We start from the raw sequence: 288358 nt of genomic DNA, 5'->3' as shown, positions 1-288358 counted from the left end.
AGAGTCGTTTTAAAATGTGTATTTTTTTACACCCTTAGTTTGTCAGTGTATTATAGTACTAATGATTGAGAGTTCAGAGAGACCAGGCTCTGTGGGATATGTGGGGGTGCTTTTACAAAACTGACATATTTAGTATTTTGAAGGCTAAGAAAGACTGCAGCGGTTTTTAAATATCTGTAAATGTTGGCAAATCTTAAATAATCTCTCTGCTAAGAGGCATTGTAATGCTTTCCATCAACATTCCTGGAACTGAGAAGCCTTGCCTCTTTTGGAACTCTCCTTTTAAACAGACAAGCGTTTACAGGATCACAGTGTTCCCATAGCGACCAAGTGTGAACGCCGGGAACCCTTACTTTTCCATTTCATTTGCCTGCTGTATTTTCTGAAATGGTATGCAGGGGTTCTAGCGTCACATGTGAAATGGTTACTCCTCCATTCATATCATTAAACTGTGTGCAAGTTTAAATCTAAAAATGACAAAGAGTCAAGATAATATGAATTAGAATGTGGACGAAGCAGCTCTGATGCCTTCTATAAGCACTCTGGCAAAATGAGTCCAGAATGTGTAGGATAGTAGACGTGTGAATTGCTGTAGCCAAAAAGAACAGGACGAAAGCTTTGACTCGTAGATAATAAAGCAAAGGATCAGATCAGATCTAATCTCATTTCTATTTGACCTCATTGAATACAGCTGGAGAAGAAGAGCATTCTGTTTTCCTCCTTTCCTGCATGTGTCAGGAACAGCAACCTTTTGCTGTTATGAGGTGTCATTTCAGTCTGTGTTTACGGCGTTACGTTGAGTGTTTGAGCATGTGCTGAGACATGCCTTTGATGCCGTGTGTGAGCTGTTCTTCAGGACATGTACAGTGTGTACAGTATCAGATTGTTCCCTGCTGGCCAAACCCCCGTTTCCATGGAAACAGCAGCTGGGCTGACTTTGGAGTACATTCAGTCCGCGCCGTGTGGTTTCCTGGTTTCCTCTGACGCGGGAGCTCTGGGCTTGTCGTCTCAGGAGGTCTCCATGGCAGCAGTGGCTTGTTTTCTCGTGGAATGGTTCCAACTTCCGGAAGACGTCTTTCGGCTCTTGGGAAGAAGCCTGCCCCCTGTCGTCTACCCCATTGTTTTTTCATTTTCTAGACAGGCTAAGGGAGAGGCCGCCTATATCCCAGATGAATACTGTGTGTCCTCCTTTAATAGCAAATAAAAATCAGTGATTTGTCTCATATTCATTCTTTCTGCAGATGTCCTGAACAGAAGTTATTGTTCAGGTGCTCCCTTTTGCGGTGCAAATGCATGATGTCATAATGTTTCATCTTCAACATCTAGTGGAAAATATTGATGTTTGGTCGACGGAGAGTAAGAAAACTACAACAGAGGATTATTGCACATTAATCTAAGTGTTTGTGTGGCCTGATACTGTCATATTGAACAAAAATATATGTAAAAATCAGACAATTCCTGACATGGTCAATACAACTAACGCCTGCTGTTCTTGGCATACCCTGTCTACACTCCTCTTAATCTCCTTCCCAGCTGGAGTTCAGTAGTCTTTCCATTGTCAGGCCTATCCTCACCTGTCCTAGGATACCAAGCCAATGAGAACACTGTCAGGCCTATCCTCACCTGTCCTAGGATACCAAGCCAAGGAGAACACTGTCAGGCCTATCCTCACCTGTCCTAGGATACCAAGCCAAGGAGAACACTGTCAGGCCTATCCTCACCTGTCCTAGAATACCAAGCCAAGGAGAACACTGTCAGACCTATCCTCACCTGTCCTAGGATACCAAGCCAAGGAGAACACTGTCAGGCCTATCCTCACCTGTCCTAGGATACCAAGCCAAGGAGAACACTGTCAGGCCTATCCTCACCTGTCCTAGGATACCAAGCCAAGGAGAACACTGTCAGGCCTATCCTCACCTGTCCTAGGATACCAAGCCAAGGAGAACACTGTCAGACCTATCCTCACCTGTCCTAGGATACCAAGCCAAGGAGAACACTGTCAGGCCTATCCTCACCTGTCCTAGGATACCAAGCCAAGGAGAACACTGAGCACAATTAAAAATCATTATAGACTAATATTGTGAGATATGTATTAATTTGGAAACAGTCCACAAACCTAGTGTTGACAAGCTGCAGGCAAACTTTAACCACTATTTATAATTCAACAACAACATTTGATGAATACCAAATTTGGCATAACACCATAGACACCATTGGTTGATGACTCACAAATTGTTAGTGTGTTTTGTCACTGTTTTATTGTATATTCACAGATATATGCCAGGACATTAGAAGACCTGATATGTTAGCTCATTACATGGGACCTGTTTAATCCACTCTCTGGGTTAACAAGGCCAGGGTAGTGTTCAGTAGGGCACATTTTCCTCAATGGAAAATGAAAACGTGTGTTCTAATTGGATAAGGAACCTACCTCCCTGTTTCATTCTATTTTAAAATATTTTCTCCCCACTAAACACGACTCAGGACAGCTCAGGTCTGCGGTCTGGTGTTCTGGTAATGGGGTGTCAGTTTTTGTCATCCCTTCCTGCAAGACCTAGGCTGTTATCCAAACTTCCACAAGTTGGAAGTTTACCAACATCTTAGCCAAATATATTTAAACTCAGTTTTTCACAATTCCTGACATTTAATCCCAGTAAAAATTCCCTGTTTTAGGTCAGTTAGGATCACCACTTTATTTTAAGAATGTGAAATGTCAGAATAATAGTAGAGAGTGATTTATTTCAGGTTTTATTTCTTTCATCACATTCCCAGTGGGTCAGAAGTTTACATTCACTCAATTAGTATTTGGTTGCATTGCCTTAACATTGTTTAACTTGGGTCAAACGTTTCGGGAAGCCTCCCACAAGCGTCCCACAATAAGTTGGGTGAATTTTGGCCCATTCCTCCTGACAGAGCTGGTGTAACTGAATCAGGTTTGCAGGCCTCCTTGCTCGCACATGCTTTTTCAGTTCTGCCCACAACATTTCTATAGGATTGAGGTCAGGGCTTTGTGATGGCCACTCCAATACCTTGACTTTGTTGTCCTTAAGCCATTTTGCCACAACTTTGGAAGCATGCTTGGGGTCATTGTCCATTTGGAAGACCCATTTGTGATCAAGCTTTAACTTCCTGACTGATGTCTTGAGATGTTGCTTCAATATATCCACATAATTTTCCTCCATCATGATGCCATCTATTTTGTGAAGTGCACCAGTCCGTCCTGCAGCAAAGCACCCCCACAGCATGATGCTGCCACACCCGTGCTTCAACGGTTGGGATGGTGTTCTTCGGCTTGCAAGCCTCCCCCTTTTTCCTCCAAACATAACGATGGTCATTATGGCCAAACAGTTCTATATCTGTTTCACCAGACCAGAGGACATTTCTCCAGAAAGTATGATCGTTGTCCCCATGTACAGTTGCAAAGCGTAGTCTGGCTTTTTTATGGCGGTTTTGGATCCTTGGCTTCTTCCTTGCTGAGCAGCTTTTCAGGTTATGTCGATATAGGACTCGTTTTACTGTGGATATAGATACTTTTGTACCTGTTTCCTCCAGCATCTTCACAAGATCCTTTGCTGTTGTTCTGGGATTGATTTGCACTTTTCACACCAAAGTATGTTAATCTCTAGGAGACAGAACGTGTCTCCTTCCTGAGCGGTATGACGGCTACGTGGTCCCATGGTGTATATACTTGCGTACTATTGTTTGTACAGATGAACGTGGTACCCTCAGGCATTTAGAAATTGCTCCCACGGATGAACCAGACTTGTGGATGTCAACATTTTTATTTCTGAGGTCTTGGCTGATTTCTTTAGATTTTCCCATGATATCAAGTAAAGAGACACTGAGTTTGAATGTAGGCCTTGAAATACATCCATAGGTGCACCTCCAATATACTCAAATTATGTCATTTAGCCTATCAAAAGCTTCTAAAGCCATGACATCATTTTCTGGAATTTTCCAAGCTGTTTAAAGGCACAGTCAACTTAGTGTATGTAAACTTCTGACCCACTGGAATTGTGAAACAGTGAATTTTAAGTGAAATAATCTGTCTGTAAACAATTGTTGGAAAAATTACTTGTGTCATGCACAAAGTAGACTTGCCAAAACTATGGTTGAAAAACGTGTTTGAAAAACGTGTTTTAATGACTCCAACCTAAATGTATGTTCTGACTTCAACTGTGTATAGTTAAACTGAGCAATATTCAGATGGATTCCAGGCTATCCACAATATATATATAGTTAAACTGAAACTGAACACTATTTAGTTTGGACTTCAGTTTATCCGCAAAATATATAGTTAAACTGAGCAATATTCAGATTGGATTCCAGGCTAGCCACAATACATGTAGTTAAACTGAAACTGAACTATATTTAGGTTGGACTCCAGGCTAAGTACACTGAATAATGAGCAAAAAGTGAAACAGAGCAATGTTAAGTTTAAGTTGTGCACACTGAATATATTGAAACAATAGTTAAACAGGGAAATATTCAGTTTGGACCCCAGGCTACGGAAAGCCAGATTGGGTCTGCGGTGTGGTGTTCTGGTAAAATGGTGTAGTCACTGCTGACACACCAGTCCAGCATTCCTCACTCAGAAACCTAGCCTGCATGCCATGGTTTACAGCAAACCTAGCCTGCACGCCATGGTTTACAGCAAACCTAGCCTGCATGCCATGGTTTACAGCAAACCTAGCCTGCATGCCATGGTTTACAGCAAACCTAGCCTGCATGCCATGGTTTACAGCAAACCTAGCCTGCATGCCAAGGGCATCGTTCACCAAACAACCTCCCTTACAGGAAATGGGCTACGTCCACTGCCCGTCATAAGCTCTGGTTTCACCCCCCCCCCCCCCCCCCCCCCCCCCCCCCCCCCCACACACACACACGCACGCACACACACACACACACACAGACACACACAGACAAACACACACACACACACAGACACACACACACACACAGACATACACAGACACACACAGACAAACACACACACACACACACACACACACACATACATGCATACATACATACATACACAAACGCACGCACACACACACAGACGCACAGACCAACAGACATTCCCACACGCATTCCTGCATTTGCACTCACACACACACACTCTCGCTCTCTCTCTCTCACACACACACACACACACACACACACACACACACACACGTATATACACACACACAGACGCACAGACAAACAGACATACCCACACGCATTCCTGCATTTGCACTCACACACACACACTCTCACTCTCTCACACACACACACACACACTCTCACACACACACACACACACACACACACACACACACGCACACAGGCATGCACACACACATGCGTATATGCAACCACACATTCATTCACACTCAACACACACACACTCACACACACAAGGCGTGTGTCATGGTGAATCAGGGAAGATGCTATTTTGAAAAACTGCTCTGCCAAGAAGGTTAGAAAACAGAGGGTTTCCAGTAAAGCTGATAGGTTACTTGAGTGTTTAATCCTTGAAGGCTCCATGGTTAACAATGTGGGATTGAGAGTCAGTGCTTTTCAAGAGGAAATGGCAGAGGGCCAATCTTTTGGTTGCTTCCGCCCAAACAATCTCCTCCCTCAATCTCTAACTAAATGTTCCATTCCCTTTTGACTGTCAGGAATGTTCTGTCCAGGGATGTTATCTGAGAGGCAACCCTGGCGATTGGAAACTGCTCTTGGGGGTAGTTTGAGTGTTAATTAACACTAGCCAAGCAGACACCCCTCAAATACAATAGAGAGGTGAGGACTGCAATGAACCCTAACTGTTGTTCTGTGTTTGACATTATTACACTGAACCCTTACTGTTGTTCTGTGTTTGACATTATTAAACTGAACCCTAACTGTTGCTCTGTGTTTGACATTATTACACTGAACCCTTACTGTTGTTCTGTGTTTGACATTATTACACTGAACCCTTACTGTTGCTCTGTGTTTGACATTATTACACTGAACCCTTACTGTTGTTCTGTGTTTGACATTATTACACTGAACCCTTACTGTTGCTCTGTGTTTGACATTATTACACTGAACCCTTACTGTTGCTCTGTGTTTGACATCATTACAATGAACCCTAACTGTTTCTCTGTGCTGCACATTATTACACTAAACCCTTACTGTTGCGCTCTGTGCTGTACATTACTACACTGAACCCTTACTGTTGCTCTGAGCTGTACATTATTACACTAAACCCTTACTGTTGCGCTCTGTGTTTGACATTATTACACTGAACCCTTACTGTTGCTCTGTGTTTGACATCATTACAATGAACCCTAACTGTTTCTCTGTGCTGCACATTACTACACTAAACCCTTACTGTTGCGCTCTGTGCTGTACATTACTACACTGAACCCTTACTGTTGCTCTGTGTTTGACATTATTGCACTGAACCCTTACTGTTGCTCTGTGTTTGACATCATTACAATGAACCCTAACTGTTTCTCTGTGCTGCACATTACTACACTGAACCCTTACTGTTGTTCTGTGTTTGACATCATTACAATGAACCCTAACTGTTTCTCTGTGCTGCACATTACTACACTGAACCCTTACTGTTGCTCTGTGTTTGACATCATTACAATGAACCCTAACTGTTTCTCTGTGCTGCACATTACTACACTGAACCCTTACTGTTGCTCTGTGTTTGACATCATTACAATGAACCCTAACTGTTTCTCTGTGCTGCACATTACTACACTGAACCCTTACTGTTGCTCTGTGCTGCACATTACTACACTGAACCCTTACTGTTGCTCTGAGCTGTACATTACTACACTGAACCCTTACTGTTGCTCTGTGCTGCACATTACTACACTGAACCCTTACTGTTGCTCTGAGCTGTACATTATTACACTAAACCCTTACTGTTGCGCTCTGTGCTGTACATTACTACACTGAACCCTTACTGTTGCTCAACCCATACAAAAATGTCAATACATTTTAATCCACATAAGAATTTGCATTTCCTGTTGCTGAGGGATTATTTTGCTGCTTTAGAAAACTGGCTCAAGTTAAGATGCTACATCTGTAAATCCCTATCTGTCTGGATTGGTCAAACTGATCTCTTTCTGAATTCACAGACATTATTTTCCAATTGCTTCTTTCTTTGAAGGTATTGTTTTCTTGGTACTGTTTGTCCCTGTGGGCCTGCCTTATAATGCAGTTCAGTTCAACAAGTTATGTTCCAACCTCTCCCCTGCTTACTAAGAACTGGGCTATTTCTGTCTCTGTATTTCAAGTGAATTTTAACCCTCTGTCAGCTATTTGGATGTTGAGACGTTTCCAGTTTTACCTTTAAAAGATAAGAGCATTGCGGTTGGATCGTTGTTTCAAGGAAATGCTTTTCTGTCTGGGAACCATTTTATTTGAGGCTAGTGCACTGTTGCATTGTTCTTATACAATTAGAAAAAAAGGTGCTATCTAGAACCTAAAAGGGTTCTTCGGCTGTCCCCATAGGAGAACCCTTTGAGGAACCCTTTTGAGTTCTGTGTAGAACCCTTTCCACAGAGGGTTCTACATGGAACCCAAAAGACTTCTACCTGGAACCAAAAAGGGACTTTTTTTTCTAAGAATGTAGACGGGTAACTCTGCTTTCTACTGTTTCATCTAATGGTATGACGGCAACTTCAACATTTTAAACACAGCCTTAATGATGTGATCTTACTGTAGCAAAATATAGGGTGCACCTCCAGCGTAAATAATGTCAGCTTAAAGGGAAGCACAGTAACTTGATTGTTTCCTTACCTTGAAAGCAGTCATATGAACACGGGGTGACTGCAATGCACACTTTGGTTTTGTTATACTAGCCACTGCCGTACATTATACTAGCATTTTCCATCCAAAAACCAGTGTCAGTCAACCTCCCCCATTTAGCATGTTTAAATATCATGCCTAAATCATCTCTGAAATGGATTTAGTTGTTCAATGACTTAACATGCTAAATGGTGAGATTGATGCCTTACACTGGTTTTGGGTCCTGAAATGCCACATTAGTATTTGACTGGATTGCAAAACCAATGTTTGGATTGCAGTCACTCCTGGTCCATAGTGCTTCCAAGGAAACGAATATTAAAATAGGTCATTTCTCAGAACTATCTCTTTAAGTTAGCTCACTATTATCACCCAGCACACATGTGAGATTTGGTTCTGGGTGCAAAGATGAATAATAGACAAGTACATCTTATCATGTTTTGAGGTCTCTGTTAACAGTATAGTAAACTTAGCCATTTGTTTATCTAACCAAACCATCTCACATTATTGACCTAATGTATCCACTATCTAGGCAAATTACTTCTGAGGAAATTTCTGAGAAACTGTTGGCTACAGTCCAGTAAATTAGCACCCTCAGTGTGTGTGTCAGTTGTTACTCTCTGTTTGTAACCCGACACCAGAGACAGAGAGGGCGGCGGGCAAACAGCTGGTTAATGTGGGCGATGGCGGGGGTGATGACAGTTCCTCTTTTTCAAAGAAAAGGATTGGTTCATGCATTCAGCCACATCTCTTTTCTCTTCAACCCAAATAGGGTTCAGGGAATCCCTGACATTCTGGATATACAGTAACTGTTCTGTTGAAGTTGTGGAAACAATGTTCCAGATTTACTCCTTGCATAGTGTACGTCAGATGAAAGATAATATTTAATTCGATAGACTACATTTCATTTCCTACTTTTATTGGAAAGCAATCTTTTGTGTGAAAGATTTGAAGGTGAATTATGTATCAAGTTGAAGTTTTGGCTGTGTTTCTGCTGTCAATTGTTGCCAAGGGTGACATCACAGACTCTTTCATGACAGCTGTCTTGGTATTTTGGGGGATATTTTCCCTGGTACTGAAGCCAGTGTGTGTGGGTGTTGTAGTTTCTACAGCCAATGTGTGTGTGGGGGGGGGGGGGGGGGGGGGGGGGGGGGGGTTGTAGTTTCTCTTCTCCTTTTCATTGCAGACACTGTCTGAACTTAGCTTCAGCATGCCCCTCTGTGCTGTACTACTGTATAGGTCTGTTTCATGAGCATGTTACTACCTGTTTCCCTGTATGATGTCCTACAGTACACCACCTGCATAGCTCCATTGACCTATGCACCTAGACAGAAGATCTGTGTTCACTTTATTCTAATCTTGTGGGTTTCCATGGTGAAAAGAATGAATGAAAGGAGTGTAAGTGGAGTTGTGATGTCAGGGTGACATCAACTGGGTCACCTGATCGAATCACAGACGGCGCTGTGCCACACCTTGTTCCAGGAATGACCCCTGTTACAGAAAGACACACTGGCTGCCTGTTACAATGGGAACGTTTCTGTCCTAGTAGAGGTGCACAGGAAACAGAGCGCTGTGTGTGTGTCTGTCGCTTGGCAGTGTTACACCCCTGTTTACTGTAAACCCCTTGGAGAAGGGTGTGTATGTGTGTGCATGTCTGCATGAATGTCCGCGTGTGTGTGTGTGCATGTGTGTGTGTGCGTGCCTGTATTTCTTGACAATGGGACATGTGACAAGTGGTTCGTAACTCTTTGAATGTCAGACCATTGAAACAGTCTTGCGCCTCTCTTACTGTAAACACCTTGAAGAAGGGTGTGTAATTGTGTGTGTGTTTTTGTGTCTGTGTTTGTGTGTGTGCGCACACGTGTGTTGCTTGCCAATGAGGCATGCGACAAGTGGTCCTTGTGTCTTTGAATGTTAGTACCAGACCTGGGTTCAAATACTATTTGAAAATGTTTTCTCTGTGCTTGATTGAGCTTTCCTGGCCCAATGGAAGCAATAGAATAGTCACAAAACTGCAAAACATATAGCTCTGTAGGTAAGCTTAAACCAACTCTAAATGTATTAGACAACTTTGAACCAGGTCTGGTCAGTACCATTGAATAACCATGGCATGTTTGTCTCGAAGAGCTTAATGTGGGAAACCCAGAACTAAAGTGTTGTGTAATTGTGTCAGAAGTTGGATAATGTTCTGAAGAAGATGCAGGAGAAAAGATACTAACCAGACTAACAAAGTCTCAACTCCCCTAAACGGAAATTCCCCTTTTCAGAAACTTTCCGCTTCAAATCAAGTCCTTTAAGCACCACCATCACCCAATCCTGACATGTCCAAGTAACCAGTGTTGGAAAACCAAAGCGCTGGAACTACTGTTGATCGTTAGTCAACGCATCCCACAGTCTTATGACAGATGTTACAACAGGGGTCTCCAACCTTTTCTGGCATGAGAGCTCCTTTTTTAAAAATGAAACGTCACAAGCTACTTCAATAGGCACATTCTTCTCTCCTCCTCTACCCTGCAACTCCTCCCCAGGTCCTTGGTGTACAAGAGATGTCAATATAACTGGTCAAAGCTGCTTCTCATCTTCTGCGTTGATCCTTACAGAATGTGGACACCATTACAAGAAGTATCCGGGAGTTTTTAAGGGTTTTGTTTTGTTGGTGACGTCGGACCCGGGGTCTGCCGCCGATGGAACCAGGGGTGACTAAGCTGGCTCTTCTGCCTGTCACGCCCTAGCTGGCTCTTCAGCCTGTCACGCCCTAGCTGGCTCTTCAGCCTGTCACACCCTAGCTGGCTCTTCAGCCTGTCACGCCCTAGCTGGCTCTTCGGCCTGTTAGCCCTAGCTGGCTCATCAGCCTGTCACGCACTAGCTGGCTCTTCAGCCTATCACGCCCTAGCTGGCTCTTCAGCCTGTCACGCCCTAGCTGGCTCTTCAGCCTGTCACACCCTAGCTGGCTCTTCAGCCTGTTACGCCCTAGCTGGCTCTTCAGCCTGTCACACCCTAGCTGGCTCTTCAGCCTGTCACGCCCTAGCTGGCTCTTCAGCCAGTCACACCCTAGCTGGCTCTTCAGCCTGTCACGCCCTAGCTGGCTCTTCAGCCTGTCACGCCCTAGCTGGCTCTTCAGCCTATCACGCCCTAGCTGGCTCTTCAGCCTGTCACGCCCTAGCTGGCTCTTCAGCCTGTCACACCCTAGCTGGCTCTTCAGCCTGTCACGCCCTAGCTGGCTCTTCAGCCTGTCACGCCCTAGCTGGCTCTTCAGCCTGTCACGCCCTAGCTGGCTCTTCAGCCTGTCACGCCCTAGCTGGCTCATCAGCCTGTCACGCACTAGCTGGCTTTTCAGCCTGTCACGCCCTAGCTGGCTCTTCGGCCTGTCACGCCCTAGCTGGCTCATCAGCCTGTCACGCACTAGCTGGCTCTTCAGCCTGTCACGCCCTAGGCCCATCGGGCTTCTCCGCCGCAGCGGGACCATTAGGCTTTCACGCCTCATCCGGATCGTCAGGCTCCACACCTCAACCGGCTCTCCAGGCTCCCCCAGGTGGGACACTGGGTGGCGCCCCTAGAGGGGGGGGGAGGGGGGGGGTACTGTCATGTCGTTGGCCTGGGGGGTAGGTTTATGCCAGTCATAAGTACCTCTTTCCCCCATTTTTCTCTCTCTACCCTACTGAGGTTGCATTTGCAAAACCCTTGGTTAACATAGAGATTCGGGGAACATCAGAGGGTGGGGGGAAATGAACTATATTCTGGTAATGCGACCAATTGAACATATGCGGTGGTACTTAATGAATACGATGTCAGTTGAATATGATGTCAGTTCGGTTGTCATCTGAGACATTCTCATCAATGATAAGATGACATAAACTCTACAGTGGAAAGTTTACACATCAGAGTTATCGGATTCACATGGAATTGTTGTTCAATTGAAATGTTTGAATATGAAATTATTCGTGATGGGATGAAATGTGATGTTAGCTTCTAAAATGTGAGATCTGGTTTTCATAAGATAGGGCTGGTCAATCAGTGGCCCGCCCCTGTGAAGGGACATGGGCTATAAAACTTTTCTAACACGCCCTCCTCTCCCTTCCTATATAAGCCCTTGACGACAATACAATCTGTTCCAAATATGTGAGGACGATGGTCCTATGTCAGAATGGTTCAGATAATAACTACAGAACGAAGCCAACATCGGCGTGAGCTTTGGTTGCGAATGGTATGAACTTTGAACTCTTATTCACTACAGAAGTGATACCTCCTAGCCGTTGAGTTAGCAACAGCAGATGCAACGAGGGTTAGGAAGGAACAGAGAGAGTATTCTGTCTATCACCCAACGGCGTTACTACAACGTATCCAATTGACAACCAGACACATTCTTCAAAGGACTCAGTTTGGCATCACGGCCTTCCATCTACCACCAACCTACCAAAGCGCAGCTCAGAGTAAATATTAATTGCATTTTCCTTTTCCAAATGGGCGGTAATTTAGAATGCATAAGAAACTGTATTTACGATAGCACAGCTTCTTCCCTTTGTTCCTCAGTCTCCCGCTCTTTCACTCAAACAAAGCCCTTTTCCTTTGTGTAACAAGCTGTCATATCTGTTCCACCCGCTAGGGACGTTTTCCTTTATGACGTCATTTGTAATCAAGTTATGATTTAATTATGTGCATGTGTAATTCTGTGTGATTAGTTAGGTATTTAGTAAATCAATTATTAAACCCAATTTTGTATTGCTGATTCAAATTGTTAGCCAGGGTTCGTGCAGATAACCAAGAATTTACAACTTTCAGATGAGACTGAATTAAGACGGCGATTGATATTGACTGCTATTGATGTAAAATATTACTAGGTCTTTAAGAGTTATTCGGAAGATAACAGCTCTATAAATATTATTTTGTGGTGCCCAACTCTCTAGTTAATTACATTTACATGATTAGCTCAATCAGGTGATATTAATTACGGATAAATTATTTTATAGAATAGCATGTCATATCACTTAATCCGGCATAGCCAAAGACACGACAGTACTGCCGCTGTGTCTGTGGTGTTACCATGGGGCTACATGGAGGACTGATACAGCAGGCACTGTGTCTGTGGTGTTACTATGGGGCTACATGGAGGACTGATACAGCAGGCACTGTGTCTGTGGTGTTACCATGGGGCTACATGGAAGACTGATACAGCAGGCACTGTGTCTGTGGTGTTACCATGGGGCTACATGGAGGACTGACACATCAGGCCCATTGCTGTGTCTGTCATTTTAAGGTTGCAAATGTCTGGTCACTTTCCCAAAATTCCTATAATCAGGAAAAAGCATGAAATCTGAGAATCCTCCAACCAAGATTTCTGGAAAACCTGGACATTTTGGGAGGCTGCCGGGGTTTTGCAAGCCTTACACCACGCATACACAGAGACCACATACACTGGAATGTTTCCCTAACGTTTTGAACACGTCTACTGAGTCTGGAGACCTGGGGTTGAACGCCAGAGTCAGACAAAGTACAGCGCCCCTGAAGAGGTTTCAGACATTTAGATACAGAACCTGTTGCTGGCCTGCCTCTAACCACTGTTTGCCTTCCTTGGGATTGTGTCTGTTCCTCAGTATTCTGTGGGTCCTCTGGTTTCTTATTGAGATGTTTTCCTGGAACAGCCCTGATGGTGAAAACCACTCATGTTCTGAATCCAAAGCCATAGTGGACATTTTGTTTTCTCTCCCTGAGTTTCTGAAATTCTTCCCCTTTAGGAAATCTGCAGTGCCAGGTTCTCCTCTCTGCCACTATTATCACTATCACTGTAAAAAGTGTGATACATATACTGCTAAAATGCTAACTTACAGCTTACTAATGCTCTATCTGGAATCTCTGTAAAAACAAAACTAATCATGATATATGCATGTCATTTTTCAATTAAGTGATAAATAACTGTGTTGGATCAATGTTTGTAAGTCTCCTGTGAAATGTTGTTAAATGCTGAGGTGCATGAGGTGCATGAAGTTATTTTGCAAGGCTAAGTATTCAGTTTGAGTTGATTTATCCTTGCTCACAGATAAAACTGAAGAAATGCAGAATTTACACAACTAATAATTGCAAAACACTCATTTAAAGACATAACACATAGTATGTGAAATAAATAGAATATTGAACAAGTGAAAACTCTACAGGACATGTTTCACGATGAGAGCCCCAAAGTGATCATGTGAAATCTCAGTACTTCTCTGCTGTTTCTTTGTTTTCTGTGACTGTGGTATTTTGTTAAACGTCGACTGCTAAGCATGAGGTTGTCTTAAACCAAACCATTCAGTGCACTGTCTGTGTAGCTAGGTGTGCACAGACACTGACTGGCCCTGTTATGACTCCAATCAGTAAGACTACACTACTCTCAACCAATGACTACACTACTCTCAACCAATGACCTCTTTTACAAGGAAGCAACACGTTACAGGGGAATCCTAATATGTCACAATGTATCATTGTTAGTGTATTTTGTTGTTGCTCAAGAATAGAAACACACTGGGTCATGCTTGCTTGGAGATTTCAGAGTTTTTGTTGGAACAAGAAAACACTGTGGAATAGAAGTATATCCTCATTCCCTTCCCACACTCCCCTATTTATTTATTTATTAGCTAGATGTCATTATCTGGCTACTAATGGGGCCTCAATGGGGAAAATACTGTTGTGGGGGCTATGTAACTGTTTTAAAGTCACCAAGAGGGAACAATACTGTAGTAGGGGCATGTAAATGTTTTAAAGTCACCAAGAGGGAACAATGCTGTTGTGGGGGCCATGTAAATGTTTTAGAGTCACCAAGAGGGAACAATGCTGTTGTGGGGGCCATGTAAATGTTTTAAAGTCACCAAGAGGGAACAATACTGTTGTGGGGGCCATGTAAATGTTTTAAAGTCACCAAGAGGGAACAATACTATAGTAGGGGCCATGTAAATGTTTTAAAGTCACCAAGAGGGAACAATGCTGTTGTGGGGGCCATGTAAATGTTTTAAAGTCACCAAGAGGGAACAATACTGTTGTGGGGGCCATGTAAATGTTTTAAAGTCACCATTAGCCTGATGGTGAAATCCCTGAGCTGTTTTCTTCCTCTACAGCAACTGAGTTAGGAAGGACGCTTGTATCTTTTAGTGACTGGGTATATTGATACACAATCCAAAGTGTAATTAATAACATCACCTTGCTCAAAGGGATATTCAATGTCTGTTTTGTTTTTTTACCCATCTACCAATAGGTGCCCTTCTTTGTGAGGCACTGGAAAACCTTCCGGTACTGTGTGGTTGAATCTGTGATTGAAATTCTCTGCTTGACTGAGGGATCGTACAGATAATTGTATGTGTGGGGTATAGAGATGAAGTAGACATTCAACAACCATGCTTGTTGTTTGGGGTTTTAGGGAGGGTTTCTGTATAGCACTTTGAGACATCGGCTGAAGGTTAAATGAAGGTTAAATAAAAATTGGCTGATGTAAAAAGGGTCGTTATAAATAAATGTGATTGATTGACATTACTCAGTCCATGGAACTAATTATGTGACTTAAGCAAATTGACTCCTGAACGTATTTAGGCTTGCTATTGTAACAGTACAATTTTAAACCATCCCCTCGCCCATACCCGGGCGCGAACCAGGGACCTTCTGCACACATCAACAGTCACCCTCGAAGCGTCGTTACCCATCGCTCCACAAAAGCCGCGGCCCTTGCAGAGCAAGGGGAACAACTACTTCAAGGTCTCAGAGCAAGTGACGTCACTGATTGAAACGCTATTTAGCGCCCACGCTAACTAAGCTAGCCGTTTCACATCCGTTACACTCACCCCCCTTTTGACCTTCCTCCTTTTTTTCCGCAGCAACCAGTAATCCGGGTCAACAGCATCAATGTAACAGTACAATTTTAAACCATCCCCTCGCCCATACCCGGGCGCGAATCAGGGACCTTCTGCACACATCAACAGTCACCCTCGAAGCGTCGTTACCCATCGCTCCACAAAAGCCGCGGCCCTTGCAGAGCAAGGGGAACTACTACTTCAAGGTCTCAGAGCAAGTGACGTCACTGATTGAAATGCTATTTAGCGCCCACGCTAACTAAGCTAGCCGTTTCACATCCGTTACACTATAACAAAGGGGTTGAATACTTACTGACTGAAGACATTTCATATTTACATTTTTTTTATTCATTTGTTAAACAAAATGTCTCAAAACAAAGTTCCACTTCGACATCATGAGGTATTGTGTGTAGGCCAATCACATGTTTATCCATTTTAATTTCAGGCTGTAACACAACAAAATGTGGAAAAGGTCAAAGGGTGTGAAAACCTTCTGAAGGCTCTGTATATCAACGTAACCCCTAATTCAATTGTACGATTGTAGGTTAGCATGTGGTGCAGTGGCTTGAGCCATGAAATGCAGACTACAGTCATTGTTGGACACATGTTGAGTGATTTGTGATGATGATGAAGTACTGTATGCTGAGTGCTGTCCTGGCTCACATATCAGTCTGGTGTATGTCTGGTGAAGATTCTGTTTCCAGGACAGCCTATCAACATCTGATAAGGCTGCATTACCACATGACACATTGTATGTTTAATAACTACTGATATACTGGACATACTAATTATTAACAGTACATTTACAGTATACACCAAGACTCAGGGATCCTCCCCTTTTTACCTTCCTCTAAGTTCTGTAACACTTTAAGTAAAGTATAATATATACAGTGGGGCAAAAAAGTATTTAGTCAGCCATCAATTGTGCAAGTTCTCCCACTTAAAAAGATGAGAGAGGCCTGTAATTTTCATCATAGGTAGACTTACAGAAAACGTTTGACCTCTGTCATTGCCAACAAAGGGTATATAACAAAGTATTGTGATAAACTTTTGTTATTGACCAAATACTTATTTTCCACCATTATTTGCAAATAAATTCATTAAAAATCCTACAATGTGATTTTCTGGATTTTTTACTCTCATTTTGTCTGTCATAGTTGAAGTGTACCTATGATGAAAATTACAGGCCTCTCTCATCTTTTTAAGTGGGAGAACTTGTACAAGTGGTGGCTGACTAAATACTTTTTTGCCCCACTGTATATATATATATATATATATATATATATATATATATATATATGGGCATTTATGGGCATTTGGATTGACACACATTTGAATTAAAATACATATTGATGAACTAGTTAAAAAGCTAAGATTTAAAGTGGGCTTCTTCTTTAAATAGATCCTTCCTCTCCCTAAATAGCAAGAAGCAGATTGTATAGTCAACTTTCCTGACAGTTCTTGACTTTGGTGACACCATTTATCAGATTGCAGCAGCCACTACTCTTAAACCTTTGGATGCCATCTGCCGTAGCACCATTCATTTAATCACTGGTGACAGTTTTCATACTCACCACTGCATCCTGTATCAAAACGTTGTCTGGTCCTCATTAAAGTCATGTAGATCACTTCATTATTCCCTTTTACAAAGCTCTATTACACAAGCCTCCATGAGATACCAAACCCGTTCACAGGGTTGGTTAACTCTCCAGGTTCCTTGAGTCTCCACAGAACCAGGTAAATCTGCTTTTAGATGTAATGCACCTCATTGCTGGAACCAAATGCAAAATGCATTGCAATTGGATGTTCTGGTGCCGCTCGGGCAATTTAAAATATGGAACTTCTTACTGAGGAACTGTTTTACTGGAATATTTGCGTTGCGCTCTATTTTAGTTTGCTTTACATTGTATGATTAGGATTTGGTTTTGTCTTGTGAATTGTATATTTATTTATTTTAACCTTTATTTAACTAGGCAAGTCAGTTAAGAACAAATTCTTATTTTTAATGACGGCCTAGGAACAGCCTACTGTTCCTAGGCCATCATTGAAAATAAGAATTTGTTCTTGACTGACAGCCCACTGTTCCTAGGCCATCATTGAAAATAAGAATTTGTTCTTGACTGACAGTCCACTGTTCCTAGGCCATCATTGAAAATAAGAATTTGTTCTTAACTGACTTGCCTAGTTAAGTGCCTGTTCAGGGGCAGATTTCTACTTTGTCAGCTCAGGGACTCAGGGACTTGCAACCTTGCGGGTACTGGTCCAATGCTCTAACCAATAGGCTACCCTGCAGGGCTCCCTTGAGAAGGAGACCCTAGTCTCAATGGTAACTCCCTAAATAAAGGTAAAAAAGCTTTCATGTTTTGAAGCTAGGCTTTATATGAATATTTTTCTATTCTATTGTTTACAAATGTAATAGGAATAATGATTCATAAATGTTGAACAAACTGTTTTTAAATGCCTTTTAGATGTTTTATAACTGAATGTAATTATAAAGTGTAACCCTTTTCTATTATGTTCTATATATGGTGGCACTAAGACTGGAGAGCACAGTGGAGCACAGTGGAGCACAGTGGATCACAGTGGAGCACAGTGGAGCACAGTGGAGATGGACAGCGGGGAGTATATTTACAGTAAAGGAGGTGGGATTAGGGAGAGTGGAGAACAGGGAGTGTACAGAGTGTACAGTAAATGACTTGATCCAGGACTAGGAGGAGCGTGCCCGCACCACCCTGCCTGGAGAGGGACGGGACTGATGACTCACACTCCCTCTCCCTGGTTGGCTCAGTGACCTGGCATCTGGAGCTCATTGACTGGGCGGTGCCATGGCAACCGCGCAGTTGTGGAATTGTAAACAGAGAGTGAGACGGAGATTCAAACCTGGAATAAGGGTTCAGCAGTCTGCCTGCGCCGTGTAAGTCCTCTGACGGTCTCCTGAGAGTTTATAGAGATGTGCCGGGAGGGAGGTGCAGAGACTTTGGCGCGTAGCTGGAAAGGGAGAGATGTCTAGATATCTTTGTGCAGGAACCTAGAGCACAAGGTCATTGACGATTCTACATGATCCACCAGCTCAATCCAAGCGAACCAATTTTACCTCCTCTTCTCTAATACCCCTTTTCCACGATCAGACTGAACCAAAACAAACTGTAATTTCTCAGATATTTTATTTTCCCATTGTCCTTTTCAGCACTGTTCCAGCAACTGTGGTGGATGTATAATCAGGTCAGCTCAGTACATCTTCCTTTGGCTCGGCACGTCTCATTAGTATAAAAAAACTATGGTAAGAAATGGAATAGTACAGTAGAACCCTTGTCAGCATGCTGTTAGTAGCAAATCAATCTCCACTTGAAGAAATGTCTAAACAAGTTGTGTAAAGCAACGTTACACTTTGGGCGAGGTTGCTAAAAAAAACATTGCAGAAGGTTGACTTCTGAGAAGCTGTCCTATGGCACAGTAGTTCAAAAAATCATGACCTTGGCATGTCACACTCACTCTCCTGTCCCACTCTGTCCCATTATGTCACACTCCCTCTCCTGTCACACTCGTCCCTTTATGTCACACTGTGGGGTTTGCAGTGAATGACCAGCATGAGAGGCAGGGAATGGTGATCAGTTAGTAGAGAAGCTGGTATCTTACTCAGTTAGTAGAATCTGGTTTCTTACTCAGTTAGTAGAATCTGGTTTCTTACTCAGTTAGCAGAATCTGGTTTTTTACTCAGTTAGTAGAAGCTGGTTTCTTACTCCGTTAGTAGAAGCTGGTTTTTTACTCAGTTAGTAGAATCTGGTTTCTTACTCAGTTAGTAGAATCTGGTTTCTTACTCAGTTAGCAGAATCTGGTTTATTACTCAGTTAGTAGAAGCTGGTTTCTTACTCCGTTAGTAGAAGCTGGTTTTTTACTCAGTTAGTAGAATCTGGTTTCTTACTCAGTTAGTAGAATCTGGTTTCTTACTCAGTTAGTAGAAGCTGGTTTCTTACTCAGTTAGCAGAAGCTGTTTTTTTACTCAGTTAGCAGAATCTGGTTTATTACTCAGTTAGTAGAAGCTGGTTTCCTACTCTCTTTTTTGTCAAATGTCTTTGCAAACAAAGAGATACATGGCTCCGTGTCTGTAGATACATCACTATGAGTCCATCTAAGAGACCAGTGGCTCCGTGTCTGTAGATACAGCACTATGAGTCCATCTAAGAGACCAGTGGCTCCATGTCTGTCCAGTAGATACATCACTATGAGTCCATCTAAGAGACCAGTGGCTCCGTGTCTGTAGATACAGCACTATGAGTCCATCTAAGAGACCAGTGGCTCCGTGTCTGTAGATACATCACTATGAGTCCATCTAAGAGACCAGTGGCTCCGTGTCTGTAGATACATCACTATGAGTCCATCTAAGAGACCAGTGGCTCCGTGTCTGTAGATACATCACTATGAGTCCATCTAAGAGACCAGTGGCTCCATGTCTGTAGATACATCACTATGAGTCCATCTAAGAGACCAGTGGCTCCGTGTCTGTAGATACAGCACTATGAGTCCATCTAAGAGACCAGTGGCTCCGTGTCTGTCCAGTAGATACATCACTATGAGTCCATCTAAGAGACCAGTGGCTCCGTGTCTGTAGATACAGCACTATGAGTCCATCTAAGAGACCAGTAGCTCCGTGTCTGTAGATACAGCACTATGAGTCCATCTAAGAGACCAGTGGCTCCGTGTCTGTAGATACATCACTATGAGTCCATCTAAGAGACCAGTGGCTCCATGTCTGTCCAGTAGATACATCACTATGAGTCCATCTAAGAGACCAGTGGCTCCATGTCTGTAGATACATCACAATGAGTCCATCTAAGAGACTCAAGATAAAAAGGTGATGATATCTCCCAAAAAGACTTCCGCAACAAAAGTGTTTTCTCCCCTAATGTATAGGTGAAAAGAGCAAGCTTAAACAAAGACCGATTGAGGTCGATACATGTGATTGCCAGTCCGCCCCCTGAACCCATGGTGACATGGCTATTAGACGGAGAGGTTCAAAGATGCATTCCATAACATGCTTTTATTATTGGGAATATGACTTTACACAAATGAGCAACCCATTACATAGAAGCATGATATGGAATGCTTCTATGAAACTCTCCATCTAATAGACTTATTACCATGGGTTCAGGGGCGGAATAGCCATCTGGCATTTCAAGAAAATGCCATAGGGGATGATCCATTTTTTTGCCAAGTGGCCTGTATGATTTGGTATTTTGTCCACAAAATAATAATTATCCAGCTCTTAATGGGTGTCTCGAGGGGAAAAAAAATGGGCCATTGTGGGGGACTCAAAATGGTCAGAATGCCAGAGCCAATTTCTGGTCTCAGTCCTCCCATGCATGGGTTCGTCAAAGGAAAATCCATCCTCTGCTGTAAAAGAGAATTTATATCACCTGACAGTCTATAACAATGATACTGATAAGGTTCAATAAAATCATAAAGGTTAAGATAAAACTTTCTGGGGAAATGAACTAGTATCGTATTTAGTAAAAACCTAGTAGCAAGGAAATAAGAGTCCATAAACATAAACTATAAACTAACTTCAATTGTGGATATGTTCATTTGTTTCGTATCAATGTAGGCTGGTTTTTATCGGGGGACATTTTGAAACTATTCATATGTTATAACTTGAGTTTCCCTCAAATGTCAAACTGAGTTGATAATGTTCATTTCCAATAAATTGCTGATGTCAAGCTTGAATGCCCTGCAATTTAATGTAATTTAAATTGAATTAATAAGAGAGAAGTGTAGGGTATATTGAAGTAATGCATGTGATTCCAGAGAAGTTTAGAGCAAAAAAACATATTGTTGTCAGCTAAGCCCTACCATAGAATTAGAATTGTTCAACGTTTCTCATCCCGTATCTAATGTTCTCAGTTTCACCCTCACTGTTAGTACATATCAGTGAATTCTTTTCAACATCACAGTCCATTTCTCTCAGTTCAGTACAAAAATAACCAGCTGTGTTCTGTGTCATCACTGACGTTTATATACACCAGTAAAGTAGCCACTTCCTTAGAAAAACCTGTTTGCAAACCTTTCTCACTGTCCTAGAAACAAAGACGTGACTCAGACTGTGGGCGGGGAGATACAGAGAACATGGTGATATTATGACAGTGTGAAGTCTTGCGTAACTATAGCATCTCCCTTGTGTACCATTTACTTCTCTGGAATCACATGACCAAGTACTGCAGAATTTTGATAGAGTATCAATGTAAATAAAAACTGCAGTAGACCTTTCAAAAGCAGGATTAACATTGTTATTTAAGAGTTTGAGGCCTCATTTTGTTGGTCCATATATTCTTATTAACCGTACCCTCCACATAATATTAGTATTACATCAAACAGTATTGTTTCTCATTGATTGTACCGCTGTTGAAGTAACTCAATAAAAACAATTGTTCAAAAAAACACATATACAGTACATTGATATATAACTGATTGGCTCAAACGCATTAAGAAGGAAAGAAATTCCACAAATGAACTTTTAACAAGGCACACCTGTCAATTCAAATGCATTCCAGGTGACTACATCATGAAGCTGGTTGAGAGAATGCCAAGAGTGTGCAAAGCTGTCATCAAGGCAAAGGGTGGCTACATTGAAGAATCTAAAATATAAACTCTATTTTGATTTGTTTAACACTACATGATTCCATATGACTTATTTCATAGTTCTAATGTCTTCACTATTGTTCTACAATATAGAAAATAGTAAAAATAAAGAAAAACCCTTGAATGAGTAGGTGTCTCCAAACTTTTGACTGGTACTGTATATATTTCTTAATTAATACTATTCAATCCCTTTAAATCATCTGAAAACTCCACATGGGATAGTAGTACAACGTGTGATTATACTGACAGATTGATATCCATTTCTGTGTCTTAAATGGAGACTGTTTCAGATAGTTTAGATAGTTCAGAATAAATACTAGCGTCCCATTGTCAACAGAACGCAAGTCCTCCTAGATCAAAGTGATACCGTGGCAACCGTGCAAGCACTGCATCTTGTACAGTAAACTATCAGAAACCACAGTAACACACCTTCACCTGAGCCCAGATCTGTCTGTGTACATTCCCGTCACTCAGCACTTCTGTCAACTTTCCCCTCTGTTGTTTCCTCTCTCACTATCGTGGTTCACAACAATCTCATCCCTCAGTGCTCTGGTAGGGGAATGAGGTGGGGAATAGGAGGGAAGGAAATGATTTAGTCTGATGCTAATATAAACCTGTATATCTCTCATCAGGACCTCAGCTGGCAGGCTCTTCTGGAATCTCTCCAACTCTATCACACATGTCACTACTCACAGGGCCCACATTCACAAAGCGTCTCAGAGTAGGAGTGCTGATCTGGGATCAGTTTGGCCTGACAGAATTTCCAGTCTCCTGTTTTTTCTTCCCAGTCATTGATGTTTATGTACAGTACAACACACATGCAGTACAATAACCAAACATATCCACTGTACCTATATTTACCTAAACTGTATCACTATGCAGTAGTTCAGTGTATTACTGTGATTCATATAGTGGCTGTAAATTACTGTTTCACATGTAAACAGTTATAGCTTGAATCCCTTAGATCTCACCTCAGTGGCACAATTACAGAGAAAAGCACGTGTGGTGTTTTACCGGTCATACTCACAACGCCCCTGCACAGTACAAATCACCTCAGAGACTCCACGGGTCTCTTAACCTCCTAGATTGGCTGTTAGCTGAGCAGAAACAATAAACTGCACTGAAAGCAGGTAGGAGAGAGCAGAGGCTGGGAGCTCCTTACCGTAAATAGGTTGAATACAGAAGTTTGTTGTGAAGGCTCCAGGCCAGCTATACATCAATTCAGCAAATTGTAGTGTGCAAACTAAATGTACATCCCAAATCGTACCCTAGTAGTGCACTATAATATAGGGAATATAGTGCCATGTGGGACTAAGCCTAAGATTCCTGGCTGCACTCTCTCATTACAGCGGAGGACACAGTGAGCTCCAAAAGTATTGGGACAGTGACACATTTGTTGTTGTTTTGGCTCTGTACTCCAGCACTTTGGATTTAAAATGATACACTGACTGTGAGGTTAAAGTGCAGACTGTCAGCTTTATTTGAGGTTATTTTCATCTATATCGGGTGAACCGTTTAGAAATTACATCACTTTTTGTACATAGTCCTTTCATTTTAGGAGACCAAAATGATTGGGACAAATTCAGTTCTGTGTATTAAAGTAGTCAAACGGTAGGTGTTTGGTCCCGTATTCACAGCAATCAACGATTACATCAAGCTTGTAACTCTACACATTTGTTGGATGCATTTGCTATTAGTTTAAATTATGTTTAAGATTTTTCTGTGCCCAATAGAAATTAATGGTAAATAATGTAAATAATGTGTCATTTTGGAGTCACTTTTATTGTAAATAAGATTAGAATATGTTTCTAAACACTTCTACATTCATGTGGATGCTACCATGATTATGGATAATCCTGAATGAATCATGACTAATGATGAATGAGCAAGTTACAGACATACAAATATCATACCCCCAAGACATGCTAACCTCTCACCATTACAATAACAGGGGAGGTTAGCATTTTATATCATACCCCCAAGACATGCTAACCTCTCACCATTACAATAACAGGGGAGGTTAGCATTTTATATCATATCCCCAAGACATGCTAACCTCTCACCATTACAATAACAGGGGAAGTTAGCATTTTATATCATATCCCCAAGACATGCTAACCTCTCACCATTACAATAACAGGGGAGGTTAGCATTTTATATCATACCCCCAAGACATGCTAACCTCTCACCATTACAATAACAGGGGAGGTTAGCATTTTATATCATACCCCCAAGACATGCTAACCTCTCACCATTACAATAACAGGGGAAGTTAGCATTTTGGGGGGGTATGATATTAGTATGTCTGTAACTTTCTCACTCATCATTATTCACAATACATTCAGGAGTATCCACAATCATGGTAGAACGTGACTTATTTAGGTTCAAGAACCACTGACGATCTCATCTGTAGTGGGACCACTGCCAAGTCAATGCTTATTGTCTGCATCCCAGGGCAACAACCAACTGACCAACACCTCACTCCCATGTAACAGACACCAGAGAGGAAGAGCAGAACACAAACACACCTCTTCCTTTCTGTATTGGTATGACTTGGTTCTTCAGAAACACTTTCTGACGCACAGACAGATACACACACGGTTCCTTCAAGCAGGAACACAGATGTCTAGTTCTAGTTCGTTTTAAATACCACTTGAATTCATTTCCTGATAAGTGAACCACAACACAGAACATGTCATCTGAGAGGGCTGGATTCATGGCCGGCACACAGACACAGACACACGCACACAAGCCTGTGTGCCCTTGTGTGTATATATTTACTTCTCTTCTATATGGCGTGACTGATAACACATAGTCCCAGAGACTGACAATACATAGTCCCAGAGACTGACAACACATAGTCCTAGAGCCTGACAATACATAGTGCCACAGACTGACAACACATAGTCCTAGAGACTGACAATACATAGTCCCAGAGACTGACAATACATAGTCCCAGAGACTGACAATACATAGTCCTAGAGACTGACAACACATAGTCCTAGAGACTGACAATACATAGTGCCACAGACTGACAAAACATAGTCTCAGAGACTGACAACACATAGTCCTAGAGACTGACAACACATAGTCCTAGAGACTGACAACACATAGTCCTAGAGACTGACAATACATAGTCCTAGAGACTGACAATACATAGTGCCACAGGCTGACAAAACATAGTCTCAGAGACTGACAACACATAGTCCTAGAGACTGACAACACATAGTCCTAGAGACTGACAACACATAGTCCTAGAGACTGACAATACATAGTCCTAGAGACTGACAACACATAGTCCTAGAGACTGACACTACATAGTGCCACAGACTGACAAAACATAGTCTCAGAGACTGACAACACATAGTCCTAGAGACTGACAACACATAGTCCTAGAGACTGACAACACATAGTCCTAGAGACTGACAATACATAGTCCTAGAGACTGACAATACATAGTGCCACAGGCTGACAAAACATAGTCCCAGAGACTGACAATACATAGTGCCACAGACTGACAATACATAGTCCCAGAGACTGACAATACATAGTGCCACAGACTGACAACACATAGTCCCAGAGACTGACAACACATAGTCCTAGAGACTGACAACACATAGTCCTAGAGACTGACAACACATAGTCCTAGAGACTGACAATACATAGTCCTAGAGACTGACAATACATAGTGCCACAGACTGACAAAACATAGTCTCAGAGACTGACAACACATAGTCCTAGAGACTGACAACACATAGTCCTAGAGACTGACAATACATAGTGCCACAGACTGACAATACATAGTCCCAGAGACTGACAATACATAGTGCCACAGACTGACAACACATAGTCCCAGAGACTGACAACACATAGTCCTAGAGACTGACAACACATAGTCCTAGAGACTGACAATACATAGTCCTAGAGACTGACAACACATAGTCCCAGAGACTGACAATACATAGTCCCAGAGACTGACAATACATAGTCCCACAGACTGACAACACATAGTCCCACAGACTGACAATACATAGTCCCAGAGACTGACAATACATAGTCCCACAGACTGACAACACATAGTCCCAGAGACTGACAACACATAGTCCCAGAGACTGACAACACATAGTCCTAGAGACTGACAACACATAGTCCCAGAGACTGACAACACATAGTCCCAGAGACTGACAACACATAGTCCTAGAGACTGACAACACATAGTCCCAGAGACTGACAATACATAGTCCCAGAGACTGACAACACATAGTCCTAGAGACTGACAACACATAGTCCCAGAGACTGACAATACATAGTCCCAGAGACTGACAACACATAGTCCCAGAGACTGACAACACATAGTCCCAGAGACTGACAATACATAGTCCCACAGACTGACAACACATAGTCCTAGAGACTGACAACACATAGTCCCACAGACTGACAATACATAGTCCCACAGACTGACAACACATAGTCCCAGAGACTGACAACACATAGTCCCAGAGACTGACAACACATAGTCCCAGAGACTGACAACACATAGTCCCAGAGACTGACAACACATAGTCCTAGAGACTGACAACACATTGTTTGGAGGACATGCAGCATCAAGCTTGATTACGGGTGTGGCTGTAGCAGGGTAGCGGTAAAAAATAATTAGCACTGTCTCTGTTTAGGCCCCTTTTGGTTCGCTCCAGGGGAAGTTTCCCCTTAGATACAGATCTAGGATGAGCTTCCCTCTGCCCCCAATCAACCCTAACCATTAGTGGAGAAAATGCTGAACTGACCCAAGATCAGCATCTAGGGGCAACTTCACCCTATTCCTTTGGGTTGTGTGGTGGATGCAGGGGTAATAATGTGTCTAGGGCCCTGTGTTTTAGTAACCTGGTCACAGATTGGTTTGTGCGGTCTCGCCAGCTCCTATAGTATAGTCATTCTCGTGCCAAACATACATGACAATGTAATATCTCTCAGTGGAGGCTAGTGAGGGGAGGATGGCTCAAAATAATGTCCGGAATGGAGTTAATGGAATGGTATCAAGCACGTTTAAAAAAAAATATATATAGACCTATATCTATCCTACCCTGCCTTTCTAAGGTCTTCGAAAGCCAAGTCAACAAACAGATTACCGACCATTTTGAATCCCACTATACCTTCTCCGCTATGCAATCTGGTTTCAGAGCTGGTCATGGGTGCACCTCAGCCACCCTCAAGGTCCTAAACGATATCTTAACCTCCATCGATAAGAAACAATACTGTGCAGCCGTATTCATTGACCTGGCCAAGGCTTTCGACTCTGTCAATCTCAAATGATTGCCTCGCCTGGTTTACCAACTACTTCTCTGATAGAGTTCAGTGTGTCAAATCGGAGGGACTGTTGTCCGGTCCTCTGACAGTCTCTATGGGTGTGCCACAGGGTTCAAATCTTGGGCCGACTCTCTTCTCTGTATACATCAATGATGTTGCTCTTGCTGCTGGTGATTCTCTGATTCACCTCTACGCAGACGACAACATTCTGTATACTTCTGGCCCCTCCTTGGACACTGTGTTAACCAACCTCCAGATGAGCTTCAATGCCATACAACTCTCCTTCCGTGGCCTCCAACTGCTCTTAAACGCAAATAAAACTAAATGCATGCTATTCAATCGATCACTGCCCGTACCTGCTCGCCCATCCAGCATCACTACTCTGGATGGCTCTGACTTAGAATACGTGGACTACTACAAATACCTGGGTGTCTGGTTAGACTGTAAACTCTCCTTCCAGACTCACATTAAGCATCTCCAATCCAAAATTCAATCTAGAATCGGCTTCCTATATCGCAACAAAGCCTCCTTCACTCATGCTGCCAAACATACCCTTGTAAAACTGACCATCCTACCGATCCTCGACTTCGGTGATGTCATCTATAAAATAGCCTCCAACACTCTACTCAACAAACTGGATGCAGTCTATCACAGTGCCATCCGTTTTGTCACCAAAGCCCCATACACTACCCGCCATTGCGACCTGTACGCTCTCGTTGGTTGGCCCTCGCTTCATACTCGTTGCCAAATCCACTGGCTACAGGTTATCTACAAGTCTCTGCTAGGTAAAGCCCCGCCTTATCTCAGCTCACTGGTCACCATAGCAGCACCCACTCGTAGCACGCGCTCCAGCAGGTATATCTCACTGGTCACCCCCAAAGCCAATTCCTCCTTTGGTTGTCTTTCCTTCCAGTTCTCTGCTGCCCATGATTGGAACGAATTGCAAAAATCTCTGAAGTTGGAGACTCACATCTCCCTCACTAGCTTTAAGCACCAGCTGTCAGAGCAGCTTACAGATCACTGTACCTGTACATAGCCCATCTGTAAACAGCCCATCTATCTACCTACCTCATCCCCATACTGGTATTTATTTATTTATTTATTTTGCTCCTTTGCACCCCAGTATCTCTACCTGCACATTCCTCTTCTGCCAATCTACCATTCCAGTGTTTAATTGCTATATTGTAATTACTTCGCCACCATGGCCTATTTATTGCCTTAACTTACCTCATTTACACTCACTGTTAATAGACTTTTTGTTTTATTTTGTTCTACTGTATTATTGACTGTATGTTTTGTTTATTCCATGTGTAACTCTGTGTTGTTGTATGTGTCGAATTGCTACGCTTTATCTTGGCCAGGTCGCAGTTGTAAATGAGAACTTGTTCTCAACTAGCCTACCTGATTAAATAAAGGTGTTCTCAACTGGCCTACCTGGTTAAATAAAGGTGTTCTCAACTAGCCTACCTGATTAAATAAAGGTGAAATAAATAAATAAAAAATTCAAAACTGACCATCCTACCAATCCTCGACTTTGGCGATGTAATTTACAAAATAAATGACATCGCCCTTCTTAATAAATTGGATGCAGTCTATCACAGTGCCATCCGTTTTGTCACCAAAGCCCCATATACTACCCACCACTGCGACCTGTACGCTCTCGTTGGCTGGCCCTCGCTTCATACTCGTCGCCAAAGCCACTGGCTCCAAGTCATCTACAAGACCCTATTAGGTAAAGTCCCCCCTTATCTCAGCTCGCTGGTCACCATAGCAGCACCCACCTGTAGCACGCACTCCAGCAGGTATATCTCTCTGGTCACCCCCAAAACCAATTCTTCCTTTGGCCGACTCTCCTTTCAGTTCTCTGCTGCCAATGACTGGTACGAACTACAAACATCTCTGAAACTGGAAACACTTATCTCCCTCACTAGCTTTAAGCACCAGCTGCCAGAGCAGCTCACAGATTACTGCACCTGTACATAGCCCATCTATAATTTAGCCCAAACAACTACCTCTTTCCCTACTGTATTTATTTATTTATTTTGCTCCTTTGCCCCCCATTATTTCTATCTCTACTTTGCACATTCTTCCACTGCAAATCAACCATTCCAGTGTTTTACTTGCTATATTGTATTTACTTCGCCACCATGGCCTTTTTTTTGCCTTTACCTCCCTTATCTCATCTCACTTGCTCACATTGTATATACTTATTTTTCTACTGTATTATTGACTGTATGTTTGTTTTACTCCATGTGTAACTCTGTGTCGTTGTATGTGTCGAACTGCTTTGGTTTATCTTGGCCAGGTCGCAATTGTAAATAAGAACTTGTTCTCAACTGTCCTACCTGGTTAAATAAAGGTGAAATAAAAAATAAAAAATAAAAATATACACGTGTTTGATACCATTATACTCCAGCGGTCTAAGGCACTGCATCTCAGGGCTAGACGTGTCACTACAGATACCCTGGTTTGAATCCAGGCTGTACCACACCCAGCCTTGATAGGGCGGCGCACAATTGGCCCAGCGTTGTCCGGGTTTGGCCCACATTGTAAATAAGAATTTGTTCTTAACTGACTTGCCTAGTTAAAAAACATATATATATATATATATTTTTAATACATTGTTATGAGCCGTTCTCCCCTCAGCAGCCTCCACTGAATTGTTGCTATACATTGTTGAAGGGAGGTTAATCCTCTTCCACTGGAACAAAGGCTTGGGGCGGGGACATCACTCTATCACTTCTAGTGTAATTCTCTGGATCCACACACACTTTACATGGTAAAGGGAGGGGCTTAGACAACAGATTAGATACTGAGAGAAATGTTTCCTGATCTGTTTAGATAACAGTCCCTTTAGGGGCTGGTTTCTCGGACACAGGTTAAGCCTAGTCAGGGACTAAAAAGCACGTTTGAGTCCGGGATTAGGCTTCTGTCTGGGAAATTGGCCCCTAAAAGTCTAGTTGTTAGTGAAATTCAATGTTAATTCATGTGCATGGTTCCTGTCAAATGAACGTAGTACACAGCGATGAAATGAATAAAAACTCAGCATTATTTCTACCCAGCTCTTTTGACGTTATGTGTTCTGACTTCCTGTGGGGTTAACTGAAGGTGGGATGTTTTAGACATGTGTAGTGATGACAATCTAGTGTCAAATACCCAAGACGTATAGTCATATATGATGTAACACCCCCCAAATAAGGTCACACAACAAGGATGTCATTCATTAAAAAAATAGTGCTCTTTATTATAAATTATTGAAATGTCGTATGAATATAAATATGTGCAAAGTTTTTAGTTCTGCTTGCTTCTGCGATCTCCTTTTCTTCGAACTCGATCATGCTTCTACTGCAGCCAGTCACCTGGCTAGACAATAATGACTATCTTTATAAAAGATAGGAGAAAACCTGTTTGCATTTTTCTGTCAGTCATGTAAACATTGTCTGGTTTTAAGAAAAATAAATTGAACAGGATGAACCTTAGATGCTCTCTTTGAGAGGAAGAGAGATTCTCAGATGTTAATACATTCAACAGCAAGTGATATCTGGTATCCTGTCTGTGGCACAAATACCACCACATTCATCGGGGTATATTTCCTATCCACTGAGGGCTCTGTTTCCTCTGTATATAGTGATGTTATTATCTCAAGTATAAAAGCAACCCCTCATTCATTTATTCGTCATGCAAGTATTCGTTGTTCGGTCAAGAAACCGTTTTGTTGGTGAGTTCAGGACAGGTTTGGCATGTTCAAATCAAAAGCCCTGCCAATCAACCAATCATTACACACATCTTCAACACCTTAAGTCTGAAATATAATGTTCTCCTTTCGGCCGTTTGTGGCTTCACACTTCTGTAACATTGGGTCATAATTGGTTTGCAGTTCTGGCTAGTTTTTCTAAGGAAATAAACAACTATTGACTCAAAGTGTGATGTTGGAGGTGGTGACGTTAAACGTCCCCTTTGGAACATGGGTTAGAATTCCGGTTGCTAGGCAGTTTCCTGGCAAGGCTGAGACAGAGATCCCAGTTTTCCCAGGGGAAGCCAAAAAGCTTGGTACTCCGACCAACAAGTTAAATACTTCCAGGCTCAGGGCTAATGTCTGTAACTAATATCCAACAGCCAGCTAAGGACAGTCATGACAGCCAATCCTGCTGTAATGGTTGAATGGATAGGAGAGGCTGGTGTGTTTGTGTTTCTCAGGCCGGTGCCGTGCCACAGCCAGACCCCGTGGTTAGCAGCAGTGGGAATGTGTGCTTCGTCAGAGGTGTGAAGACAGGCAAGATGCTGGCTCAGAGCCTTTATCGACTAAAGAGAGAGAGCGGACCTCGGGAGGAAGTTATTAGTCATGCAGTGAGGTTAGAGTTGAGGTTGGGAAATAGTTCTTTTCTGGTCCAATTGAAGGCCTGACTGACACACATCTGAACCAATTAGCAGCACACCGACTGGCCGTTTAGCCTCTCAATGAACCAGTCCTCCTTTCTCTCTCTCTCTCTCTCCTTCTCTCTCGTTCTGTCTCTCTCTCTCTCTCCTTCTCTCTCGTTCTCTCTCTCTCTCTCTCTCCTTCTCTCTCATTCTGTCTCACTCTCTGCATGAATGAGAGACTGGAAAGTCTGATGACGACGCCCACCGCTTGTCTTTTGGTTGGCAGCTTGTTGAAAGTGACTGGCTGACGTGGGACCAGTATAGCTCTACTCCTCATGGTAACGTTATATCACTCCTGGGCTTGGGAGATAGGTACAGTACAGCCCTTATGAGAACCACAATACCAAGCATCTTCTTCTACTTTCTCAGACTGACTCATGCTGCTGCCTTCCCCTCTGCCTCGTCACCCTGATGTGGGTGAACCATCCCTCTAAGACACGGATACAGACAGTCATATTTCCCCCCCAGTTCTGTGGGGTACTGCCACACTGTCTCTCACACCGGCCCAAGTCCCCTTCATAACACCTTTATCAAGTCTTATGCCATCGAGGCACTACATGTCCAGAGAGGGGCCTAGATGGGCGCGTCGTACTCCTGCAGGAACTCTTTGAGCGGGTGTGGAAGCTGGTCCCGTTTGCTGGATATGTCCAGGTGTCCGTTGACTGTTTTCCTACACAGGTGCTGCAGGCTGGACATAGTGGAGGAGAAAGGTTTGAGGAGCTCCAGAGGAATCTTCTCCCCTCCAGAGTAGATGTAGTAGGAGGCGTTCCCTCCCCTCGTGTTTTTCTCCACCAGCGAAGCCCCTTTGGTCGGGGGCATGTAGTGGTGGACCAGCTTCAGCACACAGTCAAAGCGGGGCACAGCCTGCATGCTCTTGGGGTCCGTCTGGAGTAAGAAGGACCCGGAGTCACACTGGATGCGCAGGTTCTTGGTGCCAGACGCCGTCTTGACGCTGAGCGTGAAGAAGTGTCGGTTGTCGGAGCTGTCACGGATCAGGAAGGTTCCAACGGACTCGGCGGCCAGCATGGCGTTGGCCTCCTTGCCATTGATAGAGCCCCAGTAGAAGCCGCTCTCCTGGAGCTTGTGCAGGGTGGTGACGACGAGCTGGTACTGCACCTTGGAGCTGAAGGTCTTGTAACGGTGAGGCAGCCGCATGGTGGAGTCGAAGGGGCTGCTGCTCATGACGGAGTCAAACTTGCTGTGGGTTACCATGGCGCTGCGCACCGCTTCTTTGCGACCTGCCTGGTGAGCACTGGGCACCACACAGACAACAGAAGACTAGAAGGAGGAGGTCGGAGGGTAGAGGTCACCAATCTCCCTACAGAGGTCAAGGCCTTTAGATTTTGTTGTTGTTGTGTCTGGAGAGGATAGTCCTGGAGAAAAAGCAGAGAAAATCATCAGTGTCCAAAGTATCTGCTCAGAGTGGAGTGATTTGGGCATTGAGTGGACCTCAGGGCATTTGGCAATATGATCCAAATAACGAACGTTCAACTCAAGATATCCAGTTCTATCATTTTAATTATAGAAATAAATAACAGTCGATAAAAGGTTTATTTATAGTGTAATTGTTTTAGGATTGAGAGTAATCTAATAGTCCTCAACTCATGTAGCTCTCAGGCAAAGATTATGTTTTGGCTATAATTTCAAATATTCTAATTAAACTTCTCTGGTTACATAGTGGAACATTTTTACCAATGAGGCCCTGGCTATTTTTTGTCCTGTAGCGGACTATTGAGAACCACACGAAGGAATATGATTCGACACCGCTCATGTTGCTATCGTCACTCCAATTACGCACTGCTACATGATTTATAACCATATTATTTACGACAAATCGCCTATTTGGCTATTGTATGTGAAAGGTGAAAGTGAAAACATTATATTTCAGTCGAATAGACGTGATTTGCAATTAGGCTACCGTTTACTCTGTCCTGCTCATTTACAGGAAAGTTGGTTTTTTATCTCTGCCCTCCGGCTCAGTCACCGCGGTCAGTTCCAGTAAAGTCGAGCAGGCTAGTGAGCGGAATCCTTCAACTGTTGCATCATTTTACATACAAAAGTCCCATTAAAAAAATCGCTAATGATTTACATTGTCTTCTCCTTTGCTACGTTTAAACAATAGAATCAATAGAGTCTTATTTCTTACCTTTTAACGGTTTCTCTGTGTACTTGGAACTTTGAAAGTTTATCCAATTGCTTCAATCCCTTGAGTATATTTGTTTCCTTGAGCTTGATATCTTGTGTTGTTCAAATTGTGACAATTGTATCTTTGCTGATGTGCAACGTCCTTTACAGTGTCAGTTGTGTCCTTTGTCTGTGTTCTACGTTGGACTGACTGGACGTTGCTCGTTCATCATTTGCCTCTTTAATGATCGCGCAGCGCTTGAGAGTAGCGCTCATAATGTGTCGGGAGGCTCCACCCCCTTGTTTTTCCAGTAAGGGCCTCTTGGCAGATTGTCAGTAAGAAATGTTTTTTTTTTAAAGGACGATTCCTGGTATTCAACAGAGAAGTCCTCCCCTCCCCCGCTGTTCCTCCAAAATGAAGTTATGGAGTTCCAGGCAATAACTTTTCCTGCAGCGAATTGATTGTAAAAACGGTCTGTTATCGCCGTATTGTATTAGCTTTGTTGGTAATAGTAATGTTATTATAATGCACTAAATGCATTATAATACCACTAGACTACTATATATTTAGCATGTTATAAACATTATAAGGTAATCAATATTGTCCAACCTATTGGTTTGCAGAATAGGCCCATATAGTGAAAAACATGTTAAGGTAATCACATGATCTGATACATTTGACGTTTTAAGAAGTACTTTCATTAATCTGAGCACTGTTGACAGTGGTTGGTAAATGGGCCTCCTAGTGGAACAGCCAGAACACGCTGTTCTTCTCTGGCAGCGGCTGAATGCTATGCCAGTGCCCCATAGAGGGCGCCAATATGTTTTGATTGGACAGTTCAAGCTTTAAACCAACATTTATAACTTTATTATGGGGACACCGTTTCTTTGGCAATGGCTGTCAGTTTCTTTAGAACTGGCAACATTTTTACATAATTTGCTTTTCATAGACTACTATCCAGAACAGATCAGTTATCCAGAATGCATTACATCCTTTGCTTTTCATAGACTACTATCCTATACAGATCAGTTATCCAGAATGCATTACATCCTTTGCTTTTCAGAACTACTATCCTATACAGATCAGTTATCCAGGCTGCATTACTTCCGGACGTGATAGGGAATCCCATAGGGCGGCGCACAAATTCCCCAGAGTTATCCGGGCTTGGCCAGGGTAGACCATCATTGTAAATAAGAATTTGTTCTTAACTGACTTGCCTAGTTAAAAAAGGTTAAATCAATAAAAATGGCTAGATCCCAACTGGACCAAGTCACTACATGTTCACCATGCTCATAAACATGTCAATTTCATTCTTAATGTCATTTGAATCATTCAATCAAAGTATACATTTGAACGAAAGGAGTTGGGAAATTCGGGACACTACAGGAAGATGGAAATGTGGAATAGCTAATAACAAAACACAAAAAACACTGATCGTTTAACATCTTAGAGTAAATCACATGATCTGACACATTTTGTAGTGTAAGACGTTGAACTAGCGGAGCGTACTCTAGTCGTGTCCAAAATGGCACCCTAGTACTTTAGACTAGGATCAATAGGGCTCTGGTCAACAGTGGTGCACTACATAGAGAACTAGATGCCATTTGGGATGCAGCCCTAGTGTTACACTCCCTGTCTCCATGTACTGTAATGTGTGACTTGTTCCCCACTCATCATCCTCTGTTTCTCCCTTCCTGTTTACTCATCAGAGATCTGACTGACACATGCCCTGAGAATGGGTAGGTAGATTAGTCCAGGGTTTAAACTGCCAGTCTATGGTAATGAAGGTGGTTCAATGGTGATTAATTTTGCCGGGGGGGGAATCTGAAGAGTTGCATTGGCTCCCCGAGGTAATGCAGAGGCGTTAGGCTCAGAGGGCTACTTACAGTCTAGTGGCACACAGGCAACCCGGGCTCAAACACCAGGCCAGGTTTCTACCACTCCCTGCCATCTCACCCACCTCAATGTCCCCACTCTAATATTCATCTGCCCATGGAGGAAAGACACCAGGCAGGCCAACCCAGGAAGAGAGAGAGAGAGAGAGAGAGAGAGAGAGAGAGAGAGAGAGAGAGAGAGAGAGAGAGAGAGAGAGAGAGAGAGAGAGAGAGAGAGAGAGAGAGAGAGAGAGAGAGAGAGAGAGAGAGAGAGAGAGAGAGAGAGAGAGAGAGAGAGAGAGAGAGAGAGAGAGAGAGAGAGAAAGAAGTTAGGCAGTGGACACAGGCCATTAACAAGGGTTGCATGCTCCATTTGATCATTTTCTTAACCAGATCTTTACTGAGAGGGGGAAGGTGGAGACTAAAGAGAGAGGGCAGGGGTAGGGCGCTCCAAGCATAAGCGACATAAGCAGGAGATTTGCTGTAAAACTGCACATTTTTTCTCTCTGCCCTGTGGCCTATGGAGCAGTAAAATGAACTGCCTTGAGGCTATGCTCAAACCCTACACCCCAACCTGAGTACTCAGTTCTGCCACCTCTGGTCTCTTGGCACTATCTTCCGAAAACATCTGAAACCCTACCTCTTCAAAGAGTAACTTAAATAATCCCACAGCACCCCTCCCCCTTAATAATAATACATTGTCTCCCCCCACTGGCACTGACTTTGATAATAGCTACTTTATTGAGGAAAAACATTGTACTATGACTGTGATGTGTGGTTTTCCCACCTAGCTATCTTAAGATGAATGCACTAACTGTAAGTTGCTCTGGATAAGAGTGTCAGCTAAATTACTAAAATACACATGTAAATGTGACAAAATGAGCAGAATTGCATGACATTTGTTATAACATTTCTCAATTTCTCTCTGCTCCATGGCAAAATTGCAGGAAATGTGTAAATATCACCATCAAGAGGGGGGCCATTAAAATGTTTTGCCTGGGAGGGGGGTACCCCAACCAAATATGGCTTAGGGCCCCCAAAAGACTAGGGCCAGCCCTGGCAGGGGGATGATGTCGTTTTGGCACAGCTCATAATGAGCTTTGGAGAGAGCCAGCTGTGTCTGCAGAGGTGAGTCAGGTGCCTGGTGATTCAGATCAGACCTCTAGACTGGATAACTAAGGCTGTGTCCTTAATTGCACCCTATTCAAGAGCCCTGTGGGCCCTGGTCAAAAGAAGGGCATGACATAGGGAAAAGGGTGCCAAATGGGATGCAGCCAGTCAGACAACTCCACTGTATTCCATTTGTTTTCCAGAAAACCCTGTTGTGTCATCAGTGTGGGACAGGCATATGGCTGGTTAGCAGGCCCTCCTGGGGGAAGAATGGAAGTGAATAGAGAGGAGACGTGGTGTTGAGTTGGCCCAACCAGGAAAGAGGAAGTCATAGGAAGTCATCACACATCCAGTCTAGGGATCTCATTGTCTTAGACACCCGGCAGACATCAAAGAAGCCGTCATATTGTAGCCGACACCGACACCAGAACAGATTGAATTCAAATGAAAAACAAATGAGTTTATTTAAAGTGCATTATCAGAGTCTTCTTCAGTTTAAAGAGTAAATTATCATTTTTCCTTTAAAATCAAGGCTGAGAGAAATTACTTTTTAAACAGCGGGGTGGAGGATGACGCATAATACAAGTTCCAATGTTACACTGTCTGTCTGCCAACAACTCTGGTCTGTGTGTACTTAACCTGGAGGGTAGTGGTCAGATCTCTGGTCTGTCCGGGGTCAGCAGGACCTGTCTACTACTAACTGACCTGTAACTGTAACTCCCCGCTCTCCTCTGCTGTTCCTGTGTGCTCTCTGTGCATTTGGCAGGACGTCTGAAGAACAGGTTGAGAGGCTTGGCTGGGTAGACACACAAGTATGCAAGCACAGATTCACGCACAAAAGATGCATGCACACATACACACACACGTACACACACACACACACACACACACACACACACACACACACACACACACACACACACACACACACACACACACACACACACACACACACACAGATACACACACACACAGAGACATTAGACTGTATTCTGTCTCATCAAACAGTCACCCAGGTTTATAGTGTGACTAAACCAGAGTGGGGGAATTACACTAAACCAATACAGCCTAAGGAGTTCCAGTATTGCCTTATTGTACAAACGTTTTGATATATTTGACTATTTACTACTCGCCCTCTCCAAACCTCGAAGTGGAGTGACTTGAATTGGAGTGAGTTGAAGTGAAGTGACTTGAAGTGGAGTGACTTGAATTGGAGTGAGTTGAAGTGGAGTGACTTGAATTGGAGTGACTTGAAGTGGAGTGACTTGAATTGGAGTGACCTTTCCTGTAGAAGAGGATAGGATGAGGGGTTGTGACTATTTGGTGGTCTGAAACATTCAGCTTCAAGGGTTAAGAAACTGTTTCAGACTGACTCAGAGACAAGCTTCCAGTACATCCATTTATTGGGTAGAAAAAGGGGGATGAGTGGAGGAATGAAAAGCAGAAAAATGTAGTCAGAATTTGTATATTTTGCTGTTCCCGGATTGGCGGAGTTTGATTTAACTGTAACATATCTTAAGAGCTTCTTGTTATGCTTCTTTTCATGAGATTTTCTATGGCATTGCCCCTGACCAACAAAGAAAGGCCTAGTTTTCAGTATTTAGACAGCTGGATACGCTGAGGCTACAAAAGTTCAACACTTTTGTGAAATGCTGTTTGCTGAAACTCCTTTTAGGCCCACAGAAGTAGTTGCATGCTGCTCAGACTGAATGTAGATTTAGGCCTAAAGTCCATGCACCAAGCTAGATTGGCTCAAACATAGGCTACACATTTTTCTGTGATAAAATACAATTGCAGCATGGATTTGGACTCTAACTTCCGGCGCCGACAGAGTTATTTCTTACATTGTTACCCCAGGTAATCTTAGGTTTTATTACATACAGTCGGGAGGAACTATTGGATATAAGAGCAACGTCAACTCACCAACATTACGTTCAGGAATACGACTTTCTCGAAGCGGATCCTCTGTTTTGCCCACCACCCAGGACAATGGAACAGATCCCAGCCGGCGACCCAAAACAACGACGCCGTAGGAGGGGCCGACGGAGCGGTCTTCTGGTCAGGCTCCATAGACGGGCACATCCCTCACCGCTCCTGAGCATACTACTCGCCAATATCCAGTCTCTTGACAACAAGGTAGACGAAATCCGTGCAAGGGTAGCCTTCCAGAGAGACATCAGAGACTGTAACGTTCTTTGTTGTATGGAAACATGGCTCACTCGAGACACGCTATCGGAGATGGTACAGCCAGCTGGTTTCTTCACGCATCACGGCGACAGAAACAAGCATCTTTCTTGTAAGAAGAAGGGCGGGGGTGTATGCCTTATGATTAACGAGACGTGGTGTGATCATAACAACATACAGGAACTCAAGTCCTTCTGTTCACCTGACTTAGAATTCCTCACAATCAAATGCCGATCGCATTATCTACCTAGAGAATTCTCTTCGATTATAATCACAGCCGCATATATCCCCCCCAAGCAGACACATCGATGGCCCTGAATGAACTTCATTTGACTCTATGTAAACTGAAAACCACATATCCCGAGGCTGCATTTATTGTAGCTGGGGATTTTAACGAGGCTAGTCTAAAAACAAGGCTCCCTAAATTCTATCAGCATATTGATTGCACAACCAGGGTTGGCAAAACCCTAGACCATTGTTATTCTAACTTCCGCGACACGTATAGGGCCCTCCCCCGCCCTCCTTTCGGAAAAGCTGACAACGACTCCATTTAGTTGCTTCCAGCCTAGAGACAGAAACTAAAACAGGAAGCTCCCATGTCAGGTCTGTTCAACATTGGTCCGACCAATCGAATTCCACGCTTCAAGATTGCTTCGATCACGTGGACTGGGATATGTTCCGCATTGCGGCGAACAATAACATTGATGAATACGCTGATTCTGTGAGCGGGTTTATTAGCAAGTGCGTCGGCGATGTCGTACCCACTGCGTCTATTAAAACATTCCCCAACCAGAAACCGTGGATTGATGGCAGCATTTGCGCAAAACTGAAAGCGCGAACCACTGCTTTTAATCAGGGCAAGGTGACCGGAAACATGACCGAATACAAACAGTGTAGCTATTCCCTCCGCAAGGCAATCAAACAAGCGTCAGTATAGAGACAAAGTAGAGTTGCAATTCAACGGCTCAGACACGAGAGGTATGTGGCAGGGTTTACAGTCAATCACGGACTATAAAAAGAAAACCAGCCCAATCGCGGACCAGGATGTCTTGCTCCCAGACAGACTAAACCATTTCTTTGATCGCTTTGAGGACAGCACAGTGCCACTGACACGGCCCGCTACCAAAACCTGCGGGCTCTCCATCACTGTAGCCAACGTGAGCAAAACATTTAAATGTGTCAAACCTTGCAAGACTGCAGGCCCAGACGGCATCCCCAGCCGCGTCCACAGAGCATGCGCAGACCAGCTGGCTGGTGTGTTTACGGACATATTCAATCAATCCTTATCCCAGTCTGCTTTCCCCACATGCTTCAAGAGGGCCACAATTGTTCCTGTTCCCAAGAAAGCTAAGTTAACTGAGCTAAATGACTAACGCCCCAAGGCACTCACTTCCGTCATCATGAAGTGCTTTGAGAGACTAGTCAAGGACCATATCACCTCCAGCCTACCTGACACCCTAGACCCATTCCAATTTGCTTACCGCCCCAATAGGTCCACAGATGACGCAATCACAACCACACTGCACACTGCCCTAACCCATCTGGAAAAGAGGAACACCTATGTGAGAATGCTGTTCATCGACTACAGCTCAGCATTTAACACCATAGTACCCTCCAAACTCGTCATCACCCTGGGTCTCGACCCCACCCTGTGCAACTGGGTACTGGACTTCCTGACGGGCCGCGCCCAGGTGGTGAGGATAGTTCACAACATCTCCACCCTGCTGATCCTCAACACTGGGGCCCCAAAAGGGTGCGTTCTCAGCCTTCTCCTGTACTCCCTGTTCACCCATGACTGTGTGGCCATGCACGCCTCCAACTCAATCATCAAGTTTGCAGACGACACTACAGTGGTAGGCTTGATTACCAACAACGACGAGACGGCCTACAGGGAGGAGGTGAGGGCCCTCAGAGTGTGGTGTCAGGAAAATAATCTCACACTCAACGTCAACAAAACAAAGGAGTTAATCGTGTAGTTGAGAGGGTAGAACGTTTTAAGTTCCTCGGCGTACACATCACGGACAAACTGAAAGGGTCCAACCACACAGACAGCATCGTGAAGAAGGCGCAGCAGCAGTATCACCGCCTGGTAGGCAACTGTTCCGCCCATAAACATAAGGCTCTCCTGAGTGAGGTCTGCACAACACATCACTGGGGGCAAACTACCTGCCCTCCAGGACACCTACACCACCTGATGTCACATTAAGGCCAAGAAGATCAAGGACAACAACCTCCCGAGCCACTGCCTGTTCTTCACCCTGCTATCATCCAGAAGGCGAGGGCAGTACAGGTGCATCAAAGCAGGGACCGAGAGACTGACAAATAGCTTCTTTCTCAAGGCCATCAGACTGTTAAACAGCCAGCACTAACATTGAGTGGCTGCTGCCAACATACTGACTCAACTCCAGCCACTGTAAAAATTGATGTAATAAATGTATCACTAGCCACTTTAAACAATGCCACTTCATATAATGTTTACATACCCTACATTACTCATCTCATATGTATATACTGCACTCTATACCATCTACTGCATCTTGCCATCTTAATGTAATGTATCACTAGTCACTTTATATAATGTTTACATACCCTACATTACTCTATACCATCTACTGCATCTTGCCATCTTAATGTAATGTATCACTAGCCACTTTATATAATGTTTAAATACCCTACATTACTTATCTCATATGTATATACTGTACTCTATACCATCTACTGCATCTTGCCATCTTAATGTAATGTATCACTAGCCACTTTATATAATGTTTAAATACCCTACATTACTTATCTCATATGTATATACTGTACTCTATACCATCTACTGCATCTTGCCTATGCCGTTCTATACCATCACTCATTCATATATATTTATGTACATATTCTTATTCATTCCTTTACACTTGTGTGTATTGTTTGGTAATTGTTGTGAAATTGTTAGGTTAGATTAGGTTAGATTACTCGTTGGATATTACTGCATTGTCGGAACTAGAAGCACAAGCATTTCGCTACACTCGCATTAACATCTGCTAACATTAACATCTACTAACATTAACATCTACTAACCATCTGCTAAATAAAATGTGATTTGATTTGATTTGCTCTCGGTGGATGCTTACCATTTTCAGAATGAGACACGTGTGTCCTCATGCATTAATTTGTTAAAAAGGCCTCCACTTCTAATGGAGGATGGTGAATGAATAGTACGGGCCTAATGATCTTATCTGTGTCCTGCTGTGCAGCTTCCATTCATTGAGTTTACCACAGGATATTGGTGGCAACTTAATTGGGGAGGACAGGCTCGTGCTAGTGGCTGAAGTGGTATAAGTGGAATAGAATCAAAACCATCAAACACATGGTTTCTATGTGCTTGATGCCATTCCATTTGCTCTGCTCCAGCCACCATTATGAACCGTCCTCCCCTCAACAGCCTCCACTGGAGTTTAGAGTAGATGAAATGTCTAGGGTAAAGTGTTGCATCATTACTGTTGACAGTACTGTACCTGGAAGTGATGGGATATGGAGGAAAGTTCCTGGCACCAGAGCTATCTTATCAGTCAATCTTATTCCTGTTTGGAGACTAGCACCACCATAGCTTTAGTTTCTGTCTAGAGGTGGTGCACCACTGTAGATTTAGTTCCTGTGTGAGGAAGGAAAATCATACTATACATAGGAATGTGTCAGCTTCTTCTTTCGTGTGAAATTCTAAGAATTATGTGCACAGCTGTAGTGTAATTTGGTAAAACCATAACTTGCCCAATGCAAGTAAGTCATGCTCAGATCATCCCTATTCCCTGATATCGAAATGACCATGACTTCCTGGTTAGTTGAGTAAGACCACTGGGTACAATTACTAATCAGGCAACATTGACTTCCAGTTAACTGAGCTGAACAACTGACTTATGTATATAAAAAAAATCAGTTCTGAATGTAGAACAATACTACAGTGTTTCTTAAACTATGCTAAGCATATTGAACAGTTACCACATCAAATAAATATGTCATCACACCATAAAAGCAGACTTGTCTGGTGAACTTGATGTTTTAGACTAGTCATGCTTAGAGAGATGATTTTTGAAAGGACAGGGAAGAAGAGAGCTTTGTGATGGCTTCCTCCTCACATCTTCAAAATGCATTAATTGGCACTAAGAAGATTCCGCACAGGCCGCCCAATCATTGTGGTTACCAAAAATATTTTTGCTGTATTATTGTTTTGGCGTGTAGGAAGCGGAGTAAGGACATTTTCCCATGAAATGTCTATTTTCACAGGTTATTTATGTAGTTGCTGCAATACATCTCTGGCTCTTCAGGGGAAATATATTTCAGTCTTTTATACATCCATCTTTCATACATCCAATGTACGAGGGAACAACACATCAAAGTGAAAGCTGAATTATATTTTTTTAAATGATAAAAAAGGCAGTGAAAATGTTTTACATGTTGTTAACATTGTGTTCCAAGCTCCCTCGTCTGTTTGGAACACATCTTTATGCCCTCTGGTTATTCCATGAATATTTACACTGAAAGTAATTGTATGGTAGAGGGAGATGCTCCAATTGTTAGAGGCTAATGTAGAACTCACCAATAGGTCTGATTGCTTTAGTAGACTAATGTAGAACTCACCAATAGGTCTGATTGCTTTAGTAGACTAATGTAGAACTCACCAATAGGTCTGATTGCTTTAGTAGACTAATGTAGAACTCACCAATAGGTCTGATTGCTTTAGTAGTCTAATGTAGAACTCACCAATAGGTCTGATTGCTTTAGTAGACTAATGTAGAACTCCCCAATAGGTCTGATTGCTTTAGTAGTCTAATGTAGAACTCACCAATAGGTCTGATTGCTTTAGTAGACTAATGTAGAACTCACCAATAGGTCTGATTGCTTTAGTAGACTAATGTAGAACTCACCAATAGGTCTGATTGCTTTAGTAGTCTAATGTAGAACTCACCAATAGGTCTGATTGCTTTAGTAGACTAATGTAGAACTCACCAATAGGTCTGATTGCTTTAGTAGACTAATGTAGAACTCACCAATAGGTCTGATTGCTTTAGTAGACTAATGTAGAACTCACCAATAGGTCTGATTGCTTTAGCAGTCTAATGTAGAACTCACCAATAGGTCTGATTGCTTTAGTAGAATCATGTAGAACTCACCAATAGGTGTGATTGCTTTAGTAGACCAATGTAGAACTCACCAATAGGTCTGATTGCTTTAGTAGACTAATGTAGAACTCGCCAATAGGTCTGATTGCTTTAGTAGACTAATGTAGAACTCACCAATAGGTCTGATTGCTTTAGTAGACTAATGTAGAACTCACCAATAGGTCTGATTGCTTTAGTAGACTAATGTAGATCTCACCAATAGGTCTGATTGCTTTAGTAGACTAATGTAGAACTCACCAATAGGTCTGATTGCTTTAGTAGACTAATGTAGAACTCACCAATAGGTCTGATTGCTTTAGTAGACTAATGTAGAACTCACCAATAAGTCTGATTGCTTTAGTAGACTAATGTAGAACTCAGCAATAAGTCTGATTGCTTTAGTAGACTAATGTAGAACTAGCCAATAGCTCTGATTGCTTTAGTAGACTCCCATATCAAAGTGGACAGATGTTCCTTTGCAAAGTAAAAGAAATGGAGGCTCACAGATGAACACACAATGGAAGGTAATACCTAGTAGCACTGTTATGCATGCGTTGCTAAGCATTGGGCAAGATTCTTAGGTTAAACCTCCGATCTCAGGAAGGATATTTCAAAAGATGCAGAATCTTCAGACCACAAAGTAACACTCACACCCACCTGTTTCCTCCATCAGCATGTTGTGTGACATTTACCGTGCCTGCTAACTCTGATCAGACACTTCTGGCCATAAGCAATTGATAGGAAGATAGATATGATCCACCACAAGTGTGTTAGTCTTTGATCATCACGGGGAAAGATGGCAGAAAACACTCAAATGAATGTGGGCTGTATCCACCTTGCTGGACAAGATCTAGTGTTTTTATGACAATGAAAACCTTGCTGTGTTTGAGGTCTAATATCTTTGCTGTCTGGGACGAAGCAAGCACACACATTTTCTTCAGGAAACGCAGCTCTTCTAGTTTGACATTGTTGATTGTGTCAGTAGTTGCTAAGCGTGAAATCAAATTATCTGAATGGGCGTTCTTCCTCCAGTAAATGGTACACAGCCAGGGTGCTTGAGGCCAGCCCATTCTCTCCTAAACATTCATTATGGTCCTTACTGCTGTCAGCACATGGTCCCAGTCTGGCCTGGAAGACTGAGAGGAATCTACAGTGTTTCAAAGAAAAGACACCTGACACTGCTGTCCCCGGCTGCTGTCCCCGGCTGCTGTCCCCGGCTGCTGTCCCCGGCTGCTGTCCCCGGCTGCTGTCCCCGGCTGCTGTCCCCGGCTGTTGGATCAAATACCCCAGGGGTTTCCCCCCCAACAGCCATTGGACTGGGCTCGGTTAGGTAGAAGTGGAGAACGACGTGTGTGGAACTAGAAGAAACCAGGGGTGGAATTAGATGGGGGGGGGAGCTTCTGGGGAAAAAGGTTACTGGGAATTCATCACTGTAAAATCACTAGGAATTCAGTTCAAGAAACCCTTTCAATTCAATAAATCTTTATTGTTCCACCAGATACATTTGGTTAGAGCAAAATAATATGCCCCCTGAGCACATATATACAAACACATACGAACACAATGAATCCAGTTAATCAGTAACACATCCACGATAAAATCATATTTAAAATGATTCCCCCACCATGTTCCAGCCCAATTCCATCGCTGGTGTTCCTATACACCTTGGTTTGGGGTAAACAGGTCCACATTGGGCTAAATGGTCCTGAGATGTAATCAGTTATGTATTGGAGGGCATCACATGCACCACTTAAAACTCATTCCATTCTGTCACATGCCCTTTTCTATTTGTGCCATTGTGTGCTAATGTCATCACAGCTGTAAACAATAAGCCATGGTCAGAGAGGTCTGGATTAATGGTCTCACATCAATCACTAATGATGTTTCTTCAATGTTCTCATGCCACTTGTATTGCACTTTAATGTGCATTACTTTTATCTCCTATTTTACCCTATCACTGTGTGTGATTATAATTGTATAAATGTGTAAGGGTTTTCGTCCTTACACATTTAGGACCAAAACGCAGCGTGGTAAGTGTTCATGTTTTTAATGAATAACGAACACTGAACAAAACAATAACGTGAAGTAAATCAAACCCAAACAGTCCCGTGTGGCACAGATACTGACGCGGAAAATAAACACCCACAACTCAAAAGTGAAACCAGGCTACCTAAGTATGATTCTCAATCAGGGACAACAATTGACAGCTGCCTCTGATTGAGAACCATACTAGGCCGAACACAGAAATCCCAAATTATAGAAAAACGAACATAGACAACCCACCCAACCCAATAACAGAACTAAGGTCAGAACGTGACAGTATCCCCCCCAGAGGTGCAGACTCCGGCCGCAAAACCTGAACCTATAGGGGAGGGTCTGGGTGGGTGTCTGTCCGCGGTGGCGGCTCTGGCGTGGGACGTGGACCCCACTTCACCATAGTCCTTGTCCGCCTCTTAGCCCACCTCCGTGGCCTCTTTAGAGCGGCGACCCTCGGCAGCGCCGGACAGGCAGGAGACTCCGGCAGCGCCGGACAGGCAGAAGACTCCGGCAGCGCCGGACAGGCGGGAGCTCCTGTAGGGAGGTGACAGAGAGACAGCCTGGTGGGCCCTGTGGCAGCCCCATGCACCAGGCTGTCTCTCTGTCTCCTCCCTACAGGTGCTCCCGCCTGTCCGGCGCTGCCGGAGTCGTCCTTCACTCCGGCGCTGCCGGAATCTCCCACCTGTCCGGCGCTGCCGGAGTCTCCCACCTGTCCTGCGCTGCCGGAGTCTCCCACCTGTCCTGCGCTGCCGGAGTCTCCCACCTGTCCGGCGCTGCCGGAGACTCCAGCAGCACCAGACAGGCGGGAGCACCTGTAGGGAGGAGACAGAGATACAGCCTGGTGCGTGGGGCTGCCACAGGGGGAGACCTACAGGAGGTGTGGAGACCTACAGGAGGCCTGGTGCGTGGAGGAGGCACCGGCTGGACCGGGCTGTGGGGGAGCACTGGAGCTCTGGTGCGCAGCCTTGGCACCACTCCTCCAGGCTGGATGCCCACTTTAGCCCGGACCCTCCCGAGTGCAGGCACAGGTTGAACCGGGCTGTGGGTAAGCACTGGAGCTCTGGTGCATACCACTCGCACCTCTCCCTTCGGCTCAATACCCACATTCGCCCGGCACGGGGGGAGCGCAGGCATAGAACGCACTGCACCCTCCCAGCGCCCTGGAGACACAGCACGCAGCGCCGGCGCAGGATACCCTGGACCGAAACGGCGTACTGGAGACCAAACACGCTGGGATGGCACAACACGCCCTGGCTGGATGCCTAGTCTCGCATGGCACTTGCCTATAGCCCACCAGGCTATGAGCGCGTATTGGCGACACCGTGCGTTTGACCACATAACACGGTGCCTGACCAGTACTGCGCTTCCTCCGATAAGCACGAGGAGTGGGCTCAGGTCTCCAACCTGACTCTGCCCCACTCCCTGTGTGCACCCCCCAAAAAATGTTTTGGGGCTGCCTCTCGTGCCTGTCGCGCTGCCATGCTGCCTCCTCATATCGCTGCCGCTCAGCTTTCGTTGCCTCCAGCTCTGCCTTGGGGCGGCGATATTCCGCAGCCTGTGCCCTGGGTCCCTTGCCGTCAAGAATCTCCACTAACACGGAAAATAAACACCCACAACTCAAAAGTGAAACCAGGCTACCTAAGTATGATTCTCAATCAGGGACAACGATTGACAGCTGCCTCTGATTGAGAACCATACTAGGCCGAACACAGAAATCCCAAATTATAGAAAAACGAACATAGACAACCCACCCAACTCACCCCCTGACCATACTAAAACAGAGATATAATACCAGAACTAAGGTCAGAACATGACAAAATGTTTCCTCAATGCTTCCTATTTTTCCCTGTATTCCCCTGTTTTGTCCTGTTTCCCCCCTGTATTCCCCTGTTTTGTCCCGTTTCCCCCCTGTATTCCCCTGTTTTGTCCCGTTTCCCCCCTGCAATCCCCTGTATTCCCCTGTTTTGTCCCGTTTCCCCCCTGTATTCCCCTGTATTCCCCTGTTTTGTCCCGTTTCCCCCCTGTATTCCCCTGTATTCCCCTGTTTTGTCCCGTTTCCCCCCTGTATTCCCCTGTTTTGTCCCGTTACCCCCCTGTATTCCCCTGTTTTGTCCCGTTTCCCCCCTGTATTCCCCTGTTTTGTCCCGTTTCCCCCCTGTATTCCCCTGTATTCCCCTGTTTTGTCCCGTTTCCCCCCTGTATTCCCCTGTATTCCCCTGTTTTGTCCCGTTTCCCCCCTGTATTCCCCTGTTTTGTCCCGTTTCCCCCCTGTATTCCCCTGTTTTGTCCCATTTCCCCCCCGTATTCCCCTGTATTCCCCTGTTTTGTCCCGTTTCCCCCCTGTATTCCCCTGTTTTGTCCCGTTTCCCCCCTGTATTCCCCTGTTTTGTCCCGTTTCCGCCCTGTATTCCCCTGTTTTGTCCCGTTTCCCCCCTGTATTCCCCTGTATTCCCCTGTTTTGTCCCGTTTCCCCCCTGTATTCCCCTGTTTTGTCCCATTTCCCCCCTGTATTCCCCTGTTTTGTCCCGCTACCCCCCTGTATTCCCCTGTTTTGTCCCGTTTCCCCCCTGTATTCCCCTGTTTTGTCCCGTTTCCCCCCTGTATTCCCCTGTTTTGTCCCCTTTCCCCCCTGTATTCCCCTGTTTTGTCCCCTTTCCCCACCCTTATTTAGGGGAAATACTGTTGATTTGCTGCACTGAGCTGGAGGATGTCGGAGATGTCGGGGAGGTTGAACTTTGAGGTGCATGTTTTATTGCCCTGTGGTAGGTCAGAAAACATGTCACCGTCACTGTGTGTGACTGTGACTGAAAGCTATTCAGTAATGGCCCATTTTCACTGTAAGACATTACCCTAGTGCTTATTGTTGATTCTGGTCTTCGCAAGTCCTTGATGTCACCTCTCGCTATGGAAACACAACTCCCCCCAAATAAATAAGGTCCAGATGGGAAAAACATCACAACTGTATGTGTCTGGTCCCTCAAGCAAGACACATGGTACAGACATCTAAAAATATTCCTCTCTCCAAATCATTGTTGACATGTTTATAACAAAGTTATTTAATGTCTTCTGTTTTGTGACATTATTCCTGGCATCTCTGTGCCAATGGGATGCAGGGCAACGTCCCAGGTGGCACTGATAGATGTGTACACATTCCCAGTAGGATCAATGTTTGTTTGCACCCTGCTATTCTTCCATTGACATTGGCATAGAGCCAATGCCATAACTTACAACATGGACTCCAGAGAAGGGATGGGTTTGTTTAGTTGACACTGGCATACCGACGATGCCATAACTTACAACATGGACTCCAGAGAAAGGGATGGGTTTGTTTAGTTGACAACGATGGGAAAAGACTTTGTATTGTCAAACTCTTCACAGACGTGGTAGTTTGGTCACTCTCTCTCTCTCTCACACACACACACACACACACACACACACACACACACACACACACACACACACACACACACACACACACGCACACACACACACACACACACACACACACACATACACACACACGATAAGAAGACTGACTCAAACACACACACACTTTACCACTTGGTCACTTCCCGTTTGGTTTTATTCCCGACATGATCCTAAAGTGAGACAATGACAGGAATAGAGAATGCTGCTGGGTTGAAATGGAGGATGGGATAATCACGTGATGGAGTTACCAAAAAGGAAGGAGTGTGTTTCAATTTAGCTATGTGACATTGAGGTAGGCACTATTAGGAGGTTCTCTAAAGCTACTGTTGACTTGTATATTTAGTCCCTTGGGGGTGAAACCTGTTTTCTGAGGAAGACCTGGCGAGAAGAGAAGTGAGACTAGAATGAGAAAACACGTCATGTGCCTGACCAGTGTTGGAATGTCGACAGTCATATATTTGAAGGGAGGTTGTGAGAATGGAGAATGGAAAACCCTGCGTGACATTATTACTGTCACATTCGTGGCTCTGTCGTGGTTCTGAGGAAGCAGGTGGAAGGGAATGTCACTAACGTCTTGAGGCCGACCTGACAATGTTTCAATGTGCCACCATACACCACACGTGACCAAAACTCCTTCGATGTGAATAGTAACAGATACTGTCTGTCTTTTCAGTGCACTGCACATGATACAGGAGTAGTCATTGGAGGCTGTGAAATTCATGTGATTTCCATAACCATCAAGTTAACATTAGTAGGAAACAGTATATTCTAAATACTCATTTGATTGACATAATGAATGATAATTGACCTTGTGAATTTCCTGAACATGATGGACAAAGCCACTCTGTGCAGATTTACTGGCACGGTAATAACACTATCTGTGACACCCACCACATGAAATGTTCATTAAATGGCCATAGGGCAATTCTGTCAAATGTCAAATGGGCCAGTCCATCTTAAGACCAGTGGGCCACTCTAAATTAGGGCTTGAGGAAAACATTTGCTTGTGTGTTAGAAGTGCCCCGGCTGGAGTTCTAGTCCCAGGCCCTGGGAGTTGTATTCATTTTATGAGGTCACTCAGGTCACCCCTATTGAGGTGAGTTTAAATCCCCATTAGCTACTTCCATGGCAACAACCCTTCCCGCCAGAGTCCACACACTCCTGAACAGATACACAATGCAGAGGGTGGTGGTGGATGGGCCATTTGTATATCTAATTTTATCTAATAATAAAATGAACAAATACACAATACAATACTAAACCGTTCAAGACAGAAACAGCACATATGATATACAATGTGTTCCATAGTATAATCTGCATTATACTGGATATGACACATCATAGGTTTACACTAGATCCCCCAAATTACTGGAGGGTTGCTATGGCTGTGGGACAATCGGGGGTTACATTTTCTAATAACTTTCACGAGCCAATCAAAAGCCATTATGAATGCTTTTAAATGCTTCGTAAATGATTATACAGATACATTTACAGATAGGCACTGTGTTAACAACGTGATCAACGGGCCCCGTCAGGAAATTTGATTCCATCATCTTTCTGAGACAATAGGATTCATTTGATCCTGCGTCCACTCAGAGACGGACTGGGACACAGAGTAATTTATTTCCCAGAGGCCCACGTTATTAGCCAAATAAGGATCATTCTGAACAAAAACCCCAACTTAGACCGACCCACTGGTCCTTAAAGATGGACCAGCCCATCTGGCATTTACCCAAACTGCCCTATGGCCAGTTCGTTTCTGCATCCACCTATCTCATTCAGCCCCATTACAGCCTCCTCCATCAGTCCATCAGTATTGAACGTACAATGAGGAGATGGAGAAATGGAGAAGCCAATGACATAATGGGAATCTTAGAAATGGACTTCGATTCCCACAAACCCCCAAAATAGCCATCTGATGTCATCGGGCAGATGGTAAATAATCTGTCTGCACCATAATAGCAAAGGTTGTTTGGCTGAGAAGAGACTCTGAATGGGCTTTGTAGACACACACACGCACACTCACACACACAAAGATGTGAAAACACAGGCACAGAGACACACAGAGACACACAGAGACATACAGAGACACACACAGACACACAGAGACACTCAGAGACAAACACAGAGACACACAGAGACACACAGAGACACACAGAGACACACACAGACACTCAGACACACACAGACACACAGAGACACTCAGAGACAAACACAGAGACACACACAGAGACACACAGAAGCACACAGAGACACACAGAGACACAGAGAGACACACAGAGAGACACGCAGAGACACACACAGACACAGATACGCACAGATACACACAGAGACACACGTAGAGACACAGAGAGACACACATCCATAAAGCCATCTATAACATGGTAGTAGTAACCTGATCCTGGGCAGTGCCAGTAAGCAGTGTCTGACATCTCTGGATGGATTTAGAGTGTATGTGTAAGGTTCCAACACGGTACAGAATACAGGGGTTGCTGTGCATCAATGCCCTGCGGAGGGTTGGGCCTTGACAACGTGTTATACCAGGTCTGCAAGAAAACACTGTTACTTTATGGGAACGTTCACTAGGGCTGCAGAAAGCCACTGTTACTTTACGGGAACGTTCACTAGGGCTGCAGAAAGCCACTGTTACTTTACGGGAACGTTCACTAGGGCTGCAAGAAAACACTGTTACTTTATGGGAACGTTCACTAGGGCTGCAAGAAAACACTGTTACTTTATGGGAACGTTCACTAGGGCTGCAAGAAAACACTGTTACTTTATGGGAACGTTCACTAGGGCTGCAGAAAGCCACTGTTACTTTACGGGAACGTTCACTAGGGCTGCAGAAAGCCACTATAACTTTACGGGAACGTTCACTAGGGCTGCAGAAAGCCACTGTAACTTTACGGGAACGTTCACTAGGGCTGCAGAAAGCCACTATAACTTTACGGGAACGTTCACTAGGGCTGCAGAAAGCCACTGTTACTTTACGGGAACGTTCACTAGGGCTGCAGAAAGCCACTGTAACTTTACGGGAACGTTCACTAGGGCTGCAGAAAGCCACTGTAACTTTACGGGAACGTTCACTAGGGCTGCAGAAAGCCACTGTAACTTTACGGGAACATTCACTAGGGCTGCAGAAAGCCACTGTAACTTTACAGGAACGTTCACTAGGGCTGCAGAAAGCCACTATAACTTTACGGGAACGTTCACTAGGGCTGCAGAAAGCCACTGTAACTTTACGGGAATGTTCACTAGGGCTGCAGAAAGCCACTGTAACTTTACAGGAACGTTCACTAAGGCTGTAGAAAGCCACTGTAACTTTACGGGAATGTTCACTAGGGCTGCAGAAAGCCACTGTAACTTTACGGGAACGTTCACTAAGGCTGTAGAAAGCCACTATAACTTTTCGGGAACGTTCACTAAGGCTGTAGAAAGCCACTATAACTTTACGGGAACGTTCACTAAGGCTGTAGAAAGCCACTATAACTTTACGGGAACGTTCACTAGGGCTGCAGAAAGCCACTGTAACTTTAAGGGACCGTTCATTAGGGCTGCAGAAAGCCACTGTAACTTTACGGGAACGTTCACTAAGGCTGTAGAAAGCCACTGTAACTTTACGGGAACGTTCACTAGGGCTGCAGAAAGCCACTATAACTTTACAGGAACGTTCACTAGGGCTGCAGAAAGACACTATAACTTTACAGGAACGTTCACTAGGGCTGCAGAAAGCCACTGTAACTTTACGGGAATGTTCACTAGCGCTGCAGAAAGCCACTGTAACTTTACGGGAATGTTCACTAGGGCTGCAGAAAGCCACTGTAACTTTACGGGAATGTTCACTAGCGCTGCAGAAAGCCACTATAACTTTACGGGAACGTTCACTAGGGCTGCAGAAAGCCACTGTAACTTTAGGCCAATGTGTTTAATGGGGGTGGTTCAGTCAACAATGCACACTCCTTTGATGAGAAACCTTGTCTCAGACTTGAAGACTGGCATTAGTCCACAGGATTATGGAAAGGCTTTAGCTCAATGGGCTAAAAAGACCTGGGTTTCATGCATAATCTAACTTTGATAAGTCACCTTTACTGCATTGTCTAAACTAGTTTCTGGAGGCTTTGACTCAGCCGCAGATGTTTGTGAACACATAACTCCCTCACCCATCACCCAGGATGCACTGGGCTACTCATCCAGAAGAAAACGCTTTGATCCCAGTGTTCCTGCTGTAGTAAATGAGACCATATGTGACTGAATGACGAGGTCTGAGAGGATCACCAGGTATAGAACAATTACATTTTCCTGTTGTTAAGAAGGTTAGTCAGTGACCCCATTCCACGTGATGAGTAAAGTCTATTTTTTATTAACCTTTATTTAACCAGGCCACTTAAGAACCCATTCTGATTTACAATGACAGCCAGGAGGTAACCTTGGTTGATCACTAGCGTTGGTGCCCCGGGCACTGTCTCATTGAGAGGCTAGGACCTGGATTCAACCCCAGTCAGTCATTCTCATTGAGCACCTGGGAGAGTGTAACACCAGGAATTATGGTATTGAATACAGTCCTTGACCAGCAAGTTGCTGAGTGGCTGTTGTCTCTTGTGGGTGTAATTGGATGTTCTATTCAAGTGTTCCCTGATCTGCAGGGTGTTCTGGGTACTGGATGCTCTATTCAAGTGTTCCCTGCTCTGCAGGGTGTTCTGGGTACTGGATGTCCTCTGAGCTCTGCACTCTACTCATTGTTCACCTCATTTCTTGCTGCTCCCCAACCTCCAGTACCTGTCTGTAACCATTGTTTTGTACTTCCTCTATTGCGCTGGTCTTTTTGTGTGGTAGTTCTTCAGAGGGAGTCATGCACATTACATCTTTTCTCTCTCAATTCTGTGTTAGAATTCCCTCACTCCTACACGTACGGTCAGTGACCTCTGGAAACAGAAGAACAGTGTCCCTAACTAACAGTAAGGTTCTGTCTCTGGTTTTCTGTTCCGACATGGGGTTAATAATGAAAGAAAAGCCTGCACTCGGGATACAATATCCTGCTGTATTCCTGCAGCCACATATGGTACACAACGTTTCAGCAGCCTTCCACTTCGCCAGTCCCTCTACTCTGGGAACTAAACAGTTACTCTCCCAAAATGCCTTGCCTTGCTACAGTAAGTTATTGTTACAAAATCTCTCGCAGGGTGTTTCCAATCAGCACCAAGTTCATTAACAATCATCTAACAATAACCCATGTAATGAAACAGATGTGTGAAATATGCCCCTGGTGGTAGGTGGTGTAACCTATACTGACATTGGTAAGAACCTCCCATACAGACAGAGGGACTTGAACCCAGCTGATCCTGGATCAGAGGGACTTGAACCCAGCTGATCCTGGATCAGAGGGACTTGAACCCAGCTGATCCTAAATCAGCCATCTTAGAAGAGCGCTACTGAGCCCTGTCCCTCTCAATGGCATTTCCTCTGGCCCCCTCCCTACTGGAACCTCCTATACAGACAGGACATTCTTCTGGAGCCTGTCCAAGATCCTGCCTCTTTTCCCTCTTCCCGGTCCTCCTACCGTGCCATTCCTAGAAGGAGAGTGAGAGAGAACAGAGAGAACCCAGAAGGAGAGAGAGAGAGAACATTCTTTCACAAAACCAGTGTAAACAAACAACCTGCCTGGGGCACTTACTCCAGAAATACTGTGTGCGTCCCTTTGGGCCCTGGTCAAAAGTAGTGCAATATATAGGGATTAGGGATGCATTTGGGACACACAGAGATCCAGGAATGCTTGTGTTCCTGCTTGTCTCCGTGCCAGGAATCATCTGATCAACTGTTATCTAGATATTGTGATAGGGTGCTGCTTCAGTTCATCTTCTATATCAAAAAAGTGTCAGCACACCGTTAACTAGTGTAGGTGCTGTCCTTTAGTGGACTTCACATTCTCAGCAAACTGACTCAACCAAAATAAATGATGCATCTTTACTCCATTGTAAACCCACTTTTATTTACAGAGCAGATCTATTGCAGAAATGGTTTGGTTCTGAGACCTTCCTGGGGCTGCGTTCAAAGAGAAGTGAGATGTTTTCTTTATTGTCTTTTGTAAACATAGACAAAAAGTTTGCCCCATGATTGGCAATCCGCCAGCAGAGTTGCCCTATGTATAGAATCAGCAGAAATCTGTAGAACCGCCATGTTTTTCTTCACCATGCCCTGACACGTGTACTGTAAGCACTGTGTTACCCTGAATTAGAACTGATGAATACTTCCCAGAACGAGAGCCAGTCACTAACCCGCTTCAGAAAATCCCACAGTCACACAACCCCTCTGGGACAAACAACTGAGCCTGTTGTCCTATTCACACAGGCTCTCAACAGAACAAGAAGCCCAGCAGTTCAGCAGTCCCTCCCCCTGGAGAAACATTTATTTGATCTTCTTTCCTGGTATTTGTGTAACACAGTCCAAGATCTAGACTGGAATACATTTATTTTTCTCCTCTATAATTGTCATTTCATAGGAACAGGACAAATACTCTGTACAAAGAGATGGTAATTTAGGGATGGAACAAGCTACCCATTTATGAAAGACAATACATATTTGTCTGTGTGCTGTGTTTCTCAGTGTGTCATAGAAATAGAGGCCCCAGTAAGACTTGGTCATAGAAATAGAGGCCCTAGTGAGGCTGGGTCATATAAATAGAGGCCCCAGTGAGACTTGGTCATAGAAATAGAGGCCCTAGTGAGGCTGGGTCATATAAATAGAGGCCCCAGTGAGAATGGGGCATAGAAATAGAGGCCCCAGTGAGACTTGGTCATAGAAATAGAGGCCCCAGAGAGGCTTGGTGATAGAAATAGAGACCCCAGTGAGGCTGGGGCATAGAAATAGAGGCCCCAGTGAGACTGGGTCATAGAAATAGAGACCCCAGTGAGACTGGGTCATTAAAATCGTGGCACTTCCTTGTTCTTTGTTGGTTTGTAGGACATTCATGTACTGTAGCAAAAGCACAATTTTACCTGGTGGCCTGCCAAGAGGTGTACGTACTTTATGTTCTTTCACGTTGTGTACTTCCTAAGTTGTCTGATATTTAGGTCAGTGGGTTGTGCTGTGTGTGCAATAGTCTGGGGACGACATTACACCAAGAAACACTAACCTTGATGAAAGCCCTGAACCTAAAGAAACACTAACCTTGATGAAAGCCCCCAACCTAAAGAAACACTAACCTTGATGAAAGCCCTCAACCTAAAGAAACACTAACCTTGATGAAAGCCCCCAACCTAAAGAAACACTAACCTTGATGAAAGCCCTGAACCTAAAGAAACACTAACCTTGATGAAAGCCCCCAACCTAAAGAAACACTAACCTTGATGAAAGCCCCCAACCTAAAGAAACACTAACCTTGATGAAAGCCCCCAACCTAAAGAAACACTAACCTTGATGAAAGCCCCCAACCTAAAGAAACACTAACCTTGATGTAAGTCCTGAACCTAAAGAAACACTAACCTTGATGAAAGCCCTCAACCTAAAGAAACACTAACCTTGATGAAAGCCCTGAACCTAAAGAAACACTAACCTTGATGAAAGCCCCCAACCTAAAGAAACACTAACCTTGAAATTGAAAGTGTCTTTCTTCTGGAACCAAGTTACATGTTCCTCAGAACACAAACACGAACACAACAAAACGAGCCATACCGTGCGGTGCCAGGCTCAGTCAGGTCTTTGACTCCTTCACCCACTCCTCTGCTGAAAGATTAGCCACAAAATGTTGGCACCATCCTAACAGGTTGTAATCAAGCCCTGGTCTCCATGGGAACAGGAGAGGAAACCCTGGTGTGGTAGTCTCAGGTTGGACTACTCCGAAACATCTCGGTTCTGACACACACACACACACACACACAAGCTTTGCAGGTCCATCAACTAATTGAAATGCTTCTCACACCCTACAGTAACCTGTGGATCATGAGAGAACCTTGATAAATCAGCAGAACGTCAACACGTTCTGTAGTGTCCTGTAATACTTGGTTTGAAGTGAGACATCTTTGGTCATTCATAACACATAAAGACTCTATATCGCATGACGCTGTACCTCATTTAAAGTCAGACACCTTTGGTTTTTTCTTTTTAATACATTTGCAAAAATAAAATAAAAAACTATTTTTGCTTCGTCATTATGGGTTATTGTGTGTCGATTGATGAAAGGAAAAACGATTGAATCAATTTTAGAATACGGCTGTAAAGTAACTAAATGTGGAAAAGGTCAAGGGGTCAGGTGAGTACTTTCTGAATGCTCTGTTTGTGTCATTTCATTGGGCTGCTGGCCTTCTACTCCATCCATTCCAATGGCTGAATCACATCACATGTGGCTTACTGCACGACAGAAACCCCGCTAACCAAACAACAGTGCTGCACACTCAAAGGCAACCACACTCAACAATCTAAGTTTCTTCGTTTTTTTCCCAGACCTCAAAAGTCATCCCCTGATGTGGTTTAAACATTGTTGTGAACACAGAAAATCCAATTAGTATTTTTTTTATATTAAAAAAGTGTGGAATAAACTGGGGTAAACCTGGGGAACATCCTAAACCTTGAAGAGGGGGCAGAAGTGTGCATGACTGAACTTTAGAGTGTGTGTTATCCTGCAGAACAGCATTGTGGTGGAAGTTGAGGTCAGGTCCAATATTGACTATTCCCCAAAGAGAGAAAGAGGCTGGGCCATCCTAGAAATGTTTTACTGAAATATAATATAATATAATATAGTATAATATAATATAATATAATATAGAACATTTAGCAGGTGTTTTTATGCAAACGAGTCATGAGTGAATATATTTTTACATATTGGTGGTCTCTGGAATCGAACCCAATATCCTGGCGTTGCAATGCTCTACCAAGATGCATGACAAGGTTATAAATGCTTTGAGAAGCCTCAATTTAATGATTTATAAGGCCTCATTAAGCGGTGCTTATGCCACCCTTTAAAAAGCACAGGTTTATGTCATATTTGACACAGTAGGTTACGTCACATTTGACATTGGTGGTTGTCTCACAGTTATTCCACATTTATGAACACTTTATAGAGCATGACATACGATTATAGATGATTTGAAACACATTTTGTTAGTGTTTATGACCGTTTTATGTAGGCTTTATGAAGCCTTTATAAGCTGCACGTCATTTAAAGCGGGACTGCCTTTTCATTAACATTATAACCTACACAACAGGTATAACACATTATAACCTACACAACAGGTATAACACATTATAACCTACACAACAGGTATAACACATTATAACCTAAACAACAGGTATAACACATTATAACCTAAACAACAGGTATAACACATTATAACCTACACAACAGGTATAACACATTATAACCTACACAACAGGTATAACACATTATAACCTACACAACAGGTATAACACATTATAACCTACACAACAGGTATAACACATTATAACCTACACAACAGGTATAACACATTATAACCTACACAACAGGTATAACACATTGTAAGAACTGTCATAAACATTATAACCTACACAACAGCTATAACACATTGTAAGAACTGTCATAAACATTATAACCTACACAACAGCTATAACACATTATAACCTACACAACAGGTATAACACATTATAAGTATTGTCATTAACATTATAACCTACACAACAGGTATAACACATTGTAAGAACTGTCATTAACATTATAACCTATACAACAGGTATAACACATTGTAAGAATTATCATAAACATTATAACCTACACAACAGGTATAACACATTGTAAGAATTATCATAAACATTATAACCTATACAACAGGTATAACACATTGTAAGAATTATCATAAACATTATAACCTATACAACAGGTATAACACATTGTAAGAATTATCATAAACATTATAACCTACACAACAGGTATAACACATTGTAAGAATTATCATAAACATTATAACCTATACAACAGGTATAACACATTGTAAGAATTATCATAAACATTATAACCTACACAACAGGTATAACACATTGTAAGAATTATCATAAACATTATAACCTACACAACAGCTATAACACATTGTAAGAATTATCATAAACATTATAACCTATACAACAGGTATAACACATTGTAAGAATTATCATAAACATTATAACCTACACAACAGGTATAACACATTGTAAGAATTATCATAAACATTATAACCTACACAACAGGTATAACACATTGTAAGAATTGTCATAAACATGACTGACCCCCTTATAGTATAATCTCATAATGATCCTGTCTAAATAACAGGTCTTGTCAGATGCCTGACCCCCTTATAGTATAATCTCATAATGATCCTGTCTAAATAACAGGTCTTGTCAGATGACTGACCCCCTTATAGTATAATCTCATAATGATCCTGTCTAAATAACAGGTCTTGTCAGATGCCTGACCCCCTTATAGTATAATATCATAATCATCCTGCCTAAATAACAGGTCTTGTCAGATGCCTGACCCCCTTATAGTATAATCTCATAATGATCCTGTCTAAATAACAGGTCTTGTCAGATGCCTGACCCCCTTATAGTATAATCTCATAATGATCCTGTCTAAATAACAGGTCTTGTCAGATGCCTGACCCCCTTATAGTATAATCTCATAATGATCCTGTCTAAATAACAGGTCTTGTCAGATGCCTGACCCCCTTATAGTATAATCTCATAATGATCCTGTCTAAATAACAGGTCTTGTCAGATGCCTGACCCCCTTATAGTATAATCTCATAATGATCCTGTCTAAATAACAGGTCTTGTCAGATGCCTGACCCCCTTATAGTATAATCTCATAATGATCCTGTCTAAATAACAGGTCTTGTCAGATGCCTGACCCCCTTATAGTATAATCTCATAATGATCCTGTCTAAATAACAGGTCTTGTCAGATGCCTGACCCCCTTATAGTATAATCTCATAATGATCCTGTCTAAATAACAGGTCTTGTCAGACGCCTGACCCCCTTATAGTATAATCTCATAATGATCCTGTCTAAATAACAGGTCTTGTCAGATGCCTGACCCCCTTATAGTATAATCTCATAATGATCCTGTCTAAATAACAGGTCTTGTCAGATGCCTGACCCCCTTATAGTATAATCTCATAATGATCCTGTCTAAATAACAGGTCTTGTCAGATGCCTGACCCCCTTATAGTATAATCTCATAATGATCCTGTCTAAATAACAGGTCTTGTCAGATGCCTGACCCCCTTATAGTATAATCTCATAATGACCCTGCCTAAATAACAGGTCTTGTCAGAAGCCTGACCCCCTTATAGTATAATCTCATAATGATCCTGTCTAAATAACAGGTCTTGTCAGATGACTGACCCCCTTATAGTATAATATCATAATGACCCTGCCTAAATAACAGGTCTTGTCAGACGCCTGACCCCCTTATAGTATAATCTCATAATGATCCTGTCTAAATAACAGGTCTTGTCAGATGCCTGACCCCCTTATAGTATAATCTCATAATGATCCTGTCTAAATAACAGGTCTTGTCAGATGACTGACCCCCTTATAGTATAATATCATAATGACCCTGCCTAAATAACAGGTCTTGTCAGTCTGTTTTGCAGCATATTACTATGTAATGTATTAAACGCCTCATAAAAATAACATTTTAAAGGGGAATGGAAACCCTTTAGTTACAGTTAGCTTCAGTTTCCAAGTGTCTCCATTCCCCTTTAAGGGCTCAAACATGCTACTAACAGGTAATAATACAACATTATACCTGTTGATTATAAGTAATGTGTTATCATTCACAGAGACACAGACCATAACAGGGAGGGGAGAATAGTCTCACTCCACAAAATCAACAGACGTCCTGATCCATCCTCAAAAACCATGTGAAGAGAAATGTAGGGGAAAAAAACATGCAGAATCTTACCAGTAATCTACCAGTAATCTACCAGTAATCTTACCAGTAATCTTACCAGTAATCTTACCAGTAATCTACCAGTAATCTACCAGTAATCTACCAGTAATCTTACCAGTAATCTACCAGTAATCTACCAGTAATCTACCAGTAATCTTACCAGTGATCTACCAGTAATCTTACCAGTAATCTACCAGTAATCTACCAGTAATCTTACCAGTGATCTACCAGTAATCTACCAGTAATTTTACCAGTAATCTACCAGTAATCTACCAGTAATCTTACCAGTAATCTACCAGTAATCTACCAGTAATCTTACCAGTAATCTACCAGTAATCTACCAGTAATCTTACCAGTAATCTACCAGTAATCTTACCAGTGATCTACCAGTAATCTACCAGTAATCTTACCAGTAATCTACCAGTAATCTACCAGTAATCTTACCAGTAATCTACCAGTAATCTTACCAGTAATCTACCAGTAATCTTACCAGTGATCTACCAGTAATCTTACCAGTAATATTACCAGTAATCTACCAGTAATCTACCAGTAATCTTACCAGTAATCTTACCATTATGCTGCTACAGTCATAAAGCAAATAGTCAATGCACATTATACAGTGCCTTGCGAAAGTATTCGGCCCCCTTGAACTTTGCGACCTTTTGCCACATTTCAGGCTTCAAACATAAAGATATAAAACTGTATTTTTTTGTGAAGAATCAACAACAAGTGGGACACAATCATGAAGTGGAACGACATTTATTGGATATTTAAAACTTTTTTAACAAATCAAAAACTGAAAAATTGGGCGTGCAAAATTATTCAGCCCCCTTAAGTTAATACTTTGTAGCGCCACCTTTTGCTGCGATTACAGCTGTAAGTCGCTTGGGGTATGTCTCTATCAGTTTTGCACATCGAGAGACTGACATTTTTTCCCATTCCTCCTTGCAAAACAACTCGAGCTCAGTGAGGTTGGATGGAGAGCATTTGTGAACAGCAGTTTTCAGTTCTTTCCACAGATTCTCGATTGGATTCAGGTCTGGACTTTGACTTGGCCATTCTAACACATGTATATGTTTATTTTTTGAACCATTCCATTGTAGATTTTGCTTTATGTTTTGAATCATTGTCTTGTTGGAAGACAAATCTCCGTCCCAGTCTCAGGTCTTTTGCAGACTCCATCAGGTTTTCTTCCAGAATGGTCCTGTATTTGGCTCCATCCATCTTCCCATCAATTTTAACCATCTTCCCTGTCCCTGCTGAAGAAAAGCAGGCCCAAACCATGATGTTGCCACTACCATGTTTGACAGTGGGCATGGTGTGTTCAGGGTGATGAGCTGTGTTGCTTTTACGCCAAACATAACGTTTTGCATTGTTGCCAAAAAGTTCAATTTTGGTTTCATCTGACCAGAGCACCTTCTTCCACATGTTTGGTGTGTCTCCCAGGTGGCTTGTGGCAAACTTTAAACGACACTTTTTATGGATATCTTTAAGAAATGGCTTTCTTCTTGCCACTCTTCCATAAAGGCCAGATTTGTGCAATATACGACTGATTGTTGTCCTATGGACAGAGTCTCCCACCTCAGCTGAGTGATCATGGGCCTCTTGGCCTCATCTCAGATCAGTCTTCTCCTTGTATGAGCTGAAAGTTTAGAGGGACGGCCAGGTGTTGGTAGATTTGCAGTGGTCTGATACTCCTTCCATTTCAATATTATCGCTTGCACAGTGCTCCTTGGGATGTTTAAAGCTTGGGAAATCTTTTTGTATCCAAATCCGGCTTTAAACTTCTTCACAAAAGTTTCTCGGACCTGCCTGGTGTGTTCCTTGTTCTTCATGATGCTCTCTACGCTTTTGACGGACCTCTGAGACTATCACAGTGCAGGTGCATTTATACAGAGACTTGATTACACACAGGTGGATTGTATTTATCATCATTAGTAATTTAGGTCAACATTGGATCATTCAGAGATCCTCACTGAACTTCTGGAGAGAGTTTGCTGCACTGAAAGTAAAGGGGCTGAATAATTTTGCACGCCCAATTTTTCAGTTTTTGATTTGTTAAAAAAGTTTGAAATATCCAATAAATGCCGTTCCACTTCATGATTGTGTCCCACTTGTTGTTGATTCTTCACAAAAAAATACAGTTTTATATCTTTATGTTTGAAGCCTGAAATGTGGCAAAAGGTCGCAAAGTTCAAGGGGGCCGAATACTTTCGCAAGGCACTGTGGCAACTCATCATAAATTAATCAAAAATAACTTATTCATCGGTTTCCCAAAAGTATGACTGTTTACTTATGATTACCATCTTATCTTGGTTTTGGTTAGTTAGACCTGATACACACCGGGTCAGTTAATCTATGCTTGTGTTGCATTGTTGGGTAGAGTTTTGTCAGGTCAAAAAATATTTGCATACATTTTTGTTCTTTATCAGATGCTCTTATCCATTCACTGATTCCCAGAATGCAAGAGCTGCAGCATTCACTATGACAAGATAAAGTCGCCTGGTGTAATCTCTGCCCTGTGAGAATGAAGACAAAGGTGCATTGTGTTAGGCTTATACTTGTTTGTCCCGTTGGCCCTGTGTCTCTCCAGCGTCCTCAATGACTTGTTTTCACATTGGGACTTGTCTATTTTTGTGTGTGTGTGTCTGTGTCTGTGTCTGTCTGTGTGTGTGTGTGTGTGTGTGTGTGTGTGTGTGTGTGTGTGTGTGTGTGTGTGTGTGTGTGTGTGTGTGTGTGTGTGTCTGTGTGTGTTTCCTAACTCCCTTTCTCAGAAATCCTGCTGGAGGTAGCTTCCAGGAAGAAGTCAGTGTCTATCTGAAGAAGTCAGGATTCCTGAAGGGATTTGAACAGGATATGAGGTGTAAAACACTAAAACAGACCCAGGAGCTCAGTGTACCACTTTATTATGTGTTTACCATTCTAAGCATCTTCACACACTCACACACACACACACACACACACACACACACACACACACACACACACACACACACACACACACACACACACTAGACACGACCTAAACAAATCAATGTCTCGTGACCATTGTTTGAAAGTGCTTGCGATAGTCATTATGTTACAGAGCATGCCGTGTCACAGAGCTACGGTAAATTAAGTGCTGAGTTTTCCTTTTAATGCGTGGCAGCGGTGAGTATGAGCGAAGGGCTCCACGGAGTCTGTGTGGTGAAGAGCTTGTTTTATCAGTGTGATTAGAGGACCACCACAGTGACTGGTGTTCCTGTCTAATAGCTAGCTGTGTGCTTTGTACTGTAGTCACTGGAGTTCCAGCAAACTGACGGGGAGCCCATGACTGTGTCCCAAACAGCACCTTATTCCCTACGTAGTGCACTTCTTTTGACCAGGGATCCAGTAGTGGACAACAGGGAACAGGGCTCCATTTGGGGTGTATGCCCATACTACGAGCACATGCTCTAAAGTGAAACAATGTCAAGGTCAAAGCATTCTGGCATACCCAGGCTAACCTCACCACAGTTACTTTAGTTTACAGCTACGACTGGAAAGACAGCCCTTAAAAAAAGTAGAGTTTGTTTAGTTGTAGGAGCGTTGACGTGGGAATAAACATGCTTATCTGAGTCTATACGGCAGGCTTTTTCTCCTGCCTGACGGGCCAGGGCCGTATGAGGTCAGGGCCTGTTGCCCGGGGCACTGTGGGGTGCGGCCCAGACGCCCCTCTCCCGTCGCGGTGGGGCCGAGGAGGCAGGGGGAGGCAGCCGCGCTTCTGGGAAACCGTCTGGCTCTAATTGAAGCCTGACTGGCCTCACATGTCTCCACTTAGGAGGAGGAGAGGAGAGGAGGAGACAGTTGATCCCGCTGGCCCTGGCCCTGGCCCTGACTGACTGAATGCTTAAGAGATGTGGGCGGTGTCCATTAGGTACGAAACTGAGAAAAAAGGGTCCAGAATGAAGTGAAACAGGGAGGCACTATCTGATCTTGTCCAATAAGAATGGTGTGTTTTAGTTTTCCGTTGCAGAACGCTTTGAAACTTTTTGTTATGGTGTACCTTAATGAACTACACTGCAGTGTGCTCAGTCTCAATCCACCTCATCAGCCCAATCAAAGCATCATACAGGTGTGGGATCTTCATTTGAGCCAGTTTGCCACTGCAGCAACAGGAAATGTGAATTACTATGTGGATTGTAATTAATGGACTTTTTTGTAGGCGTTGATATATTTTTTTGTAAGAGAAAATCAAGTCTGAAATGTCAAAGTGGAAATCACACATTTCAGAAGCCTTTTAAACCTCAAATACACTATACGTTTTAAATGTCCTGCATTTCAGGAAAGTTCTCCTTCAACATGGTGATCAAATTAAGATCCTACATCTGTACATTCACAACCCTCTCATTGCACAGTCACTCACAGCCCCTACTGGACGTGGGCCAAAGCCAAATGGATGACTGCATGTAGTGGTATAGTATGGGAAGGTATTTCACTATGCCCGTCCTGTTGGCTTGGAGTGTTAGGGAATGCTGACCGAGCCCTATGGCACATACAACCATGCCTGGGCCTGTATTCACAAAGCCCTATGGCACACACAACCAGTCTAGGGCCTGTATTCACAAAGCCCTATGACACACACAGCAAGTCCAGGGCCTGTATTCACAAAGCCCTATGGCACACACAGCCAGTCCAGGGCCTGTATTCACAAAGCCCTATGGCACACACAGCCAGTCCAGGGCCTGTATTCACAAAGCCCTATGGCACACACAGCCAGTCCAGGGCCTGTATTCACAAAGCCCTATGGCACACACAGCAAGTCCAGGGCCTGTATTCACAAAGCCCTATGGCACACACAGACAGTCCAGGGCCTGTATTCACAAAGCCCTATGGCACACACAGACAGTCCAGGGCCTGTATTCACAAAGCCCTATGGCACAGCCAGTCCAGGGCCTGTATTCACAAAGCCCTATGGCACACACAGACAGTCCAGGGCCTGTATTCACAAAGCCATATGGCACTGCCAGTCCAGGGCCTGTATTCACAAAGCCCTATGGCACACACAGCCAGTCCTGGGCCTGTATTCACAAAGCCCTATGGCACAGCCAGTCCTGGGCCTGTATTCACAAAGCCCTATGGCACACACAGCCAGTCCAGGGCCTGCATTCACAAAGCCCTATAGCACACACAGACAGTCCTGGGCCTGTATTCACAAAGTCCTATGGCACACACAGCCAGTCCAGGGCCTGTATTCACAAAGCCCTATGGCACACACAGCCAGTCCAGGGCCTGTATTCACAAAGCCCCTCAGAGTAGTGCTGATCTAGGATCAGTTTCCTTCTCTTATTCACCACAAATTAAAAGGCAAAAATGAAGCTAGATCAGCACTCTTACTCTGAGATACTTTGTGAATATCCTTTGTATCTCTACTGTAGTATTCTGCAATACTCCAGTATCCCTGCACACTGTATATTTGGTACTGCCACTGACCCTGTACACAGCTTCCTCTCTTAGAGATTCAATACTGCACAGTTGGGTAAGTGAAGTATTTCACTGTAGTTGAAACTTGACATTGTTCTATGTGCCATCCTGACGTGAAATGCCTTACATTCTTCTCCGTATCTGGTGGAGAAAACCAAGGACAGACACAATGGGAAACAAACAGTGCTTCTGAGAAATGTTTCCACAGTGCTGTAAGATATGTGAGTGCCTGAGGTGGAAAACAGGGTAGTAGGATTACAAAAACAAAGAATTCCCTCTCATGCTGTACTACCCCCTCTCTCTCTCTCTCTCTTTCGCTCTCATTTTCTCCCTCTCCCTCTCATTGTTAGTCTCTCCCTCTGTCATTCTTCTCTCTCTGTGGCAACATACCGTTCGTTTCCCATCAGTCACATGGCTTGGTATTTCTCTAAAATGTTATCATCTTTGTTTTATACAGGGGCCATAAAGAAATGTTAGAGTTGAATAGTGTGAAGACAATTATGGAAAGCAGTAAAATGTCTGAGCAAACAAAAAGAGCTTTTAAAAGATACACCTGGCTTGGAAGCCTTCCGTTTTGATAAGGGTGTGATGGGGAAAGATGAAATGCTGTCATTGTTGAATTGACAGTTTACGGGATATCTACCTTGCTAATCAGGAGGGTATTTCCTTAACAGATATGGCATTCTACATTTTAGTCATTTTAGTACACAGTCTTATCCAGAGCAACTCACAATTAGTACATTCAACTACCAATTAGTTGTTGTTTACTTAAAGTCTCAATGCAGTTGTTTTTATCTCAATATCAATTAGTACATTGTTTAGCTTTGGTACTCTTTTCACAAGTATGTGATGAATTTTCTAACCTCTCAGTTCTAAAGTCCAAACTGGTAATGCAGCCAGTCTTACCTTCAAAACCTTTCATTGTGCATTCATTTTGTTTGCAGACATCTTTCACCACACAACCATTGATCCAAAAATATACATTTACTGTGAAATATAATGAGTACATTGGTTAAATCACCAAAACCAACCTCATGATGTCTTCTCAATGTAGTTATTTTAACAACCAGTTCATCCAATAGAAACAAAATGGAAGATGCATATTTTTGTCTTTGAATGTGATTTGTACAGTACAGTAAATAACAGTATATTACACTGTTTTCACATTGGGCAGTACTCTTCACTTCCCATGAAAATTGACTGGACATCACATTTCCATCATTTCTATCCCATGTGTCATCAAAGGTGTGGTCACTGAAGACACCTTTCACAATGTAATCAAACGAAGGAACTACAAGAAACAGAATATTTAGCAGGCCGTAGTTTGCACCAAGCCTGTCTTCACCATCGGTTCAATGCACCTGGGGAAAACCTTTTGGCATGTTGAAATCCACTTTTCACAGATGTCATTTAATCATCTAGTTTTGATTTACATTTAATTGAGATGTCAACTAATGTGAATTCAAGGTGAAATCAACAAAATAATTCAGCATGTCATTGGATTTAGGTTCAAAGTTGTATGGAGAAAAACTATTCCCTGACGTCGGTGACTTTCTGCCAATCCAATCAGTTTTCCATGTTGATTCAACATCATGAGATCACGTGTTTTTGTTTGAATGACGTGGAAAACGTTTCTTGCCCAGTTGGAGAGGTCTGGATTGAAATCATTACATGCCTCTGTAAGTGTTGCTTCCATCCCTCTCCTTGCCCCAACCTGGGCTCGAACCCGAGACCCGCTGAACACAACAACTGCCTTCCACAACGATTATTACCTATCGCTCTACAAAGGCTATGGCCCTTGCTGAGCAAGGGAAACAACTACTTCAAGGTCTCAGAGCGAATGACATCACAGATTGAAACACTACTAGCGTGCACTGCTAACTAGCTAGCCATTTCACAGCGGTTACACCACCTCCATGGCCTGATGGCAACCATACAGTTGCGGCCAAATATATTGTTGGCACCCTTGCCAACTTTTCTTAAATAATTCCCTATTTCTTCTAAAGTAAGTTTGGTTCTCCACACCTTGTTATTGGATTTTCAACACCGCAAAAACAATGTTATTGGGATGGCCTCCACCAACTGCTTTAATGTTTTAATGTTCGAGGGATGGCCTCCACCAACTGCTTTAATGTTTTAATGTTAGAGGGATGGCCTCCACCAACTGCTTTAATGTTTTAATGTTAGAGGGATGGCCTCCATCAACTGTTTTAATGTTCGAGGGATGGCTTCCACCAACTGCTTTAATGTTTTAATGTTCGAGGGATGGCTTCCACCAACTGCTTTAATGTTTTAATGTTAGAGGGATGGCTTCCACCAACTGCTTTAATGTTTTAATGTTAGAGGGATGGCCTCCACCAACTGCTTTAATGTTCGAGGGATGGCCTCCACCAACTGTTTTAATGTTCGAGGGATGGCCTCCACCAACTGCTTTAATGTTCGAGGGATGGCCTCCACCAACTGTTTTAATGTTAGAGGGATGGCCTCCACCAACTGTTTTAATGTTCGAGGGATGGCCTCCACCAACTGCTTTAATGTTTTAATGTTCGAGGGATGGCCTCCACCAACTGCTTTAATGTTTTAATGTTCGAGGGATGGCCTCCACCAACTGCTTTCATGTTTTAATGTTAGAGGGATGGCCTCCACCAACTGCTTTAATGTTTTAATGTTAGAGGGATGGCCTCCACCAACTGTTTTAATGTTAGAGGGATGGCCTCCACCAACTGCTTTAATGTTTTAATGTTAGAGGGATGGCCTCCACCAACTGCTTTAATGTTTTAATGTTCGAGGGATGGCCTCCACCAACTGCTTTAATGTTAGAGGGATGGCCTCCACCAACTGCTTTAATGTTTTAATGTTAGAGGGATGGCCTCCACCAACTGCTTTAATGTTTTAATGTTCGAGGGATGGCCTCCACCAACTGCTTTAATGTTTTAATGTTCGAGGGATGGCCTCCACCAACTGCTTTAATGTTTTAATGTTCGAGGGATGGCCTCCACCAACTGCTTTAATGTTTTAATGTTAGAGGGATGGCCTCCACCAACTGCTTTAATGTTTTAATGTTAGAGGGATGGCCTCCACCAACTGCTTTAATGTTTTAATGTTCGAGGGATGGCCTCCACCAACTGCTTTAATGTTTTAATGTTAGAGGGATGGCCTCCACCAACTGCTTTAATGTTTTAATGTTAGAGGGATGGCCTCCACCAACTGCTTTAATGTTTTAATGTTCGAGGGATGGCCTCCACCAACTGCTTTAATGTTTTAATGTTCGAGGGATGGCCTCCACCAACTGCTTTAATGTTTTAATGTTCGAGGGATGGCCTCCACCAACTGCTTTAATGTTTTAATGTTAGAGGGATGGCCTCCACCAACTGCTTTAATGTTTTAATGTTAGAGGGATGGCCTCCACCAACTGCTTTAATGTTTTAATGTTAGAGGGATGGCCTCCACCAACTGTTTTAATGTTTTAATGTTCGAGGGATGGCCTCCACCAACTGCTGTTTTCAGCTCTTGGATGTGATTCAGATCTGAACTTTTCATTGGCTACTCCAGAACAGTTCAGTGTTTCTTCTTGAACCATTCCCGGGTGCTTTTGATGTGTGTTTGTGGTTGTTGTCCTACTGGAAGATCCAGAACCTTTAACAGATGCCGGTTTTGGACCTTAACAGTTATTATTTTCTATTAAAATGGTCCAAAAGAAACAAAAATGACTTCTTAGCAAATAGCAATTACTGAAGCCCGAATTTTGCTAGGACTGTCTGGGAGTGGTCTGAGTGGCCTAATTAGATGAGCCTAACGGGAGGAACCTGAAAACAAGCTGTTATTGGCAGAGAGGTTTGAAACTCTCTTTGTTATTGGTCTATGTCACCAGGCAGTCCAAAAATCCATCTCAGCAAAACAGGCTGAAATTTCAGGTGGTCTTTTCAAACTGCTCTTATACTAAAACAGCATTAGCATAATTTTCACAGTATTTTTCCAACATCATAGTATGGAAATACATATAAAACAGGGAAATTATGTTTTTACTGCACTGGGACAGAAAGGAGCATACCTCTCCACACCCATGAGCACAACTATATTTGTCTAAATTCAAGGATGTATTTTGTTATTTAATCAAAATAAAAGGTTAGTATGCCCATAAAATCTGTATGGGAGACAATACATGGGGCATTTAGGTATCCAGGGCTGTTGCAGGATTCAAGCAGAACATATATATAAGGGTATTTTACTAGAGTTCCAGAATACAATGTTTGTATTGAATCCACAACATATGACGTGCAGCTTCTACCTGAATAGTCTGCTATTCCTACTTGGAGACAACCAGTGTTTTTGTTAGTTTGTAGTGCTGTTTTCTACATTCTACCATCACAATGCCATTAATTCCCTGCTGTTTCCAGCAGCCACCATTCCATTGCAAAGAGTCATTTTTATTGATTCAGTTTCCATTTCCAGGCATCATTTAATATGATACACATTCACTTGTAAATATTGATATTTCTCAGTCAGTCTGTGCCAGTGTAAAGGCTATGAATGTTAGTTTATGAACATAATAGGCTCAAGGACAAGTGAGCTAAAGGAAGTAATGATGACAAAACAGTTTGAAGTACTTTTCTGTTCTCCAGCTACTGCTTGTTATTTAGTCACAGGCCAATAGGCTTCACAGGTGTGGTAATAGGCTGCCTCTATGTGGACGTTATGACAGTATGACTTACTGTTACGCTCTCTCCTCTACAGCACATGTACTGATAGTGTGCTGCCCTCTAGTGGGTCTGTTCAATAAGAGCCAATGCCTCTATGTGGACGTTATGACAGTATGACTTACTGTTCCGCTCTCTCCTCTACAGCACATGTACTGATAGTGTGCTGCCCTCTAGTGGGTCTGTTCAATAAGAGCCAATGCCTCTATGTGGACGTTATGACAGTATGACTTATTGTTCTGCTCTCTCCTCTACAGCACATGTACTGATAGTGTGCTGCCCTCTAGTGGGTCTGTTCAATAAGAACCAAACCAGGAGCAAAAATCTACATCCGTCCAATTCCCTTGGTCCAATTCCCTTGGTTTTGTTCGTAGATTAAGAACAAGGCCTTCAAAGGAAAATGTCATAATTCTAATGCAAAAAAAAAAAAGTTAAACAAACTGTTTTTAATGTGATTGTTGTATGAGTTATTATTAAAGACAAACATTTGATATTTTGAATGAATTCCAGAATGGCCATCTAGTACACACTCAGTCAGTCAGCCGTAGTGACAAGTTTGTCTTTACTTTATTTCAGCTTTTGATTACATGGCAATGATAGAAACCTCAAATCAAACACTACGAAACAAAAAGAAAATGGGCTAATAATAACATCATATTGCTACATTAAAACTCAAGAAATAACATGAAAAAACAGATAAATCCACTATACATTTAAGTATATACAACCTTGATAAATAACCAGTAACCAAATTCTGTCTAGATTTCTGATTGTTTTATTTGCTGTTTCCTTGTCATCTCTATAAGCAGTCTGCTGAGACGAGCCTAGGAGAAACTAAATCAGGGAAACAGGGCTATGTGCTATGGAAGCAGATTCTTGGCACAAAAAAAAATATTGAAATAAAACTAATACTGATGAATAATTTGTCAATATCAATGCTTCTTTATTTTTGTCATGAATGTGCCTCCATAAATGAGGAAAACCATGAATAACAGACAGCCAGGCACTGATCACAGAGTAGAGAGAAGGTTTTATGCACAAATAAAGCTGCATTTGCTGGATGAAATTGTGATGCCATGTACGATTCCACTTTAAAAACAAATCATGTATACCAAGGCTGACTTAAGAGGTCTTGCACTGGGAGAGTAGTTCCACCCACTATGGAGCATAGTGGTACATTCCTGATCAGAGTAGTTCCACCACTATGGAGCATAGTGGTACATTCCTGATCAGAGTAGTTCCACCACTATGGAGCATAGTGGTACATTCCTGATCAGAGTAGTTCCACCACTATGGAGCATAGTGGTACATTCCTGATCAGAGTAGTTCACCACTATGGAGCATAGTGGTACATTCCTGATCAGAGTAGTTCCACCACTATGGAGCATAGTGGTACATTCCTGATCAGAGTAGTTCCACCACTATGGAGCATAGTGGTACATTCCTGATCAGAGTAGTTCCACCACTATGGAGCATAGTGGTACATTCCTGATCAGAGTAGTTCCACCACTATGGAGCATAGTGGTACATTCCTGATCAGAGTAGTTCCACCACTATGGAGCATAGTGGTACATTCCTGATCAGAATAGTTCCACCACTATGGAGCATAGTGGTACATTCCTGATCAGAGTAGTTCCACCACTATGGAGCATAGTGGTACATTCCTGATCAGAGTAGTTCACCACTATGGAGCATAGTGGTACATTCCTGATCAGAGTAGTTCCACCACTATGGAGCATAGTGGTACATTCCTAATCAGAGTAGTTCACCACTATGGAGCATAGTGGTACATTCCTGATCAGAGTAGTTCACCACTATGGAGCATAGTGGTACATTCCTGATCAGAGTAGTTCACCACTATGGAGCATAGTGGTACATTCCTGATCAGAGTAGTTCACCACTATGGAGCATAGTGGTACATTCCTAATCAAAGTAGTTCACCACTATGGAGCATAGTGGTACATTCCTGATCAGAGTAGTTCCACCACTATGGAGCATAGTGGTAAATTCCTGATCAGAGTAGTTCCACCACTATGGAGCATAGTGGTACATTCCTGATCAGAGTAGTTCCACCACTATGGAGCATAGTGGTACATTCCTGATCAGAGTAGTTCCACCACTATGGAGCATAGTGGTACATTCCTGATCAGAGTAGTTCCACCACTATGGAGCATAGTGGTACATTCCTGATCAACAGCTGTGTTTTGTCTCAAATCCAATCCAAACATTCCAGGGTGTTCCAATTCTAGGAACGGACAGTCCACTGCCCAGGCGTTGTTTGTCTTACAGGTATTATTACTGTATTCCTAGGCGTTGTTTGTCTTACAGGTATTTTTACTGTATTCCTAGGCGTTGTTTGTCTTACAGGTATTTTTACTGTATTCCTAGGCGTTGTTTGTCTTACAGGTATTATTACTGTATTCCTAGGCGTTGTTTGTCTTACAGGTATTATTACTGTATTCCTAGGCGTTGTTTGTCTTACAGGTATTATTACTGTATTCCTAGGCGTTGTTTGTCTTACAGGTATTATTACTGTATTCCTAGGTGTTGTTTGTCTTACAGGTATTATTACTGTATTCCTAGGCGTTGTTTGTCTTACAGGTATTATTACTGTATTCCTAGGCGTTGTTTGTCTTACAGGTATTATTACTGTATTCCTAGGCGTTGTTTATCTTACAGGTATTATTACTGTATTCCTAGGCGTTGTTTGTCTTACAGGTATTATTACTGTATTCCTAGGCGTTGTTTGTCTTACAGGTATTATTACTGTATTCCTAGGCGTTGTTTGTCTTACAGGTATTATTACTGTATTCCTAGGCGTTGTTTGTCTTACAGGTATTATTACTGTATTCCTAGGCGTTGTTTGTCTTACAGGTATTATTACTGTATTATTGTACAGTAAAGGATGCAACAGCTATTTGAAATAAGTGAGAGAGCTATTCCAATGCTTTAGGATGGTGAGTGTGGGTTGAAGAAGGTGAAACCTGGATTGTTCTAGCATTTTATACTGTGTCTACAAATGAGGAAGGACATTTAAGAGTGCTCCTATGGGATAAAAAGATAGGTGAGGGCATCTTTGTTGCATTTAAGAGGTAAAAATAACCAGCTCCACTTAGAAAGAGCATCTTTGTGAATTAGCTAACCAGCAGCATGATAGGACACATTTCATTGGGAGTGTCAGGTAGACAATGAATAGGAAATAGGATACCGGGAAAGGGGGATACCTAGGCAGTTGTACACCATAAAATGTGATTATTGTTCCATTATCTGGTGTGTATGTTACATTTACAGAAAGTGAGCGAGAGAAAGAGAGAGGAGAAATATGAGAGGAAAAAGAGAGATGCGTGAAAGACAAGGTAAGAGAGAAGAGAAGAGAAAAGAGGACAGAATAGAGGGACGGGGCAGATGAGGACAATACCTCAATTTCTAGACACCTCAAATCTCTGTGAGCCCCTGAGTTGTGGCCCGTACTGACTGACAGATACACAGACACTCTCGCTGACAGACTCTCTAGTCCCCTGAATGGACCTCCAAGTCCAACAGGAAATGAAGTGCGATAGCTGAGCCCTCGCCCATAATCCCACACTAAGACCATGTGCAAACCACTCATCAGGGAAGTGTACATTAGTGCACACAATGGAAAACGAAAATGAACACATCTTATTGGACAAGTCAAGTTAGTCCCCACCTTTTTCAGTCCCCGTTCTTCCGTTTCGGTGCCTAATGAACACGACACTGTGTTTAACAACCGTGTTTCGGAGTGTGTTTTCACAACAAAGTTAGCACGTCTAAACTGCTGTCAAACATCTGGGGACACATATGAACAACGAAGAGTCGGGGGCAAACAGCTGTGGAGGAATACAGCTGTCAAAGCTCAATTATTGTCACAGATTATGTGCATATAAACAGGCAAATGTCATGGCAAACATGTTCATTTTAAAAACTGATTGTAAATGAACTCTTCCTTCAGTTACTGAGTGACAGTTTGGACAGAGTCTAAGTTTATCCTGATACAGACCGATCCAGAGCCAAGTAACAATCTCCTGAGAGGCAACTTTGACAGAAAGACTTCAAAAAAGTTTATTCTCGTTTCAAAAAAATTGTCGGTTGGCAATATAACCCATTCCCCCTCAGTCTTTCTAAAAACCTTATCAAAAACTAAAACTGAAACCCAAAAGCTCAAGATTCTGAGGGAAATATATACAGTAGTAAGCTCTACAAACACACACGTTGCCCATCATATTAACGTATACAGAAAAGCATCTCACCTTTCCTTTTGAAAGCTAGTAAGAATATTTTGGTTGGGATGCCACAACAACTCCATCAGACCTGCTGAGTTTAGATGAGGTGTGTGTGTGTGTGTGTTGTGTGTGTGTATTGTGTGTATGACTTCAGTGTACGACATTGGTGTGTGTGAGAGTATGGGTGTGTGTGCACATGTCTTTTTGAGGGAGGGGATCCATTTTACCCAGAAAGCGATAGACCCCTTCCTCCCAAAATACACACAGCAAAGAGTTTAGAGAGAGACGGAGAGCATTCAGCCACAGAGACAGGAGCAGGGGGAAGAGGAGGAGGGGGAGGCAGGACAGCATGCACCCTGTCCTGTTGGTCGGTCTGTGGAATCCCAAAGCTAGAGCCTATCCCAGAGAAATGCTGACCGAGGCAAGAGGCCCCAACCCCCAGTCTGCAGCCCCTGCCCCAACCCCATCCCCAGGCCTGAAAACACAAGTCTCAGGGTCTCAGCAGGATGGGTCCAAACTCTCTCAACGGGGGGAAGAGGAGGAGTCCTGAGCAGCTCTAGTGTCTCTTCATGGAGGAGACCTTCTTCTTGCGGGTGGCCAGCATCTCATAGAAGGGATCCCTGCTGATGGCAGCTCTGTGAGGGTGGGGGTAGAAGGGGGGTAGTCAGTACACTCCCCTGGTGGGATAACCTAGTTTATTATCAATGTGTATGGTGGAAAGGAACAGAGGTCAAAAGGAAGCTACAGGTATTTTAGGATTACACATGAAATTAAGAGAGTATTTTAGGATTACACATGAAATTAAGAGAGTATTTTAGGATTACACATGAAATTAAGAGAGTATTTTAGGATTACACATCAAATTAAGAGAGTATTTTAGGATTACACATCAAATTAAGAGAGTATTTTAGGATTACACATCAAATTAAGAGAGATAACGGGTAACTTTTTATTTGAATAGTATCTAAATTAGGGCTTCCATAAAACATTCATAACAAAATCACAACACATTCATAACCCATTCATAACAAAATCACAACACATATATAACCCATTCATAACAAAATCACAACACATATATAACCCATTCATAACAAAATCACAACACATATATAACCCATTCATAACAAAATCACAACACATCCATAACCCATTCATAACAAAATCACAACACATCCATAACCCATTCATAACAAAATCACAACACATCCATAACCCATTCATAACAAAATCACAACACATCCATAACCCATTCATAACAAAATCACAACACATCCATAACCCATTCATAACAAAATCACAACACATCCATAAACCATTCATAACAAAATCTTAACACATATATAACCCATTCATAACAAAATCACAACACATATATAACCCATTCATAACAAAATCACAACACATATATAACCCATTCATAACAAAATCACAACACATATATAACCCATTCATAACAAAATCACAACACATATAACCCATTCATAACAAAATCACAACACATCCATAACCCATTCATAACAAAATCACAACACATCCATAACCCATTCATAACAAAATCACAACACATCCATAACCCATTCATAACAAAATCATAACACATATATAACCCATTCATAACAAAATCACAACACATATATAACCCATTCATAACAAAATCATAACAAAATCACAACACATATATAACCCATTCATAACAAAATCACAACACATATATAATCCATTCATAACAAAATCACAACACATCCATAACCCATTCATAACAAAATCACAACACATCCATAACCCATTCATAACAAAATCACAACACATCCATAAACCATTCATAACAAAATCATAACACATATATAACCCATTCATAACAAAATCACAAGACATTCATAACCCATTCATAACAAAATCACAACACATCCATAACCCATTCATAACAAAATCACAAGACATTCATAACCCATTCATAACAAAATCACAACACATCCATAACCCATTCATAACAAAATCACAACACATCCATAAACCATTCATAACAAAATCACAACACATATATAACCCATTCATAACAAAATCATAACAAAATCACAACACATATATAACCCATTCATAACAAAATCACAACACATCCATAACCCATTCATAACAAAATCACAACACATATATAATCCATTCATAACAAAATCACAACACATATATAACCCATTCATAACAAAATCACAACACATATATAATCCATTCATAACAAAATCACAACACATCCATAACCCATTCATAACAAAATCACAACACATATATAATCCATTCATAACAAAATCACAACACATATATAACCCATTCATAACAAAATCACAACACATATATAACCCATTCATAACAAAATCACAACACATATATAACCCATTCATAACAAAATCACAACACATCCATAACCCATTCATAACAAAATCATAACAAAATCACAACACATCCATAACAAAATCCCAACGTATCTATAACCCATTGATAAGTTGTTGATAAGCAGTAGTACTGACTTGATGCTGTTCATCCACTCATCCTTCTCCTCCGTGGTGGGAGCAGAGATCCTGTAGAAGGTGTGGTTCCCCTCCACCACTCTGCCGTCTGCCTCCGTCTTACAGGCCTTGATCACCTGGTCTTTGTTCTCTGGGATGAAGAGCTCAAAGCAGTTCTATGCAGAGGAGAGGAGAGGGAATCTAAATGGTGTTGTCTTGATTACTCAGGTCCTCCCTCCTCATCTTCTCTAAACACATTGGAGCAGAACATCTAAGGTTCCTCCAATCGGTTCTTCTCCTCCAAAACGTTTTGACAATGAGGCAAGGAGAGAGAATGTGAGGACTTCCACAACTGTATCAGAACAGCTGAGTTTAAGAAGGTGTGCGTGTGTGTGCTCCCGCACATTGGCTAACCGGGCTGTCTGCATTGTGTCCCACCACCCGCCAACCCCTCTTTTACGCTACTGCTACTCTCTGTTCATCATATATGCATAGGAAACTAAAAAGATTTTGCATGGGTACTGAGATCCTAAAAAGGTTCTACAGCTGCAACATCGAGAGCATCCTGACTGGTTGCATCGCTGCCTGGTACGGCAATTGCTCGGCCTCTGACCACAAGGCACTACAGAGGGTAGTGCGTACGACCCAGTACATCACTGGGGCCAAGCTGCCTGCCATTCAGGACCTCTACACCAGGCGGTGTCAGAGGAAGGCCCTAAAAATTGTCAAAGACCCCAGCCACCTCAGTCATAGACTGTTCTCTCTACTACCGCATGGCAAGTGGTACCGGAGTGCCAAGTCTAGGACAAAAAGGCTTCTCAACAGTTTTTACCCCCGAGCCATAAGACTCCTGAACAGGTAATCAAATGGCTACCCGGACTATTTGCATTGTGAGCCCCCCCCAACATCTCTTTTACGCTGATGCTACTCTCTGTTGATCATATGTGCATAGTCACTTTAACTATACAGTACGTTCATGTACATACTACCTCAATTGGCCCGACCAACCAGTGCTCTCGCTCATTGGCTAACCGGGTTTTCTGCATTGTGTCCCACCACCCGCCAACACCTCTTTTTATGCTACTGCTACACTCTGTTCATCATATATGCATAGTCACTTTAACCATACCTACATGTACATACTACCGCAATAAGTCTGACTAACAGGTGTAGCCTCTACTCTTATTTCAAATGTCTTTTTACTGTTGTTTTATTTCTTTACTTACACCCCCCCCCCCCCCCCCACACACACACACACACACATATTTTTTGCACTATTGGTTAGAGCCTGTAACTGTAAGTAAGTATTTCACTGTAAGGTCAGTGTTGTATTTGGCGCACATGACAAATAAACTTTGATTTGATGTGCTGTTCCACACTACCACCAGGGGGAGACAACGTCTAGTCTGAGACATTATTGGACTATAATCTCCCCTTTCTGCCGAAGTGTGCACTTGTTCACTTCCCTTCATGGATTTGGAAGGAAATTACTGCAATACGGAAACTCCCTCTAACCCATGTTTACACCAATCCAATGCTGTCCATTGTATGGGGAGTAGTGAACTGGTGCACACTTCAGCAGGAAGGAGATGACAGGATGGATCAGTCCAAAATCATTTTGTCATATCTCGCAGATCTCAGAAGAGAACTCAGGTCAATAATTGTCCATGTCACACATCATTAGTTGTGTTGAACAGCTATATGCCTCAATCGCAAACGAATGGGAGGTGAAATAACGGTCTTACTTCCTGATTATACTTCCTGATCATATTAAGATCAAGAAATTTGACGGTGTTCTTTTATCTCCAATGTGTGTGTGTTTTTACTATCGTTGTGGGGACCAGAAGTCTTTACAAGGATAGTAAAACAAGGAACATTTTGCCAGTCCCCACAATAAAAAAATGACTATTTTAGGCTTAGAGGTTAGGTTTATGGTTACAATTAGGGCTAAGGTCAGGGGTCAGGGAAAAAAGGATTTTGAATGGGAATCAATTGTTTGGTCCCCAAAGGAGAGTAAAACAAACGTGTGTTGTGTGACATGGACAATTATTGACCTGAGTTCTCTTCTGAGATCTGCGAGATATGACAAAATGATTTTGGACTGATCCATCCTGTCATCTCCTTCCTGCTGAAGTGTGCACCAGTTCACTACTCCCCATACAATGGACAGCATTGGATTGGTGTAAACATGGGTTAGTGGTCGAACCAGCAAAGAGTGCAGTGTGTGCTTACAGGCTTCTTGTCCTCAACCTCCCGGATGCTGAGGTTCTCCAGTGGAATGATCCCTCTGGGCTCTTTGTCCTATAGGACAGAAACATGGAAGTTAAGATGAATCTGTTAAGAGGACAGAAACATGGAAGTTAAGATGAATCTGTTAAGAGGACAGAAACATGGGAGATGAATCTGTTAAGAGGACAGAAACATGGAAGTTAAGATGAACCTGTTAAGAGGACAGAAACATGGAAGATGAACCTGTTAAGAGGATAGAAACATGGAAGATGAACCTGTTAAGAGGACAGAAACATGGAAGATGAATCTGTTAAGAGGATAGAAACATGGAAGATGAATCTGTTAAGAGGACAGAAACATGGAAGATGAACCTGTTAAGAGGACAGAAACATGGAAGATGAATCTGTTAAGAGGACAGAAACATGGAAGTTAAGATGAATCTGTTAAGAGGACAGAAACATGGGAGATGAATCTGTTAAGAGGACAGAAACATGGGAGATGAATCTGTTAAGAGGACAGAAACATGGAAGATGAATCTGTTAAGAGGACAGAAACATGGGAGATGAACCTGTTAAGAGGACAGAAACATGGAAGATGAATCTGTTAAGAGGACAGAAACATGGGAGATGAATCTGTTAAGAGGACAGAAACATGGAAGATGAATCTGTTAAGAGGACAGAAACATGGGAGATGAATCTGTTAAGAGGACAGAAACATGGAAGATGAATCTGTTAAGAGGACAGAAACATGGGAGATGAATCTGTTAAGAGGACAGAAACATGGAAGATGAATCTGTTAAGAGGACAGAAACATGGAAGATGAATCTGTTAAGAGGACAGAAACATGGAAGATGAATCTGTTAAGAGGACAGAAACATGGAAGATGAATCTGTTAAGAGGACAGAAACATGGAAGTTAAGATGAATCTGTTAAGAGGACAGAAACATGGGAGATGAATCTGTTAAGAGGACAGAAACATGGAAGATGAATCTGTTAAGAGGACAGAAACATGGAAGATGAATATGTTAAGAGGACAGAAACATGGAAGTTAAGATGAATCTGTTAAGAGGGATATTACAAAAAGGGATATTACACTACAAAATGTGGTGTTACTAAAGGGATATTACACTACAAAATGTTGTTACTAAAGGGATATTACACTACAAAATGTGGTGTTAGTAAAGGGATATAACACTACAAAATGTGGTGTTACTAAAGGGATATTACACTACAAAATGTGGTGTTACTAAAGGGATATTACACCTCAAAATGTGGCATTACTAAAGGGATATTACACTACAAAATGTTGTTACTAAAGGGATATTACACTACAAAATGTGGTGTTAGTAAAGGGATATAACACTACAAAATGTGGTGTTACTAAAGGGATATTACACTACAAAATGTGGTGTTACTAAAGGGATATTACACCTCAAAATGTGGCATTACTAAAGGGATATTACACTACAAAATGTGGTGTTACTAAAGGGATATTACACCTCAAAATGTGGCATTACTAAAGGGATATTACACTACAAAATGTGGTGTTACTAAAGGGATATTACACTATATTATATTTTATTGTGAATGGAATATCCCTGTTAATGACATTACTCTGAATAATTTTTATACATTTACATAGTCATTTAACAGACACTCTTATCCAGAGTGGGTTACAGGAGCAATTAGGGTTAAGTGCCTTGCTCAAGGGCACATCTACAGATTTTTCCAATAGTTGGCTCGGGGCTTCGAACCAGCAACGTTTCGGTTACTGGCACAATGTTCTTAACCGCTAGGCTACCTGCCACCGATGAACACACAGTAGAGCAGTGAACGAGTACACAAACAGAACAGGTTACAGTGTGACAATCAGTTGAAACTCGCAACTGTAATATCCATCATAATGGCCATGTATTTATGTGTGCCTGTTGCAGACATTTAAGATACATTGAATTGAACATGATAACCGATGGCTTCCAGTTCCAGTCCAGTACTTACAGTGGTGTACTCAAAGTAATACAGGCAGTTGTACTTACAGTGGTGTACTCAAAGTAATACAGGCAGTTGTACTTACAGTGGTGTACTCAAAGTAATACAGACAGTTGTACTTACAGTGGTGTACTCAAAGTAATACAGACAGTTGTACTTACAGTGGTGTACTCAAAGTAATACAGACAGTTGTACTTACAGTGGTGTACTCAAAGTAATACAGACAGTTGTACTTACAGTGGTGTACTCAAAGTAATACTGGCAGTTGTACTTACAGTGGTGTACTCAAAGTAATACAGGCAGTTGTACTTACAGTGGTGTACTCAAAGTAATACAGACAGTTGTCTGTGAGAATGAACCATCTTCTCTTCCAGGTCTTGACGCGTCCCCCTGAGGAATAGAGAGACTGTGTTAGCCAGACTCAGGGGGGGGAGAGAGAAAGAGAGGGATGGGCACCGGACAGCGGAGGACAGAGCAGCAGACAGGCAGACAGACAGACGCATGGATAGACAGACGGGCAGATAACAGGTATAAAACTACAACTCCCATCTCCCTACATTCCCCATCAAGCACCGCACAGTACCATGCTCCTCCGGAAACCCACACCATAGCATCTAGACAACCAGTTATTCTACTCTACATGAGAGAGAAGCATGAGATTACAGAGGAGTTCTGTTGACTAAACTGGGCTTTGATAAGACCAAGGTATTCTGTAATCGCCTTTTTAATCTCTTGTGCCGGCCTGTTGGCTCCGATATGTTCTTTTCACATTTTCCTTTCAGAACAGTTCCAGCAACTATGGTGGATGCATAACCGGGCCATCTCAGTACAGCTTGGTTCGGCTCAGCTCTGTAGTGAAAAGCCCTTAGCCTTATAGATTAGACAGAACCGTATATCATGTTGAATACTGTCTGAAACCTGAGTGCTCATTTTAACTGTCCCATCTCTCCTCTGTAGGTCCTCAATATAGCTGACTCAGGACTTAGTCTCTCCCAGAGTAGACAACCTCTAAAGGAGATCAACAGCCTCTCAGAGTAGACAACCTCTAAAGGAGATCAACAGCCTCTCAGAGTAGACAACCTCTAAAGGAGATCAACAGCCTCCCAGAGTAGACAACTTCTAAAGGAGATCACCAGCCTCTCAGAGTAGACAACTTCTAAAGGAGATCAACAACCTCTCAGAGTAGACAACCTCTAAAGGAGATCAACAGCCTCTAAAGGAGATCACCAGCCTTTCAGAGTAGACAACCTCTAAAGGAGATCAACAGCCTCTCAGAGTAGACAACCTCTAAAGGAGACCACAGCCTCTAAAGGAGATCAACAGCCTCTCAGAGTAGACAACCTCTAAAGGAGATCAATAGCCTCTCAGAGTAGACAAACTCTAAAGGAGATCAACAGCCTCTCAGAGTAGACAACCTCTAAAGGAGATCAACAGCCTCTCAGAGTAGACAACCTATAAAGGAGATCAATAGCCTCTCAGAGTAGACAACCTCTAAAGGAGATCACAGCCTCTAAAGGAGATCAACAGCCTCTCAGAGTAGACAACCTCTAAAGGAGATCAGCAGCCTCTCAGAGTAGACAACCTCTAAAGGAGATCAGCAGCCTCTCAGAGTAGACAACCTCTAAAGGAGATCAGCAGCCTCTCAGAGTAGACAACCTCTAAAGGAGATCAACAGCCTCCCAGAGTAGACAACCTCTAAAGGAGATCAACAGCCTCACAGAGTAGACAACCTCTAAAGGAGATCACCAGCCTCTCAGAGTAGACAACTTCTAAAGGAGATCAACAGCCTCCCAGAGTAGACAACCTCTAAAGGAGATCAACAGTCTCTCAGAGTAGACAACCTCTAAAGGAGATCAACAGTCTCTCAGAGTAGACAACCTCTAAAGGAGATCAACAGTCTCTCAGAGTAGACAACCTCTAAAGGAGATCAACAGCCTCCCAGAGTAGACAACCTCTAAAGGAGATCAACAGTCTCTCAGAGTAGACAACTTCTAAAGAAGATCAATAGCCTCTCAGAGTAGACAACCTCTAAAGGAGATCAACAGCCTCACAGAGTAGACAACTTCTAAAGAAGATCAATAGCTGGGATATAAAACCAAACACTTGTTAAAGTTTAGACCTCCAAGAGTTAATGAGATCCTACTATGGGGAATGTCAAATAGTACTACTAACAATTGGCTCAAATCCTTTGCCTCTTTCACACCCGGCGGGGGTGTCTCTGGTTAACTCAGCAGCTCAGTGATCTGTGGCAGACCCCCGACCCCACCGCCACTCCCACTTCCTGTTAGGGAGAAACCTGATCAGAGCAGCAGATGGCAGCTAGCTCACGCTGGGAGGAAGAGATGCCAATAAACAGCGTCTGGGGGAAGGGGGGGGGGGGGGCAGGAAACTGGAACTAACCTGGAGATATGCTAGTAGGCTACTCACTCTATAGGCATCTCTGGCTGGAACTTTCTGTCGTTGGCCGTATTCACAGTGATATTTGATATAAACACCAGTCAATTTACTGTCTGAAGACACCTTTCTGTCCAATTAGGTCATTTCTGGACAATATTTCTGTCCGTTTAAGGGACCCCTTTTGCCTCCTCTAAGTCTAAATACCCTCCATCAAAACTAAATGGTATGGATACACCGTGTACATGGACACACACCTACATGCTCCAGGAGAAAACACCATACATACCATTTTTGATTAAAGACAAATCAATATGATGACATAAATGTTTGTCTGGCTGTTCAATGTCTGGCTGTTCAATGTCTGGCTGTTCAATGTCTGGCTGTTCAATGCCTGGCTGTTCAATGCCTGGCTGTTCAATGTCTGGCTGTTCAATGTCAGGCTGTTCAATGTCTGGCTGTTCAATGTCTGGCTGTTCAATGTCTGGCTGTTCAATGTCTGGCTGTTCAATGCCTGGCTGTTCAATGCCTGGCTGTTCAATGTCTGGCTGTTCAATGTCTGGCTGTTCAATGTCTGGCTGTTCAATGCCTGGCTGTTCAATGCCTGGCTGTTCAATGTCTGGCTGTCCAATGCCTGGCTGTCCAATGCCTGGCTGTCCAATGTCTGGCTGTTCAATGCCTGGCTGTTCAATGCCTGGCTGTTCAATGCCTGGCTGTTCAATGCCTGGCTGTTCAATGTCTGGCTGTTCAATGTCTGGCTGTCCAATGTCTGGCTGTTCAATGTCTGGCTGTCCAATGTCTGGCTGTTCAATGCCTGGCTGTTCAATGCCTGGCTGTTCAATGCCTGGCTGTTCAATGCCTGGCTGTTCAATGCCTGGCTGTTCAATGCCTGGCTGTTCAATGCCTGGCTGTTCAATGTCTGGCTGTTCAATGTCTGGCTGTTCAATGTCTGGCTGTACAATGTCTGGCCCTACTGAAAGTGCCAAGGTCGTTGAACTGTTACACCACCACCAACGTTAGTATGAAGACACTAAACAGACACACTAAGAAAAGCCATCTACCAAGACAGAAGAGCAGTGTTGTGGACACCATCTAACAGAGGTGCTGATCACAACAGGCCAGAAAAGACACACTTGTATTATTGATCATATAGCAGCGATGCTAATGTATATGATCACCTATCACACTACAGAGGTCATGAGAGGGCACTTAAACAATCGCCGTCCCGATATCCACATACCAGCACACTTCTTAGTATGAAACAATGGAGGCTGCTGATGGGAGGAAGGTTCATAATAATGTCTGGAATGGAGCCAATGGAATGGCATCAAACACATGGAAACCATGGAAACCATGTATTTGATACCATTCCACTCATTCTGCTCCAGCCATTACCACGAGCCTGTCCTCCCCAATTAAGGTGCCACCAACCTCCTGTGGTATTGGGCAGGTATTCTAAGTAGTGGGCTAGTGTGGACATTGGAACATGACCACAAACACGTTCTCCTTGCTGCCATTTAGTCACTGTGTTATCGTCATCTTGTCCTCAGAACGTGACGTGAATGTTGAAACGACACTTGACAGACAGACTCATGTAGAGACAAATGGCAGAATCTCACAGCTGATGATATGACAGTTGATTGGCTTGGAGGAGATTGTGATTGATTGATGATTGGTTGACCACTTCAGTTCCTGTCAGTCACTCAGAGAGCGAGGACCCTGGCAAAAAATATCCCAGACAAGGCGGCTTTGCCGGAGGAGATTTTTGTTGGGCGGTGCAGGCAGGTCAGGGGGTGCCGGACTGGGGAGGAGTGGAGGAGGAGCGATCGCCCATGCACAGGGGGGTCAGAACAGGGAAGGTTCGGAGGGACCTGGGTCATGTTTAGTAATGAGAGAATGTTTTGAAATGGAGTGAAACAGTGAGGTACTGTAACAGCTGAATTTGTTCAATAAGAAAGCAGAGTTTTGTTTTGCCAGGACATGACCCAGGACATGTTCAGCACTGGTCTCTTTTCACCACCAGCTTCAAGTCACATAAAATAGATTGTATAATTGTATCATACTGTGATTAACAGGGGCAACTTGGTTGTCAAAATGACTTTTAAATTGATGAGGAAGACCTCCGGATTTATATGACAAGTAAAATGTGCTTTCCTTGGTCCTATCAGATGATTCAATCTCTATTCCTAAACACACTAGCTAGTATGTAGCCTATATTCTAAACACTAATTATGTAGTGCACTTATGCATTGTTCCATAGATAGTCCCAGTTGGTCCCCACTCCCCTCCTAACCTCCCCTTCTCAACACACATCCCCCATTCTCCATTCTCCCCACCCCCACCTCACTGTAGTCCAGTCCAGTCCAGTCCAGCACCACACCAGACCAGACCAGACCTGGGATCACAGTAGTTGTTTTCTTTCAAATACTTTGAGCGTTTGAGTGATCCTGCCTGGAGGGTTTTGTACTTTTGGTTCCATTGTGCCAGGTGCCAGGCAAGCTCAATCAAGAGCTGCTGAAGTATTTGGAAGAAAACAAATGTTATTTGAACCCATGTCTGCACCAGACCAAAGCCACACCAGCCCAGGCCAAAGCCAGACCGGGCCAAAGCCAGACCATCACCCTTCAGGTCATTAACAGCATGACGGAGAGAGCAGAGCTGGAACCAGTTGGTGTAGCTGCGGTATTCCCCTCAGATGATCCCATTAAAGAGATATCAACAGCAGACATTGTTCTTGTCAGCCAGAACTTCTGATTTAATATTCACAATCTAAAATGCTGGTCAATTTTCAATATGTTCCTAAATGGTAGCTAATTGGTTGCGAATTCAAAAGGACTTCTATTCGTAGACCTGTCTTCAAACCCTTTGTCGTGCTCTCTCTGGAAAGAGGAATACAGCAGCCCGCCAAAACACGGAGACTGAAAAGGTAAATCACCACAGCATCACAGAGAGGTCAAACTCTTCACTACAAAACAGAATGGCCACCATGTTGTTCCCCGAGCGGCCTGACCAGGCAAAGCACCTAGCAACCGCCCGGCGACCAATACAGAGAGAGAGAGAAGCACGTGGACAAACCACCAGCTCAATGGAAGACCAACAAACATACAAACATACAATTAATAGTAGATTCAGTCGATGATGGCGGAACAAGGAAACCCAACAGCAACAAAATCCACAAATAACAACAAAATAACGTTCAAAGCGTAGAACGGAAATAAATGAAGGAGAACGGAAGCAAATGGTGGACCACCGAAAGCACCGCAGAGCTGAGAAGATGAACTAGTTTCTGGGAAGAGCAGATGTACATACCTCCTGAGGAAAGACAACAGCCAAAATCATGGAGCAAACAAACAAACGAGGAAGGAAAAAGAAAACAAAAATCAAATTAAATTATAAAAAAAAATCATAGCACCACTTCCTGCTCATCTGATTGGAGGAGGGGCTCGATGCACTGGTTTACAATGTTCTGATTGGAGGAGGGGCTCGATGCACTGGTTTACAATGTTGGCACTCGGAGGAAGAGCCCTTCAAAAAGTCATTTTGATATTTAAATTAATCAGGTTACATGGTTATATTATCAGATTTGATGAAAACTGATCAGTCTAATTTAGATTAACGATAGGCTACTTCTCAATATAAAGCTCTGGGTTAAGAGGAGTTATCCTGCAGTACATTAACAACCACCAGAGGGGGCTTCTGCTCACCCCAAATCATTTGAGTTCAATGCATTGTTACACTCGTGCCAACTTGTGTAAAGCAACGCATTGCACAGCACCTCCTCTAGGGTCCCAGTTCTTTCAGGCCAATTATTTCATCTTCCACCCAAATTAGTAGAACCTGAATGTCAATATTGACAGTTATGTATCACTGGAGTGTGATTGGAGACTTGTTCATCTTACTGGAAGGGTGGGAAAGACTCACACTGATTAAGGGTTTAAATTCAAGTTCAGGGTCCTATTCATTAGGCACCAAATGGGAGAAAATGGAACGAAACAGCGAGGTACTACCTGGACTTGTCCAATAAGAAACGCATATGTTCATTTTCCGTTGCAAAACATTTTGTACCTAATGAACATGGCCCAGATCATTGTGAATTTATATCAGAGTCATTGTGAATTCATCTAAACAGAGATCCACTGGGAAGCAGACAGGGTGGAGAATTAGGAAGTCCCTACGTCTCGGTTAGATGACAGGACATAATGTGGTTCTCTTTGCTGGAAGACTGATCATTGGGATGTCCTGGAAGAGTCATTGTAACATTAGAGGGGAAGGAAGCGTTGTCGTCATGTGTTCACTGGTTTATACTCCACTGTACAGGTTGTCCCTCTATGTACAGAATGTGCATCCGTCCGTCTGTCTGTGTATCATGTGTAGGTATGAGTGTGTGTGCGTCTATGTGTGTGCGAGTGTATGAATATGCCTAGTCGTGCATTATTGAAAGCCCTCCACATGTGGTCGTCTGATCTCAGGGGCTCATCCATAATGCATTGGGGGTGGGCAGGGGCCCCTCAAATACTGTATATGTACTGAACACACAATCACACTCCGTCACACACACAATCACACACACAATCACACTCCGTCACACACACAATCACACTCCGTCACACACACAATCACACACACACACACACAATCACACACACACACACACACACACACACACACACACACACACACACACAGTCTGATCAAGATGGGCCCATTGGTCAGTACGTAGACCTCTGTTTCAGTCTGATAGAATCCATCACACCTTCCTGAACACAGTCATCGATGGGCACAGGAGGATTGGAGAGGATACAGACCTTTGGGATTTCAACATTAGTTCAATGCATCAACGTTATTTAAATGTTCTTAAGGTTATTTCAGCGTCTGGTCCCGCTCACCCAGTTTAAGCAGCCAGCCCTCCCGGTCTGGGTTAAAGAAGGTGTGTGTGAGATCGTTCCCGTCGTCCTCAGGGATTTTGAAGGGCTCGTTCTTGATGCTGTCATACAGGTTCTGTGTGGAGGAGAGAATAACACTAGGACTTGAGGACAGAGAGAGACAGAGAGACGGAGAGGAAGGTAGAGGACCCCTGGGGAAGGGGGGTGGACAGAGAGACAGAGAGGAAGGTAGAGGACCCCTGGGGAAGGGGGATGGACAGAGAGACAGAGAGGAAGGTAGAGGACCCCTGGGGCAGGGGGATGGACAGAGAGACAGAGAGGAAGGTAGAGGACCCCTGGGGCAGGGGGATGGACAGAGAGACAGAGAGGAAGGTAGAGGACCCCTGGGGAAGGGGGGTGGACAGAGAGACAGAGAGGAAGGTAGAGGACCCCTGGGGAAGGGGGATGACAGAGAGACAGAGAGGAAGGTAGAGGACCCCTGGGGAAGGGGGGTGGACAGAGAGACAGAGAGGAAGGTAGAGGACCCCTGGGGAAGGGGGATGACAGAGAGACAGAGAGGAAGGTAGAGGACCCCTGGGGAAGGGGGGTGGACAGAGAGACAGAGAGGAAGGTAGAGGACCCCTGGGGCAGGGGGATGGACAGAGAGACAGAGAGGAAGGTAGAGGACCCCTGGGGCAGGGGGATCTGATGGAATCAGCAGTGAGATGGAGGGATGGACAGAGAGACAGAGAGGAAGGTAGAGGACCCCTGGGGCAGGGGGATGGACAGAGAGACAGAGAGGAAGGTAGAGGACCCCTGGGGCAGGGGGATGGACAGAGAGACAGAGAGGAAGGTAGAGGGGGATCTGATGGAATCAGCAGTGAGATGGAGGGATGGACAGAGAGACAGAGAGGAAGGTAGAGGACCCCTGGGGCAGGGGGATGGACAGAGAGACAGAGAGGAAGGTAGAGGACCCCTGGGGCAGGGGGATGGACAGAGAGACAGAGAGGAAGGTAGAGGACCCCTGGGGCAGGGGGATGGACAGAGAGACAGAGAGGAAGGTAGAGGACCCCTGGGGCAGGGGGATGGACAGAGAGACAGAGAGGAAGGTAGAGGACCCCTGGGGCAGGGGGATGGACAGAGAGATGGAGAGGTCTCGTTGATGTCTCTGTTGACACACCCTGAGCAGGTCCTCTGGGAGGTCTCCTCCATCGTTGATTCCTCTGTTCATGGAGATGAAACGCTCCACGGCCGGCTTGTCCTTCACGTTGGGGTTGTGGAGGCTGGTGTTCAGCATGATGATGGCAAACGACAGGATGTAACAGGTGTCTGGAGAAACACACACACAAGCAGTCAGGCACACACACAGGCACACATTTGAAAATTGGGAGCCCAACATTCCCAGAAACAAACAGTACTGTCTCCATTACAACCAAAACACTGTTATTGGACACGTGAATGTAGGAGTGGATTTTAATTTTTTCACCACACAGCCGACACACAATTTATACCGGAGTGATTGATGGTCAGCTGCAGTGCTCGCAAATATAAAGTGTTACCACGACAACTTCAGAATAAAGATTCTCTGGGACAATAGGATCAGACTGGAGATTAAAGGACAGGGGACTAGATTCAGAGAGAGACCCTGTTAAGGAAGAGGGTGAGCTGGACCGGGGACTAGATTCAGAGAGAGAGACCCTGTTAAGGAGAGAGTGAGCTGGACCAGGGACTAGATTCAGAGAGAGACCCTGTTAAGGAAGAGAGTGAGCTGGACCGGGGACTAGATTCAGAGAGAGAGACCCTGTTAAGGAAGAGGGTGAGCTGGACCAGGGACTAGATTCAGAGAGAGACCCTGTTAAGGAAGAGAGTGAGCTGGACCGAGGACTAGATTCAGAGAGAGAGACCCTGTTAAGGAAGAGAGTGAGCTGGACCGGCATGAAAGAGTGTGTTGGTCGCTAAGTCTGTGTGTGTCGCTCAGTTTGTGTGTGTCGCTCAGTGTGTGTGTGTGACTCTCAGTGTGTGTGTGAGAGTGTGAGCACGTGCCTTTGTGCATGCATGTGTGTGTGTGTGTGCGCATGTGTGTATGCAGGCGTGTGCAGAAAGACAATGTGGTCAGAGGCTGGCTGACACAGCAGTAGCACTTTCCATTATCTGTCCTGTTTGTCTCAGAGAGAGAAGACCATGAATTATTCACATCCATCTGCATCCATGTAACAAACAGCCGTCTGCCATGGACACGATGTCCCTGTGAACACACCAAACACCCTTCCAGTACACACCCCACCAGGCCTGGGTTCACACACCCCACCAGGCCTGGGTTCACACACCGCACCAGGCCTGGGTTCACACACCCCACCAGGCCTGGGTTCACACACCGCACCAGGCCTGGGTTCACACACCCCACCAGGCCTGGGTTCACACACCCCACCAGGCCTGGGTTCACACACCGCACCAGGCCTGGGTTCACATACCCCACCAGGCCTGGGTTCACACACCCCACCAGGCCTGGGGTCACATACCCCACCAGGCCTGGGTTCACACACCGCACCAGGCCTGGGTTCACATAACGCACCAGGCCTGGGTTCACATACCCCACCAGGCCTGGGTTCACACACCGCACCAGGCCTGGGTTCACACACCCCACCAGGCCTGGGTTCACACACCCCACCAGGCCTGGGTTCACACACCCCACCAGGTCTGGGTTCACACACCGCACCAGGCCTGGGTTCACATACCGCACCAGGCCTGGGTTCACATAACGCACCAGGCCTGGGTTCACATAACGCACCAGGCCTGGGTTCACATACCGCACCAGGCCTGGGTTCACACACCCGACCAGGCCTGGGTTCACATACCGCACCAGGCCTGGGTTCACATGCTATTAGAAATCTTTCAAATACTTTTAGTGTTTGCTTTTGTCTGTCTAGAGTACCAGGTGGGAGGGGTTTAGAGTATTGGGACTCTTCTATTGGTCCATTAAGCCAGGCAAGCTCAATCAAGCGCAGATTAACTACAGTGCGAAAGTATTCGGCCCCCTTGAAATTTGCGACCTTTTGCCACATTTCAGGCTTCAAACATAAAGATATAAAACTGTATTTTTTTGTGAAGAATCAACAACAAGTGGGACACAATCATGAAGTGGAACGACATTTATTGGATATTTCAAACTTTTTTAACAAACCAAAAACTGAAAAATTGGGCGTGTAAAATTATTCAGCCCCTTTACTTTCAGTGCAGCAAACTCTCTCCAGAAGTTCAGTGAGGATCTCTGAATGATCCAATGTTGACCTAAATGACTAATGATGATAAATACAATCCACCTGTGTGTAATCAAGTCTCCGTATAAATGCACCTGCACTGTGATAGTCTCAGAGGTCCGTTAAAAGCGCAGAGAGCATCATGAAGAACAAGGAACACACCAGGCAGGTCCGAGATACTGTTGTGAAGAAGTTTAAAGCCGGATTTGGATACAAAAATATTTCCCAAGCTTTAAACATCCCAAGGAGCACTGTGCAAGCGATAATATTGAAATGGAAAGAGTATCAGACCACTGCAAATCTACCAAGACCTGGCCGTCCCTCTAAACTTTCAGCTCATACAAGGAGAAGACTGATCAGAGATGCAGCCAAGAGGCCCATGATCACTCTAGATGAACTGCAGAGATCTACAGCTGAGGTGGGAGACTCTGTCCATAGGACAACAATCAGTCGTATATTGCACAAATCTGGCCTTTATGGAAGAGGGGCAAGAAGAAAGCCATTTCTTAAAGAGATCCATAAAAAGTGTTGTTTAAAGTTTGCCACAAGCCACCTGGGAGACACACCAAACATGTGGAAGAAGGTGCTCTGGTCAGATGAAACCAAAATTGAACTTTTTGGCAACAATGCAAAACGTTATGTTTGGCGTAAAAGCAACACAGCTCATCACCCTGAACACACCATCCCCACTGTCAAACATGGTGGTGGCAGCATCATGGTTTGGGCCTGCTTTTCTTCAGCAGGGACAGGGAAGATGGTTAAAATTGATGGGAAGATGGATGGAGCCAAATACAGGACCATTCTGGAAGAAAACCTGATGGAGTCTGCAAAAGACCTGAGACTGGGACGGAGATTTGTCTTCCAACAAGACAATGATCCAAAACATAAAGCAAAATCTACAATGGAATGGTTCAAAAAATAAACATATCCAGGTGTTAGAATGGCCAAGTCAAAGTCCAGACCTGAATCCAATCGAGAATCTGTGGAAAGAACTGAAAACTGCTGTTCACAAATGCTCTCCATCCAACCTCACTGAGCTCGAGCTGTTTTGCAAGGAGGAATGGGAAAAAATGTCAGTCTCTCGATGTGCAAAACTGATAGAGACATACCCCAAGCGACTTACAGCTGTAATCACAGCAAAAGGTGGCGCTACAAAGTATTAACTTAAGGGGGCTGAATAATTTTGCACGCACAATTTTTCCGTTTTTGATTTGTTAAAAAAGTTTGAAATATCCAATAAATGTCGTTCCACTTCATGATTGTGTCCCACTTGTTGTTGATTCTTCACAAAAAAATACAGTTTTATATCTTTATGTTTGAAGCCTGAAATGTGGCAAAAGGTCGCAAAGTTCAAGGGGGCCGAATACTTTCGCAAGGCACTGTATTTTCAATGACTTTGAATAGTATTTGAACCCAGGTCTGTGCTTCACCATGCCTGCTAAATACAGCAGGAATAATACTCATAGAATGGCATTCTATTATTGTACCTGTACACTGAAGAATGACATCTTCCTCTTTGAAAAGTGGATCAGTGAACACAGACTTGTTGGAGTGGGATACCCTATAACAGGTATACAGTAACTTCAGATATAACAAATATCCCCTCCTACCGTATATCCCCTCCTACCGTATATCCCCTCGTACCGTATATCCCCTCGTACCGTATATCCCCTCCTATCGTATATCCCCTCCTACCGTATATCCCCTCCTACCGTATATCCCCTCCTACCGTATATCCCCTCCTACCGTATATCCCCTCCTACCGTATATCCCCTCCTACCGTATATCCCCTCTCCGCTTCACCCTCAGTAGAAAATTCAAACGGTGGGTCAGAAAACCCCTGGTTTAACCCTTCAATTGTCCATCACCATGACAGGCGGTGACCCTAGCTGTAACAATGCTTTAGTGTAAATCACGTTGACCCTTCACTACATGCCTGGTACTGAGGTCCAAGCCTGTGGTCCTACCTGTGGACTGGAAGACGCCAGGGTTGCACTGGCAGTATCTCTGGGCGAAAGCCTCCATCATGCGGTCGATCTTCTGGGCCTCGCCAGGCAGCCGGAAGCTCCACAGGAACTGTCTGTTAGGGGAGGAGAAAGAGAGGTCAGTCAGCAATACCATCTTTCAACTACTAACTTTGGCTAAATACCAAATGGCACTCTATTTCCTACGTAGTGCACTTCTTTTGACCAGTAGGTTGATACACATATCTAGATGACTAAAAGCCTCTGTTATCTACTGATGAGGGTGTGAAAGTGGGACCATTGTTTCTCATGTAAAGTAAGTAAGCCTTGTCTGAGCCAGAACAACTCCTGTTTGCTTGATCTAACTTAGTGAAATGCACTGACTGGAAGTCTCTAATCTAACTTAGTGAAATGCACTGACTGGAAGTCTCTTTATCTAACTTAGTGAAATGCACTGACTGGAAGTCGCTATGGTTAAGAGTTTCTGCTAAATGACCAACATGTAAACGGTCAAAAGTAGTGCACTCTATAGGGAATTAGGCTGCCACATTTGGGACAGATGCTAACTTGTGGTAGCCATACTAATTTAGCCCTGCAGTTCTCTTCTGTCTTGGTAGATGTGTTTTCTTAACGTGTCTTCATTTTAACATTGGTGGGGTGTAACAGCTCAACTACTATCTAATAACTATTCTGTGAAGTGCTGTATTACAGTGTGTCGGGGCTGGTATCAGTGTGTCAGGAAGTAAGCAGCCTTCCACAAGTCAGGGCTAATACTGGAACAGCTCATAGAAGCAGGAGTCTATCTCGTGTTTCTGTAGACTGAAGCAGGTGTATAGGTACACTCCCTGGAAAAGATCCTAGTCTACTTCCTGTTTCTGTAGTGAGGCAGCTTGATGTACAGGTACACCCCATAGACAGGACGCTAGTCTACTTCCTGTTTCTGTAGAGAGGCAGCTTGATGTACAGGTACACCCCATAGACAGGACGCTAGTCTACTTCCTGTTTCTGTAGTGAGGCAGCTTGATGTACAGGTACACCCCATAGACAGGACGCTAGTCTACTTCCTGTTTCTGTAGAGAGGCAGCTTGATGTACAGTTACACCCTCTGGACGCTAGTCTACTTCCTGTTTCTGTAGTGAGGCAGCTTGATGTACAGGTGCACCCCATAGACAGGACGCTAGTCTACTTCCTGTTTCTGTAGAGAGGCAGCTTGATGTACAGATACACCCTCTGGACGCTAGTCTACTTCCTGTTTCTGTAGTGAGTACAGGAAAAGGAGGACCGAGCACGCCCCCATTCTCATCGACGGGGCTGTAGTGGAGCAGGTTGAGAGCTTCAAGTTCTTGGTGTCCACATCACCAACAAACTAGAATCCAAACACACCAAGACGGTCGTGAAGAGGGCACGACTAAAAGCCTATTCCCCCTCAGGAAACAAAAAAAATGTAGCATGGGTTCTGAGATCCTCAAAAGGTTCTACAGCTGCAACATTGAGAGCACTGGTTGCATCACTGCCTGGTACGGCAATTGCTCAGCCTCTGACCGCAAGGCACTACAGAGGGTAGTGCGTACGACCCAGTACATACCTGGGGCAAAGCTGCCTGCCATCCAGGACCTCTACACCAGGCGGTGTCAGAGGAAGGCCCTAAAAATTGTCAAAGACCCCAGCCACCCCAGTCATAGACTGTTCTCTCTACTACCGCATGGCAAGTGGTACCGGAGTGCCAAGTCTAGTACAAAAAGGCTTCTCAACAGTTTTTACCCCCGAGCCATAAGACTCCTGAACAGGTAATCAAATGTCTACCCAGACTATTTGTATTGTGTGCCCCCCCTCCCAACCCCAACTATACATTTACGTACATACTACCTCAATTGGCCCGACCAACCAGTGCTGTTTGATGTAGAGGTAGGAGGTACACCTCCTAGACAGGATGCTAGTCTATATCCTGTTTCAGTAGTAAGGCTGTTTGATGTAGAGGTACACCTCCTAGACAGGATGCTAGTCTATATCCTGTTTCAGTAGTAAGGCTGTTTGATGTAGAGGTACACCTCCTAGACAGGATGCTCGTCTATATCCTGTTTCAGCAGTAAGGCTGTTTGATGTAGAGGTACACCTCCTAGACAGGATGCTAGTCTATATCCTGTTTCAGTAGTAAGGCTGTTTGATGTAGAGGTACACCTCCTAGACAGGATGCTAGTCTATATCCTGTTTCAGTAGTAAGGCTGTTTGATGTAGAGGTACACCTCCTAGACAGGATGCTAGTCTATATCCTGTTTCAGTAGTAAGGCTGTTTGATGTAGAGGTACACCTCCTAGACAGGATGCTAGTCTATCTCAAGACCTCACAAGTGTGCGCTGTTGTATTGTGAATATTGTCATTCATAAAAAAACATATGGTCCCTATAGGAGCTGTCCCTATGAGCTGTCCCTATAGGAGCTGTCCCTATAGGAGCTGTGCCTGTGTGAGATGATTTAATGGAAGAGAGAGATATAAACTGTTTAAAGGTTTGGCAGTGACACAATAACCCAAATATCTAATGATTAATAGCAACGTTAGGTATATGACACTGCTATATCAGGAGGATAATGACAATGTTAGGTAACTATAGGACAATGCTATATCAGGAGGATAATGACAACGTTAGGTAACTATAGGACAATTCTATATCAGGAAGAGGTTTTGATAGAAGTCTGTGCTTTGTCTCTCTGGAGAGTCAGAGACGTTTTGAGTGTGTGTGTGTGTGTGTGTGTGATTTGTAGAAGCAATTTGTACGGGGAGGGCGGGGGGGGGTTGGTTATAAAGCCCCACTGGGAGGCTCTTACCTCAGGGCCTGAATGGTTATAAAGCCCCACTGGGAGGCTCTTACCTCAGGGCCTGGATGGTTATAAAGCCCCACTGGGAGGCTCTTACCTCAGGGCCTGGATGGTTATAAAGCCCCACTGGGAGGCTCTTACCTCAGGGCCTGGATGGTTATAAAGCCCCACTGGGAGGCTCTTACCTCAGGGCCTGGATGGTTATAAAGCCCCACTGGGAGGCTCTAACCTCAGGGCCTGGATGGTTATAAAGCCCCACTGGGAGGCTCTTACCTCAGGGCCTGGATGGTTATAAAGCCCCACTTGGAGGCTCTTACCTCAGGGCCTGGATGGTTATAAAGCCCCACTGGGAGGCTCTTACCTCAGGGCCTGGATGGTTATAAAGCCCCACTGGGAGGCTCTAACCTCAGGGCCTGGATGATTATAAAGCCCCACTGGGAGGCTCTAACCTCAGGGCCTGGATGGTTATAAAGCCCCACTGGGAGGCTCTAACCTCAGGGCCTGGATGGTTATAAAGCCCCACTGGGAGGCTCTAACCTCAGGGCCTGGATGGTTATAAAGCCCCACTGGGAAGCTCTTACCTCAGGGCCTGGATGGTTATAAAGCCCCACTGGGAGGCTCTAACCTCAGGGCCTGGATGGTTGTAAAGCCCCACTGGGAGGCTCTTACCTCAGGGCCTGGATGGTTATAAAGCCCCACTGGGAGGCTCTTACCTCAGGGCCTGGACCAGGTTCAAGTCGGTGAATTCATGGAGCTCCACAAAGTCATGGAGGACCTGGAGGTTGAACTCATCTCTGTAGGGAAAATAATAGAATTTGTTTAGTAACGATTTTCTGAAATCATTGTTCAATTATTTGAGTGTAGAGACACAGACACAAAAAATGACAAACACACAGACATTTAGACACAGGGCCAGACACACAAATGCTCGTACACACACACGTATGTATATGCTCACACAATCAATAAAAACTGGGGGAGGGACACACACACACACGGTAACACCTCTAGAATGACATCACTCTTCTTGACATCTGTGGCCTTTGGAGTTAGTGATACTCCCCCTGAGATAGACAGGAGGCCTCCCAGGACCTATCCCTGACAGGGTCAAAACCAGCTCTGCCCTGGGGGATTCCTGACCAATCAGGGAGAGCACACACACAGTCTGCCCCTCCCCCAATGGAATCAGAAATCTCTTTATACCAATTGGACAGAGCAGAGCATCCATGACGATATCTGGGTGGTGTTCATGACCTAATAAACACAACTCAGCTCTCCATTTCCTGGTCTGGTTTGTCGACTAGCCGACCACACCCAGGCTGTAGCACTATAAGTTAGGCAATGCACCCAGGTAATAACACACACAACGCACATACATTGGGTGTTGCCTGTTATATGGCTTTAAATTAATATAAAAGATGGTATTTCTTCAGGAGAGACTCAACTTTTACAGTTTTTTTCAGCTTCAGTCAACATTCCAGGATTTTTAGGTACTTAACATTATTTAGAATGGATGAAGTGGAAATCAAAGTCAGACAGACTGTGAAGGAATCAACGTCTCTGTTTTGAGGTCTGAGGATCTAGATGTGGATCTAATAAAGGGCGTTGGGGGGGAAGGCCGTTGAGGGGGAAAGGGGAAGGGCCGTTGGGAGAAAAGGGGAAAGGGCCGTTGGGGGAAAAGAGCCGTTGGGGGGAAAGGGCCGTTGGGGGGAAAGGGCCGTTGGGGGGAAAGGGCCGTTGGGGGAAAAGGGAAAAGGGCCGTTGAGGGAAAAGGGCCGTTGGGGGAAAAGGGCCATTTGGGGGGAAAGGGCCGTTGGGAGAAAAGGGCCGTTGGGGGGAAAGGGCCGTTGGGGGGAAAGGGCCGTTGGGGGAAAAGGGAAAAGGGCCGTTGGGGGAAAAGGGCCGTTGGGAGAAAAGGGCCATTGGGGGAAAAGGGGAAAGGGCCGTTGGGGGGAAAGGGCCGTTGGGAGAAAAGGGGAAAGGGCCGTTGGGGGGAAAGGGCCGTTGGGGGAAAAGGGCCGTTGGGGGGAAAGGGCCGTTGGGGGGAAAGGGCCGTTGGGGGGAAATGGCCGTTGGGGGGAAAGGGAAAAGGGCCGTTGGGGGAAAAGGGCCGTTGGGAGAAAAGGGGAAAGGGCCGTTGGGGGAAAAGGGCCGTTGAGGGAAAAGGGCCGTTGGGAGAAAAGGGCCATTGGGGGGAAAGGGCCGTTGGGGGAAAAGGGAAAAGGGCCGTTGGGGGAAAAGGGCCGTTGGGAGAAAAGGGCCGTTGGGGGGAAAGGGCCGTTGGGGGAAAAGGGCCGTTGGGGGAAAAGGGCCGTTGGGGGAAAAGGGCCGTTGGGGGAAAAGGGCCGTTGGGAGAAAAGGGGAAAGGGCTGTTGGGGGAAAAGGGCCGTTGGGAGAAAAGGGCCATTGGGGGGAAAGGGCCGTTGGGGGAAAAGGGAAAAGGGCCGTTGAGGGAAAAGGGCCATTGGGAGAAAAGGGGAAAGGGCCGTTGGGGGGAAAGGGCCGTTGGGGGGAAAGGGCCGTTGGGGGGAAAGGGCCGTTGGGGGGAAAGGGCCGTTGGGGGAAAGGGCTGTTGGGGGAAAAGGGCCGTTGGGGGGAAAGGGCCGTTGGGGGGAAAGGGCCGTTGGGGGGAAAGGGGAAAGGGTCGTTGAGGGGAAAGGGCCGTTGGAGGAAAGGGCTGTTGGGGGGAAAGGGCCGTTGGGGGGAAAGGGCCGTTGGGGGGAAAGGGCCGTTGGGGGGAAAGGGGAAAGGGTCGTTGAGGGAAAAGGGCCGTTGGGGGAAAAGGGAAAAGGGCCGTTGGGGGAAAAGGGCCATTGGGGGGAAAGGGCCGTTGGGGGGAAAGGGCCGTTGTGGGAAAGGGCCGTTGGAGGAAAGGGCTGTTGGGGGAAAAGGGCCGTTGGGGGAAAAGGCTGTTGGGGGGAAAGGGCAGTTGGGGGAAAAGGGAAAAGGGCCGTTGAGGGAAAAGGGAAAAGGGCCGTTGAGGGAAAAGGGAAAAGGGCCGTTGGGGGAAAAGGGCAATTGGGGGGAAAGGGCCGTTGGGGGGAAAGGGCCGTTGTGGGAAAGGGCCGTTGGGGGAAAAGGGCCGTTGGGGGGAAAGGGCCGTTGGGGGGAAAGGGGAAAGGGTCGTTGAGGGAAAAGGGCCGTTGGGGGAAAAGGGAAAAGGGCCGTTGAGGGAAAAGGGCCGTTGGAGGAAAGGGCTGTTGGGGGAAAAGGGCCATTGGGGGGAAAGGGCCGTTGGGGGGAAAGGGCCGTTGGGGGGAAAGGGCCGTTGGGGGGAAAGGGCCGTTGGGGGGAAAGGGCCGTTGGGGGGAAAGGGCCGTTGAGGGAAAAGGGCCGTTGAGGGAAAAGGGCCGTTGGGGGGAAAGGGCCATTGGGGGGAAAGGGCCGTTGGGGGGAAAGGGCCGTTGGGGGGAAAGGGCCGTTGGGGGGAAAGGGCCATTGGGGGGAAAGGGGAAAGGGCCGTTGGGGGGAAAGGGCCGTTGGGGGAAAAGGGCCGTTGAGGGAAAAGGGCCGTTGGGGGGAAAGGGCTGTTGGGGGGAAAGGGCCATTGGGGGGAAAGGGAAAAGGGCCGTTGGGGGGAAAGGGCCGTTGGGGGGAAAGGGCCATTGGGGGGAAAGGGCCGTTGGGGGAAAAGGGCCGTTGGGGGGAAAGGGCTGTTGGGGGAAAGGGCCGTTGGGGGGAAAGGGGAAAGGGCCGTTGGGGGAAAAGGGCCGTTGGGGGAAAAGGGCCGTTGTGGGGAAAAGGGCCGTTGGGGGGAAAGGGCCGTTGGGGGGAAAGGGGAAAGGGCAGTTGGGGGGAAAGGGCCGTTGGGGGAAAAGGGCCGTTGTGGGGAAAAGGGCCGTTGGGGGAAAAGGGCCGTTGAGGGAAAAGGGCCGTTGGGGGGAAAAGGGCCGTTGGGGGGAAAAGGGCCGTTGGGGGAAAAGGGCCGTTGGGGGAAAAGGGCCGTTGGGGGAAAAGGCCGTTGGGGGGAAAAGGGGAAAGGGCCGTTGGGGGAAAAGGGCCGTTGGGGGAAAAGGGCCGTTGGGGGAAAAGGGCCGTTGGGGGAAAAGGGCCGTTGGGGGAAAAGGGCCGTTGAGGGAAAAGGGCCGTTGTGGGGAAAAGGGCCGTTGTGGGGAAAAGGGCCGTTGTGGGGAAAAGGGCCGTTGTGGGGAAAAGGGCCGTTGGGGGGAAAAGGGCCGTTGGGGGAAAAGGGCCGTTGGGGGAAAAGGGCCGTTGGGGGAAAAGGGCCGTTGTGGGGAAAAGGGCCGTTGGGGGGAAAAGGCCGTTGGGGGGAAAAGGGGAAAGGGCCGTTGGGGGAAAAGGGCCGTTGGGGGGAAAAGGGCCGTTGGGGGAAAAGGGGAAAGGGCCGTTGGGGGGAAAGGGCCATTGGGGGAAAAGGGCCGTTGTGGGGAAAAGGGCCGTTGGGGGAAAAGGGCCGTTGAGGGAAAAGGGCCGTTGGGGGGAAAAGGGCCGTTGGGGGGAAAAGGGCCGTTGGGGGGAAAAGGGCCGTTGGGGGAAAAGGGCCGTTGTGGGGAAAAGGGCCGTTGGGGGGAAAAGGGCCGTTGGGGGAAAAGGGCCATTGGGGGGAAAGGGCCGTTGGGGGGAAAGGGCCGTTGTGGGAAAGGGCCGTTGGAGGAAAGGGCTGTTGGGGGAAAAGGGCCGTTGGGGGAAAAGGCTGTTGGGGGGAAAGGGCAGTTGGGGGAAAAGGGAAAAGGGCCGTTGAGGGAAAAGGGAAAAGGGCCGTTGAGGGAAAAGGGAAAAGGGCCGTTGGGGGAAAAGGGCAATTGGGGGGAAAGGGCCGTTGGGGGGAAAGGGCCGTTGTGGGAAAGGGCCGTTGGGGGAAAAGGGCCGTTGGGGGGAAAGGGCCGTTGGGGGGAAAGGGGAAAGGGTCGTTGAGGGAAAAGGGCCGTTGGGGGAAAAGGGAAAAGGGCCGTTGAGGGAAAAGGGCCGTTGGAGGAAAGGGCTGTTGGGGGAAAAGGGCCATTGGGGGGAAAGGGCCGTTGGGGGGAAAGGGCCGTTGGGGGGAAAGGGCCGTTGGGGGGAAAGGGCCGTTGGGGGGAAAGGGCCGTTGGGGGGAAAGGGCCGTTGAGGGAAAAGGGCCGTTGAGGGAAAAGGGCCGTTGGGGGGAAAGGGCCATTGGGGGGAAAGGGCCGTTGGGGGGAAAGGGCCGTTGGGGGGAAAGGGCCGTTGGGGGGAAAGGGCCATTGGGGGGAAAGGGGAAAGGGCCGTTGGGGGGAAAGGGCCGTTGGGGGAAAAGGGCCGTTGAGGGAAAAGGGCCGTTGGGGGGAAAGGGCTGTTGGGGGGAAAGGGCCATTGGGGGGAAAGGGAAAAGGGCCGTTGGGGGGAAAGGGCCGTTGGGGGGAAAGGGCCATTGGGGGGAAAGGGCCGTTGGGGGAAAAGGGCCGTTGGGGGGAAAGGGCTGTTGGGGGAAAGGGCCGTTGGGGGGAAAGGGGAAAGGGCCGTTGGGGGAAAAGGGCCGTTGGGGGAAAAGGGCCGTTGTGGGGAAAAGGGCCGTTGGGGGGAAAGGGCCGTTGGGGGGAAAGGGGAAAGGGCAGTTGGGGGGAAAGGGCCGTTGGGGGAAAAGGGCCGTTGTGGGGAAAAGGGCCGTTGGGGGAAAAGGGCCGTTGAGGGAAAAGGGCCGTTGGGGGGAAAAGGGCCGTTGGGGGGAAAAGGGCCGTTGGGGGAAAAGGGCCGTTGGGGGGAAAAGGGCCGTTGGGGGGAAAAGGCCGTTGGGGGGAAAAGGGGAAAGGGCCGTTGGGGGAAAAGGGCCGTTGGGGGAAAAGGGCCGTTGGGGGGAAAAGGGCCGTTGGGGGAAAAGGGCCGTTGGGGGAAAAGGGCCGTTGAGGGAAAAGGGCCGTTGTGGGGAAAAGGGCCGTTGTGGGGAAAAGGGCCGTTGTGGGGAAAAGGGCCGTTGTGGGGAAAAGGGCCGTTGGGGGGAAAAGGGCCGTTGGGGGAAAAGGGCCGTTGGGGGAAAAGGGCCGTTGGGGGAAAAGGGCCGTTGTGGGGAAAAGGGCCGTTGGGGGGAAAAGGCCGTTGGGGGGAAAAGGGGAAAGGGCCGTTGGGGGAAAAGGGCCGTTGGGGGAAAAGGGCCGTTGGGGGGAAAAGGGCCGTTGGGGGAAAAGGGGAAAGGGCCGTTGGGGGGAAAGGGCCATTGGGGGAAAAGGGCCGTTGTGGGGAAAAGGGCCGTTGGGGGAAAAGGGCCGTTGAGGGAAAAGGGCCGTTGGGGGGAAAAGGGCCGTTGGGGGGAAAAGGGCCGTTGGGGGGAAAAGGGCCGTTGGGGGAAAAGGGCCGTTGTGGGGAAAAGGGCCGTTGGGGGGAAAAGGGCCGTTGGGGGGAAAAGGCCGTTGGGGGGAAAAGGGGAAAGGGCCGTTGGGGGGAAAGGGCCGTTGGGGGAAAAGGGCCGTTGGGGGGAAAAGGGCCGTGGGGGGAAAAGGGCCGTTGGGGGAAAAGGGCCGTTGGGGGAAAGGGCCGTTGAGGGAAAAGGGCCGTTGGGGGGAAAAGGGCCGTTGGGGGGAAAAGGGCCGTTGGGGGGAAAAGGGCCGTTGGGGGGAAAAGGGCCGTTGGGGGAAAAGGGCCGTTGTGGGGAAAAGGGCCGTTGGGGGGAAAAGGGCCGTTGTGGGGAAAAGGGCCGTTGGGGGGAAAAGGCCGTTGGGGGGAAAAGGCCGTTGGGGGGAAAAGGCCGTTGGGGGGAAAAGGGGAAAGGGCCGTTGGGGGAAAAGGGCCGTTGGGGGAAAAGGGCCGTTGGGGGAAAAGGGCCGTTGGGGGAAAAGGGCCGTTGGGGGAAAAGGGCCGTTGGGGGGAAAAGGGCCGTTGGGGGAAAAGGGGAAAGGGCCGTTGGGGGGAAAGGGCCGTTGAGGGAAAAGGGCCGTTGTGGGGAAAAGGGCCGTTGGGGGGAAAAGGGCCGTTGGGGGGAAAAGGGGAAAGGGCCGTTGAGGGAAAAGGGCCGTTGGGGGAAAAGGGCCGTTGGGAGAAAAGGGCCGTTGGGGGGAAAAGGGGAAAGGGCCGTTGAGGGGAAAGGGCCGTTGTGGGGAAAAGGGCCGTTGTGGGGAAAAGGGCCGTTGGGGGAAAAGGGCCGTTGGGGGGAAAAGGGGAAAGGGCCGTTGAGGGAAAAGGGCCGTTGTGGGGAAAAGGGCCGTTGTGGGGAAAAGGGCCGTTGGGGGGAAAGGGCCGTTGTGGGGAAAAGGGGAAAGGGCCGTTGGGGGAAAAGGGCCGTTGAGGGAAAAGGGCCGTTGTGGGGAAAAGGGCCGTTGGGGGGAAAAGGCCGTTGGGGGGAAAAGGGGAAAGGGCCGTTGGGGGAAAAGGGCCGTTGGGGGGAAAGGGCCGTTGGGGGAAAAGGGGAAAGGGCCGTTGGGGGAAAAGGGCCGTTGGGGGGAAAGGGCCGTTGGGGGGAAAAGGGGAAAGGGCCGTTGGGGGAAAAGGGCCGTTGGGGGGAAAGGGCCGTTGGGGGGAAAGGGCCGTTGGGGGGAAAGGGCCGTTGGGGGGAAAAGGGCCGTTGGGGGGAAAAGGGGAAAGGGCCGTTGGGGGGAAAAGGGCCGTTGGGGGAAAAGGGGAAAGGGCCGTTGGGGGGAAAGGGCCGTTGTGGGGAAAAGGGCCGTTGTGGGGAAAAGGGCCGTTGGGGGGAAAGGGCCGTTGGGGGGAAAGGGTCGTTGGGGGGAAAAGGGCCGTTGGGGGAAAAGGGGAAAGGGCCGTTGGGGGGAAAAGGGCCGTTGGGGGAAAAGGGGAAAGGGCCGTTGTGGGGAAAGGGCCGTTGTGGGGAAAGGGCCGTTGTGGGGAAAAGGGCCGTTGGGGGAAAAGGGCCGTTGGGGGAAAAGGGCCGTTGAGGGAAAAGGGCCGTTGTGGGGAAAAGGGCCGTTGGGGGGAAAAGGCCGTTGGGGGGAAAATGGGAAAAGGGCCGTTGGGGGAAAAGGGCCGTTGGGGGAAAAGGGCCGTTGGGGGAAAAGGGCCGTTGGGGGAAAAGGGGAAAGGGCCGTTGGGGGGAAAGGGCCGTTGTGGGGAAAAGGGCCGTTGGGGGAAAAGGGCCGTTGGGGGAAAAGGCCGTTGGGGGGAAAAGGGCCGTTGGGGGGAAAGGGGATGTGCCTAACCTGACAGAGGAAAGTATGTGATCTGGAAATGGGACATCTTTGACAGGAAAGAAGTGACGTCCTTCTGAACCACACAATACACACAGAAACATAAACATGACAAACACACACACACCCCCCCTCCTCCTGACACAACCACATAAAGAGACGTAGCATGCATCTTGCCCCCACTGACCTCTCCCCAAGGTAGTCTCCGATGGCTGTCTTGTTTAGCCCCTCCCCCTTGTACAGGAACTGGGCGATGTCAGAGCTGGTGTGCTTAAGCAGGTCGTTCTCAATCAGGAACTTAATCCCCTGAGAAAATACAACATATATCCCGTGTCAGACCCTCGTTACAACGGGGGCGTTCCAGGTCGTATTGTTTGTAGCCGTGCGGCACATATCAAAAGATTGAAATCATATTTTAGCTAAATCGGGGGTGATCCCGACCGAGACTCAAACACGGGTACGATCCATACCATAATGTCAAGAGGTTGGAACCTCCTGATTGATGAGGTTGCTAGGCGTTTGGTTAAGGTCACTACAATTGTTATTGTGGTTCCTGAAACGTCAAACACTTCTCCACACCTTCTCCAAAACCCACAACCTGGAACAGCACAACTATATCAAACCCACAGGACACATTCAGAATGTCTATTTCCCTCCAATTCAACTCTGAACCTGGAAGCCAGTTGCATTGCCTTGTTTCCTTGTTCCCCTCTAACCAGGGACTGATTTAGACCTGGGACACCAGGTGGGTGGAATAATGATCAGTTAGAACAGAACCAGCAGGATCTGGACCTCGTAGGGTCAGATGTGAATAACCCTGGGCTGGGATTCCCAAACGCATCGTAGCACTAAGATCTTCTTTCGTGCATTTAGTTTGAATAGAATGAAGACGATGTTGGTGCTACGATGCTTTTGGGAAACCAGCCCTGGTCTGTTTGATACTCACCTTTTTAGGGTCCATGTTGAATTTCTTTCGGCCCATGGCCACTTGTTTGTTCCTCTGCATGTTTTTCCTGCAACATTAAATCAAATAGAATCCAATTCAATTGTATTTGTCACATACACGGAACCAACAACGCAAAGTAAGAAAATATTTGCTAAATAAACTAAAGTAAAAGAAAAAAGTAACACAATAAATAACAATAAGGAGGCTATATACAGGGGGTACCGGTACTGAGTCAATGTGAGGGGGTACATGTACTGAGTCAATGTGAGGGGGTACATGTCAGGAGTCAATGTGCGGGGGTACCGGTACTGAGTCAATGTGAGGGGGTACATGTACTGAGTCAATGTGAGGGGGTACATGTCAGGAGTCAATGTGCGGGGGTACCGGTACTGAGTCAATGTGAGTGGATACCGGTACTGAGTCAATGTGAGGGGGTACATGTACTGAGTCAATGTGAGGGGGTCACGGTACTGAATCAATGTGAGGGGGTACATGTACTGAGTCAATGTGAGGGGGTACATGTACTGAGTCAATGTGAGGGGGTACATGTACTGAGTCAATGTGAGGGGGTACATGTCAGGAGTCAATGTGCGGGGGTACCGGTACTGAGTCAATGTGAGGGGGTACATGTACGGAGTCAATGTGAGGGGGTACATGTACTGAGTCAATGTGAGGGGGTACATGTACTGAGTCAATGTGAGGGGGTACATGTCAGGAGTCAATGTGCGGGGGTACCGGTACTGAGTCAATGTGAGTGGATACCGGTACTGAGTCAATGTGAGGGGGTACAGGTACTGAATCAATGTGAGGGGGTACAGGTACTGAGTCAATGTGAGGGGGTACAGGTACTGAGTCAATGTGAGGAGGTAAAGGTACTGAGTCAATGTGAGGAGGTAGAGGTACTGAGTCAATGTGAGGGGGTACCGGTACTGAGTCAGTGTGAGGGGGTAGAGGTACTGAGTCAATGTGAGGGGGTACAGGTACTGAGTCAATGTGAGGTGGTAGAGGTACTGAGTCAATGTGAGGGGGTACCGGTACTGAGTCAATGTGAGGGGGTACCGGTACTGAGTCAATGTGAGGGGGTACCGGTACTGAGTCAATGTGAGGGGGTACCGGTACTGAGTCAATATGAGGGGGTACTGAGTCAATGTGAGGGGGTACAGGTACTGAGTCAATGTGAGGGGGTACCGGTACTGAGTCAATGTGAGGGGGTACCGGTACTGAGTCAATGTGAGGGGGTACAGGTACTGAGTCAATATGAGGGGGTACAGGTTCGTCCAGTTAATTCAGGTAATATGTACATGTAGGTAGGGGTAAAGTGACTATGCATAGATAATAAACAGAGAGTAGCAGTAGTGTAAAAAGGGGGTCAATGCAAATAGTCCGGGTAGCCATTTGAATAATATGAAATGAATTAGAGATTATTATTGTATCCCCCATCTGTGATGCTGTCAGGGCTGGTTTCCTGGATACAGATGACATTGGAGCAGTTTTAACTGCCAAGGTGATGACAAAATGTTCAATTCATGAAAGTATTATTGCACTACAAAACACTTTCAGAGGAGATATTCCATGCTCTTCAGTCCAGCACTAGACTTCACCAGGGTCTGGGAAACAGCCCCACCAATAAGTGTTTGTGTGATGCCATGTAAATATTTTCATTTCAAATCACACACATTGATCTCCATCATCTATTTACTCATCTCACATTGGGTCAATATTATGTGTTCGTTCACTTATTAGTTAAAATAATACTTTCATGAATTGAACATGTTGTCATCACATTGGCAGTTAAAACTGCTCCAATGGGCCACTGATGACAACATTCAAGATGAAATGGTGACTCAACAATAAGCACTCTTCACTGTCACCATGCTTACGTCACCTTAACCCAGTTAGCCAAAGGTCACCAGACTTCCTCTTTGATGAATTATTTCCCCCAGCATTCCTTTGGCTATTGTCATTGGGAACTACAGTACTGCCCAGCGTCAGTTATAACAGATGACCACTATTGAACAGCGGCCCATTTCCAAAGCTACAGGAGTTGGTGATTCACAGAAACAGAAACAACAGTTTCACCACCTGATGGTCTTTGACACATGGACTGGTAAAGGCTCAGATGACTCTGGTAAAAGGCTCAGATGACTCTGGTAAAGACTCAGATGACTCTGGTAAAGGCTCAGATGACTCAGGTAAAGGCTCAGATGACTCAGGTAAAGGCTCAGATGACTCAGGTAAAGGCTCAGATGACTCAGGTAAAGGCTCAGATGACTCAGGTAAAGGCTCAGATGACTCAGGTAAAGGCTCAGATGACTCTGGTAAAGACTCAGATGACTCTGGTAAAGACTCAGATGACTCTGGTAAAGGCTCAGATGACTCAGGTAAAGGCTCAGATGACTCAGGTAAAGGCTCAGATGACTCTGGTAAAGGCTCAGATGACTCTGGTAAAGGCTCAGATGACTCTGGTAAAGGCTCAGATGACTCTGGTAAAGACTCAGATGACTCAGGTAAAGGCTCAGATGACTCAGGTAAAGGCTCAGATGACTCTGGTAAAGGCTCAGATGACTCTGGTAAAGGCTCAGATGACTCTGGTAAAGACTCAGATGACTCTGGTAAAGACTCAGATGACTCTGGTAAAGACTCAGATGACTCAGGTAAAGGCTCAGATGACTCAGGTAAAGGCTCAGATGACTCTGGTAAAGGCTCAGATGACTCTGGTAAAGGCTCAGATGACTCAGGTAAAGGCTCAGATGACTCTGGTAAAGGCTCAGATGACTCTGGTAAAGGCTCAGATGACTCAGGTAAAGGCTCAGATGACTCAGGTAAAGGCTCAGATGACTCTGGTAAAGACTCAGATGACTCTGGTAAAGGCTCAGATGACTCTGGTAAAGGCTCAGATGACTCTGGTAAAGGCTCAGATGACTCTGGTAAAGGTTCAGATGACTCTGGTAAAGACTCAGATGACTCTGGTAAAGACTCAGATGACTCTGGTAAAGGCTCAGATGACTCTGGTAAAGGCTCAGATGACTCAGGTAAAGGCTCAGATGACTCTGGTAAAGACTCAGATGACTCTGGTAAAGACTCAGATGACTCTGGTAAAGGCTCAGGTGACTCTGGTAAAGGCTCAGGTGACTCTGGTAAAGGCTCAGGTGACTCTGGTAAAGGCTCAGGTGACTCTGGTAAAGGCTCAGGTGACTCTGGTAAAGACTCAGGTGACTCTGGTAAAGGCTCAGGTGACTCTGGTAAAGGCTCAGGTGACTCTGGTAAAGGCTCAGGTGACTCTGGTAAAGACTCAGGTGACTCTGGTAAAGACTCAGGTGACTCTGGTAAAGACTCAGATGACTCTGGTAAAGACTCAGATGACTCTGGTAAAGACTCAGATGCTCTTTATACAACTTAGTAAATGGCCAGAGCAAACAAAAGTGTATGTCTGAAAAATAAGTGAGTGGTGGAATGGGGTGGGATCCCCCTCAACTTGAGTACCCCACGGCCCACACGCCAAAGTACCCTTCACTTCTTCCCTCCCTAGGGACCCTCCATTGTCTGCTCTACCCAAACACCTCTGCATTATTGAATAGCCCCCCCATCACGGTGGGCGTGGCTGATCAAACATTTAAAAGCACTAGTCAGTGTGTGTATGTGTATGTGGCGGTGTGATTGTGTGTGTGAGCAAGCGTGTGTGTGTGAGCACATGCCTGTGCGTGCATGTGTGTGCGTGGTGTTTTGGGGAGGGGAAGAGGGTTGGTACCATCTGGACAGTAAGGTATAAATATTTAACAACAGTCATTTGCTAGGTTAATGGAATACAAACAAAGAAGCAATTTGGACTGTCGGAGATAGGAGATGGTAAGGAACCCTGAAGAACCTTAAAAAAACCTAAGGAACCCTGAAGAACCCTAAGGAACACGGAAGAACCCTAAAAAACACAAGGAATCCTGAAGAACCACAAGGAACCCTGAAGAACCTTAAGGAACCCTAAGGAAACCTGATTCCATACTGTTACACACTCACCTCTCCTCTGTGGAACCCAGGTTCTCGATCTCACTGGTCACTTCTGCTATCTCATTCTTCAGACGCTGGAAGTTAGAGAGAGGAGGGGGTTAGGACCAAACACACAGAGCATTACGCTCAGTCTGCTGTCCCAGGACAGATTGTGAGGTTCCAGAACATTCTATTTCTCCTCCAGACCCATCAGTGCCCAGTCTGTGCCCACTGCTGCCACCATGCAGTCTCCCCATAACCCCTAACCAATACTGACACTAACCACTCCAATCTAATATCAACCGGATGTGTACGTGCCCTGCAGCAGGTCTCTCTTTCTCCCAAACACTTTCTTCTTTACAAACCACATTAAAAGGGAGGAACATTGGTGAATGACCTCCATACACAGGGAGTACAGAGCAGGACATTTGATTATTTTGGGGTTATGTTTGGGAGATTAATGGAGATATTGCAGATTCTGCCTTTTCTGACAGCTCTGTGAGAGCCCAGTTCCAGAGAGGGAGGGGAGAGGGAGGGTGACGGGCCAGACTGGCAGTCACCAGTCTCCATACGAGGGCGAAACAGGGTGGAGACTGGAGGGGGGAACTACATCATGATGGCATGGGGGACACAGCTAATAAAGAGAGGGTGTGAGATCTCTCGTCCTCCTGCGTTGTCATCACAGCCAGCCAGACCAGGGGATGCTAGAGTGTCACATGGACCATGTTACTGAGAATGACCGGGGTCACCAGACACACCACAGAGGTCACCAGACACACCACTGAGGTCACCAGTGCTTTGCGCTCTTGGTAAGACTAGCCTGGATAAATAAAGGTAAATGAAAGGAAAGATAAGATACCATGGAGAGGCAACGTTAACTTGTAGTGTAAGAAATGCATGTATTAATTAACCTCCCTGCCTTGATATGAGCTTCACTGACTGACACAGTAGATGAAGGGTGGATGAAGGACTCTGCATGTCTCATGGGAACTTAGCTAACCCCATTCTGGCTGGGTGTGTGAGGAGTGACACCAAATGAAATGATCTAGTCATTTGACAGCTCTTAATGCTCTTCCAAGACCTGGGTTCAAATAATATTTGTCTTTCAAATTCCTTGCTCAATCAAACACTCCTAGTATTTGACAGAAAAACAAATCCTATTTGACCCAGGTCCCTTGACCCTATTTATCTACTGTTAGTCGCCCTACTGCTCACACTCCCAGTCAACCACTAACTAGTCCACATACAACTAGCTAGGCTTCATCTCAACATAGTCAGGTTACTGAAGGGTGTCCTGCAATTTGTGGGGGGAAAGGCCACATTCTTCATGGGCCATAATATCTGGAGGATATATTCAGTCTCTTTGCAGTGAAGGGCATCTGGAGGATATATTCAGTCTCTTTGCAGTGAGGGACATCTGGAGGATATATTCAGTCTCTTTGCAGTGAAGGGCATCTGGAGGATATATTCAGTCTCTTTGCAGTGAGGGACATCTGGAGGATATATGCAGTCTCTTTGCAGTGAGGGGCATCTGGAGGATATATTTAGTCTCTTTGCAGTGAGGGGCATCTGGAGGATATATTCAGTCTCTTTGCAGTGAGGGGCATCTGGAGGATATATGCAGTCTCTTTGCAGTGAGGGGCATCTGGAGGATATATTCAGTCTCTTTGCAGTGAGGGGCATCTGGAGGATATATGCAGTCTCTTTGCAGTGAGGGGCATCTGGAGGATATATTCAGTCTCTTTGCAGTGAGGGACATCTGGAGGATATATGCAGTCTCTTTGCAGTGAGGGACATCTGGAGGATACACACACACACACCTCTCCTCCTCCACACACACATCTCTCCTCCTCCACACACTAACCTCTCCTCCTCCACACACACACCTCTCCCCCTCCACACACACACACCTCTCCTCCTCCACACACACACACACCTCTCATCCTCCACACACACACCTCTCATCCTCCACACACACCTCTCCTCCTCCCCACACACACCTCTCCTCCTCCACACACACACCTCTCCTCCTCCCCACACACACCTCTCCTCCTCCACACACACACCTCTCCTCCTCCACATACACACCTCTCCTCCTCCACACACACACACCTCTCCTCCTCCACACACCCACACCTCTCCTCCTCCACACACCTCTCCTCCTACACACACACACACACCTCTCCTCCTCCACACACACACCTCTCCTCCTCCACACACACGCCTCTCCTCCTCCACACACACGCCTCTCCTCCTCCCCACACACCTCTCCTCCTCCACACACACCTCTCCTCCTCCACACACACCTCTCCTCCTCCACACACATCTCTCCTCCTCCACACACACCTCTCCTCCTCCACACACACACCTCTCCTCCTCCCCACACACACCTCTCCTCCTCCCCACACACCTCTCCTCCTCCACACACACCTCTCCTCCTCCACACACACCTCTCCTCCTCCACACACACCTCTCCTCCTCCACACACATCTCTCCTCCTCCACACACACCTCTCCTCCTCCACACACACACCTCTCCTCCTCCCCACACACCTCTCCTCCTCCACACACACCTCTCCTCCTCCACACACACCTCTCCTCCTCCACACACACCTCTCCTCCTCCACACACACCTCTCCTCCTCCACACACACCTCTCCTCCTCCACACACACCTCTCCTCCTCCACACACACACCTCTCCTCCTCCACACACACACCTCTCCTCCTCCACACACACACCTCTCCTCCTCCACACACACCTCTCCCCCTCCCCACACACACCTCTCCTCCTCCTGCACACACATCTCTCCCCCTCCACACACACACACCTCTCCTCCTCCCCACACACCTCTCCTCCTCCCCACACACCTCTCCTCCCCCTCCACACACACACACACACCTCTCCTCCTCCACACACACACCTCTCCTCCTCCACACACACACACCTCTCCTCCTCCACACACACACACCTCTCCTCCTCCCCACACACACCTCTCCTCCTCCACACACACCTCTCCTCCTCCCCACACACATCTCTCCTCCTCCACACACACATCTCTCCTCCTCCACACACACACACCTCTCCTCCTCCACACACACACACCGCTCCTCCTCCCCACACACACCTCTCCTCCTCCACACACACCTCTCCTCCTCCCCACACACATCTCTCCTCCTCCACACACACATCTCTCCTCCTCCACACACACATCTCTCCTCCTCCACACACCTCTCCTCCTCCACACACACCTCTCCTCCTCCACACACACCTCTCCTCCTCCACACACACCTCTCCTCCTCCACACACACCTCTCCTCCTCCACACACACCTCTCCTCCTCCACACACACCTCTCCTCCTCCACACACACCTCTCCTCCTCCACACACACCTCTCCTCCTCCCCACACACACCTCTCCTCCTCCCCACACACACCTCTCCTCCTCCACACACACCTCTCCTCCTCCACACACACCTCTCCTCCTCCACACACACCTCTCCCCCTCCACACACACCTCTCCTCCTCCACACACACCTCTCCTCCTCCACACACACCTCTCCTCCTCCACACACACCTCTCCCCCTCCACACACACCTCTCCTCCTCCTCCACACACACCTCTCCTCCTCCACACACACCTCTCCTCCTCCACACACACCTCTCCTCCTCCACACACACCTCTCCTCCTCCTCCACACACCTCTCCTCCTCCTCCACACACACCTCTCCTCCTCCACACACACCTCTCCCCCTCCCCACACACACTGTACCTGAATGTCTTCCAGCAGCTCTTGCTTGCGTCTGCGGATGTTTTCCAGCTCATGCTGCTCCTCAGGGGTGAGGTCATCTGGCACTGTGGGGACACAGAGAGAGAGGTTAGGTTTGGGTTATCCCAAAATACTCACAGAACACACCTTCCTGGGCCCTATCGTTCTCACTGTAGCCTACCTGTTCCCTGAGGCAGGGGAATGAGACAAACCTAGCAAAAAGAGATTGAAGGCTCTGAGTAGGGTCTGGGAGCCTAGAGAGAAAGAATGAGGAGAAAGAGAGGAAGAGAGTGACAGAGAGAAAAAACGAGGAGAAAGAGAGACAGAGAGAGAAGGAACTAACTAGAGGAGAGGGTGAGAGGTCTGTTTTGGAAGTAAGACAAATCGATAACCGACAAAAACACTGAAAGCTAAGGAGAAGATAAGGCTTCCTGCACAGCCGAGCCTTAGCCTACATTAGAAGGTAGTCAGGGGGAGAACAGTCCAAGAGAAAGACTTGACATTTCCCAGCAGTACAGGGCAGCCTGCCGGAAGCCTACTGCCCATGTTTACAAACACTCCAAGAACAGTCAAGTCCACAGCACATCACAGTGAAGCAATAAGACAGCATTTCCCCAGATTCATTTACAAGTGGGTTGTAAAGGACACACTACAACAACACCAGGAAACACTGCAACAAGCCAGAACAACCCTACCCCCTTCACACAGATAACTCCACCTGCCAGGACATGATGCCCTAGTTCAGGACTAACAGCTCCGCCTCATGTGTGACATCACATCCACCACCAACACCACAAAGGGCAACAAACAGGATGAAGGTTCTGTAATGGTCTGTGGTTCCTCCAGTTCACACTAGACATGCTCTATACTGCACTCTGGGGGATCATATCCTCTGGTATGTGTGTACCAGCTCAGTCGAAGTGAAATACAAGCCCAGGACAGCAGTGTCAGGACAGCAGTGTCAGGACAGCAGTGTCAGGACAGCAGTGTCAGGACAGCAGTGCCAGGACAGCAGTGCCAGGACAGCAGTACCAGGACAGCAGTACCAGGACAGCAGTACCAGGACAGCAGTGTCAGGACAGCAGTGTCAGGACAGCAGTGTCAGGACAGCAGTACCAGGACAGCAGTGTCAGGACAGCAGTGTCAGGACAGCAGTGCCAGGACAGCAGTGTCAGGACAGCAGTGTCAGGACAGCAGTACCAGGACAGCAGTACCAGGACAGCAGTGTCAGGACAGCAGTGTCAGGACAGCAGTGTCAGGACAGCAGTACCAGGACAGCAGTGTCATGACAGCAGTGACAGGACAGCAGTGTCAGGACAGCAGTGTCAGGACAGCAGTGCCAGGACAGCAGCGCCAGGACAGCAGCGTCAGGACAGCAGTGTCAGGACAGCAGTGTCAGGACAGCAGTACCAGGACAGCAGTGTCAGGACAGCAGTGTCAGGACAGCAGTACCAGGACAGCAGTGTCAGGACAGCAGTACCAGGACAGCAGTGTCAGGACAGCAGTACCAGGACAGCAGTGTCAGGACAGCAGTACCAGGACAGCAGTGTCAGGACAGCAGTGTCAGGACAGCAGTACCAGGACAGCAGTGTCAGGACAGCAGTACCAGGACAGCAGTGTCAGGACAGCAGTGTCAGGACAGCAGTGTCAGGACAGCAGTGTCAGGACAGCAGTACCAGGACAGCAGTGTCAGGACAGCAGTGTCAGGACAGCAGTACCAGGACAGCAGTACCAGGACAGCAGTGCCAGGACAGCAGTGCCAGGACAGCAGTGCCAGGACAGCAGTGCCAGGACAGCAGTGCCAGGACAGCAGTGCCAGGACAGCAGTACCAGGACAGCAGTGTCAGGACAGCAGTGTCAGGACAGCAGTGTCAGGACAGCAGTACCAGGACAGCAGTGTCAGGACAGCAGTGTCAGGACAGCAGTGACAGGACAGCAGTGTCAGGACAGGAGTGTCAGGACAGCAGTGCCAGGACAGCAGCGCCAGGACAGCAGCGTCAGGACAGCAGTACCAGGACAGCAATGCCAGGCCAGCAGTACCAGGACAGCAGTACCAGGACAGCAGTGTCAGGACAGCAGTGACAGGACAGCAGTGTCAGGACAGCAGTGTCAGGACAGCAGTGACAGGACAGCAGTGTCAGGACAGCAGTGCCAGGACAGCAGTGCCAGGACAGCAGTGTCAGGACAGCAGTGTCAGGACAGCAGTGCCAGGACAGCAGTGACAGGACAGCAGTGTCAGGACAGCAGTGCCAGGACAGCAGTGTCAGGACAGCAGTGTCAGGACAGCAGTGTCAGGACAGCAGTGTCAGGACAGCAGTGCCAGGACAGCAGTGCCAGGACAGCAGTAGCAGGACAGCAGTAGCAGGACAGCAGTGCCAGGACAGCAGTGCCAGGACAGCAGTAGCAGGACAGCAGTGTCAGGACAGCAGTGCCAGGAAAGCAGTGTCAGGACAGCAGTGTCAGGACAGCAGTGTCAGGACAGCAGTACCAGGACAGCAGTGCCAGGACAGCAGTGCCAGGACAGCAGTGCCAGGACAGCAGTGACAGGACAGCAGTGTCAGGACAGCAGTAGCAGGACAGCAGTACCAGGACAGCAGTGCCAGGACAGCAGTGCCAGGACAGCAGTACCAGGACAGCAGTGCCAGGACAGCAGTAGCAGGACAGCAGTGCCAGGACAGCAGTGTCAGGCCAGCAGTGCCAGGACAGCAGTACCAGGACAGCAGTACCAGGACAGCAGTGCCAGGACAGCAGTGCCAGGACAGCAGTGCCAGGACAGCAGTAGCAGGACAGCAGTAGCAGGACAGCAGTGCCAGGACAGCAGTGCCAGGACAGCAGTAGCAGGACAGCAGTGTCAGGACAGCAGTGCCAGGAAAGCAGTGTCAGGACAGCAGTGTCAGGACAGCAGTACCAGGACAGCAGTGCCAGGACAGCAGTGCCAGGACAGCAGTGCCAGGACAGCAGTGACAGGACAGCAGTGTCAGGACAGCAGTAGCAGGACAGCAGTACCAGGACAGCAGTGCCAGGACAGCAGTGCCAGGACAGCAGTACCAGGACAGGAGTGCCAGGACAGCAGTAGCAGGACAGCAGTGCCAGGACAGCAGTGTCAGGACAGCAGTAGCAGGACAGCAGTACCAGGACAGTAGTGCCAGGACAGCAGTAGAAGGACAGCAGTACCAGGACAGCAGTAGCAGGACAGCAGTACCAGGACAGCAGTGCCAGGACAGCAGTAGCAGGACAGCAGTGCCAGGACAGCAGTGTCAGGACAGCAGTGCCAGGACAGCAGTAGCAGGACAGCAGTACCAGGACAGCAGTGCCAGGCCAGCAGTACCAGGACAGCAGTACCAGGACAGCAGTGCCAGGACAGCAGTGCCAGGACAGCAGTAGCAGGACAGCAGTACCAGGACAGCAGTGCCAGGCCAGCAGTACCAGGACAGCAGCGTCAGGACAGCAGTGCCAGGACAGCAGTGCCAGGACAGCAGTGCCAGGACAGCAGTACCAGGACAGCAGTACCAGGACAGCAGTGCCAGGACAGCAGTGCCAGGACAGCAGTGCCAGGACAGCAGTGCCAGGACAGCAGTGCCAGGACAGCAGTGCCAGGACAGCAGTAGCAGGACAGCAGTAGCAGGACAGCAGTACCAGGACAGCAGTGCCAGGACAGCAGTGCCAGGACAGCAGTAGCAGGACAGCAGTACCAGGACAGCAGTGCCAGGCCAGCAGTACCAGGACAGCAGCGTCAGGACAGCAGTGCCAGGACAGCAGTGCCAGGACAGCAGTGCCAGGACAGCAGTACCAGGACAGCAGTAGCAGGACAGCAGTGTCAGGACAGCAGTACCAGGACAGCAGTATCAGGACAGCAGTAGCAGGACAGCAGTGTCAGGACAGCAGTACCAGGACAGCAGTAGCAGGACAGCAGTGTCAGGACAGCAGTACCAGGACAGCAGTAGCAGGACAGCAGTGTCAGGACAGCAGTACCAGGGCAGCAGTACCAGGACAGCAGTGCCAGGACAGCAGTAGCAGGACAGCAGTGCCAGGACAGCAGTGTCAGGACAGCAGTGCCAGGACAGCAGTAGCAGGACAGCAGTGCCAGGACAGCAGTGTCAGGACAGCAGTGTCAGGACAGCAGTGCCAGGACAGCAGTAGCAGGACAGCAGTACCAGGACAGCAGTGCCAGGCCAGCAGTACCAGGACAGCAGTACCAGGACAGCAGTGCCAGGACAGCAGTGCCAGGACAGCAGTAGCAGGACAACAGTACCAGGACAGCAGTGCCAGGCCAGCAGTACCAGGACAGCAGCGTCAGGACAGCAGTGCCAGGACAGCAGTGCCAGGACAGCAGTGCCAGGACAGCAGTAGCAGGACAGCAGTACCAGGACAGCAGTGCCAGGACAGCAGTGCCAGGACAGCAGTGCCAGGACAGCAGTGCCAGGACAGCAGTGCCAGGACAGCAGTAGCAGGACAGCAGTACCAGGACAGCAGTAGCAGGACAGCAGCGCCAGGACAGCAGTGCCAGGACAGCAGTAGCAGGACAGCAGTAGCAGGACAGCAGTATCAGGACAGCAGTGCCAGGACAGCAGTGTCAGGACAGCAGTACCAGGACAGCAGTAGCAGGACAGCAGTGCCAGGACAGCAGTAGCAGGACAGCAGTGCCAGGACAGCAGTGTCAGGACAGCAGTGTCAGGACAGCAGTACCAGGACAGCAGTAGCAAGACAGCAGTACCAGGACAGCAGTGCCAGGCCAGCAGTACCAGGACAGCAGTACCAGGACAGCAGTGCCAGGACAGCAGTGCCAGGACAGCAGTAGCAGGACAACAGTACCAGGACAGCAGTGCCAGGCCAGCAGTACCAGGACAGCAGCGTCAGGACAGCAGTGCCAGGACAGCAGTGCCAGGACAGCAGTGCCAGGACAGCAGTAGCAGGACAGCAGTACCAGGACAGCAGTGCCAGGACAGCAGTGCCAGGACAGCAGTGCCAGGACAGCAGTGCCAGGACAGCAGTGCCAGGACAGCAGTAGCAGGACAGCAGTACCAGGACAGCAGTAGCAGGACAGCAGCGCCAGGACAGCAGTGCCAGGACAGCAGTAGCAGGACAGCAGTAGCAGGACAGCAGTATCAGGACAGCAGTGCCAGGACAGCAGTGTCAGGACAGCAGTACCAGGACAGCAGTAGCAGGACAGCAGTGTCAGGACAGCAGTACCAGGACAGCAGTATCAGGACAGCAGTAGCAGGACAGCAGTGTCAGGACAGCAGTACCAGGACAGCAGTAGCAGGACAGCAGTGTCAGGACAGCAGTACCAGGACAGCAGTATCAGGACAGCAGTAGCAGGACAGCAGTGTCAGGACAGCAGTACCAGGACAGCAGTACCAGGACAGCAGTAGCAGGACAGCAGTATCAGGACAGCAGTAGCAGGACAGCAGTGTCAGGACAGCAGTACCAGGACAGCAGTACCAGGACAGCAGTGTCAGGACAGCAGTAGCAGGACAGCAGTACCAGGACAGCAGTAGCAGGACAGCAGTGTCAGGACAGCAGTACCAGGACAGCAGTATCAGGACAGCAGTACCAGGACAGCAGTAGCAGGACAGCAGTGTCAGGACAGCAGTGTCAGGACAGCAGTACCAGGACAGCAGTAGCAGGACAGCAGTGTCAGGACAGCAGTACCAGGACAGCAGTATCAGGACAGCAGTAGCAGGACAGCAGTGTCAGGACAGCAGTACCAGGACAGCAGTAGCAGGACAGCAGTGTCAGGACAGCAGTGCCAGGACAGCAGTGCCAGGACAGCAGTGCCAGGACAGCAGTGCCAGGACAGCAGTAGCAGGACAGCAGTGCCAGGACAGCAGTGTCAGGACAGCAGTGCCAGGACAGCAGTAGCAGGACAGCAGTGCCAGGACAGCAGTGTCAGGACAGCAGTGTCAGGACAGCAGTGCCAGGACAGCAGTAGCAGGACAGCAGTACCAGGACAGCAGTGCCAGGCCAGCAGTACCAGGACAGCAGTACCAGGACAGCAGTGCCAGGACAGCAGTGCCAGGACAGCAGTAGCAGGACAACAGTACCAGGACAGCAGTGCCAGGCCAGCAGTACCAGGACAGCAGCGTCAGGACAGCAGTGCCAGGACAGCAGTGCCAGGACAGCAGTGCCAGGACAGCAGTAGCAGGACAGCAGTACCAGGACAGCAGTGCCAGGACAGCAGTGCCAGGACAGCAGTGCCAGGACAGCAGTGCCAGGACAGCAGTGCCAGGACAGCAGTAGCAGGACAGCAGTACCAGGACAGCAGTAGCAGGACAGCAGCGCCAGGACAGCAGTGCCAGGACAGCAGTAGCAGGACAGCAGTAGCAGGACAGCAGTATCAGGACAGCAGTGCCAGGACAGCAGTGTCAGGACAGCAGTACCAGGACAGCAGTAGCAGGACAGCAGTGCCAGGACAGCAGTAGCAGGACAGCAGTGCCAGGACAGCAGTGTCAGGACAGCAGTGTCAGGACAGCAGTACCAGGACAGCAGTAGCAGGACAGCAGTACCAGGACAGCAGTGCCAGGCCAGCAGTACCAGGACAGCAGTACCAGGACAGCAGTGCCAGGACAGCAGTGCCAGGACAGCAGTAGCAGGACAACAGTACCAGGACAGCAGTGCCAGGCCAGCAGTACCAGGACAGCAGCGTCAGGACAGCAGTGCCAGGACAGCAGTGCCAGGACAGCAGTGCCAGGACAGCAGTAGCAGGACAGCAGTACCAGGACAGCAGTGCCAGGACAGCAGTGCCAGGACAGCAGTGCCAGGACAGCAGTGCCAGGACAGCAGTGCCAGGACAGCAGTAGCAGGACAGCAGTACCAGGACAGCAGTAGCAGGACAGCAGCGCCAGGACAGCAGTGCCAGGACAGCAGTAGCAGGACAGCAGTAGCAGGACAGCAGTATCAGGACAGCAGTGCCAGGACAGCAGTGTCAGGACAGCAGTACCAGGACAGCAGTAGCAGGACAGCAGTGTCAGGACAGCAGTACCAGGACAGCAGTATCAGGACAGCAGTAGCAGGACAGCAGTGTCAGGACAGCAGTACCAGGACAGCAGTAGCAGGACAGCAGTGTCAGGACAGCAGTACCAGGACAGCAGTATCAGGACAGCAGTAGCAGGACAGCAGTGTCAGGACAGCAGTACCAGGACAGCAGTACCAGGACAGCAGTAGCAGGACAGCAGTATCAGGACAGCAGTAGCAGGACAGCAGTGTCAGGACAGCAGTACCAGGACAGCAGTACCAGGACAGCAGTGTCAGGACAGCAGTAGCAGGACAGCAGTACCAGGACAGCAGTAGCAGGACAGCAGTGTCAGGACAGCAGTACCAGGACAGCAGTATCAGGACAGCAGTAGCAGGACAGCAGTGTCAGGACAGCAGTACCAGGACAGCAGTACCAGGACAGCAGTAGCAGGACAGCAGTACCAGGACAGCAGTAGCAGGACAGCAGTAGCAGGACAGCAGTGTCAGGACAGCAGTGACAGGACAGCAGTGTCAGGACAGGAGTGTCAGGACAGCAGTGCCAGGACAGCAGCGCCAGGACAGCAGCGTCAGGACAGCAGTACCAGGACAGCAATGCCAGGCCAGCAGTACCAGGACAGCAGTACCAGGACAGCAGTGTCAGGACAGCAGTGACAGGACAGCAGTGTCAGGACAGCAGTGTCAGGACAGCAGTGACAGGACAGCAGTGTCAGGACAGCAGTGCCAGGACAGCAGTGCCAGGACAGCAGTGTCAGGACAGCAGTGTCAGGACAGCAGTGCCAGGACAGCAGTGACAGGACAGCAGTGTCAGGACAGCAGTGCCAGGACAGCAGTGTCAGGACAGCAGTGTCAGGACAGCAGTGTCAGGACAGCAGTGTCAGGACAGCAGTGCCAGGACAGCAGTGCCAGGACAGCAGTGCCAGGACAGCAGTAGCAGGACAGCAGTAGCAGGACAGCAGTGCCAGGACAGCAGTGCCAGGACAGCAGTAGCAGGACAGCAGTGTCAGGACAGCAGTGCCAGGAAAGCAGTGTCAGGACAGCAGTGTCAGGACAGCAGTGTCAGGACAGCAGTACCAGGACAGCAGTGCCAGGACAGCAGTGCCAGGACAGCAGTGCCAGGACAGCAGTGACAGGACAGCAGTGTCAGGACAGCAGTAGCAGGACAGCAGTACCAGGACAGCAGTGCCAGGACAGCAGTGCCAGGACAGCAGTACCAGGACAGCAGTGCCAGGACAGCAGTAGCAGGACAGCAGTGCCAGGACAGCAGTGTCAGGCCAGCAGTGCCAGGACAGCAGTACCAGGACAGCAGTACCAGGACAGCAGTGCCAGGACAGCAGTGCCAGGACAGCAGTGCCAGGACAGCAGTAGCAGGACAGCAGTAGCAGGACAGCAGTGCCAGGACAGCAGTGCCAGGACAGCAGTAGCAGGACAGCAGTGTCAGGACAGCAGTGCCAGGAAAGCAGTGTCAGGACAGCAGTGTCAGGACAGCAGTACCAGGACAGCAGTGCCAGGACAGCAGTGCCAGGACAGCAGTGCCAGGACAGCAGTGACAGGACAGCAGTGTCAGGACAGCAGTAGCAGGACAGCAGTACCAGGACAGCAGTGCCAGGACAGCAGTGCCAGGACAGCAGTACCAGGACAGGAGTGCCAGGACAGCAGTAGCAGGACAGCAGTGCCAGGACAGCAGTGTCAGGACAGCAGTAGCAGGACAGCAGTACCAGGACAGTAGTGCCAGGACAGCAGTAGCAGGACAGCAGTACCAGGACAGCAGTACCAGGACAGCAGTATCAGGACAGCAGTAGCAGGACAGCAGTGTCAGGACAGCAGTACCAGGACAGCAGTACCAGGACAGCAGTAGCAGGACAGCAGTATCAGGACAGCAGTAGCAGGACAGCAGTGTCAGGACAGCAGTACCAGGACAGCAGTACCAGGACAGCAGTGTCAGGACAGCAGTAGCAGGACAGCAGTACCAGGACAGCAGTAGCAGGACAGCAGTGTCAGGACAGCAGTACCAGGACAGCAGTATCAGGACAGCAGTAGCAGGACAGCAGTGTCAGGACAGCAGTACCAGGACAGCAGTACCAGGACAGCAGTAGCAGGACAGCAGTACCAGGACAGCAGTAGCAGGACAGCAGTAGCAGGACAGCAGTACCAGGACAGCAGTGTCAGGACAGCAGTACCAGGACAGCAGTATCAGGACAGCAGTACCAGGACAGCAGTGCCAGGACAGCAGTGTCAGGACAGCAGTGCCAGGACAGCAGTGTCAGGACAGCAGTACCAGGACAGCAGTGCCAGGACAGCAGTACCAGGACAGCAGTACCAGGACAGCAGTAGCAGGACAGCAGTACCAGGACAGCAGTAGCGTGGCATATCTCAAAGCCCTGTCACTGCCTGTACGGTCATTTTTAGCTTCCCCCGGGCCAAGGACTGAGGGAGGAGCAAGCTGCCCTGAATGATTGGGGTGCTCTGTGTGTGTATGTGTGTGTGTGTGTGTGTGTGTGTGTGTGTGTGTGTGTGTGTGTGTGTGTGTGTGTGTGTGTGTGTGTGTGTGTGTGTCTGTGTGTGTGTGTGTGTGTGTGTCAGGGCCATTGAAAGTAAAGGAGAGAGCCATTCCTATACAGCACTAACCAAAGGTGACACCATTCACAACACAACAAATCATTTCATACATGTTTAGACAACAAGACACTTTCCTCAACAATCAACGACCCATGTCTGAGTCTCTCAAACCCAATGGATCAACTTCCTGTTAAAACACAGGCGATAAGAAAGGTGGTTCCTGTACCCACGGCCTCTCTATGGGGGTGTGAACCTGCTGGTGACCCCTCTCCTCCCTCAACACCCAGGAGATCATAAGCTGGAGGTTCATAGGTCAAAGATCATGGGCTGTGGTTGACCCCGGTGGGGCTCACTAGAAGACTAACAAGCCCAGGAACGGGGAGGGATGGAGACCAGTGTGTATTTATGGATACAAATCCAACACAAGGATCTATGGGGAAAGAGCTCAGCCAGAAAGAACAAGTTATGTATTTTTGAGACACAACACACACACACACACACACACACACACACACACGTATGCGCGTGCATGCACAAATGTCCACACCAAACGTGCCCCCCCCCCCTCATAATTCATGACACCTACCACAGGGGCTTCACTCAAGGCTGAGAAAATACTCATGTAAAAGTTAAATAGATGTGATCTGAAAAATGCTGAATTTATCTGAAATTTCACCTGAAAACAAACACAGAAATTAGAGGGCAAAATTAAAATGCATCATTTAAATATTGAAAATAACTGTCAAACCCAATAGCTTGATGAGAAGAACACTTTGAATCCAAAACTAGAATGTCTGGTCATTTTAAACAGGGATAATAGACTACAGGGGTCATAAAGAATGACAAGGGTTTCTGATTGGACAAATCCAGGTAGTTCCTCCCTGTTTCAGTTAGTTTCTATTGGGTTTGGTGTCTAATGAACATGACCCAGGGTTCTTCCTCAGCCTCGTCCACCTTTCAACGGGAACGCCGGAAACCGGCCGCATAGATACCCTCCAAAATGCTCAAAGTATCCATGACAACCACCTGTTTTGCCTGCCTGCCTGTCTGTCTGCCTGCCCGCCTGCCTGTCTGTCTGTCTGCCTGCCAACCTGCCTGTCTGCCTGCCTGCCTACCTGTCTGTCTGCCTGTCTGTCTGCCTGCCTGTCTGTCTGTCTGCCTGTCTGCCTGCCTATCTGCCTGCCTGCCTGCCTGCATGCCTGTCTGCCTGCCTGCCTGCCTACCTACCTGCCTGCCTGCCTGCCTGTCTGCCTGTCTACCTGCCTGCCTGCCTGCCTACCTGCCTGCCTACCTGCCTGCCTGCCTGCCTGCCTACCTACCTGCCCGCCTGCCACCTGTCAAGGCTAAGACATTGACCATGTCTGTTAGACACACAGATAAATAAATAGTGAATGGCCTTTTATTTCTTTCTGCAGGCAGTCAGAATGTCCTTGAGACGAAGAATGTATTTGATACCTGGCCCTACATACTGTACACACTAGAGGTCGACCAATTATCATTTTTCAACGCCGATACCGATTATTGGAGGACAAAAAAAAGCCGCTACCGATTAATCGGCCGATTTTTAAAATGTATTTGTAATAATGACAATTACAACACTACTGAATGAACACTTATTTTAACTTCATATAATACATCAAATCAATTTAGCCTCAAGTAGATAATGAAACATGTTCAATTTGGTTAAAATAATGCAAAAACACAGTGATGGACAAGAAAGTAAAACTGCAATATGTGCCATGTTAGAAATCTAACGTTTCAGTTCCTTGCTCAGAACATGAGAACATATGAAAGCTGGTGGTTCCTTTTAACAGAAGTCTTCAATATTCCCAGGTAAGAAGTTTTAGGTTGTAGTTATTATAGGAATTATAGGAATATTTCCCTCTATACCATTTGTATTTCATATACCTTTGACTATTGGATGTTCTTATAGGAACTTCAGTATTGCCAGTGTAACAGTATAGCTTCCGGCCCTCTCCTCGCCCCTTACTGGGCTCGAACCAGGAACACATCGACAACAGCCACCCTCGAAGCAGCGTTACCCATGCAGAGCAAGGGGAATAACTACTCCTAAGTCTCAGAGCAAGTGACGTTTGAAACCCTATTAGCGCGCACCCCGCTAACTAGCTAGCCATCACATCACATCGTTACACCAGCCTAATCTCGGGAGTTGATAGGCTTGAAGTCATAAACAGCAGAGCTGCTGGCAAAACGCACGAAAGTGCTGTTTGAATGAATGCTTATGAGCCTGCTGCTGCCTACCATCGCTCAGACTGCTCTATCAAATCATAGACTTAATTATAACATAATAACACACAGAAATACGAGCCTTTGGTCATTAATATGGTCGAATCCGGAAACTATCATCTCGAAAACAAAACATTTATTCTTTCAGCGAAATACGGAACCGTTCCGTATTTTATCTAACGGGTGGCATCCATCAGTCTAAATATTCCTGTTACATTGCACAACCTTCAATGTTATGTCATAATTACGTACAATTCTGGCAAATTAGTTCGCAACGAGCCAGGCAGCCCAAACTGTTACATATACCCTGACAGAGAGAGAGAGAGAGAGAACAAACTAAAGAGAGAGAGAGAGAGAGAGACAGGGACAGACAGAGAGAGAGACAGACAGAGAGAGAGACAGAGAGAGAGCGAGACAGAGAGACAGACAGAGAGAAAGACAGAGAGACAGTCTCTCTCTCTGTCTGTCTCTCTGTCTCTCTCTATGTCTGTCTCTCTGTCTCTCTCTCTCTTTAGTTAGTTATCTCTCTCTCTCTCTGTCTCTCTTTAGTTCGTTCTCTCTCTGTCTCTCTCTCTCTCTCCAAGTTCGTTCTCTCTCTGTCTCTGTCTCTCTCTCTCTCTCTCGCTCTCTGTCTCTCTCTCTCTAGTTTGTTCTCTCTGTCTCTCTCTCTTTAGTTTGTTCTCTCTCTGTCTCTCTTTAGTTCGTTCTCTCTCTCTCTTTAGTTCATTCTCTCTCTCTCTCTCTCTTCAGTTCGTTCTCTCTCTCCAAGTTCGTTCTCTCTCTGTCTCTCTCTCTCTCCTTAGTTCGTTCTCTCTCTGTCTCTGTCTCTCTCTCTCTCTCTCGCTCTCTGTCTCTCTCTCTCTAGTTTGTTCTCTCTGTCTCTCTCTCTTTAGTTTGTTCTCTCTCTGTCTCTCTTTAGTTCGTTCTCTCTCTCTCTTTAGTTCATTCTCTCTCTCTCTCTTTAGTTCATTCTCTCTCTCTGTCTCTCTCTGTCTCTCTCTTTAGTTTGTTCTCTCTCTCTCTCTCTTTAGTTCGTTCTCTCTCTCTCTCTCTCTCTCTTTAGTTCTCTCTCTCTCTCGCTCTCTCTCTGTGTCTCTCTTTAGTTCGTTCTCTCTCTCTCTCTCTCTTCAGTTCGTTCTCTCTCTCTTCAGTTCGTTCTCTCTCTCTTCAGTTCGTTCTCTCTCTCTTCAGTTCGTTCTCTCTCTCTTCAGTTCGTTCTCTCTCTCTTCAGTTCGTTCTCTCTCTCTCCAGTTTGTTCTCTCTCTCTTCAGTTCGTTCTCTCTCTCTCTCTCTCTTCAGTTCGTTCTCTCTCTCTTTAGTTCGTTCTCTCTCTCTTTAGTTCGTTCTCTCTCTCTCTCTCTCTCTCTCTCTCTCTCTCTCTCTTCAGTTTGTTCTCTCTCTCTTTAGTTCGTTCTCTCTCTCTTCAGTTCGTTCTCTCTCTCTCTTCAGTTCGTTCTCTCTCTCTTTAGTTCGTTCTCTCTCTCTCTCTTTAGTTCGTTCTCTCTCTCTCTCTCTTCAGTTCGTTCTCTCTCTCTTTAGTTCGTTCTCTCTCTCTTCAGTTCGTTCTCTCTCTCTCTCTCTTTAGTTCGTTCTCTCTCTCTTTAGTTCGTTCTCTCTCTTTAGTTCGTTCTCTCTCTTTAGTTCGTTCTCTCTCTCTTTAGTTTGTTCTCTCTCTCTCTCTCTTCAGTTCGTTCTCTCTCTCTTTAGTTCGTTCTCTCTCTCTTTAGTTCGTTCTCTCTCTCTCTCTCTCTTCAGTTCGTTCTCTCTCTCTTTAGTTCGTTCTCTCTCTCTCTTCAGTTTGTTCTCTCTCTCTTTAGTTCTTTCTCTCTCTCTCTCTCTCTCTCTTTAGTTCGTTCTCTCTCTTTAGTTCATTCTCTCTCTCTCTCTTTAGTTCATTCTCACTCTCTCTCTTCAGTTCGTTCTCTCTCTCTCTTCAGTTCGTTCTCTCTCTTCAGTTCATTCTCTCTCTTCAGTTCGTTCTTTCTCTCTTCAGTTCGTTCTCTCTCTCTTCAGTTCGTTCTCTCTCTCTCTCTCTCTCTTCAGTTCGTTCTCTCTCTCTTTAGTTCGTTCTCTCTCTCTTTAGTTCGTTCTCTCTCTCTCTCTCTCTCTCTCTCTCTCTCTCTCTCTCTCTCCAGTTTGTTCTCTCTCTCTTTAGTTCGTTCTCTCTCTCTTCAGTTCGTTCTCTCTCTCTCTTCAGTTCGTTCTCTCTCTCTTTAGTTCGTTCTCTCTCTCTCTCTTTAGTTAGTTCTCTCTCTCTCTCTCTTCAGTTCGTTCTCTCTCTCTTCAGTTCGTTCTCTCTCTCTCTTCAGTTCGTTCTCTCTCTCTTCAGTTCGTTCTCTCTCTCTCTCTCTTCAGTTCGTTCTCTCTCTCTTTAGTTCGTTCTCTCTCTCTTTAGTTCGTTCTCTCTCTCTCTCTCTCTCTCTCTCTCTCTCTTCAGTTTGTTCTCTCTCTTTAGTTCGTTCTCTCTCTCTTCAGTTCGTTCTCTCTCTCTTCAGTTCGTTCTCTCTCTCTCTTCAGTTCGTTCTCTCTCTCTTTAGTTCGTTCTCTCTCTCTCTCTTTAGTTCGTTCTCTCTCTCTCTCTCTTCAGTTCGTTCTCTCTCTCTTTAGTTCGTTCTCTCTCTCTCTCTCTTCAGTTCGTTCTCTCTCTCTTTAGTTCGTTCTCTCTCTCTTTAGTTTGTTCTCTCTCTCTCTCTCTCTCTTCAGTTCGTTCTCTCTCTCTTTAGTTCGTTCTCTCTCTCTTTAGTTCGTTCTCTCTCTCTCTCTTCAGTTCGTTCTCTCTCTCTTTAGTTCGTTCTCTCTCTCTCTTCAGTTTGTTCTCTCTCTCTTTAGTTCTTTCTCTCTCTCTCTCTCTCTCTTTAGTTCGTTCTCTCTCTTTAGTTCATTCTCTCTCTCTCTCTTTAGTTCATTCTCACTCTCTCTCTTAAGTTCGTTCTCTCTCTCTCTCTTCAGTTCGTTCTCTCTCTTCAGTTCATTCTCTCTCTTCAGTTCGTTCTTTCTCTCTTCAGTTCGTTCTCTCTCTCTAGTTCGTTCTCTCTCTCTAGTTCGTTCTCTCTCTTTAGTTCATTCTCTCTCTCTCTCTTTAGTTCATTCTCACTCTCTCTCTTCAGTTCGTTCTCTCTCTCTCTCTTCAGTTCGTTCTCTCTCTTCAGTTCATTCTCTCTCTTCAGTTCGTTCTCTCTCTCTTCAGTTCGTTCTCTCTCTCTAGTTCGTTCTCTCTCTCTAGTTCGTTCTCTCTCTTTAGTTCATTCTCACTCTCTCTCTTCAGTTCGTTCTCTCTCTCTCTCTTCAGTTCGTTCTCTCTCTTCAGTTCATTCTCTCTCTCTTCAGTTCGTTCTCTCTCTCTTCAGTTCGTTCTCTCTCTCTAGTTCGTTCTCTCTCTCTAGTTCGTTCTCTCTCTCTCTCTCTCTTTCTCTCTCTCTTCAGTTTGTTCTCTCTCTCTCCAGTTCGTTCTCTCTCTCTTCAGTTCGTTCTCTCTCTCTTCAGTTCGTTCTCTCTCTCTTCAGTTCGTTCTCTCTCTCTCTTCAGTTCGTTCTCTCTCTCTCTCTCTCCAGTTCGTTCTCTCTCCCTCTCTCTTCAGTTCGTTCTCTCTCTCTCTCAGTTCGTTCTCTCTCTTCAGTTCGTTCTCTCTCTCTTCAGTTCGTTCTCTCTCTCTTCAGTTCGTTCTCTCTCTCTTCAGTTCGTTCTCTCTCTCTTTAGTTCGTTCTCTCTCTCTCTCTCTCTCTCTCTTCAGTTCGTTCTCTGTCTCTTTAGTTGGTTCTCTCTCTCTTCAGTTCGTTCTCTCTCTCTTTAGTTCGTTCTCTCTCTCTCTCTTCAGTTCGTTCTCGCTCTCTCTCTTCAGTTCGTTCTCGCTGTCTCTCTTCAGTTCGTTCTCTCTCTCTCTCTCTTCAGTTTGTTCTCTCTCTCTCTCTCTTCAGTTCGTTCTCTCTCTCTCTCTCTCCAGTTCGTTCTCTCTCTCTCTCTCCAGTTCGTTCTCTCTCTCTCTCTTCAGTTCGTTCTCTCTCTCTCTCTCTTCAGTTCGTTCTCTCTCTCTCTCTCTCTTCAGTTCGTTCTCTCTCTCTCTCTCTTCAGTTCGTTCTCTCTCTCTCTCTCTTCAGTTCGTTCTCTCTCTCTCTCTCTTCAGTTCGTTCTCTCTCTCTCTCTCTTCAGTTCGTTCTCTCTCTCTCTCTCTTCAGTTCGTTCTCTCTCTCTCCAGTTCGTTCTCTCTCTCTCTCTCTTCAGTTCGTTCTCTCTCTCTCCAGTTCGTTCTCTCGCTCTTCAGTTCGTTCTCGCTCTCTCTTCAGTTCGTTCTCGCTCTCTCTTCAGTTCGTTCTCGCTCTCTTCAGTTCGTTCTCTCTCTCTTTAGTTCGTTCTCTCTCTCTTCAGTTCGTTCTCGCTCTCTTCAGTTCGTTCTCGCTCTCTTCAGTTCGTTCTCTCTCTCTTCAGTTCGTTCTCGCTCTCTTCAGTTCGTTCTCGCTCTCTTTAGTTCGTTATCTCTCTCTCAGTTTGTTCTCTCTCTGGGTCTTCTGATGTTCTTCTTACTGTCCCTACCAGTCAAGACAGGAATGCAGTGGGTGTCTGTGTATGTTGTTTCCCCTGGTGCATTCACCCAGTATTCTCAGTTCATTTCCTGTTGTGTCTGTTAAGCACACAGCACTGCTCTGGCTTTACTCAGCGTGACATTCACTTGGACAATCGATGGTAGATGAGGCCCATGAAATGTAACACGCCATGAAGTAAAATCTGCCCTATTGGAATAGGATTCCTACACGGCCTATCAGCAGCAGCAGTGTGTGTGGTGTGTGTACGTGTGTACAGTATGTGTGTGTGCGCGTGTGTACTAGAGGTCGACCGATTAATCGGAATGGCCGATTTCAAGTTTTCATAACAATCAGAAATCAGTATTTCTGGAAGCCGAATTTGCCGATTTATTATTATTATTTATTTTTTTACACCTTTATTTAATCTTTATTTAACGAGGCAAGTCAGTTAAGAACACATTCTTATTTTCAATGACGGCCTAGGAACGGTGGGTTAACTGCCTGTTCAGGGGAAGAACGACAGATTTTTACCTTGTCAGCTCAGGGATTCAATCTTGCAACCTTTCGGTTAACTAGTCCAACGCTCTAACCACCTGCCTTACATTGCACTCCATGAGGAGCCTGCCTGTTACGCGAATGCAGTAAGAAGCCAAGGTAAGTTGCTAGCTACAATATTACTAGTTTATCTAGCGTGTCCTGCGTTGCATATAATCGATGCTGTGTGCATTCGCGAAAAAGGCAGACAGAGAGAGAGAGAGAACAAACTAAAGAGAGAGACAGAGAGACAGACAGACAGACAGAACGAACAAACTAAAGAGACAGACAGACAGAACGAACAAACTAAAGAGACAGACAGACAGACAGACAGACAGACAGAGACCAAGGCATCCCTTAACTACGGCCTTCCTCCTATAATACTATAGCTATCCTCTTCCCCAGACATTGACATGGCAGGCTATTCAGGGACGTAGCAGAAACACAGCCTTAGCCGCAGGTCAAAACTCTGCTTCACATCAGACAACCACATGAGGGAGTAGTCTGTTCCTGTTGTGACATCAGTGCCATGTCACACTCACTTCCCTTCTCAGAATGTAAGTCTGTGTCCCCAATGGCACCCTATGGCCTTTATAGTGCACTATAAAGACCTGGGCCCTACTGAAAAGTGGTGCACTATAAATGAAATACTCTGCCATTTGGCAAACACACTAAGAGAGAAGGGGGGGTTGGGAAAACCCTTCCATCTTAACTAATTGCTGAGGGGAACTGTGTCGGGATACTGGGGGAATATTGCCTGTGATTGCTGTTGTTTGGCTGTCACTGATCAGGCCACTGGCATACAATGAACATTAAAGATTCCCCCTGCAGCCACAGTAGGGCAAGCAGCAGAGATATGTATGTGTGTGTGTGTGTGTGTGTGTGTGTGTGTGTGTGTGTAAGCGTGCATATCTGTCTGTCCCTGGAAACCAGTGTGAAGAAACAGATTTACTGTGGTTCCCCCCCTGACAAAAAGCTCCCTAGAAAGGACTTTCCTGTATCATGTCAGCCATATTGAGTATGAATACCGAGGTCAAATGATTGTCTTGTTGTATTGTCCCTTCTAGTGTTGCATGGTATACCCACACTTCACTACCTTTTCAATACTAGAACATGAGAAACGGTTCACTAGAATCATTTGTGTAACTTTAGGTACTCCTGTCAAATGTGTCTCACGGATCAAGTCTGTCAGCGCAGCCAATGTCTCCCTTAATAGGCCAAAAACACTGTGCCTTCTCCACTCAGCCTGTACTGGGAGTCAGATCTCCACTCAGCCTGTACTGGGAGTCTGGACTGTATCATGTCAGATCTCCACTCAGTCTGTACTGGGAGTCTGGACTGTATCATGTCAGATCTCCACTCAGTCTGTACTGGGAGTCTGGACTGTATCATGTCAGATCTCCACTCAGCCTGTACTGGGAGTCAGATCTCCACTCAGTCTGTACTGGGAGTCTGGACTGTATCATGTCAGATCTCCACTCAGCCTGTACTGGGAGTCAGATCTCCACTCAGTCTGTACTGGGAGTCTGGACTGTATCATGTCAGATCTCCACTCAGCCTGTACTGGGAGTCAGATCTCCACTCAGTCTGTACTGGGAGTCTGGACTGTATCATGTCAGATCTCCACTCAGCCTGTACTGGGAGTCAGATCTCCACTCAGCCTGTACTGGGAGTCAGATCTCCACTCAGTCTGTACTGGGAGTCTGGACTGTATCATGTCAGATCTCCACTCAGCTGGGAGTCTGGACTGCATCATGTCAGATCTCCACTCAGTCTGTACTGGGAGTCTGGACTGCATCATGTCAGATCTCCACTCAGTCTGTACTGGGAGTCTGGACTGTATCATGTCAGATCTCCACTCAGCTGGGAGTCTGGACTGTATCATGTCAGATCTCCACTCAGTCTGTACTGGGAGTCTGGACTGTATCATGTCAGATCTCCACTCAGCTGGGAGTCTGGACTGTATCATGTCAGATCTCCACTCAGTCTGTACTGGGAGTCTGGACTGTATCATGTCTGATCTCCACTCAGTCTGTACTGGGAGTCTGGACTGTATCATGTCAGATCTCCACTCAGCTGGGAGTCTGGACTGTATCATGTCAGATCTCCACTCAGCTGGGAGTCTGGACTGTATCATGTCAGATCTCCACTCAGCTGGGAGTCTGGACTGTATCATGTCAGATCTCCACTCAGCTGGGAGTCTGGACTGTATCATGTCTGATCTCCACTCAGTCTGTACTGGGAGTCTGGACTGTATCATGTCAGATCTCCACTCAGCTGGGAGTCTGGCCTGTATCATGTCAGATCTCCACTCAGCTGGGAGTCTGGATTGTATCATGTCAGATCTCCACTCAGCTGGGAGTCTGGACTGTATCATGTCTGATCTCCACTCAGTCTGTACTGGGAGTCTGGACTGTATCATGTCAGATCTCCACTCAGTCAGAAGTTAACAGACTTGAATAATGTGACACGGCATGTAGGAACTGTTAAATGACTTATTACTATATCCAGACAGGCTAGAAAACTTTACAATGCTAGAAGATACCGGTGGCTTCCAGCTTTGTAGACTAACTTTCCTTGCTTACAGCTGAAGCCAACATCCATTCACTCCCGCTAGTACCATGTTTGTGATAATATGCTAACCATTACGCAAAACATCCTAATTTCCAAACTGATTCAAAAGTGATTGCCATCAAAACGTTATTAATTCACTTAAATTGCTCTCTCTCACGTCTCTCCGTGAATGATGTCATTACTGGTTAAAGAGCGAGCACACACTTTTTATTGTTTACATTTTACCCCGTTTTCTCCCCAATTTCGTGGTATCCAATTGTTTAGTAGCTACTATCTTGTCTCACTACAACTACAACTCCCGTATGGGCTCGGGAGAGACGAAGGTTGAAAGTCATGCGTGAAAGTCATGCGTCCTCCGATACACAACCCAACCAGCCGCACTACTTCTTAACACAGCGCCATCCAACCCGGAAGCCAGCCGCACCAATGTGCCGGAGGAAACACCGTGCACCTGGCAACCTTGGTTAGCGTGCACTGCGCCCGGCCCGCCACAGGAGTCGCTGGTGCGCGATGAGACAAGGATATCCCTACCGGCCAACCCTTCCCTAACCCGGACGACGCTAGGCCAATTGTGCGTCGCCCCACGGACCTCCCGGTCGTGGCCGGTTACGACAGAGCCTGGGCCCGAACCCAGAGTCTCTGGTGGCACAGCTTTTATAAAACACTTTTATAAAATACGTTACTTCTATGCAGATGTTGTTTATCACTACAATAAAATGAGTCCCAATTGGAAGGGAAACAGATTGTTTGCCATCTGAAGCCCCATGAAATCAGCCAAAACAAGCTCAACTCAATGCATTCTCTCACTCCTATTCAATATGCATTCCCCTGTATTGTGAATAGGCTACATCTTGATTTTACCAGTTTATCAATATATTTACCATTCAAACACACACACACACACACAACGTGCAACAATAGAAACCGAGAGACATGAGAGTGGGGGATGGGGGATGAAGAGAGGTGGCGTTATATAGTCATGAGATAACAAAGTGACATCACATTCATCATTAGGTGGAGAACACAGAATCTCCCCTCTCTGTATCTCAGAAAAACCCTGCATTTACTGGAACAGTTCAATACATCGCCAGAGGTCAGAGGTCAGTGTGATGATAGCCAATCTCAGTCTCACAGTAGCCAACCAGAGGGAGAGGCCTGACAGAGCGTGGGATGAGAGAGACACGCCGCCCACGTCCTGTTTTCTAGGGCCTAGTACTGCCTGGAAAGCAGGCCATCCAGGGGAAACACACACACCTCAGGCTTACTGTTCACCCCTGCTGTGCTTGGCGCTGTGTCAGCACTCTCACAACCCATTATGTTTCCTCTGAAACTCTCCATAATAAAACAGTAACACTATCTACCAGGTAGAACAGCCAATAGAAACTAACTCTGTTGACAGTCCAAATAACTTGACCACAGCAACACCATGGGCCTCTGGGTGGCTCACAGGAAGGTAGGGAGATAAACTGTGTCCAGCTGAAGAAAACTGTTCTGGCACAGACATCAGATGTCTCTTTCACACTTTAGGGCCAACCCAAACCATACTGTGGTGGCTCAGATCTTTCCACATTTTCCAGCAACTATGGGTGATGGTGGACACACAAACAGACCAGCTCAGTACAGCTTGGTTTGACTCAGTAATGGTGAAAAACCCATTACAGGAAGGTATGTCTCCAGGAACAGGGTTGGAGTTAAACCTACAGGAAGGTATCTCTCCAGGAACAGGGTTGGAGTTAAACCTACAGGAAGGTATCTCTCCAGGAACAGGGTTGGAGTTAAACCTACAGGAAGGTATGTCTCCAGGAACAGGGTTGGAGTTAAACCTACAGGAAGGTATGTCTCCAGGAACAGCGTTGGAGTTAAACCCTACAGGACAGTATCTCTCCAGGAACAGGGTTGGAGTTAAACCTACAGGAAGGTATGTCTCCAGGAACAGGGTTGGAGTTAAACTCTACAGGACAGTATCTCTCCAGGAACAGGGTTGGAGTTAAACCTACAGGAAGGTATGTCTCCAGGAACAGGGTTGAAGTTAAACCTACAGGAAGGTATCTCTCCAGGAACAGGGTTGGAGTTAAACCCTACAGGATGGTATCTCTCCAGGAACAGGGTTGGAGTTAAACCCTATAGGACGGTATCTCTCCAGAAACAGGGTTGGAGTTAAACTCGACAGCACGGTATCTCTCCCAGGAACAGGGTTGGAGTTAAACCCTACAGGACAGTATCTCTCCAGGAACAGGTTTTGGAGTTAAACCCTACAGGAGAGTATCTCTCCAGGAACAGGGTTGGAGTTAAACCCTACAGGACAATATCTCTCCAGGAACAGGGTTGGAGTTAAACCTACAGGACAGTATCTCTCCAGGAACAGGGTTGGAGTTAAACCTACAGGAAGGTATCTCTCCAGGAACAGGGTTGGAGTTAAAAACTACAACACGGTAACTCTCCAGGAACAGGGTTGAAGTTAAACTCTATAGGACGGTATCTCTCCAGGAACAGGGTTGGAGTTAAAACCTACAGGACAGTATCTCTCCAGGAACAGGGTTGAAGTTAAACCCTATAGAACGGTATCTCTCCAGGAACAGGGTTGGAGTTAAAACCTACAGGAAGGTATCTCTCCAGGAACAGGGTTGGAGTTAAACCCTACAGGACGGTATCTCTCCAGGAACAGGGTTGGAGTTAAAACCTACAGGACAGTATCTCTCCAGGAACAGGGTTGGAGTTAAACCCTACAGGACGGTATCTCTCCAGGAACAGGGTTGGAGTTAAACCTACTATAGACAATCCAGTGAATGACAAAGGGCTTCTAAAGAGAGGTCAGATGTTTGGTGCTGGTACACACTAATCTGGGGTTTGACCTGCCTCAGCTAGCGGCTGAGCTTCAGCTCTCATTCTCACTGAGCCTAAATGAACCCTGATTTATAACTGACCCATTTACGTGGGTTGTTGTTTTATTTCCCAATAGACTTTGTGTCCAGTCAGACAGAGTTTTAGCTGCTATGTTGAGGAGCAGTTTGGCAAATGAGTCTGCGGTGTTATATGTAACGTACACAAACCTCAGTATTTTACAACTTCCTGCATGTGCAATACTCTGGACCACAATCCAGTTCATCTCTCTCGACTGGTTTCCAAATCACTGGAGAATCTGCTCAGGAAATCAGGAAATGAAAATTCCAAAGGACAGCTCAAAGGAAATCTCTCTCTCTCCCCTGATCAGATTTGACCTAGTTTGGAGGTTGAGCTCAAAAACGTGACGGCCAAAATAAGCCGCTGTGTTCGTTCAGTCCCAGGTCCCTCTCATTACATAGGACACATTCCTGGGGCAGTGGCGCTCTCTGGGGTCTTGTTGGACAGAAATCGTATGTACCCTGATACCACTGCCTGTACCCACCTAGAGGGGTACTGAGTGTGTAGTATACCCCAACCCAACCCAGAGGAGCACAGTCTCTCTCTCTCAGCACCACAACACCTGTCTAATGCTCTGATAGGCTTTACTGTAACCATATCAGACACATGGAAACTCCACTGATTGTGTTCCCTACAAGAGGGCAACAGCTGTGTGCTGACTGGGCGAATACTGTGTGTAGCCTAATGTGAATAGATGTGAATACAGCAAATACTTGTACTATTGTGTGTGTAGTGAGGATGTGTAGTAATCAGTAAGTGTGTAGTGAGGATGTGTAGTAATGTGTAGTAATCAGTAAGTGTGTAGTGAGAATGTGTAGTAATGTGTAGTAATCAGTAAGTGTTCCAGGGAGGATGTGTAGTAATGTGCAGTAATGTGTAGTAATGTGTAGTAATCAGTAAGTGTTCCAGGGAGGATGTGTAGTAATGTGTAGTAATGTGTAGTAATCAGTACGTGTGTAGTGAGGATGTGTAGTAATGTGTAGTAATGTGTAGTAATCAGTAAGTGTGTAGGGAGGATGTGTAGTAATGTGTAGTAATCAGTGTGTGTGTAGTGAGGATGTGTAGTAATGTGTAGTAATCAGTGTGTGTGTAGTGAGGATGTGTAGTAATGTGTAGTAATGTGTAGTAATCAGTAAGTGTTCCAGGGAGGATGTGTAGTAATGTGTAGTAATCAGTAAGTGTGTAGTGAGGATGTGTAGTAATGTGTAGTAATCAGTAAGTGTGTAGTGAGGATGTGTAGTAATGTGTAGTAATCAGTAAGTGTGTAGGGAGAATGTGTAGTAATGTGTAGTAATCAGTAAGTGTGTAGTGAGGATGTGTAGTAATGTGTAGTAATGTGTAGTAATCAGTAAGTGTGTAGTGAGGATGTGTAGTAATGTGTAGTAATCAGTAAGTGTGTAGGGAGAATGTGTAGTAATGTGTAGTAATCAGTAAGTGTGTAGGGAGGATGTGTAGTAATGTGTAGTAATCAGTAAGTGTGTAGTGAGGATGTGTAGTAATGTGTAGTAATGTGTAGTAATCAGTAAGTGTGTAGGGAGAATGTGTAGTAATGTGTAGTAATCAGTAAGTGTGTAGTGAGGATGTGTAGTAATGTGTAGTAATGTGTAGTAATCAGTAAGTGTGTAGTGAGGATGTGTAGTAATGTGTAGTAATCAGTAAGTGTGTAGGGAGAATGTGTAGTAATCAGTAAGGAATATGTTTCTCCTCCATGTGTGCATCCCAAATGGCATCCTATTCCCTACATAGTGCACCCCTATCGACCCTAGTCAAAATTAGTGCACTTTAAAGGGCACAGGGTTCCATTTGGGACTGAACCATTATCTTTTCCATTGAACCAGCAGCACCCATCTGGCCTTTCAGAGTTCCATTAGACCTGATTACCCTCTTCCTCTCCCTTTCCCCCCTTACTCCTACTGTCCCATCTTATCTCCAAAATGCAATGTAACCACAATGAGCCCTGGTCCTGTCTGTCTGTCCGTCATCCCCCTCTACCTCATGGCTTGTGCAGAAGGGGCGAGTAGAGAGCATCCATCCACCCCAGCTAAAAGCATAGCTAATGTCCAGTTCAGTACCCCTCCCCACCAAAAGACATGTCTCTATAGATTTGCCTAAACCAATCAGGGAGCCTAGTGTCCAGCATGCTTCACTTCATGGTGAAACACAATGCATTTAAACAGATACATACATAGACTCACTCACAGCACACTATTAGCTACAGGTCTATTGACATGGGATCTCATTTACCAGAGCGGTTGTCTGCCTGAACAGGTGATTTATAAAGAGACTGGTCATTGCTCTTTAATCTCCACATCTCACTGGATCTCTTCAGTGGTGCAGCTATAGACTCCCCCTTACCTCCCCTTCACATATTTTGGAAGAGTGGCCCAGTCCAACACATGCAAGCATCCAAGCACACAGACAGACGCACACCCCCTGACAAGACCCCCTTTACAAGGCAGAACAGCAGCAGTGAGTTGTAAAGGAATGCCAGTCAGTCAGTCAGTCAGTCAGTCAGTCAGTCAGTCAGTCAGTCAGTCAGTGATGCAGACAACGTGGCACTGGGCACGGAGTCCAAAACACAGCCTCCTCCTTACCTACAGCCCACTGACCTTTAGGCTGACCTGGGTCACCTCTCGTAGACACACACTTCCCTTTAGTTCACCCTGTCATTCAGCACCGGACCGGACAGAACCACCATGATGATATCATCAGTTATGGACCACACAGAGAGACAATGGACTCAGTCTCAACCTGGCCTGGTGAGGAGGTGGTAGGGAGGAGGAGAGGAGGAAGGGGAACAGGCTCTGTGTTTGTCTGGGGAGGTGTGGGACAGTGAATGGGTGGATGGCAGGAGAACACAGAAGCTGTGTGACGAGTCAGTGGGATGATCACAGATCCTCTGTGTGTAGAACAGAGTATGTCAGAGGAGAGAGGAGTGTAGCGTGCCCATTTTGGAGTGACTTTCCCAAAGGCAGGAGTGTCGGACATCTTGCCCGCTACAGTACAGCTCCAGTACCGCTACAGTACAGCTCCATTACCACTCCAGTACAACTCCATTATCACTCCAGTACAGCTCCATTACCACTCCAGTACCGCTACAGTACAGCTACAGTACAGCTCCATTACCACTCCAGTACAGCTCCATTACCGCTCCATTACCACTACAGCTCCATTACCACTCCAGTACAGCTCCATTACCACTACAGTACAACTCCATTACCACTACAGTACAGCTCCATTACCGCTCCATTACAGCTCCATTACCGCTCCAGTACCTCTCACTTCACGAGCTCAGTCCATGCCCGGCTCAGCATGCATTTGTAGTTTACGTGTGTGCTGCTAAAGCCCCTTGCTTTAGTTACTGTCATGGAGTTCACTAAATATTATCATAAAGAAACTGATAAAAACACACAGGTGAAAAATCAAGGTGACTTACAAAGATGAGGACCAAGAGAAAGAGAGGGAGTGCAGTGATGTAGTGTCCACAACTAAAGAAGAGAGGGAGTGTGGTGATGTAGTGTCCACAACTAAAGAAGAGAGGGAGTGTGGTGATGTAGTGTCCACAACTTAAGAAGAGAGGGAGTGTGGTGATGTAGTGTCCACAACTTAAGAAGAGAGGGAGTGCAGTGATGTAGTGTCCACAACTAAAGAAGAGAGGGAGTGTGGTGATGTAGTGTCCACAACTAAAGAAGAGAGGGAGTGCAGTGATGTAGTGTCCACAACTAAAGAAGAGAGGGAGTGCAGTGATGTAGTGTCCACAACTAAAGAAGAGAGGGAGTGTGGTGATGTAGTCCACAACTAAAGAAGAGAGGGAGTGCGGTGATGTAGTGTCCACAACTAAAGAAGAGAGGGAGTGTGGTGATGTAGTGTCCACAACTAAAGAAGAGAGGGAGTGTGGTGATGTAGTGTCCACAACTAAAGAAGAGAGGGAGTGTGGTGATGTAGTGTCCACAACTAAAGAAGAGAGGGAGTGTGGTGATGTAGTGTCCACAACTTAAGAAGAGAGGGAGTGTGGTGATGTAGTGTCCACAACTAAAGAAGAGAGGGAGTGTGGTGATGTAGTGTCCACAACTAAAGAAGAGAGGGAGTGTGGTGGTATAGTGTCCACAACTAAAGAAGAGAGGGAGTGTGGTGATGTAGTGTCCACAACTAAAGAAGAGAGGGAGTGTGGTGGTATAGTGTCCACAACTAAAGAAGAGAGGGAGTGTGGTGATGTAGTGTCCACAACTAAAGAAGAGAGGGAGTGCGGTGATGTAGTGTCCACAACTAAAGAAGAGAGGGAGTGTGGTGATGTAGTGTCCACAACTAAAGAAGAGAGGGAGTGTGGTGATGTAGTGTCCACAACTAAAGAAGAGAGGGAGTGTGGTGATGTAGTGTCCACAACTAAAGAAGAGAGGGAGTGTGGTGATGTAGTGTCCACAACTAAAGAAGAGAGGGAGTGTGGTGATGTAGTGTCCACAACTAAAGAAGAGAGGGAGTGTGGTGATGTAGTGTCCACAACTTAAGAAGAGAGGGAGTGTGGTGATGTAGTGTCCACAACTAAAGAAGAGAGGGAGTGTGGTGATGTAGTGTCCACAACTAAAGAAGAGAGGGAGTGTGGTGGTATAGTGTCCACAACTAAAGAAGAGAGGGAGTGTGGTGATGTAGTGTCCACAACTAAAGAAGAGAGGGAGTGTTGTGATGTAGTGTCCACAACTAAAGAAGAGAGGGAGTGTGGTGATGTAGTGTCCACAACTAAAGAATCATTGTGGAATCTGAAAAGGCATCCCGAAAGCATGATGGTGTACTTACTACGTGCTCATGCAAAAATAAAGGAACGAGGTGGGTAGTTAACTATAACATTTCCCTTCTATTATCTATAAAATAGGCCATTATTGATTTAGGCCCAGTAGGCCTGGCATTACCTCTTTCAAGAAGCTTTCTGTTTTGATAGGGTTATTTTACCTCAAATCCTTTACGCCAACTGACAAAAACAAGTATGCATCTCTGCCCAGCCTGGCAAGAGCAGCCCGAAGGTGTTATCATCCCCAGTGGCTCTGCCAGGTCTGAGAGGATGTTCTCTACTGCTGCCCTGCTCTCCAGACACCAACACATGGGTCTGAAGCCACAGACTGGCCAAACACATGTTTCTAAAGATACATTTAAAGGCACTGTAGATGGAGCCCAATAAGGCATTTATTTAATTTGTAAATAATTAGTAAGTCACAGTCTATATGTGTAATGTATAGAATATAATGATTGAATACAACTAAGCGTTGTTTAAATGCTGAGTGCTTAATGTCCCTGCCAGCTTAGTGTGTCACACTCCCAAATGCTTCACTATGTATTTCTTTGTAGCTGTAGCCTTGAAATAATTGAAATAATACAGCCTAAATAATTCATTTTGGTTCCTTCTTTGTCTCCCTGTCTGTCTCCTGACCTATTTAGAGTGGTTATATGCTGTTTAATATGACATGTGGCCTATTTGAAATGATGAGCACTTCTTACATTCACCTTTTCATGTTTTTCATTATCATCATTTTCATTCAAATCATATGGTTTGGTTTCAATACTTTAAAACAGAATGGTAGGTCCAGGTAAATAGGACCTACCATTCGGGAAAAAATAGTTAAATTGTGAGTGTAATGAATGGAGTGAATTTGTAGCAGCAGTATTTTCCTGTGAGCGAGGAGAGGTTTTTAGAGGAGCGGATGGAAAGGACGTGAAGAGCACAAGCAGCTCTCCATGAGGAGCTAGATTTCAGACCGCTCAACTCTGCTCACATGCTCTGGGTTAGAAGAACAGCAGGGACAGTGACATTCCTTCAACAAGGACAGTTCCGTATCCTTGGCTCTAGGGGCTTTATTTTTCTCAGGCCCAGGAACAACTCCTAGCCTGGTCCCAGACTTGTTTATGCTGTAGAACCGTAAGAGACCATGCGACGATAGGAGCACAAACAGATCTGGGACCAGGCTATCAGTTCTGACCAAAACTAAAGCAGAGCTGAATTCCTCCTGACAAAACACCACCACCACTGTCCAAAGAACACCTACAGACCCATGTTATTCTGTGGAATCATCTGCTGCCCTGGTATAACGGAGCAGAACCTGAACTATCCACCGTTCTACAACCTGGTCATAAACGCCTGGATGCTAACTGAACCTTTCACCTTTTATTAGCCTACCTTTCACCTTTTATTAGCCTACCTAGATATTAGCCTACCTTTCACCTTTTATTAGCCTACCAAGATATTAGCCTACCTTTCACCTTTTATTAGCCTACCAATATATTAGCCTACCTTTCACCTTTTATTAGCCTACCAAGATATTAGTCTAACTTTCACCTTTTATTAGCCTACCTAGATATTAGCCTAACTTTCACCTTTTATTAGCCGACCCAGGATAGTATTGTAATGTATTGTATTGAGTAACAGGTCCATCCTTCATCACAGTATTTCAGTACTCATAACAGGATAGTATTGTATTGAGTAGCAGGTCCATTCTTCATCAGACAGTATTTCAGTGCTCATAACAGGATAGTATTGTATTGAGTAGCAGGTCCATTCTTGGGGCGGCAGGGTAGCCTAGTGGTTAGAGCGTTGGACTAGTAACCGGAAGGTTGCGAGTTCAAACCCCCGAGCTGACAAGGTACAAATCTGTCGTTCTGCCCCTGAACAGGCAGTTAACCCACTGTTCCCAGGCCGTCATTGAAAATAAGAATTTGTTCTTAACTGACTTGCCTGGTAAAATAAAAAAAATAAAAAATAAAAATTCTTCATCAGACAGTATTTCAGTACTCATAACAGGATAGTATTGTATTGTATTGAGTAGCAGGTCCATTCTTCATCAGACAGCATTTCAGTACTCATAACAGGATAGTATTGTATTGAGTAGCAGGTCCATCCTTCATCAGACAGTATTTTAGTACTCATAACAGGATAGTATTGTATTGAGTAGCAGGTCCATCCTTCATCAGACAGTATTTCAGTGCTCATAACAGGATAGTATTGTATTGAGTAGCAGGTCCATTCTTCATCAGACAGTATTTCAGTGCTCATAACAGGATAGTATTGTATTGAGTAACAGGTCCATCCTTCATCAGACAGTATTTCAGTACTCATAACAGGATAGTATTGTATTGTATTGTATTGAGTAGCAGGTCCATCCTTCATCAGACAGTATTTCAGTACTCATAACAGGATAGTATTGTATTGAGTAGCAGGTCCATTCTTCATCACAGTATTTCAGTGCTCATAACAGGATAGTATTGTATTGAGTAGCAGGTCCATTCTTCATCAGACAGTATTTCAGTACTCATAACAGGATAGTATTGTATTGAGTAGCAGGTCCATTCTTCATCAGACAGTATTTCAGTACTCATAACAGGATAGTATTGTATTGTATTGTATTGAGTAGCAGGTCCATTCTTCACCACAGTATTTCAGTGCTCATAACAGGATAGTATTGTATTGAGTAGCAGGTCCATTCTTCATCAGACAGTATTTCAGTACTCATAACAGGATAGTATTGTATTGAGTAGCAGGTCCATTCTTCATCAGACAGTATTTCAGTACTTATAACAGGATAGTATTGTATTGTATTGTATTGAGTAGCAGGTCCATCCTTCATCACAGTATTTCAGTACTCATAACAGGATAGTATTATATTGAGTAACAGGTCCATCCTTCATCAGACAGTATTTCAGTACTCATAACAGGATAGTATTGTATTGAGTAGCAGGTCCATCCTTCATCAGACAGTATTTCAGTACTCATAACAGGATAGTATTGTATTGAGTAACAGGTCCATCCTTCATCAGACAGTATTCAGTACTCATAACAGGATAGTATTGTATTGTATTGTATTGAGTAGCAGGTCCATCCTTCATCAGACAGTATTTCAGTACTCATAACAGGATGGTATTGTAATGTATTGTATTGAGTAACAGGTCCATCCTTCATCAGACAGTATTTCAGTACTCATAACAGGATAGTATTGTATTGTATTGTATTGAGTAGCAGGTCCAGCCTTCATCAGACAGTATTTCAGTGCTCATAACAGGATAGTATTGTATTGAGTAGCAGGTCCATTCTTCATCAGACAGTATTTCAGTGTTCATAACAGGATAGTATTGTATTGTATTGTATTGAGTAGCAGGTCCATCCTTCATCAGACAGTATTTCAGTACTCATAACAGGATAGTATTGTATTGAGTAGCAGGTCCATCCTTCATCAGACAGTATTTCAGTACTCATAACAGGATAGTATTGTATTGAGTAGCAGGTCCATCCTTCATCAGACAGTATTTCAGTACTCATAACAGGATAGTATTGTATTGAGTAACAGGTCCATTCTTCATCAGACAGTATTTCAGTACTCATAACAGGATAGTATTGTATTGAGTAACAGGTCCATCCTTCATCAGACAGTATTTCAGTGCTCATAACAGGATAGTATTGTATTGAGTAACAGGTCCATCCTTCATCAGACAGTATTTCAGTGCTCATAACAGGATAGTATTGTATTGAGTAGCAGGTCCATCCTTCATCAGACAGTATTTCAGTGTTCATAACAGGATAGTATTGATCTGACGTAGATGCATTATCTCCAGCCTGGCAGATGTTATTACTGCAGCAATGAAAATGGATCGTGTGTGTGTGTGTGTGTGTGTGTGTGTGTGTGTGTGTTTGTGTGTGTGTGTGTGTGTGTGTGTGTGTGTGTGTGTGTGTGTGTGTGTGTGTGTGTGTGAGAAAACAGACGCATGCGAACACATGCACACACAAACACGTATGAATGCATTCTCACACACACACACACACTTTAAAATTGTACAGAGTTCAATTCTGTATTTGCTTTTAAAGGAAAAGTGTACACAAACACAGCCCACACAGACACAATGAATTAAATGAAATGCTACAGGCAGCTAATAATGACAATAATCACATTGTAACAAATCAAAATGACTAACCTGGGTGAACAATCCTTAAAAGTACGTCAGCTCCTGTCTTCCCCCTCTCCTATCCGTTGGGCACCTCGCTCTCCTCAATCAGCTAGTCCGGCCTGTTAAGCCTAGCGACAGCATGGCCAGCGAAGGAGAGAGGGAGGCAGCCGGCTCCTCCAGCAGACCAGAAAGAGAGAGAGAGAGGTGCTGTCTGTCTACCCTACTGTACCACACAGAACTCACTATGTAGCCTGCCTGCTCCAAGCACACAGCCAGCCACAGTCCATCTGGAGAGAAACACTTATTCACGCACCCCTCTCTCTCTCTCTCTCTCTTTCCCAACCCCATCCCTCCCTCCCCTCTTGCTCAGTCCCTCTCTCCTCTGCCGTGGCTATCATTAACATAGAGGCTCCACCCAGTGGCCATCCTCTATTCCTTCTCTTCTTTTTCATTTCTTCTCCTCCGCCTGTCTGTCTCTTCCCCCCACTCACACTGAAACACACACACTCACACTGAAACACACACACTCACACTGAAACACACACACTCACACTGAAACACACACACTCACACTGAAACACACACACTCACACTGAAACACACACACTCACACTGAAACACACACACTCACACTGAAACACACACACTCACACTGAAACACACACACTCACACTGAAACACACACACTCACACTGAAACACACACACTCACACTGAAACACACACACTCACACTGAAACACACACATACTCACACTGAAACACACACACTCACACTGAAACGCACACACTCACACTGAAACACACACACTCACACTGAAACACACACACTCACACTGAAACACACACACTCACACTGAAACACACACACTCACACTGAAACACACACACTCACACTGAAACGCACACACTCACACTGAAACACACACACTCACACTGAAACACACACACTCACACTGAAACACACACACACTCACACTGAAACACACACACTCACACTGAAACGCACACACTCACACTGAAACACACACACTCACACTGAAACACACACACTCACACTGAAACGCACACACTCACACTGAAACACACACACACTCACACTGAAACACACACACTCACACTGAAACGCACACACTCACACTGAAACGCACACACTCACACTGAAACACACACACTCACACTGAAACGCACACACTCACACTGAAACACACACACACTCACACTGAAACACACACACTCACACTGAAACGCACACACTCACACTGAAACACACACACTCACACTGAAACACACACACTCACACTGAAACGCACACACTCACACTGAAACACACACACTCACACTGAAACGCACACACTCACACTGAAACGCACACACTCACACTGAAACACACACACTCACACTGAAACGCACACACTCACACTGAAACACACACACTCACACTGAAACACACACACTCACACTGAAACACACACATTCACACTGAAACGCACACACTCACACTGAAACACACACACTCACACTGAAACACACATACTCACACTGAAACGCACACACTCACACTGAAACGCACACACTCACACTGAAACACACACTTGCACTGAAACACACACATTCACACTGAAACGCACACACTCACACTGAAACACACACACTCACACTGAAACACACATACTCACACTGAAACGCACACACTCACACTGAAACGCACACACTCACACTGAAACACACACACACTTGCACTGAAACACACACACACACACACAGTTGTTCATCTGAGAAGGTAGTGTATTCCGGCATACCAAGCTCAGAGTGGTATTCAGATCTTAACAAGAGACCCTCAGATAAATATGGAGCCTTTCAACACAACAAACATGACTGTTATGTATGAACGTATGTTCCATGATGTCATTACACTGTACTGACACTTATCAAAGTACAATCTCCGTAGCTATGACAACCTCCTACTCTGATACTGAGATGAAGAATACATTTATGAATACAAGAGGAATGGTTCTTGAAAGTGAATGCATAATGTCGTTGTTTGACTAGTGACTTTGTGAAGTCATCTCTTACCATCTCTAGAGGGACAGTGGGTGGGCACTAGGCTACATGAGCTCTTGTTATGACTCAGGCCTATGAGTCTGGGCTTCTGTCACCAGTCTGAGTCACAGCTACATACTTCACCGTCTCAGGGAGTCACTCCATCAAACCCCAGAGTCTCAGAGAGCCACTACCTCAAAGCCCAGAGTCTCAGAGAGCCACTACCTCAAAGCCCAGAGTCTGAGAGCCACTACCTCAAGGCCCAGAGTCTGAGAGCCACTACCTCAAAGCCCAGAGTTGCAGACAGCCACTAGCTCAAAGCCCAGAGTTGCAGACAGCCACTAGCTCAAAGTCCAGAGTCTTAAGACAGCCACTAGCTCAAAGCCCAGATTCTTAGACAGCCACTAGCTCAAAGCCCAGAGTCTTAAGACAGCCACTAGCTCAAAGCCCAGATTCTTAGACAGCCACTAGCTCAAAGCCCAGAGTCTGAGAGCCACTACCTCAAAGCCCAGAGTTGCAGACAGCCACTACCTCAAAGCCCAGAGTATGAGAGCCACTACCTCAAAGCCCAGAGTCTCAGACAGCCACTAGCTCAAAGCCCAGAGTCTGAGAGCCACTACCTCAAAGCCCAGAGTTGCAGACAGCCACTACCTCAAAGCCCAGAGTCTCAGAGAGCCACTAAATCAAATCAAATCAAATCAAATCAAATTTTATTTGTCACATACACATGGTTAGCAGATGTTAATGCGAGTGTAGCGAAATGCTTGTGCTTCTAGTTCCGACAATGCAGTAATAACAAGTAATCTAACTAACAATTCCAAAACTACTGTCTTGTACACAGTGTAAGGGGATAAAGAATATGTACATAAGGATATATGAATGAGTGATGGTACAGAGCAGTATAGGCAAGATACAGTAGATGGTATCGGGTACAGTATGTACAAATGAGATGAGTATGTAAACAAAGTGGCATAGTATAGTACAAAGTGGCTAGTGATACATGTATTACATGCACTACCTCAAAGCCCAGAGTCTGAGAGCCACTACCTCAAAGCCCAGAGTCTGAGAGCCACTACCTCAAAGCCCAGAGTCTGAGAGCCACTACCTCAAAGCCCAGAGTCTGAGAGCCACTACCTCAAAGCCCAGAGTCTGAGAGCCACTAGCTCAAAGCCCAGAGTCTGAGAGCCACTACCTCAAAGCCCAGAGTCTGAGAGCCACTACCTCAAAGCCCAGAGTCTCAGAGAGCCACTACCTCAAAGCCCAGAGTCTGAGAGCCACTAGCTCAAAGCCCAGAGTCTGAGAGCCACTACCTCAAAGCCCAGAGTCTGAGAGCCACTACCTCAAAGCCCAGAGTCTCAGACAGCCACTACCTCAAAGCCCAGAGTCTCAGAGAGCCACTGCCTCAAAGCCCAGAGTCTCAGAGAGCCACTACCTCAAAGCCCAGAGTCTCAGACAGCCACTACCTCAAAGCCCAGAGTCTCAGAGAGCTACTACCTCAAAGCCCAGAGTCTCAGAGAGCTACGGGCCCTGGTCCAAAGTAGAGCACTATAAGCCTGGGTGCCATTTGGGAGCAACAAGAGTCTCACTTCCCCTTTCAGACAATAATGCAGCTTTATAACAATAATAATATGTTAGCTAGTAGTTTGGATGAGACGACAACAACCTTAGTAAGTCGAAAATAATAACAAAAAAAAAAAAAAAGCTCACGTTTCAGTTCCTGCTCAGAACATTCTCTCTAGCTGACCTATGAGACAGGAACTTCTAAAGGTGTGTGTGTGTTTATAAGCATGCATGTGTGTGCTTGCATCTGCTGGTGGTTCAATATTCCCACTTCTTCAATATTCCCAGTTAAGTAGTTTTAGGTTTCAGTTATTATAGGAATTATGACGCGTCAACTATTTCTCTCTATACCATTTGTATTTCATATACCTTTGACTGTTGGATGTTCTACTAGGTACTTTAGTATTGCCACCCTAATCTCAGGGGTTCATAGGCTTGAAGACATAAACAGCTGCTGGCAAACGCAGTAAAGTGCTGTTTGAATGAATGCTTACGAGCCTGCTGCTGCCTACCACGGCTCAGTCAGACTGCTCTATCAAATATCAAATCATAGACTTCATTTGAATATAATAAACACATAAATATGAGCCTTTGGTCATTAATATGGTCGAATCCAGAACTATCATTTCGAAAACAAAACGTTTATTCTTTCAGTGAAATACGGAACCGTTCCGTATTTTATCTAACGGGTGGCATCCATCAGTCTAAATATTCCTGTTACATTGTACAACCTTCAATGTTATGTCATAATTATGTACAATTCTGGCAAATTAGTTTGCAATGAGCCAGGCAGCCCAAACTGTTGCATATACTCTGACTCTGTGTGCAATGAACGCAAGAGAAGTGACACAATTTCCCTAGTTAACATTGCAGGTTTAAAAACATGTACTTCTGTGTATTGATTTTAAGAAAGGCATTGATGTTCATGGTTAGGCACATTTGTGCAAAGATTGTGCTTTTTTCGTGAATGCACCTTTGTTAAATCATCACCCGTTTGGCGAAGTAGGTTGTGATTCGATGATAAATTAACAGGCACCACATTGATTATATGCAACGCAGGACAAGCTAGATAAACTAGTAATATCATCAACCATGTGTAGTTAACTAGTGATTATGTTAAGATTGTTTTTATAAGATAAGTTTAATGCTAGCTAGCAACTTACCTTGGCTCCTTGCTGCACTCGTGTAACCGGTAGTCAGCCTGCCACTCAGTCTCCTCGTGGAGAGCAATGTAACCGATTAGCGATTATTATGAAAACGGCCCTAATTCAATCGGCCATGCCGGTCGACCACTACTAGACACATTGAGATGATGAAAAAAGTAACATCCCAACGTTGATATAAAGGCTCCTACAGTGGTAGGAAGACAGACCCTTCTGGGACCTACATCATCAATAGCTAGTCATTAACCCCCTAGGAGCTCTCCCTTAAAGGGAAACTTCACCAGGTTTCTACTTTATATTCATCATCTCCAGCACCACCCCAACATTAACATCTGTGAAAATGACAGGGTTCTATGTTTTGTGGTAAAACCGATAGAGGAAGATGAGTGTTTCCAATGACATCATCGGTGTGCATCGTGTGATTTTGACCAATTGTGAGACGGCATGATGATGTCATGGAAACACTTATCTTCCTCTTTTTTTACTACAAAACACAGAAACGTGCCACTTTCACACATGGTGATGTTGTGGTGGTGCTGGAGATGAATATAAAGTATCCCTTTAAGGATAACAGGATCATACAGATTGACTCCCTAGCTAGAGACATGGTCTCATGATCCAGCCCATGTGGTTTCAACTGGGCCAGGGGAAATGACTCTAGCTGACCTATGAGAAAGGAACTTCTAAAGGTGTGTGTGTGTGTTTATACGCATGCACGTGTGTGCTTGCATATGTGTGTCGATGCAAGCCCTTACGCGCGCGTGTGCGTGCGTGCGTGTGTGTGACTGTCATTGTCAGCACAAGGCAGAGAGAGGAGCTGGTGGTTTTTATAGTAAGTGTGCTGTATAGGCCTAGAGATGTATACAGGTTCCAGCGGCTGGGAACCAGTACTGTGCTCTGGTACAGTGGAAGTAGGGGTTCAACCGGTACTGTGCTCTGGTACAGGGGGAGTAGGGGTTCAACCGGTACTGTACTCTGGTACAGGGGGAGTAGGGGTTCAACCAGTACTGTACTCTGGTACAGGGGGAGTAGGGGTTCAACCGGTACTGTGCTCTGGTACAGGGGGAGTAGGGGTTCAACCAGTACTGTACTCTGGTACAGGGGGAGTAGGGGTTCAACCGGTACTGTACTCTGGTACAGGGGGAGTAGGGGTTCAACTGGTACTGTGCTCTGGTACAGGGGGAGTAGGGGTTCAACCAGTACTGTACTCTGGTACAGGGGGAGTAGGGGTTCAACCGGTACTGTACTCTGGTACAGGGGGAGTAGGGGTTCAACTGGTACTGTACTCTGGTACAGGGGGAGTAGGGGTTCAACCAGTACTGTGCTCTGGTACAGGGGGAGTAGGGGTTCAACCAGTACTGTACTCTGGTACAGGGGGAGTAGGGGTTCAACCGGTACTGTGCTCTGGTACAGGGGGAGTAGGGGTTCAACCAGTACTGTACTCTGGTACAGGGGGAGTAGGGGTTCAACCGGTACTGTACTCTGGTACAGGGGGAGTAGGGGTTCAACTGGTACTGTACTCTGGTACAGGGGGAGTAGGGGTTCAACCAGTACTGTACTCTGGTACAGGGGGAGTAGGGGTTCAACTGGTACTGTGCTCTGGTACAGGGGGAGTAGGAGTTCAACCGGTACTGTACTCTGGTACAGGGGGAGTAGGGGTTCAACCAGTACTGTACTCTGGTACAGGGGGAGTAGGGGTTCAACCAGTACTGTACTCTGGTACAGGGGGAGTAGGGGTTCAACCAGTACTGTACTCTGGTACAGGGGGAGTAGGGGTTCAACCAGTACTGTACTCTGGTACAGAGGGAGTAGGGGTTCAACCGGTACTGTACTCTGGTACAGGGGGAGTAGGGGTTCAACCAGTACTGTACTCTGGTACAGGGGGAGTAGGGGTTCAACCAGTACTGTACTCTGGTACAGGGGGAGTAGGGGTTCAACCAGTACTGTACTCTGGTACAGGGGGAGTAGGGGTTCAACCAGTACTGTACTCTGGTACAGGGGGAGTAGGGGTTCAACCGGTACTGTGCTCTGGTACAGGGGGAGTAGGGGTTCAACCGGTACTGTACTCTGGTACAGGGGGAGTAGGGGTTCAACCAGTACTGTACTCTGGTACAGGGGGAGTAGGGGTTCAACCAGTACTGTACTCTGGTACAGGGGGAGTAGGGGTTCAACCAGTACTGTACTCTGGTACAGGGGGATTAGGGGTTCAACCAGTACTGTACTCTGGTACAGGGGGAGTAGGGGTTCAACCAGTACTGTGCTCTGGTACAGGGGGAACAGCAGTAGACTGGGCCTCTCTGCTAAACCAACACACACAACATAAACATCCTGAAATCCTGGTAGTGGTGGGAGTGAAGGAGTAGGGTGAAGTTGACCTACACACTGATTATTTCCCTCACTAATGGTTAAGGTTAGGATTGAGGGAGGGGAAGCTGATTCTAGATATGCACAAAGGGGAAGCGTCACCATGTATCTACAACAGCCATCTTTGCTCCATGTTGATGCTGAAGCCCCTGATGCCTCGTCATACTGTCAACATCCCCACTGGCATTATAGGCCGTCCACACCAGTAGCTGACACAGAGCCAGCCACACACAGTGGTTGTCACACAAGACAGACAGGCACACACTATCCCACCCACCCGGGCCGTGTGTGTGTGTGTGTGTGTGTGTGTGGTACCCCGCCCTCCAACACAGACACACACGTCACTTCCTGCCAGGCTCATTGGGAGCTCTGCTGGCTTCCTGTTGTGGCCGTTTCTCACAGCTCTAGGGCAGAGAGAAAGCGCAGAGTGAGCGGCAGTCAGTCAACGCCCTGACTGTGGGAAAGGTGTAGTGCACCCCAACACAACCTCCTCCTCCTTCATGACCACAGTCCTCCACCCTCCACTCTGAGGAGCAGGACCTCTTTTGTTTTCCACTGTCCACACTTGCAAATGACGTAGGATCAAGAAATGGGTTGTGTATTGTTTGCTAGTATAATGGAACATAGGCTGAGATGCATCATCTCCAGACTATAGCCATTAGTCAGACTGACCCCAAAGCCAAGCAACGATGCTTCACACAGCTGTCTGGGACAGCATTATCACATAGCTTCCATCTCTAACATTGTTCCTATGGTCTCTCTTTCTCCTGCTCCCTGTAATACTCTCTCTTTCACACTGAGACACACAGAGACACACAGAGACACACAGGAGACACACAGGAGACACACAGATACACACAGAGACACACAGAGACACACACAGAGTAATCTATTATTCCAGTCACATTACCGAGCACACAATAGAGATCCCATCAGTGAATACTATGGGTAGGCACTCTAGCATGTACAGCTCTATATGTAATAGATCAAAAAAACATCCTTTCACTTTAACCTCCCTCCCCCACAGCCCAAACAAATCAAATTCCTAAAAGTACACAACCAAAGCATGGGCAGCCCAGCCACAACATTTGAATGGCACATTTTCAGAGTTCTTGAAATGCGTCGCTACAGAGGTCACAACAAAACTGACTGTTATAGCAGCAGCACTGTAGACGTTACAGTCTGTAACACAGGGACCCCATCAACAGCACTGATCAGTGACTTCTGCTGTTATGACAAACATTCAACCTGTTGCTACCTGTTCTAGAACTGTAGAAGACAAGGAGAGAGAGAGAGAGAGAGGAGGAAGGAAAGAGATGGCTTGGTTCCACTGAGCCCGCCTGCGTCCAATGTGACTGCCAGAGAGAAAGGGGCCAGTCCTGGGGAAATGTTATCAGCACAGTAACCAGGCATAGAGACAGAGAGTCCAAATGGTACCCGATGCCCTATTTAGTTCACTCACAAAACTAATATTAGACAGCAAGGCTCTTGATCCGGAGGGGATTCTCTGCTCTTACCAAGAGGAGCTTGATTGCAAGAAGCTAACCACTTAGCTAGATAACTAGCTACTAAGTTAGCAAACCAAATGCACAACTGCAGACCATTTAGCACATTCTAGACAGTTAACTTAATAGTTAGAAGATATCTAGCTGGCAAACATTTAGTTGTGAATTCCATACTGTAACTAAATCATCTGGCATGTGGCATACTGTCAGTCAAAGGGGTTCAGTCAGTCAGTCATTCAGAATGGTTCAGTCAGTCAGAGGGGTTCAGTCAGTCAGAGGGGTTCAGTCAGTCAGTCATTCAGAATGGTTCAGTCAGTCAGAGGGGTTCAGTTAGTCAGTCAGAGGGGTTCAGTCAGTCAGTCATTCAGAATGGTTCAGTCAGTCAGTCAGTCAGAGGGGTTCAGTCAGTCAGTCAGTCAGTCAGTCAGTCAGTCAGTGGGGTTCACAGTAGAGGTCAACCGATTAAAAATCGGCATGGCCGACTAATTTGGGCCGACTTCAAGTTTTCATAACAACAACATAACTGCCTTTTTGGAAGCCGATTATATTGCACTCCACGAGGAAACGGCTTGACAGGCTGACCACCTGTTACTCCACGAGGAAACGGCTTGGCAGGCTGACTACCTGTTACGCGAGTGCAGCTTCAAAAGGACCTTGTGGCTGCAAGGAGCCAAGGTAAGCTGCTACCTAGCATTAAACTTATCTTATAAAAAACAATAATTCTTCAGATAATCACTAGTTAACTACACATGGTTGATGATATTACTAGGTTAACTAGCTTGTCCTGCGTTGCACATAATCAATGTGGTGCCTGTTAATTTATCATTGAATCACAGCCTACTTCGCCCAACGGGCGGGTATGATTTAATATTTAGTAGAGCAGCCTGACAGAGCAATGGTAGGCAGCAGCAGGCTCGTAAGCATTCATTCAAACAGCAACTCTTAGCAATGCTTGAGGCACAGTGCTGTTTATGACTTCAAGACTATCAACTCCAGAGATTAGGCTGACAATACTACAGTGCCCATAAGAACATCCAATAGTCAAAGGCATATGAAATATAAATGGTATAGAGATAAATAGTCCTATAATTCCTATAATAAGTACAACCTAAAACTTCTTAACTGGGAATATTGCAGACTCATGTTAAAAGGAACCACCAGCTTTCATATGTTCTCATGTTCTGAGCAAGGAACTGAAACGTTAGCTTTCTTACATAGCACATATTGCAGCTTTACTTTCTTGTCCATCACTGTGTTTTTGCATTATTTAAACCAATTTCAACATGTTTCATGATTTATTTGAGACTAAATTAATATATGTATTATATTAAGTTAAAATAAAAGTGTTCATTGAGTATTGTTGTAATTGTCATTTATTACAAATATATATACATAAAATAATTGGCCAATTAATCGGTATCGGCTTTTTTTGGTCCTCCATTAATTTTTGGGGTCCTCCGATAATCAGTATCGGTATGGGTGTTGAGAAATCATTATCGGTCGACCTCTAGTTTACAGTTCCTCTAACAGGATTAACAAGGACGTGAAGTGGGCTAAAACTGTGAATTATAACGACCCACAGGTTCACCAAACCATAGATGAAAAGAATATTAAACAATACAGGCAACATGAAGGCCTCCTCTTTCCACTACAGACATCAAAGGCGACAGGGTCTTTCATAGGAAAATGACACATTTAATGGTTATGACTAACGGAAATTGCTAGCCTAATAAGAGGGGGGGGATCTTGCTTAAAGAATGAAGCATTGACTGAAATTACACCCAAAGAACAATATGGCTGATCTCTTTAGAATGGGTGGTGGTATTTAACATGAAGTTGCTCTTCTAAAACTGTGATTGCTCTTGTAATAACATCGCATTAACATTGTGATGTATTAGTAATGGCATTTAATGGAGCGGTTTTGTTATTACCCAGGTGGAATAATCCTAACTCCTCTTGTGTAATTACTAAAACTACTCAACTCCATTACAACAAAAACATGAATGCAATATTGTTACTAAAGTACTGAGCATTATTACACAGATATAAGATCACTTTAGGCTCTTGCTAAGTGTTACTGAACGTGCCAACGGCCTACTTTGGTAATGAAACGGCAGGGCTGCAGACAAACACCTGTTGCTAGTGAACAGACCCTTATAGTGATTCATTCACTGTACAGTGACACTAAACACAAAAACCCAACAGTTGAACAACAAGATCCTGTTCAACCAGAATAATACATCAAATGTGCTGGTAATCTATAGATTCACAACGCATTATGTGTTTTACAATGCATCCCTGTAACTAATGTTACAATGTGTCGAGCATGGAAATAGGCCTACATTATTTATTCAGGAAAAATGAGTCTGTCCCTCTACTATTATTGTAGTAATACATTGAAGGCCTCTAAATTAAATAATACATGGCCAATAAATAACATAGCCTCAAAATAACAAATGTGTGAGACAACTGATATAATAAACGGAATCATGCAGGAATCTATTGACAATGAATATGATCATAACACCGACAACTTTCCTTAGAATAGTAGGCTGCATGGAATTTGTTTTCAGGACTATGGCAATCAGTGGCATTCCGGGAGGAATTGTTTCTTAGTCAACTTAGTAAGTAAACATTGTAAGCAAGGCCACCCCATCGCCGACTCAGAGTAGAAGACATTTTGTGGGTGAGTTCTCACGCTCACCACCAAAGCTCATTACAGACTAAACTTCTGAGCTCTCTGAATCATTTCGTAAAACACAGAATTGAATCGGCTATCTATTGACAACAAGTGAGCAAACTTTGCGAATACATTTCAGATCAGAATAATATTTTTCTCACTATGTAGTATAACTTACCGACTCCGTCTTCCGATTTGAGAACCATTTTCCGGTCTAGTAGGCTATTCCAAATGAGTGGGTGCTTCAAAGTTTTCACCGCTCACCTTGCGGATACGAAACCAATGCTATTTAAACGGTTAATTGAATAACTTTTACTATTATGTACTGGAATCACGTATATAAAACACGGTATCTGATGGGTTGCTATTCAAAGGAAGGGAGTTAGCAGTTGAAGGGAGTGGTTTCGCGTACTTTGACAAGCCAATCTGTGTCTGCGCAGCAGTGACTCTGTTCGGGAAGAGGCGCGGCAAATGGCACGCACGTCTTTGCGTAACGCGCAGTATAATCACAGAGCTTCTAAACCCAGGGAACGCTGGTGAAACAGACCAGGCCGAGTTTGGGGGTTTGAGAAGTCAATGAGAGAAAGGAAACATTCTTCCTTAGTTGTTAATTTTCTCGCAATCTAAAGGCACAACCTAGATGCGAGCCAATATATTAAGGAGTTGAACATGCCATTACTCCAACCGCGTGAAAGTGACATACTGACACGTTTTAATTTTTGTCAAAAACAACTTTATATCGAAGGAGTGCCAATGATTTGACGCCCTGCACATGCGCAGTTTGGCGTTAGACCCGATGACACGTTTATGGGCATGAGCTTGGCTAGCCAACGTCACAAGTGTGATCAGGGATTTCTATTTCTATATTACCTTGACTAACCTGTACCCCCGCACTATGTACCGGTACGCCCTGTATATGGCCTCATTGTTATTTTATAATAATTGTACTTTAGTTTATTAGGTAAATATTTTCTTAACTCTTTCTTGAACTGCACTGTTGGTTAAGGGCTTGTAAGTAAAGCATTTCACGGTAAGGTCTACCTACACATGTTGTATTCGGCACACGTGACAAAGTTTGATTTGAACAAAACGTATAAGATCTCCTAAACCTGTGTTAACTACAGACCTTATTTTCAGTGTTTATCCAAAACCCCTGCAAAAACGCCATTCATTTCCCCATAGGCTTTGTTCAATGAACCGTGACGGAGTTATTTCCTACAAAAAGACGCCATTACTATTTCACTCTATTCCAACCTGTTGCCTTGTTAAACTGTTAAACTGAGATCAGGCTGTTGTTGGGAGGAAAACAGGCAGCAGAGTTGAGTGGTGGTGGAGGCAGGGAAAGAGATTGACACACAGATAGTGCAGTACATTGGCAATCTGTGCAATATTGCTGCCTTCAACACTCCACCACATCCGTCAGACTCAAATCGGAGATGTGTGTGTGTGTGTGTGCGTGTGTGTGTGGTCACATAGGTCGACTTCAGAATACTGCAACTCTACCTCAGAATACTGCAACTCTACCTCAGAATACTGCAACTCTACCTCAGAATACTGCAACTCTACCTCAGAATACAATGAGACAATAAACAGGAAAACAAACTTTCGGTGACTTGAATGAAAAGTAAAGAAATTACTTTTTCATTGTTAGCCTACTTATAATGTAGGCCCTTGTTTGTGGCAGTATTATGCCAAAGAGAGATACAAAACCATACAGTATTTTAAGTTATTTTATTAGTTAAATTAGTAAATTAAACTAGTAAATTCAATAGGTTAATGAGCACAGACACAGAAACCTGCCCAAAATTGTCAGATTCCAGCGTGATGAAATGCCCGGGCCGATTTCTGGTCCCAGTCTGCCCCTGGCATAGGACCTATGCTGTCACTCACATCTCATCATAGTGACAGTCACCCGATACTATAGGCTAATTACTCTCACAAGAAATGTGTGGAGTGGTTGAAAAACGAGATTTATTGACTCCAACCTAAGTGTATGTAAACTTCCAACTTCAACTGTATACACAGGAGTAAAGAATTACACCCAAGTGTTACAAAAAGTTGCATTAATGTTGTAGAATGTGTTGTGCAACTGAACTGTGTTATGGCACAACACATTCTACAACATTAATGCAACTTTTTGTAACACTTGGGTGTAAATCTTTACTCCTGTGTATACAGTTGAAGTTGGAAGTTTACATACACTTAGGTTGGAGTCAATAAATCTCGTTTTTCAACCACTCCACACATTTCTTGTTAACAAACTATAGTTTTGGCAAGTCGGTTAGGACATCTACTTTGTGCATGACACAAGTAATTTTGCAACAATTGTTTCCTGACAGATTATTTCACTTATCATTCAAAGTATCACAATTCCAGTGGGTCAGAATTGTACATACACTAAGTTGACTGTGCCTTTAAACAGCTTGGAAAATTCCAGAAAAAGATGTCATGGCTTTAGAAGCTTCGGATATGCTAATTGACATAATTTGAGTCAATTGGAGGTGTACCTGTGGATGTATTTCAAGGCCTACCTTCAAACTCAGTGCCTCTTTGCTTGACATCGTGGGAAAATCAAAACAAATCAGCCAAGACCTCAGACATTTTTTTGAAGACCTACACAAGTCTGGTTCATCCTTGGGAGACATTTCTAAATGCCTGAAGGTACCCCGTTCATCTGTACAAACTATAGTACGCAAGTATAAACACCATGGGACCATGCAGCCATCATACCGCAGGAAGGAGACGCGTTCTGTCTCCTAGAGATGAACGTATTTTGGTGCATAAAGTACAAATCAATCCCAGAACAACAGAAAAGGATCTTGTGAAGATGCTGGAGGAAACAGGTACAAGAATATCTATAACCACAGTAAAACGAGTCCTATATCGACAAAACCTGAAAGGCCGCTCAGCAAGGAAGAAGACACTGCTCCAAACCGCCATAAAAAAGTCAGACTACGGTTTGCAACCGCACATGGGGACAAAGATCGTACTTTTTGGAGAAATGTCCTCTGGTCTGATGAAACAAAAATAGAACTGTTTGGCCATAATGACCATCAACTGGTTTGGAGGAAAAAGGGGGAGGCTTGCAAGCTGAAGTACACCATCCCAACCGTGAAACACGGGGGTGGCAGCATCATGCTGTGGGGGTGCTTTGCTGCAGGAGGGACTGGTGCACTTCACAAAATAGATGGCATCATGAGGTAGGAAAATTATGTGGATATATTTGAAGCAACATGTCAAGACATCAGTCAGGAAGTTAAAGCTTGGTCGCAAATGGGTCTTTCCAAATGGACAATGACCCCAAGCATACTTCTAAAGTTGTGGAAAAATGGCCTAAGGACAACAAAGTCAAGGTATTGGAGTGGCCATCACAAAGAGGTCCGCTCAATCCCATTTGTGGGCAGAACTGAAAAAGCGTGCTTTCAAGGAGGCCTTACAAACCTGACTCAGTTACACCAGCTCTGTCAGGAGGAATGGGCCAAAATTCACCCAGCTTATTGTGGGAAGCTTGTGGAAGGCTACCCGAAACGTTTAACTCAAGTTAAACAATTTAAAGGCAATGCTACCAAATACTAATTGAGTGTAGGTAAACTTATGACCCACTGGGAATGTGATGAAATAAATAAAAGCTGAAATAAATCACTCTATTACTCTGACATTTCATTGCTCAAATAAAAGTGGTGATCCTAAATGACCTAAAACAGGGAATTTTTACTGGGATTAAATGTCAGGAATTGTGAAAAACTGAGTGCATTTGGCTAAGGTGTATGTAAACGTCCAACTTCAACTGTACATATAGGGTATGAGCCTTCATAATGCCTTTATAATATGTTGTATCTACACTGCAATGGCTGTTATTTATTTAACCTTTATTTAACTAGGCAAGTCAGTTAAGAACAAATTCTTATTTACAATGACGGCCTACCCTGGTCAAACCCTAACGCTGGGCCAATTGTGCGCCGCCCTATGGGACTACCAATCACGGCCGGTTGTGATGCAGCCTGGATTCAAACCAGCGACTGCGACCTGGCCAAGATAAAGCATATCAGTGTGAACAGACAACACAGAGTTACACATGGAATAAACAATTAACAAGTCAATAACACAGTAGAAAAAAAGGAGAGTCTATATACATTGTGTGCAAAAGGCATGAGGAGGTAGGCGAATAATTACAATTTTGCAGATTAACACTGGAGTGATAAATGATCAGATGGTCATGTACAAGTAGAGATATTGGTGTGCAAAAGAGCAGAAAAGTAAATAAATAAAAACAGTATGGGGATGAGGTAGGTAAATTGGGTGGGCTATTTAACGATGGACTATGTACAGCTGCAGCGATCGGTTAGCTGCTCAGATAGCAGATGTTTGAAGTTGGTGAGGGAGATAAAAGTCTCCAACTTCAGCGATTTTTGCAATTCGTTCCAGTCACAGGCAGCAGAGAACTGGAACGAAAGGCGGCCAAATGAGGACTTGCTTATTACAAGTCTTACAATGCATTAAACCTGTTTCCTACTGTTACTCAACTGGTCTTGTAGCAATATTGGTAAGAAGTCATCTCTGTGGCATCTTTTTCTCTGTAGCTCTACAGAGGTTTACTGGGCTTGGAGCAGTCAGCTGACATCTTCATTAAACATCAATACTATACTGTGGTAATTCTGGTAAAGATGAGATTCTGTCACAACACCAGCACGTCTGCGACACTGCAGTTAGGAGTCAGAGATGGTATGAGCATGTCCTGGCCTGTTTAAACACTAAGCCCAAGAGGAGGAATGCTGTTAGAGCAGTCTTGGGAGGCGGGAAGAGAGAGAGGGAATGACAGGTAGCCTCTCTTCCAATTAGTCTTCTTGCCTCCTCCTTAAACCACATTGGAGGAAAAGATCAATCAAATGTCCCTCCCCTCAGACCTTCTCCTCCAATGCGACGTAAAGAGAGGATGCAAGGAGTCAATGGAAGACAAATTGGGAAAGAGTCATCTACTTTCTCCTTATTCTCTCTCTCTGGTCTGACCAACTGGGAGAGGTGGTGTGAAGAAGATGTTGGTCCCATCCTGAAACAACCTCAAGACACTGGTGGAGACGTGGATTTTGTTTTAAATGTAACCTTTATTTAGCTAGGAAAGTCTGTTAAGAACAAAGTCTTATTTACAATGACGGCCTACATCGGCCAAACCCGGACGACGCTGGGCCAATTGTGCGCCGCCCTATGGGACTCCCAATCATGGCCGGTTGTGATACAGGCTGGATTCGAACCAGGGTGTCTGTAGTGATGCCTCTAGTAGTGAGATACAGCGCCTTAGACTGCTGCGCCACTCAGCAGCCGTGAACGGTTTCGTTCTACTACATGACTCAGAGCAGGCCTACAAGGTCTAGTTCTACTACATGACTCAGAGTAGGCCTACAAGGTCTAGTTCTACTACATGACTCAGAGTAGGCCTACAAGGTCTAGTTCTACTACATGACTCAGAGCAGGCCTACAAGGTCTAGTTCTACTACATGACTCAGAGCAGGCCTACAAGGTCTAGTTCTACTACATGACTCAGAGTAGGCCTACAAGGTCTAGTTCTACTACATGACTCAGAGTAGGCCTACAAGGTCTAGTTCTACTACATGACTCAGAGCAGGCCTACAAGGTCTAGTTCTACTACATGACTCAGAGCAGGCCTACAAGGTCTAGTTCTACTACATGACTCAGAGCAGGCCTACAAGGTCTAGTTCTACTACATGACTCAGAGTAGGCCTACAAGGTCTAGTTCTACTACATGACTCAGAGTAGGCCTACAAGGTCTAGTTCTACTACATGACTCAGAGCAGGCCTACAAGGTCTAGTTCTACTACATGGTTCAGAGTAGGCCTACAAGGTTTAGTTCTACTACATGACTCAGAGCAGGCCTACAAGGTTTAGTTCTACTACATGACTCAGAGTAGGCCTACAAGGTCTATTTCTACTACATGACTCAGAGTAGGCCTACAAGGTTTAGTTCTACTACATGACTCAGAGCAGGCCTACAAGGTCTAGTTCTACTACATGACTCAGAGTAGGCCTACAAGGTCTATTTCTACTACATGACTCAGAGTAGGCCTACAAGGTCTATTTCTACTACATGACTCAGAGTAGGCCTACAAGGTTTAGTTCTACTACATGACTCAGAGTAGGCCTACAAGGTCTATTTCTACTACATGACTCAGAGTAGGCCTACAAGGTCTAGTTCTACTACATGACTCAGAGTAGGCCTACAAGGTCTATTTCTACTACATGACTCAGAGTAGGCCTACAAGGTTTAGTTCTACTACATGACTCAGAGTAGGCCTACAAGGTCTATTTCTACTACATGACTCAGAGTAGGTCTACAAGGTTTAGTTCTACTACATGACTCAGTGCAGGCCTACAAGGTCTAGTTCTACTACATGACTCAGAGTAGGCCTACAAGGTCTATTTCTACTACATGACTCAGAGCAGGCCTACAAGGTTTAGTTCTACTACATGACTCAGAGTAGGCCTACAAGGTCTATTTCTACTACATGACTCAGAGCAGGCCTACAAGGTTTAGTTCTACTACATGACTCAGAGCAGGCCTACAAGGTCTAGTTCTACTACATGGTTCAGAGTAGGCCTACAAGGTCTATTTCTACTACATGACTCAGAGTAGGCCTACAAGGTCTATTTCTACTACATGACTCAGAGCAGGCCTACAAGGTTTAGTTCTACTACATGACTCAGAGCAGGCCTACAAGGTCTAGTTCTACTACATGGTTCAGAGTAGGCCTACAAGGTCTATTTCTACTACATGACTCAGAGTAGGCCTACAAGGTTTAGTTCTACTACATGACTCAGTGCAGGCCTACAAGGTCTAGTTCTACTACATGACTCAGAGTAGGCCTACAAGGTCTATTTCTACTACATGACTCAGAGCAGGCCTACAAGGTTTAGTTCTACTACATGACTCAGAGTAGGCCTACAAGGTCTATTTCTACTACATGACTCAGAGCAGGCCTACAAGGTTTAGTTCTACTACATGACTCAGAGCAGGCCTACAAGGTCTAGTTCTACTACATGGTTCAGAGTAGGCCTACAAGGTCTATTTCTACTACATGACTCAGAGTAGGCCTACAAGGTCTATTTCTACTACATGACTCAGAGCAGGCCTACAAGGTTTAGTTCTACTACATGACTCAGAGCAGGCCTACAAGGTCTAGTTCTACTACATGGTTCAGAGTAGGCCTACAAGGTCTAGTTCTACTACATGACTCAGAGCAGGCCTACAAGGTCTAGTTCTACTACATGACTCAGAGCAGGCCTACAAGGTCTAGTTCTACTACATGACTCAGTGCAGGCCTACAAGGTCTAGTTCTACTACATGACTCAGAGTAGGCCTACAAGGTCTAGTTCTACTACATGACTCAGAGCAGGCCTACAAGGTCTAGTTCTACTACATGACTCAGAGCAGGCCTACAAGGTCTAGTTCTACTACATGACTCAGAGCAGGCCTACAAGGTCTAGTTCTACTACATGACTCAGAGCAGGCCTACAAGGTCTAGTTCTACTACATGGTTCAGAGTAGGCCTACAAGGTCTAGTTCTACTACATGACTCAGAGCAGGCCTACAAGGTCTAGTTCTACTACATGACTCAGAGCAGGCCTACAAGGTCTAGTTCTACTACATGGTTCAGAGTAGGCCTACAAGGTCTAGTTCTACTACATGACTCAGAGTAGGCCTACAAGGTCTAGTTCTACTACATGACTCAGAGCAGGCCTACAAGGTCTAGTTCTACTACATGACTCAGAGTAGGCCTACAAGGTCTAGTTCTACTACATGACTCAGAGTAGGCCTACAAGGTCTAGTTCTACTACATGACTCAGAGCAGGCCTACAAGGTCTAGTTCTACTACATGACTCAGAGTAGGCCTACAAGGTCTAGTTCTACTACATGACTCAGAGCAGGCCTACAAGGTCTAGTTCTACTACATGACTCAGAGCAGGCCTACAAGGTCTAGTTCTACTACATGACTCAGAGCAGGCCTACAAGGTCTAGTTCTACTACATGGTTCAGAGTAGGCCTACAAGGTCTAGTTCTACTACATGACTCAGAGTAGGCCTACAAGGTTTAGTTCTACTACATGACTCAGTGCAGGCCTACAAGGTCTAGTTCTACTACATGACTCAGAGCAGGCCTACAAGGTCTAGTTCTACTACATGACTCAGAGCAGGCCTACAAGCCACACAGTAAATGTACCACCACGTCTATGAGAGGACTAGGCAGAGCTACTACCACACGGTGTGTATTGGTCTGATCCTTTCACATCGACAGACGTGTCTATGGGCCCTAGGCCCGGGGTTCGGCCATTTTCTCTTCAGCATCTCAGTTTGAGAATAAGCCTATATGGGAGAGGGACCACGCATGTGCCACACATAATTAAACACATATTGAGTTCTACCTAAAACAAAACATAACTTTCTAGTATGACTTTACTTGTAAATGACTTGTGAAGCATCTAGCAATGCTATAAAGCATTTTGAAGTTGTTGTTCATTTAAAGTCCAAATACCACCTTTGTCCCATGTTGGTCACCACTAAGCCACAGCATGGGAATCCTCCTTTGGGGGATATTCACTGAACAACCCTGTTGTGCTCCTAAATGCCAACTTGAGATAGACATGATGACAATGTACTACTCTGTGTGTGTTTGTTGACCGGTTCCAACAATGATCCAATTCACTGTAAGCAGTTCACCCCTTAAGCTCTGCATAAACCCAAAGACAAGCGATAGGAAAAGAGCCCTTACCTTATTCATACCAAAATGCACTAGGATTCTGACATTCTTAACCGTAGGCAAAACTGCAAATATGTTGCACTCATACTCATCCTCTCCTTGATCCACATTAACAGATGCAAAGAGGATACTTCAGTAAATCTGATGTAAACTGGATGTTTATGTAAATATTATGTAAATGTCACAGCTGCTGATAGAGTGTAAAGAAAGGTCTTTGTTTTAGGACATTAAATCATGTGGCTGCTTACTGGTCTAAATAAGCAGGAAATAATTCCATTACTGAAAAGGGCAAATTCAATTCTGTTCTCTCAATGATGTACAACTGTAAAGCATCTTTGTCTACCAACATTTTCAAATGCATCTTTAATGACGTTTTCTGGTTGAAAACTAGTTGAGAAGACATCATATAACCAAATTACAACCAACTAGTAACAACGTATTTATCATGAGAAGATAAACTCGTCATGGGACATATGTCATTTTGGTTGTTACCTGGTCAGATTACATCCAAGGAAATATGCATTTTTCTGGAAAAAAGTGTAAAAAGTCATGAATAAAGCTTCCTTATAAAACCAGTTTACTGAAGACTACAACCTGACCATGGTGTTATAAAATCAGTTTACTGTAGACTACAACCTGACCATGGTGTTATAAAATCAGTTTACTGTAGACTACAACCTGACCATAGTGTTATAAAACCAATTTACTGTAGACAACAACCTGACCATAGTGTTATAAAATCAGTTTACTGTAGACTACAACCTGACCATAGTGTTATAAAACCAATTTACTGTAGACAACAACCTGACCATAGTGTTATAAAACCAGTTTACTGTAGACTACAACCTGACCATAGTGTTATAAAACCAGTTTACTGTAGACTACAACCTGACCATAGTGTTATAAAAAACAGTTTACTGTAGACTACAACCTGACCATGGTGTTATAAAACCAGTTTACTGTAGACTACAACCTGACCATGGTGTTATAAAACCAGTTTACTGTAGACTACAACCTGACCATAGTGTTATAAAAAACAGTTTACTGTAGACTACAACCTGACCATGGTGTTATAAAACCAGTGTACTGTAGACTACAACCTGACCATGGTGTTATAAAATCAGTTTACTGTAGACAACAACCTGACCATAGTGTTATAAAACCAGTTTACTGTAGACTACAACTGGACCATGGTGCTATAAAACCAGTGTACTGTAGACAACAACCTGACCATAGTGTTATAAAACCAGTTTACTGTAGACTACAACCTGACCATGGTGTTATAAAACCAGTGTACTGTAGACTAAAACCTGACCATGGTGTTATAAAACCAGTGTACTGTAGACTACAACCTGACCAAAGGAAAAGTTCAAACACTAAAAAGACTAACACTGTTACACTGAACAAAGGAAAACTTCACAAACATTATAAAGACTAACACTGTTACACTGAACAAAGGAAAACTTCACAAACACTATAAAGACTATAACACTGAATAATGGACAACCTCACAAACACTATAAAGACTATAACACTGAATAATGGACAACCTCACAAACACTATAAAGATTATAACACTGTTACACTGAACAATGGAAAACTTCACAAACACTATAAAGACTATAACACTGTTACACTGAACAAAGGAAAACCTCACAAACACTATAAAGACTAACACTGTTACACTGAACAATGGACAACCTCACAAACACTATAAAGACTAACACTGTTACACTGAATAATGGACAACCTCACAAACACTATAAAGACTAACACTGTTACACTGAACAATGGAAAACCTCACAAACACTATAAAGACTATAACACTGTTACACTGAACAATGGAAAACCTCACAAACACTATAAAGACTATAACACTGTTACACTGAACAATGGACAACCTCACAAACACTATAAAGACTATAACACTGTTACACTGAACAATGGACAACCTCACAAACACTATAAAGACTAACACTGTTACACTGAACAATGGAAAACCTCACAAACACTATAAAGACTATAACACTGTTACACTGAACAATGGAAAACCTCACAAACACTATAAAGACTATAACACTGTTACACTGAACAATGGACAACCTCACAAACACTATAAAGACTAACACTGTTACACTGAACAATGGAAAACCTCACAAACACTATAAAGACTATAACACTGTTACACTGAACAATGGAAAACCTCACAAACACTATAAAGACTATAACACTGTTACACTGAACAATGGACAACCTCACAAACACTATAAAGACTATAACACTGTTACACTGAACAATGGACAACCTCACAAACACTATAAAGACTAACACTGTTACACTGAACAATGGACAACCTCACAAACACTATAAAGACTATAACACTGTTACACTGAATAATGGAAAACCTCACAAACACTATAAAGACTATAACACTGTTACACTGAACAATGGAAAACTTCACAAACACTATAAAGACTATAACACTGAACAATGGACAACCTCACAAACACTATAAAGACTATAACACTGTTACACTGAACAATGGAAAACTTCAAACACTATAAAGATTATAACACTGAACAATGGACAACCTCACAAACACTATAAAGACTAACACTGTTACACTGAACAATGGACAACCTCACAAACACTATAAAGACTAACACTGTTACACTGAACAATGGAAAACCTCACAAACACTATAAAGACTATAACACTGAACAATGGACAACCTCACAAACACTATAAAGACTATAACACTGAATAATGGACAACCTCACAAACATTATAAAGACTAACACTGTTACACTGAACAATGGAAAACCTCACAAACACTATAAAGACTAACACTGTTACACTGAACAATGGACAACCTCACAAACACTATAAAGACTAACACTGTTACACTGAACAATGGAAAACCTCACAAACACTATAAAGACTAACACTGTTACACTGAACAATGGAAAACCTCACAAACACTATAAAGACTAACACTGTTACACTGAACAATGGAAAACCTCACAAACACTATAAAGACTAACACTGTTACACTGAACAATGGAAAACCTCACAAACACTATAAAGACTATAACACTGTTACACTGAACAATGGAAAACCTCACAAACACTATAAAGACTATAACACTGTTACACTGAACAATGGAAAACCTCACAAACACTATAAAGACTAACACTGTTACACTGAACAATGGAAAACCTCACAAACACTATAAAGACTATAACACTGTTACACTGAACAATGGAAAACCTCACAAACACTATAAAGACTATAACACTGTTACACTGAACAATGGAAAACCTCACAAACACTATAAAGACTAACACTGTTACACTGAACAATGGAAAACCTCACAAACACATTCAACTTTCACACTGTTTCACTCTAGTTTGTTTTCACAACTGGACAGGTGGACGCATGGCTATTAGTTGAATGTTATTGTTCCTTGTATTGTTCCAACATCAAGGTCATGTCTGCTGGTATGCTGGTGTGTGTGTGTGTGTGTGTGTGTGTGTGTGTGTGTGTGTGTGTGTGTGTGTGTGTGTGTGTGTGTGTGTGTGTGTGTGTGTGTGTATTGTGTGTTGTGTATTGTGTATTGTGTGTTGTGTATTGTGTATTGTGTGTGTGTGTGTGTGTGTGTGTGTGTGTGTGTGTGTGTGTGTGTGTGTGTGTATTGTGTGTGGTGTGTGTGTGTGTGTCATCCTGGTATTCTTGGAACGTGACAGTAGATGTTGGCCAGTAAAGTTATGAAATATTTGGGAAGTATTTCTGAAGGCTCATATCTACTAAAGTTCTTAGACATAATATATAGTGTTCCGTAGCTAAACAGCTGGATGTAAAACCCCAGAAAATACAGGGCAATACATTTAAACACAGCCCTATACACAACAACAGTGGACAACTCCCAGAGATACACATTCACTTGGACCTAGGCTACTACTGCTGCTACTGCACGTTAGCCTCATCAGTACAGACAGTGTTACACACATTCACGATATCACATTGTGAAAACGCATTTGAGGATGAAATGTGTATCAGGCCAGTGGATTACAGGGCTTAGTGGGACTAAGGGGGCTGAGCCAACGTGCAGGCCATTATTCTCATGTCAGACTAGAGAGAGGCACCGTGCAGGCCATTATTCTCATGTCAGACTAGAGAGAGGCACCGTGCAGGCCATTATTCTCATGTCAGACTAGAGAGAGGCACCGTGCAGGCCATTATTCTCATGTCAGACTAGAGAGAGGCACCGTGCAGGCCATTATTCTCATGTTAGACTAGAGAGAGGCACCGTGCAGGCCATTATTCTCATGTCAGACTAGAGAGAGGCACTGTGCAGGCCATTATTCTCATGTTAGACTAGAGAGAGGCACCGTGCAGGCCATTATTCTCATGTTAGACTAGAGAGAGGCACCGTGCAGGCCATTATTCTCATGTTAGACTAGAGAGAGGCACCGTGCAGGCCATTATTCTCATGTTAGACTAGAGAGAGGCACCGTGCAGGCCATTATTCTCATGTTAGACTAGAGAGAGGCACTGTGCAGGCCATTATTCTCATGTTAGACTAGAGAGAGGCACCGTGCAGGCCATTATTCTCATGTCAGACTAGAGAGAGGCACCGTGCAGGCCATTATTCTCATGTCAGACTAGAGAGAGGCACCGTGCAGGCCATTATTCTCATGTCAGACTAGAGAGAGGCACCGTGCAGGCCATTATTCTCATGTCAGACTAGAGAGAGGCACTGTGCAGGTCTGTCTTAACTCCTAATATAACAGGCCTCATAAGCCTGCTCTATCTGAGCGATCTCTGTCTGTGTGGACACAGTGCTCACTGACTAACTGAGCTGAGCATCATGAGAAAACCCACATCACATGGTATGTGTATGGATGCTCGAGGAAGAAAGGGAATGAATCCAAACCTCTCCTTACGTACCCCCCCCCCATTGTCCTCAGCTAGTCCTCAGCTAGTCCCCAGCCAGCTAGTCCCCAGCCAGCTAGTCCCCAGCCAGCTAGTCCCCAGCCAGCTAGTCCCCAGCCAGCTAGTCCCCAGCCAGTTCCACTGTAGAAGTACACCTGATTCAACTGGTAAAAACATCATCAGCCCTTTATCTGGTCAGAACAAACAGACCTATATTCAACTGGTTAAAATAATCACCATGCCCTGTATGACTTGATTCAGGTGGGATTGTACTGGAGGTGTCATGCCCATAGTGAGGCAGGCCTCAGGACTCAACACCCTGGCTTCAACGGGAGCAAGGCCGCTCTCTGACATTTACATTATGTCCAGCATCGGACCCATAGGGCTCTGGTCTAAAGTAGTGCACTATATAGGGAATAGGGCTCTGGTCTAAAGTAGTGCACTATATATAGGGAATAGGACTCTGGTCTAAAGTAGTGCACTACATAGGGAATAGGGCTCTGGTCTAAAGTAGTGCACTATATAGGGAATAGGACTCTGGTCTAAAGTAGTGCACTACATAGGGAATAGGACTCTGGTCTAAAGTAGTGCACTACATAGGGAATAGGGCTCTGGTCTAAAGTAGTGCACTACATAGGGAATAGGGCTCTGGTCTAAAGTAGTGCACTATATAGGGAATAGGGCTCTGGTCTAAAGTAGTGCACTACATAGGGAATAGGGCTCTGGTCTAAAGTAGTGCACTATATAGGGAATAGGGCTCTGGTCTAAAGTAGTGCACTATATAGGGAATAGGGTGCCATTTTTGGGACAGAGCCATAGTATTTTCTCATGCAGCTGAGGTGGTGTGGAAATGAAGTATCCATGGTGATAAATGTATATACTCTGACAATGAGCCCGGCCCTGTTGCAATTCCTCCGAAATCACAAGGGTTAGTGTGCAGAGTACAGTGTGGTTCACAAGGACACATTGTATAATGGCTTGGGACATTGTGATTGAGTGTGACACAAGCCCAAGGTGCCAAGGAGTTGGCAGTAGCACTGGACCAATCTGAACGAGGCTTATAGAGCATATTGACACACTAAAATGGGTTAACTGTTACGAGCGTGCTGAGAGTCAGGAAGCAAGTTCAAGGAGTGATTGTTTAAACAAAACAAAAAAACACAACACACCGACATGAAAACAGAGTCAATAACACCTGAGGAAAGAACCAAGGGGAGTGACAGATATAGGGAAGATAATCAAGGAGGTGATGGAGTCCAGGTGAGTGTCATGAGGCGCTGCTGCCCATGACAATGTTGACAGGTGTGCAGGATAATCAGCAGCCTGATGGCCTAGAGGCTGGAGAGGGACATTAACATTAAACCCACTAAAAACACTCAGCTCTTTTAACTTTGCCCAAACATCCCAAATGGAAAGACTGACCTCTTCAGGACATTTGTATGTATTACTGTTTCCCAGGCCAACATAATGGGAAAATAAAGATATTACCTCATGCAAGAGTAGCACAAATTATGATGAAAGATAAGCACATTAATAAAACTATTGAGACAGTCCCCGGGGAGAATATGCAGTCGTTTACCTAATTGCCTCATACGGTTTTATTTTCTAAAAGTGTATTTATTTTCCCATCAGGCACTGCACTATTCTTTGTTGGGTGCTGGTGATGTCATAGAGAGATGAGTCTGGGGTGTATCAGCTGAATGCAACATAGACAGAGATATTAACCTGGAATGAATCCCCAGGCAGAGGCATGCCTGAGTGTGTGGACGTGTTTAACTATACTTGTGGGGACCAGAAGTTGGATTTGGGATTTTGAATGGGACTGAATTGTGTGTGTGTAGGCATGCACATGTGTGTTGTGACAAACTATACTTTATGCATCACAAGCACATATCCTATACTATACAGTAGAAAGCTCAGTATGCTTATGAAGTAACTCAAGAATCATTGAGCTGAACCAGTATTCCCCCAGTCCCACTGTTGAAGCGATGCCATTTCAGCCAGATGTTATGATTATCCATTGATGCTATGGTTCATGGTGAGGAGTGTGGTATTATTTAGAGTATTATCGCAAGATAATGAGTCCTGTGCTGTTCTTATTAGGAGCCTGGAGCAGTGTGGTCTATGGTAGATGTCAAAACACTGTACTGCGGCCCACTCATAAACACATGAACACACATACAGAAATGTTAACACACACACACACATTAGTATGTGTCCTGAAGGGTCCATCAGGGCTGTCAAGGGCTCCAGAGTGTGACTGATGACAGCTGATGATTTCCAAATGGCACCCTATTCCCTACATTCCCTATATAGTGCACTACTTTTGACCAGAGCTCTATGGGTCATAAGTAGTTCACTAAATAGGGAATATAGAGTGCCATTTGGGATGCAGCAAGGGTGCGTGAAATACAGGCCTCCTGACTAGATGGGTGCTGCTGGAGCCCAGCCTGGGACAAGACAATCATTCTACATTCCCCTGCTGTAGGTCACAGGGATATACAGTAATCTAACATGGGCCAAGACAATCACTCTACATTCCCCTGCTGTAGGTCACAGGCATATACAGTAATCTAACATGGGACAAGACAATCATTCTACATTCCCCTGCTGTAGGTCACAGGGATATACAGTAATATAACATGGGACAAGACATTCTACATTCCCCTGCTGTAGGTCACAGGGATATACAGTAATCTAACATGGGCCAAGACAATCATTCTACATTCCCCTGCTGTAGGTCACAGGGATATACAGTAATCTAACATGGGACAAGACATTCTACATTCCCCTGCTGTAGGTCACAGGGATATACAGTAATCTAACATGGGCCAAGACAATCATTCTACATTCCCCTGCTGTAGGTCACAGGGATATACAGTAATCTAACATGGGACAAGACAATCATTCTACATTCCCCTGCTGTAGGTCACAGGGATATACAGTAATCTAACATGGGCCAAGACATTCTACATTCCCCTGCTGTAGGTCACAGGGATATACAGTAATCTAACATGGGCCAAGACATTATACATTCCCCTGCTGTAGGTCACAGGGATATACAGTAATCTAACATGGGCCAAGACAATCATTCTACATTCCCCTGCTGTAGGTCACAGGGATATACAGTAATCTAACATGGGCCAAGACGATCCTTCTACATTCCCCTGCTGTAGGTCACAGGGATATACAGTAATCTAACATGGGACAATACAATCCTTCTACATTCCCCTGCTGTAGGTCACAGGGATATACAGTAATCTAACATGGGACAAGACATTCTACATTCCCCTGCTGTAGGTCACAGGGATATACAGTAATCTAACATGGGCCAAGACATTCTACATTCCCCTGCTGTAGGTCACAGGGATATACAGTAATCTAACATGGGCCAAGACAATCCTTCTACATTCCCCTGCTGTAGGTCACAGGGATATACAGTAATCTAACATGGGACAAGACAATCATTCTACATTCCCCTGCTGTAGGTCACAGGGATATACAGTAATCTAACATGGGCCAAGACATTCTACATTCCCCTGCTGTAGGTCACAGGGATATACAGTAATCTAACATGGGACAAGACAATCATTCTACATTCCCCTGCTGTAGGTCACAGGGATATACAGTAATCTAACATGGGACAAGACAATAATTCTACATTCCCCTGCTGTAGGTCACAGGGATATACAGTAATCTAACATGGGACAAGACAATAATTCTACATTCCCCTGCTGTAGGTCACAGGGATATACAGTAATCTAACATGGGACAAGACATTCTACATTCCCCTGCTGTAGGTCACAGGGATATACAGTAATCTAACATGGGACAAGACAATCATTCTACATTCCCCTGCTGTAGGTCACAGGGATATACAGTAATCTAACATGGGTCAAGACAATCATTCTACATTCCCCTGCTGTAGGTCACAGGCATATACAGTAATCTAACATGGGACAAGACAATCATTCTACATTCCCCTGCTGTAGGTCACAGGGATATACAGTAATATAACATGGGACAAGACATTCTACATTCCCCTGCTGTAGGTCACAGGGATATACAGTAATCTAACATGGGCCAAGACAATCATTCTACATTCCCCTGCTGTAGGTCACAGGGATATACAGTAATCTAACATGGGACAAGACATTCTACATTCCCCTGCTGTAGGTCACAGGGATATACAGTAATCTAACATGGGCCAAGACAATCATTCTACATTCCCCTGCTGTAGGTCACAGGGATATACAGTAATCTAACATGGGACAAGACAATCATTCTACATTCCCCTGCTGTAGGTCACAGGGATATACAGTAATCTAACATGGGCCAAGACATTCTACATTCCCCTGCTGTAGGTCACAGGGATATACAGTAATCTAACATGGGCCAAGACATTATACATTCCCCTGCTGTAGGTCACAGGGATATACAGTAATCTAACATGGGCCAAGACAATCATTCTACATTCCCCTGCTGTAGGTCACAGGGATATACAGTAATCTAACATGGGCCAAGACAATCCTTCTACATTCCCCTGCTGTAGGTCACAGGGATATACAGTAATCTAACATGGGACAATACAATCCTTCTACATTCCCCTGCTGTAGGTCACAGGGATATACAGTAATCTAACATGGGACAAGACATTCTACATTCCCCTGCTGTAGGTCACAGGGATATACAGTAATCTAACATGGGCCAAGACATTCTACATTCCCCTGCTGTAGGTCACAGGGATATACAGTAATCTAACATGGGCCAAGACAATCCTTCTACATTCCCCTGCTGTAGGTCACAGGGATATACAGTAATCTAACATGGGACAAGACAATCCTTCTACATTCCCCTGCTGTAGGTCACAGGGATATACAGTAATCTAACATGGGACAAGACATTCTACATTCCCCTGCTGTAGGTCACAGGGATATACAGTAATCTAACATGGGCCAAGACATTCTACATTCCCCTGCTGTAGGTCACAGGGATATACAGTAATCTAACATGGGCCAAGACAATCCTTCTACATTCCCCTGCTGTAGGTCACAGGGATATACAGTAATCTAACATGGGACAAGACAATCATTCTACATTCCCCTGCTGTAGGTCACAGGGATATACAGTAATCTAACATGGGCCAAGACATTCTACATTCCCCTGCTGTAGGTCACAGGGATATACAGTAATCTAACATGGGACAAGACAATCATTCTACATTCCCCTGCTGTAGGTCACAGGGATATACAGTAATCTAACATGGGACAAGACAATAATTCTACATTCCCCTGCTGTAGGTCACAGGGATATACAGTAATCTAACATGGGACAAGACAATAATTCTACATTCCCCTGCTGTAGGTCACAGGGATATACAGTAATCTAACATGGGACAAGACATTCTACATTCCCCTGCTGTAGGTCACAGGGATATACAGTCATCTAACATGGGACAAGACAATCATTCTACATTCCCCTGCTGTAGGTCACAGGGATATACAGTAATCTAACATGGGTCAAGACAATCATTCTACATTCCCCTGCTGTAGGTCACAGGGATATACAGTAATCTAACATGGGTCAAGACAATAATTCTACATTCCCCTGCTGTAGGTCACAGGGATATACAGTAATCTAACATGGGACAAGACAATCATTCTACATTCCCCTGCTGTAGGTCACAGGGATATACAGTAATCTAACATGGGACAAGACAATCATTCTACATTCCCCTGCTGTAGGTCACAGGGATATACAGTAATCTAACATGGGACAAGACATTCTACATTCCCCTGCTGTAGGTCACAGGGATATACAGTAATCTAACATGGGCCAAGACAATCATTCTACATTCCCCTGCTGTAGGTCACAGGGATATACAGTAATCTAACATGGGACAAGACATTCTACATTCCCCTGCTGTAGGTCACAGGGATATACAGTAATCTAACATGGGCCAAGACATTCTACATTCCCCTGCTGTAGGTCACAGGGATATACAGTAATCTAACATGGGCCAAGACAATCATTCTACATTCCCCTGCTGTAGGTCACAGGGATATACAGTAATCTAACATGGGACAAGACAATCATTCTACATTCCCCTGCTGTAGGTCACAGGGATATACAGTAATCTAACATGGGCCAAGACATTCTACATTCCCCTGCTGTAGGTCACAGGGATATACAGTAATCTAACATGGGACAAGACATTCTACATTCCCCTGCTGTAGGTCACAGGGATATACAGTAATCTAACATGGGCCAAGACATTCTACATTCCCCTGCTGTAGGTCACAGGGATATACAGTAATCTAACATGGGCCAAGACATTCTACATTCCCCTGCTGTAGGTCACAGGGATATACAGTAATCTAACATGGGCCAAGACATTCTACATTCCCCTGCTGTAGGTCACAGGGATATACAGTAATCTAACATGGGCCAAGACATTCTACATTCCCCTGCTGTAGGTCACAGGGATATTCAGTAATATAACATGGGACAAGACATTCTACATTCCCCTGCTGTAGGTCACAGGGATATACAGTAATCTAACATGGGACAAGACATTCTACATTCCCCTGCTGTAGGTCACAGGGATATACAGTAATCTAACATGGGCCAAGACATTCTACATTCCCCTGCTGTAGGTCACAGGGATATACAGTAATCTAACATGGGCCAAGACATTCTACATTCCCCTGCTGTAGGTCACAGGGATATACAGTAATCTAACATGGGCCAAGACAATCACTCTACATTCCCCTGCTGTAGGTCACAGGGATATACAGTAATCTAACATGGGACAAGACAATCATTCTACATTCCCCTGCTGTAGGTCACAGGGATATACAGTAATCTAACATGGGACAAGACATTCTACATTCCCCTGCTGTAGGTCACAGGGATATACAGTAATCTAACATGGGACAAGACATTCTACATTCCCCTGCTGTAGGTCACAGGGATATACAGTAATCTAACATGGGACAAGACAATAGAATCACTTATATACAGTCCATTCAGGAAGTATTCAGATCCCTCGACTCTTGCCACATTCTGTTTACGTTACAGCCTTATTCTAAAACTGATCATTCCCCCCCCCCCCCCCTAATCAATCTACACACAATACCCCATAATTACGAAGCAAAAACAGGTTGTTGTTTTTTTGTGCAAATGCATAAAAAATTCTAAACTTAAATATCACATTTACGGAAGTATTCAAACCCTTTACTCAGTACTTGGTTGAAACACCTTTGGCAGTGATTACAGCCTCAAGTCTTCTTGGGTATGAACTACTAGCTTGGCACACCTGTATTTGGGGAGTTTCTCCCATGAATGCTCAAAAGGTAATGTTACCAGTCTGAGTGATAGACATGACTACTCTATGGGTAACGTTACCAGTCTGAGTGATAGACATGACTGCTCTATGGGTAATGTTACCAGTCTGACTGATAGACATGACTGCTCATAGGTAACGTTACCAGTCTGAGTGGTAGACATGACTACTCTATAGGTAACGTTACCAGTCTGAGTGATAGACATGACTGCTCTATAGGTAACGTTACCAGTCTGAGTGATAGACATGACTACTCTATGGGTAACGTTACCAGTCTGAGTGATAGACATGACTGCTCATAGGTAACGTTACCAGTCTGAGTGATAGACATGACTGCTCTATAGGTAACATTACCAGTCTGAGTGATAGACATGACTACTCTATAGGTAACGTTACCAGTCTGAGTGATAGACATGACTGCTCTATAGGTAATGTTACCAGTCTGAGTGATAGACATGACTGCTCTATGGGTAATGTTACCAGTCTGAGTGATAGACATGACTGCTCTATGGGTAACGTTACCAGTCTGAGTGGTAGACATGACTACTCTATAGGTAACGTTACCAGTCTGAGTGATAGACATGACTGCTCTATGGGTAATGTTACCAGTCTGAGTGATAGACATGACTACTCTATGGGTAATGTTACCAGTCTGAGTTATAGACATGACTGCTCTATGGGTAACGTTACCAGTCTGAGTGATAGACATGACTACTCTATAGGTAACGTTACCAGTCTGAGTGATAGACATGACTGCTCTATAGGTAACGTTACCAGTCTGAGTGATAGACATGAAAGCAATGTATCAGGCTAAAGAGGACTCATATGTTTAAACGCTGGGCCAATTTCCTTCTCTTTCCCTCTGTTAGGAAGGAGGTATTTACACCCAGCAGCCAAGCCTCTGTGTGCTCATCTCCTTTCATTCCACACAGAGAGAAACATGAGGCAGGCAGGCAGGCAGGCAGACAAGCAGGCTGTACTTTTGAAAAGCCAGAGCTTTGTACATTCTATGAGCTTCTGTTTGGATTCCCACATTCAAGTCTCTTTGAAGTGTCTGACAGACAGTCTGGTGTCTCTGTCTGGCTCGGCATTAGATACATTCACTTCTCTACATTACCAGCATCGGATTCCTTACTTTTACCAACTACAGAAGCTGAGGTGGAAAATGTCACTGAAATACATCCAAACGGTGCTTATTTCAGTAGACCTGGTCTTGCTGCCACTGCAGTGCACAGGTGCCTGGACTTGCACTGTGTGCATTGATGAACCATTGGAGGCAGTCCAAAAACCAACCTATGGCAATACAATCAAATCAACATGGCCTATCAACTGTATACAAGACAGACAGTATGCTAATCATCATAGGCCCTTCATGGAGGAATCAAATATATGATTCTAATCATCATAGGGCCTTCATGGAGGAATCAAATATATGATTCTAATCATCATAGGGCCTTCATGAAGGAACCAAATATATGATTCTAATCATCATGGGCCCTTCATGGGGCGGCAGGTTAGAGTGTTGGACTAGTAACCGGAAGGTTGCAAGTTCAAACCCCCGAGCTGACAAGGTACAAATCTGTCGTTCTGCCCCTGAACAGGCAGTTAACCTACTGATCCTAGGCCGTCATTGAAAATAAGAATTTGTTCTTAACTGACTTGCCTATAAAGGTAAAAAAAAAAAAAAAATCATGGAGGAATCAAATATATGATTCTAATCATCATATCTATACCTACCTATAATACTATCATAAAGTATCATGCAGCCAGCTGCTAACATCCTTTATACTGGGCCTTTCTGCTGGAGATGTTGCCCACTGTCTGGATCCCACCGCTGCCACCAAATGGAAGGAAGGCGGCTGATTAAAGCACATTTCCTAGTCTAGTTTAACACAATGCATACTGCTGACATACAAGTTTCTGTGCACCCAGAGCAGAAGCCAGCAACCACATCTCCTTCTCCACAGCTGCCCCCGGCTTGGCTTTGATCCCAGAGGACCAACTTCCATGTCAAACGTCTAGCGGCAGAGGAGCTATTAGAGTCAAACACCTGCCTCTGAGCCTCAGACAAGACAGCCACAGAGGCCCAAATGGCACCCTATTCCCTACATAGTGCAATACTTTGACCAGCGTGCTATGGGTAGTGCACTACATAGAGAATAGGGTGCATTTGGAATGTAGACAGAGACTTTTAATTGCCCCGAGATGAAAATCCTAATTATCCCCAAGCCCCCCACACTTCTAGGATGGGTCCCTCGTCGTCCTGATGATCCTTCCACTAATTAAGAATCAGTCTTTCATCATCCTGATGATCCTTCCACTAATTAAGAATCAGTCTTTCATCATCCTGATGATCCTTCCACTAATTAAGAATCAGTCTTTCATCGTCCTGATGATCCTTCCACTAATTAAGAATCAGTCTTTCATCATCCTGATGATCCTTCCTCTAATTAAGAATCAGTCTTTCATCGTCCTGATGATCCTTCCACTAATTAAGAATCAGTCTTTCATCGTCCTGATGATCCTTCCACTAATTAAGAATCAGTCTTTCATCATCCTGATGATCCTTCCTCTAATTAAGAATCAGTCTTTCATCATCCTGATGATCCTTCTACTAATTAAGAATCAGTCTTTCATCATCCTGATGATCCTTCCTCTAATTAAGAATCAGTCTTTCATCGTCCTGATGATCCTTCCACTAATTAAGGATGAGTCATATGATATCATACATGTCTTTCAAATTCACTGTCTCAATTACAAGGGAAAAACATTAGCGACCTGAACCATGCTCTGTCTGACAAATGAATGGTGAAGTGTACGTACTATTGTGGTGCACTAACATGGAAATGGTTGTGACTGAGTCATCCCATGGGTGAAATCAGGGCTCTCCAACCCTGTTCCTGGAGAGATACCCTCCTGTATAGGTTTTTGCTCCAACCCTAGCTGGTTGGTAAGCTGAATCAGGCTGGTGATGACCTGTGCGGAGCCCAAGTCCAACCCAATGAGCAATGATGATTCAGCCCAGTTTGAAGAAATGTGGGATAAGAGATCAGCTTGCTGCCATGATGTAACTGACTGAAACCTAACAACAGACCTAATATCCTAACATTGCCCATTCTGCCCCATGGTACAACCAGGTCCTCAGGCCACCTGGGCAAAACTGGTTGAAATAATATCATCACAGTTAAACTGGTTGAAATTACATTATTATGATGTTATTAGGACATCAATGTGACATCATTTCTCCTATTTTTGCCCGCTGCACATGTTGTCGTGACAACTACGATTGTTACCGTGGTCACAGCTGTCTTAGTTCCAGGAAAATCTAGTTCAGACGTCCCCACTGTCCCCTGTCCTAAAGAGTCTCTTCTCTCTCTGCACACATAGCCACCAGCGCTGACTCAGGTATTTCAACATCACAATCAGCATCACTTCCCCACTGTAACCACCCTGGTCTGCTGCACGCTATCAGCTGCTAAGGGGCTAGCACATTGAAGAACAAAGCCCTTGCCTTGAGCGATGTCAACACAACACTCTCCCACACAGCCACGGGTAGCCTAGAGGTTAAGAGTGTCAGGCCAGTAACCGAAAGGTTGCTGGTTCGAATCCCCAAGCCGACTAGGTGAAAAATCTGTTGACGTGCCCTTGAGCAAGGCTCTCAACCCTAATTGCACCTGTAAATAAATCTCCCTGGATAAGAGTGTCTGTTAATGACTAAAATGTCAAAAAGCTACCAAACAGTCCCAAATGATTATCCCCAGGACAACTAATTCCCCTGAGGCACTTGCTCTCAAGGTGATAGAGTAACAACACATGACTTGCCCCTCCACCCCTACCGTCCTTTCACAATATCACTCTGGCACCATCACATTCTAATACGTCTGTCTTGTTGAGACTTACAGTAAGAGAATGAAAATGAAATCTGAAGTTTGGAGAGACAGATGGCGTGGATAAACAAACCCCGTCACCCATTACTGATTCACTGGAGAGGCTACAAACTACTATCTTAACCTCCTAGTTTGTGATGATAGATTATAGAGGAGCAACGGACCCTGGTAATCTGGGTTTAGGAAATTATCCTAAATTAACACTACCGCGGTGCCCTTTGTCTATGAGGACACAGCAATTTTCCAATGAAAGAAGGGCAAGAACCTGTTTTGTACACTCTAAACATTTGGTGGCAGCAGTGGGATTTGAAACCACGCCCACAAAGAGACTGAAGCCCAAAGTAATTAAAGGTACAGTAACCTATTATTGTCTCAATATAGGACCAGTAAAAGAAGAGAGGCCAGAGGTGTGTTAAAGCTGTATGTCATTGTGTCTGCTGGGATGGAAGCCAGTGGAGGTATCTGTGATTGTATAGGCATTTGTTTACGGGTCCATGTATTGATGGTGTGAGATCTAGATTTAGTGAGCTAGTTACAGAGATGCTTACTGTCAGAAGGTATGCCTATTTCCTCTGGCAGTGTGTGTGGGTAGGTGCTACAGGGATTACATGTGCTCTCACTAATGGCATTAGCTGGGCTCACTCCACTACTGCTCTGTTTAGAGGGAGAAAGGTCTTAAACTGAACACTAATGAAACCAGCTCATTAGCTACAGATATCTCTGTCCCAGTGGTTTGTTATTACCTCTGGGGAAGCCACGTGTTCATGCTTCACACACACACACACACACACACACACACACACACACACACACACACAAGCACACACACACACATTTTGTCAAGGAACCAACACCCATTCCAATGGCTGCACCTGTTCAGACGATTGTTTATTGTTGCCCTCTCATCCAATGAGAAATGTAATCTGGCATCTGATATTATCAGACTCTTACTAACATCTTTCTGAACAACACTGGAAGACAAACTAACATATCCTTCTGAACAACACTGGAAGACAAACTAACTGATCCTTCTGAACAACAATGAAAGACAAACTAACTGATCCTTCTGAACAACACAGAAAGGCAAACTAACTGATCCTTCTGAACAACACTGGAAGACAAACTAACTTGTCCTTCTGAACAACACTGAAAGACAAACTAACTTGTCCTTCTGAACAACACAGAAAGACAAACTAACATATCCTTCTGAACAACACTGGAAGACAAACTAACTGATCCTTCTGAACAACACTGAAAGACAAACTAACTGATCCTTCTGAACAACACTGAAAGACAAACTAACATATCCTTCTGAACAACACAGAAAGACAAACTAACTTGTCCTTCTGAACAACACAGAAAGGCAAACTAACTTGTCCTTCTGAACAACACAGAAAGACAAACTAACATATCCTTCTGAACAACACAGAAAGACAAACTAACTTGTCCTTCTGAACAACACAGAAAGACAAACTAACATATCCTTCTGAACAACACTGAAAGACAAACTAACTTGTCCTTCTGAACAACACAGAAAGACAAACTAACTTGTCCTTCTGAACAACACTCGAAGACAAAATAACATGTCCTTCTGAACAACACTGGAAGACAAAATAACATATCCTTCTGAACAACAATGGGAGACAAACTCTAACAAAGCCTTCTGAACAACACTGAAAGACAAACTAACTGATCCTTCTGAACAACACTGAAAGACAAACTAACTGATCCTTCTGAACAACACAGAAAGGCAAACTAACTGATCCTTCTGAACTACACAGAAAGACAAACTAACATATCCTTCTGAACAACACAGAAAGACAAACTAACTTGTCCTTCTGAACAACACAGAAAGACAAACTAACATATCCTTCTGAACAACACAGAAAGACAAACTAACATATCCTTCTGAACAACACAGAAAGACAAACTAACATATCCCTATGAACAACACTGGAAGACAAAATAACATATCCTTCTGAACAACACTGGAAGACAAAATAACATATCCTTCTGAACAACAATGGGAGACAAACTCTAACAAAGCCTTCTGAACAACACTGGAAGACAAACTAACTGATCCTTCTGAACAACACAGAAAGGCAAACTAACATGCTTTCTGTGTTGTTCAGAAGGGTAACAGAGTATCATACTGTACATCTCCAAGAGACACATGAACAAAACATTGATCAAATAGTAACATGATCACATCGATCAAGTATTTCAGAGAGAGAGAGCAACTCTCATTTACATAGGTACATTATCTACAATATGAAAATGAACCCAAGGCACCTGATAATGAAATTCAACCAAAGTGGAACATGACATTTCCCCATATCCTGCTGACTGTGGCGACACCATGAATACATTAACAGAGGCAGGCAACAAGACAACCATCAATCATCTGTTGACCATAGGCTGTCTAGTCCACATAGTTGGTTCCCAAGGCAGCCCATCTTACCTGGAGGAGGCGGATCCTTCACCGCAGGATGCAGGAACGCTTGGAAACTGGATGCGCAAAGTTCGCTCACTGTCCCCATGACGGCTCAGTCAAAACTGTGTGTGTGGATGGGGGGAAGGATTCTTAGTGTACTAGTGTGGGTGTGAGAGTGTCTGAGGGGCTTTCTCTTTCGTTCCCTGTGATTCAGTTCGGCAGACGGAGGTGGAGAGAGGATCAGTTGTCGTGAAGGCCAGTCTCCCTTCTTTCCAGAGAGACAAAGAGAGAGAGCTCTCCTCATCCCCTTCTTCGCTCCTTCTCGTCTGCCTCCTCAGCCGACGGCTGCCGTCCATGGAACACGTTCCTCCTCAGGTCCTGGTGTGTGTCACTGGGACTTCAAGCAGTCAAAGCACTTTTCCTTCACCCTCTTCTCCTCCTTTATTTCTCTCTCTCTTTCTGGAACTCAGTCTTTCTATCCTTTCTCTTCAGTAGCCGCAGCTGAACTCTTTGCTGCTTTCTCTCTCTTCCTCTATTCTGCTCCCTCTCTCTCTTCCTCTATTCTGCTCCCTCTCTCTCTTCCTCTATTCTGCTCCCTCTCTCTGAGCCTCTTTTCTCTCGCTGTGTGTCTCTTGCGCTCCCTTCTTACTTTGCACAGTAACTCTGCAAGATATTCTTAGACTAAACATATTGCACACACAAACACATTCTCAGGCTGTGTGTAGGAGCACATATTAACTCACCTTATGGGCACATTCTCTCTCTCTCTCTCAACACAAACAGATGCATTGAAAAACACCACCCGTGATGACATCAATATTTTCTGCAGCACCAAGACCTGAAGCAGTTCAAAGGATCATGTTTATAGGAATATTTAGTCATCCGTCAGAATACTAAGGGGTGTTTTTTAATAGACTTTTATCTAGACTCTTGGGTCACATCCCTTGAAATGACTGGTATATGAGAACTCCATGTAACCAATAACTACACCAATCCAGTGCTTTTAAATGTGTGGAGAGAAGGGAACAAGGGCACACCTCAGGAAGGAGGAGAGGACATTGGGAAGCACCGTATGTCCAGCAAATCAAGGCTTATTGGACCTTGGATTCTTTAAACCATCCCACACTCTTATATGAAAGTGGTATACTGAAATAACCTGTCAAAAGCTGCACGACATTGACCAAGATATATACTTCAACATGCCTATCTGAAAAACGTGAAACGTTCGCAATTGTCTGTGTGTATAGACATTTAAAGCAAGACGTCATACACACACACACACAGATGTCTTAGCCTGGTTCCTACATCTGTTCGTGCTGTCCTATGGTCATTGTCATTCCAAAACATGACATTGGACCATAGCAGTTGGCTATACAGGCCAAACAGATCTGGGACCGGGCTAATCGACTACAGGCAGCCTAGAGTGTTGGTCCAGTAACCGAAAGGTCGCTGGTTCGATTCCCTGAGCAGACTAGGTGAAAAACCTGTCGATGTGCCCTTGAGCAAGGCACTCAGCTGTAATTGCTCCTGTAAGTAGTTCTGGATAAGATGTACAGATATTGTGGTTACTGTGTCTAAAGCAGTGCATCAGATTCATTCCTCTGTTTTGGTTTTATCCTTCCTCAGGATTGGTTTATGAATGCCTTTGCATGCGTCCCAAATGGAACCCTATCCCCTACACGGTGCACTACTTTTGACTTGAGTCAAAAGTAGTGTTCTATGTAGGTAATAGGGTCCCATTGGAACACAGCCTTTATGTACAAATCCAGTACTCATTGTTGCTTGGCAACAGGTTAAAAAGAAATGATTTGTTCCTGGACAAGAATCTGTGATTCATTTGTTGTGATTATGATCTTCTTCTTCTCTTCTATTGCAGTTACTCACAAAAAAAAAATCACACTTGGGACATATACAAGGGGCCTTTTCTTCACAGTAATAAACACACACATAAATCCAGATTCACAGTGCTAACGGGATTTGACTCCTTTGATTCAAATGACATTTGGTTCCTGCATTCATATTTCGCTTTCTATTTCTCTTTGGGGAGTGCAGCCCAGTTTACCTTCCCACGGCAGACAAGCCAGCAATAATCAACTGTCACTGTGAGTTCTACCATCTGTCAATCACTCACCTGGTGTCATTCACTCACCTAGTGTCAAACACTCTAATTCTTAAACACAAGTAGCCATCACTCTGCCTCAGCCCCTCCTTCTCTGCCAATCAGGTGCCTCATGCCTCCCTCTCTGCCAATCAGGTGCCTCAGCCCCTCCTTCTCTGACAATCAGGTGCCTCATCCCGCCCTCTCTGACAATCAGGTGCCTCATCCCGCGCTCTCTGCCAATCAGGTGCCTCATCCAGCGCTCTCTGCCAATCAGGTGCCTCATCCAGCGCTCACTGCCAATCAGGTGCCTCATCCCGCCCTCACTGCCAATCAGGTGCCTCATCCCGCCCTCTCTGCCAATCAGGTGCCTCATCCCGCCCTCTCTGCCAATCAGGTGCCTCATCCCGCCCTCTCTGCCAATCAGGTGCCTCATCCCGCCCTCTCTGCCAATCAGGTGCCTCATCCCGCCCTCTCTGCCAATCAGGTGCCTCAGCCCCTCCTTCTCTGACAATCAGGTGCCTCATCCCGCCCTCTCTGACAATCAGGTGCCTCATCCAGCGCTCTCTGCCAATCAGGTGCCTCATCCCGCCCTCTCTGCCAATCAGGTGCCTCATCCCCTCCTTCTCTGCCAATCAGGCTGTGTCGCGAGCAGCAGGAGCAGCCTTACATACTGACTGAGGGCCATGGGGTGGGGGGAGGAGGTGATGCTGTGACAGTGGGGTGGTAATGAAGACATGAGTGGCATCCTTCACCAGAGCCCTGCCTGACTGTACCACGGGAGGAAGACTCCAACACTGACGCCAGACCAGGGTCGACATCCCAAATGGACCACGGTCAAAAGTAGTGCACTATACAGGGCAGTATTCAACTCTTACCTTACGAGGTGAGGAGCCTGCTGGTCTTCTGTTCTACCTGATAATGAATTTCACACACCTGGTGTCCCAGGTCGAAATCAGTCCCTGATTAGAGGGGAGCAATGAAAAACACAGTGGAACTGGCTTCCAGTCCAGAGTTGAGTTTGAAGGATGGATATTGGGAATAGGGTGCAATTTGGGACACAATCTGAAGCTGCCGAGTCAGGAGGAAGTACCCAAAGTGCTGCAGCTGCATGTCATCGTTCCAGTGTAACAGGCCCGTCACGAGAGGGACGGTCAAGACCCTGCTCTGTGAAGTCAGCACAAACCCTGTTTCTGTTTTGGTTTTAATATGTAGGCTATGCATCTCCATTGTACTGCAAGGGACTGTGGGACCTGGTATAGTAGTCAGGGATGAAGAAATGTGTGTGTGTGTGTGTGTGTGTGTGTGTGTATGTGTGTGTGTGTGTGTAATAAACAGAGCCCCATTATTTAACTTTTATTTTCCCCCAATTGTGGTTGAGTGTCATTATTTGGCCTTTCACAGACGGACACTCTGGACTCTGTGGGTCCAGACAGAAGCCATCCATCCCCATGTGTCATAGAGATGGCCAGAGGGGTCAGAGCACAGGGAGCTGGCGTCATTGTTCTAACTCTACCACCTCTGGTATTACTATAAGACAACAGTCTCCACACAGTTCTTATAGCTGCCTTTAGCCACACACATCTTTATGCACCAAGACTATGCAGGCTATGCACATAAATACATAGACACACACATTCATGACCACAAAACACGCACACACAAAGAAACACGCAGATGACTCCGACAGACACAGGCATACACGCATGCACACACACGCAGTGACTCCGACAGACACAGGCATACACGCATGCACACACACGCAGTGACTCCGACAGACACAGGCATACACGCATGCACACACACGCAGAAACATGACGTTTGAGAAAGGCACTGAACTCGAGGTTAGGTGGAGCAGAGTTCTCCCCTAAGGGGAAATGGCTAGACATCACAGCATTTTCTCACATGATGCTCCCAAATCATTATTTGTGCACCTCTCAGGGAGTTTCAGATAAGGAAGTGTCCTAAACGTTGACTCGAGCTGGATGCAACTGCTTCTATAAACCAAAAGTATAATGAAAACTGTGATTGTCAAGACTGTTCATCAAACATAGGCATAGTTCATAACAAGTTATTAGTCTTGTCATTTATGCCTTCATGAAATAAACCATGTTAAAATTCACGATTCAGAATTGAGACCTATATTTTTTTAATTAGCTGACTTGTAAAGACAATACAGTGTTTACAATATTGGTATTGTATTTTCTCTGTTTATATCAGTGTTGAACTGTAATTTGATGAGCTATCTGGTGCTGCCACCAAGTGGGCATTTCAAGCATTGGGAAGTTAATCTTGGTTTAATGGCAGCATCGCCATTATCCACTAGTATCCTGGGTCGTGTTCATTAGCGCACACCGTAGCAAAACATTTCACTGTGTTTTCACTCCCTTTCAGGCAGTTTCCCCTGTTATGTGCCTAATGACCTGGGTCATGCTTGTTTCGGTGAAATTCATCCATCACAACTTCCACATCCCTCATTTGCTCAGGCAGACATGGCTGGTACTCCTACAAAAGAGAACATCATCTTATGTTGCGCAGCAGAATTCTACAAAACTGGCATGCAGAAACAGCCATGCAGAAACAGCCATACAGAACCACGCAACGGCAGTGCATAAGAGAGCCTGGTGCCCTCAGAAGGCTAGTGTGCTAGGGTGACGGTATCTAGCAACATCTCCACTGCAGAGAAATAGAATGACAATTTACAGTCATGCGCGCATACATTTTACATATGGGTGGATCCAGGAATCGAACCCACAATCCTGGTGTTACCTGCGCCATGCTCTACCAACTGAACCATACAGGACCACAGGGAGATACAGAGTATGGAGATTACAGGGGATACTGGCCAGGGGTGGCAACCAGTCAGAGCAGACTGAAAAACACACAAACAATGGATGAAAAGTGATCATATTTACTGAGTACTGTACTGTGCAGGTGGATTATTTACTGAGTACTGTTCTGTGTAGGTGGATTATTTACTGAGTACTGTTCTGTGTAGGTGGATTATTTACTGAGTACTGTTCTGTGTAGGTGGATTATTTACTGAGTACTGTTCTGTGTAGGTGGATTATTTACTGAGTACTGTTCTGTGTAGGTGGATTATTTACTGAGTAATGTACTGTATAGGTGGAGTATTTACTGAGTACTGTACTGTGTAGGTGGATTATTTACTGAGTACTGTTCTGTGTAGGTGGATTATTTACTGAGTAATGTACTGTGTAGGTGGAGTATTTACTGAGTACTGTACTGTGTAGGTGGATTATTTACTGAGTAATGTACTGGGTACTGTACTGTGTAGGTGGAGTATTTACTGAGTACTGTACTGTGTAGGTGGATTATTTACTGAGTACTGTTCTGTGTAGGTGGAGTATTTACTGAGTACTGTTCTGTGTAGGTGGATTATTTACTGAGTACTGTACTGTGTAGGTGGAGTATTTACTGAGTACTGTTCTGTGTAGGTGGATTATTTACTGAGTACTTACTAGGTACTGTTCTGTGTAGGCGGATAATTTACTGAGTACTTACAGGGTACTGTACTGTATAGGTGGAGTATTTACTGAGTACTTACTAGGTACTGTACTGTGTAGGTGGATTATTTACTGAGTACTGTCCTGTGTAGGTGGATTATTTACTGAGTACTTACTAGGTACTGTACTGTGTAGGTGGATTATTTACTGAGTACTTACTAGGTACTGTACTGTGTAGGTGGATTATTTACTGAGTACTTACTAGGTACTGTTCTGTGTAGGCGGATAATTTACTGAGTACTTACAGGGTACTGTACTGTATAGGTGGATTATTTACTGAGTACTTACTAGGTACTGTACTGTGTAGGTGGATTATTTACTGAGTACTGTCCTGTGTAGGTGGATTATTTACTGAGTACTTACTAGGTACTGTACTGTGTAGGTGGATTATTTACTGAGTACTTACTAGGTACTGTACTGTGTAGGTGGATTATTTACTGAGTACTTACTAGGTACTGTTCTGTGTAGGCGGATAATTTACTGAGTACTTACAGGGTACTGTACTGTATAGGTGGATTATTTACTGAGTACTTACTAGGTACTGTACTGTGTAGGTGGATTATTTACTGAGTACTGTCCTGTGTAGGTGGATTATTTACTGAGTACTTACTAGGTACTGTACTGTGTAGGTGGATTATTTACTGAGTACTTACTAGGTACTGTACTGTGTAGGTGGATTATTTACTGAGTACTGTACTGTGTAGGTGGATTATTTACTGAGTACTGTACTGTGTAGGTGGATTATTTACTGAGTACTTACTAGGTACTGTACTGTGTATGTGGATTATTTACTGAGTACTTACTGAGTACTGTACTGTGTAGGTGGATTATTTACTGAGTACTGTTCTATGTAGGTGGATTAGTTACTGAGTACTTACTGGGTATTGTTCTGTGTAGGTGGATTATTTACTGAGTACTGTACTGTGTAGGTGGATTATTTACTGAGTACTTACTAGGTACTGTACTGTGTAGGTGGATTATTTACTGAGTACTGTACTGTGTAGGTGGATTATTTACTGAGTACTGTACTGTGTAGGTGGATTATTTACTGAGTACTTACTAGGTACTGTACTGTGTAGGTGGATTATTTACCGAGTATTTACTGGGTACTGTACTGTGTAGGTGGATTATTTACTGAGTACTGTACTGTGTAGATAGATTATTTACTGAGTATTTACTGGGTACTGTACTGTGTAGGTGGATTATTTACTGAGTATTTACTGGGTACTGTACTGTGTAGGTAGAGTATTTACTGGGTACTGTACTGTGTAGGTGGATTATTTACTGAGTATTTACTGGGTACTGTACTGTGTAGGTAGAGTATTTACTGAGTAATGTACTGTGTAGGTGGATTATTTACTGAGTATTTACTGGGTACTGTACTGTGTAGGTGGATTATTTACTGAGTACTTACTAGGTACTATACTGTGTAGGTGGATTATTTACTGAGTATTTACTGGGTACTGTACTGTGTAGGTGGATTATTTACTGAGTATTTACTGGGTACTGTACTGTGTAGGTAGAGTATTTACTGAGTAATGTACTGTGTAGGTGGATTATTTACTGAGTACTTACTAGGTACTGTACTGCGTAGGTGGATTATTTACTGAGTACTTACTAGGTACTGTACTGCGTAGGTGGATTATTTACTGAGTATTTACAGGGTACTGTACTGTGTAGGTAGAGTATTTACTGAGTAATGTACTGTGTAGGTGGATTATTTACTGAGTACTTACTAGGTTCTGTACTGTGTAGGTGGATTATTTACTGAGTATTTACTGGGTACTGTACTGTGTAGGTAGAGTATTTACTGAGTAATGTACTGTGTAGGTGGATTATTTACTGAGTACTTACTAGGTACTGTACTGCGTAGGTGGATTATTTACTGAGTACTTACTAGGTACTGTACTGCGTAGGTGGATTATTTACTGAGTATTTACAGGGTACTGTACTGTGTAGGTAGAGTATTTACTGAGTAATGTACTGTGTAGGTGGATTATTTACTGAGTACTTACTAGGTTCTGTACTGTGTAGGTGGATTATTTACTGAGTACTGTACTGTGTAGGTGGATTATTTACGGAGTACTTACTAGGTACTGTACTGTGTAGGTGGATTATTTACTGAGTACTGTACTGTGTAGGTGGATTATTTACGGAGTACTTACTAGGTACTGTACTGTGTAGGTGGATTATTTACTGAGTACTGTTCTGTGTAGGTGGATTATTTACGGAGTACTTACTAGGTACTGTACAGGTGGATTATTTACTGAGTACTGTACTGTGTAGGTGGATTATGTACGGAGTACTTACTAGATACTGTACTGTGTAGGTGGATTATTTACTGAGTATTTACTGGGTACTGTACTGTGTAGGTAGATTATTTACTGAGTACTTACTAGGTACTGTACTGTGTAGGTGGATTATTTACTGAGTACTTACTAGGTACTGTACTGTGTAGGTGGATTATTTACTGGGTACTGTACTGTGTAGGTGGATTATTTACTGAGTATTTACTGAGTAATGTACTGTGTAGGTAGATTATTTACTGAGTACTTACTAGGTACTGTACTGTGTAGGTGGATTATTTACTGAGTACTTACTAGGTACTGTACTGTGTAGGTGGATTATTTACTGAGTACTGTACTGTGTAGCTGGATTATTTACTGAGTATTTACTGGGTAGTGTACTGCGTAGATGGATTATTTACTGAGTACTGTACTGTGTAGGTTTGGGTGAATTACAGTACACTGAAATTCTAATTCCAAATCTCTTCAACGCCTTCAATGAGGAAAATGTGTCATTGGAATTTGGTGTAGTTTCTGAATGGACTGGAATTGAAATGGAATTGACACCAACCCTGCTGAGTACAGTGGTGTGGAGGTGGATTATTAACTCCACACACCAGTCTAGCTAGCATCCCCCCGGTGACTCAGAACAGCAGCTGGGAGAAAGCAACAACAGCCCTCCTGATCCACTGATGTTCTAAGCATCACAAGAGGCTGCTTACACAAGTAGGAGAGCTTAGAATAACTACGGAACACAGTGTCAGGGTACAGCTACCCAGCAGAGGAAGAAACTCCAGCACTATGGTTATCGTGAATGCTCCACAAACGTCTTAGGGACATATGCTAATTTCCATTTAAGTTGAATTTTCACATAGAACCTATGGTTTGGTCAGGGTACCTTACCTTCATCAGGGTAACACGTTTAACTGTCCCGATCGTCGTATGGAGTAGACCAAAACGCAGCGTAGTTAGAATATATTCTTCTTTATTAATGAAGAACACGAAGAACACTTAAACAAAAACAACAAAACGAATAAGACGAACGTGACCGCTATATAAACACTGTGCTAACGTGCAACATAACATAGACAATAACCCACGAAATACCCAAAGAAGATGGCTGCCTAAATATGGTTCCCAATCAGAGACAACGATAAACACCTGCCTCTAATTGAGAACCAATCTAGGCAACCATAGACCTACATAAACATCTAGATGGAAACAACCCCATAAATCTACAAAGAACCCTAGACAGTACAAACACCCTAGATGAGACAAAAACACACATACCACCCTCGTCACACCCTGACCTAACCAAAATATATAAAGAAAACAAAGAATACTCAGGTCAGGGCGTGACATTAACATGTTAGTTCTCTCGTCCCTGTGCATACACTATTCTATCCTATGTATTCTTCAGGCACACTATATATTCTATCAATATGCTGTCCATGTCTATACATCCCATCACACATACTCATTCCAGGGTTTTGCTTTATTTTTGTTATTTTCTACATTGTAGAATAATAGTGAAGACATCAAAACTATGAAATAGCACACATGTAGTAACCAAAAGTGTTAAACAAATCAAAATACATTTTATGTTTGAGATTCTTCAAAGTAGCCACCCTTTTCCTTGATGAAAGCTTTGCACACTCTTGGCATTCTCTCAACCAGCTTCATGAGGTAGTTGTCTGGAATGCATGTCAATTATCAGGTGTGCCTTGTTAAAAGTATGTGCTATTTTATAGTTTTAATGTCTTCACTATTATTCTACAATGTAGAACATAGTAAAAATAAAGAAAAACCCTGGAGTAAGTAGGCGTGTCCAAACGTTTGACTAGTTGGTACTGTATATATATTTATACTCTGGACTCCCGACATTGCTCGTCCTATTATTTCTAGATTTCTTAATTCCACTCTTTTACCTTTAGATTTGTGTGTATTGCTGCGAATTGTTAGATATTATTGCACTGTTGGAGCTGGGAACACAAGCATTTTGCTACACCCGCAATAACATCTGCTAAACATGTGTATGCGACCAATAAAATTAGATTTGTCCCTTGTGGCTCAGACAGAGGTAGACAACACATGCAAACAGAGATAAACAGGCAGACAGGGATAAAACAGGCAGACTGAAATAAACATGCAGATAGAGGCAGAAAGGCAGACAGAGGTAGACAGGCAGACAGAGGCAGACAGAGAAACAGGCAGACAGAGATAAACAGGCAGACAGAGATAGACAGGCAGACAGAGATAGACAGGCAGACAGAGGTAGACAGGCAGACAGAGGTAGACAGGCAGACAGAGGTAGACAGGCAGACAGAGGCAGACAGAGAAACAGGCAGACAGAGATAAACAGGCAGACAGAGATAGACAGGCAGACAGAGGCAGACAGACGCAGACAGAGATAGACAGGTAGACAGAGATAGACAGGCAGACATGGATAAACAGGCAGACAGAGATAGACAGAGGAAGAGGTGTGTATTTCAGAGAGGAAGTGAGAGGAAAGATCAACTAACTGATTCACATCCGCTTCAATGTGACAGTTACTTTTTTCTCTCTCATTTTCAGATGTTTTCCCCCTTCTTCATCTTTCAGGTCCTTCTTTCAGACTGTCTTTCTAACCACAGCGGGTGGCTATACGCGCTACAGGGAGTTTTGGGCGGCTGATTTCTGACAGAGTCTTTTGCATATGAGAGGGAAGCAGCGCTTAAAATGTGCTGTCTGTAAGAGCCCTTCTAATCTCTGGTCTCCAGAAATAAGTCCAAAGAGCTAAACTCCACCTGAGCTGAGATGACTGAAGTAAACAACAGGCCCAGCCAACCACGTCAGTCATTCTGTCTAGAAGGCGGGGCTATCTGTCAGAACGACGTGCTCAGTCAACCACACATCAGTTATTCTGTCTAGGAGGCGGGACCATCAGTCAGATTGACAGCATAAGAGAAGGGCCACAGGAACACCAACAGGAATAGGCAGGGCCTGCCGTCTAGCAGCTGTAACCACGGCAACCACACACACACACCTGAAATCACAACAGCAACCCGAGCCACTGACTGTACTTCCTCTGTGGGTGCACTTCATCATGTACAAAGAACTAGATATTGAACAGTATCTAAAATGCTATCTGAGACTGTAGCATTAAACAAGCAGACATGACCTTTACTTTTCCTCTGACATCACAAAGTAACAATGGAATATAACCTTTTCCTCTGACATCACAAAGTAACAATGGAATATAACCTTTTCCTCTGACATCAAAGTAACAATGGAATATAACATTTTCCTCTGACATCACAAAGTAACAATGGAATATAACCTTTTCCCCTGACATCACAAAGTAACAATGGAATATAACCTTTTCCCCTGACATCACAAAGTAACAATGGAATATAACCTTTTCCCCTGACATCACAAAGTAACAATGGAATATAACCTTTTCCCCTGACATCACAAAGTAACAATGGAATATAACCTTTTCCTCTGACATCACAAAGTAACAATGGAATATAACCTTTTCCTCTGACATCACAAAGTAACAATGGAATATAACCTTTTCCCCTGACATCACAAAGTAATAATGGAATATAACCTTTTCCCCTGACATCAAAGTAACAATGGAATATAACCTTTTCCCCTGACATCACAAAGTAACAATGGAATATAACCTTTTCCCCTGACATCAAAGTAACAATGGAATATAACCTTTTCCCCTGACATCACAAAGTAACAATGGAATATAACCTTTTCCTCTGACATCACAAAGTAACAATGGAATATAACCTTTTCCCCTGACATCAAAGTAACAATGGAATATAACCTTTTCCCCTGACATCACAAAGTAACAATGGAATATAACCTTTTCCTCTGACATCACAAAGTAACAATGGAATATAACCTTTTCCCCTGACATCAAAGTAACAATGGAATATAACCTTTTCCCCTGACATCACAAAGTAACAATGGAATATAACCTTTTCCCCTGACATCACAAAGTAACAATGGAATATAACCTTTTCTCCTGACATCACAAAGTAACAATGGAATATAACCTTTTCCTCTGACATCACAAAGTAACAATGGAATATAACCTTTTCCTCTGACATCACAAAGTAACAATGGAATATAACCTTTTCCCCTGACATCACAAAGTAACAATGGAATATAACCTTTTCTCCTGACATCACAAAGTAACAATGGAATATAACCTTTTCCTCTGACATCACAAAGTAACAATGGAATATAACCTTTTTCCCTGACATCACAAAGTAACAATGGAATATAACCTTTTCTCCTGACATCACAAAGTAACAATGGAATATAACCTTTTCTCCTGACATCACAAAGTAACAATGGAATATAACCTTTTCCCCTGACATCACAAAGTAACCATGGAATACAACCTTTTCTCCTGACATCACAAAGTAACAATGGAATATAACATTTTCTCCTGACATCACAAAGTAACAATGGAATATAACCTTTTCCCCTGACATCAAAGTAATAATGGAATATAACCTTTTCCCCTGACATCAAAGTAATAATGGAATATAACCTTTTCCCCTGACATCAAAGTAATAATGGAATATAACCTTTTCCCCTGACATCAAAGTAATAATGGAATATAACCTTTTCCCCTGACATCACAAAGTAACAATGGAATATAACCTTTTCTCCTGACATCACAAAGTAACAATGGAATATAACCTTTTCCTCTGACATCACAAAGTAACAATGGAATATAACCTTTTCCTCTGACATCACAAAGTAACAATGGAATATAACCTTTTCCCCTGACATCACAAAGTAACAATGGAATATAACCTTTTCTCCTGACATCACAAAGTAACAATGGAATATAACCTTTTCCTCTGACATCACAAAGTAACAATGGAATATAACCTTTTCCCCTGACATCACAAAGTAACAATGGAATATAACCTTTTCTCCTGACATCACAAAGTAACAATGGAATATAACCTTTTCCCCTGACATCACAAAGTAACCATGGAATACAACCTTTTCTCCTGACATCACAAAGTAACAATGGAATATAACATTTTCTCCTGACATCACAAAGTAACAATGGAATATAACCTTTTCCCCTGACATCAAAGTAATAATGGAATATAACCTTTTCCCCTGACATCAAAGTAATAATGGAATATAACCTTTTCCCCTGACATCAAAGTAATAATGGAATATAACCTTTTCCCCTGACATCAAAGTAATAATGGAATATAACCTTTTCCCCTGACATCAAAGTAATAATGGAATATATCCTTTTCCCCTGACATCAAAGTAATAATGGAATATAACCTTTTCCCCTGACATCAAAGTAATAATGGAATATAACCTTTTCCTCTGACATCACAAAGTAACAATGGAATATAACCTTTTCCCCTGACATCAAAGTAATAATGGAATATAACCTTTTCCCCTGACATCAAAGTAATAATGGAATATAACCTTTTCCCCTGACATCAAAGTAATAATGGAATATAACCTTTTCCTCTGACATCAAAGTAATAATGGAATATATCCTTTTCCCCTGACATCAAAGTAATAATGGAATATAACCTTTTCCCCTGACATCAAAGTAATAATGGAATATAACCTTTTCCTCTGACATCACAAAGTAATAATGGAATATAACCTTTTCCCCTGACATCAAAGTAATAATGGAATATAACCTTTTCACCTGACATCAAAGTAATAATGGAATATAACCTTTTCCCCTGACATCAAAGTAATAATGGAATATATCCTTTTCCCCTGACATCAAAGTAATAATGGAATATAACCTTTTCCCCTGACATCAAAGTAATAATGGAATATAACCTTTTCCCCTGACATCAAAGTAATAATGGAATATATCCTTTTCCCCTGACATCAAAGTAATAATGGAATATATCCTTTTCCCCTGACATCAAAGTAATAATGGAATATAACCTTTTCCCCTGACATCAAAGTAATAATGGAATATAACCCTTTCCCCTGGCATCAAAGTAATAATGGAATATAACCTTTTCCCCTGACATCAAAGTAATAATGGAATATAACCTTTTCCCCTGACATCAAAGTAATAATGGAATATAACCTTTTCCCCTGACATCAAAGTAATAATGGAATATATCCTTTTCGCTGATATCAAAGTAATAATGGAATATATCCTTTTCCCCTGACATCAAAGTAATAATGGAATATATCCTTTTCCCCTGACATCAAAGTAATAATGGAATATAACCCTTTCCCCTGACATCAAAGTAATAATGGAATATAACCCTTTCCCCTGACATCAAAGTAATAATGGAATATAACCTTTTCCCCTGATATCAAAGTAATAATGGAATATAACCTTTTCCCCTGACATCAAAGTAATAATGGAATATAACCTTTTCCCCTGACATCAAAGTAATAATGGAATATATCCTTTTCCCCTGACATCAAAGTAATAATGGAATATATCCTTTTCCCCTGACATCAAAGTAATAATGGAATATAACCCTTTCCCCTGACATCAAAGTAATAATGGAATATAACCCTTTCCCCTGACATCAAAGTAATAATGGAATATAACCTTTTCCCCTGATATCAAAGTAATAATGGAATATAACCTTTTCCCCTGACATCAAAGTAATAATGGAATATATCCTTTTCCCCTGACATCAAAGTAATAATGGAATATATCCTTTTCCCCTGACATCAAAGTAATAATGGAATATATCCTTTTCCCCTGACATCAAAGTAATAATGGAATATAACCTTTTCCCCTGACATCAAAGTAATAATGGAATATATCCTTTTCCCCTGATATCAAAGTAATAATGGAATATAACCTTTTCCCCTGACATCAAAGTAATAATGGAATATATCCTTTTCCCCTGACATCAAAGTAATAATGGAATATAACCTTTTCCCCTGACATCAAAGTAATAATGGAATATATCCTTTTCCCCTGACATCAAAGTAATAATGGAATATATCCTTTTCCCCTGACATCAAAGTAATAATGGAATATATCCTTTTCCCCTGACATCAAAGTAATAATGGAATATATCCTTTTCGCTGATATCATAGATGTGGTAAAGAGGTCAATGGAACTTGACTAAAACGATAGAAAACCCATGGAAATACGTGGGGGAAAGAATCAAAATCTCCTCATTGCCACTAGCAAAATGTGCCAAAATTGAGGCTATTGTTTATATTTCACACTGTGTTGAGGTACAAATCAGAGTATAATGCTTATATGGATGTCAACTCCAATACATATTCATGTCATCGTCACCAATCAACTGCATTACAGTTAAATATGACTTTGACTACCAACACAGATTTCTGTATGCTAGCTATCCTACCAGCTTATACGAATGGGTGTTAGCATTTAGCAGTCACTACTTCTAAACCTGAAAAGGGACTATTTCTAAATGTTAAGCAGTGAAAACAGCCAGATATATCAGAAAGGGACTTTAGTAACCACATTGTGGGCCTGTTACAATACATCAGTCATGACGGATTTGATGAATATCCACATTGCTAGATCAGATTTGTTGAATGTGCGCCAATCCGGCATCTGTCTTCTATCCCCCACGGTCTGCATTCCATTGACCTGTTTACCGCGTCTATAAAGTAATACTGAAATGATAAAGTAGCAACGGACTAAAACCGTGTTGATATGGAGAAAGAAACAATGCACTATAACGTTTCTCTGACATCACAATGTGGTAAAGTGCAAAAACAAATGTCCAATTCACACATGTAATGTGTGAAATAGGACAAATACAAGCACTTGCTTATATTTGTTCTATTTGAGTATTTCACATACTAGAAGTGTGAATTGTAAATGTGTTTTTTCCCCATATCCCAACACCCTCAGAGAGTGGGGTCACAGCCAGGGTCAGCCATTGTCAACGGCAACCCTGGAGCAATTAGGGTTAAGCGCCTTGCTCAAGGGCAATATATATATTTTTTGCTGGCTTGGGATTCGAACGAGCAACCTTTCGGTTACTGGCCCAACGCTCCTTTCCACTAGGCTACGGAACATAGTCAAAGTCACGAAGGTCGTATGTCATAAAAGTAACACAAGACGATGTGGAAGCTAATGCTAAATTAAGCAGCACAGCCATGCATAAAAAAGTCTCAGTCTGGTGTCCTGAGAGGGCTAGATAGGGTTGACGGTTGGTACCTAGCAACATCCCCCTCTGCAGAGTAAGTAAGGAGACCCAGGAAAGGATGGCAACAGACTGAGAACATATTCTCTGAAGATGCAACATAAAATATACAACTAGGCTAAACAATATGTCTTTGTCTGACTAGATTAAACACACACACACACTATTCTTGAGCGAAAGCAAGGATTACTTTTATTCTCTCTCGGGAGCCTATAGTTATGCTGAATAACCCAAATGCATTCCAGAAAGAGGATGATGATATGACATTCTTACCAGTGGTTTTGACAGGAGGGTTGTGTCCCAAATGGCACCCTATTCCCTATATCGTGCACTATGTAGGGATTAGGGTCCCATTTGGGACGTAGCTGAGTAGTGTCAGGGACACTGAGTGGGTCTAAATGTGCTGACTACATTCCTACATCCTGTCTCTCTTATTCGTCACATCACAGCTCATTATTACATAAGAAAAGTCATATTTTAATTGAACCCCCTGTCATAAGGCCTACATTAGACTGGCATAACAATGACATAACAGTTGCCAATCATGACTGTTGGTGTCAACTTAAGACAAGACTTATATTACACTGTCATGACACAAGCCATGAATTAGCTGAACCAGTTTGCTGACCTAACCTACATTGTTGTGTCACTATAAAGTCTGTTGTAATTTCTCAACGTCAACTGTTACGACTGCTCATGACTTAAGCTGCTGTATGTCATGTTGTGTTTATATGCCTCATGACTTAAGCTGCTGTATGTCATGTTGTGTGTTTACATGCCTCATGACTTAAGCTGCTGTATGTCATGTTGTGTGTTTACATGCCTCATGACTTAAGCTGCTGTATGTCATGTTGTGTGTTTATATGCCTCATGACTTAAGCTGCTGTATGTCATGTTGTGTTTATATGCCTCATGACTTAAGCTGCTGTATGTCATGTTGTGTGTTTATATGCCTCATGACTTAAGCTGCTGTATGTCATGTTGTGTGTTTACATGCCTCATGACTTAAGCTGCTGTATGTCATGTTGTGTGTTTACATGCCACATGACGGGGGACTCAAGTAAAAGTATAACCTGTAAAGCAATAAAACATGCAGCACAAACCGTCAGATAAGTGACAGGTGGTAGCGTAGTGGGAGGACCCTGAACCTCCCCTGTCTCTCAGGTCTATTAAACTAATACGTGGACAGAAACAGCCAACACACCACTCCCACTGAGACAGAAACAGTCCTCTACAGCCAACACACCACTCCCACTGAGACAGTAACAGTCCTCTACAGCCAACACACCACTCCCACTGAGACAGTAACAGCCAACACACCACTCCCACAAAAACAGCAAATGATATCTTGCAATGAGGCCATTGCAGCCACCAGCTTCTATTTTCAGATGCATTAGGGAATCAGCAAGCTAACTAATAAATCATTGACATAATCAAGTCTCCATAATAAGGAGCATGATGACGACCCCATGGAGTCAAGGAATGACATCATCAAGGATGACTCTCCTGAAGTGTCAGATGATCTCATGCATAGCATTTAACTTCCTGTAAAGAGATCAGTTTACACTGGGGCTTGTTTATCTGGTGCATGCATCACCTGACTAGTATATGGCTGGACTGAAGCAACACAGCCTATACAGTGCACTCAGAAAGTATTCTATTTTGTTACTTTACTGCCTTATTCTAAAATGTATTAAATATGTTGTTTTTTTCTCATCAATCTACACACAATACCACATAATGACAAAGCAAAGACATTTTTGAAAACGTATTAAAAATATTACATTTACACAAGTTCAGACCTCTACTCAGTACTTTGTTCAAGCACCTTTGGCAGCGATTACAGCCTTGAGTCTTCTTGGGTATGAACTACTAGCTTGTCACACCTGTATTTGGGGAGTTTCTCCCATTCTTCTCTGCAGATCCAGAGATCCTCTCAAGCTCTGTCAGGTTGGATGGGGAGCATTGCTGGGCCACTCAAGGACATTGAGACTTGTCCCGAATCCACTCCTGTGTTGTCTTGGCTGTGTGCTTAGGTCCTGAGTGCTCTGGACCAGGTTTTCATCAAGGATCTCTCTGTACTTTGCTCCGTTCACATTTCCCTCCACCTGACTAGTCTCCTAGTCCCTGCCGCTGAAAAACATCCCCACAGTATGATGCTGCCACCACCGTGCTTCACCGTAGGGATGGTATTGGCCAGGTGATGAGCGGTGCCTGGTTTCCTCCAGATGTGACGCTTGGCATTCAGGCCAAAGAGTTCAATCTTAGTTTCATCAGAGCAGATCATCTGGTTTCTCATGGTCTGAGAGTCCTTTAGGGGCCTTTTGGCATATTCATTTACTGAGGAGTGGCTTCCGTCTGGCCACCCTACCATAAAGGCCTGTTTGGTGCAGTGCAACAGAAATGGTTGTTCTTCTGGAAGATTCTCCCATCTCCACACAGGAACTATCAGAGTGACCATCTGGTTCTTGGTCACCTCCCTGACCAAGGCCCTTCTCCCCTTATTGCTCAGTTTGGCCGGGCAGCCAGCTCTAGGAAGAGTCTTGGTGGTTCCAAACTTCTTCCATTTAAGAATGATGGAGGCCACTGTGTTCTTGGGGACCTTCAATGCTGCAGACATTTTTTGGTACCCTTCCCCCAGATCTGTGCCTCGACACAATCCTGTCTAGGAGCTCTACGGACATTTCCTTCAACCGGCTTGGTTCGTGCACTGACATGTACTGTCAACTGTGGGACCTTATATAGACAGATGTCCAATCAATTGAATATACCTCAAGTGGACTACAATCAAGTTGTAGAAACATCAAGGATTATCAATGGAAACAGGGTGCACCTGAGCTCAATTTCAAGTCTCATAGCAAAGGGTCTGAATACTTACGTAAATAAGGCATTTATTTTTTGTATTTTTTATAAATTCGCCACAATTTCAAAAAAAACTTTTCGCTTTGTGATTATGGGGTATTGTGTGTAGGTTAATGAAGACCATTTTTATTTAACAAATTTTAGAATAAGGCTGTAACGTAACGTGGAAAAGGTGAAGGGGTCTGAATACTTTCTGAATGCATCTATGTATTGATGCCATTTAACGAAGAATCTGACAAAACTTTAGCATATTTATTCGTATTCATTCAGTTTTTCTATAAAAACAATGCTTTTATATATATATATAAAAATGGAGTCCCTGGGAGTCCCATTGAAATCAAAGGAGCCCTGCTTTGAGTGCCGATATAGATACAAATTTATATGGTTCCCCATGGAAAATGTCCCATATTCATCCCTAGCGCAAAGCTTCACCACCATGGTGTTCAATAATTCAGCATGCATGTCTTTTTATAGCCCATGAATCCCGACCAGACTACCTGTGCTGTTCATCAGGTAGCCTGAACAACTTCCGCCAATCTTGAACTTGACACATCGGAACTATATGTAGCGTGACATGAATCTAGTCGACTTGTGTGTTCATCATCACGCGCAGATCATGGCTTTTGGTAAGCCTAGAAGCGAACCCTTTAAACCTAACACTGAATTAACGGTCATGTTTACTGTAGACAGGTGTTTACACGCGTGAGTATGCGTTATCTATATGAAGTGACGGAAAGATAAACAACCTACCATAATTCTCCCCATCCATACTGATGCTGCTGTAGGCTTCAGTTTCTTGCGCTCCCTCTGCTGCAGCCGATATCTCCAATACGCCCGCCCACGCGTGTCCGGTTGTCAGTCTGCCTGGATGTATCCCTCCCTAAAGTCCCCAACTGATTAGAAAGCGTGTTTTCATATTTATTCTATTCCTGCTGAAAGTGAATCGGTTGTAAATTATGTAGAGTAGCTAGGACTGCAGGCAGAGCTTTGAGAACGTCAATCCATCCAGAGAGAAACCGCACGATCATGGCCCCTCCTTTCAGAGATGATGTCACGCGCTATAACTTAATGTCAGATACTATGCCTTTTACTCATTTACATGTTTACTATTGTGAAGAACTAGCACAATTGGCTCAGAAATAAATGTTTCGTTGCACCTGCATGATGCTGGTGCCACACATTATTTAGTGAAATATATGAGATCCCATGTTAATATTCAGACTTTTATGACACTGTAAAATGACAGTCCATTGGGAAGTATTCAGACCACTTCACTTTTTCCACATTTTGTTGTTACAGCCTTATTCTAAAATTGATTAAATGTTTTCCCCCCCTAATCTACACACAATACCCCACAATGACAAAGCAACAACAAGAATTTAAACATTTTTGACTTATAAATAGGGGAGGAAAAAAAAGGAAATATCACATTTCAGTAAGTATTCAGACCCTTTACTCTGTACATATGCAGCGATTACAGCCTCGATTCTTCTTGGGTATGACGCTACAAGCTTGGCACACCTGTATTGTATTTTCTCGCATTCTTCTCTGCATATCCTCTCAAGCTGGGTCAGACTAGATGGGGAGCATTGCTGCACAGCTATTTCAGCTCTTTCCAGAGATGTTCAATCAGGTTCAAATCCGGGCTCTGGTGGGCCACTCAAGGACATTGAGACTTGTCCTGAAGCCACTCCTGCATTGTCTTGGCTGTGTGCTTATGGTTGTTGTCCTGTTGGAAGATGAACCTTTGCCCCAGTCTGAGGTCCTGAGTGCTCTAGAGGTTTTCATCAATGATCTCTCTGTACTCCGTTCATATTTCCCTCAATCCTGACTAGTCTCCCAGTTCCTGTCGCTGAAAAACATCCCCACAGCATGATGCTGCCACCACCATGCTTCACTGTATTAGCCAGGTGATAAGCGGTGCCTGGTTTCCTCCAGATGTGACACTTGGCATTCAGGCCAAAGAGTTCATAATTGTTTTCACCAGAGCAGAGATTCTGGTTTCTCATGGTCAGAGTCCTTTAGGGGCCTTTTGGCTAACGCCAAGCGAACTGTCATTTTCCTTTTACTGAGAAGTGGCTTCCGTCTGGCTACTCTACCACAACAGCCTGATTGATGGAGTGCTGCAGAGATTGGTGTCCTTCTGGAAGGATCTTCCAACTCCACAGAGGAACTCTGTCAGTGACCATCGGCTTCTTCGCCACCTCCCTGACCAAGGCCCTTCTCCCCCGATAGGTAGTCTTGGTGGTTCTAAACTTCTTTCATTTAAGAAAGCCACTGTGTTTGAGACCTTCAATGCTGCAGAAATGTTTCGGTACCCTTCCCCAGATCTATGCCTCCACACAATCCTGTCTCGGAGCTCTATGGACAATTCCTTTGACCTCATGGCTTTGTTTTTGCTCTGACATGCACTGTCAACTGTAGGACCTTATATAGACAGGTGTGTGCCTTTCCAAATCCTGTCCAATCAATTGAATTTACCACAGGTGGACTCCAATCAAGTTGTAGAAACATCAAGGATGATCAATGGAAACAGGATGCACCAGAGTTTAATTTTAAGTCTCATAGCAAAGGGTCTTTCTTACCTTTTATGAAAATAAGTATTATGTTTTAAAAAATATATATTTTTATCAAAAATGTCTAAACCTGTGTGTAGATTGAAGGAAATTAATATAATCAATTTTAGAATAAGGCTGTAACGTAACAAAATGTGGAAGAAGTGAAGGGGTCTGAATACTTTCCACATGCGCTGTAGGAGCCATATAACAATTAAAATGCAGTCTGATATTCCATCCAGGCTTTTGATGGTTAGTAGAATATATCCAGATGTTCTACTAACAAAGAAGCAAGACCAGACCGGTATTCACAAAGTCACAACTTTATTGCACCTGTATAGCTAATTACATGATCCATTTTGGTAAGAGTCACTTTTCATTATGAAATGTCTTTCCTTGGTCTGAAAAGGCGGTGCAAAATATAGAACCATCAATGCAAACATGACGCAGATCAGTCACACCAGTATAATGGATCAGTCACACCAGTATAATGTCCTGGTGTCAGTTTCCTTGACATTCGAACATGTCCTAAAGCTCATTTCACAGTCAACATTAAACACATTCAATGGAACTGGTGATGACACCGCTCTCGTACTGTATGACACTACAGTAACAAGGTGTCATCGTATGAAACACGAACATCCATCTGCAAGAAATTATTTAAAGTCTCACAATCCCCCACCAATCCAAATACAGATTTCATCTGTATTTCTTTTATAACACATTAAAGATTTGTGAAAAGTTTCTTTAAATTATTTAACATTATCAATTAACTCTACTGTTTAAGCCGACATCTCTAGAATGAAAGTCAAATGGGTGGCTAGAACTACACTAGCCTCGTACGAATCATCCTGATCTCACAAGCTTGCATTCTGTTTCCGTGTAGCCGATCAGATCCGGATGGTTTGTAAAGGCTGAGTCTACGCAGGGATGACGGGGAAAGCATGGGAAACACCAGGCGGACTGTACAATCTTCTACACTGGCCAAGCGCTTTTGTTTAATGACTATCATTTATAATCTATTTATCAAAATCAGTGCCCAGATAAAGTGGAAGATCCCATGTTTTCACCCCCCTCCCCCCAAATATACTGGTAGAAAACAGGATAAAAATGGTGGGGGTGTGTAATAAAATGTGGACTTGGCTAGAAGGTTGGTTGAACATGAGGGTTGTAAGGTTGGGGGATGGCTGGGTACATCAGGTTCCAGATGACCAGTTAGTTGGACTGTCTGTGGGTGATTTGCATAGAGAGAGTACAGATTGGGACAATGATCATGTACTAATAGCATATACATCAACTTCAAACTAACAGTGCCTGGGGCAACGTACGTAATCTAGCCTGGCCCCAGATGTCTGTGCTGTATTTCCAACATTTACAATGGCCATAGGTGTTGGCCAAACCACACAAACAGATCTGGGACCAGCCTACATGCAACTCTTTATCTGGGATAGAACACACAAAGAAAGAACTGTTTGAGGCCCAAAATTCATTCAGAAAACACATGATGCACAACAAAGCTGAAGTTCACTGGTGATGGAGCATTACTAAACAATGGTCACCAACACAGAGACCAAGGGACCTGGTGATGGAGCATTACTAAACAATGGTCACCAACACAGTTAGAGACCAGGGACCTGGTGATGGAGCATTACTAAATGATGGTCACCAACAGAGACCAGGGACCTGGTGATGGAGCATTACTAAACGATGGTCACCAACACAGTTAGAGACCAGGGACCTGGTGATGGAGCATTACTAAACGATGGTCACCAACAGAGACCAGGGACCTGGTGATGGAGCATTACTAAATGATGGTCACCAACACAGTTAGAGACCAGGGACCTGGTGATGGAGCATTACTAAACGATGGTCACCAACAGAGACCAGGGACCTGGTGATGGAGCATTACTAAATGATGGTCACCAACACAGTTAGAGACCAGGGACCTGGTGATGGAGCATTACTAAACGATGGTCACCAACACAGAGACCAGGGACCTGGTGATGGAGCATTACTAAACGATGGTCACCAACACAACGTTTAGTTAGAGACCAGGGACCAAGGACTTGACATTTTGGGAATGACACGCAGAAGAGATGAGCAATTAGCTCCACTCATGACCTACTGTAGACGTCTAGGGTTGAAAAAAGTTCCCCAATTCAACCCACCCACCCCAGAATCACTCATACCCTCTTTTGCAAAACAGAATGGGACTATTTACCAGAAAGGAGAGCAAATGGATTAGAAAGCAGATGAAACAATGATATGCCTAATCCATTAAAAGGTGGATTATGTGGTGTTACAAACAGGCAAAGCCTTGATGTTATCGTTACAGTCCCCGACTTGACCTGGGGGGTAGAGACATCCGCCTATGAACTTTGCAATTAGCTGATGTTGGGGCAATTCATATTCCAGCATCACTTGGTGTTAATCGACCATGACATTTTCTATTCTGACACATCTACCAAATTACATCATCTTCAGAACCGTCAAATTCACCCAGGAAAGGAAACAAAAACAAATCTGTTAGGGACGCAGTACTGAATATTCTGATGTAGGAAATTTCAAATACCACCATCACACATACAATAATCAATTAGATTAAAGATGGAGGCCTGTTGTCTGCGTGGAACAGGCGTGTGACTGTTTCCCCTCCAAATTCATAACAATTCATAAAATAACAGTAGAATCAGAATATGTAAATGTGTCAGCAGCAGCCACAGTGGGTCAGTTGTATCAAGTCATGTAGAACATACCAAGAAGGCATTGTGGCAAAGAAATCACACAGAATAAGAAACCATAAAACCATAAAAGTATCAATCATTCCCAAACTAAAAGAGAGGATGGGAATAAAGCATATCAGTTATGATGGCTTCACCATCTGTGGTCCTGTTCATGTTTGGGATCTTTTAAAGGTGACTTGGTGATTGTGCTGATGGTGATCAGCGCGAGATGGTCACCACATGTCTTCACATACAGAATAGGCCATATGAGTCAGGAGAACAGTGTTCACTATTGGCCAACTGTCCTGCAGATCGCCCAGTCAGCAGTCAGCACAGCGGTTGTAACCAGTGGTGTAGTAGAGGATAAACGCACAGAAATGTCATTTACGCATGTTTTTGTATTTTGCCCAAGAGTTTACCCACCATTTGTGGGAAAATGCATTGAACGTATAGGGAGTGTTGCTTTACTCAGCAAGAACGGCGATCAACGTTTACCAACCAACCAACCAATTTTTTTTATTTTTTACACTAAATCTCTGGTTGCAACATTTTAGAATGTTCAGAGAAATAGATTGTGTAGAACACAATGATTTTCTATAGGAAATCATTTCAGCTCTATACATTACATTACTAAAATTCAAAGTTCTGCACGTTTCGCCCACCTGAACACAACCCAAGTGTCTCCCTCATAGGTTTCAATACATTTAGCTGATGGGTAAGGGTTATCTAGCATACATTATACAAAATCTCTCACCTCAGCCTTTCACACAGATAAATGCTATATGGTGCATGCCACATCCTTTGATACCGGCTAGAAAACCCCAGAACCGTCTCCTAGAGTAGCCCAACCATGTAAATATGAGAATTCCTGACATGACTTGTTCTGAATTCCTAACATAACATCGTGTCATGTTATTACCACAGATGGAAGCTCATCACAGTACGGTAAATCCATCATATTCATGAGCAGCTTGAGCACCATTGACTGAACAATATTTTCATATCCATCTGAGACAACGGTGTAGAAGCAATGGTCAACTCATTGTTGCTGAACCCTGGTTGACAGTGGTAACATCACAGCCCATGTTGGTCAGCTCACCAGACTCGGTCATCATAGGAAGACTTGCGGTAAGTTCTATAGTGAAGAGACCAGCACAGATCAAAGATGTGTTGTTCTGTTAACTGGCCATGGTCTCTCGTATTGCAATCAGGGTATGAACCACCAAGCAATTAAAAAAATAGTCACGTTGTTACAGTGGTGTCACGTGTCGTCACTCCAGTTCGGTTGTACTGTATGTGGCCAAACATCCATTCTGGAAGGCTCTCAGTGACTGTATCCAAACATCCATTCTGGTTGGCTCTCAGTGACTGTATCCAAACATCCATTCTGGTTGGCTCTCAGTGACTGTATCCAAACATCCATTCTGGTTGGCTCTCAGTGACTGTATCCAAACATCCATTCTGGTTGGCTCTCAGTGACTGTATCCAAACATCCATTCTGGTTGGCTCTCAGTGACTGTATCCAAACATCCATTCTGGTTGGCTCTCAGTGACTGTATCCAAACATCCATTCTGTTTGGCTCTCAGTGACGGTATCCAAACATCCATTCTGGTCGGCTCTCAGTGACTGTATCCAAACATCCATTCTGGTTGGCTCTCAGTGACGGTATCCAAAGCCGGTCTTCTTGGCGCCGGGTGTGACCGACCACATGCTCCGCCGGTCCTGGATCTTCTGGAAGATATTGCCGCTCCTCCTCTTCTCTCGCTTGTACTTTTTCATTTTCTTCACCTGTTCATACACACATAAGAAATGTTCAGACCAGAGGTAACAGAGGTAAAGCGTGCCGGAACCAGTTAACGGTGCAGGCAAGGTTCTAGGAATAGTTCAGCCAGAAGGAGCTCTTCACACATGCTTTAGATGCAGAGCTAACTGGTGCATTCAGTTTCCACAAGGGACTAGAGGAAGGCCAGAAGATTCAGGATGTTGCTAAATATCCGGGATAAAAATTTAAAACAGAATCCTAGGTAAGTCAAAAACAAGATACAACTAAAGTATCCCTTTAACATAATGTCTTCTGTTGAAACAATCACTATGTGAAAACAGCTTTCCACGGGCTTGTGTGTCTGAGGGTGCCCTCTCACCTTTCCACTGTCAAAGTCCTCATCCCACTCGTCAATCACCATGTCGGTTCTGGCATCGCGGGTGTCGTCAATGGCATCCCTACTGATGGCAGATGCCTCTCCCTCCCAGCTGAGGACTGGACACACCCACCCCACTCAGTCATTACAGCGCTACGCACAACAGCGGTATGAGCCGCTACTGCCATTAGTCTCCCAGAGAGACTTAGCTAGCTACATAAATAACTTAGCTACAACTTTTTATTACAATTTCTTGACTCCACTGGAGGTAAAGTACAACCTTGAGAATGTCTTATGTTCTAGATCTCACCTTGGGTTCCATAGGCTTTGTCCAAAGAGTTCTTCAGGAGCTCCTCAACAACTCCACCACTCCTCTTGCCATCCCAGACCATGGGGGCTGGGTGGGGGACATCCCCAGGACCACCCTCTACTGCTTCTGCAGCGGGGGCCTTGGAGCGCTTGTAGCCATCCTTAACCTGGCTGTCCCACACGATCACTCCAGCTATGGTGGGGGGAAGGAGTAGAGTGAGGTGAAACATTCACAACCAGGGACAACGAAATCCAGAAATAAAGTAGCTAGTAAAGATAATGGACCTGTAGTTGTATATAATCTTTGAGAACTAACAAGCACCAAAATAAAAAAGTGACAGTCAGGAAGAAATTAAAATTCCCAAAACAATTAATTTAGCAGCATTGTGTATTATGTTTGAGCAAAAGAACAGCAGTAACCATGACAAAATGCATGAAACTTCTTTAAAACGAAAACAATTTCTCAGCTCTAAGGAAAAATATGTAGAATTGCAGGAAACCGGCGGAATGTTTTTTTCCAGCTACAAAGCCAGGAGGGCGGGGCCGACCGCGCTCATTGACACGCCACCTGCCCCGCCCACCACCTGCCCCGCCCACCACCTGCCCCGCCCACCACCTGCCCCGCCCACCACCTGCCACGCCCACCACCTGCCACGCCCACCACCTGCCCCTTTTTTAATCCAGAAAAACATTTGCAGATGCAACAAAAAGAGCCAAAATAAAACAAAAAATTGAGCCCTGGGAAATGTACAAATGTATACATAATTTACATAATGCAAAACAAGGATAGAGCCTAATCAAGAGATATTGCCCACAGCCTACTCAAGAGATATTGCCGACAGGAGTTCAAGTCCTGAAACCATATTCGAGTATGAGTTTAAAAAAAGTTTTGCCAAATAGGTTATGGTAAAAAAGGGTAAGACTGGACTGTTGGCTTCAGTCAGTGCAGCAGTGTGTGGTGTGTGGGTCTACCGGTGCTCTCCACGGTGCCCTTCTTGGGAAGGGCCTCCGCTGCTTCAGTGTCGCTCCTCTGGTCGCCGGAGCAACAACGTCTGCTTTCCTCCCACTGTTTCACCTCTTCTTTTAGCCTGCGCTTCTTTAACTTCTTTGGGGCGGTAGAATCCCCAGCACCGTTTTCAACAACCGTGTCCTTCGTCCCAGAACTGCTGCACAAAAAAATATAGATTTATATTTTTAACGCGTCAATGTGCAAAGAAACTAAACATTTGGTTGTATTTTCTCCTATATCTCCCATGTAAGATTCCATATTAGTCGGGGTAGGTTTGACCCAGTGATACATGCTTTATGTTGCTTCCAATACATTTAGCTAATATCTTGGCATCACAGCCTTAAGTTAAATATATACAGTACCAGTCAAAAGTTTGGACACCTACTCACTCCATGGATTCTCTATTTCTACATCGTAAAATAGTGAATACATTAAAACTATGAAATAACAAACATGGAATCATGTAACCCCTCCCCCCAAAAAAGTGTTCAATCTTTTTTGGGCAGGGATTTAACATTGCATACTCTTGGCATTCTCTCAACCAGCTTTATGAGGTAGTCCCCTGGAATGTATTTCAATTAACAGGTGTGCCTGGTTAAAAGTTACATTTGTGGAATATCTTTCATCGATGACCGCCACAGGAATGGAAGACCCAGAGTTACCTCTGCTGCAGAGGATAAGTTCATTAGAGTTAACTGTCTCTCATGAGGACCACCACAGGAAAGGAAGACCCAGAGTTACCTCTGCTGCAGAGGATAAGTTCATTAGAGTCACCAGCCTCAGAAATTGCAGCCCAAATAAATGCTTCAGAGTTCAAGTAAGAGACACATCTCAACATCATCTGTTCAGAGGACACCGTGAATCAGGTCTTCATGGTCGAATTGCTGCAAAGAAACCACTACCAAAGGACACCAATAATAAGAAGAGACTTACTTAGGCCAAGAAACACAGCAATGGATGGCTATATTTGTAGAACCACAAATATATTTAGATTTGTTTAAAAAAAAACATTGGGTTACTACATGATTCCATTTGTGTTATTTCATAGTTTTGATGTCTTCACTATTATTCTACAATGTAAAGAAAAACCCTTGAATGAGTAGGTGTGTCCAAACTTTTGACTGGTACTGTATGTTTTATTTACTTTGATGCGTTGGACCTTTTAACTGACATGTTTACTGCTGTAGGTCTAAAGCTACATGACCAAACAGACAAATAATAGTACTCTAATGCATCTACGTTTTCTAGCTAGAATATCACCATAACATTTCAGTGACCTTTCTGAAACAGAACGTGTTAATGTTGCTTCCTCCGGTCCCTCCTCCAATCTCCTTTTCTTCTTCCTCCTCCTCCTCTTCATCATCATCACAGTGTCCATACTCTGCTCTCCTTGATTCGCATCACACTGGAGAACCACTGGAACCAACTGGAGCTTACTCTTAGGCTGGGGATGGGGCAGCTTTGGTTGTTCCAGGACTCTTTGGTCAGGGGGGCTGAGTCTCCATGATCCCCCCTGACACCAGTCCTCCTCTTGGGCCGGCGGTGAAGCCTCCAGATGAGACTGAACTCTTTCCCTGTGGTTCTCGGCTGCATCTCCATCCTCTTCCTCCCTCTTCCTCTTCTTTCTCCTTTTCCTCCTCTTCCGCTCACTGGCCGGTTCGATCAGTTCAGGCTCAGCGGGGATGTCTGGGATGACGTAGGCCAGTGCTGGCTCTCGCTCTCCGCCTTCCATCTCAGAGTGACGCCGTTTCTTATTTTTCTTCTTTAAGGAGGTGGCGGAACTGCTTGGGCCAGGCTCTGACAGACTGGGGGTCTCGGTAGGTTTAGGGATCTTTGGAAGGTGGGGCTGAAGCCCATTGGTTTTTGGAGAGAGGGTGGAGTTTGATTTCTGGGGACTCTGACGCTTAGATGGGATGCCTGAGTGGACATGGTGGGCTGCAGGTGGAGATTGCAGTTTGGGTGAATGGAATGGACCAACCCTGAGAGGGGAACGAGAAGAAAATGTTCAAGAACAAAATAGGAGAAATTCAAACCATCTAGAAAAATATTGAACACAACGTAGTCTTGTGTTACTTCAAAAGTTCACCAATGGGACAGTAAACCAGTGAGAACTGGGTGATGTTCAGTAGAGCATACCGTAACAAACTGCTTTGAAAGGGAAACAGAATGCAGTGTTTCTAAATTGGACAAATTCAGATAGTACCACCCTGTTTTACTCGGGTTCAAATAGTTCTCCTATTTTGTGCCTAACTGGACACAATGCTGTGAACGGTCTGTTGAGGGGGGGGGGGGGGGGGGCGTGGTGCGGTTCGTACCTGTGACTGTGAGTGGGTGAGGTGAAGGTGAGGTTAAGTTGAGCAGGATGCGTGCGGTCACTGGACGGATGGCGTGGCAGGTGGGGGTGTTGAGCCTCAGTGCTGCTCGGACTCCGGCTGCGACTGGCCTGCAGTTATCGACAAAAATAAAAACTTGGTGGTCTAAAAGAAAATTGCCATGAACGTGACAAAAAAAGGAGGGATGATCAAATAAGGAGGAAGGAATCATTGTAAAGACGGATGGAAGAACAAATGAACAAGGGAGAGAGAAAAACAGGAGAGGATGGTATGGCAGAGAAGAGTTAGAAATGGTTAGAAGAAAATAATTGGAACTGAAACAACAAGACAAACATTGTAAAAAGAGGCGACTACTAATACAGGGCTGTCTAACCCTTCCTGGAGAGATACTGTCCTGTACGCTCTCACTCCAGGTTTTCAATTCAACCCCAGTTGTTAATAACCTGACTCAGCTTATCAACACGCTAATTATTAGAATCAGGTGTGCTAGATTAGGGTTGAGTGAAAACCTACAGGACAGTATCTCTCCAAGAACAAGGTTGGAGAGACCTGTACTGGAGTATGTGGTTGGTTAGACAAGAGAATAAGAACACAGATGGTGTACTGGTCTTGCATAGGGCTGGGCGGTATACCATATTCACACCGGTATTGATGCACGGAGCAGTTTGAGTTTTTACTTTACCTTCTATAACCATGTCCAATGTTTGGTTTGTTAAAAATGTGGTACTCAACTCCAGCACGTAAACTGTCCGTTTTTATAGTTTACTCCTTTTGCTACTTGAGCTTAATACTAAAAATGGTGCCGGAAGAGATGGCTGCCATTTTACGGGCTCCAAACCAATTTGCGTTATTTTTTTTACTTATTTTGTACATAATGTTTCTGCCACCAGAATGGCCCGAAAAGAGCTTCTGGATAACAGAACAGTGATTAGTCACCTCGTACTGGACAAAGCTTTCTTTCTTTAACTAGGCGGACGCGAAGGATTTACTTCAGACAACAAGGCCCAAATCCATGTCATTCGCATCAAGAAGAGACAGAGATATAGGGGTCATAGGTCGGGGTGCCTTGAATCCGACGAGTGGGTAACCCGCCTCTACCATCAGTCCTATTTTCCAACGTGCACTCATTGTATAATAAACGGGATTAATTCCGATCAAGACTATCCTACCAACGGGAGATTAAACTGTAATATCTTATGTTTCACTGAGTTGTGGATGAACAACGAAATGGTAACAAATCAAATTGTATTAGTCACATGCGCCGAATACAACCTTACATAGAGCTGGCTGGGTGTTCCGTGCATCGGCAAGATAGAACAGCTGCCTCCGTTAAGACAAGTGGTGGACGTCTGTGTCTATTTGGCAATAACAGCTGGTGCATTGAATCTAATATTAATGAAGACTCAATGTTTTGCTCGACTGAGGTGGAGTATCTCATGATAAACTGTAGACCACACTGTCTACCAAGAGTTCACCTATATTTTTCATTGCTGTCTATTTACCACCAAACAGATGCTGGCACTAAGACCGCACTCAACAAACTGTATAAGGCCATAAGCAAACAGGAAAATCCTCATTCAGAGGCGGTACTCCTAGTGGCCGGGGACTTTAATGTAGGGAAACTTAAATCCGATTTACCGCATTTTCTACCAGCATGTTATATGTGCAACCAGAGAAAAACTATAGACTACAGACCACTTCTACTCCACACACAGAGACACATACAAAGCTCTCCCTCACCCTCCATTTGGCAAATCTGACCAAAACTCTATCCTCCCGATTCCTGCTTACAAGCAAAAACTAAAGCAGGAAGTACCTGTGACTCGCTCAATACGGAAGTTGTCAGATGACGCAGAAGCTTAGCAACAGGACTTTTTTGCTAGCAGACTGGAATATGTTCCGGGATTCTTTCCATGGCATTGGAAAACACCTCATCAGTCCCCTGCATCATCAATAAGTACATCGATGATGTCATCCCCACAGTGACCGTACATAAACACCCCAACCAGAAGCCATGGATTACAGGCAACACCGCACTGAGCTAAAGGGTAGAGCAGCTGCTTTCAAGAAGCTGGACTCTAACCCGGAATCTTATAAGAAATACTGCTATGCCCTCCGACGAACCACCAAACAGGCAACAAAAGCATCAATACCAGACTAAGATTGACTCCAACTACACCGGCTCCGAGACTCATCAGATGTGGCAGGGCTTGCAAATTATTACGGACTGCAAAGGGAAGCACAGCCATGAGCTGGCCAGTGACAAGCCTACCAAACAAGCTAAATTACTTCTACGAACACCTCGAGACAAGCAACACTGACGCATGCATGAGAGCACCGGCTGTTCCGGACGACTGTATGATCAACGCTCGCCGCAGTCGATGTGAGTAAGACCTTTAAGCAGGTCAACATTCACAAGGCCAGACGGATTACCAGGACGTGTACTCCGAGTATGTGCTAACCAACAGGCAAGTAGCTTCACTGACATGTTCAACCTGTCCATGACCGAGTCTGCAATACCTGCATGTTTCAAGCAGACCACCATAGTCCCTGTGCCCAAGAACACCAAGGTAACTTGCCTAAATGACAACCGATCCATAGCACTCACATCTGTAGCCATGAAGTGATTTGAAAGGCTGGTAACGGCTCACATCAACACCATTATCCCAGAAATCCTAGACCCACTACAATTTGCATACCGCCCCAACAGAGCCAGAGATAACGCAATCTATTGCATTCCACACTGCCCTTTCGCACCTGGACAAAAGGAACACCTACGTGAGGATGCTATCCATTGACTACAACACCATAGTGCCCTAAAACCTACTAAGCTAAGGACCCTGGGAATAGTCACTTTACCTCTACCTACATATTACCTTTATTACCTCAACTAACCCCCACCCCAAATTGACATTATATGTTACCCCCTGTATATAGCCTCGTTAGTCATTTTATTGTTGCTCTTTAATTATTTGTTTTTTCTATTATTTTCTTTTTTTCATGTTTATTGATTACTTCAGTTTATTTAGTAGATATTTAAAAAAAATCTTAACTGCATTGTTGGTTAAGGGCTTGTAAGTAAACATTTCCCTGTACTATTCAGCACATGTGACAAAATATGATTTACATATACATATTTACATACATGAAGCTAGCTAGCTAACATATTCATGCTTTGCCTATTCCTCTCTGATAAGCATGTTTGTGCAATGGTATCTTATCTAGGCATTCACCAGTAAGAAAAAAATGTAATGTAACATCTAATTAGGGTCACCTGGAAACACTGACCAACACTGGTTCCTACCCTGTAAATAATTCCTCCCTGGTTTATTCATTCATTGTCGTGTCAAAACAACGTATTCACTGTGCTGCCCACTATATTCCAACTACTTTAATTCCAACAGTTCAACAATTAACTAGGTCTATATTATTTGCCCATATCATTCTGCATGGCACAGTGTGGAGTTGGATTGAATGGTATAAATGGAGAAATTGAGATGACTTCTAATTTGTGTTGCTACCCTAGGGTAACTACTCAAAGCATATTTAGATCTATTATTTAAAAACGATTATTCATAAAATACTGTAAAATGTATGATATTTTCTTCATATCGCCCAGCCCTCGTCTGACAGTAGACTAGTTGGTTGGTTTGATAGGAGAATAGGAACACCGTGTACTAGCTTTACAGTAGACTAGTTGGTTGGTTTGATAGGAGAATAGGAACACCGTGTACTAGCTTTACAGTAGACTAGTTGGTTGGTTTGATAGGAGAATAGGAACACCGTGTACTAGCTTTACAGTAGACTAGTTGGTTGGTTTGATAGGAGAATAGGAACACCGTGTACTAGCTTTACAGTAGACTAGTTGGTTGGTTTGATAGGAGAATAGGAACACCGTGTACTAGCTTTACAGTAGACTACAATAGATCCAATTGTCATAATCAATTTGATAGGATAATAACGAAAACACCTTATTTTTAAGTGTTAGGGATAGAGGTGAAGGGAAGGAAGGCAGCAGGCAACAAAGACACTACATGCTTCCAAGGCAAAGCCCAGGGAAAGTAGCTGTATTGCTGATAAGACTATAAATAGGGCCATGTGTTTTGGTTGACCATGTCACATGACCTGGATGTTGACCTTTATTTTAAGCATTTTCCAGAACTTAGAATTAGACCAAAAATGTAGACAATTGTCTGAGGATGGTGCTGGACCATCTGACATAAAAATAAACGGATACAGTTTGATGAAACAGCGTTAAAAAACAATATATTTAAAAAAAAAGTTGAACTACGTGACATGATTAACCAAAAGACAGGGCCTTAACTATAAAGACTACTAAACTATGATTTGGCCTATTATCCAGTGTCGTGCCATCTGTGTGAGCCAGTGCTTACTTGCACCAGAGCTTTAAAAACAGACGCAACATACTGTTACACCTGCGACAAAGACCCACCATCAATCGGAGACTGGCAAATTTATCCACAAGACGTTTACAAAATCAGAGACAGTGTCTTCGTTTTAAAATCGGACACAAACCTCTCTCGCAGTAGTCAGTACTGGCTTGCCCAGACAGCGCTGTAGTGGCAACATGCTGACCAGACTGGACGTGTCTCACGTGTGAGCGTTGCATATATGTACACATGCATTCAATCATTGCACCCACACTGCTCGCGAGCGTCTGTGTAGCCAGGCGCTAAAATAGAAATTGGTTCTAATTGTGACGCTCAACGCGCTTCAAGTCCTGCCTCTACCATCTCCTCATTGGTTTTTAGGAGCATATACCCACATGGGTGACTGAAAGATTAACTGAGGTCCACACTCCAGTTGGTTGTGGTAATGCAGCTTAAAGTTGGTTACCAACCGCAATATAAAGTCCAAAGAAGAAAAAGAAGCCTGAAGGAAGGAAAGATGACTAGATATTAATTTGGTCTACCGTTTTATCGGTGGATTATTGTTGGAGTAGAGGACCTTGTGCATTTCAGGTAAAATAACAACCCAATATTTATATCCCAGGACAAATTAGCTAGCAATAGCAAGATAGCTAAATTGTCATAAATGTTTAATGCTTTTCAAACAGTCCCCAAATTAATATAATTGGTTTAGAGTTTGTTTAGCTATTTCAACCTGAGTGTCCTGATCGCATCAGGTGTCGGTGTATAAAATCAACTTGCGCGCGTGCAGTCTGGTCAGCAAGTAAGCGGCTACTGAGCCATTCACGGTGCCTCTAGTCTCACCTTCTTGGCCGACAGGGCCAATTTCTTGGCGGGTGGGGGAGACGTGGTGCCGGTGGGTGAAGATGTGATGTTGTTGAGGGCCAGGGGTTTTAGCTTGACTGTCTTCTGCTCCTCCGTGCCCACGCGCTCCACACTCTTGGCAGGGGAGGCCATGCCGTTCGAGACATTCCTAGGGGGGGTGGACGTCCCACCAACCGGCGCACTTTTGGTACCCATGGAATCCTGGACGACAATAGCAAGCATTTGGTTCTGATGAATAACGTGACCAGAAACCAATGACACACAGACAAACTGACCATCTTATGGTAAATCCAGTATAACGTTAACATGACTGGGCTAAAGAATAAATGGGATATATTACATTCTGAGTGAGGGAAGCGCATGTAAATAAGACAACGTGTATGTTTGAGATATGCACATTTTCATCCTGTATGTGACCGCAATTATTTAAGGGTACATTTGTGCAGTTATAGTAGACAGACTGCCCATCCAATAAAATTCATAATATATTAGAACTAGTGCTGTACCTTTGAGTCGGAGGTGTCTGCCGAGGAGGAGTCTGACAGGGACTTGAGTGAGGTAGATGCGGCCAGGCCCCTGGCCCCTTGGTTCCCGTGCCTCCGGTCTCCGCCGTCCGACCTGCCGGCCACACCGTTGGAGGGGGCGGGGGTGCTGCTGCGCGCCTGGGGCTGCTGAGGAGGACAGGGCTTCTTCAGCTTCTTGAAGGGCTCCTCGATCAGCATGGGTCCACTGGGTATCCTGGTGGGTGCGTGGGAGGAGGACGACGTCCCGTTGGACATCTTGTTGGGCTGCTGGGAGATGTTGGCGCCGTTCCTAGACACAGGTATGCCCAGGCCGCCCTCTACAGACTGAATCTTACGCAGCTGAAAAGGGTCCAGTTTCTGCAGTGAAAGAGACATGTTTCAGTGACCAAGCCTTGAGACAACACCCCATACAAGACATCCAGGAGGCGATACAAAGTCCCCAGGTTCAGAACAAAGAGGTAGAGCCAGCTTCATCTCATCAGCCATCAAATCACATTGTATTTGTCACCTACACCAAACAAAACAGGCCAACCTTAGTGAAATGCTTATTTACCATGCTTACATCAAGCTACTGAACAGTGGTATAATGTATATTACATCTTATCAGCCATCACGCTACTGAACAGTGGTATAATGTATATTATTAACTGGGTGGTACGAGCCCTGAATGCTGATTGGCTGACAGCTGTGGTATATCGGACAGTATACCACAGGTATAACAAAACGTGTATTTTTTTCCTGCTCTAATTACATTGGTAACCAGTTTATAATAGCAATAAGGCACCACGGGTTTGTGGTATATGGTGAATATACCACGGCTAAGGGCTGTGTCCCGGCAGTCCACGATGCGTCGTGCATCAGAACAGCCCTTAGCCGTGGTATATTAGCCATATACCACACGCCCCCAAGCCTTAACACTTAATTATAGTGTAAGGCCAGCTTCATCTCATCAGCCATCAGGCTACTGAACAGTGGTATATTACCTTGTGTAAGGACAGTATAGTTAGTGTGTCCTTATTTGAACCGTTCTGTATTGTATTGATTTCCATGCAAATGGACAATAAAAGTATCACATCGAAGGCAGCAAGTCTATTCATACCGTATTGCTTTCAAACATTCTGATGACGGACCGTTCTGCCAGCCTGTCCCATACCTTGGTGACCTGCGGAGAGGACAGGGGTCTGTTGAGGTTGGTCTTCCTGAACTGCTCTGACGTCGCTACGTTCTTCCCCATTCCCTGCTTGGTGATCTGGCCATCCACGTTCTTCTTGGTCTCTGGGATCCTAATGGGCAAAGAGCAGATATGGTCAATGTGTATGGTTCCTAGCTACTACTGCAATCAGTCGCTAGTAACCATCAGACCAGCAATAGATACTTGATCTAGCTTGTCGTGTAGAACGGAACCAATGGAATAGTTTTAACAGTTGGTAGATCATGGCGCTTGCAACACCAGGGTTGTTGGTTCGATTCCCACGGGGGACCAGCTACAGTAAGTTGCTCTAGATAAGAGCGTCTGCTAAATGACTCAAATGTCATGTAAAACATAACAGAGTAAACTCTTAAGATAAACACTTCCAGGGCTCACTTGAAAAAGGTCTCAATGTAAAAGGCATTTGAACTTGTCAGACATCTGTATTGGACCCGGGTCTGGTAACTATATAAGGTCTCAATGTAAAAGGCATTTGAACTTGTCAGACATCTGTATTGGACCCGGGTCTGGTAACTATATAAGGTCTCAATGTAAAAGGTATTTGAACTTGTCAGACATCTGTATTGGACCCGGGTCTGGTAACTATATAAGGTCTCAATGTAAAAGGCATTTGAACTGGTCAGACATCTGTATTGGACCCGGGTCTGGTAACTATATAAGGTCTCAATGTAAAAGGCATTTGAACTGGTCAGACATCTGTATTGGACCCGGGTCTGGTAACTATATAAGGTCTCAATGTAAAAGGCATTTGAACTTGTCAGACATCTGTATTGGACCCGGGTCTGGTAACTATATAAGGTCTCAATGTAAAAGGCATTTGAACTTGTCAGACATCTGTATTGGACCCGGGTCTGGTAACTATATAAGGTCTCAATGTAAAAGGCATTTGAACTTGTCAGACATCTGTATTGGACCCGGGTCTGGTAACTATATAAGGTCTCAATGTAAAAGGTATTTGAACTGGTCAGACATCTGTATTGGACCCGGGTCTGGTAACTATATTGTTAATGTCTTACCTCAGGTAGAATAGAACGTAGGCTTGCTGATTCAGGACTACTTTGATGTTACTGGAATGGACCATTGAGTCATTCATCTGGTACCATTGCCCGTTGCTGGCCTGTGAAGACAACAGAAATATGAATGGGCTTTTCTAAATAAAGTGAAGGGACATGCCACAGTAGAGACTAAACACAGATTAACAGGACAACAAACATACCGTTCTGATAGAACAGTGAAAATCTAAACGTAAATTATCCTTCAGACTCCCAAACAAAATCCTTCTCAAATGTTCCGTCTCAGGCCGACCATCCTTACCTTGACATAGCAGTAGTAGTGGCCAGCATGACAGCTGTACCCAGAATGCACCAGGACAGCATAGAGGCCATACATGACCGGGTCCCCTGTGCTCTGAGACATGTAGGGGCGGATGTTCAGGAACTCTGGGTAGCCAACGTCCTAACAAAAACACAGGCGAGATAAGCATCAGGGGCATGTTCAGTAGGGAGCAAATTTTATTATTTTTTTTAAATGGGGAGGAACTTCCTGAATTTTTCAAAAAAATATATATAATAATTGCAAAGTGTTTTGCAATGGTGCCCTACGGACTACGACCCAGTTAGGGTGAGAACTGTTGCACTGAAACAGCATTTTTAAACAGAGTAATGACTATTTTTGCGAGAGGTTTACCTTTGTGATTTTTCCTCCACTGAAGTTGGCAAACCTCTTGAGAGACAGGGTCAGAACATTGGATGTTCGGTGGACTGTGAATCGCTTTGTTGCCGGAACTTTCTTCTTACACCTGATAAAGTGTAAGTGTTGTTTATAAAATGTCTATAACACTAATGTGGGCCTTGTGTACGTCTACAATATCAGTGTGTTAGAAGTTACATCATCATTACTCAGAACTTACTTGGCACACATGTAGGCGTTCTCTCCACTCAACACATCGGGCTTGACAAAGAGCTCCAGGGCTCGGACGATATTTGCTGCTTGCTGAAAAGGACAGACGGAAGACCACTCAACACAGGCATGAAACCAAATAGGAATTCAGCTGATGACTTTGGGACAGCAAACACACATCAATTAACTCTTTATTCTGGCCGAGGGATAAATCAATAGGACCACCTATCTGACAAGAATTTATAAGTACCATTCTTCCTAGGTTTCTGCCTAGGGAGTTTTTCCTAGCCAATGTGCTTCTACATCTGCATTGCTTGCTCTTTGGGGTTTTAGGCTGGGTATCTGGATAAATGTGATTGATTGATTAGATCTGTGCTTGTGAGTATTCAAGGACAGGAGGAAGATACTTTTAAAGTAAGCAAGAGACTTACTCGAATCTCCACAGCAATGTCCAAGTAAGGGTCGTAAGTGTCTGACACACTTTTGCAAATGGAACACTTAACTGAAAGAGAAAAATATAGAATTAATCCACTAAGGCAATTTGTCAATATGCCTTAAAGTAGTTTATCGACGTAGCAGGGTTGGGATCAATTCATTTTGAATTCCAGTCAGATCAGAAAGTACAAATTACAGTTCCAAGAGTTCCTGAATTGAAATGGAATTGACCAACTGTGCAATACAGTAGATTGAAAGCTGTACCTCGCGACCTGAGGTAACCGCCAAATATCTGGTGGACCAATGTGGTGGCCTGTGTCGTCCGGTCTAACCTACGACCCAGAGAGAGAAATACATTAAAAAAAGACAAAGAACCATCCAAAAATGACAGATTGAGGCTTTCTGAACACCCACATTCAATTCAATCCACATTTCATTGAGGTATAATTAATGTCCTTCACTCGATGACTTGACAAACTTACTTGGGGTAGCTGTTCAGACAGGCTTTCTGCATGGCATCGATGGTGTAGCGTAAGAATTCATGGGCGTCTTCCTGGCTACCGAACCGAAAGTGCCTGGCAATTTCTGCAAGAGCAAAAAAGAAACACCTTGTTAGATTAATACCAAAAGCATCAACTCCCTCCCTTATGGCTTAATGGGAAACTATCTAGAGCACACAAACCCAGCATGCCCAACCCAACCTTCTTCCTGTGTTTTTGTCTCCGATGTTGGTTTGACGTTGTTTGTAACTAATGGGCTGTGCGGTGAAAATACATTACTGTCCTCAGTGGGGGAAATGACCTGTCCATTATCAGCAGGCCTACAGCATGAGACCACTCTGAGGCATTAAGCCATTCAAATGGGTATCATAATTTTAAATGGAGGGAGAAACAGAGACCTAAACACACTCCACAACCTGCTAGTCTCCTCTTAAAGGAAAGGTTCATCCATTTTAAATGGAGGGAGAAACAGAGACCTAAACACACTCCACAACCTGCTAGTCTCCTCTTAAAAGGGAAGGTTCATCCATTTTGAATGTTCTATTGTTTTCGTGCATCTCTGAGTGATGTTCTATCAATTCCCCTGGTCATTTCATGTGTATCTGCGTTATTGGAATGTAAGCAGGCAGAAATCCAGCCTGTATGATGTAGCACTGTGATGAAGTAGCTCTCACTACACTAGAAATTATTAGGAATAGGACTTCAAGATGATCAAACATGTCAGATTTCAATACTGGCCAATGTCGTAACTCAAGAGGATGTCTTCTCTGGAATGAGCCATTAATCATATTTTTTGTGATATTCCTACCTGGAGAAATGTGTCATTTCATGTAGGATCTAGCGCACGTCATAAGTCTTCCTCTTTAGTCCAGAGTGCATGGTGCCGGCGGATTTTGTATTCAACTGCAATAGATATCCAAAAGGACTTTCCATGTTGCTATCAACCTTCTTATAACGCCAAAATGAAACATTTGTTCAAAGAATTGTTCAGTGTTATTTAACACTGTATATTAAAGGAATGAGTGTTTTTTCCTTTAACAGGAGGGAGAACCAGTCTACAGTCTCCTCTTAACAGATAGAGGGGGAAGGAGACACCACAAACAAGAGTGAAAAGGAGGAAATGGTGGGTGTGAGGAGAGCAAGAGGCTGACTAGTGAGAGGGAGCAAAAGAGGCGAGGGAGAGAACGTCTGAAATCTTATAGCCAGGAGACAGAGGAAGCTAAAGGAAAATCAACCATCTCAGCAGAGCAGACTGTTGGTAAATTGTAAGCATTTCTGTGGGTTTGTGCTAATGCTGCTACCCTGCTACTCCTAGCCTGCAGTCACAAGGAGACAGAGAGGGCATCGTAGAGAGAGAGCACCGGATGGGGGGAGAGGGTATTGCAGCAATTGGGAAGGAAAAATTCAGGACGTAAGAAGACACGGACAGTACCAAGAGAAGAGAAAGGTGATCCCTGGGGACAACGCCTCTCTGACACAGGCCCATCGCAGGGCTGTTCAATGTCGCTCCAAGGGGGCCAAAACACTTCTAGTTTTCATCCTCTCCTAATATGGGAGGAATTCAGAAATGGTACACAAGGTAGGAACAAAACCCGGAAGTGTTTTTGCCTTCCAGGAGCGGAATAGCCCTTCACTAGAGGACTCTACTACTGAACACACCATAAGGTATCCACAGTAAGGTGCCGGAAGAACACACTCCAAGTCTCCGCAAACTTAAACCAATAAAGAAGATCAGTCATTTCCTGTGCCAAACTTAGATTATATTACTGACATTAGCAGTGATCCGAGTATTTGTGGCTTCAGATCAGGCTGAACTCACGATCCCTTCCCCCTCTATATAACAGTGTGGTGGTTGTACCATCCCTCCCCTCTCTATATAACAATGTGGTGGTTGTACCATCCCTCCCCTCTCTCTCTATATAACAGTGTGGTGGTTGTACCATCCCTCCCCCCTCTATATAACAGTGTGGTGGTTGTACCATCCCTCCCCTCTCTATATAACAATGTGGTGGTTGTACCATCCCTCCCCTCTCTCTCTATATAACAGTGTGGTGGTTGTACCATCCCTCCCCTCTATATAACAGTGTGGTGGTTGTACCATCCCTCCCCTCTCTCTCTATATAACAGTGTGGTGTTTGTACCATCCCTCCTCCCCTCTCTATATAACAGTGTGGTGTTTGTACCATCCCTCCTCCCCCCTCTATATAACAGTCACAGCCTCACTAAGGCACTGCAGTCACAGTGACACTTCCAACCAGCGTTATATCATCACCTTATGCATACTGCTACCGAGTCTCCAGGGTGTTCTCTGGCACAATGCACCATCTACGGGACGATTATATATTATAATCGATGTACGGGTAAATAACAAGTGAAAAACATGCAGTACATAACCCCAAATCAGATTTCTTTGGTTCTCATTTCATTAGCTAGGTTTCCATCCAACTAGTGAGATTCTTACGCAACAATACAAATCTGCATATAAACAAAATGCTGCACTACATCACCAAAGATGTTTCCATCAAATGTACTTGTTGTGGATAAAAGGCTGTGCGTGGTGACGTAGTGCAACATTTCCACGGACAGTTAAAGGAGAAGTTTACATACACCTTAGCCAAATACATTTAAACTCAGTTTTTCACAATTCCTGACAGGGAATTTTTACTAGGATTAAATGTCTTAGGTCAGTTAGGATCACCACTTTATTTTAAGAATGTGAAATGTCAACAAAAAAAATAGTACAGAATGATATATTTCAGCCTTCAGTTCTTCCATCACATTCCCAGTTGGTCAGAAGTTTACATACAATCAATTAGTATTTGGTAGCATTGCCTTTAAATTGTTTAACTTGGGTCAAACGTTTTGGGTAGCCTTCCACAAGCTAGCCTTACCACAATAAGTTAAGAAGAATGGGCCAAAATTCAACTGACAGTAACTGAGTCAGGTTTGTTGGCCTCCTTGCTCACACATGCTTTTTCGGTTCTGCCCACAAATTTTCTATAGGATTGAGGTCAGGGCTTTGTGATGGTCACTCCAATACCTTGACTTTGTTGTCCTTAAGCCATTTTGCCACAACTTTGTAAGTATTATTGGGGTCATTGTCCATTTGAAAGACCCATTTGTGGTCAAGCTTTAACTTGACTGATGTCTTGAGATGTTGCTTTATTTTATCCACAATTTTCCTTCCTCATGATGCCATTTATTTTGTGAAGTGCACCAGTCCCTCCTGCAGCAAAGCACCCCCACAGCATGATGCTGCCACCCCCGTGTTTCACGGTTGGGATGGTGTACTTCAGCTTGCAAGCCTCCCCCTTTTTCCTCCAACGATGGTCATTATGGCCAAACAGTTCTATTCTTGTGTCATCAGACCAGAGGACATTTCTCCAAAAAGTACAATCTTTGTCCCCATGTGCAGTTGCAAACCGTAGTCTGGCTTTTTTAATGGCGGTTTTGGAGCAGTGGCTTCTTCCTACACATACTGAGTGAGCCCACTCTGGTCTTGGCACATGAGCACTAGACAACAGCTCAGTCATAGATACAGTGAGGGTATAGCCTACATGATGATTATTATGACTAGAGAGAGAGATCATTTTTATTTGTCTAATGGCAGTCAAGCATCGATCATGACCAGAAAAAGACCCTGGATATTTGTTGGAAAGGAGGATCAAGCTCAAGACCTTGTACTTTCACCACCCTGTGAAGTTCATCACTTATTTCATCTGTAGTAAACTACGGTTTCCTGAGTCGTAGTGGGAAGACTACACAACATGTCATCATGTGACTACAATATGATGTTATTATAGCAATATTGGCACATAAAAGCATTTCCATTACTCACATAATTCATCTTAGACATAAAACCATCCCCACCGTGTCTAGCGTATTGTCTAGCGTATTTTGTTTAGTGACATTTGCTGTTTCCATCTGGCCCGTTGGGACATTTGTCCCCCCCCCCACGTACTTTAATCTCAAAAATGACAGATGGAAACCTGGTTAGTGTTTCTGAAACTAAACTGAAATCAAGAATATAACAGCCAATCAATATCATGTACCCTGCAGGATAACAAAAACTGCAATGCTGCTAGAAACAAGCTTCCACTACAACTCTGAAAAACCAACGCCAACTCAAGATGGAAACAGCTAAACAAGAAGCACACTACTTACTTTTTAGGTCTCGGATGAAGGAGACAGGCTTGATGGCATTTCCTGTGTTGGCAAAGGCTTGGATGATGTGGTTCTGCATTATACAAATCATACAGAAACCCGACTGGTGACCTGAAATGCACAGGAATAGAATAATGAGGTGAAGTCACCATCATTACCCCCACCAAACTGGCCAAGTCACCGTCATTACCCCCACCAGACTGGCCAAGTCACCGTCATTACCCCCACCAGACTGGCCAAGTCACCGTCATTACCCCCACCAGACTGGCCAAGTCACCGTCATTACCCCCACCAGACTGGCCAAGTCACCGTCATTACCCCCACCAGACTGGCCAAGTCACCGTCATTACCCCCACCAGACTGGCCATGTCACCGTCATTACCCCCACCAGACTGGCCAAGTCCCGTCATTACCCCCACCAGACTGGCCAAGTCACCGTCATTACCCCAACCAGACTGGCCAAGTCACCGTCATTACCCCCACCAGACTGGCAAAGTCACCGTCATTACCCCAACAGACTGGCCAAGTCAAGTTACCGTCATTACCCCCACCAGACTGGCCAAGTCACCATCATTACCCCCACCAGACTGGCCAAGTCACCGTCATTACCCCCACCAGACTGGCCAAGTCACCGTCATTACCCCCACCAGACTGGCCAAGTCACCGTCATTACCCCCAACAGACTGGCCAAGTCACCGTCATTACCCCCAACAGACTGGCCAAGTCACCGTCATCACCCCAACAGACTGGCCAAGTCAAGTTACCGTCATTACATCAACAAACTGAGGAAGTCATTTGACTTCCAGCACAACAGTTCTCTTAAACATATGTTCGTTGCTTATTGTGTGTCAGATGTTGGCTGTTTGGCTTATGACATATGAATCAATTTCTTATATTGTGAATGCACACAAACCCATTGTTTTTAAGCAAACAATATGCTTTCAGAAACATTTCAGTTGAATGCATTCAGTTGAACAACTGACTAGTCATCCCCTTTTACTCATGGTGGTAGAGCTGTTGGACATGTGCCCCTTTCCATCCAACCTTTGAGGTCATTTCTAGACAATATGTTTGTCCATTTAGGGGACCTGTTTAGTCTCAAAAACTAGAAGCAAAAGATTTGTATTGACCCATTTAATGTTTTCGCACTACAACACCTATATTGTGCCATTCAAAAAGGTATGTAACCAGAGGTCAACTGAACTACTCACAGGCACGACTGTGCTCCTTGGAGAGGAGATAGTTTGCCAGGGGCGGTGTGTAGGTGAGACACTGCACAGTGGAGTTAAGGAAGCAGGTGTTGCCCAGGTTGTGGAGGCCGGCTCCCACCCGGTAGACACGCTCCCAGCGCATGGAGAGTCTGTTCCCAGGGAAGAGCATCTTCTGCGGGGCGGGGATACCATCACTCTGGCCCCCACACTGGTTGTCTGAAACTGGTGGATGGAGGAGTGAGATTAATTACAGAAATTGCATGGATAATTCAGAAAAGCCATTGAGAATAGTTCAGCAGACAAACTCAACAATTCAGCCAAACTCGATCACGTCACCAAAAACCCAGTAGAGAGAAACACTCGTGGTGAATTGAGCTGTTCTGATGTTTTGAGCTGTTGAGCTGTTCTGGGTGTTGAAGAATATTGAAGTGTGTTAATTCTGTGGTAGTGAAAACTAGATTCAACAAACCTCTTGAATGGCTGAGGGAGAGAGTAAATTTCTCAGTCAATGGCCTTACCTTGCCTCTTGATCTGAGCGGGCTCTGTGCTGGCCCTCTGACCCGACGTGGCCCCCTCACTGCCGCGGGGGTTGAGGATCACATATTTGGTCTTGAGACTGTCCAGCTGATAGGAGAAGCCTTTGCTGGCCGGCTCAAACTCAATCTTCTGCAGCAGGACCTTCTTGGCCGAGGAGGCCAGCAGCTTATTGAGGTCGCTATCGTCGCCCGCCGAGGAGTCCTTCCGGCCGGGCTTCAGGGCCTCCTTGAGCTTGTCCACTATAGGCATCGTTTGAGCATCACTGTGGATGAGACAGAGGGTGGGATTCAGGAATCAGAATCACCTTTGCTTACATGTACCAAGGAATTTGACCTGGTGAAATGGTACTGACAAGAAGAACACAGAAAAACATATGAAGACATAATCCACACAAGCCTACAGTATAGATAAAACAAAATCAGAACAATTACACACAATAAGGCCAGTTTGAGACTAGTCAATTAAATCACATAGGAATAAACACTAAATTCCACAGTGTATATAGATGTTTTTCAGCATGCCTAGGAATAAAAGTCATGATACCATAACAATAATACACCTGGGAAATCTTACTGAGCAGCAATTGGTCTCAACCTTGTGTAGCACATCCACAAGACCCAGTCCACAGTACAGTACTGCAGCGTCATCGTTCCCTCAGAGAGAGAGGCTACTGTAGCAGTGAATGTCTATTTCCTGTCAGTGATTCCTAAACTGGCAACCCGGACTGTAAACCCGGACTGTAAACTGGCAACCCGGGCTGTAACCCCGGGCTGTAAACTGGCAACCCGGGCTGTAAGCATGGAACTAGTGCTTTTCGGCCAGAGAGCGGCATATTATGTGAGCAGCAGCATATTATGGCAAGAGGACTGAGTATCTGAGGAGTCAGGCTGGGACTTGGCAGCCGTCTCGGTTGTTATGCAAGATAGTGGAGGCGGGCATCATGTGTGTGTTCATGCTCGTGCATGTGTGTGTAGCGGGGAGAGAGACTCGACACAAGCACAACTGCTGTCTACCAGGTCAGATACTCATGTTTGGTCTATTCCTACATCAATCAAGTCAGCGCCATCCCAACCAGCAACAGTCCACTGTCACAAAGGAAAGACTGGTGTGGTAACAGTCATGCTGTTTGTTACATGTCCTCAGAATGCCTTCAGTTATTCCAAGTGCAATCTGTGTTATATTTGTTTTATTCATTCAGTTGTAACCGTTGATTATTTTTTTCACCTCAGGGCCCAATTTCATAAAGCGTTAGAGAAGGAGTGTTGATCTCAAATAAGTTTGCCTTTCAGATATTCTAGTGAATATCTGACAGATGGAAGCTGATCCTAGATCAGCACTCTTAGTCAGATGTTTCTGAATACAGGCCAGGTTGGTTATGCTCTAAGAAGAGCTACAGAATTGGTTGTAAAAGACAGGCTATACTGCACATCACTTGTGTGCTTAATATGGGACTGAGTAGTGAAATAGGCTAGATACTGGTCCTCTGTGGCTCAGTTGGTAATGCATGGCTCTTAAAAAACGCCAGGATAGTGGGGTCGACTCCCAGGAGAAAAATCTACACACGGATGACTAAGTTGCTTTGGATAAAAGAAGCCTAAGGCATATCTCATATCTATACCTACTGCCATACAGTGGGGCAGAAAAGTATTTAGTCAGCCACCAATTGTGCAAGTTCTCCCACTTAAAAAGATGAGGCCTGTAATTTTCATCATAGGTACACTTCAACTATGAGAATGAGAAAAACAAATCCAGAAAATAACATTGTAGGATTTTTAATGATTTTATTTGCAAATTATGGTGGAAAATAAACTTTTGTTATTGACCAAATACTTCTCAATACTTTGTTATATACCCTTTGTTGGCAATGACAGAGGTCAAACGTTTTCTGTAAGTCTTCACAAGGTTTTCACACACGGTTGCTGGTATTTTGGCCCATTCCTCCATGCAGAACTCCTCTAGAGCAGTGATGTTTTGGGGCTGTTGCTGGGCAACACGGACTTTCAACTCCCTCCAAAGATTTTCTATGGGGTTGAGATCTGGAGACTGGCTAGGCCACTCCAGGACCTTGAAATGCTTCTTACGAAGCCACTCCTTCGTTGCCCGGGCGGTGTGTTTGGGATCATTGTCATGCTGAAAGACCCAGCCCCATTTCATCTTCAATGCCCTTGCTGAAGGAAGGAGGTTTTCACTCAAAATCTCACAGTACATGGCCCCATTCATTCTTTCCTTTACACGAATCAGTCGTCCTGGTCCCTTTGCAGAAAGACAGCCCCAAAGCATGATGTTTCCACCCCCATGCTTCACAGTAGGTATGGTGTTCTTTGGATGCAACTCAGCATTCTTTGTCCTCCAAACACGACGAGTTGAGTTACCACCAAAAAGTTTTATTTTGGTTTCATCTGACATTCTCCCAATCTTCTTCTGGATCATCCAAATGCTCTCTAGCAAACTTCAGACGGGCCTGGACATGTACTGGCTTAAGCAGGGGGACACGTCTGGTACCGCAGGATTTGAGTCCCTGGCGGAGCAGTGTATTACTGATGGTAGGCTTTGTTACTTTGGTCCCAGCTCTCTGCAGGTCATTCACTAGGTGTGGTTCTGGGATTTTTGCTCACCGTTCTTGTGATCATTTTGACCCCACAGGGTGAGATCTTGCGTGGGCAGATCGAGGGAGATTATCAGTGGTCTTGTATGTCTTCCATTTCCTAATAATTGCTCCCACAGTTGATTTCTTCAAACCAAGCAGCTTACCTATTGCAGATTCAGTCTTCCCAGCCTGGTGCAGGTCTACAACTTTGTTTTTGGTGTCCTTTGACAGATCTTTGGTCTTGGCCATAGTGGAGTTTGGAGTGTGACTGTTTGAGGTTGTGGACAGGTGTCTTTTATACTGATAACAAGTTCAAACAGGTGCCATTAATACAGGTAATGAGTGGAGGACAGAGGAGCCTCCTAAAGAAGAAGTTACAGGTCTGTGAGAGCCAGAAAGCTTGCTTGTTTGTAGGTGACCAAATACTTATTTTCCACCATAATTTGCAAATAAATTCATAAAAAAATCCTACAATGTGATTTTCTGGATTTTTTTTCTTCTAATTTTGTCTGTCATAGTTTAAGTGTACTACCTATGATGAAAATTACAGGCCTCTCATATTTTTAAGTGGGAGAACTTGCACAATTGGTGGCTGACTAAATACTTTTTTGCCCCACTGTATAGGCAAGACTAGGTCAGCAGGTAGCCTAGTGGTTAGAGCGTTGGGCCAGTAACCGAAAGGTTGCTGGATTGAATCCTCGAGCTGACAAGGTAATTTTTTTAATAATATTCTGCCGTTCTACTCCTGAGCAAGGCAGTTAACCCACTGTTCCCCAGTAGGCCGTCATTGTAAATAAGAATTTGTTCTGACTTGCCTAGTGAAATAAAGATTAATATAAATAAATGCATGTTTTTTAAGTCTACTCCAAATAGGCTAGCTGGAATAGTCAGCATGAGAATGATTGAATAGGCTACATTCCATTAACTCAAAAGATATGGTGAGCTGTTAAAAACCCAGCACGCTTAGAGTAAACAAAGGACTGCTACACAAACCTTGCGTCAACTTGATGTACGACCAGCAAACTATAGCGCTATATGTTAGTGATGCACTAGCATGCTGCCATTGAGGGGTTGAAACACACCGGGGAGAGGGAACAGCTCTTGGTCAACCACACAGACACAGGAAGGACCAGTCACAGAGCAGTGTTCTGTTCAAACCCACACTTGACGGAGAAAAGGGAGGGAGCCTGACTCATCATTAGATCTGGCAGTGACGTAGCTGAGGGAGGAGAGCAGGGGGGCTGCACATGCAGCATCACACGCACAAGGGCAGACTAACCTTCATGTGCTGCTACTGATAGAATTAACAATCACACAGCCCACAATGAGATGTAATGGGTGGACCACCTACAGGGATTTTCAGTTTATTCACCAAACCGTTTCTATAGGGGTGCTGTTCTACCCAACCATTGGACCATATAGGCGAGGCTACCACACAGAACGATATGCCACTGTCAGAGACACCGTGGACCCATGACACTACATACTGTTTTAATGACATCACAATCAAGAAAACTCTAGGCTTTTTACTTAGATACTGATACCAGGATTAGTATCACAATAGTCAATACCAAAATGATACCACGGCAACAAAAGGTGTATTAGCCTAAGTCACAGAATAGCACTTCTAGACAGAAACAGCTATTTGGCTGTTCAATCACTAGGCATCCTGAGTGCAATAAACACATTTGAACTTTTTCACATCAACATTTTTCAGAGACATCCATGCATGCATTAATTAAATCAAGTATACAATCAATTTGACTTTGACTTCATTTATTTCAATGGTAAATATATTGATGAACTGGTCAAATCAAGATGTAGCCTATTCACAATACAGGGGACTGCATATTGAATAGGAGTGAGAGAATGCATTGAGTTGAGCTTGTTTTGGCTGATTTCATGGGGCTTCAGATGGCAAACAATCTGTTTCCCTTCCAATTGGGACTCATTTTATTGTAGTGATAAACAACATCTGCATATAAGTAACTTATTTTATAAAAGTGTGTGCTCGCTCTTTAACCAGTAATGACATCATTCATGAGGCGGGGGGGGGGGGGGCAGCCCCAGGCCATATCAGAGAGGAAGAGGTGAAGTGAGAGGTCTCACTTTCGCCATAATACGCCCAAGGCATTTCTATGGGAATATTTTGGACCCAAGCTTGTCACCTGCCTTTGGGTCAACGACTCCCGTTGGTAGGGTGGAGACATGAGCATCCCATGATCCATATTCACACAGAGTCCGTTTGCAGAGGCAATAGATCATCTTTCAGAGAGATGTAAGATCGATTAAGTGAATGAATAAAGTTGTGGTGGCAATCGGATAAAACAAAATTTAAAAGTATTTTTCCATTATGGTTTGCAAACAAAAAAATGCCGACATGCAAACAGTAAGCTACTGCCTTTATAAGTGTGCACATTATTATTAGCAAAATATAGGGTTGCACATTTTGGGGAATATTCAGAGGTGGAAACTTTGTGGGAATTAACAGAAATATATGCAAGCTAATATTAATATAATTTAAATATATATGTTTTTTGGATTGGATTGAATTGGATTGGATACTTCACCTTTGGATATATTTACCATATCACATGGAGACAGAAACATACACCTTATAAGTAGACAGACAATTGTAAATTATTAAATCCTCCCAATATAATATTTTTTAAACAATTTAGTTATGAATTGAACTTTAAATGAGTTGACTCTTCACATGGAATGATTTCACTGATGATCGCCAATGATCCCTCGCATCTCCCAGAAACATTTTCAACATACATACATAGAAAATGATAGTCTAGAAACTAAAGCTTTGGTTGTCTTCCTCTCAGGCTTCCATGTCTTCTCCCTGGACCTCCTCAACATCCACCTCTTGAACATCAAACTCTCAGGCCTCACATTCACTTTCCAACCCTGTTGAGGATGGCTCGCTGTCAGGCTCAAAAAGTCTCACATTTGCCCAGATGGCCACCAATTTTTCAACCCCTGCATTGGTCAGCCTGTTGCGTGCTTTGGTGTGTGTGTGTTCCCAGACAAGGACCAGTTGCTCTCTGAGGCAGCTGATGTTGGTGGGATTTGGAGGATGATGGAGACAACAGGGGAATGAGCCTCAGATCCACAAAGTCCCTTCCACCTGGTGGCTGATGAGATAACCTGGCACAACTACCATTTTGCAATTCCATTCCAAAGCACTTGCTTGAAAGTGTACTTGGCCAGACTGCCAAGAACCTTGCCCTCATCCAGGCCACGGTGGCGAGACACAGTAATGATGACACCATAGGCCTTGTTGATCTCTGCACCAGACAGGATGCTCTTGCAAGAATACTTGGGGTCAAATATGTACACTGCTCCGTGTATGGGCTTCAGGCAGAAGTCTTCACGCTTCTTGATGTATTTCAGAACTGCAGTTTCCTCTGCTTGGAGCAACAGTGAAGTGGGCAGGGCAGTACGGATTTATTCTCTTACATCTGCAAGCAGAGTGAACATCAGACAGGATGGCATTGTCTCCCTCAATCCGTGCAATGGCTACCGCTATAGGTTTCAGGCTGCTTTACCACTCTCTCCCAAAATACATAATCCAGGATGATCCTCTTGACGGGGCTATCCATATCAGCAGACTGATATGGCTATTTCTTGGGGAGACTGTCAAACATAATGACACCACCACCCCAACCAACGGGTGTTGCTGGGCAGCTTCAATGTGCTGCTCTTATTCTTCTCACTTTGCTTGGTGAGGTAGATTGCTGATATAACTTGATGACCCTTCACATACCTAACCATTTCCTTGGCTCTATTGTAGAGTGTATCCATTGTTTTCAGTGCCATGATGTCCTTGAGGAGCAGATTCAATTCATGAGCAGCACAGCCAAAGGGTGTGATGTGAGGGTAGGAGTCCTCCACTTTAGACCAAGCAGCCTCCATTGTCTGTCAACAGTGAAAATACCTTCTGTGGTCCAAGGTCATTGATGACTGACTTCAGCTCATCTGCAATGTTGAGACCGGTGTGTCTGTTGTCCCGTGTGTCTGTGCTCTTGTAGAATACTGGTTGAGGAGTGGAGATGATGTAGTTAATTATTCCTTGCCCACAAACATTTGACTACCAATCAGAGATGATTGCATTACAGTCTGCTTTCTCTATGATTTGCTTGACCTTCACTTGAACTCTGTTGACCTCTGCATCCAGCAAATGAGTAGATAAGTAGTCTGGTTGGAGGGGTGTATGCTGGGCGAAGAACATTCAAAAATCTCTTCCAATACACATTGCCTGTGAGCATCAGAGGTGAACAAATTGCATGCACAGCTCGAGCAAGACATTCATCAGCATTTCTCTGACTAAGTTCCTCCAATGAGTAAAAAAAAACTACTGATTCCAGGAGGCCCATGAGCTGTTGCTATTGATAAGGTCTCTGATTCATTATTTTCACCCCAAATAGAAGTAGAGGGACTTTTGTCAGAGGTTGCTTATTGTGAGCGCTGAGGGAACTTAATGCACTTGGCCAGATGATTCTGCATCTTTGTTGCATTCTTTACATCTGATTTGGCACAGTATTTGCAAATGTGCACCGCTTTTCCTTCTACATTAGCTGCAGTGAAATGTCTCCACACATCAGATAAATGCCATGGGCGCACTTCTTGTAAAGATTAGAAAAAGGAATTTCAAAAATACAATTCCATGTACAGATAACTATTTAAGCATTTAGATTAAACTCCTTTGTAAGATAAATGTTTTAAAATGAAACATGTATTGAAACAGGTGAATTAACACTCAGACTCAAGTAAGTTAAAACTAACAAGCAGAAATTATTCACAAGTTAGAAATGATTTAAACACTTTGCTGTAGGCTACAATTTACAAGTTTTTAAAAATTGTCATAAAATATATTCACCCCACCTAGTATTGTAATCAAAACTTAACAGAAAGCATGTAGTCCTTGGCTCAGACAGTGTAGTAGTGTGGGTTCAATTGAATCTCATTAGTGTGCAAGATCTTCAGAATCAGCTGTACATGTGACGGGAGAACGTAATGCAGAGGGTTGCAATTCCATTGAATTGGGCATAGTTTAACCAAAATATGTCACTAGACTAGAATTTCCTTACATGTATCCCACAAAAAAGGTCCGCTGTTATAAGCTAACTTTTTGATGAATTTACACAAAACTCCCCAAATTCACCGGAAAGTTTCCAACCCTTTGCAACCCTAGCAAAAAAACATCAGAAAAAGAGACTGAGGGGCAAAATACAGACCCTCAAATGGTTGGGATTTGGAGGTGAAAATGTAAGATTTAAGCAGCTACATTCTCTCCACAGCTCTACCAATCTGTCATAATTATGGGTAAATCCTGCCTATTTCCACAATTTCTCATCTTAAAATCTGATATTAAACCCTACTACTACTATTCTTAAGACCAAAAAACACTTTGTATTCAGAATCTTTTTTACAATACAGACCATTTTAAATTTGTGGCTGTGGTAGCTGTTGGTTTCATCTTTGCCGTCGATGATTGGGTCTCACATGCTTGCCCAATCGCACCGTATCCATCCTCATACTACAAGATACAACTAAATTGTGCCCGAATATTAAATCAGGACATCCCACCGGGGTTCTGGAGAACGGAACAGCCAAAATCAGTGTGTCCTTGACCCGCTCAAACTACACGAGTCCCAATGACCTGATCCTAGCCCATGTTCATAGGATTTCATCTCAAACATAAAAATGTGTCTGGGACAGCAAAAACGTGTCAAAGATTGTGTAGTGTATGCACGGCAATAACCCACAACAACGAGACTGGTTATGCCGAACATACACCACGCCATTTTGCCATCTTGTAGTATGAGCAGTACTATGATGCGATTGGCTATTGGCAGCAGTCCATGCCCAATGAGCACTCAGCATGTGAGACCAAAACAATGATGGCGAAGAGGAACACAACAACAACCCGCACCGTGTGGACCAAGGTGATGGAAAACTGATTGGTGGATGCCTTTTCAATGGACGGGTTCATTTTACATGGTCAGGTGCTCCAGCTTAGCAAAGTTCGCCCATTTAAGAAGATTCCAAGAGTCTTTAAAAAAAAATCTCCACTCACCCCGGGCACCGGGCCATGCAAAACAAACTCCACCAATATTACATTGCGTCCTACCATGACAAAAACAAAAAAAATCTAATTTATTATTATCCATATTCTGTGCACCCATGTCTTTTGGGATGTTTCTGCACATAATAATGTACACATTATCTCAACACCAATAAAGCAGCTCAACGTTAGCGTGTCGGCATTTTTCCCTACCACAATTGAAACGTAGGGGGATTAACTAAGGAATCATTGTGTTATGTGAGCACCACAGTCCTGGGGTTGAAGATTGATGGAATTAAAGATTTGGGACAAGGAGACATGTAAATGTGAGCACATCCAAGTTGTTACGATTGTATTAGTCGTGTGGTGTATGCCCAGCATTAGCTACTTGCCACAAATAGCTAAATGTTAGTATTACAAACCGGCTTCTGATCGAAATCGTCCATATGTTTCGACTAGGAGGTTCAGCATGGAAGATGCTGAATCTGAAGTCTTGACATCGGCTATAAACCCAGCGAGTCCCATGGACATGGACATTTTCAAACACTGAACTACTGTCGGGAAACTAGCCAACTTCCCTGACTGAGACTTGAGCAGTGTTTACAAAAAAAAAGTATGCACAGGATTGTGAAGTGTAGCTAGCAAGTTAACCTAGCTATTCCAGTAATATACTGTTTACTAGCTCGCGCGCTGCCCCTTAAGTACAACAATACCATAGTTCACTGGCTTCCGGCCATCTACTGCAAAGTTAACATGTGTTTGTAGATTGTTAGTTCGCTAAATAAGACACGGCGACGAAGTCGCTAGCAAAGATTTTACAGACAGAGCAAGCTAACTAGCCGGCCATGTTGGCTGCAGTAACTACTAACGTTACATAGTAAGTCAGTAGCTAGCAAGCCAGGTTAGATACTAGACATTCTAGCTAGCTTAGCCATCAAACGTTAACTAATCTGCAAAGCGAGCCAAATACATTGCAATTTCTGTGACATTTTTATTTAATTGTTATGGGGCCTCGTTCAGTATGTACTTATCTGTGTATCTAACTTGCTATTTAGCTAGCCAACGTGACCAAGGCAATGTAATTAGCTCGTCTATCGTCGCTAGTCGAACCTGGTCTGGTCAAAATGTCTCCACGCGGAGTACTGTGGGTCACGGAGAGGCAAACGTTAGCTAGCGTCCGAGTTGGAAACACGTAACTTTAGTTACTACGCTAGCCGATAAACAAACAGGCTTTAGATGAAGGATAATAGTTAACGTTATTCGTTACATGTATCTATTTGTAACAACTGAAAACTGACACTGAATGGGTAGCTAGCTAGCTAACAAAAATAACCACGTAACATCAGCAAGCTAACTGTTTACTGCTAGCTTTCTGGTTAGCAACTTTGCTAACGACTAACGTGGCGTCTCGATGCTGCAATGTGGTTAGCTAGCTACCCCCCAACCTCCTCACAATATCCGTCAGATGTTTAGTCCTTATAAAAACAGATCGATAGACTGATCATTCTTAAATATCATTAGTAACACTCACCTTAAGTTCAATCATCCGAAAACGACGACTGTTTGGCGATAAAGACACTCTGCCTGGCTACAGTTCCTTAATTGTGTTACATTCTTTCCCCCATGCTGCATTCTGAGAGGGTGTGGGCAAGCATGACTGACAGATTTGTGAAGCCAATGAAAATGCAGGTTAGCAAATCAAATCAAATTGTATTTGTCACATGCGCCGAATACATCATGTGTAGGTAGACCTTACCGTGAAATGCTTACTTACAAGCCCATAACCAACAATGAGGTTAAATAAATAGATTTAGGAAAATATTTACTAAAAAAACTCAAGTAAAACATTCAATAAAAAGTAACCCAATAAAATAACAATAACGAGGACCTATACAGGGGGTTCCGGTACCGAGTCAATGTGGGGACACAGGTTAGTCAAGTTAATTTGTACATGTAGGTAGGGGTAGTGACTATGCATAGATAATAAACAGCAAGTAGCCGCAGTGTAAAAACGGTGTGTGTGTGTGTGTGTGTTGGGGGGGGGGGTCAATGTAAATAGTCTAGGTGACCATTTGGTTAATTGTTCAGCAGTCTTATGGTTTGGGGGTAGAAGCTGTTAAGGAGCCTTTTGGACCTAAACTTGGTGCTCCGGTACCGCTTGCCGTGCGGTAATAAAGAGAACAGTCTATGACTTGGGTGACTGGAGGTCTTTGACACATTTTTGGGCCTTCCTTTGACACCGCCTAGTATATACAGTACCAGTCAAAAGTTTGGACACACCTACTCATTCAAGGGTTTTTCTTTATTTTGACTATTTTCTACATTGTAGAATGATAATGAAGACATCAAAACTATGAAATAACACACATGGAATCATGTAGTAACCAAAAAAGTGTTAAACAAATCAAAATATATTTTATATTTGAGATTCTTCAAAGTAACAACCCTTTGCCTTGATGACAGCTTTGCACACTCTTGGCATTCTCTCATAGGCCATGGTGGCGAAGTAATTACAATATAGCAATTAAACACTGGAATGGTAGATAGGGATTGTATACAGAAGATAGCCATATTTGGTAAGTCTAATTATGGCAAGAACAGCTCAAATAAGCAAAGAGAAACAACAGACATGAAGATCAGTCAATCCAGAAAATGTCAACAACTTTGAAAGTTACTTAAAGTGCAGTCGCAAAAACCTTGAAGCACTATGATGAAACTGAGGACCGCCACAGGAAAGGAAGACCCAGAGTTACCTCTGCTGCAGATGATAGGTTCTTTAGAGTTACCAGCCTCAGAAATTACAGCCCAAATAAATGCTTCAGAGTTCAAGTAACAGACACATCTCAACATCAACTGTTCAGAGGAGAATGCGTGAATCAGGCCTTCATGGTCGAATTGCTGCAAAGAAACCACTACTAAAGGACACCAATAATAAGAAGAGACTTAATTGGGCCAAGAAACACAAGCAATGGATGTTAGACTGGTGGAAATTTGTCCTTTGGTCTGATAAGTCCAAATTGGAGATTTTTGTTTCCAACCGCTGTGTATTTGTGAGATGCAGCGTAGGTGATATGATGATCTCTGCATGTGTGGTTCCCACCGTGAAGCATGGAGGAGGAGGTGTGGGGGTGCTTTGCTGGTGACACCGTCAGTGATTTATTTAGAATTCACCCCTAATCAGCATGGCTACCACAGCATTCTGCAGCGATACGCCATCCCATCTGGTTTGGGCTTAGTGGGACTATCATTTGTTTTTCAACAGAACAATGACCCAACACACCTCCAGGTTGTGTAAGGGCTATTTGACCAAGAAGGAGAGTGATGGAGTGCTGCATCAGATGACCTGGCCTCCACAATCACCCGACTTCAACCCAATTGAGATGGTTTGAGATGAGTTGGACTGCAAAGTGAAGGAAAAGCAGCCAACAAGTGCTCAGAGCCACCCAAAATCCATCTCGCTCCATCTTGTCCCACTGCCACAGCCACTGGGCTTCCTCTCATCATCATATTTGGTGGTGAGTGGAAACGCCAAACTGATGCCTCAGATTCATACATCCGGTGAAACATATGGCTCATTGTTCTATCTGTGGTAACGTGCTAGAAATCCAGAGGATTTCATTGATTGATATAATTGAAAACACAGTGCTTGGCTGTTATGTAACAACATGAATTATGGCATGTTATTATGTATTTCTTGTTTTTAATTTCTCAATAAATGTATCATACCCCACCAATTAAATGTTTTTTTATATAAGAATATGAATCACTTATTGTGCACATGCAATCTCAAATAAGAGATGCCCTCAATTAAGAATGTGAACTTTTGAATCTAGCATAGCCTTGAACTGTCACATAAACATTAATGGACCTCTACTATTTTCAATGACCCCTACACTAAAGTTTATTCCATCCTGTGATTTTGACCACTTTCTTCATGTGGAATGTAGTAATAATTGTACATTTCCAGTGTATTCCAGAGGAGGGCACTCTGTAATCAAATACAGTCAACACGGGCAGGCACATAGATCTGTCAGCAGGAGGAGCCATTGTACAACCGTAAAAATTCAGCATGACGAACAACTCCAATATGGGCATAATAATAATTATTGATAATAATGCGTGAAATATTGTGTCATATAAATTCTGCTGCACAATTGCCGAACAAGTAAATAAACACATCAGATGTATATCTAAACTTTTATTTGTATCGTCTGTCCAATGTCTGAAGATACCATACAGTCCCAATGACACAAGGAGTCATATGCATGCAAAAACTTCAGTTGCTTCTCCACAGTCTCATGTGGACCTAGCACGAGTCGTCCAATTTCATTCTACTTTTCTGCTAGTATTACATAAAGAGACACTTACTAATACAGAATTGATACCATGTACATTACAGGAGAATTTCATATTTTTTACGTGGATATACAAGTTTGGAGTTATATGATACAGTATCCCTGTCCTGTCGGCAAATGATTGATAAGTTATTATAGCAGTACAACATTGTGTTCAGTTTTTACTGAAGTAATACAACTGTAATTGTAGATGAACCTCTTGTAGAGGACAGGTCATGGTGAAGCAGAGCACCGGTAACCAACAAGCTACTCTGACAGGCTGGGTTCAAACCCAGGTGTCCAATGCACCACAAGACTATGTTAGCCCGCTAAACTAAAACCTTGGCAATAGCTTGGGGAGCTAATACAAGTCTTCAGTGGAGATTATGGCATGCTACAATATGGGTCTGATCTGTTTTGTGAAGTAACTACGTGTACTGTAAAGTGAACAGAAAACTGTGCCAAACATATTCCCTTTACCCCAATCACAATTCGAGAATATTCACACACAAAAAAGTTTGTGTTTTTTTTACAAAGAACACATGTAATTTGCAAAAAGGTATAACGAATCTCCCAATTTCTCTACTGAAATATGTTCTTACACAGAGGCATTACACCAAGAGACAAAACAACCAAAGCAAAATCTTATAATTATACCAGAACAAAACAAATATAAAATACGTACATAACATAAAAATGGAAGATTCAATGACCTTGTTTTCAGACTGTACTGTGTGGCATGTGCAGTGTAGGTATATAAACATAGCAGCCAGGTTTACAGTCTCCGTTGCAGAGAAATCAACAAAGGGTTTTGTCCATAGTAAGACCTTAGATAAGCCAGTTAATATTATAATAGGAATGATGAAGCACTTCTAGTTATACGACACTGCACCTATTTTTTTTTAGACCACTCCTGTCTAGTACATTAAAATTAACATAATATTTATCCCACCGAAGAATATACACCAAGAATAATATTATCAGACTTATGAAGCAAGGAAGAAAGAATCTGAGCAGCGGAGGCTGGTGGGAGGAGCTATAGGAGGATGGGCTCATTGTAATGGCTGGAATGGAATAAATGGAACGGTATCAAACCAGATGTTTGACTCATTCAATTTATTCCATTTCAGCTATTATAATGAGCCCATCCTCCTATAGCTCCTCCCACTAGCCTCCACTGCATCTGAGTCATGTTTAATTTGGCCAATGACATTACAAAACTGAAGCCCTGGTTTCGACCTAAACTACTTCAGGGCTACGTTCAGGAGGCTAGTGTTGAATGTTGTAGGCAAAGGTTGAATGTTGCAGATAGAAATGCCATGAATAGAGCTTACATGATTCCTTCCTTTATGTCAGAGAAACATATTTGTTCTTCATGTATTTAAACATACGATCTGAACGTTCTACAATATTGTGCCCAGCTGAACATGCCCCAGGCTTTAGGATGGTGTTGTTTAGGAATTATGTTCTATTTAGAAACACGACCACATCGGCCAACAACACTTTGATATCACCCTTTTGGGTTTCAATAACACCTTTGGTTCCAGTTTAAAAACGAGCGACAAATGAACGGCACAAGATCAATTAATACTTGAAGCTCTATATTTGATTTGTAGTTTCTTTTTATTGCACTTGTACAATAAGTGACCAGTAAGCGCTTTTAGAGCGGTGAGGGGGTCAGAAAGTGCTGTTTTCTCCAGATTGTTGCACTCTTGCATACGGACTATTTCCTGCAACCTGTCACCTGACCTCTCTATGTGACATCACAACTGGACAAGTCAATATGGGTCTTGAAATTCATTGATATTAACTACTTCACTGATTCATTTAATCATAATTATTTGGATTTGTAGCTTTGTGTACTTTTGTTTTTTCCATGTATTAATTGCAGACATCTTTAGTCACTCTGAACAGTAGGTGGATGGCCTGAAGAGTTTAGGGGTCTTCAATATCCAGGAACTCCTTCTTGGGTGGTGCTATCCCCCTGTACCAGGCACAGGACCCATCGCTCCTATTGATACAGGCAAAGTGTTGGGCCTGGGGACCGCTGTGGCTCTTTTCCATCACCCAGTCCGTCCACAGACACTCCTCTGGGGCGCTGATCGTACAGGGGATGGAAGTGCAGCGGATGATCTGTGGATCGGAGCAGAAAGAGAGAAAGACCAAGATCACCGACCGATCATTACCCCAATTCTCTAGCGTTTGCCAATGTGACCAGAGTAATCTTTTCAAGAAAATGTGCTGTGTAAATATTGAACAAAACTGGTGTACTGTAATATTCCTATAATTCCCATCAAACACACCCACACACACCTTGCACTTGCAGCCACTCTCATAGCGTTGAGTCAAACTCTTCTTTTGTGTGGCACTCATGGCCTCCCAAGACTCAATAAAGTCACACAGTGTTACATGCATGGTTCCATCAGTCTCCAGCTTGCCTGCAGACAGAGGAGATAGTGAGTCTATGTCCCATAGAGAAAACATACTGATACAGACAGGAACACTGGAACTCTTCGAGTGGGTAACACTTTATAATAACTTGAATAAGCATTCATAAACTATTTATAACTAGTGTACATAAATACTTCAAATCAATTCATATTTCAATATTTATAAACATTTATAAGAATTATAAAATGGTTAATTCATAAGCATGTATAACATTTGTCATGATTCATTTAGAAATCTGCAGTTCCAACAATAACAAAGCAGACACCCCGCCACGGTTTTGGTAAAAAGCTGAGGGATGGGGCTGAAGAAACGTACCCTCAAATTCATAGACAGAGCTATGGATGCAAACACTGACCATGCATGTGATTAAAATGAAAACAAGCTTGTATTTTGGGTTCTGATGGGGTACAACAGTTGAAGTAAAGACATTACTAATATACAAGCTATATTCTTCAAGAATCAATGGCTATACATCATTAATTTAAAAACAAACCTTTTTTAAAAAAAAAGTTATTATAAATGAAAACCTGAAGTTGTACCAAAATGTATTGTTCTAAAGCACTTGTTTTCTCATACAGCATGCAGTCAGTAGGATGGTCAGTAGGATGTCAGTAGGATGGTCAGTAGGATGGTCAGTGGGATGGTCAGTGGGATGGTCAGTGGGATGCAGTCAGTAGGATGGTCAGTGGGATGGTCAGTAGGATGGTCAGTAGGATGGTCAGTGGGATGGTCAGTGGGATGGTCAGTAGGGTGGTCAGTAGGGTGGTCAGTAGGGTGGTCAGTGGGATGGTCAGTAGGATGGTCAGTGGGATGGTCAGTGGGATGGTCAGTAGGATGGTCAGTGGGATGGTCAGTAGGATGGTCAGTGGGATGGTCAGTAGGATGGTCAGTAGGATGGTCAGTGGGATGGTCAGTAGAATGGTCAGTAGGATGGTCAGTAGGATGGTCAGTAGGATGGTCAGTGGGATGGTCAGTAGGATGGTCAGTGGGATGGTCAGTAGGATGGTCATTAGGATGGTCAGTAGGATGGTCAGTGGGATGGTCAGTAGGATGGTCAGTGGGATGGTCAGTAGGATGGTCAGTAGGATGCAGTCAGTAGGATGGTCAGTAGGATGGTCAGTGGGATGGTCAGTAGGATGGTCAGTGGGATGGTCAGTGGGATGGTCAGTGGGATGGTCAGTGGGATGGTCAGTGGGATGCAGTCAGTAGGATGGTCAGTAGGATGGTCAGTAGGATGGTCAGTGGGATGCAGTCAGTGGGATGGTCAGTGGGATGGTCAGTGGGATGGTCAGTAGGATGGTCAGTGGGATGGTCAGTGGGATGGTCAGTAGGATGGTCAGTGGGATGGTCAGTAGGGTGGTCAGTGGGATGGTCAGTGGGATGGTCAGTAGGATGGTCAGTAGGATGGTCAGTGGGATGCAGTCAGTGGGATGGTCAGTAGGATGGTCAGTGGGATGGTCAGTAGGGTGGTCAGTAGGAAGGTCAGTGGGATGGTCAGTACGATGGTCAGTGGGATGGTCAGTGGGATGCAGTCAGTGGGATGCTCAGTAGGATGGTCAGTGGGATGGTCAATAGTATGGTCAGTAGGATGGTCAGTGGGATGGTCAGTAGGATGGTCAGTAGGATGGTCAGTGGGATGGTCAGTAGGATGGTCAGTAGGATGGTCAGTGGGATGGTCAATAGGATGGTCAGTGGGATGGTCAGTGGGATGGTCAGTGGGATGCAGTCAGTAGGATGGTCAGTGGGATGGTCAGTGGGATGGTCAGTAGGATGGTCAGTAGGATGGTCAGTGGGATGGTCAGTAGGATGGTCAGTAGGATGGTCAGTAGGATGGTCAGTAGGATGGTCAGTGGGATGGTCAGTAGGATGGTCAGTGGGATGCAGTCAGTAGGATGGTCAGTAGGATGGTCAGTGGGATGCAGTCAGTGGGATGGTCAGTAGGATGGTCAGTAGGATGGTCAGTGGGATGCAGTCAGTAGGATGGTCAGTAGGATGCAGTCAGTGGGATGGTCAGTAGGATGGTCAGTAGGATGGTCAGTGGGATGCAGTCAGTAGGATGGTCAGTGGGATGGTCAGTAGGATGCAGTCAGTGGGATGGTCAGTGTGATGGTCAGGCAGGATGGTCAGTAGGATGGTCAGTGGGATGGTCAGTAGGATGGTCAGGCAGGATGGTCAGTGGGATGGTCAGTAGGATGGTCAGTGGGATGGTCAATAGGATGGTCAGTGGGATGGTCAGGCAGGATGGCCAGTAGGATGGTCAGTAGGATGGTCAGTAGGATGGTCAGTGGGATGCAGTCAGTGGGATGGTCATAATGCTGTAAGCATTTCTTGGTAGTTGAACCAGTGCTGGCAATAGATCTTGGTAACATAGTGAGAACCGCACCTGTGAAGAGATACTCCTTGTTGCCGTTGGTTTCCAGAGTAACGCCACAAACGGCTGAGGAGGGTGCAGTGAAGATGGCGTCGATATCCCGGTCAGGACCTTTAAACATCTGTCCAATCACAAGGAGAGGAAGAGAAGGATCTATCAAACATGTCCATATGCAGGTCTGAACTTCGCTGACTGCAGAAAGCACTTAATAAAAAGTCTGATCATACCTTGATCTGTTTGATGTCGTACTTGATCCTCTTGATGGTGTTGCCATAGACGTCATTACCAGCCTCAACCACTTTCTTTCCAACCACCTTGGCCCTGATCACTAGAAGAGCGGAAGAGAGGGAGACATGTTTTAACTCTACTGAAATAATCTATTAATCCGTTTTACTGGTCAGTCAGACACTGACGGTTTAAGGGCGTTATGGGATGGAAGAGAACAACAGTAAAATGCTTTATAGACCCATGTTTTTACCATCCGTTCAGACTGTGCATAAGTTTAGACTGTTTGGGTGTAACATATTGGCTAGGTTTGCTCCAAAACAGATGAAAGTCTGTTTTCCCTCCTGGTCCTAGATTCCTCGCTCTGGTCGTTTGCTTCTCCTTTAACAACATTCCTGGTTTAACTATGTTGTCCTGCCTTTAATTCAACACTCCTGGTTTAACTATGTTGTTCTGCCTTTAATTCAACACTCCTGGTTTAACTATGCTGCCCTGTCTTTAATTCAACACTCCTGGTTTAACTATGTTGCCCTGTCTTTAATTCAACACTCCTGGTTTAACTATGCTGCCCTGTCTTTAATTCAACACTCCTGGTTTAACTATGTTGCCCTGTCTGGTCTGCAGATGGTTCAGGTGCCAACCAGGTGCTGGTAGGAAGACTGAGGCACATGAGCGTTTCATCAGCTGTAATCTGAGAGAGGAATGTGCCTGGCCTGCTCTGAGGAAGCTAGTCAGCAATCTTTTGGAAAATGTAACCAGAATGCAGGCATGCGCACAGGAAATCAGTCACACACTGGACGTTGTCACACACTGTCGGGCCCAGGCCCCTCCTCCCGAGCCCTCCGCCCATCAGTCTGGGTAGAAGGTGCTGACAGCGACACAAACCAGACTCTCTTTTCTTCTTTCTCCTCATTTCACTCTGATTCAGGAGATTTTTACAGGATTTGTTGTTGGACAAGGAAGGAAGAAATGGGCAGAAAGGTTGGAGTGGAAAAACATGGTCCTTGCCAAACAGATGAACTTCCTCTGTAACGATGTTAAGTTCCCTCTATTCCACAACTGTCTGTCATCATTAGGACCAGTACACCACAGAGATGTACTTGTTGCTTTATCACTGGAATTACAGTTTGTTTTTGTTTTGCAGACATCCTGATCCAATGAAATTACAGGAGACTGGGTTTTTTTCTAATAGCTGTACCAGCTACTTAAAGGGGACACTACACTCCGTTGTCAGAGTTTGCCAGAGGTTTACAGACCTTAAGATGGCTCCACATCCCCTGCAATCGGTTCGGCAGAGCCAACTATGCCTCAACCAAAAATTAATTGAAAAGATAAGCACCACAAATACAGAAATTATATGGTGCTCATCTTTTCCATCATTAGGGATTGTGGCATGTAGCTGTATCTACACAATACATAGCCTGGGATGTGTATTTATGGATCTACACAATATATAGCCTGGGATGTGTATTTGTGGGTCTACACAATATATAACCTGGGATGTGTATTTATGGATCTACACAATATATAGCCTGGGATGTGTATTTATGGATCGACACAATATATAGCCTGGGATGTGTATTTATGGATCTACACAATATATAGCCTGGGAGGTGTATTTATGGATCTGCACAATACATAGTCTGGGATGTGTATTTATGGATCTACACAATACATAGCCTGGGATGTGTATTTATGGATCTACACAATACATAGCCTGGGACGTGTATTTGTGGATCTACACAATACATAGCCTGGGACGTGTATTTGTGGATCTACACAATATATAGCCTGGGATGTGTATTTATGGATCTACACAATACATAGCCTGGGATGTGTATTTATGGATCTACATATTATATAGCCTGGGATGTGTATTTATGGATCTACACAATATATAGCCTGGGATGTGTATTTATGGATCTACACATTATATAGCCTGGGATGTGTATTTATGGATCTACACATTATATAGCCTGGGATGTGTATTTATGGATCTACACATTATATAGCCTGGGATGTGTATTTATGGATCTACACAATACATAGCCTGGGATGTGTATTTATGGATCTACACATTATATAGCCTGGGATGTGTATTTATGGATCTACACAATATATAGCCTGGGATGTGTATTTATGGATCTACACAATATATAGCCTGGGATGTGTATTTATGGATCTACACATTATATAGCCTGGGAGGTGGACTTTCCGCAACACAAGATCCCTTTTGAGATAAAAAATAAATAGATCTGACAAACTTAGACTTTAGAGTGTAATATCCCTTTAATATGAACATCTCTTCTATTGGTTTTTAAAACCAGAACTGTACCACTGCCTAGCAACAAACAAAGGGCAGTGTGGAAAACGCTGCTATGAATGAAAGATGAGGTTCACCTCAGTGCAGTCCAGCCCTAGCTGCATTCAGCTGTGAATCAGACTGGAGACTAATGTCAAACAGATGTTTACTTTGAGTTCAGTCGTCCAATTCCCCAAGGTGGCGACCGCAGGTACGGCTAAGAACAGTCTTTTAGGGAATTTATACTTTGTCTAAGAAGTATGAAGCATGTGCCTTAATTGGATTACAATACAGCCCGAGAAAAACATTTCCTTTTAAGGTTTTACAGAGTCAAACTGTTGACAGGGAGAACGGAGAGGGAGGGACAAAAGACAACGAAAGAGAGAGAGAGAGAGAGAATACTAGGAGATAGGATGTTGAGAGTGATGGAGGAATGTAGAATATCTCCAGGCAGGGAAACAGAGTTAAGGAGTGGCAGGAATAGCAATCATTCTGCAGTTGTGGAATCATCCTCATCACCATTTCATGTGTTTAGAAAGAGACAGGCCAGCAATAGCAATACCATATGCTAGCAGTGACATTCAGAGAGAGGAGAGAGACAGGGGGAGAGATAGACAGGGGGAAGAGAGAGACATGGGGAGAGAGAACCATGGGGAGAGAGAGACAGGGGAAGAGAGAGAGAGCGCGCAAGAGAGAAGCCAACAGGATCGACAGAGAGGGAGAAGTCAACTAAGATCAAGTTCATAGTCAGGAAAAAGCACTAAACTCTACCCAGGCTGCATGGTTTGCTGTGTGCATCAGAACAGCTCTGAGAGGGCAGCCCTCGCAGTCATACAGACTCTAACCACTGGGAACACACTGTTTGAATCAACATTGTTTCCTCATCCTTTCAATTAAATGACATTGAACCAACGTGGAATAGAGATTGAATTGACGTCTGGGCCCAGTGGGTAAGGTCTACACACAGTCTCACTATAGTCTACACACAGTCTCACTATAGTCTACACACAGTCTCACTATAGTCTACACACAGTCTCACTATAGTCTACACACAGTCTCACTATAGTCTACACACAGTCTCACTATAGTCTACACACAGTCTCACTATAGTCTACACACAGTCTCAGACGGAAGCACAGAGCACCTTTTCTCTGAGGCCACACACACACACACACACACACACACACACACACACACACACACACACAACACCAAACATGCCCAGGGGACCCCACAGTACTGCACTGAGTGATCCTTGCAGAATGATCCTCACGCACACACACTCCCTCTTTCCCTCTGTGTTCCACACTCTGCCATTCTGAAACACACAGCTGCTAGTGTTACAGCCCCATGGACAACCAGTGTAGGGAAACCCTCCTGCTCCTCCAGGGGGATTGGTGTTCATCCCCTTGACCGGAGTGTGCAGAAACAATCCTCACTGGCTGAGCAGGAATCAGACACCGGACACTTCTGATTCCCTCCGATGGTAAAGAAAGTCAGGTGGAATGTTCCAAAGGCACCAAGCAAGGATATATATCGACTGACTGGACTGTGGAGTGACACAGTTGTGCTGCGTCACTTGGATTGGTGGACAATGCTGTCGGTCTGAAATGTACTGTGAAACTAGTCTGCTCTTGGAAATGAGACCTGGGTTCTGTGTACATGGCTAATACAGTACTCTCCTCATGTAATATCATTTTGTCATTTGGTATTTCCTTTTGAAAATACACTAACATGATTGGATCGTGACGTGTAATGTCCGTCTCCATTGATCCTGCGCAGATCATGAGTCCTACCATTTACACATTTCAACTCCTAACACCATCCGATTTTCCAATCACCAAACCTACGAAGAATTGACTGAGAAAGTCCAGAAACAAACTAATACATGTAATCTTCCTCAGGTTTAAATCCAAATGGTTTAACCTCTAGCTGCCACATGTATGTCTAATAGTGGGGATAAAAACACACGTCCTGTCTGAATGACCGGATGGTTACCAGCAGCCATCCATCAGATTCATTACACTATAGAGCTGCTGGAACAGTGGGGCTGCTATTGGACGTCTCACAGTGGTTGTATGTGCCCCTTCATATTACAGTCTGCTCTCATTGGCCCTGTGCCATAACAACAGTGTACACTGTGTAGTCAACAAACACCACGCTCTGCCTGGCCCCCAAGGTGAGCCGAAATGAGGTACCACCATGCTGGAAGGGGGGGGGGGGGGTACAGGCAGCACAGTATGGATGGACACTGAAAAGGGCACTCAAAAAATAGGACTTAAACAAGGCCTTGATAAAAGCCTGTTGACAGATGTTCAAGGAGGGTAGATTTACCAGGAAGTGGCTCATCATAAACCAACCCCTAAACTGAATTAAAGGGTGACACTTTGCAATACTGTTACGGGTTTATAAAGGATTTATAATCATATTAATTGTTGACAGTCAATTAAACATTTTACAAGTCATTAAAAAGTTAGAACTCCTTGATTAAAATTGTGAGACAATCATTAAAAAAAAGCAACACAAAGGGAGCACTCAATTATGGGTCTGGAAAAATCTGACATTTGTTTTAAGATTCCAGTTACCCATTCAGTGTTACATTGTAAAACAGCATTTCCAAAACTCTTTCCATTTCAAGTTCATTTGTAATCTATGGGAAGGCTAAACTACTCATCCTAGTAACTTTCCCAGACTACTATGCAACTCCACCCTGCAGAGGTGCAACCTGGGAGAGTCCACTGAATGATGATTATGACTAACATGGAGTGTGTGGTGTGTATTCATTTCTAACCAGAGTTGCACACCAGTTGATTTGCGCTCGGTCTCAAGATAAAATCATTGTAGGAAATGACAATGTTGCCTGAAAACAGTTGACCACAGATAAAATCATTATAGGAAATGCCAATGTTTACTAGAAACAAGATAACCAAAGGCTGTGAAAAGACAAGAATAATTATCTGGCAGGCTGCAACAAGATCAGGACTGGTTGTGGAACAGAGTGTACTTTCTTTCACAAGCAACAAACAGACTAGTTGGGATACTTGCTTGGTCATCAGCAAACATTTTAGAACAATATGCAGATGGGAAAATGTCCATGCTTGTCATTTAATTGTAGAGGAGGAGAAGGGTTCTGGTTCAGCCAGCGGCCGACAACTCCTGCTCTCTATTCCTGCTCTCTATTCCTGCCCTCTATTCCTGCTCTCTATTCCTGCTCTCTATTCCTGCCCTCTATTCCTGCTCTCTATTCCTGCTCTCTATTCCTGCTCTCTATTCCTGCTCTCTATTCCTGCTCTCTATTCCTGCCCTCTATTCCCGCCCTCTATTCCCGCCCTCTATTCCTGCTCTCTATTCCTGCTCTCTATTCCTGCCCTCTATTCCTGCCCTCTATTCCTGCCCTCTATTCCTGCCCTCTATTCCTGCTCTCTATTCCTGCTCTCTATTCCTGCCCTCTAAAGACTAACAAGACAGGCACTTCAGTGGGATCCACAGGGTTGGACATCGAGGAAGACATTGAGAAGAACCAATGAAGAAGGGATGAAGAGGGTAGGAACTAGGATTCACCTGGAATGAAGTTAAGGAAACTGATCTGAACTGGGTTTGCTGGAGATACACTGTTGAGGCTCTTTGCTCCACTAGGAGCTAAAATGATTAGGTCAAATCAAAATAAAGACAGTAAATTACCATTTAGCAGATGCTAAATCCTCATTCCACATACAGTATACCATTTAGCAGACTCTTTTACCCAATCTAATCCTCATTCCATATACAATATACCATTTAGCAGACTATTTTATCCAATCTAATCCTCATTCCATATACAGTATACCATTTAGCAGACTCTTTTACCCAATCTAATCCTCATTCCATATACAGTATACCATTTAGCAGACTATTTTATCCAATCTAAACCTCATTCCATATACAGTATACCATTTAGCAGACTCTTTTATCCAATCTAAACCTCATTCCATATACAGTATACCATTTAGCAGACTCTTTTATCCAATCTAAACCTCATTCCATATACAGTATACCATTTAGCAGACTATTTTATCCAATCTAAACCTCATTCCATATACAGTATACCATTTAGCAGACTATTTTATCCAATCTAAACCTCATTCCATATACAGTATACCATTTAGCAGACTATTTTATCCAATCTAAACCTCATTCCATATACAGTATACCATTTAGCAGACTATTTTATCCAATCTAATCCTTATTCCATATTCAGTATACCATTTAGCAGATGCTTTTATCCAATCTAAACCTTATTCCATATACAGTATACCATTTAGCAGATGCTTTTATCCAATCTAATCCTTATTCCATATGCAGTATACCATTTAGCAGATGCTTTTATCCAAAGCGACTCAGTCATGTACCCATACATGTATTACGTATGGGTTGTTCTGATAATCGAACCCACTATCCTGATGTTGCAATCGCCATGCTCTACCAACTGAGCTTGCTCCCTCCGCAGCAATGCCAAATTCATCAATCCACTCAAACCAAACAATTAGCTCTCACGTCAAGTGTTCCCCATTGTGTCCCTCAATCATTTTGGAGAATCTACTAGGAATGAAATCTAATGGTTGTCCATAAACTCAACAGGAACTGTCCTCAGGGAATTGTGTGTTGCATGTCATCACACCTCTTCACTAACTGAAATATAAAACCATAAATCTGGTTTATGGTACATTTCTCTGAAACGTCACGTATAGCTGCTCATGTTGTAGTGCTGCCAAAGACCCTCAACCGTCCTGTCTTATCATACTGCACAGGACAGACTGCATCAGTCCTCATCCGTCCTGTCTTACCATACTGCACAGGACAGACTGCATCAGTCCTCATCCGTCCTGTCTTATCATACTGCACAGGACAGACTGCATCAGTCCTTATCCGTCCTGTCTTATCATACTGCACAGGACAGACTGCATCAGTCCTCATCCGTCCTGTCTTACCATACTGCACAGGACAGACTGCATCAGACCTCAACCGTCCTGTCTTACCATACTACACAGGACAGACTGCATCAGACCTCATCCGTCCTGTCTTATCATACTGCACAGGACAGACTGCATCAGACCTCAACCGTCCTGTCTTATCATACTGCACAGGACAGACTGCATCAGTCCTCATCCGTCCTGTCTTATCATACTGCACAGGACAGACTGCATCAGTCCTCATCCGTCCTGTCTTACCATACTGCACAGGACAGACTGCATCAGACCTCAACCGTCCTGTCTTACCATACTGCACAGGACAGACTGCATCAGTCCTCATCCGTCCTGTCTTACCATACTACACAGGACAGACTGTATCAGTCCTCATCCGTCCTGTCTTACCATACTACACAGGACAGACTGCATCAGACCTCATCCGTCCTGTCTTACCATACTGCACAGGACAGACTGTATCAGTCCTCATCCGTCCTGTCTTACCATACTACACAGGACAGACTGCATCAGTCCTCATCCGTCCTGTCTTACCATACTACACAGGACAGACTGCATCAGTCCTCATCCGTCCTGTCTTACCATACTACACAGGACAGACTGCATCAGTCCTCATCCGTCCTGTCTTACCATTCTACACAGGACAGACTGCATCAGTCCTCATCCGTCCTGTCTTACCATACTACACAGGACAGACTGCATCAGTCCTCATCCGTCCTGTCTTACCATACTACACAGGACAAACTGCATCAGTCCTCATCCGTCCTGTCTTAACATACTACACAGGACAGACTGTATCAGTCCTCATCCGTCCTGTCTTACCATACTACACAGGACAGACTGTATCAGTCCTCATCCGTCCTGTCTTACCATACTACACAGGACAGACTGTATCAGTGCTTGAAGTAGAATGAAAAGGTGCCGGTCCGCTTTAATTTTCACAATGCCGGTATTCATGTTTTACAGCGACTAACCTAGAGGTGTCGATACTCAGGCAGTTCAATTCTGGTAAAGTGCTGGTAAGCCTGATGAACACTGGCCCAATTCAAGCACTCGTCTGCGTTAGCTATCCGCTCAAGACTTCAAAAGCATGGAAATATCATCTCACTTAGTAGAATGAACAACCGTTAGCCAACCTATCCACGTGATAAACAAACAGCCCAGCCAAACCCTGAGTACATAAGGAGCTGTTGTGATGTCAAAGCTGGCGCAGATTTTTGCTTTGGACAGAAAAGGATGTGGTTTTAATGGTATCGTCTGTTGACACAGCTTGCAGCAGGGCCTGTCTTCAGAGCAGAAACCAGTCAGCCTACTTTTTTCAGATCCCAAAAGGTTTGCATTCCTTTTCCCAAAATGTCTCCATAGGTACACATCCCTCCAACTAGAAGCAATACGAGGCAGTGGACTGCTTGGTCAAATGCATGACTGACATAACATCTGATCGTCGAGCGGCATCGAAGGGCTCCGTAACCAGTCAGTCCTGACGGGAGGATTTCAATTAATGTGGATGGAAATGGATTTGTTTCTGGTCAATCCCTTCTCATCATTGAATAAACTGTCTGGAGATGCCAATTAGAAGAAGACTTCCAGTATATTCAGTACATGGTGTTATCGCAGTAGTCAAGGAGCGAACAGGATATCAAGGTCATACGCTTCAGTACATGGTGTTGTTATCGCAGTAGTCCAGGAGCGAACAGGATATCACGGTCATACGCTTCAGTACATGTCAGACAGACAATGAAATACCCCACCCCTGGGATTGACTGTCCACCTCTGCCTAAAGACAACGCAAGGTACCAAGTAGCCTTGGGGGTCTAGCTACAGAACACACACCTACCAGTGTCAGCATGGGTGCAAATGTCACCTGCTGCCTGTGACATTAGTGATGGGCGGGGTCGATACAGTTACATACCGGGATACTATTTTTTTATGATATATCGTGCCGTTTTGACTATATCGCAATATTATTTTTGCGCTAGTTGGCTGTACTTGCACCAAAACACCAGTGTTTTCAGCACTTTTATTTCCATGACTGATCAAACCTCGTTTTCTCACGGCTCTCTCTTGTCCCTCTGCAGAAGACAAATGGTGAGCAATATTTTTGGAGCATCAAAACACAATAAAATCACAGTATCGAATTGCAATACATACAGAATTGTGAAAATCGCAAAACATATGGTATCGGCACCTAAGTATGGTGATAATATTGTATCGCGACGTCCCTGGCAATTGCAAGCCCTGTGCGACACACTCGCTTCCCGTCTTTCCTACTCTCCCTACTGTCCTCTGTCCAGTAGAAGACAAATACTGAAGCTCCTTTAGAGAAAGTGACCGAAGGCGCCGTCCACCCCACCACACCAACCTACAATGGACCACACCGAAACTAGGTTGACAGAGTGTCATTCATGCCAGTCACCTCTACTGAGAGGGCAGGTCCCAAATTGAACCTCTTGCGTTAAAAAATGTGATGTATCCTGAAGACAGGGACCAGCACCAAACTAGTACACCAGGCCAAATGAGGTCAACTCTGAAGCAGGCCAAGGATTTACTTCATCAGAATGGTTTGTGTATAAAAATACCCCTTCATCATAGCTTAGCCCGTTAATGGCATCTTACATCTTAAATTACAAAGAATATTGTCTGGTTTTCACTGGTGAACATCGACCAAGGAATTTCCAGAGATTAAAAGTCCTTCCAGAGGTTATGGGTTTACACAGCTGGATTTTAAAAGGCAGTGTGTGCCAGAGACTTTCTCAACAGGTTCAGATGCTTGGTCGTGCTCTTCATTGGCCCTCGATTTCCTCATTTCCATCAGACGGGATGACAAGGCCATTGCAATGTCACCACGTTGCCAACTTCAAGGCATCGTTGTGCAATAGCAAAGCAAACAGTGTCCAGTGTTCACATACTAGAAACCCATTCTGACCATGGTTTGTGCATTTCACAGCATAGTTGGGGTCAATTCGGTTTCAATCCAGTCAATTCAGGAAGTAAACTAAAAGCACTAATCTTCCTCAAATTGGAATTTCAGTTTACTTTTTGATTTGACTGAATGGAAATAGGATTGACTCCAAACCTGATTCACAGCCTTTTAGAGTCAATGAAATAAAAGTGCAATGAAAAGACCATTGTACTTTTGACCTTAAACCTAAACCTTATTCTGCTGCACTAATCTCATAAACAGGATTGTGTTTCTACATCAAACGAGCAAAAGGACAACATAGGAATAAAGTGGAATCATATTACACAGGTTCTACGCTCCTCGCATATTTTGTATTTATTTTTAATTTAACCTTAATTTAACTAAGCAAGTCATTTAAGAACCAATTCTTATTTACAACGACGGCCTACCCTGGCTAAACCCAGACAACGCTGGGCCAAATGTGTGCCTCCCTATGGGACTCCCAATGTCGACTGGATGTGATACAGCCATGGATTTGAACCAGAGACTGTAATGATGCCTCTTGCACTGAGATGCAGTGCCTTAGACCGCTAGACTCGGGAGCCCAGGGGCTACAGTCCATTACAGATTACAAAGGAAGATCCAGGAGTGATCTGCCCAACTATGCCTCTCTACCAGACTAACACACACACACTATGGTATTGGAACTGACTCTGTATATACTGTACTGCAGCTTCTTACTTTCTCATGTTCATCTTATTTCAGTGTGTTTCTGTTCTACCCTGTTATTTTTAGTACTACCTTGATACTGAATACTGCATTGTTGGGTTTAGAGCTCGCAAGAAAGGCATTTCACTGTCCTTGTGCACATGCTATTAAAACGTGAAACTCTACGAGCTCTGGTGCCATTGCAACCTATAGCAGAGAAACGGTGGAATAAGTAGAATAAGTAAACTGCTGTATATATACACCACAGGCTGAGCCAGCTCACAACCATGAAGAAAGTCCCTAAAAAAACAGTATATAAACATCAAGACAAGCCGGTCACTGTTTAGAGATTCTCGTTAGCATAAGTTAGTTATGTAAAGACAAGTAACCCAAACAGGCAGTGGTCTGTACCTGATCAAATCAGAAGAGAAAGAGGCCCAGAAACAGATCCTCGTCAGGGGAAACCAAAGGTTTGGCCTAATATGCTTGTGTTCCCAGCTCCAACAGTGTAGTAGTAACTAACAATTCACAACAATATACACATATCTAAAGGTAAAAGGAATATTAGGATGAGCAATGTGTGAGTGGAATTGATTAAAATACAGTAGAAGTAGTGGGATTCCCTGGTTCTTTAAAGAACATATACAGTCATTAGCCTTCAGGCCGGACGTGGTGCTGTAGTACATTCTTAGAAAAAGAAAAGTGCCATCTAGAACCTAAAAGGGTTCTTCGGCTGTCCCCATAGGAGAACCCTTTGAAGAACCCCTTTTGGTTCCAGGTAGAACCTTTTTGGGTTCCAAATAGAACCCTTCCCACAGAGAGTTTTACATGGAACCCAAAAGGGTTCAACCTGGAACCAAAAAGGGTTCCCCTATGTGGACAACCGAAGAAACCTTTTGGAATCCTTGTCTAATGAACGTGAGCGACCCTGCCTGGACCTCACACCAAAGCCCATGTTTCCCAGATTCCATTTGCCACACAGGCTAGCAGTAGTAACTATACAGTAGTAATAGTGGCTGCAGTGGAAGGCATCTATCATCTGTAGTTGTTGTTCTGGTGGTTTAGGCTGGACCAGGGTAGAACCCGTCCAGGGTTCTAGAGTTCTTAATTCCACTCTTTTACCTTTAGATATGTGTGTATTGTTGTGAATTGTTAGATATTATTGCACTGTTGGAGCTGGGAACACAAGCATTTCGCTACACCCGCAATAACATCTGCTAAACATGTGTATGCTACCAATAAAAGGTGATTTGATTTGATAGAGTAGAAGGTCCCAGAATAACAGTTCTCAGTCACAACACAGTGGATTGTGCTACTCGACTCCTAACATCTTGCCTGTTCATGGTACACTTTGATGACCAATACAAGGATCTGGCCAGAGAACCATCCATAGTAGAGCTCACAACAAACAGTATTTACCCACAATGCAGTACACAAGCTTTGTTTATTCGTATCTGCCTGTTTGGATGTTAACATCACAACAGCAATGACAACACCTTTGAAAGAACAGATGACTTTAAATGGATACATTTCAATCATATTTTGACCTTGTTAAATCCACTATGAGCCAGGCACATTCAGTCACATTCCACAGAATTAACAACTATCCTGTGTTTATTTCACAAGGACAGACGCTGGAATATTCTTAGCTGGTTGTGTTTGAGAATATCTCCCTTCATGTGACCCCAAGGTGATTTAAATGATCTGGAGAAGAACATGGGTCTGAGTGTCTGGTACAGTAGCTGCTGATATAAGACAACTCTATAGAGGGCACAGTGTCTGGTACAGTAGCTGCTGCTATAAGACTACTCTATAGAGGGCACAGTGTCTGGTACAGTAGCTGCTGCTATAAGACTACTCTATAGAGGGCACAGTGTCTGGTACAGTAGCTGCTGCTATAAGACTACTCTATAGAGGGCACAGTGTCTGGTACAGTAGCTGCTGATATAAGACTACTCTATAGAGGGTACAGTAGCTGCTGATATAAGACTACTCTATAGAGGGTACAGTAGCTGCTGATATAAGACTACTCTATAGAGGGTACAGTGTCTGGTACAGTAGCTGCTGCTATAAGACTACTCTATAGAGGGTACAGTAGCTGCTGCTATAAGACTACTCTATAGAGGGTACAGTAGCTGCTGCTATAAGACTACTCTATAGAGGGTACAGTAGCTGCTGCTATAAGACTACTCTATAGAGGGTACAGTAGCTGCTGATATAAGACTACTCTATAGAGGGTACAGTAGCTGCTGATATAAGACTACTCTATAGAGGGTACAGTAGCTGCTGATATAAGACTACTCTATAGAGGGTACAGTAGCTGCTGATATAAGACTACTCTATAGAGGGCACAGTGTCTGGTACAGTAGCTGCTGCTATAAGACTACTCTATAGAGGGCACAGTGTCTGGTACAGTAGCTGCTGATATAAGACTACTCTATAGAGGGCACAGTGTCTGGTACAGTAGCTGCTGATATAAGACTACTCTATAGAGGGTACAGTAGCTGCTGATTTAAGACTACTCTATAGAGGGTACAGTAGCTGCTGCTATAAGACTACTCTATAGAGGGTACAGTAGCTGCTGATTTAAGACTACTCTATAGAGGGTACAGTAGCTGCTGATATAAGACTACTCTATAGAGGGTACAGTAGCTGCTGATATAAGACTACTCTATAGAGGGTACAGTAGCTGCTGATATAAGACTACTCTATAGAGGGTACAGTAGCTGCTGATATAAGACTACTCTATAGAGGGTACAGTAGCTGCTGATATAAGACTACTCTATAGAGGGTACAGTAGCTGCTGATATAAGACTACTCTAGAGCATCAGTGGGACAGGAAGAAGAAAAAGAAGAGAGAGGGGGGGGGGGGTTGATGGGTTCTCTCTGTAAAATGTAAAGTATGTGAAGTATTGGATAATTTCATGTTGAATTGAACATTTGTTTTGAAGCAACGTGCTGTGTGTGTACGTGTGTGGGGTGTGAGAGGTCCACCCATCACCATTCCCTCTTGTATTCTCAGTATGTTGCAAATAAAGCAGGCCATCCATCTTAAATAGTGAAACAAATGAACTGTCAAAGATAATTGATATAACCTACCACTATTATTTGATTTTCATAATAGTACACCAAGAAGTCTACACTACAACTGAGTGCCTTGGGCTCAATGTAGGAAAATGTTCATTTTACATTTTGGTGTATATCATTTAGCTTTTGGACAAATAACAATTAATCCGAAGGCATACTGTAGGCCTATAGCAACATAGAACACTTGGTGTAGAAAACCTACAGGAGGGCAGCTATCCAGGAACAGGGTTTGAGAACCCTGGCTGTAGCCCGTTTTACTGTTGCCTACTTAATTATACAAATAATTGTGTGAGAATACGTAAATATAGGCCTAATGATCATGGCATGACAATTATACAAAGTTACAACGACCACAGACAATTCTGTATGATGCGCAAAAATGTGTAGTAGCCTATCTTGATACAGTGTAGTAGCATATCTATCAACATGTGAAGAGAAACAAATGTTGCCAAAATTGCTTACCGACGTCTGCATTGCAAAAAGCCTGTTGAGGATGCGCAGGGGAGCAACTGCAAGCTTCTGCGATGTCTTCCACCCGCCAGAGGAACAGAACGACCAGAGTAATGAAACAACTGCTTATGGACCAAGTCATTTTGGAAACGAATTATTCTACTGTCGACTGTATGGAAAAATCTATCAATCTATCGCGTGGAGGGAAAATGTTTACCCCACGGCAGCTAAAGAACAGAAACACAAATATATATTCAGTCCCAAGCTTTTCAGGTCGTGAAGTCGATTGTTTCGCCAAATATCACAAAAGGATCGCACTAATGAAAGTGTGACATGTAAACTACACTAGAACATTGCCCTTTCCCTTCTAGACTGTTCCAGACTGACAGACACCTAGAGATCTGTTTTCCTTGCCTTTTATGGTGGGCTGTGAGCTCCTCCCCCAGTCAGGACCAAACCAGTGGCAGGCAGGCTGAGCATTCTATAAAACAGCAGATTAATGTTGAATGAGCTCTAGTAACAATGAGGTTGCTTTTCATCAACAGGCTAGGCTTACATAATGTGTCTAAGAGTCTAGCCGACATTATGTATATCTTTATATGTAGGCTATGAAGTCTCAGTTTCCATACCTTATGTGTCCTCATGGCATTATCTAAATATGTGACTTGAGTAAAGGTTGGATGGCTGCCTAGGCTACTCCTAAATAACAAGTCACTAATTCCAAATATGTACTATCTGATGTCTACAACCTTTTAAAATAGCGCCTGCTCTTGTCATGTGATTTTCTATAAGCATTTATCCACAACCGATGGCCAACTTTGCTGTACTTTTTCCCAAGTTCAAATATCTCTCAGTGTCCTTCCACAGCCCTGTGTTGTTACTGTATAGTGAGTAACAACACAGCCCTGTATAGTGAATGTAATGTGGACATTGTGTGTCTGGGAGCAATTTCAGTAGCTAATAGGAAACCCAAGACATCACAGCACACAAGGAAATACCAGTACACAGAGAGAAAGAGAGAGATAGAGAGATATTTATCTTGATTTATTTTCCCTTTTGTACTGTTTGTACTATTTTCAGATCATTATAAAACTGTACATAGCCATAATATGACATTTGAAATGTGTCTATTCCTTTGAAACTTGTGAGTGTAATGTTTACTGTTAATGTTTGATTGATTATTTCACATTAGTTTATTATCTATGGCACTTGCTTTGACAATGTAAACATAGGTTTCCCATGCCCATAAAGCCCTTTGAATTTAATTTAATTAAGAAATAAAGATAGAGAGAGAGAGACAGAGAGAGAGAGAAAGAGAGAGACAGAGAGACAGAGAGAGAGAGCGAGAGAGACAGAGAGAGAGAAAGAGAGAGACAGAGAGACAGAGAGAGAGAGAGAGAGAGAGAGAGAGAGAGAGAGAGAGAGAGAGAGAGACAGAGAGAAAGAGAGAGAGAGAGAGAGAGAGAGAGAGAGAGAGAGAGAGAGAGAGAGAGAGAGAGAGGCGTAGGGGGAGGAGGGATGACATCATCCCATTAAACGTAATAGATTCAATCTGGTGGCGATTCCCCTAACGTAAGCTACCCAAACCCCTGCTTCTTTCCCTGCTCCCTGGCTTCCTGCTGAATGAAACATAATGCTATAGTCAGATATATTCAGGCATTTAGCATCCCCCTACTCCCATGCACAACAATGGAAAAACTTATTCACCAATGGCTGCTTGTAACACCAGCTCAGGAAGTTGAGGGGACTTGGAGAATTGGGGTTTGTGGCCTCCAGACCCTGTTTTGTGCTGTTTCTGGCCTGGGAGTGGTGTGTGGGTGTGTGTGTGTGTGTGTGTGTGTGTGTGTGTGTGTGTGTGTGTGTGTGTGTGTGTGTGTGTGTGTGTGTGTGTGTGTGTGTGTGTGTGTGTGTGTGTGTGTGTGTGTGTGTGTGTGGATAACATGGAGATAATGGTGTGTTGTAATAGGGGAAAGGAGGAATAAGGAAGAGAGGAGAGTTGTGGTTGGAGCGTGAGTCACTCACGTCTCACTCTCCATCTCTCTCTCTCTCTCTCTCTGACATCATCTTTGGCGCCCATCCGCTGTTCCTCTGGGTTCCATATTTCCACTCTTTTGCGCATTGAACATTTTTGCTTGGTTGCTTTTCCACAGCTCTGTGCTGCCTGCCGGCTACCCCATGCCCATATAAAAAAGAGACAGAGAGAGAGGACAGCTCCCAGCCTCCTAAATTAACTGTCTTCCAGTCAGTTGCCACTACACACTTGCTTCACAGCCAAGTCCAAATATATGTTTGTACTGCCTTGCCATTGCCAACTCCTACAGTACACACAGATCTGGGATCAAGGCTAAAGGCCTCACCCATGAGATCGAGAATATATGTGGTACTTCAGTAGTTCACTATGAAGCAATAGTTAACATAGCATTTCAGCTTTAGCCACAAATAAATAATCTCTGGTCATGGTCATTAGGACAGGAAAACTATATCAGTGGAAAGATTTCCCACACTGCCCATCCCATACTTCCACCATTGTGATTCATAGTTCATACACCCTGTTGTTGATTTGTTTACATCTCAGGCATAGTGATGCACTTCACTGAAGTAGAGTCTAATGTTTGGCCATGGAAGGTGGCTTCTCATCATCAAGACTAACTGGATGCATCTTTTGGATGGATTGGTGTTAAGAGTTCTAGAAAGTAGGCATGGGCAGTAGAGGGAACTACTGTATGGGCACTACTGGGTGTGGGACGAGAAGGAGGAAGAGGAGGAAGAGGAGGAGGAAAAGGAGAAGGAGGAGGAGGAAAAGAAGGAGAAGGAGGTGGAAAGAAGGAGGAGGAGGAGGAGAAGGAGGAAAAGAAGGAGAAGGTGGTGGAAAGAAGGAGGAGGAGGAGGAGAAGGAGGAGGAGGAAAAGAAGGAGAAGGAGAAGGAGGTGGAAAGAAGGAGGAGGAGGAGGAGGAAAATAAGGAGAAGGAGGAGGAACATCTTGGAAAGTTTGGAAGTCACCTTTCAGTGGGAATGGAAGCTCTTGCCTTCTGTTCTAATCTATTGGAAATTCTCTGCTCTCCTTGGTTACCTTTCACAGAAACGTTTTGTAACCAAAAACGTCAGTCCCCACCTACTAAGAACTGAATCATATCACATTTCATTAAGATCTTTGTTTCAAAAGGACATTTCTCATTAGACAACACAGCTCCACCCTGTTCACTTCCCATCAAGCACTGGGATGTCATAACCAGCTTTCTCTTAATGCATTCCATCTGCCTATTGACGTCTTTATCCTCCTGTTATTGTAAGGGTGGGTTAGACGTTCAAATGACCATTTCCTCTTTTACTGGTCACAAGCTGCTTGGTAGCTGGGTGTAGGCCTTTAATTTCACAATCAAATAATGAGGATTGGGACAGCTTTCCCTGGAGGTGGACAGTGAACCTGACCTTTAGGCAGTGATGACCTTGCATCAAGAAGATGCAGCTGAGTCAGAATGTGCCAAGGATGTTGGGGGGTTGTGGTTGGAGCCCATTTTGCCATGTGAATTGTCTTAAGTCGGCGCAGCCTGCTCCTGCTGGCTTGGGAGAAACATTGGATCTCTCCATCGTTCCCTCTGAGTACCAGGACTTACGGGAGGTTTTCAACTCTGCATGCCTCGGGGGCGACTTTATTCTCTGTCGGGTCCGGAGACAAAAGTGATGGAAGGGTGTATTGAGGACTCTCTCACTGCAGGGATTATGCGTCCATCTTTCTCCCCCGCTGGCGCAAGGTTCTTCTTCTGCGTCCGTGTATCGACTACTGGGGCCTCAATGACATTACGGTTAAAAAACGTTATCCAATACCAATCATCTCCTCAGCTTTTGAGTCTCTCATCTTCTCCAAGTTGGACCTTCGGAACACCTACCATCTGGTTTGGATACAGGAAGGAGACAAATGGAAGACTGCCTTTAACACGGCTAGCGGGCACGACGTGTACCTGGTGATGCCGTTTGGTTAGACCAACGCTCCCGTTCCAGGCTGTGGTCAATGATGTTCTCCGAGACATGTTGAACCGATTTGTGTTTGTCTACCTCAACAACATCCTCATTTATCCAGACGTCTCCTGGAGAACCAGCTTTTCAAGAAAGGTGGAGAAATGAGTTCCATCGCTCCACCTTCTTCTTCCTAGGATATGTCATCGCTGCAGGGAATATTCAGATGGACCCTGTCAAGGTGAGAGCAGTGGTGGATTGGCCTCAACCCACATCCAGAGTACAGCTGGAATGTTTCCTGGGGTTTGACATTTTAATACGTTGTTTCGTCCGGGGTTATAGAACCCTTGCTTCCCCCTCTCTTCCCTCACCTCTCCCAAGGTTCCGTTCATATGGTCTCCAGCAGCTGACCGGGTGTTCTCAGACCTCAAGCAGCAATTCACTACAGCCCCTATCTTAATCCATCTGGACCCATCCCGTCAGTTGGTGGTGGAAGTGGACGTATCAGACGTCAGAGTGGGGGCTGTCCTGTCCCTGCATTCTGCCCAGGACCAGAAGCTGCATCCCTGCGCCTTCCTTTCCCATCGTCTTAACCCCTGCTGAGAGGAACTATGATGTGATATATCGCAAATTACTCGCTGTCAAGATGGCATTGGAGGAGTGGAGGCACTGGTTAGAAGGGGCGGAACAGCCATTCTTGGTGTGGATGGACCATGAGAACCTGGAATATCTCTGCAATGCCAAGAGTCTCAACTCCAGGCAGGAGAGATGGGCCCTGTTATTCACTCATTTTCATTTCACTATCTCCTACCGCCTGGGGTCCAAGAATGTGAAGCCTGACGCACTCTCACATCGGTACAGCCCCGCCACTACACCATCGGACCCTGAAACCATCCTCCCTACTTTCTGTCTAGCGGCTGCTATCACCTGGGGAATCAAGAGTCTGGTCCGCAAGGCACAGTGTTCCTAGCTGGTCCCCGGGGAAGCCCGGCTAACCAGATGTTTGTCCCGGCCTCTGCCCATGCTCCTGTTCTGGAATGGGCACATTCCCTCGAGACTCACCTGTCATCCTGGCTCCCGTCGTCTCTTGACTTTCACCCGACAAAGTTTTTGGTGGCCCACCATGGTTCCTGACGTCTCTGCGTTTGTTGCCGCCTGTACTGTGTGTGGGCAGAGCAAGACTCTGCGGCAAGCTCCGGCTGGCCTCCTTCAACCACTCCCTGTCCCTCACTGCCCCTGGTCCCATATATCCTTGGACTTCATCACGGGCCTCCCTCCGACAGATGTCAACACATCCATCCGTACGGTGGTGGACAGGCTTTCCAAAGCCACCCATTTTATTCCCCTTCCCATGTTTCCCTCAGCTAAGGAGACCGCCCAGCTCACGGCGTAGCACATCTTCCAGATTCATGGACTGCCGGTCGACATGGTCTCCAATCGCAGTCCTCAGTTCTCGTCCCGGTTCTGGAAGGCATTGGGTCAACAGCAGCCTTCATCCCCAGTCTAACGGCCAGTCGGAGCGAGCCAATCAGGACCTGGCGACGACTCTTCAGTTCCTCATCTCCACCAATCCCACCACCTGGAGCCAGCAACTCGGATGTTCGTCCCAGATGTTCGTCCCAGATGTTTGCTTCCAACACTCTACTCAGCAAACTGGATGCAGTTTATCACAGTGCCATCCGTTTTGTCACTAAAGCACCTTATACCACCCACCACTGCAACTTGTATGCTCTAGTCGGCTGGCCCTCGCTACATATTCGTCGCCAGACCCACTGGCTCCAGGTCATCTACAAGTCCATGCTAGGTAAAGCTCCGCCTTATCTCAGTTCACTGGTCACGATGGCAACACCCATCCGTAGCACGCGCTCCAGCAGGTGTATCTCACTGATCATCCCTAAAGCCACACCTCATTCGGCCGCCTTTCGTTTCAGTTCTCTGCTGCCTGTGACTGGAACAAATTTCAAAAATCGCTGAAGTTGGAGACTTTTATCTCCCTCACCAACTTTTATCTCAACTCACCAAACATCTGCTAGCTGAGCAGTTAACCGATCGCTGCAGCTGTACATAGTCTATCGGTAAATAGCCCACCCATTTTTACCTACCTCATCCCCATACTGTTTTTATTTATTTACTTTTCTGCTCTTTTGCACACCAATATCTCTGTACATGGCCTGTACATGACCATCTGATCATTTATCACTCCAGTGTTATTAACCTGCAAAATTGTAATTATTCGCCTACCTCCTCATGCCTTTTGCACACAATGTATATAGACTCTCCTTTTTTTTACTGTGTTATTGACTTGTTAATTGTTTACTTAATCCATGTGTAACTTTGTGTTGTCTGCTCATACTGCTTTGCTTTATCTTGGCCAGGTCGCAGTTGCAAATGAGAACTTGTTCTCAACTAGCCTACCTGGTTAAATAAAGGTGAAATAAAAAATAAAAAAATAAAAAAATATTTGTCCAACGTTGTTGCCGTACCTGGAAGAGAGCCCGGGCCACTTTTCTCAAGACCACCTCCAGGTATCGACGACAGGCAGACCACCACCGGACCCCTGCTCCCCGCTACCGTCTTTAGCAGAGGGTATGGCTGTCCACTCGGGATCTGTCCTTCCGGGTGGAGTCCCGCAAACTTTCCCCCCGTTTTATTGGACCTTTCCCCATCTCTAAGGTCCTTAGCCCCTCTGCTGTTCATCTTCTGTTGCCCCGCACTCTCCGTATACATCCCACTTTCCATGTATCTAGAATTAAACCTCTGTCTCACAGGCCTTTGTCTCCTGTTTCCAGGCCCACCCCTCTCCCCCCGTCTCATTGACGGCCATCCGGCATACATGGTGAGGCTCCTCCTGAGTGTTCAACCTCAGGGCAGGGGATTCCAGTACCTGGTTGACTGGGAGGGTTATGGCCCGGAGGAGAGGTGTTGGGTCCCAGCTAGGAACATCCTGGACCCAGCCCTCATCACTGAGTTCTGCTGCCAGCACCCCGGTCAACCAGGTATGTGCCCCGGTGGGACGCCAGGTGAAGCCCCTAGAGGGGGGGGGGTACTAACACACCCTGATCTGTTTCACATGTCTTGTGCTTGTCTCCACCCCCCACCAGGTGTCTCCCATTTGTCCCTGTTATCTCCTGTGTATTTATACCTGTGTTTAATGTTTGTCTGTTGCCAGTTCGTCTTGTCCCGTCAAGTCCTACCAGCGTGTTCCTGTGTTTCCTGTGCTCTAGTTTTTCTTAGTCTTCCCAGTTCTGACCTTTCTTCCTGTCCTGACCCTGATCCTGCCTGCCGTCCTGTACCTGCCTGACTGATTTGGATTACACCTCTTTGCCTGCCTTGACTTACCTTTTGCCTGCCCTTTGAACTATAATAAACTCTGAGACTTGTACTATCTGCGTCCTGCATCTGGGTGTTAGCCTGAGCCCTGATATGGGCAGAGGTATATAGAAAACGGATTGGTCTACACCAGCTTAAAGTGACGAGGCAGATGCTGACTACCCAAAGAAGAAATTCAAATGTAATCATTATGTTCCTCATTTAGAGTAATCCAATGGATTACGTTACCAATGACTTTTATTGTTATATAATGTGTGATCAGTAATTGATTACTTTTATACAAGTAATCTGTCCAGCCCTAATTAGTACTTGCTGAAAGTATACTGTGGTCTCTACATGTATTTGGACAGTGAAGCCAAAAATGTTTGTTTGTACATGAACAGCCTATGATTCTGTGAGGGAGAGTTTGCTGATGTAGATTTAGTTGTGTTCGTTATATGTGTTTGTACAGTGGGTGCGAATAGCCAGTTAACATTATTGACACACATTATTGTAAACTTTTCTCTCACTTCCTGGGAACATTAATGTGACAAGATATGATTCCCAATAAATCAGTTATGGTCATGTGTGTCCTGAAAGTGGTCATTGTGATTTAGAAAAAAACGATGGAAATGTATTTGTAAATTTTTTACAACGCAATTCTACCCGAATTCCAGTACAGCCCTTGGCCAGTATTCATTCAACATCTCAGTGTAGGAATGCTGATCTAGGATCAGATCCCCCAGTCTCTGTAAGCTATTTCACTACCATCTAAAAATACAAAACTGATACTAGATCAGCACTTCTTCTCTGAGATGATTTATGAATATGGGCCTTGATCCTATAGTCTAGACACTTACTGTGATACAGTACGTGTGTAGGAGTGGGGAGTTTGTGTTTGCCGAATATTCCAGCAGTATTTCCTCACCTCTTCTGGGAAAGAATTCCAGGAATTATTTTAAAGATTGGTATCTTTGGTTCGAGGAAGTCATACAGTGGGGCAAAAAAGTATTTAGTCAGCCACCAATTGTGCAAGTTCTCCCACTTAAAAAGATGAGAGAGGCCTGTAATTTTCATCATAGGTACACTTCAACTATGACAGACAAAATGAGAAAACAAATCCAGAAAATCACATTGTAGGATTTTTAATGATTTTATTTGCAAATTATGGTGGAAAATAAGTATTTAGTCACTTACAAACAAGCAAGATTTCTGGCTCCCACAGACCTGTAACTTCTTCTTTAAGAGGCTCCTCTGTCCTCCACTCGTTACCTATATTAATGGCACCTGTTTGAACTTGTTATCAGTATAAAAGACACCTGTCCACAACCTCAAACAGTCACACTCCAAACTCCACTATGGCCAAGACCAAAGAGCTGTCAAAGGACACCAGAAACAAAATTGTAGACCTGCACCAGGCTGGGAAGACTGAATCTGCAATAGGTAAGCAGCTTGGTTTGAATAAATCAACTGTGGGAGCAATTATTAGGAAATGGAAGACATACAAGACCACTGATAATTTCCCTCGATCTGGGGCTCCACGCAAGATCTCACCCCGTGGGGTCAAAATGATCACAAGCACGGTGAGCAAAAATCCCAGAACCACACCGGGGGACCTAGTGAATGACCTGCAGAGAGCTGGGACCAAAGTAACAAAGCCTACCATCAGTAACACACTATGCCGCCAGGGACTCAAATCCTGCAGTGCCAGACATGTCCCCCTGCTTAAGCCAGTACATGTCCAGGCCCGTCTGAAGTTTGCTAGAGAGCATTTGGATGATCCAGAAAAAGATTGGGAGAATGTCATATGGTCAGATGAAACCAAAATATAACTTTTTGGTAAAAACTCAACTCGTCGTGTTTGGAGGACAAAGAATGCTGAGTTGCATCCAAAGAACACCATACCTACTGTGAAGCGTGGGGGTGGAAACATCATGCTTTGGGGCTGTTTTTCTGCAAAGGGACCAGGATAACTGATTCGTGTAAAGGAATGAATGAATGGGGCCATGTATCATGAGATTTTGAGGGAAAACCTCCTTCCATCAGCAAGGGCATTGAAGATGAAACGTGGCTGGGTCTTTCAGCATGACAATGATCCCAAACACACTGCCCGGGCAACGAGGGAGTGGCTTCGTAAGAAGCATTTCAAGGTCCTGGAGTGGCCTAGCCAGTCTCCAGATCTCAACCCCATAGAAAATCTTTGGAGGGAGTTTAAAGTCTGTGTTTCCCAGCAACAGCCCCAAAACATCACTGCTCTAGAGGAGATCCGCATGGAGGAATGGGCTAAAATACCAGCAACAGTGTGTGAAAACCTTGTGAAGACTTACAGAAAACGTTTGACCTCTATCATTGCCAACAAAGGGTATATAACAAAGTATTGAGATAAACTTTTGTTGTTGACCAAATACTTATTTTCCACCATAATTTGCTAATAAATTCATTAAAAATCCTACAATGTGATTTTCTGGATTTTTTTCTCTCATTTTGTCTGTCATAGTTGAAGTGTGCCTATGATGAAAATTACAGGCCTCTCTCATATTTTTAAGTGAGAGAACTTGCACAATTGGTGGCTGACTAAATACTTTTTTGCCCCACTGTATGTATGTCAACAACAAACAAACAAACAAACAAACAAAACAAACCACCCAGCTCCCATCTATGCTAATTTCTAAATTAGCTATGAGTTTTCTACAATTTACTAACAGGACGGCATTGGTGAAGAAGCTTGACTGTGTTGAAAAGGCCAAGTGCAATTTATAGGGACATAAGACCTCAAAAGTAGTCTAAGGTAAAGACGAGTCCACCTCCCATGCCATCGGTTGTATACAGACATGTACCAACCCCAAATGAATGGAAAAGATAAACACAGCAAATCTGGGAATGAAATGGTGCTTATCTCTTCCACTCATTTCAGATAGTGGTATAAACACTTTATTTTTAGGGTAAATATATCATTAATATGACATAAACGATGAACAACTAAACTTCCATAGTCTATCTTTAAATTATAATGACTACTGTGTATTAGCACCAGGGTTGGGTAGTAATGGATTACGTGCAACAGGGATTACGTAATCAGATATAAAACATGAAGTAACTGTAATCAACCTAGATTACTTTTGAAAAATGTGTAATCAGATTAGAATTACAGTCTTAAAAACAGATGATGACATATTGGATTATGTGGGCTATAAGTGTTTGCCTTAAACACACTGAAATAGCAGATTTTTGGAACATCTTGGAAAGTTTGGAAGTCACCTATCAGTGGGAATGGAAGCTTTTCCCTTCTGTTTTAATCTATTGGAAATTCTCTGCTCTCCTTGGTTACCTTTCACAGAAACGTTTTGTAACCAAAAACGTCAGTCCCCACCTACTAAGAACTGAATCATATCACATTTCATTAAGATCTTTGTTTCAAAAGGACATTTCTCATTAGACAACACAGCTCCACCCTGTTCACTTCCCATCAAGCACTGGGATGTCATAACCAGCTTTCTCTTAATGCGTTACATCTGCCTATTGACGTCTTTATCCTCCTGTTATTGTAAGGGTGGGTTAGACGTTGAAATGACCATTTCCTCTTTTACTGGTTACAAGCTGCTTGGTAGCTGGGTGTAGGCCTTTCATTTCACAATCAAATAATGGGGATTGGGACAGCTTTCCCTGGAAGTGGACAGTGAACCTGACCTTTAGGCAGTGATGACCTTGCATCAAGAAGATGCAGCTGAGTCAGAACGTGCCAAGGATGTTGGGGGGGTTTGGTGGGAGAGGTAACTGATGATTGGCCTACAGAAGCATAAAATGAAGAGGCAGATGCTAGCTAACCAAAGAAGAAATCCTGATTAGCACTTTTTGCAAATATAAAGGTCTCTCCATATGTATTTGGACAGTGATGCTAAAGCTTTTTTATTTGAATAATCTTTGATTCAGTGAGGGAGAGTTTGCTCTTGTAGATTATATTGTGTTAGCTATATGTGTTTGTACAATGGGTGCAAATAGTCTGTTAAGATTATTGGCACACATTATTGTAAACTTTCCTATCATTTCCTGGGAACATTAATGTGACAACATTGATATGACAAGATATGATTCCCAATAAGTCAGTTATGGTGTCCTGAAAGTGGTCATTGTGATTCAAAGACAATATTGAAGTTTAGTTGCTAATTGTTTACAACTCAAATCAATATGGACTTGAATTGAGTTGTAAACAAATTGTTCTGTAATATTGTCTGCATGGTGTATACTTCTCTGGGACATTAGGCCTATCACATCAGAAGACCACTTTTAAGATCTGACTAATTTAGATTTTGGAGTGTTATGTCCCTTTAATTGATTGAATCCAACTGCATTGCTCTGCAGACAGTGCAGGTATCCCTTCTTCTTTGACCTCAATGAGACAAGCTGTTAAAACAGAACTAGTGCAGGTCTCACTGACTTCAACGCTCGTTTGTTGTCCACGACTGTGGATTGGTCTGCATTAGAAAATAGACAGACATAAGGTTTTCATTTGCACAATGAGGTGGGATTTGTCAAAGTACAATGTAAGCAAGCGGACCCCTCTGAACATATGTAGCACACTGTAAATACCCAGTGAGGCTGGGGGGAATGGTCCAACCTCGCTAGCCCAAATTATACACTTGCAAGGACCGAAATATTCCCTCTCAAAGGAATTGCCCAGTGAGACGGAAAAAGAGGGTCTCATTGTGGGAACTAGTGGGCGTCATGTCAGTGACCCACATCCTCTGCTCACCCCCCACCACACACACGCGCACTCACATACACACCGCGCACATACACACACAGACACATGCACACGACACATACATTCCGACACACACACACACACACACACACACACGCACACGCACACGCACACACACGCACATGCACACACACACACACACACACACACATGCACACGACACATACACACCAACACACACACACATGCACACGACACATACATACCGACACACACACACACACGACACATACACACCGACAGGTGTGCACACATACACGCACAAAAAACACACACACACAACACACACAGACAAGTGTGCGCACACACACATGGCTCAATGGTGACCTGACCACTACCCTGCCCCTTCACCCCCTTCCCCCCAGGCCACTTACTCCTCCAACTCTTTCCATTCATGCTGTCTTTCATTTAATCCCAGTTCCTCCTCTCTTTCATTTAATCCCAGTTCCTCCTCTCTTTCATTTAATCCCAGTTCCTCCTCTCTTTAATTTGATCCCACTGGACAATTCCTATGGTCTTCCATTCATCAGCAGATCTATTAATATCTTAGTATTGAAGACACCCTGAAACACTGAATGATCTGTGTTGGCTGTCTCCTCCTTTGGGGCGATGATGAGGCTTAACTGAACAGCTGTGGTTAGATATGAATATCCCTTTAAATGTCTTGAGAATGTCCTCTTGTGGCCTGGACATAATGTCTGATTGCATATGATTCACATCAGGGACTCTGGTCAAGTGGACCACAATGCACCACAGTGGACCACTCTGCCTACGGTGTGACTGCGTGTTCACACAATGAATCACAATGATTCACATGAATTTCAACAGTGCGTCTACAGTAAACAGAGACTGTGGAGACAGAAGAGAGTTGTTTTGGAATTGTCGTAGGTGTGTGAGGTAACATTCATAGCTACTTACTCACGGTGGAACTTTTCCGAAATTGAAGTTTACTGTGAGATTTTATAAGCGCACACTCATTTCCTCAGGCAGACCCCGGATATGACACAGACACGTCCGGGAAAGTGTTCCCGGGAGAAAAATGACTTGACATTTCATACAGTAGAATTCAGGGGGCAGAGTTAGATCTTCACAGGTTATCTCCTAACTCTTCTTTCTGTATACGATCCACCCCCTGACAATTCCACCCCTCAAATGTCTGTATGGGTAATTTATGATTGTACGTGTGTGTAGGCATTGTAAGTGTTCGAGTAAATGACCAGTATTATACAATACTGTGAGAGTGAGGTGGAATTATGTCATCTGTGATACTAACACAGAATTTGAAACCTGTCTGGCCTTTTCAACCAGACGCCACTGGGCTGTGACACAGCAATGCATTTCCCTCCTCCAGAGACAAAATACATGGGATTACTTCTATCAAAACAGTCTTACAACGCCTCTTCTTCAAAGAGTCGGCATGTTTCAACAGAGATGCACTGCACAGTATGTGACAGATGTTTGTACACATGAGCTGTAATAATAATAGTTCTTATCAGCTCACGCACTCCACGGCCTTCCCCAGACTAAACCATCATGTCTACTTTCTGGATTATGGATTAGAGGAATTCATTATTACACACAGGATCTCTTAAAGTGATAGTTTAGTAAGATTACCTTTTTTATATTAGGTGATTTGAAATGGGCATGATATTTAAAAATGTGCCTTTTTCAGCAGGACACGTTTTGGAACTTTTATGTAGAAATATGTTATGTAGAACAAATATGCCTCTCCGACATGTAGAACAAGGAATAGAGTAGGCTCTATTCATGGAATTTCTATGTGCAGCATTCAACAACGTTTGGCAACTGAACATGGTGTAAGGGAGTGCGTAACTGGCGGCAGGAAGTCAGGCACAGGAGAGCAAACTGGGTAATCAACGGAGCAGTTTGATTCATAAAACCACCGGTAACCAGAACAACAAACAAATGGGTACAAAACCTGTTGCGCATCAGAGAAAACGTGCACATGCACTTACAATAAACAATTCTGCACAAAGACATGGGGGGGAACAGAGGGTTAAATACACAACATGTAATGAGGGAAATGAGACCAGGTGTGTGGGAGGACAAGACAAAACAAATGGAAAATGAAAAGTGGATCGATGATGGCTGGAAGACCGGCGACGCCGGGCGCCGCCCGAACAAGGAGAGGAACCGACTTCGGCGGAAGTCGTGACACACGGCCCATTCCTCCACCAGACAATCCCACCCCTCAGGTTTCTATGTGACTCACTCTCGATAACGCGGGTGTAAAGTAAGATGTAATAACGCGGGTGTAATGTAAGATGTAATAACGTGGGTGTAATATAAGATGTATTAAAGTGGGTGTAATGTAAAATGTAATTACATGTCAGTGATGTAAGTACAAGTGTTGTAAGAGGTGAGCCAGCCTGCCCAGGACTGTCGGGGCTTGCATGTTGTCAAGTAACGTCATTGAACACTTCTGACTGATATAAATACAGAGATATACTTACTAGAGGACAGTGACTGATAGAAATAGAGAGAGATACTAACTAGAGGACAGTGACTGATAGAAATAGAGAGAGATACTAACTAGAGGACAGTGACTGATAGAAATAGAGAGAGATACTAACTAGAGGACAGTGACTGATAGAAATAGAGAGAGATACTAACTAGAGTACTAACTTGAAGACAGTGACTGATAGAAGTAGAGAGAGATACTAACTAGAAGACAGTGACTGATAGAAATAGGGAGAGATACTAACTAGAGGACAGTGACTGATATAAATAGAGAGAGATACTAACTAGAGTACTAACTAGAGGACAGTGACTGATAATAATAGAGAGAGATACTAACTAGAGGACAGTGACTGATAGAAATAGAGAGAGATACTAACTAGAGGACAGTGACTGATAGAAATAGAGAGAGATACTACCTAGAAGACAGTGACTGATAGAAGTAGAGAGAGATACTAACTGGAGGACAGTGACTGATAGAAATTGAGAGAGATACTAACTAGAGGACAGTGACTGATAGAAGTAGAGAGAGATACTAACTAGAGGACAGTGACTGATAGAAGTAGAGAGAGATACTAACTAGAGGACAGTGACTGATAGAAGTAGAGAGAGATACTACCTAGAGGACAGTGACTGATAGAAATAGAGAGAGATACTAACTAGAGGACAGTGACTGATAGAAATAGAGAGAGATACTAACTAGAAGACAGTGACTGATAGAAGTAGAGAGAGATACTAACTAGAGGACAGTGACTGATAGAAGTAGAGAGAGATACTAACTGGAGGACAGTGACTGATAGAAATAGAGAGAGATACTAACTAGAGGACAGTGACTGATAGAAGTAGAGAGAGATACTAACTAGAAGACAGTGACTGATAGAAATAGAGAGAGATACTAACTAGAAGACAGTGACTGATAGAAATAGAGAGAGATACTAACTAGAGGACAGTGACTGATAGAAATAGAGAGAGATACTAACTAGAAGACAGTGACTGATAGAAATAGAGAGAGATACTAACTAGAGGACAGTGACTGATAGAAATAGAGAGAGATACTACCTAGAAGACAGTGACTGATAGAAATAGAGAGAGATACTAACTAGAGGACAGTGACTGATAGAAATAGAGAGAGATACTACTCACTCATGACGGTAACTGGAATAGGGGCGGCAGGTAGACAAGTGGTTAGAGTGTTGGGCCAGTAACCAAATGGTTGCCCGAGCTGACAAGGTAAAAGTCTGTCATTCTGCCCCTGAACAAGGCAGTTAACCCACTGTTCCTCGGCCGTCATTGTAAATAATCATTTGTTCTTAACTGACTTGCCTCGTTAAATAAAGGTTACATAAACTAATCCCACGATGAAAAAGAGTTTGAAACTAGGTTTATGTGGCCTTATTGAAGTCAGAATCCTCTAAAAGGGTATCAACCTTACGATGACCCCGTTTTCAAACTGCCAACCTCTGAATATAAGTGTTTTCATGAATGTCTACAAAAACAACAACTTTTTTCCCATTATAACAATACTGTTATAGCAGAGCTATTCTCTCTCTCTGTGTGTCTGTCTCTCTCTTCACAGACATGCTGTGAAGTGGTCAAGCCTCCACCCTTATTCATTGGTTCTGTAATAAACAGATGTACTACTTTGTTCCCACGACAGTTAAATATACATCAGAGTTGCTCTGTGATGCTGAGCTAACCAACCCTGCTGGAGCACTGAACAGCATCTATGACTGACGTCATATTGACAGATGTTTGCTTGACCTGCAGCGATCGCAGTCAGTCTGGACGAATCACAGCTGCTGGAGTGGACAAGGTTACAATAATATAAATATAATTACTAGGATGGATAAAGCCCCTCAGGCCACGGAAATTTGACAGGTATGTTCTAGTGGTTATATTTCTATGGTTCTAATCCTTTAGAGTATCCAGGCGTCCAGTACTGTGATAATTATGTGCTCCTAGAACCTGAAGGTCTCATATAGGGTCAGAGACTAGTTTGGTCAAAGAGCAACTCATACTTTTTAACCCAATTCCTCTTTCAGCCTCCATACTGAGTATTTCCAGTGGAATATGATTGAAGGAACGACCCCATCTAGTGGAGGAAAACAGACATGGTTCATGAGGGCTTTTAGAGGAGGGTAAGTACTACACAGAGAAACACAGTAAACCTAGATAGATATGGTTCATGAGGGCTTTTAGAGGAGGGTAAGTACTATACAGAGAAACACAGTAGACCTAGATAGACATGGTTCATGAGGGCTTTTAGAGGAGGGTAAGTACTGTACAGAGAAACACAGTAGACCTAGATAGACGCGGTTCATGAGGGCTTTTAGAGGAGGGTAAGTACTACACAGAGAAACACAGTAGACCTAGATAGACATGGTTCATGAGGGCTTTTAGAGGAGGGTAAGTACTACACAGAGAAACACAGTAGACCTAGATAGACATGGTTCATGAGGGCTTTAAGAGGAGGGTAAGTACTACACAGAGAAAAACAGTAGAACTAGATAGACATGGTTCATGAGGGCTTTTAGAGGAGGGTAAGTACTGTACAGAGAAACACAGTAGACCTAGATAGACACGGTTCATGAGGGCTTTTAGAGGAGGGTAAGTACTATACAGAGAACCACAGTAGACCTAGATAGACACGGTTCATGAGGGCTTTTAGAGGAGGGTAAGTACTACACAGAGAAACACAGTAGACCTAGATAGACACGGTTCATGAAGGCTTTTAGAGGAGGGTAAGTACTATACAGAGAAACACAGTAGACCTAGATAGACACGGTTCATGAGGGCTTTTAGAGGAGGGTAAGTACTATACAGAGAAACACAGTAGACCTAGATAGACACGGTTCATGAGGGCTTTTAGAGGAGGGTAAGTACTATACAGAGAACCACAGTAGACCTAGATAGACACGGTTCAAGAGGGCTTTTAGAGGAGGGTAAGTACTATACAGAGAAACACAGTAGACCTAGATAGACACGGTTCATGAGGGCTTTTAGAGGAGGGTAAGTACTGTACAGAGAACCACCAGCCGTCATCAAGGAAACAGCATAATCACTCTGTATGTTGAAACGCCTTTATTCAAGTGCAAGCATACATTTTATAGTTGATATTGTTATGTTCATAATTCTAAAGTAAGAACAGTTATACGTTTTGATATTATTTGATGAAATTAAGATTCATATGCAAATGTTTCAACATTTTCCAAAACTACTGTACCATAATTTAAAACTCTTATAATAATAAAAAAAAAAAGATTAGATACCATAGCTAAAAAGGAACTTCAGCCAGTGGTGTTGGACTTGGAATAGGGGCGGCAGGTAGACAAGTGGTTAGAGCGTTGGGCCAGTAACCAAATGGTTGCCCGAGCTGACAAGGTAAAAATCTGTTGTTCTGCCCCTGAACAAGGCAGTTAGCCCACTGTTCCTCGGCCGTCATTGTAAATAATCATTTGTTCTTAACTGACTTGGCTAGTAAAAAAAAGATTACATAAAATAATAAGGCCAGAAAGATGCCTTGGTCAGACAGGGAACCCAGACTGGTAGAAAGATGCCTTGATCGGACAGGGAACCCAGACTGGTAGAAAGATGCCTTGATCAGACAGGGAACCCAGACTGGTAGAAAGATGCCTTGATCAGACAGGGAACCCAGACTGGTAGAAAGATGCCTTGATCAGACAGGGAATCCAGACTGGTAGAAAGATGCCTTGGTCAGACAGGGAACCCAGACTGGTAGAAAGATGCCTTGGTCAGACAGGGAACCCAGACTGGTAGAAAGATGCCTTGATCAGACAGGGAATCCAGGCTGGTAGAAAGAGGCCTTGGTCAAACAGGGAATCCAGACTGGTAGAAAGATGCCTTGATCAGACAGGGAATCCAGACTGGTAGAAAGATGCCTTGATCAGACAGGGAATCCAGACTGGTAGAAAGATGCCTTGATCAGACAGGGAATCCAGACTGGTAGAAAGATGCCTTGATCAGACAGGGAATCCAGACTGGTAGAAAGATGCCTTGGTCAGACAGGGAACCCAGACTGGTAGAAAGAGGCCTTGGTCAGACAGGGAACCCAGACTGGTAGAAAGATGCCTTGATCAGACAGGGAATCCAGACTGGTAGAAAGATGCCTTGATCAGACAGGGAATCCAGACTGGTAGAAAGATGCCTTGGTCAGACAAGGAACCCAGACTGGTAGAAAGATGCCTTGATCAGACAGGGAATCCAGACTGGTAGAAAGAGGCCTTGATCAGACAGGGAATCCAGACTGGTAGAAAGAGGCCTTGATCAGACAGGGAATCCAGACTGGTAGAAAGATGCCTTGGTCAGACAGGGAACCCAGACTGGTAGAAAGATGCCTTGATCAGACAGGGAATCCAGACTGGTAGAAAGATGCCTTGGTCAGACAAGGAACCCAGACTGGTAGAAAGATGCCTTGATCAGACAGGGAATCCAGACTGGTAGAAAGAGGCCTTGATCAGACAGGGAATCCAGACTGGTAGAAAGAGGCCTTGATCAGACAGGGAATCCAGACTGGTAGAAAGATGCCTTGGTCAGACAGGGAACCCAGACTGGTAGAAAGAGGCCTTGATCAGACAGGGAATCCAGACTGGTAGAAAGAGGCCTTGGTCAGACAGGGAACCCAGACTGGTAGAAAGATGCCTTGATCAGACAGGGAACCCAGACTGGTAGAAGAGGCCTTGGTCAGACAGGGAATCCAGACTGGTAGAAAGATGCCTTGGTCAGACAGGGCTCAAAGGTTTTTTCCACGATTCCTTGAATTCTCTCACTCTGCCTCCTTCTCAAAACATCAAGGAGAGCATTAAAGGAGAGTTGCTAACATCTATCCAATCCTCTCATATCTAGTCCCTAGGGCAGGGGTATTCAACTCTTACCCTATGAGGTCCAGAGCCTGCTGGTTTCTGTTCCACCTGATAATTAATTGCACCCACCCGGTGTTCCAGGTCTAAATCAGTCCCTGAACAATTAATAAAAACAGTAGAACTGGATTTGTGGTCCAGAATTGAGTTTGAGGGCCCTAGGGGGTAGAGGCTTGATTTTGGGATCCAGAGTTGAGTTTGAAGGCTCTAGGGGTTAGAGGGTTGATTTGGGATCCAGAGTTGGTGGCTTACTTATTGTTTCCACTGCCTCCTGGTGGCAAACACATGTAAGGACACACCAGGGTCATATTCATTAGATGCACACCATAGTAAAACGTTTCAAAATGTTGTGCAACAGAAAATGAAAAGGACGATTTTTTATTGTGCAAGTTCAGATGATACCTCAATATTTCACTGAATTTTTGTTCGTTTTCTTCCATTTTGTGACTAGTGAATATGACGCAGGTGGTCCCTCCCTGTTTCAGTACATTTTCTTCCATTTGGTGCCTAATGAACATGACCATTGTTCGATTCGTACCCTCTCCATATGTCCATCAAGTAACAGCAGATGAGTGGAGGCTGCTGAGGGGAGGACAGCTCATAACAATCACCCGTCTTCAACCCAATTGAGATGGTTTGGGATGAGTTTGACCGCAGAGTGAAGGAAACACAGCCACTCCTTCAAGACTATTGGAAAAGCATTCCTCATAAAGCTGGTTGAGAGAATGCCAAGAGTGTGCAAAGCTGCCATCAAGGAAAAGGTTGTCTGTCTTGAAGAATCTCAAATTTAAAATAGATTTGGATTTGTTTAACACTTTTTTGGTTACTGCATGATTCTGTATGTGTTCTGTCATAGTTGTGATGTCTTCACTATTATTCTACAATGTAGAAAATAGTAAAAAATAAAGAAAAACCCTTGAGTAGATGTGTCCAAACGGTAGTGTAGATAGAGGACTTTCTACCTGTGCCATTACAGCTCCTTTGACAGCATGGGCAGCGCCATTGAAGCTATCTCCATTTTAAAGTCGACACAAAAATCACCATGTCTTAGCAATGTATCCAATAAATATCTAATGATTTTTGTGAAATACCAGCATTAGGTAAGTCAACTGTGTCATACAGTCTACAATGCTATTTCCACTCCATACATTGTATTGATAAGGAATCCAAGCACATTTAGTTGATATCCTGTTCTTAAAGTAAATGGGGCTCCTACCCTGTCTGGACACCAAGTTCAGCATTCTTTACCAGCTGTACTGAAGATCACTACTCCCTCCGGCGAGCAGAGACATTCTTAGACCCAACCAAGGCCAAACAATACATTGTCACGCACCTACATCCAACGGTGGACAGGCGACATAATACTAACTAGCCATTGTGGGCTCATACTGTGACCCTGCACAAGCCGTGCTGACGCGGCCAAGGACCCACTAAGGAATTCATATCTTGATTAGAAACGTGCCTCCACCCTGATGACAAAAAAAAGACAATTATTCATCCAGTAACTTAAAGTTATGAACAACGATGGTATGTATAGGGTGACATGTTCTCACAAGGACAATATAGTTTGAATAGTATTTTATTTACAGTACATGCCACAATGAGCTTTTACCAACTAACTGCGGCTGTACAGCCACGTAATAATTAGCCTAGTCGCTACCTAAGGCTAGCCACTGAGCTCTCTTTCCTTAATAGGACACCCTACTAACATACTGTGAGCATGTTTAATACATACAAGGGTATACTCCTTTCCTTAATAGGACACCCTACTAATATACTGTGAGCATGTTTAATACATACAAGGGTATACTCCTTTCCTTAATAGGACACCCTACTAACATACTGTGAGCATGTTTAATACATACAAGGGTCTACTCCTTTCCTTAATAGGACACCCTACTAACATACTGTGAGCATGTTTAATACATACAAGGGTATACTCCTTTCCTTAATAGGACACCCTACTAACATACTGTGAGCATGTTTAATACATACAAGGGTATACTCCTTTCCTTAATAGGACACCCTACTAATATACTGTGAGCATGTTTAATACATACAAGGGTATACTCCCAAGGACCATGTGTATTTTTCTTTACTATTTGATTGGTTGGTTAGGGTCAGGGTTCCGCCCTGGTGCTTGGTGGCGGATGGGTTTGCAGGTTGTATAGCCAAGCGAACAGTGCAGCTCTGCAGGACAGGTATTAATTCCCAAGCTTGTGCCAGTCAATTTTCGGTGTTCTGGCGTGTTAGGATGTTCAACAGAGGGTTATATTTACACAAATGTTGAATTTTACTGGGTTTGTTTTCCTATTTACTTATTTAATTAAATGTTTTTTGAGTGTGTGTGTGTGTGTGTATGTATGTATGTATGTATGTATGTATGTATGTATGTATGTATGCATGTATGTATGTATGTATGTATGTATGTACTGTATGTATGTATGTATGTATGTATGCATGTATGTATGTACTGTATTAACAGTTGAAGTCAGAAGTTTACATACACCTTATCCAAATACATTTAAACCCAGTTTTTCACAATTCCTGACATTTAATCCCAGTAACTCCCTGTCTTAGGTTAGTTAGGACCACCACTTTATTTTAAGAATGTGAAATGTCAGAATAACAGTAAAGAGAATGATTTATTTCAGCTTTTATTTCTTTCATCCCATTCCCAGTGGGTCAGAAGTTTACATACACTCAATTAGTATTTGGTAGCTTTGCCTTTAAATTGTTTAATTTGGGTCAAATGTTTCGGGTAGCCTTCATCAAGCTTCCCACAATAAGTTGGGTGAATTTTGGTCCATTCCTCCATGACAGAGCTGGTGTAACTGAATCAGGTTTCTAGGTGTCCTTGCTCGCACACGCTTTTTCATTTCTGCCCACAAATTTGCTTTAGGATTGAAGTCATGGCTTTGTGATGGCCACTCCAATACCTTGACTTTGTTGTCCTTAAGCCATTTTGCCACAACTTTGGAAGTATGCTTGGGGTCAATGTCCATTTGGAAGACCCAAGCTTTAACTTTCTGACTGATGTCTTGAGATGTTGCTTCAATATATCCACATAATTTTACATCCTCATGATGCCATCTACTTTGGGAAGTGCACCAGTCCCTCCTGCAGCAAAGCAACCCCACAACATGATGCTGCCACCCCCGTGCTTCACTGTTGGGATGGTGTTCTTCGGCTTGCAAGCCTCCCTCTTTTTACTCCAAACGTAACGGTGGTCATTATGGCCAAATTGTTTCATCAGACCAGAGGACATTTCTCCAAAAAGTATGATCTTTGTCCCCATGTGCAGTTGCAAACCATAGTCAGGCTTATTTTATGGCAGTTTTGGAGCAGTGGCTTCTTACTTGCTGAGTGGCCTTTCAGGTTGTGTCAATATAGGACTTGTTTAACTGTGGATATAGATATTTTTGTACCTGTTTCCTCCAGCATCTTCACAAGGTCCTTTGCTGTTCTTCTGGGATTGATTTGCACTTTTCGCACCAAAGTATGTTCATCTCTAGGAGACAGAACGCGTCTCATTCCTGAGTGGTTTGACGGCCATGGTGTTTATACTTGCTTACTATTGTTTGTACAGATGAACGTGGTACCTTCAGGCGTTTGGAAATTGCTCCGAAGGATGAACCAGACTTGTGGAGGTCTACTTTTTTTTCTGAGGTCTTGGCTGATTTATTTTGATTTTCCCATGATGTCAAGCAAAGGATCACTGAGTTTGAAAGTAGGCCTTGAAATATATCCACTTCCAATTGATATAATTTTAGCATGGCACAATCTGTGGAATTGCTAGAAATGTGTGGTAAAATTGCAACATTTTCTCTCTGACCCAAAATGTGTAGAACTGAAAAAAAACTTGCTTTAAAGCTGCAATATGTAATTTTTGGGGCGAACCAATGAAATTTGCATAGAAATGTGTTATACATCTGTCATTCTCATTGGATGCAAGTTTAAGAGGCAGTAGATCTGCAATATGTCACTTTTTGGGCGACCTGACAAAATTCATTAGTTTAGTTATAATTCTAAGCTAAATGTATACAGAATTTAGTCATTATTCATAAAAATCCCATAACAACAATACTCGCTTATTTTGTCACGTTATGACATGCTCACTCACACAACCTGTGCAACCAGTCCCTTTGTGATCAGGTTAACGTTAATTGTCATGAATCTTGCCCTCAAGGCAGAACTGAGCGATTTGCGCTAGATGTCCCTGCTGCAAAGTCCAAAGAGTTTGGCTATATCTAAAAATGAATGGAAAAAAGTGCTTTAAGGTTCGGCATTAAATTTAGCAGTGAGGTTAAGATTAGGTTTACGGTTAGGGTTAGGTTTCAAATCTTTATTTTATGACTTTGTGGCTGTGCCAGCTAGTGCCCAGCTGCCTCCAGGGCAAGATTCACGACAAGAAATGCTAACCAGACCCCCTTTGATTTCACAGGAAATGAAACATAGAGAATCCATTTGCAGAAGTGCAGTTTCCATTACATTAGCAACTACTTCCACCCCTGTGGCTCTATAAACTGTATAATTTCATAAGGGTTGTTAAAGAACCACGACACAGCAAGACACAAGAGGTAAGCCGTTTGAGAATCAGAATGTCATCTCTGGAAACGTCTAATTAACTATTGTCCTCAGTGATGCATAAACAATACTGTTTGATTGTAATAGATATACTTGATAGTCTCTTGTACACATACATTTACTTTATGTATAGAAAATGGACTGCGTTAACAATCAACTAAATGTGATATGATTTCCTATCAATACAATGTATGGAGTGGAATAGCACAGTGCATTGTAGACTGTATGACTCAGTTGTCTTATTGAACGCAGGTATTTGACATGAAGCAGTAGATTTTTAGCAGATACAGCACTACATGTATTTGTGTAGAATACAATGATGCTACTTTAGTACAAAAAAATGTCATGTAATTGTAATTCAGCTAAATGTAATGTATCAGCTAAAACTCAGCTAAACATGTATTGTATCAGCTAAAACTCAGCTAAACATGTATTGTATCAGCTAAAACTCAGCTAAACATGTATTGTATGAGCTAAAACTCAGCTAAACATGTATTGCATCAGCTAAAACTAATAATGGTGGTTGTCATTGTTGGGGAAGATGGTATAATATATAACGCTAACTTTAGACATTAAAGCTTTATGCCAATGGTGTTGCTCATGGACGTTGTGAGGTGGGCATATTTCACCATGAAACACTGAGAATCTCACTGTGGGAGGCCGCTCCTTCTCTTGCTAGAACAAAAGCGATACCTACCGTGTCGACCCGGTAGCGACGAACCTGACGTTTCTACTTGTCGAATCGCAATGATTGTCAGTCAGTGTCAAAACAACTTTTGCAAATCTCGTCAGTGTCAGACAACTTGACTTGGAGCCAATCAGAGAGTACGAACCCCTACGTGAGGGGACCAACAGAAGTGACAACAGGAAAAGGAGGGCATTTTCTCCGTACATCCACGGTTAAATGTCATGATCCAGTCACACTTCATATACAGTGCTGTGAAAAAGCATTCTCTACTTTTGCATATATATTTTTTATAATCTTCAACTATAACCCAATATTAAATAAAGGGAAACTGAGTGAACAAGTAACCCAATAATTACATACTTATTTTATTTATTTAATAAACAAAAGCAATGCCCCTGTGTGGAAAAATAATAACCTTTACCTGCAATGACTCCAACCAAACGCTTCCTGTAGTTTTTGATCAGTCTCTCACGTTGCTGTGGAGGAATTTTGGCACGCTCTTTCCATGCAGAATTTATTTTTGATTTATTTACCTTTATTTAACTGGGCAAGTGAGTTTTTAAGAACAAATTCTTATTTACAATGACGGCCTACACCGGCCAAACCCCGACGGCGCCACCCTATGGGACTCCCAATCACAGCAGGTTGGGATACAGCCAGGGATCGTACGCTGCGATGCAGTGCCTTAGACCGCTGAGCCACTCA

The 288358-nt window shown here is 44.4% G+C and overlaps 5 protein-coding genes across 18 annotated transcripts in view; 1 reads left to right on the top strand and 4 right to left on the bottom strand.

Moving 5' to 3' along the window:
- Window positions 1-30763: 30763 nt before the first annotated feature.
- On the bottom strand, window positions 30764-34288 carry socs3 (suppressor of cytokine signaling 3). Its single transcript, NM_001146168.1, is given in 2 exon segments — window positions 30764-33337; window positions 34111-34288. A coding segment is annotated over 1 exon segment (639 nt). The 5' UTR covers window positions 33177-33337; window positions 34111-34288; the 3' UTR covers window positions 30764-32537.
- Window positions 34289-72450: 38162 nt separating this feature from the next.
- cyth1a (cytohesin 1a) lies at window positions 72451-204793 on the bottom strand. Of its 6 annotated transcripts, none has more exons than XM_090197392.1 (13): window positions 204491-204793; window positions 114896-114978; window positions 111160-111224; window positions 107149-107215; window positions 106390-106508; window positions 98868-98948; window positions 95345-95457; window positions 91301-91449; window positions 90145-90256; window positions 83178-83254; window positions 80880-80948; window positions 78669-78823; window positions 72451-76778 (listed from the first exon to the last, which is right to left on the bottom strand). In XM_090197392.1, exons 1-13 carry the CDS (start codon window positions 204507-204509, stop codon window positions 76700-76702), a joined length of 1188 nt encoding a protein of 395 aa, XP_090053518.1. In that variant the 5' UTR covers window positions 204510-204793; the 3' UTR covers window positions 72451-76699. The 6 variants fall into 6 exon arrangements, 4 of the variants coding, with proteins under 4 accessions (XP_090053518.1, XP_090053516.1, XP_090053517.1 ...); XM_090197390.1 differs by lacking the exon at window positions 204491-204793 and adding an exon at window positions 184825-185480; XM_090197391.1 differs by lacking the exon at window positions 204491-204793 and adding an exon at window positions 157607-158748.
- A 1809-nt stretch (window positions 204794-206602) lies between these two features.
- On the bottom strand, window positions 206603-240925 carry usp36 (ubiquitin specific peptidase 36). 9 transcript variants are annotated; one of them, XR_016486076.1, is made up of 22 exons: window positions 240738-240925; window positions 230525-230805; window positions 230007-230228; window positions 228796-228906; window positions 224614-224716; window positions 224396-224463; window positions 224128-224198; window positions 223707-223789; window positions 223484-223595; window positions 223112-223252; window positions 222814-222914; window positions 221741-221870; window positions 220570-220944; window positions 220043-220264; window positions 214791-214918; window positions 213753-214454; window positions 212439-212629; window positions 211468-211659; window positions 211161-211276; window positions 208293-210807; window positions 207979-208241; window positions 206603-207929 (listed from the first exon to the last, which is right to left on the bottom strand). XR_016486076.1 is itself a non-coding variant. In XM_036939185.2 (20 exons), the coding sequence occupies exons 2-20, from the start codon at window positions 230790-230792 to the stop codon at window positions 210676-210678; spliced, it is 3471 nt and encodes a 1156-aa protein (XP_036795080.2). In that variant the 5' UTR covers window positions 230793-230805; window positions 240738-240925; the 3' UTR covers window positions 206603-210675. The 9 variants fall into 9 exon arrangements, 4 of the variants coding, with proteins under 4 accessions (XP_036795080.2, XP_090053513.1, XP_090053514.1 ...); XR_016486075.1 differs by having other exon boundaries at window positions 206603-208241; window positions 212439-212632; XR_016486078.1 differs by having other exon boundaries at window positions 206603-210807; window positions 214791-214952.
- A 4219-nt stretch (window positions 240926-245144) lies between these two features.
- On the bottom strand, window positions 245145-263376 carry LOC100136244 (tissue inhibitor of metalloproteinase 2). The gene is given in 5 exon segments (NM_001124508.1): window positions 245145-245673; window positions 245854-245978; window positions 248375-248483; window positions 248590-248690; window positions 263010-263376. Coding segments are annotated over 5 exon segments (663 nt in total). The 5' UTR covers window positions 263140-263376; the 3' UTR covers window positions 245145-245475.
- A 23552-nt stretch (window positions 263377-286928) lies between these two features.
- LOC110487064 (galectin-3-binding protein A) overlaps window positions 286929-288358 on the top strand; it is a 5857-nt gene continuing 4427 nt past the window's right edge. The window contains exon 1 of the mRNA XM_036941838.2: window positions 286929-286958. The gene's annotated coding sequence lies outside the window, so the exon portion shown is untranslated. The remainder of the gene's footprint in view (window positions 286959-288358) is intronic.

The sequence above is a fragment of the Oncorhynchus mykiss genome, chromosome 13 (genome assembly GCF_057628025.1).
Source record: "Oncorhynchus mykiss isolate SJ-2025 chromosome 13, ASM5762802v1, whole genome shotgun sequence".
Taxonomy (NCBI): Eukaryota; Metazoa; Chordata; class Actinopteri; order Salmoniformes; family Salmonidae; genus Oncorhynchus; species Oncorhynchus mykiss.
The sequence above is the reverse complement of the archived record's forward strand: the minus strand, read 5'-3'. Positions and strand labels throughout refer to the sequence as shown.

Excerpts from the sequence above, each read along its gene's own strand:
- usp36 (XM_036939185.2), bottom strand. The coding sequence starts at position 230,792 with ATGCCTATAGTGGACAAGCTCAAGGAGGCCCTGAAGCCCGGCCGGAAG. Across the intron at positions 222,915-223,111 it reads ACTACTACTGCTATGTCAAG|GCCAGCAACGGGCAATGGTA; the intron begins GTAAGGATGGTC and ends TTGTCTTCACAG. Across the intron at positions 221,871-222,813 it reads TACGTTCTATTCTACCTGAG|GATCCCAGAGACCAAGAAGA; the intron begins GTAAGACATTAA and ends TTTGCCCATTAG.
- cyth1a (XM_090197390.1), bottom strand. The coding sequence starts at position 184,903 with ATGGGGACAGTGAGCGAACTTTGCGCATCCAGTTTCCAAGCGTTCCTG. Across the intron at positions 114,979-184,824 it reads GAAGGATCCGCCTCCTCCAG|TGCCAGATGACCTCACCCCT; the intron begins GTAAGATGGGCT and ends GTGTCCCCACAG. Across the intron at positions 76,779-78,668 it reads GAGTGGATGAACAGCATCAA|AGCTGCCATCAGCAGGGATC; the intron begins GTCAGTACTACT and ends CCACCCTCACAG.